Source organism: Balaenoptera ricei, chromosome 10 (assembly GCF_028023285.1).
Source record: "Balaenoptera ricei isolate mBalRic1 chromosome 10, mBalRic1.hap2, whole genome shotgun sequence".
Classification (NCBI taxonomy): domain Eukaryota; kingdom Metazoa; phylum Chordata; class Mammalia; order Artiodactyla; family Balaenopteridae; genus Balaenoptera; species Balaenoptera ricei.
In genome coordinates this window covers 89,441,730-89,700,656 of record NC_082648.1, presented here as the reverse complement: position 1 = coordinate 89,700,656, position 258,927 = coordinate 89,441,730, and the positions used below count along the sequence as shown (strand labels likewise).

Sequence of the window (258,927 nt, the reverse complement as noted above, 5' to 3'; positions counted from 1 at the left end):
GACATCTGAGGGTAGGATGGAGCTAGGCTCTTAGAGCTTCTTGGCTATGTGTTTCATCAGCTATGACAACCTCAGGACTCCAAGACTTGGGGCTTAGAACCAAGGAACAGGTGGGGCCCCAAGAGTGGAGAGGAAAATGTGCTGAGCAAATTTCCTGGGATTTCAGAGCAAGAAAGGATCCCAGGAATTGTGTTCCAATGCCCTGCCATCAAGCCTCTGGGGCGACCCCATTTTAGAGCTCACACGATGTATCTACTTCTTTTTCTCTAGGTTAACATCTAATTACTTGGCCATTTTTAAAGGAAGGGACTGGGGCAGAGACCAAAAATAGGTATGTGATTTCAATCTCCTTGTAAAGCACCCATTTTCCTCACCAAGCATCACTGCCAGCCCTCACAGTTTGAAGTTATTACATTTTTTAAATTGACCTACAATACACATAACATAAATAAAGCATTTTCAACTATACAATTCAGCGGCATTTAATCTTCAAAATGTTTTGCAGCCATCACCACTATCTAAGTCCAACCATTTTCATTATCTCAAAAGGAAACCTTGCACCCGTGAAGTGGTCACTCCCCATCTCCCACCTTTATTCCCAGCCCCTGGCAACCACTCATCTGCTTTCCATCTCTGTGGATTTGTCTATTCTGAGTATTTCATATAAATGGAGATGTTATTACAGTTTAAATTTGGGGTTATTCCATAGTATTTTTACATTATCAAAGCTTGTATATTGTTTTGTGTGCCCAAGAATTTACAGACTAAATAGGTCCAAGTGAGATTGAGAATAAAAAGTTGTACTGGGAGTCAGTAGCTATTTATAATAATAATGAGGAGAAGCTGGGAAAATTTTGCAGCCGGCAAGTGGCAAACCTGCTTCTTGGGGCCTAATCAGCACCATGATGAAAGTTCAATGCACGTGTAAAATAAATAATGTCACGTCCTTTTCTCTGAAGCATGTCCTCATTTCCTACAGGGAGCTGTGAGCATTTTCCTTGGGCAGCTAAACATTCAAGATGTGAAAGACAAAAATTAGCCTGTGTAGAGTGGATGAGCTTGCCCTGATGAATTAAAGAGAGATCAAGCTAGAATCCAAACCAAGAACAGGAAGTAATTTGCCTGAAATTTTTTTGTTTATGAATTTTTTTTACATGCTATTTTTGAAGATTTGAAACATGGTTAAATAATCTTCAATGGCTTAAGAAAACATGCAGTAACATTGACAAACAATGTTAAACTTGTAAATAACCTTTTATTTGAATTACATTTAAGATCACGTATTTTAAATTATACAACACAACCAAACCTTAGAGAAAACTGGGAATGACAGTTTAGATGCATATATATGAAGTTTTCCTTACAACAGGCTGTCATTTCTATAAGTTCAATATTTAAAAATGGGATTTTAACAGTTACGTATTTGTTTCTCTAAACAGGAAAATAAAAGGAAGCTTGATATTGAAATTCTCAAATCCACATTTCTCCTGAAAATCTCCTTTCTTCCAAAGGAAGTCCCTTCCTTCTGGATTATTTTTTCACAGACTACTTTAAATGAAACCAAACAAGCTGCATTGTCACCCCGTATGTTTGCCTTACCAATGTATTTGAAAGCCAAAGCAATACAGTCTAACATGCTAAGGAAACTTTTTTCTTTAGTTACAACATGATCATTTCCAAGCGAATTGGCAATCCATGGAGATCAGTCAAACCTTTATGCTAGAATATCAAAAATTTGGCTAACAGGGCCAGACTGTCAATATCATGTCTAAATTTAGTTGCTAATTGGCCTATCAAAGAGCCTCGTTGCCATGACTAACTAAACAATATACATGAATGGTTAAGATTAAATTGCTTGGAAAAGAGGGAAGGAACTGGAAGGTGAAAGGGGGATATTTAATCATTAGCTAAAGCGCACGAAATTTGGACTCCTGTGTTTGGACACAAAGGGATTTCCGAAGAAAATGATTTCCACGTTCAGGCCCCTTTAGTAAAGAAAATCTTTCAGGATTCAGGGAGATAATAAGGATATCATTTTCTGATTTTAAATGCTTCAACAGATGACCAAAAAGATTTATTAAATTACAGATGTTTGCTAGCTTGAAGATCTTAAAATGTGATCTTGGCTACAGAGTTTCAGGCCAGAAACTTCCTCGACTAAAGCGATTCTAAATCCCAGTCTCTTACAGACACTCAGTCCACTCACCTTGAGTTTCTCCTTCTTCCCCCACAACTGGCTGCTTCTAACCTCTCCGTGAATCAGACTTCTCCCTACCATGCTTTGTTTAATTCTGCAGAAATTCAGTTTTCTGAATGCCTTAATGATAACCCTGGTGAACACTCATATTATGTTTATGATAAAACAGGGCAGGAAATTGAAGGCTTAGAACTTTGAAGTCAGACAGACATGGGGTCAGTTCCCTGTCCTGACATTTATAACTGAATAACCTAAAACCCCCTAACAGCTTTAGACCTACCGTATGGCCATCATATAACAACGGAAAGCGCACAGACTCTTAGAGCCAGACTGCCTGGGTCCAAATCCTAATTCACCACTGACTAACGAGTTATCTAGGCACTCTCTGTCTCAGCTTCCTTATTTGTAAAAAAAGGGAAAATAATAGCAGCTACATCAGTAGGTTGCCAGGAGAATTAAATGAGCTAATATACGTAAATCACTTCAGTATCTGGCACAGGGCAAGAGCCACATAAGAGATTTCAGTATTAGTAGTCATAGTAGTAGTAGTAGTAGTAGTAGTAGTAGTAGTAGTGGTAGTAGTAGCAGTGGTAGTAGCAGTAGAAGAAGAAGAAAAATGTTATTATCACTATTGCTAGCAGTTTTGTGTGAGAATTAAGTGAGATCATAAAATATCTCACAGAGTAAGCATTCAATCAGTAGTACAATACGTATTGTGTATTTCCAGTTTCAGAAAATATAAAGGCAGTGGGTGCTTATTCTCATTCATTTAACGATAAACATTTTTAGCGAGCAGTTATGAAATGCTGCAGACTGTGGCAGGTGATGACCACACAGAGATGCAAGGATAGGAGGCCAATCCTCACAACTCTCAGGCTAAGAGGAAAGGAAATGTGTCATTGGTTGTTTTGGGTGCTATGGTACACATTTGCATGGGATTCCATGGCGCCCCAGGTGGAGGAGATCAGAGAAGGCTCTAAAGGGGGTGACACTTGAGCTGAACCTTTAAATATGAATGGTCCAGCCTGATAGAGAAGACAAGGGGTCATTCCAGGAGAGAAAGCAGCCACCTCCCACACTGCTGCCAAGGCATCTTTCTGTCCTAACACACTTGATCATATCATTCTCCTCCTTTACATCCCATCTTGGTTCCTCACTGCCAAGAAGACAAAGACTAAACTCTCTAGTTGGCATTCAAAGGCTTTGGACCATCTGACACTTCCTGCTTTGTAGCTCCATTTCCAACCACTCCTCTTCCTTAGCACTGTGTTCTGAGAACTCCAAACACCTTTGCTCACAGAGGTGCCCCTGCCTGTCATGTCTTCCTCCCTCTCCTCCATCCTCCATCTAACACTTTCATATTCAATCCTCAAGACCCATCAAAGGTTACCTTCTCAGCAAAGGTAACATCTCCTGTCTTCCCAGGAAGAAATCATTCCTCCTCCCTCTATAACGTAGGTGCATTCCTTACCACATTGTATCATTAGGTCTTGTTTATCCACCCCCCCCCCCACCAACACTAAAATACAAATTCCACAAGGTCAAGGTTCTATTCAACTTTCCATTTTCAGAGCTTAGCCAAACACATGGCAACCTCTCAATAATCTTGAGCTATTATTTCTCTGGTGGATGATGGGCAAATATTCACTAAGTCATGGAGTCAGTCAAGGAGAACTTGTTGAAGAAGGAGTCACTCAACCAGATCAGAGATCGTCCACAGCAATTTCGTGCAGGAAAATCAAGCAGCATTTCCTGACTTTCTCGCTCCTTAGTCTTTGGAGCACTTGCTTTTGAAATGTACATCCAATAAGAGAAAAGTCGTTGGAAGAACTACACCTTTGGAGTCTTCCAACTCATGAGACCCAGTCCTGGAATTAGAGTTTCTCTTGCCATCCAGTGAGCTCTCATAGGTTATTAGAGACCATGACTTAAATTCCCCTCGGCAATAAATTGGAAGTAATTCCCACCTATTGGCACAGAATGAAATTCTTATCCTCCATAGCTGGCCAGGGACATAAATGAGACCAATTCAGGCTCTGCCATTAGAAGTGGGGACTTGACCCTCAGATCCCCTCACTGAATGGTGCTGAGAAGTGCTTCACCGACATCACTGGGAATGAACTACATCTAATAGGAGAAAGCCTATGGCAGCAAAAGTAGAATAAGGGCATTTAAAATCAGCGACTTTGTTTTCTCTCTCATTTGCCTTGTTATCAGGGTTGGGCTGCTGGAGTAGTCATATTATGCAGTCATGTACATCAAAAATTGAGATGGGCATTATCCACCCCATACCACCTGTGAAAGCTCCCATATGTACTTTTTCTGCAAGCAGGTCACCCTCCTGTGCCTTAGACTCCACCCCTGTGCTACCGAAAAAGACATCTCACTTCTATCACTTTCCTCTTTCCCACAGAGATCATCAGCTTTTACCTCTTCTCTGGCTTTCAGAGTGAGACTATCTCCCCCAGTTGTAGAAATAAATTCTACTGTTCGATTCTATCCCCCTACTGTTCCTTCCAACTGTTCTCACTTCCCCAGTTTATGGCATACCTCCTGTCTTTCTAGATCTCTCTGTCTACTCATCATGAGTATTTGTTGAGTAGCTTCTAGGGCCTCTGGACTTCTTCTAAGGTGGTGAGATTAGTAAAACCTCTACTTTCCACAATACTGTTAGGTATTGCTTCTTGCCACTGAAATCATCTTAACTGATATACTTGGTGACAGTAGTGGGCTGCTCTAGTTTGTTTTTTTTTTTAATTGCAGTATAGTTCATTCACAATGTTGTTAGTTTCTAGTGTACATCAAAGTGAATCAGTTATACCTATACATGTATCCACTCTTTTTAGACTCTTTTCCCACATAGGTCATTACAGAGTATTGAGTAGAGTTCCCTGTGCTCTACAGTAGGTCCTTATTAGTTATCTATTCTATATATAGTAGTGTGTATATGTCGATCCCAATCTCCCAGTTTATCCCTCTGGGCTGCTCTAGTTTTGACCTACCCAGAACTTCTTCTCCCTTCTTCTTATCACAAGAACCAGACTTTCATTTGGGTAACTCTCCATCTCCCATTCAGTGTGGTGCTGATGAGACTGTGAGCCATGATAGCTCACCAAGGAGAAGAATTGGTTCACAGTGGGCTGTGATCCAAGCTGGGCCAGTCCAGCTCTTCCCCAGGAATCTGAATCTTGAGCAGAGTAACACTAGCATGGAAAGTAGGTGGGGCTGAGTCATCCTGATGGCAATGCCTCGAAGAGCCTGTTCGTGGAATCTCCAGATCTTCCCTGCTTACTTTTTTCCAAAGGCCTGCTGTTAACTAACATAGTTAAGGCAATTCACCAGGACCCAAATTCAAGGTATATATGATTTTGATAAAAGGAAATACTCTTAGCTTTAAAAAACATTTATTTAATTTTAACTACTTTGCCATTTTTTATACATTTATCTGTGACAAATTCCTCCTTTGATTCTCTAAAGCTATGTCATTTCCTTTGAACACATTCCATTTTTTTAAAGTTAACCTGACTTGGTTTCTAACTATAACCAAAGGAATATAACTTATATAGTGACTAATAAATACATAAATTAATGAGTACTTCTTCAGAAACCAATCTAGAAGTACAAACTAAAATATGCATCTCTTCTGTAGTTATCAGAGGTACAATATGCATTCTCATGCAGTTTGAATTCTTTTTTTTGTTTGGTTTTTTTGGGGGGCTGTGTCGGGTCTTAGTTGCAGCACACAGGATCTTCATTGCGGCACGTCGTTGCAGCATGCAGGCTCTCTAGTTGTGGCTTGAGTGCTCAGTAGTTGTGGCGCACGGGCTTAGTTGCCCAACCAGAGATCGAACCCACGTCCCCTGCATTGGAAGGTGGATTCTTAACTACTGGACCACCAGGGAAGTCCCAGTTTGAATTCTTAAAGGAGTAATTTCCAAAATGGGATAGTCCCATGGCTGATAAAATCCAAATTGGAATCTCCATGTGTTTTGATAGTGCTCAGCTTCTATTCCAATTGTTCCTGTATATGTTTGGCAAAAAAAATTTAAGCTTAAAAGATCTTTTGAGTTTTGTTTGATTTTTTTTTTTTTTCATTTTAGAAACTGTGATGTGGTTAAAATAAAGCTTGATCTTCAGGCCTTGGGAACTCATCGTGTCCAGCACTTGTCACAAGCTGGGAGATGTTCTGGTTGAAGGGGCAGGTCCTTCCCTCTAAACTAAGGAATTTAATGGACCCAATAGTCTCAGGTCCCCCCCCGCCACACACACCATTCATAATCTTTCCTAAGGGATAAAATGGACTCCAATTTACATTACTTTAATTAGTGTTCTTAGCAAGTCTGAATTTGACCAGCCAAGATTCACCCTACAGAAAAACACATTTCACTGCTAGTGGATGACAAGCTGCTCATGCAGGGAGCCCCAGAGAAGCTTCTTGGCAGGCTTTTTGACTTCTAGTTGTTTCCTAGAAGGCTATTCAAAACCTCCACCCAAGGCTTTGGATAGCATTTTTCAAAAATGAAGTCTTTATCCCTGGACAGGAAAAATTACTTTAGGCAATTCACCAGGACCCAAGTTCAAGGTAAAGATGATTTTGATAGAAGAAAAATACTTTTAGCTTTGGGGAGGGGCAGTATTTAATTTTAACTACTTTGCCACGATTCATCTATTTATCTATGACTATCAGTTGTTTATTCTGGGCTCTGCATGCAGATCTGTAAGTACCTTGTTTAGAGACCACTTCACTCTGACACTCTCTCAGTAGAAACGTTTCCTTATTCTTATGATAAATTCCACTCATTGTCTTCCAGACTTGCCACCAGTTGCCTAGGAAACTTTTCTTCCTTGGGCATATTGGAGAATGTGTTTGTCTTTTTAAAAAAATCTCTTTGGGGGCAGTTGTATATTGCATTTCTCATTCTTATCAGGCAGTGGAAAGGTAAACATAGTTTCTAATCCTGATGCAACAAAGTTTCAGCCCAACATGGAAATGATGTATCTTAAAACATGTTTCACCACATGAGCTAAGACAGTGGTTTCTAAATGCTAGTTCATGGATTAGTTTACATCAGAAATAATGGGGGAGCTTCTCTGAAAAGCACAAATCCCCAGGCCTCCCCTGATTCAATGAATCAGAATCATTTTAATGGAAAACATATTCTTTTGAAAGACTGAAGTGGAGCTACATATACTACATAAAAAAGATGTCCAGGAGACAGTGGCCTGGAAAAGCAAACTGCAGAATGGTGGTTATAGAATAGTCACATTTGTGGGAAAAAATATATATAAATATGTATCAACGTTTTTGAAAGGCAATATACAATGATATATTAACAGTGGGATTATTGTAGGAAGTACAAAGTGGAGGAGAGGGGATTTACTTTCCACTTTCTACCCTTCTGCACTTTTTGTGTTATTTTAACCAAAGGCACATACTACTTTCGTAACTGAAATTAATCAATCAACAGTGGAAAATACATTAAAAGCCTCCCAGGGCATTCTAATCATCAACCAGTTTTAGGGACCGTTGCACTAGGAAAATGAGATAAAAGTCCATTAGTATAATTTCTCAATTAAAGGAATTGCACTTTCTCTCAAGATGCAAGTTCTTCTAATTATCCCGTTAGCACCAGGTCTCAAAGCAATGTTGACACTCGCTAGCACTATGTACACAGAAAGTAATAAAGGAGAATACATGATGGGGGAATAAACAAACAACTTACATTGAAATTTGGAGGTGGAAACATTATAGCTCAAGGAGAAAAAAGCCTTAAAACTACTTTTACAGGGATGGAGACTGGGAAAGTAAATTCCTATCTGCCATCTTATACGCCCTATACATAAAATTACTTTGTCTCTCCTACTTAAATGAAAAGATCCATAAATCAAGCAAAATTTTTACTGCTTTAGTTCCCTCCTGAAAAGTTTGATTGTCAATGTCCAACATTTTGAGTGTTATTATTAAGAACTATAATCGTTTATCATTTTGATAGGTCCTAATGAAATAGGCTGAGTCAACGCCAAACAGAATATTCTTTAGTATTCCTCAGTGGTAAAATTCCATTGTCACTAGCCAAAGAACAAGGATCTTCTCTTTAGATTATAGCTTTGAGAAACTAGCTTTAACACATTTTTGCTTTCCTTTTTCCTCCTCCATGCTGGACTCTTGGCTTAACACTCTGCCATTAGCCATTTAGAGATCAAAGCAACTTTACAAGCTTGCAGAAGAAATCTCAGGACAGAAATTCCTGCAGGTAGGAATTTAGAAAGGTACAGATTCTCAACTCAGGCCCTTGTAAAATTTCATAAACAGAAGTCTCAATTAAAAGAGAGTCCAGAGGCCAGAAGGGGGAGCTCTTACACCCCACAGGCGTAGAGCCCAACAGGAAGTAGAAAGACTTTCTCTTCTTGCCTGGAAAGAGCTCAGCCAATGAGAGACTGTCACTACTCAGCCAGTGAAAAGCCACTATACTTCAAATTTTCAATTCCTCCAATAGACTCTTTGTTTACTATTGCCCTCCCAACTTCCTTTTCCCCTCTTTAAAAGAGTTCTCCTCTTCTTGCTATGTGGGGACTTGAACAGGGCTTGCCATGGTTGTGGATCTGGATTGCAATTCTTTGGTGATCCCCCTCAAAAAACATTTTTTGCTGGAGAAATAACTGGCAGTCTATTTGTTTTAGGTCAACACCCTCCATCAGAACAACAGGTGGTACCAGTTCACCATTCGGATTCCCAGTGGCCACACCTAGAACTTTGATTCAGTAAATTGTGACCTAGGCCCAGAAATCTGACTTTTAGTCAGTGCCCAAGTGATTTTGATGCTCCTCATATGGGAACCATTGGAGACAAGTTGCAGCCACAGTACCAGTTCTGTACAGCCTCCCCCAGACATGAAACAAATAAACTTATGTGTTTAAGCTACCAAATGGAGGTTTCTGTTATTTGCGGAATCCAATAAAATGTACTTCTTAGCAAGCCAATGAGGCACCCTGTTGTATAGGGAAAAGAAAAAATACATATATATTTGGTCATTCACATGACAAATGTATTTCTCATATATATTTGGTCTTCCTCTATGGTTCCTCGCTCACAGCTCCCCAAACACTTGGAGCTTCCTAAGAGTTGAAAGTGATAAAGGTGTCTTTTGTTATGTGAAAGAGTTGACTTTTGGAAAGCACCTAAGAATGGGTGCTGATTGCCATTGGAGCCAACCATGTGATTAGAGGGTTGGAACTTTCAGTCCTACCCACCAGCCTCCAGGGAGGGAAGAGGGGCTCAAGGTTGAATCAATTAGGAATGACCGATGATTTAATCAACCGTTCTTCTGTAAAGAAACCTTCATAAAACCCCAGACAACAGGGATTGGAGAGCTTCCAGGTTGGGGGTGCTGGGAGAGGAGTGTTCCTGGAGAGGGCCTGGAACCTGGATGCATACCTTATCTTATACATCTCTTCCATCTGGCTGTTCCTGAAATCTATCCTTTTATAATAAACCAGTGATCTAGTAATGAACATGTTTTTCTGAGTGCTGTGAGCCACTCTAGCAAGTTAATCAAACCAGAGGTGGGAGTCATGGGAACCTCTGATTTATAGCTAATCAGTCAGAAGTCCAGGTAACAACCTTGAAGGGGGAGGGGATTTGGGCAGTCTTGTAGGACTGAACCCTTAACCTGATCTGATGCTGTCTCCAGGTAGATAGTGTCAGAATTGAGTTGCACTGTAGGATGCCAGCTGGTGTCTGGAGAATTCCTTGGTGCTATGAGGGAAATCTCCACCCACACATTGGAAATTGAATCTCAGAACCCAATTTGCTCCCTCACCCTCATTTAAGCGTCATGCCTGCTGATCATCAGTTTCTCTAAAAAGCTTCCTTTTCTTTTTTTTTCCCACCCTTGTTTCCAAAGACTCTTCACATTTCACACTTTTAACTTTGGGATGCATCTCTCTCTATGCCAAGAAGTTTGTCCTACCTTTTTGTCATTAGTATTTTTTAAATGTGAATATGAGATGCCTACTTACAGATTGCTTTCTTATAAAACAAATTATAACATAATCCACTGTAAATTGAAAAGAGAGTTTACAGACAGCTTCAAAATTGTTAAGCTTGGGCTTCCCTGGTGGCGCAGTGGTTGAGAGTCTGCCTGCTAATGCAGGGGACACGGGTTCGAGCCCTGGTCTGGGAAGATCCCACATGCCGCGGAGCGACTGGGCCCGTGAGCCACAATTACTGAGCCTGCGCGTCTGGAGCCTGTGCTCCGCAACAAGAGAGGCCGCAATAGTGAGAGGCCCGCGCACCGCGATGAAGAGTGGCCCCCGCTTGCCACAACTAGAGAAAGCCCTCGCACAGAAACGAAGACCCAACGCAGCCAAAAATAAATAAATAAATAATTAATTAAAAAAAAAAATTGTTAAGCTTTAGCAGTCAATAATTCATCAATTTATTCATTCATTAAGCAAATGCTCATTGCATATGTATTATATGCAGAGTGATCTGCTAAGCACTGAAGGATATTCAAAGAGAATAAAATCCACCTTCTTCCCTGGAGTTAGAGGGTGAAAGATATACAAGCCTGAAACAGTTATATAATAATGCAAAGATAGAAGGTGATCAAGTGGTTAAAAAAAAAAAGAGGTTTTGCTAAAAATTTATTGTCATTTAGAAAGAATAGATTAAAGACCTAAATACAAGACCATATACTATTAAGACTCCCAGAGGAAAACATAGGCAGAACACTCTGACATAAATTGCAGCAATATTTTTTGAAATCCATCTCCTAGAGTAATGGAAATAAAAAAGAAAACAAAAATAAATGAATGAGACCTAATTAAACTTAAAAGCTTTTGCACAGCAAAGGGAACCATAAACAAAACAAAAAGACAACCTACAGACTGGGAGAAAATATTTGCAAACTATGCTACTGAAAAGGAATTCATTTCCAAAATACACAAACAGTTCATACAGCTTAATATCAAAAAACAAACAACCCAATCAAAAAATGGGCAGAAGATCTAAATAGACATTTCTCCAAAGAAGACATACAGATGGCCAACAGGTACATGAAAAGATGCTCAATGTTGCTAATTATTAGAGAAATGTAAGTCAGAACTACAATGACCTCATACCAGTCAGAATGGCCATCATTAAAAAGTCTACAAATAATAAATACTGGAGAGGGTGTAGAGAAAAGAGAAACCTCCTACACTGTTGGTAGGAATGTAAATTGGTACAACCACTATGGAGAATCGTATGGAGGTTCCTTAAAAAACTAAAAATAGAACTACCATATGATCCTGCAATCCCACTCTTGGGCATATATCCAGAGGAAACTAATTCGAAAAGATACATGCACCCCAATGTTCACTGCAGCACTATTTACAATAGCCAGGACATGGAAGCAACCTAAATGTCCATCAACAGAGGAATGGATAAAGAAGATGTGGTACATATATACAATGGAATATTACTCAGCCATAAAAAAAGAATGAAATAATGCCATTTGCAGCAACATGGATGGACCTAGATGTTATCATATTAAGTGACGTTAAGTCAGAAAGAGAAAGACAAATACCATACGATATCACTTGTGTCTAAAATATGACACAAATGAGCTTATCTACAAAACAGAAACAGACTCTCAGACATAGAGAACAGACTTGTGGTTGCCAAGGGGAAGGCGGAATGGGGGAGGGATGGATTGGGAGTTTGGGATTAACATATACACACTACTATATATAAAATAGGTAAACAACAAGGACCTACTGTATAGCACAGGGAACTTTACTCAATATCTTGTAATAACCTATAATGGAAAAGAATCTGAAAGATACATATATCTTATATATCTATATATATATCTAAATCACTTTGCTGTACACCTGAAACTAACACAACATTGTAAGTTAATTATACTTCAATTAAAAAAATCATTTTAAAAAAGGAAAGAAAAAATTAAAAAATAGAATGGAAATTACACTGGCAGGAACAATTTTCTAGGCAATTTTTTTCTAAATAAAATGTTTGCTTTAGCAAATCAAGTTTTTTAGACAAATATTTTTCAAGGGGAAATAGTCTATTTTGGAACAAGGAGGGTTATTTATAAAAAAGAGAAAGAGTCAGAAAGTATTTGCAGAAGAAAGCAAATGTTTCCATGTCCATCCCTCAGTTCCAAATGTCTCTTTATTATTTTTCTCAAGGGACCAACTAAGCCCTCAAATAAATATGAAGCTGAATTTCAAAACATTCCTGCAAGCTAGAATTCCAGAATGGTGAGGGGAATGATCTCTTATTATACCCTCTTTGTGTATGGACTGTGTACCCTCACCAGCGAGACTGTGATTGCATTGGATGCAAAGACTGGTGCTTCCTCCAAGTCCCCGCAGTGTAAGTTCAGTGCCTCCTCCAATCTGGAGCGGAAGAAAACCTTTTGAATTAAATTACTAAGAGACAATGTATGTGAAAGCACATTAAAGGCAGAGAAATTAATATAGAAATAAAGCTGTGCAGCTGTTATCAGATAAAAATGGAAATAGAACCCAAGAAAAACATTTTCACGCTTTTTATTTCACTATACACTCACGTATTCCCTTCAACGTGTCATGCAAACCACATCTAGAAGCTACAGGTTTAGAGTAATAGAAATGTGACATAATCAAGGATCCAAGAACTCTACTTTGCAAAATGTCACTTTCTTTGAGCAGTAGAAAGCATATGGCCTTTTGCTAAACAAACGTTTTTTTAAAAGGCTATATCGAATGCATCATTTATCAGCCATACTTCTCCCATCATAAAATAATTTGACTTGTCCCTGAAAAAAAAACAAATTAAAATGTCAACTTTAGAATTGAAATTGACAGCTTCACAGATTTCTTCACTTCTTCCACAAATGCCAATAATGAACACCCTTGAGTGCAGAAAAGAAAGGGTGTTGTGTAGATTTGTTGAAGATACCCCCTGGACTTCCCAGCACATTCTAATGTCAAATATTTTGTACCATGTCTCATCCATATCCCTGGACTGGTCAAACCAAACATCTTTGTAATAAACGTCTATTGTTTTTTCTACTTAGGTCTCTTGCTTTGCAAGAACTGCTCCTATCCCCACTTCAAGCAGGTGGCATTGTTGGTGGGATAGGCACATGACCCTTAAAAACACCAAAGATTATTGTGTTCTCTTGATTAATTGACCTCTATATTATTATGAAATTACCTTTAACCTTCTTTACTCCTGGTAATATAATCTTTGCTCAGAAATCTAGTTGGTAGGGTATCCATAACAATAAACTGATACGAAGTTTTGCACATCAGAGCTTATCTGACTTCACGATTTCAGGATTTTGAGGGAGAATAATGTTCAGAACAAACTCTAGATTTTTTCCTTCCATATCTTAAAACTGTGGTCAATATCCAAAGGCATTTTCATGAAAAATGGCCATGGGTATTTTCACTGGCTCTCATTTTCCCTCACTGAGAAGTGTAAGGCTTAAATTTTTCAGATGATCATAATATCTCAGGGCCTGACCATACATGGTCATTAAATATTTGGAAGGCTTTTTATCCGGATCTTGGCTACATTCCAATGGCGAATTAAATTCTGCTTCTTGAAATCTTAAAAAATCCCTTTACTTTTTTAAAAATTGTGGTAAAATATACATAAAATGTACCGTCTTAACCATTTTTAAATGTACAGTTGAGTAGTGTTGAGTATATTCCCATTGTTGTCCAATCTCCAGAACTTTTTCATCTTGCAAAACTCTATATCCATCAAACAGCAACTCTCTATTTCCCCTCTCAGCCCATGGCAACACCACTCTACTTTCTGTCTCTAGGAGTTTACCTTCCCTTTACTTTTCAAACCACATTTTAACCTCATCAATATCAAAATATTAAATTTTTTGTAAAACTTAAGACAATTTGGAAATGTACAAAAGTAGAATATTAAATTGTTCCCATTCCCAATCCCACAGCCCAGAGATAATGAATATTAGCAGTTCTGTGTAGATGTAGTTGTGCTTTTATTCTATGCATCTATTTAGGAAGGGATGGGGGGGCTTGAATTACATCCCCTCCTGAGAGATCACCTGATTACTGTGCCTCTAAATTTCATGGTCTTCCCACTGATCTTCACTCACTGTGGTTCCATTCTTATTTTGTGCTGTTCACGGATGATAATTCATGGACTCCAAGCCCCTCTCTCCCAAACGTGGGTGATTGTTATGTCTACAACCCACTCCCCTTGCAGGGACCAGGAAGTGCTTATAAATATGGAGCTTCCGTTTAGGACCTTATCAATTACTTCCCTTCTCAATACTAACTGAGAAAAAGTAGCAAGATTTACTAGAGGGGAGCATAAAAGATTTAAAATAGCTGATAATAAATAAAATGCTTTATTTAAAATAAACTGTCTACTGGGACTTCCCTGGTGGTCCAGTGGTTAAGAATCCACCTTCCAATGCAGGGGACGCAGGCTCGATCCCTGGCCAGGGAACTAAGATCCCACATGCTGTGGGGCAACTAAGCCCACGCGCCACAACTAGAGAACCCACACACCGCAGCTGCTGAGCCCACACGCTCTGGAGCCCACATGGCACAAGTAGAGAGAAGCCCGTGTGCCTCATCAAAAGATCCCACCTGCCACAACTAAGACCCAACGCAGCCAAATAAATTAATTTTTTAAAAAAATAATAAAATAAAATAAACTGTCTGCTAAATACTACTTTTCCGACCGACAAAAGGACAAGTATCCCATGTAAACTCTTCACAGGGGGTCTTACATGGAGTCACCCTGTTTCTATCTTATTCCTTGGCCACGAGTCTGCCATCATTTCTGAGATGCCTCCTTCTTCTAGCCTCCATCAAGAGACTATCTATCTCCCCACCTTTCTGGAAATCACAGCCCCTACTGGACAGGTTGTTCTCGCCCATGTTTCCTCACCCGCTCCAGCAGTACGTGCCCTGGTCTAAGCTGTTCAGTCTGAAATAACTCTCCAGGGACTCCAATAGGATGGTCCCCAGGCTTCCAGTTCCAGGTTTCCCCAACCTTGTGAGTTACAAATATGTTTCAATATTCTTCCAAACCTCCAGTTGGATCAGACACCCACATAGAAGCACATGGTAACACAACGCCTGCCCCATATCTTGCTGTTACCAACATCTGTATTCTTTCAAGACTGGTTAACATAACATTAGCTGCTGGAACAAATACTCTCAAATCTCAGTAGCATGACACATGAAGCCTACTGAGAATGTTCTTGGTTGGTAGGTTACCTTCCACATGGTCATTCAGGAGCCAGACCCTTTTCACCTGCGGCCCTGCCATCCCTCAGGCCTTCAAATTCCTCCACCGAGAATCCGCTGGAGTTCTCTACATTTAGTTAGCAGACACGGGAAAAGACACAATACATTGGCAATAAAGACAATACAAATGGCCCTTAGACATATAAAAATATGCTAAACCTAAGATGTAAAAATCACATCCACATTGGGATATACTTTTTCCTCTATCAGATTAGTAAACTATCTTACTGAGGGTTTCAGGAAAGAGGAATTTTCTACCACAAAACTGGGGAGAATGTAAATTGATAAATCTTCCTGGAGACTAATCTGGCAATATCAAAATTACATATCCACATAGCCTTTTATCCCCTCATCTTATTTCTGAATATTCTTCCTACAGATATAATCACATGTGCAAATAACATATGTATTGAATTATTCATTATAGAAATGTTGGTAATTGTAAAAAGATTGAGAACAACCTGAAAGCATATCAGAGAAATCTGGTTAAACTGATTTTCCATGTAGTAATACCCTACAGTCTTTTAAAAAGATGAAGAAGTGCTTTATGTATTGATATGAGACAATTTCCAAGTTATATTGTTAAATGTAGAAAAGCAAGATGCTAAATAGAATATATAATATGCTGTTATGCTAAGATAATGTTATATTATTTTAATATAATAATGCAATTAGAATATGCAGTTATATGAAAATAGGCTGGATAAAAACAAATGGATGGAATAAGGTCTGTATCTAAGTTGGTAGTATTAGATCAATGATATTAATGTCATTTTTCTTGGTTTTGAGCATATGCTATGCTTATGCTAGATGTTTTGGGGGGAAGCTGGGTAAAGTGTACATAGGAACCCTCTATACCATTTTTGCAGCTTCTTGTGATTCATAAACTAGTACAAAATATAAAGTTATTTTTAAGAAGAAATTGATACATGTACACATACAAATATATATTTATGTGTGAACGCATAAAACATCTGGAGGCAGGGATACACAACCAACTGAAAACATGGATTGACTCTGAGAAGGGGAATTAAGTGACTGGGGAACAGGAGAAGATATTTCTCTGTATTGCATACCTTTTTGTTCTTTATGACTTTAAAATCTTATTTAGGGACTTCCCTGGTGGCACAGTGGTTAAGAATCCGCCTGCCAATGCAGGGAACACGGGTTCTATCCCTGGTCCGGGAAGATCCCACATGCTGTGGAGCGACTAAGCCCGTGCGCCACAACTACTGAGCCCGTGTGCCAGAACTACTGAAGCCCACGCACCTAGAGCCCGGGCTCCGCAACAAGAGAAGCCACCGCAATGAGAAGCCCGCGCACCGCAATGAAGAGTAGCCCCGGCTCGCCTAGAGAAATCCTGCGCAGCACCGAAGACCCAATGCAGCCAAAAATAAATAAATAAAGTAAAATAAATTTTTTAAAAATCTTGTTTAAAAAAATACAGCTTTTCAAATAAGATTTTGAGCAGTGAAGGTACATGATGGAAATCAAGGAAGAAAAGTAAAAATATCAAAAGCGAAGAGCAGGTTTCAACCCTGGGTTTCTCAGAATGTGATCACCAGCAGTGAAAACGGTGCTTCTTCCTTTTAGAGTTCAGAAAAGAAACACCTGCCTTCTCTAGTGTTTGCTTTGCTCTTTCTTTAAAATTCATTTGCTGAAACGAGCATTTTTGTAACAACTGAGTAAAAAGAAGGAGTACCTAGAACCAGATAAATGTTAGAGAAATTTACAGTCAGTCATCAGCCAAGATCTAAAAGTAAATTTTTCTCTTTTTCAGGATACTGAGAATCATTTAATTTTTTTCTCTAGAGTTTGTTACATTAGTTCAGGGAAAGCATTGACGATTGTTCTGAAATTGTTTTCTAGCTTTTTAAGCATAGTAGATTCATATTCATATCCTTTATTATATAGATTAGTGTGTTTCAAAAGCAAGGCATCTGTAGTATTTAGAAGTAGGAGATACTTTTGAAATCGAAAGAGTAGTTTCAAGAATTATTGGGGGGGAGTATTGAAAGTATTTTTCAAATTAAAAATTATCACAGAGACTAATTTTTCCTTTTTCTGGCTGAACTTTTAAAAATCAACTTTCATTTCATTTCTTACCTACCTTTAATAGATTATTTAGAGTGAGTAACCCTGGAACAGTTCCCATGACTGAGTCTGTAAATCGACACTAATTCATTCCAACAACTGAAAGCAGCATATGTTGGTTGCTATTTTCGAAAGAAAATTAAAGAAAGCGGCTGGCGGTAGAGAGTATTTCTTAATAAATAAGTAACGACTTCTCGAGGAGCCAGAAGTGGTACAGCATAGTAGATCCGAGAGTTAATGTTTGCCTTTTTACATTTTAAAGACACATCCAATTTAAAACCCACAAGTAAATTATTGGACACTTATATGGGTTTCTTGTGAAAATAATCTTTGTTAGTTAATGACCAAGTGCCTTCACGCATCTGAAAGGAAGGGTTTCTTTGGTTTACAGAGATTCCAAAGAGCCCTGGGCAAATGCGGAGCTGAGGGACACATTCACCCCTCCCAAGCCCCAATCTCCCAACCTTTATTACTGGCACCTCCATCCACCCAGCTTATATCACTCCTGACTCTGCCCGCCGTTTACTCACAGCTAACGTTAATTTCTCCAAATCTCTAATGTCTCATTTGTAATATGAGACTCATAATATCTGCCTAATAGAATTGTAGGGTTTAAGTGAAATAATGTGTGTGAAGCACTCAATGCATAGCTAATGCTGACAAAGTAGCCTTTGATATCCAGGCACTGGTGTGCTCTCCTGCTGGACATAAACCACCTCACAGGATATTAACATCAGACAAGGCCACTCTGAGACCATGATAAAGCACAACAAATGAAGGTTGCATGCAGCCCACAGAATACCAAACATCCCCCGTCTCTGCTAAAATCAGTGACTGCTACTTCCTTACCAATTACCATACAGCTTCATCCCCCGCTCTGGTCTGCCTTGCCTAGAGAAGATTTATTGAAATGCCCAGTCGTGGTATGGTCCCTGCTTCCTGATAGCACCCAATCTAGAGTGGGCTCTTGCTTTATCAGACCCTCCCCAAGATTACCCAACCAACACCCAAATCCTGTTATGGTTTCTTTCTAATACCCCTTACTGAGATGCCCCATGGTTTCCACGGTGTGCATTGTCTCTGGCTGCCATGAGCAGTAAACCCAGGCTGTTCAACCACAGGTGCGTTCCTGATGGACTGAAGAAGCTCCTTTGGCTAAAGGATGTTGACGGTGCTCAATTAACGATAGTTATTATTTTGGGGAGTCAGTTTCTCTTCCTCTTGTGATGTTGGAACATGCTTACAAAAGGTAAACACTGTGCTTCTCATTGGTGTTAAATTGGAAAATCCAAAATAGTCTTAGCTCTATGGTTCTGAACGTCTGTGATTCTGAACTTGACACTCCCAGAGATGAATGGAGCTCATTAATTTATTCTATATTATTTCATTTACAAATATATACAGACCAAACCTTATTGGTATGCCCACATACAGCACTGTTCTTAAATTTTGCCCTTGTAAAAATCAATTTCAGAAGAATGGTCAGAGCTGTGTGTTCTACATTAAATTGATGACATTGTGGGTTAGTTTCATGGAAAAAAAAAATCTTGGTGGTATTTTTAATCTCCTCTGGGATCACTGAGTGCTAGCTAAAAAGGAATCTCAAGGTATTACAGAATACTTTTCTCTTTATCTAGAATTCCCTGCATGGCAAGTGCCAGGTTATTATTTGGCTTATAATCACTCTGTCCTTGTTAGTTCAGTATGTCCCAGATTTGAAATAATAGAAAGTTTTGGCCTTGTTTGTGTAAAGGCCTATTCTTGATTCAAGTGCAATAAAAGCCCCATAGGTCTGTAGGGGCATGTTGGTCCCTTAGAGCAGGGAGGGAGCCAGTGACCTTGGCATTATGAAGGTACACCTGAAGCGACTGTCAATAGACAGCTACTACTCCCACTTTAGTTTTCCTCTCCTCATATCCACTAGAAGATGGTTAAGGTTCCTTTTAATTCTAAAATTCTATCAGCCTAATATTATACTTTAAGATCCTTGCTCTAACTGACTGCCATTTTATTTTTCTCCATCCTGTAATATGATATAAATTCAGCAAACATTTTCTGAACACCTACTATATGCAAGGCACAATTTTAGACACTGTGGAGACTACAAAAATGAAAAAGACATGTCCTCACTCCAAAAGATCTAGAGAGTGGGTGGATGGAGGAGGATGACACAAGGATACAGACGAACAGGTTCATGCAGAGCGTGAAAAATGAGTTTGTGAACTCCTGTAGGGAGGATCCCTGTTAGAAGGAAACTGAGAGAGAGAAGTTGCCATGTAAGAGCTGTCAGCTGCTTTTCCAAATGGAAACAGCAAATCATCTTGGTGCAGAGTTTCTCAGCTTGGGAAGAAATATGTAGGTGGCTTCTCCTACCAGTGTAAATGGAAGGAAAGTTGTTACCTGTTGTCCTGAGGGAGGGTGTAACAGGACTCTGGTCTGACAAGGGCTACCCTTCAGAGGATCAAGGGTACTAAAAGCTGTTAAAGAATGAATAATTTTTTAAAGATGGTATAATCATGACTCTTATACAAACGTAAAATGAACATTTGTCAAAGATTTTAGTTAACTCATTAATTAATGAAGTAGCCATAAGATGTTGCAATCAGTTCAAAAGAGAATTCAAAGTATCCCACTTACATAGGTCAATCATGAGTGCAAAGATAAACTTAGAAATAGGTGCAAAACTGGCTTCTTTGGGTGAGGAAGGGGAAGCAATTGTCCTTATAGCAGAGAGAATTTGCCTTTATCCATGGAAAAGTATAGTTTACATTGCTATTAGCTGTCTTCAAATTACAGTTATAAAATCCCTTAAAGACAGCAGAAGGCACAGAGCTCCCATACAATCAGATAATCCAGAAAGATGTGCCAGAAAACACCTTGTTTTGCACTGAAGCCAAATAGTACTCTTTTGGTTCATCCTAATGACTGAGACAATTTTCCCTACAAAACTCTAGGACACTGGGATTGTCCTGACTGAATTCAGGACTGAGAGAGAAAGGCAACAAAGGCCCAAGGAAGAGCTCTCCAGAGGGAACAGGAGACATAGGCTCAACAGCAAGGTCTAGGGTGTTGGTCCCGGCATGTGGCAGAAGTGGTCTCTCTGCTCTGGAGACCCCTGGCATGATGGACATGCTGCAGGAACGGAGACAGAGTATGTGAGTGTGAGTGTGGGACCTGGAATGTTGGAGACCATGAAAGAAGCCTGTGCAGGTACTTGGGACAACAGAGGTGTCCTACAGCAGCGGACAAGGACCCCATGACCCAGGTGGGCCATCAGTGGTGGTACTGATAATACAGAAAATTGGATCCCAAATAGACTGATTAGATTTTCTAGTTCTTCAGCTTCATGAGGCATTTGGAAATAGTCCCCTGGAGTCTGAGTATTTCAGAGGAGGCAGAATTCTGAGAAACTGTAATGTTTAAAGAATAAGTAAAGAATTGCATTTACAAATTTCTTAGACAAGAGTTCCAGGAGAGTGACAGGTATAGGTGCCGGATTGTAAATGGTTGAGGAGTGAATGGGAGGTTAAAAAGTGATGACAATGAGTGAAGTAGTAGTCCTAGTGATAATAATAATAGTAATAATAATAATAATAATAATAATAATAATATAGCAGATGCCGTTTTCTATCTATATAAAGCAATTAGAACTGGTTATTGTTTAGTCAGTTAAAAAAAATAACTGAAGCAGGGAATCATAAAAAATAGTTCATAGATACCTTAGGCATTATCTGAATTTAAAACACATAACTGTGTATACAGTCAACAGTCAATTGATACACTATAGCCAAAATTTTTACTTGAGTAAAGGTCTGTGATTAGAGTTCTGTATCATGTTTCTTGAATAAACCACACTCGTAAACCATTTTGTGGGCAGAATCCTTCTAGAACTTTACCATTTTTCCCAATCTTTTACACTAGTTTTGCCCATCCCTAATTTTGTAGCAATTCTTTTTAGTAATTCACTTTTATCAAATCTTTCCAGAACATTCATAAAGCATTCAAAAGACATTTCACAGAAACAACTCTCTTTTTGCACTTCTATGACATTGGTTTAGTAATAAATATGTAATTATTATAACAAGCACAAGTGGGATATACAGGTTTGGTTTGGGAACAATTGCAACTCAAAAGGTGGGAACAGAAGTGTCCAGCAAGCCATAGGTGTGTCCTGGGTGTCTGTCTGTATGTTTTAAGAGAGAATGGAGAGTGAAGTGTAATCAGATGGATGAATTAGGTAGATGGCGGTTAACAGAGCTTCTGTGAAATATAACATTGGTTGTGTTCTTCCTAGGTCCAAGCATCCCAGTGTTGCTTTAGCCTTATCTCATTTAATCTCAGCAACCAATGAAGCTCAAAGAAGTTAAGTCATTTGTCCAGGGACACACCAAGTTAGTAAGTGGCAGTAACAGAATTTAAACACAGGATGTCTTACTTCAAAACTGGTGTCTTAACTCCTTCTTTACAATATTTCCTTTTGAGAATTTTGGGAGTGAACCAGAGGAGACAGGTGAGGTAGCCTCAGGGGTGTAATATATATCAGCTGCTTTGCCTCTTGGGAAGAGCACCCTAATTTTCCTCTGGGATCACACCCATTCCTTACTCTCAGGTCCACATACATCATATAGAATTTACCTCCTGGCCCTAGCTCTAGCAATGAACATGACCCAGAAATGGCCAATGAGAGTACTTCATTCCCCTAACCACAGTGATTGGCTAAGATATGGGCACATGACTCAAGTCAGGCTAATGAGGGTCAAGCTCTAGTAATATTGGAAAAGTAGAGTACTTTTCCACACCTTAACCCCCCACACCCAGGATCACTAGCTAGGGACCATGGCAGCAGTCATCACTGATGCTGGCAAAATCCTGTCTGAACACGAAGTCAACATAGGAAAGCAGAGTGGTGAAAAGAAAGAGACCAGTAAGTAATCAGTTTTTGAGCTTCTGGATCTGGCCATACCTGAACTCTGCAATTCCTAATAATTTTTTTCTTGTCTGAAAATATATTTCCTGTCTAAGTCTACAGGAAGACATGCATGTACAAAAGCACGAACATTTTAGCTGTGCAACCTCTTTTCAAATGAAATCTTATCTGGAATTCCAGGATATAAAATTGTAGCTGTTTAGGTTGAAGGTGGTACAGGGGGCCTGAGGGGCACAGACTGACCACCCCTGCTATGACAACGCTTTTATCCGACAAGTCTCTGACTTATAGTAAATGATGACGGGTCTTGACAAAGTACAGAATAGAATTTTGACAAACCTAACAATTTTTGAAAACTCTTTGTCAAATCTTGTCAAATACTACAAAGATCCATCAAAATGACAATCTGCACACTCTGCTAACATCATTACTTCTTTAAAACAGCAGAAAATTCATTAAACTAAATGAAAAAAGAAAATGTAGAAAGATATGTCTAGCATCATCTCTCTCTCTCTCTCTGTTTTAACAATTATGTGGCTTATTGGACAAAAAGTAGATATGGAACCAACAAGGTAATTTGACCAGGGCAACAATTTCAAAAAGACTATGTTAGAAAATAGAGAAGGGAGTATCTTTGGAGAGTTCAGGTCTGTATTTTAAGCACTTGCGGCTGCAACAGCACCTCTGAAAAGAAAAATGAACAGCTGTGATATGTCAGTGTAGACCATCTTAAGCAGTAAATCAACAAAATCATCATCGTCACCATCACCATCACCATCCTCATGACCACCATCACCATCATCATCATCAGTAACATCACCACCATCATCCTCACCATCATTATTGTCATCATAATCACAACCATCATCATCACCATCTTCATCATCTCTAACGTTCTGACCACCGAGCCTGTGTTGGACACTGTGTTAAGTGTGCCATGTGCAACAACTCATTTCATCTTCAGCGTGGCCCTCTGAGGTAAATACTGATATTACCCCTAAGCAATTAAGTGACTCACTCAAGGTCACATAGCAGGCAAGGGTCAGAGCTACAACCAGACCTCAAGTCAATCTGTTTCCCAAGTTCTTCAATGCAACCGGAGCTTGTGAATAAGCATTGGAATGTGAGGAGCCCAAATATCCCAGCACAGGCCCACAGCCAGTGGCTTCAGCACCCCCTGTAGTCTGGTCTCCCACCTTTTTACCCACCAAAGAAAAAGGACTGTATGTGTAAAGTTGCATAAGTCTGAGATTCATGGCACCTTATTCATGGTATTGTTTAGTTCAAAGACCTTGAGAGCAAAGATCATCTCCTTCATCTTCTCAGTAGTTCTGTGAGTTAAGGAGAGGTGGGTTTTTGAACTCATAGAAATAGACAGTAGAATAGACAGGTGGTTGCCAGGGGCTGAGAGTGGGGGAAAGGGGGAGATGTTGGTGAAACGGTCCAAAATTCCAGTTATGAGACGAATAGGTTCTGTGGATCTAACATGCAGCCTGGTGATGACAGTTAACAGAAGTGTATTATGTATCTGCAAGTTGCTAAGAGAGTAGATCTTAAATGTAATCATCACACACACACAAGAGGTAACTATGTGAGGTGATGGAGGGGTCAACTAACCTTATTATGTTAACTGTTTTACAATATATACATGCATCACATGATCATGTTGTACACCTTAAACTTACACAATGTTACCTGTCAACTATATCCCAATAAAACTGGAGGGAAAAAAAAGGAGAGGCAGATTTTTTTATTACTTACCTCTATCCTAAAGAAGAAAACACAGATACAGAATATTGTGAAACTTTCCAGGGTTATATTGATACAAGGAATCCTTACCAGTAATAGTAATCTCTGTAATAAACCACTGGATTTCATGCTAGAAGGGACTTTGGGCCTAAGCCCTGATCTTTCTAGTTCCCAACTTGTGTAGTCTGGGGTCTAAAGGGCACCTTAAGAACGTGATCATAATAGCTAATATTTTTGAGCTTTTACAATGAGCTTTACATACATTATATCATTCATATCTTTCAGCAACCCTTTGCAGTAGGTACTATTATTTCCCCCATGTTAGAAAAGAGGAAACAGGGGTTCAGAGTGGTTTAGAAGCTTGCTCAAGATGACAAACCCAGGTGGAAGCAGAGCCAGCATTTAGAATTCAATCAATCCTACTTCCAATCCATGCTTTTAACCTGGTACAAATCAGCCATGTCCAATGTACAAAAGGATAGTGTTCCAATTTGTTTGTTTAGAATTGGAACATGTTTTCTCATAGAAACAATTTCTAAAGGGTAGGGCTGCCAGAGACTTATTTATGCCTTGGTGTTGTTCAAATTCTATTTGCAGGAAAAATTGCAGGAGCAAGATGTTTCAGTGACGGTAATGAAAGTAAATATAAAAGCAAATACAATTAATAAAGAATGTTTTTTTATATCTTAAACATTTATCTAGGGAACTCAAAAATGACTAGAAAGGGTAAAGAAGGTAAGTGAAAAGTTTTGTTAGATTATGAAAATTTCTCCCAACCAATTTCAAGCACTTTAGAGTTGATTACTGCTGGCCATTTGTTATGAATTTCCTATTCCTTGGTCCTGATACACCAGCAACATTCATCATATGAGTATCAGAAAAGATGAAGGTTTTTTTTTTTCCAGTTTTGCATCCAACTAGATAGGTATTTGATATAAAAGAAAATGCATGAACTTTGGAACCAAACAGACGGGGATTAAAAATCAAAGCTCTGCCAAAGCAGAGAAGCAATTCAGAAATCTCAGCCCCGTTTTAGTAGGGCTTAGGTAAGTTTGTAAGTGGAAAGCATTGAACTTCAGATTTTCTCATCATTTCTCTGAAGAAAATAGGGTGTAAGACCTTGGGTACCATATGTAAATAATACGTAGTTTGATGTTATTGTAAATTGAATTATTTTCTTTAATTCTTTTTTGGATTATTTATCATTAGTGCAAAGAAACACAGCTGATTTTTGTGCATTGACTTTGTATCCTGCAACTTTGCTTAATTCGTTTATTAGTTCTAACAGTTTTGTGTGTGTGTGTGTAATCTTTAGTTTTCTGCATGTAATATTATGTAATCTGGAAGAGAGATAATTTTACTTCTTCCTTTCCAATTTGCCTTTTATTTTTGTTTCTTGACTGATTTCTCTGGCTAAGACTGCCAATACTACGTTAAATAATTGTAGCGAGAGCAGGTATCCTTGTCTTGTTCCTGCTCTTAGAGAAAACGTTTTCATTCTTTTACCATTGAGTATGATGTTAGCTGTGGGCTTTTCATATATGGACTTTATTATGTTGAAGTAGTTTGTTGAGTTATTGTATCATGAAAATATGTTGAATTTTTCAAGTTTTTTTTATCCTTTCAGTCTGTTTCTGTAATGTAATACATTGATTGACATTCATTTGTTGAACCACCTTGCATTGCAGGAATAAATTCCATTTGCTTATAGTATATAATCCTTTTAATGTTCTATTGAATTATGTTCGCTAGTATTTTTGAATATATTTGCATAAATATTCATATGGGATATCCATTTGTAGTTTTCTTGTAACATTTTTGTTTGGCTTTGGTATCAGGGCAATGGCCTTATTAAATGAATTTGGAAGTGTTCCCTCCTCTTCGATTTTTTGCAAGACATTGAGGAGGACTGGTATTTATTCTTCTTTCAGTGTTTGGTAGACTACACCAGTGAAGTCATTTGGCCCTAGGCTTTTCTTTTTTGTGAGGGTTTTGATTACTGGTTCAATCTCCTTATCAGTCATAGGTCTGTTCAGATTTTATATTCCTTCATGAGTTGGTCTTTGTAGTTTGTGTGTTTCTAGGAGCTTTTCTATTTCATTTCAATTATCCAACTTGTTGATGTACAGTTGTTCATAGTACTCCCTTATAATCCTTTTTATTTCTGTAAGATCAGTAGTAATGTCCACTTTTTCTTTTCTGATTTTAGTTATTTGATTCTTCTCTTTTTCTTTGTCAATCTAGCTAAAGGTTTGCCAATTTTGTTGATCTTTTCAAAGACCCAGCTCTTGGTTTTGTTGATTTTCTCTATCATTTTTCTATTCTCAATTTGGTTTCTCTCTGCACTAATATTTATTAGTTCTTTTCTTCTGATAGCTTTGGGTTTATGGGCTACTTATTCTTGATCTCTGCTAATGGACATTTTCAAGCATTATCTTAGATACAGTTTTCAGTCAATTGCTCAGGAAGTTTGGCTCTACAAAGTATCAACCATTTATTATTTACTACAAAGGAAATGGTTTCTCTTTACGTTTTCTTGAGGACACACCCTTGGCACTTTCCCTGTGGAGGGGAAGAGATCCAATTCCATTACTTTTGGTAGACGGTGTAACTTCCTGGATGGAAGTCAGGAAAAATTCCTCTCTGGGACCTGATTCCAGGTAATGTCATCAACTATAGCCTGGCACCACAGAAGTTACTGCTCAAGGCTTTCTTCTTCATTTCATTTTCAATCCCTTTCTTGCTCAGTATGCCATGAAAGTCAGTGGTTCTCAATCTCATTTGTCTTGTGTCATTTGAGAGATGACCAAGTTTTCTAATGATTTACACTTATGTTGTTAAATTTTAAAAGATTCAAGATTATCCTTCTAATAAATGCATTTTCACTTGTTTTCCAAAGTGCTTTCTTTAGTAAGAGAGAAAGGAATGGAATTGAAGCTAAACTCAAGGGACCTAAAGATTTCCTTAGAACATATGTATATGTATAACTGATTCACTTTGTTATAAAGCAGAAACTAACACACCATTGTAAAGCAATTATACTTCCATAAAGATGTTTAAAAAAAAAGATTTCCTTAGTACATGGGAGTGTCATGGGGAGGGTTGAGAACTCCTGGGAGAGCAGGCTTCAGTCTTATGAGGTAATGCTCAGCATTTGGGAAAGCTGATATGAGGTGGGGGAAGGAGGTGGTGTGGGAGAACCCTTGACGAATGACTCCACTTGAAAAAGTAATACCTGGGATAATATTCGGCAGACGCAAAATAAAAAATGCTTAAAGCAATCACATGGATTTTGGAGATGAATATAAAGTGCTAAATGAATGACTTTGTTAAATGAATGACTGAGAAATTATCCCGTTCTCCATCCCCCTTTACATTTTATGGTTGAGAGACTGAGGAACAAAAACAAAACAAAAATCTGATTTGCCCAAAGTCATACATTTAGAATGTGACAATGCTGAGCTTCAAACCAAGATCTTTTGACTTCAATAACTGGACTCTCCACTTCAGGACACATTATATTAAAGAAAACATTAAAGAAGCATTTGCATCAAACATAAATATCTTGATAGAGTATTAGAACATAATAATGATAATAGCTAACATTTCTTTGAGCACTCACTAGGCACTCATTTAATCCTCTCAGCAACCTTCAGAGGTAGGCAACTGAGACACAGAGAGGCTAAATAATCTGTCCAAAGTCACACAGCTAGAAAGTGGCAGGGCCAGTATTCAAACCCAGGATCTGCATGCTTAATAACACACAGCCCCTCAGGCTAACTGAGTCTGCCACCTCTCAACCTCTTGTGCTGGAAACCCAGGTGTGGCTCAGCTAGAGGAAGACCCTGGCCAGGAGGAAGAGTCAAAAACAAAAGTTCCCAAGGAAAGTCCAAAAGAGTGAGAGTAAAATTGTTTCTGACTTATGAGATGGCAATCGTTCTCGCAAAAATGCAAAAGCAGAAGGGAATTAAAAGTAAGTTAAAAGATAGAGAAAGAGAATTAAACCATCTAGAATACAAAACCACTGGGCAACAAGAAGTTTTATAAGTTAAAGGTGACATTTATTGTTTGGGGAACTTTTATTGCATTTCCTTGACAATTACATAGTGAAATTATTTCACAATAGGCCATTCCCGTTTATTAGCACTAAAAAAAAAATGCCTCCTTCACATAGAACAAAACAGCCTAACACCATTGCTTCTTTAATTTTACTTTGCCCTTATTTTTCCTGCTGAGAGCAGCGTATTTTGCACACGGCACCTTGTACCTTTCTCTTGGATGGACTCCGGGTTTCTCAAAGGCTCCCACCCCAACCGTAGGGAGGGTTATGTCACACTTAGCAGTGCCTCGGATAGCTGAATACTTTTTCTTTTCTTCCCTAGATTCTGATGAAATGGAGTCATTCTGTGCTCTTTTAGAAAGAAGTGTCTTCAAATTATTTTGAATCCAGTTTTGACATGTGATGGCTTCTACGTTTATAGTGATGGTTTTGTAGCATCACAATCTATGCTAATTTGTTATCCACATGCATGATGAAAGCTTTATCAAGACATTTTTCACAGTTAACTATAGGTCTTTTTTCAGCTTGTACATGTGAGCTTATGTTAGAATGTATGCATGCTGGAACAAAATAGAAAACAAATTGGAATCTGAAACGTTAAATGGGTTAACCAGAATTTTAGAAACAGAGACCTGATTGAAATAAAAAGGTGTTTATGTGGGGTTTGTTGGGACTGCAGCCCAGGACACAGATTCAAGAAGCACTTGAATTGTGTTCTGCCAGACTACAAAATGGGGGAGGCTTATAAAGGCAAAAATCGCAAGGTTACAGTTAGTTACATGAGTTATTCATCAAGAATTATAATTGGAGCTGGCAAGAAATAAGGGTGTTTGTTAAGTAAGGGTTTGTTGGGGTCCGAAATGGTTGCATCGATACAAGGGGAGACCTTGAGACCATAAGGTTGTAGCTGTCAGGTGGTGTTCTGAGTATGGCCGGTGGTGTCCTTGGGTCTGGTATAGTACAAAGAAAGTTCAGGTTTTCAGTGGGGCAGAGACGTATCTGAGACCAGATCCTCAATGGTTGCCCAATTCCATTTCTGTCTGCCCGAACTGTGATTACTCCATTATTATTTCAATTTGTCATCCCATGTATGCAGTATAGAAAACTCCATGTCCGTATTCAAAAGAGGCTTAGTAACTGAGGGAACCCGACCTTGCCAGGAATGAGACAATCTGAGTTCCTTCCACGATAAAGCCCCGTGATTTGGGAAAGCTAGCTAAATTTGTCAATCCATTTCCCCATTGGTAATTATAAACTGAGATTGATTTCATTGCCATCATTGAAGCTTTTCCCCCAGAGCTTTGATTACTCTCTCAATGAGATTATTTTCTATTATTTCAGCAGAAATTTCATATTGTGCATACATCAGCTAAGTCTGCAATTTAATACTTTTAATCTGTCCCTAAAAAGGATCTCTCCGCCCCATTCACATTATGATAAATTAGCTCTTTGTGAAAAGTATCCAATATTTCAGGGCGAAAAAATTGGACTAGGGCCATAAGTGGTCTAGCCAAGTTTCATCACTGAAAGTAAGGAATGATCGTTGTATTCCATTCTTTCCTTCTGGTTCCTTGGGGTACACAAAACAGGGAAGGGGAGGGTTCTCCTTGTCCATTCCCTTTCTCTCTAACTCTTTGCTTGAATGCACTTTCTTGAGCCAAGCATCCCTTGCCTACAGTGGCGAATGCTCCCAGCAGTTGGCTTTGGGCTTGTATCTGCTCATTTCTAAGTAGGTTCTCTTTATCTATGAAGGTCCCAAACAAAAGTTGTTTTCTATGAGGCCTCCTCAGGACATCCCTTGTGACCCTCTTCCCCAGAAGGTTTAATCATTCCTTCCTCCAAATCCAGTAACACTTTGTAACCACCACTGGTACAGCACATAAAACATTGTACTATTTTTATTTGGGGAGGAACTCTTCCCTATTTATCTCTGTATCCCCAGTGCCAAGATTTATGGCATGTATATCAGTGCCAAGCGTAATGTTGGGACTTATTATTGAATTTATTAAAAACATTACAGTGAAGTTTTAGGGACCTCACTTCATGTCCCTGATTATAATAAATATCATGAAGAGAAAGATAGGTTTTCATGGCAGAGACTGTTTTCAATCTTCATTTTCCCTTTCCTCCATTGTAATAGAACACCGATTTGTGGCTGGGCATATGGCAATGCAGAAGAAAGGTTGGGTTCCTCAGCCTCCTTTGCTGCTGGGTAAGGCCATGTGACTCAGTTCTGGCCAGTGAGATTTAAGTGGAAGTGTCATGTGACAGTTTCCAGGAATCCTCCTTAAAAGAAGGCAGGCTTGCACCATTTACTCTTTCCTCTTTGCCCCTTTTTTACTTTCTCCTGCCTGGAATTTAGATTTGATGGATGGAGCTGAGCAGCCCTCTTGGATCACGAAGTGACCTTTGGAGTCTCCGTATGGTAAAGCATCAAGATAGAGGAAAAACCTAAGTGTCTGTCTGTGGATGGATGAATGGATAAAGTAAATGTGAAATAGTTAAAGATATATTATTCACTTAAAAAAGAATGAAATCCTGCCATTTGTGACAACATGGATGAACCTTGAGGGCATTATGCTAAGTGAAATAAGCCAGACAAGGACAAATACTGTATATTCCACTCACATATGGAATCTTAAAAAAAAAAAAGTCAAACTCATAGAAACAGAGGAGAATGGTGGTTGTCAAGGGCTGGGGATGGGGTAAATGGGGAGATGTTGGTTCAAGGGTACAAACTTAGTTATAAGATGAATAGGTTCTGAGGATCTAATATACTTCACAGTGACTATAGTTAATAATAATGTACTGTATACTTGAAATATGCTAAGAAAATATATCTCGAACTTCCCTGGTGGCACAGTCGTTAAGAATCGGCCTGCCAATGCAGGGGACACGGTTTCGAGTCCTGGTCCGGGAAGATCCCACATGCCGCAGAGCAACTAAGCCCGTGCGCCACAACTACTGAGCCTGAGCTCTAGAGCCCACGAGCCACAACTACTGAAGCCCGTGCGCCTAGAGCCTGTGCTCTGCAACAAGAGAAGCCACCGCAATGAGAAGCCCTCGCGCCTCAACGAAAAGTAGCCCCCGCTCGCCGCAGCTAGAGAAAGCCCACGCGCAGCAACGAAGACCCAACACAGCCAAAAATAAATAAATAAAAGTAAAAAAGAAAAAAAAGTAAAAAAAAGAAAATATATCTCAAGTGTTCTTACCAAAAAAAAAAAAAAAAAAAGTAACTGTGTAACATGATGAATGTATTAATTAACTTGATTGTGGTACTCATTTCACAATGTATACATATATTAAATAATCAAGTTGTACAATTTAAATATATATAATGTTGTCAATTATACCGCAATAAAGCTGGGGGTGGAATTAGAGAGAACCTAGATCCCTGAGGACCCCGCAGAGTAAAGTGCTATCCCGCCCCTAGACTGCCAATTCTGGGCTTTTATGTAAAGGAGAAATTTCTATGTTGTTTAAGCCACGGTGATTTGAGGTCTTTGTTACTCACCGCTGAACCTAATCCTGATATTGTATTGCATTTTGCTGCTTCCAAGTTGGCGTGTTTTGTAATAATATCTAGAAACCTTCCCCCAGAGGTTTAGATGAATCATATCTAGAATCTCTAGACTAGAAAATTAAATTTATTATATCATCAATTATACACCCACATGCCTTTGGGGCATCAATTAGTAGCTTTTGTTATTGAGCTTACTGTATGCCAGATTCAATACTACACTTTAGATGTATAATTTTATTTAATTATTTTAAAAAGCTTATGATGTAGGGACTTCTTTATCGTCTCCCTATCAGTGAGGAAGCTGTAGATTAGAGAAGCTAAGTAAACAGCTGGCCAGTAACCAAGGCAAGGCAGTCATCCCTCTAAGCCCATGTATTCACTGGATACTTGCTGCAGCACAAAGGGCTGAGGAGAGACCATTCCTCCGCCCGCCCACCAGAGAGCTTTACTTGCAAATCCACTGAGCGCCAATGCTGCAAATACCAAGAATTCCAGGAGTGAAATTCTGCTATCAGCAGGGTGACCTGGATACATGCCCGGGAGAGATCCAGAGAAAACTGAAGAGCGAGGAATCCATCTGCTGACCTCTCTAGAGAGAGCCAGAGGCCAGAGACACTCACCTCTTCATGAGTAAATTGGTGGGGGGAGTGGGAGGTGAATGTGGGATTGAGGGGGTCTCACAGCACAGGCAGAGTTGTGGAAATGAAGTCTGAAGTCAGAATGACACAGGCACACAGAAACCATCAAATCAGCTCCATATTTAAAGATTAGAGGGTCAAACGCCTGAAACTCATATTCAACAAGAAAGGCATTCAGAAAAAAATGATTTATACCTTTTGCTACTCTGACCACAAGGGTAACACCCCAAACATACTGAAAGAGTAATGCCAACTAAAAATTGTCACTTGCCATCTACCTCTACAAGGATTAGGTCACTAGCCACTGTAATCACTGACCTTTAACATACCCTGAAAGGAGTTTGGGGTGGAGATTAGGAATGAGGCACTCTGTGCTCTGGGAAAAAAATGGCAAAACAGGCTTTCCGATAGTCAGATATTTTCAGGAGAAGATTTTATGAGCCCAATTCTTTTATCTTCGCATATCCAGGAAAACACTAAAATCATTAACAGTGACATCTATTCCTCATGACTAGCCACAGGCCTCTGCCAAAATGTGTGTCTGACTGCACGTACCCCCTGCCCCTTCACTAAAATCATCTATACTACTGACCTTGTCCCACCACCTCTTTGGAGCGGTTCCTCAGAGCTCTCTGAGATGCTGTCTCCTGGGGTAGAGTCCTCATTTTGCCCCCAAAGAACTTAACTCACACCTCTCACGTTGTGCATTTTTTTTTTCAGTTGACAGTGATTACTTTCCTTTCATCATCCAAGGCACAAATGCTCGCTCATTCAAGAAATAGGTACTGAGGCACTACGATGTGCAGTGGCTTTGCTGAGCAGGGACTGGGACACGCAGTGGAAGGGACCCTCCAGGACGGCACTATTAGGTGGGATACCCATCTGTAAACAGATCTGCACAGTGCAGGGTGCCACACACTATCATGCAGGTACGCACAGTGAGAAGCATCCCACCTTAGGGTCAGTGAAGGTCTCCAAGGTGGAGCAGGAGGGATGGCTAGGAACAAGTGACAAAGATGGGAGTGTACGCGCCTAAGGAAGGGAAGCGCAAGTGCCAAGGCTCAAGAGAACCTGTCGCCTTCCAGGAATTGTGCTTTCTTAGAAAGGCTGGAGCCCAGGTGTAAGGAAAGAGAGTAGCTCTTAAAGTGATCAGCTTTGTGAAAAGCTATAACAAATTTACATTTTTTTGGTTGACAGGCATTCGGAGTTCCTTCCCTTGCTTTTCATGGTATTTGAAACAGGTAGTGGTTTCAAACTCCCCTCTTCCAAAAACAATGCAGTGAATCACATTGTCTGCTACTAGCATCCATCCCCCTTCCTTCCTAACAGACCACATTTCCTCGTTCTTCACACACGTCCACTCCTATCCCGCATGACTCTGGAGATGCTGATTCATCACTAGGTTCAGGGGTGGATGCTGGTTAGTCTACAGAGGTTGGTGAGCTACCGATGGTCCTGCTGCCTGTTTTTGTAAATAACATTTATATGAAAACAGCCACACCCATCATTTCCTATGGCTGCTTTCGTGATACAACAACAGAGTTGAGTTACAGAGACTCTATGGCTGGCAAAATCTAAAATATTTACTGCCTGGTCCTTTTCGGAAGAAGTTTGCTGACCCCTGGTCTAAGCCAATCAGAGCATTGAATTCCCCTGGCAGATGGTATTGTTCCAGAGGTGGGCTTGTTGCTTACATTAGACCATCAGATTAAAGAGGAAAATTCATATTTCAAGCTTATAACAATGATTCCCTCACTGCTATCAGATGATGCCCTCGGCTGCTGCTAATAGCCATCTTATAACAATGAGCTGCTCTAGACACAGCAAAACCAAGAGATGGAAAGGTCTGCATCCCTGATAATGCTGTTGAGCTATTAAAATCAAGCAACCCTGAAGTCTGCCCTATCTCTGGACTTAGTGTCATGTGAGATGATACATTTCCTTATTATTTAAGCCAGTTTGAGTAAGGCTGTCTCTTCCTTGGAAGTAATAGCATCCATCATTGCTATATGAGTAATGCCATCTTGTTCAAAGACCAGACTCACAAGAAGCTATGATACCTAAAGCATTGTCACAAACCCAGAATAAAACAAAAGAGACCGTCATAAGAATCAGCACCGTCATGAACCCACACACAGTGCCTGCAGGGAGAGTCAAGAGGCGGCCACACACCCTTACCCACAGTTGACTGAAATTTTTTGAAAAGTAAAGTTCCCAACTCAATTAACTCAAGATGGTTTTCAAAGAGTAGCAGATTCGATAAAGGAAATTGGAAACTGGGGGAGTGGGGAGGTATATTACCAGAAGACATCCCTTTGACTTCAGAAAAAGTGACAGGTTACTGCCTAAGAGGAAGGAGAAACAAGAAACAGAAATAAAACAAAACCAAAAAAAGTAACTCATGCCAGTTAATATAGAAGCCAGAGCTCCCTACAAAGCAGCTTGCAATAGCCCCAGGGATGACACTAGTTATGTTAGATGTTCATAGTTCATGCTTATATAAAAAATGGTCTTGACACACCAAGAATAGAACTATTCTTGAATGTCCAATCTACTCTGTTTAATAAGGCAAAGAAGATCAAAGGCTCTTTTTTTTCCCCAAGATTTTTGACCCTCCTCAAAAAAAGTTTTCTCTTAATAACAAACTGACAATTCAATGACATGGGAAACACACCCTGTTCCTAAAATGCTAGATCAAAGGAATCTTTGCGAGAAGAGTCCCACTTCAAGACACATCTTCACTGGTTCCTGGACCAGAGGATTGGACTTTTCTAACTATCAAACGCTGAGTCAATTATAGATTTTTCCCAGAAAGTAAGGCTGAGGTATAGAATCACATTTTTGATTTGCAGGGTGGGAGTGGGAGTGCAGTATAGTGAGCAAAGCAAATGCATTGGAGTCAGGTGGACCTGAGTCCAAGTCCTAGTTCTACCTGCAAACTAGCTATGTGGGCCTCTCTTTCCAAATACGTAAGACAGGAATAATGGTACATAGCTTGCATGGTTGCTGTGAGACCTCAATTACATGTAATATATTATAAAGTACTAGCACACCATCTGACATATATTAGGCCTCCATCTATGGGAGCTATCTTTATCTATTATTGTTGCAGTAGTTGTTGTTGTTATTCTATTCCAAGTATTCCAAAATATTCTATTTGATGAGCGAAGTTGCTGTAGTGTTACCGAGTCCAAGCTCACTCTGCTTGCCCCACCACAGGCCAATGAATCGGGAGATGAGGTGCTGAGGCAAGGAGTACGACTTTATGGAAAGCCGGCAGACCGAGAAAGTGGCGGACTAGTGTCTCAAAAGAGCCATCTTATTGGGGTTTGGATGCCAGTTTCTTTTATAGAACAGAGAGGGGGAGGAGAAGAGGAAGTAAAGTAAAAAGGCCATAAGCTCTGCAAATATTCCCTGGAATGGGCGGCCTCGGGGAGGGGATGTGTTAATTTCTTCTTTCTTGTAACCATCCACAGGTGGGCGGGGTCCGGATGTTTCCCTGAACAAAGGCACTTTGGTTTAACCTTCAGGCAGAGGGGAAGGGTTCCCCGAGGCAGGCCATTATATACAGACAGTATCCTTTAAGTGAACAAAAGCAATGGGAGGCAAAGGTTAAAGTAAAAGAAACAGATCCAACATGTAGTCAGATTTGGCTCTTCCCCGTTACAATAGGGCAGTCTCAAGCTGGAGATGACCATCCCATCTGCCTCCTTTAAATCTTCAGTGACCTCCTGGAGAGCAGGGTGCGCCAAAGTGCTGTGACCGAGAGTTGAGTCCTCCATGTCGAGGTTCTCCAGTGAGGATTCTGAGTCCTCCAGTGTCAAAAATAATGATTTAACAGCAGTTTATTCAGGAACAAGAATTCCATGACATCCTGTTCATGGATTGGGAATGATTGCAAGTGGTCATTGGATCCAGCAACCCACTGCCACTTCCAAGGTGTCAGAGTTCAGCTGGGGTCATCAGTTGAATTTAAAAAGTGCAGTGAGAGGCTGAGGCAGTTGATGTGGTCAGTCTAGCCTCTAACATGCCCTGGAGGGACCCAAACTATTCAACAGTGACTAGCACTTAACAGAGATGTGTGGAAATTAATTATGACTTCTGGAGACTAGGAAGTCCAAGATCAAAGTACTGGCTAATTCCTGGTGTGAGCCCTCTTCCTGACTTGCAGAAGGCCGTCTTCTCACTGTGTCCTCACATGCTGGGGAGGGAGCGACCTCTCTCTCTTCTTCTTATAAAGCCACTAACCCCATCATTAGGATCCCATCCCCAACTTATCTAAGTCTAATGACCTCCCAAAGGCCCCATCTCCAAACACCATCACACTGGGGGTCAGGGCTTCAACATATGAATGGGGGAGGGTGCCTTACTGGGTCCCTAGTATGACCCTTATGAGACTTCATCACTTAAACAGTTCTACAATTCTCTAAGTCATAAATAGCTCCTGAAAGTGAGACTGGTCAGACTTCCTGAAATATTTGTTTTTTAGCCATGATTAAGTGTGAAATATTTCATCTCAGCTAGGAGAACATGGGGAAAATCAGCTCTGTATGAGTAAGCGTTCTTTAATACAGAGACTTCGTGACATTCCTCTCTCCTAAAGAACACTTCGAAATTACACGAGGGCAGAAGGTCACAGAGAAGTGAAGGGAGGATGGAAAATTGGCCTATGTCACCCAGAACTCAAGAATCCAAACAGTTCTGTTCTCTCGTTCCTTAGCCCGAGCTGAGCTCTGGAGCCAACTGCACTCCAGACGAGACACACACAGTTTTGATTACCAGACATGATATGTGTTACAAGGAAATAAACCTCTAATTTGTAAGAGAAACAATTAGGGGAGGGGAGGAGATTGAAAACATTGGTCTGCACTGAGTGATTTCCTTGAGCCTAAGGGGAATTACCTCTGGAGTAATTTAGTGAGAAGGCCTGAGCTGGTGCAGGGGCCAAAGAGCTGGTTTCATGTTCATTCCATGTTGATCTCTGCAGTGGTTGGAAAAAACAAAACAGAACAAAACAAAACAGCTCTGGCAAGATCAAGCATCCATCTCTTGGTACCTGAGAGCAAAGCAGAGAAAGAGAATCCCCAGCAGAAGGTGGAAGCAGAGAAAGTCTTAAAATATGTAGGACTGATTTGGTTACCTCTTGGGAGGTGCAGAGGAAGAGGGAGGAAGTGAAATCACATTTCTCGAGAGCTAACTGGAATATAAGGTCTTAGAAAGAAGGGGGCCTGCCTATCTTGTTCACCAGTGTGTTCCCAGCTTCTATCATAGGCCCTGATGTGCAATAGACACTCACTCACTATTTGTTGAAGGAGGGACAGACATGGCACAGAGTCCATTATATAGTGGCATCCAGTAACTACTTTTGAAAGAATCAATTAATTAATGAATACCTACTGCATGCCAGGCATCGTCTCATTCTTTCATTCAATTTACAAATATTTTACTGAGTGAGCTCCTATCATTTGCCAGACACTCTGCTGGACGCTGTGAATTCAAAAAAGAAAAGAGACAGTTCCTGCCCTCAAAGAGCTTACAGTCTTGTTGACGTGGACCCACAGGCAATGGCGATGCAATATATAATGACCACAGGCTATATCAGAGTGCAGGCAAAAGTAGATGAGGTCTTAATCTTCCTGGGAGAGTCAAGGCAGTCTTCACAGAGGAGGCAGCCTTTGAACTGAGACTTAAGATGCATGGAGAATCTCAGACATTTCAGGCAATGAGGTTGGTGTGAGAGAAAATTACAAGTTCATCCTTGGAGGAGAAAAAATTCTGTGGGGCAAATAAGTGGGAGAGTGAATGGAGAAAGGAAAGAAAGGAGGCTTCAGCCTGATTTATTTTAAAGGGTCTGGTATTTCATTTAAAGCAGCTTGAACTCACCCATTGGTTTAATGCTCTGCTGTCGGCTGTCTTGAAATTCTCAATAATTTTATTTTTCTTACTTTATTTTATTTTTAAAATTGAAGTACAGTTGATGTACAGTATTATGTAAGTCACAGGTGTACAATATAGTGATTCACAATTTTTAAAGGTTATACTCCATTTATAGTTATTATAAAATATTGGTTGTATTCCCTGTGTTGTACAATGTATCCTTGTAGCTTACCTTATACATAGTAGTTTTTACCTCTTAACTCGCTACCTCTATGTTGCTCCTCCTCCCTTCCCTCTCCCCATTGGTAACCACTAAGTTGTTCTCTGTATCTGTGAGTCTGTTTCTTTTTTTTGTTATATTCACTAGTTTGTTGTATTTTTTAGATTCCACATATAAGTGATATATATGGTATTTGTCTTTCTCTGTCTGACTTGTTTCACTTAGCATAATGCCGTCTAAATCTATCCATGTTGTTACAAATGGCAAAATTTCATTCTTTTTTATGGCTGAGTAGTATTCCATTGTATATGTATATGCCACATCTTCTTTACCCATTCACCTGCTGATGGAAATAATTTTATCTCTGCACTTGTGTTTTGTAAGTGAAGGCCAATAAGACAATGGAGCATACCCACAAGCAGAGGAGGTATATGCAAGGTGCACATCTGCATTACCTTGCTGCTTCATTCACATGTAGTGTTTGTGAAGCTCCATGAGCACAGAATTCCAGTGGGCCTACTACATGTGGGAGTTTAGTGACTCAAAGCTAGTACAAGGTAAGCATATTATGGAAGGCATCAGCACCCACTGAGTGTTGATAGACTATGTGCATTTTAAGAAGTGAGAGAAAACAGTTCGGCTAGTTTTGTACAATGGGCTATAAAAAACAAATTGTATCATTTCAGTGATTCCTCATATGAGTTAAACACTCATGTTTGCATTTAAAATGGGCATTGAACAATATAAAGATGAACAGTAAAGTTCACGCTAATCATTTATCATTCGAATTTTTCTTTCCTTAGGACATTAAGTGATAAATAAAAATATCATGACATGTTGAGAGACAGACGGCCAAAAAAGGGAGGAGACTTTATATTTTAGTAAATTTAATGGCACTTTTCCCTTGCTTTCTGAACATTTTGCACCAGGCTCCACAAAGTATGTAGCTGGCCTTGGTGGAGAGCCATTAAAAAAATCCTGAGCAGGGAAGAAACATGACAAGACTATTACTTTAGAAAAATAACTCTCAGCAGAGGGTGGAAGTTAATATAGAGGGAGGCACAACAAGGAGAAAGAAGATCCGTTATCATGGTCACACTGGCAAAGGATGGTACGGTCTGTGCTAGGGCAGGGCAGGGGGATGGGGAGAAAGGCGTAGAAGTGTGAGGAGTTCATGGGCAGAGTTCTAGGGCTGGATAAGTCATTCCATGGGGGAGAGGACTCCAGACTTCTGGCTTCAGCCACTGGGTGAAGTCATTCACTGAGATGTGGAAAAGAAGAAAGAGAGAGTATGGGATGGTGAGGGAGGAGGGATGGGTTGAAGGGGAAGGGTGGTCTGGGAGAGGGGGTAGACCCTTCATGCCTGGATCTATGCAGTACTTCTCCCTCTGCCTTCTTCTGGTAACTGACCCCACCTCCTCTGGCCTTGAGGGTGCAGTCCTGACCTGGGCTGAGCCCGTCATGGCATGAGGAAGCGTGTGCACATGCACACACACAGTCACAGCTAGCGGTCCAAGGAGTGGGTAGGTAGTGGTCCAAGGAGTGGGTAGGTAGTGGTCTTAAGGCAGGATCATCAGAGTCCTTAACTAGGATATTTCAAACTAAAGCTGGGAGACATCCCTTTCCTCTTTGGTGCCAGAGGTGAACGTGCAACTGCCAGCAGATATGGTCTAGAGACCCTGAGACTCAGGGCTGAGAGACGGAAGCCAACATGGAGAGGATGACCAGTCAGGAGCGAGCCCCGAGGGCTTTGAGTTCCTCCTTCTGACTGTTCCCAGCTTCACATCTGCCCTTCCTGGTTACACAATCTCAGAAATCCAACCTTCCCTCACTCCCCTCCACCCTCTCCCAGCCATTTATATTTTCCTTAAGCTCATTGGAGTTAGGTTCTGCCATTTGTGACTGAAAGAGTCCTAATTAAAACAGGACAGGTGGCCAGGCACCCATGGAAACAGGCTGTGTTGACATTATCATTCCCATATCGTAGAGAAGTGAACTGAGGCTCAGAAAGTTTGGATAACTTGCCCGAAGACTCACAGCCAGCATACTGAGATGCCAGGGCTCGGATGCAGGTCTAACTCCAAAGTCAGTGATCTTCATATGATGCCACACTTTCTTCCTAATCTGTTCATTATTCTTAGCATTCTTTTCTATAAACACGGGGCTTCAAGTTTAAGTATATTCATGCTACTGAACTTCCAGTTTTCTTGCTTAATGACCAAAGCTATGAGGACCAGACAGTGATTTCTCTGGAGCATTTCCCAGGCTCTGACTATTCCCACTTTATAATTTACTGGTAACAGAGGGCCTAGTTGCTAACTTCGCAGAAGTCTAAAGCCAGTGGCCTTATGACCAAGACTGTTTTTCCTAAACTGTCTTGTTTTATGAGTTCAAATGGAAAGTCAAGTCTTATCTCTCATCAAGGAGGTGATGATAAACTGAGCCCATGGCTTCAGAACTTGAGAACATCTCTCTGGGAGCTTTTCTCAAGCTTGCTTCTCAGTTCATTGTCACGTACTTGTCTTCTTTTTTTAAAAATTGAAGTATAGTTGATTTACAATATTATGTTAGTTTCGGGTGTACAGCAAATTGATTCAGGATACATACATACATTCAGATTCTTCTCCATTATACGTTATTACAAGATATTGAATATAGTTCCCTGTGCTATATAGTAGGTCCTTGTTTTTTATTTTATATACAGTGGTGTGTATCTGTTAATCCCAAACTTCTAATTTATCCGTCCCCTCCCCTTTCCCCTTTGGTAACCATAAGTTTGTTTCCTACGTCTGTCAGTCTGTTTCTGTTTTGTGAATAAGTTGATTTGTATCATTTTTTTTAGATTCCACATATAAGTTATATCATAATAATTGTCTTTGTCTGACTTACTTCACTTAGTATGATAATCTCTAGGTCCATCCACGTTGCTGCAAATGACATTATTTCATTCTTTTTTACAGCTGAGTAATATTCCATTATATATAATTCCAATTCCAGGCGTGGGATTACTGGATCATGTGGTAAATATTTTTAGCTTTTTGAGGAACCTCCATAGTGTTTTCCATATTGGCTGCACCAATTTACATTCCCACCAACAGTGTAGGAGGGTTCCCTTTTCTCCATACCCTCTCCAGCGTTTATTATTTGCAGACTTTTTTAAAAATAAATTTATTTTATTTATTTTATTTTTGGCTGCACTGGGTCTTCGTTGCTGCGCACGGGCTTTCTCTAGTTGCGGCCAGCGAGGGCTACTCTTCAGAAAAGAACAATCAGAAAAGAACTCCTTCATCCTCCTCCATTTCATCCACCAACCTACTGTCTCATGTATCAGCCTGAATGCACTGTCCCTGCTTCCATCGTGTGTGACTTGGATCCCACTCCTTTTTGTCTGCTCAAGGACTTTCATCCTGCAATTGTCCCTTCACCCTTCTGTATCTTCAATTTTCCTCCCTACTCTATTGGATTATCCTCATCAGTGTACAAATAATCTAAGAAATACAGTCTTCTCACCCCTCAGTTTCTCCCAGACTTTTTATGTTTTCTTTAAGCAAACTGGAGTTAGGTTTCTGTCAGTCGCAACTGAAAAAATCCTGATTAATACAGGACACATGGATAGGTACCTATGGAAACAGCCAGTGTACTTTTCCCCATTGGTCTTCAATGGGTAAAAAGAGTATAGCTCCATAGAGTTCATCCTTTCTCTCCCCAGAGGACATGGCAACTCTAAATTGTTCATTTGTGTACTTTCTTGTCACCAACCTCACAGCTGTCCAGGGGTTTCAGATATAGTTGGGTGGATGTTTGAAATCCACCCTCACAATAGTTTAATAGGGACCAATATTTTTTTATTTTTTTAATTTTTTTTTATTTATGGCTGTGTTGGGTCTTCGTTTCTGTGCGAGGGCTTTCTCTAGTTGCGGCAAGCGGGGGCCACTCTTCATCGCGGTGCGCGGGCCTCTCACTATCGCGGCCTCTCTTGTTGCGGAGCACAGGCTCCAGACGCGCAGGCTCAGTAGTTGTGGCTCACGGGCCTAGTAGCTCCGCGGCATGTGGGATCTTCCCAGACCAGGACCCGAACCCGTGTCCCCTGCATTGGCAGGCAGACTCTCAACCACTGCGCCACCAGGGAAGCCCCAGGGACCAATATTTTTAATGAAACATTTTTAAAACTTTCTAATGTTTACATGAAAATTCCTCTTACATAGTTTTGCACAGATTATCTGTTGAAGAGGAGAATATTTGGCTTCAGAATTTAAATGAGGGTCATAATAAAGACAGTAAAATGAGTGAGAGATACAGTGCTTAACATCGAGCAGTCTATATTTATTAAATGAATGAATAATTGGATGAATTAATGAATGAAATTAATTAAATTGACAGTTTGCAAATGTGTTGTATTCCCAAAATTGGTTTTGTAACTTAGTTGGTTTGAATTTGGGATGCATTATTCAACGGAAACGATTTTATAAATGGTACTTAAGTGCCAAGAAATCCCACTAAGGCTGTTTAGCCCATAATATAGCAATAAAATGTAGAAAAGTAATGGCATTGTGTCAGAATTCGGTTTAAACAATTTGGAATACTGGTGATTGAGGAAAAGTAACTTTAATTAGGAGAAGAGGTGGTGCATGAAAAATGTGGTAATTCTGAAGGGGACTTCTGAGAACTTTCAAGTGTTCTGGAGGGTACTGTCTCCTTTTTACATCTATTTTCAAATAAAAATGCATGCATTTCTCTCCCTAGGCACAGTCTTACACTATTCTTATCATCAGCATGATCATTATTGTTTGCTTGGTAGGCAATTAACAACTGTTGTGTTTCCAGTTGGATGGAAGGGTAGGAACAAAGCAAGATGGAAGGTCGAGGGAAATTTCTCTTAAGTAATTGGAAAAGAGTTGGAAGAAATGAGCATATCATAAACAGCAAACTTGTATCTGTTATTATGTGTCTCAGTATTCAGAATAGAAGGAAGGTGACACAGAGAAGCTTAGTATTTATAGAGGAAGTAAGACCCACACGTAGAAAGAAAAAGCACTACTGGGTAAGTCATGTTGGATGACAATCAAGGCGTTGCCTGTTCAGTGATCTTTGGGGCCAGGAAGGGAGCAGGAATTGCTTGAGTCTGACCTTGTGCAAGAGGATTTCAGTGAGAAAAGAGTTGGAAGAGTATATGAGGTGAAATTAACTGAATGGTACTTGATAGAAAACACAGGAAAAGGATGAAACACGGTGTGAGCATGATTCTACCCAAGAAGAAGAAGGAATATGGTGGGGAAAGGATGCTGGATGATTTCCCCATGGAGCTACACGATGGCTCAGGAAAGGTTAGTGCTGATCTAGAGCCGGACAGGGAATAATGAATGGCCTTGGAGTTTTCAAGTGATCAGGCAGCATGTGATCAGACTTTCAGAGGTGTTGGCAATTCAGATTGTGCCTTAATATACCTAGGTGTTTCTATAAAACACAGAATTTGTATTATTTTACCATATTCTGACCGTTTTTGTTTGTTGTTGGTGTATTACACAAATCTTACAGATTCCTAAAGAAGGAGATTCTGAAACCCTTGCCTTTGGTATTAAAAGATGTCAAGTACTCCCCCTTCCCTCCTTCTCTTCTTTCTTTAGCTTTCTTTCATTAACTGACTCTGACCAAATCACTTCATTCTTTGGGTCCCTGATTATTATTATTTTTAAATCTCTAAACGACAACACTGAACTAGATCATCTATCCCTTCCATTTCTAAAAACTTGATTATGAAACTTTCCAAAATGACAAAACACAGCAATCACGAGGACGAGCCCTAATAATATTGGCCAAATTAAATAGCTGTGGTTTCCCAAAAAGTTACTTCTAAATATCACAGATGTTTCAGTTACCCCCTTTTTTCCCCTAGAACTAGTTGATCTCTCTACTCTCAGAGCTGTTACGAGGGCACTGAGATTTACGTAGAAAAAGTGGTGCGGGAAGCGCGGGATTTTCACACAGCATTTCACAGATTTTCACATCAGCAAAACTGTAAGCTCCTATCTCCTTGACTCAAAAAATCTGGAGAGCCACACGTAGATAAAACCTTATCTTTCCGCTCTTGAGTTCCCCCTCCTGGGCTTTAGATGCATTGACCGGCATAAGATTCGGCCCCTTAACTGCTGAGCCTAACACCCTTCGCGTTCGCTGGGCGCCCGGCTGACCCGTGGGGTCTGCGGTTTCCCGCGAGAGGTGGGCGCGGGCGGGAAAGCGGGGCCGCCACACTTCCGGTGGCAGGGTCAGGCGCTCGCCACACTTCCTGTTGATGCGGCTCCGCTGAGGGCTGGGCCGAGAGGAGGGCCGGTGGGCGGGTGGCGGCGGTCACTCACTGGCCAGGCGTGGGCGCACGCGGGGCCGCCCTGGGCACAGAGCGTCGTCCGCCTCGTCGCCTGAGCCTCGAGCACCCTCGGCCGCCGCGTCACCTGCCCTCCGTGCTTCCGTCCGGCCCTCGGCCCCGCCGCGCGGCACCATGCCCGCCGTGGACAAGCTCCTGCTAGAGGAGGCGTTGCAGGACAGCCCCCAGGTACCTCCCGCCGCCCGGGTCCCCCTCGCCCGAGGGCTTGAGGCCGAGGAGGCCCTTCCAGCCCCGGGGTGGAGGCTGGGAGTACGCCGGGCCCCTCGGGGGCGAAGAGGGGGCGGGCCCGGCCCTATGTCTTGAGTCCGGGATGCTCCGGGAGCCGGCATCCCTCAGGCAGAGCTGGAGACGCCGGGAAAGCTCCCCGCGGCCGGAGTCTTTGTGTCCCGACCCCTTTCCAAACTCAGCTGAAACCGAGGCTGCTCGGCCTACGCTTGGGCTCCACCAAGTGCCCCGGGCAAATCATCTTTTTTTGCCTCAGCTTTGTCGTAAGATAGGAAGAATAATTGTACCTGCCTCCTAGAGTTGTTAGAATTAAATAAGGAAATGCCTGTCAAGTTGTTCGTGGGCAATGCCTGGTACAGAATAAGAAGTCAGTCTTACTTATTATCATTACTACTACTGATATGATGGGACCTGGTGGATTTAGGACCAGAGTGGGATGCAGAGAGCCTAGACCTCTTCCCCAGCGGTGCCAGACCTCCCCTTGGCCCTGTTTTCCCATTCGTGAAGAGGAAATTACAATACCTGCCCTATTTGCCGCACAGGGGAACTTCATTAGCGAGCGCACCCGAGATGAGAATCAAGTCCTTTGAGCTCTGCAGATGAAAGCTGGTGTGTAAATGTAGTAAACGAGTGCAGAATGACATTAGTTCATAAGTCAGTGCACCTTTCCCCAGGGAACCTTTGTTCTCCTTCATTAACATTTCCCCAGCTTCATATCTGCCCTAGAGGCTCTGCATCCTTGGGTTATTTAAATACCTCTCTTTATTCCCTAGTATCTCAACTCTTGAAAAATTAGAGTAAGAGTAACCTGTTTTCCTTTCACCGTTTCTCTTCCCTTTGTGCTTCCTTTCCATTTTCTTCTTAGTGAATTGTGCCTCCCCAGGATGATCCCTTGATGGACTTACCAACACCCACTCTGCATCTCTCCAGTTCAGAATTAGTAGTCAAAAGGACTGTGTGCTTAGTTGCCTTGTGCCCGTTTCTTTGTAATCTTCTTTACATAGGCAAGTAAGAAAGTGTAAGCAAGCTGTGATTTTTTTTTTTTCTTTAATTGTTATCGGCTGGTCTGATTGACTTCTCAAAGGCCTCTCTGAAGTCTCTAAGCTTCTGGCATTTTAATGGGATCAAAGCCCTGGGTAGAAGTCATTTTGTCCATCCTCACACCTGTTGCGTGGGATCTGAACATAGTATTGTGGAGTTTCTAATGAGATATCACTTTGAACAGGGATTTCCACTTGCTTTGTAGTTGGAGAAACTGAGATGCAAAGATATATTGCTTTCCTAACTGAACATGGTGACGGCTGAGCCAGGTTAGAGAAGTGGCACTAACTGATTCTCCATGTTGCCCTCACCGAGGAGTTACATTCGGAATTTTTGGCTCTCACATCAATGAATAGACACTGGTTCTGAGTTGTTTACAGGATGTGCTCAGCTGTGAGGTAGGAGACAGCGGACTGGCAAACGAGTCAGGACACTTGGGTCCTAATTGTGGCTCTAACACTAACTTATCATTTGATTTGGGCAAGTCACTCATCCCCATCCTGTGACTGGCTGGGTTTTCTCATCTGCAGAATGAGGGTCACGGAGCGGGTAATATTTAAGGGGCTTACAATTCTGTCATATCTGCATGATTTATAACTGAGCTTGTATGAGGAAGAAGAGGTTAAGAGGCATTGTCATTTCTCTTTAATGTTCCTCTTTACGTAGGGAATTTGTCATTGCTTTTGAGACGTGGGTGTCACCCTGTGAGGGTTCTTGGTGAGGTTTGAATGGAAGCAAACTACCAGGAAGGTCTTTGATAACCATCAGAGCATATTTAGCACTCTTGTATGGGGTATGTGCCTAATGCAGCTTTACTGCCAAGGAGATTCATAGACTTGTAACTGGAAGGAATCTAATCCAGCTCCTTAGTTTTATCTGTAAAGAATAAAACCAGTAGCAAACACCTGTGCCATACATGCATTTTTATGTGCCAGGCACTGTTCTCAGTGCTTTACATATGTTATCTAATCCTTTCAACAGTCTTTTGAAGTAGGTCCTCTATTAAAATTACCAAGGAGCTGAGAAGTTAAATAACTTGCTCCCAAGATTATACATTATCAAGTGGCAGAGCCGGGATTGGAACCCAGGCAGTCTGCCTATGTTGTTCAAGTTAGCCCAGCTGCCTAGCACCTGTCTTTTCTGTCATCAGTGACCTAAAATGTTTCACTAAAAGGAAGTGATCTTAAGAAACCATCTATTGTTTGTTTCCTCTTGTTTTATGTAGGGTATTTATGAGGGTTGCTCCAGTAACCTGGCTGCAAAGGATTCATTAAATGAACACAAAAGCTTTTATAGTTGAGCTCAGTGACCCAAGAAGAGCTGAATAGCAGTTGACTGACCTTATACACATCTATTCATGCCCTTTTCAGTTCACAGTGCTGCACAGTGTATTATAAGACTAGTCTTTGTGCATACGTGTTTTATTTCTGGTTACCTCTGGTGTATGAAAGACGAAACATTTTAAGGATTAAGGTACTTGTCTCCACTGCTGTTTGCGAGCCTCTGTTCCTCGCTAGGTGCTGCTAGCTGCTGGGAACATAATGACAAATAAGATAAGAGTGCCTTCCCTCCGCTAGTTCACAGTCTGTTCTGGGAGACAGATAAGGAAAGCAGCAGTTGCAGTACTGTGTGAATGCTGCTGTGATAGGAACACAAATGCTGCTTTGAGCTGCTGCAGCTCGCACCTCTCCAGGGGCTTATTCCCTTTCCTGTAAGTAGTGTGCTTTTGAGATAAAGTGTAGCACTGTTGCTTGCTGTTTTGTTACGATATTTGTTTATTTCCTTTGCAGTTGGCAGAGCTGAAGCACAGAGAATTTAAAGATTAGGTTCTGAGATTATTCAGTGGGAGGTCCAGCTGGGAAACCAGGCCTTTTTTAACTCAAGCAGGATGCCTCAAAACATTACCTGGTGGTTTTGTCTTCATTGTGGAGGGCTTTTGTCCTGCTGTACTCTTTGTTTATGATACATTTTCCTTTCAGTAGGCTTGGTTCTACTGAGACATTTCTCTCCCTCTCCCACACTGTGGGAATAAGAGTTTTAATTGTTTTTACCTTAAAAAATATATATATGTATAATATTTATACTTATATATGATAAATATTAAAACATTTAAAATATATTTAAATATATATAAAATATACACGTGTGTGTGCGTGTGTATATTTTACAATCACAGCTGTTAAAATTGTGCCATTATATAACTAGATGCTATTCTTAGGAGTGAAAAATGTCTAGGACTAGTTTATTAGATGACACGCAGTTTCTTTATTCTAAGATAGAGGGTAATGTGGAGCTAAGGCTAAGGTGTTTGGTTTCGTTTTTCTGTCCATGCATACTCTTGAGAGTGTAGGGTAGTAGAAAAAGGACGGAATTTAAATCTTGATTCTGCAGGTTACTCAACCTCTCTGAGTTTGTGTTTCAACATGTGTAAAATTAGAATAAAAATAGTTGCTTAATTCTTATGAAGAATAAATAACATATGTAAAGTATCTTCATGCCTGCATATTATAGTAACTCCATAAATGATTGCTGTTACTGTCTTTATAAGTGATATGCACCAATGTCTTTCGGAATTTTTGGGAAACTTTCGAGCAACTGGTATACCTTTGCCTGGTCCTTGGTCTTATTCCTTCTTTAGGTCTCAGAACATTCCTGTTCTTCCAAATATAAGTTTAAGCAGATGCGGAGCTGATAAATGTGGATATTAAAACAGTGTCTGAGATAGCAGGGTATCTTTTTTTTCAAGGATGATCATGGCCTAGTTAAGTTAGAAAGGGAAGACGGGAGTGTTTTTGTCAGTTCTAATGGATGTCATGGTAAACATGTTCAGAATATAAAGAAAAAAAAACTTGTGATGTAGTTTTGGCAGTTATCACAGGTGAGAGCATGACAGTAGGATGACCCAAGAGAAGTCAGCTCCAAGCAGTCTGCATCCTGCCTCCAGACAGGATGGTGGGCTGTGGGCCAAAGAGCATGCCCACTGTTGAGACCCACCTTTGCTAGGTGGTGGATGCAGCCTCTTGTGGTGGAGAAAGCATGGCCATTGGTACCAGCCAGACCTGGGTTTACATCCCAACCCTGCTGCTTCCCAGCTGTGGGAGGTTGAGCAAGTTTCTTAACCTTGATGAGCCTCAGTTTCATCATCTCTAAAATGGGATTAATGTGACTGTGGTGTCTACCTCATAAAGTTGTCGGAAGGATTAAATGAAGTAATATTTAGTGCTCAGAACAGTGTTGGACACATAGGAAGTACAGAGTAAATGGTAATTTTAGTTTTCTTTCTACTCTCTTTATGGAGGACATTTATACAAGCCTTCTCTTTTCATCCTGTGGCTCATTTTCCATTCTATATATTTTATTTCTAAGAGTATTAAAAACAATAAATAGGACTCAACTAAATGGACATCGTAGTATTTAAAAAATTAAATATCCTCAATCCAGTTGTATCACTCTTTTTCATTCTCTTAGATATAATGTTATGGCAAAGAACGGAACCAGAATCATCATAAACATTGAAGGACTCCTCCAGCATTGGCACCACGAATACCAAAAGATTCTCTCCTATTAGATGACATTTATAGATAGCTATGTAGATAATAGTGTTGCTTTAGTGTTGAAATGAAATCATACATGTGAAACCCTTAGTGTCCAACATGTTATAAGCAAAGTTCATTATCTTCTTCATAATCAGTATCGTCTGCTATCACTGTGTATTAGGCACTGGTAGGCACTTTATGTAATTCATTACCTCTAGTGTTCCCTGCAAATTAGTGTTAGAGCCTGAATTTGGACCCAGGATTGACACGGTCCCAAGGGGATCCCATATCCTTTGAGAGGCCCCAGTAGACTGTAAGCTCCTGGAGAACAGAGTTGGTCTGATCACCTTTGAATCTCAGATCCCAACACAATGTTTCATCAAATATTGGATGAAGGCGGAAGTATATACATGAATGAATGTAGAGTGATAGACCAATCACTGTAGGTTCTCAAAACGTCTTTTAACAATCTTTTTTTTTTCAAATAGTATATTTTAAAGAGATGTAATAAAGAATTCTAAACCGATGTTTTTCACCTACTCACTGACATCCATTAATGGATTATGAGATCCAGTGGGTCACATTCATGATTTTTGTTTTGTTTGTTCTGATCCTTCTGTTGATAAGAATTGGTACTGAAGAGAGTACATTGGTCTGAGAGCAGGTATTTTTAGCCTTAAAGACCTCGGGCAAAACCAGGATAAGCATGTACTACTGTGAAGTCCACCAGAGTTTGTCAACAATATCAAAGGTAGAATGATTCAAACGTCGGGGTTCCTCTTCCAGTTTATTGGGGGTGCTTTTGGGTCAGTTATTATTCTCTTACCTGAGACAGGTTAGAAAAAGAAAGAAGGAATTGAAATTCATTTGCAGGAAAATAATGAACCTTAATGGATTGTTCTTTGTAAGGTGCCTTTGGTATCATCTCATTAAAGACATTTCTATAGCTTACTCTCCATTCTATGCCTAATGGGTTATTTTCTGAAATATAGATCCCATTATCACTAATGTAGTATTTTAAATTCCCACTGTGCTGGAGACATTAACAAAAGTCCCTTGAATAGATATGGTCTCTTATGTGGTCCCTTGATACTTCTTTAGACACCATCCAATATATAAATATTTCTTTAGTGCTCAGCGTATCAGGCACTACGCATGAAAATGGTAGGAAATACCTTTCATCTAAGACATTGCTCAGCTGCTCTCGAAGCACTGAGTAGTCTTCCCAAAGGAACTGAGCTAGCATTCTTAAGTTGCTATTTGAGTTTTGTGCCCAGAGCTTCCACTGGTGGGCCCATGGTACATGAAATTTCCTGGTCATGAGTTTGAAAATTGGTTGAATAGAATATGACGAAAGACATGGAGCCTGACTGTAGTATCTTAAGTGGAAAGAATGACACACCCCTGCAAGACGTCCAAGATTGCAGAAAACTGGACAGATGGTTAACTGCTGTGATGATGAAGTGCTGGGTGACCACACCCCAGGTATACACACAGGCCAGCCATTGAGTTCAGTTTATGGGCTTGAAGGGAGAGACTGCCCTTTTTAACACTTATTTTATTGGATGGACTTTACTGGTACTTAGGTGGAGGCTAAAGTCGAGACAGGTAATAGCCCTCGAGTCTTCTTAACCCTTTAAAAATTGGCTTTCTTTCCCTGGCCCCGATACTCAAACTGTATTCAGTTTGCCCTCGCAATGTAGTCTAAAGGATTAGAAAAGGAGTTCTGAATTAAAGCTCTAGGAATCAGCTTATATTAGTATTAGCAATAAAAAAGTAAAGCCAGACAACAGACATCTTCCCGCCCCATATCTCTGTGTGCGTGTGTTTGTTTTACCTCCATTGTAACTTTTCCACTTAGAAATAAAATTGACCTCTTTTCTTGCAGACTCGCTCTTTACTGAGTGTATTTGAAGAAGATGCTGGCACTCTCACGGATTATACCAACCAGCTGCTCCAGGCGATGCAGCGCGTCTACGGAGCCCAGGTATCCTCCTGCCCCCTCACCTGGAGAGGAGCAGAGTGGGAGCTCTCTGCCCACCTTGAACTTCTCTCAGGAGGTTGAGAGATTTGAGTCAGAACACCACCATTTAAACTTTTGAAATAAAATCACAATTGTTTTTCTCTTCTGTTCACCTCAAAAAACTGAGAACAGTTTGTTTTCACAGCTTAAGAAATAGGGTAACTTTTCTGTAACTAGTAGACCCAGTAGAAAGGTACCACATAACTGCTTTTTAATTTTTAAAAAAATTCTACTCCAAAGGGAAACATTTGAGTCTCCTCTTCCTCCCTGTGAAGGAGGGGGTTCAGTATTCTGAGGCATGGCTCTTTGTCTTTCTCATAAATGGTCAGTCTTAGATGTCAGTGTAGGCGAGTAGAGATGTTTTTTCAAGGGCTTCCTCTGAAAAGACTTGAGTCACAGTTCTGGAACTGTTGGGTGGCTTCTTTGTTTTGAGGAACAAATATCTCTGCCTTGCAAAACCATGGAAAATAAATTGCTGAGTAGCAAAAGTGAAACTTTTTAAGATCAAGAAATGCCCATGTATGTTACTTTCTAAGAGAAAACTTGTGAGTTACTTAAAAATAAAATTTGTTATGTTACACATCAAAATATTATGGCAACCGATACTTTTCATTATTGATTCCTTGCCGACTTGAGCCTGTATCTGTTAATATGTTCCTTTTTCTCATTGACGATCTCTAAATAAATACCACATTCAGTGTATAATAATAGTATATCAATAATCATGTATACTCATTTATTTTACATAGCTCTTAATATTCATATATAATCATTTATTATCATGGTTTTGTTAATCATTCATTCATATCATATATGGGGAAAAAAACTCAGCTCTTGCCATTAGGGAGCTTACAACTGGGTTGGGAGACAGACAAAAATAATTACCAAAGAGTGTTAGAGGTGCTAGGAGAGAAGGGTCACCTAACCTGGAGGAATTGTGCTGGGCACCCAAAAGGAGGATGATTATGATAGTTGAGACTTATTGAATACTTCATAGGTTCCAGGTGCAGTTTCAGGGGCTTTTACATGTAATCATTTCACTTAAATTCCCTAACTCTGAGGTGGGTGTTGTTATTATATCTTCATTTTGTAGGTCAAGAGATTTAAGGATTCTGATGATGAATGACTTTCCAATTCCACCCCATTAATACATGGTAGAGCAAGTCAGCCTGAAGCCCAAGCCCAAACACTTAACTACTAAGCATAAGGGTGGTAGCCTGAGCTAGGGAAGTGGCAGTGGAATTGGGAAGAAGTGGATTGGTGACTGATTCTATGTGAAGGGGTTGGGTGGGTGAAGGATGAATCAAGAATGATGCCCACGTCTTTGACTTGAATAACAGGGTGCATAGTTGGGAGAATACAGGAGGAGGAGCAGGGTGTGTGTGTGTGTGTGTGTGTGTGTGTGTGTGTGTGTGTGTGGCAGTGGCAGAAATGGCAGGGATGCCAATCTTAATTCTTTCCTTTTTTTTTCTTGGTGTCATCATGGCTTGCAGGATCTTCGTTCCCTGACCAGGGATTGAACCTGGGCCCTCGGCAGTGAAAGCGCAGAGTGCTAACCACTGAACCACCAGGGAATTCCCCTTAATTCTTTCTTGAGAGGCTGATTTTGAGGTGTCCATGGGACATAAAAGTGGAGAAAGAGATCTTGTTGAAAGTTCAGATCCAGAGTTCAGGCTGGAGATCGATATTTGCAAACTACTGTATTATAGAAGTGTAACTTGATTAATTGGAACTAATTTTAACGACCAAAAGAATCATGTGCTCATTTGTGATTTTGCTCGTTTGTTTAGGTAAAACATTTAAAAACTGGTACATACTTTGTCGATTTTTTAAAAGCCCTATTTATTTCTATTATATGTTTTTGTATTTTTCACTAACTATTCAAAATTTAAGGGAACAGAAAATTTTTTACTGAGCTTATACCTGCTCTTTAGGAGTTTGAATATTGTTATTAAGTGATTTGTCTCATGTTTAAGAGTCCCAAGACTTAGGGACTGTGACTCCGCCACTCCCAAGAGTCTCTGTCCTGCCTTTCCATGTCTGTCAGAATCATTTCCTTGGAGATGTCCAGATGCTCTCTTATGCGTTTTTTTCTTTTGAGCCAGAAAACTGCATTTTGCCAAAACTAAGTGGGTCTTGCATTCCAAAAGGCTGTAACCAGCTTTTACTTCACATCACATGATCATCCCATGGGTTACTGGCAGAAGCCCTTCCTTCTGCCTCGGCATTTCCCGCAGCAGAAGCTAGCAAGAACGTCTGGCTAGTGCTGCCAACTCAGTGACAGATACAAGCAGTGGTCAGTGGCATTCAGATCGGCTGGGTCAGGGTCAGTTGTTTTTCAGGTTTATTTGAACATGTTTTGTTTCTTTTCAATTAAATTAAAAAGAAAACGTTCTAACTCCTCTTTGATCAGTTTGTTTATATGTATGTATGAGGGTGGGAAGAAAGAAAGAAAGAAAGAAAAGAGTTACCAATGTTTTCATTCAACTTTTTTCCCCAAAGTTATGTTTTCCTGGTTTTATTTAACATTCTTCCTTAAATATTTTACACCTAGACGTGTTAAATTACATTAATAGAGTTTTATAATTTCATTTTTAAAAACAGAGGCACTTAGTAATATGTTGTTTTTCATTATTATATTATTTAAACCAGATTTATGCTGCTGATAAATGATAAATGTTCATAAAAGATATTTAAAATCAGGCCATATGGTAAGTTCCTGGATTCTGATACAGTGAATACTATTTGGACCTTAGTTTTAGAAAGAGGAAGAGTAAAAAAAAACTAGAGGAAAGTTCTGTGAACAGTTTTGCTGATTTTGGCTAGTTTGGGGGAGATTTTAAATTTTATTTGGCTTAAGCAGTAGAATGAAGCTATAGGCTGTAAGCTGTTTTCAGCATTTTACAGCAGTCCCTGGTCACATCTGGTCTCCTGACTGTCAGATGTGCCTTTGCACCTGGGGGAATGGAGTACTCCATCATGGGTCATCTGAATGAAGGAAGCCGTACACACTTCTCATGCAGCAAGAGACGGCTTACTTAGAAAGCTCTGCTATCTTTCAAACTATTGACTAAACTTAAAACTTCTATAGTGTCTGAATAGATGCATGGGTATACGTATTCAGTAAAATCTGCTCAAATTTTGCATTTCATGCATTTGATATACTTGTTTTGATTCTGTATATCTACCGTAATTTTGTTTCTTTCCTAGAGAGGTTAAAATTTTAAAAAATCTTTTCGAAATGGATTTTTTAGGGTCTTACCATGAAATTTACTTACGTAATCTTACTTCTCCTCTCAGACATTGTATTGAGAAAACGGGAAGGTCAAATGATGTTCCTAGCAGTATTAGTGAAACCTGGCATCTCCTGGAACCTGTCTTTCTCCTCCAAAGGATGACAGGCCTCTGTAGTTGGTTCCTTCAGTCTGGATGGAATTTTTTATTTGTTTTGTTGATTTTTTTTTTTTAAGTACATTTTGGATGGAATTTTTCCAAGTGAGAACCGTGGTTCAGGCTCTCTCACTTCCTTTCAGCAAAGCAGGCTTACACAGACACAGTTTCATCTCTGCAGCTGCTCTGAGCCAGACCTTTGGGAGTGCAGAACTCCTGACCCTAAAATGTAAAAGCCCACATTGGAGTTGCGAGTAGTATCTTTTCAAACTGGGGTGAGACCGTGGGAGGGGATAGGAGTAAAATACTTTGAAGGGAAGATATGCATACATTTGGTATTATAAAGAAGAAAATATTTTTCTTTAGAAATGATAACATATATAGATATCAAGCTAAATAAGTTAATGTTCCCCTTGGGAAACAGAGTAGTGGGCATCCAGGAGTGTGAGCTTGTGATAGGGGAGAGAGAAGGATTTGGGAGGCAGACAGGATCAGAACTGTATATTTTAATAATAATAATATTATTAGGCACATAAACATACCACACACTAGACAAGACACTGCCTGTGTATAATTTCATTTAGCTTTCACAATAAAGGAGAGGTATTATTATTATTTTTTAAATTGTATTTATTTATTTTTTGGCTGTGTTGGGTCTTCGTTTCTGTGCGAGGGCTTTCTCCAGTTGCGGCAAGCGGGGGCCACTCCTCATCGCGATGCGCGGGCCTCTCACCATCGCAGCCTCTCCCGTTGCAGAGCACAGGCTCCAGATGCGCAGGCTCAGTAATTGTGGCTCACGGGCCCAGTTGCTCCGCGGCATGTGGGATCCTCCCAGACCAGGGCTCGAACCCATGTCCACTGCATTGGCAGGCAGACTCTCAACCACTGCACCACCAGGGAAGCCCGAGAGGTATTATTATATAAGAGAGGTTATGTAACTTGCCTGTGGTCACACAGCTGATGAGTGGCAGGAACAGAATTTGAACTCAGGTCTTTGACTCCAAAACCTTCACTCTCACTCTGAACCTCTGTGCTGTACTCTTTTGACATACTGGTCTCTAGAAATGGCAGCAGAGGCTAAGGAAGTGGGAGTCTTCAAAGGTTGTTCTTGTCACCATAGAACACCCACACTTATCAGCCTAACAGCTTTGTAGTGTGTTATGGGTGGGAGCCAGCTCCTTTTTGTATCCCAGAGTAACTTCCCTTGTTTAATTGGTTTTTATCCATAATGGTTTCAATCAGTGCATTTTAACAGCTCTCAAAAACAGTCAAATTGAGGTTTCTATGACAGGGACAGAGAAATATGTGTGTAGCTTAAGGCATTCAGGAGTAGAGAGTCCCTGAGTGGTTTCTGGAAGCAACTTCAAAGACCTGAGTTTTTGCACTTGATTTGCATGTGGGATCTACAGCCTTCCCTCATTCCAGCATTGAAGGCTTTCAGATTAGTATGGAAGATTATTCTGGGCCAGGCTCATTCATTAGGTTTGAGGTTAAGTGTGTGACCTTAGATGCATCAGATCTGAGTTCCAGTCTTGACTTGGCCACTTGCTGTGTGACCTTGGGCAAGTCACGTGATTGCCTGAGTTTCCTTATTGGTTAAACAGAGGCCATAATAATACCCACCTCATAGGTTGTTATTAGAACTAATACCTGTAAAGTATAAGATCAGTCCCTGGCACGAAGTGCTCGCTGTTAACATAACCACCTTCTAAGCCTTAGAATAATAATAGTTATGATAGCACTGTACCCTGGGACTGCTACTTGGGTTAAATAGAAGCTTGGTCCTCTGATCTTGACGTTCCTGAAGGAGCAGTCTGTACCTGCATTCCTCACTTCCTCACTGCATAGTTGATATTTGCTCCTCCGGCTCCTCAGTCTGGGCTCCATCCCCCACTGGCAGCACAGGCTGCTTAATGCCTGGTTCATAGCCTCTCTCCACCCTCCATCCCAGGCAGCACCCGATGCTATTAACAGTGCCCCCTCAAAACTGTCCTTCTTTGGTTCCTGTGACAGTGTCTGTCCCGAGTGTCTACCCACCATTCTTGATTGTTCTCCTTTCCTGGCGCCCTTTTGCTGCCTGCCCCTTAAGTCTTGGTGTTCTCCAAAATTCCACAGGAGTCCTTCTCTGGTTGGTCTCTACTCGTTTCCTGGGCAAAGTCACTTCTTCAGCAAAGCCTGGCCATTTCAGAATCTATTTCTAGCCCTCGTCTCTAGGTCCTTATTCCAAACGACTTTTGCCTATTGTCACTGTGGAGAGTGAGTTTTCAGCTCTTACCTGGGCTGTTGCAGCACCGTCCTGAGCAGTCTTTCTGCCGTCAGGGGCTTGTTTTCCCCTTCAGTCCATCCTGTACTCTCGAGCTACCACGTGCAGACCTCCCTTCCCTCCCTATCTTCACCTGCTTCCGTGGCTCCCTGTAACCACAAGGCAGAGGTAAAAACTCCTCATCAAGGCACGCAAAGCTCTTCACGAGCTGAGTTCCAGCCTACTCCTCTAGCTTCGTCTTCGGCTGTTCCAGAACGTGCCAGGCCCTCTGCACATCTCGAGACTTTGCTGCGCCCTTCCTGCTTCCAGGACTCCACGTGGACCCCTTGCCCTGGCAAATGGCCTTCCCGGCAAATGGCTTTTAAGACTGACCTCAGGTCCGAGGTGTCTGACACCTTTTCTTTCTTCCTTTTCTCCCTTCAGACCAAAGCGCCCTTCAGCCGTGTGCCCAGATGCCCTGCGCTCTTGTTGGTCAGAGCACTGAGGGACAGTGGGGGATTTTCTTTCCTCCCTGTGCACTGTGAGCTCTGAGAGCAGATTGTCTTTGTCTCCAATGGCCAGCACCTTCCGTGGCCCCTCTCAGTGTTTGATAAACAGGTGTTAAAGGAAAGACTGCATCCGGGCCACCTCGACCAGACCGTCGGCACACCCCCTCTGTGCGCTTTATTGTCCCTCCCAGATCTGTGTCCCCTTGTCATCGCCTTAGCTCGGCGCGCTGCCATCATGGGTCATCCAGTCTAGGGTCCGTTCGTCTTGGACTCCCCCTCCTTCCTCATTCACTCTAGCCTGTTGGTTTTTGCCTCAGCGATACCAGGCAGATCTCTGCTACTTTCTGGCTCGGGCTCAGCCTTTTTTCTCTCTCACTCGACTTCAGGTGGTCTCCTGACCCTCATGTCATCCTCTTTTTCCACCACAGCCATTCATGATTTTTCTTCTGCTCACATCTGACCTTGTCATTCTCCTGCCAAAGTTCCTCGGGGCTTCCCTGGTGCTGGCAGAATAATGTCAGAGTCCTCAGCAAGCGTCCCCACATGGCCCGCCCCAAACACAGCTCTCCAGCCTCTGTCCTTGCTATGTTTCTCACCACTCCCTCTGTGCGCCGCCCGCACCCACCCCCCTGGGGCTCCTGATCCAGTGCGACCCCCTGACCCCAGCTTTGCTGTAGCACTGTGATGAATGAGACTCTCAGCCACTTGGCTTTAGGTAACATTTCTGGCCAAATGTTTGGCCTAGATCAAAGCAGTGCCTACACTGTGACTTTGACTCTAGTGGATTTCCTCTGCCCCTGCTCCTGGCCTCTCCATTCCTGCCCAGAGGCCTTTGGGTGGTTTCAGGTGACAGTTGCAGTTAGCGAGCGCTCTGTGCCACCATAAGGTAAACATTCCTTTGCCCAGAGCTCAGTTTTCCTTCCGGGTTTGTTAACCACTGGTCTTTCTGCCTTGGCGCCAGCCTTGGGAATTTCTGATGAACATAGGATATTCTGTCGGTAAACCCTCCGTCAGGTTATCTCTTAAGGCTTCCTGTGAGGCACCCAATAGCATAGATAGTAACCAGAGAGCTTTTCCAGAGTGTCGGACTCTTACTCGCAGAACTCCATTTAGAATCTACATTTTAGGCCACCACGTTTGCTGGACTACAGCTAGAAAAGTATGGGATTTATGCTGATATCTGTAGCCCCTGTGAGGCCTGCTCACTGAGTACAGTACTACTAAATACAGTTTTGGACTTTGGATCAGAATAGTATGGTGTTAAGCACTTGGGCTTTAGATTTTGAGTCTGACAGATCTGAGGTGAATCGTTGCCTTGCCAGTTACTAGTTGTGTAATTATAGAGAGGTATTATCCTTTCTGAACCTTTTTCTCCTCATTTGTAAAATGAGGGTAAGAATATACCCTACCTCATAAGTGCCTTGTAAGAATTAAACGTAATAATATATAAAAAATGCTTAACAGCAATGTCAGGTCCCTAAAAAAGACTCAGTAAATGTTAGCAGCTATCTTTATTATTGTTACTGCTAATATTTACTCTTCACGCAAGTTCCAGTTTTGCAAGTCTTGTTGCAGAGATAATTAGGCAGGCTTACCTCACAGGGTGTGTATTAATTAGGTAAAGCATTTCATAAAACCTTTGTGTACAGTAGATTAAGTGTGAGTAAGATTAAAGTTGGTCTATTTTCATGTCACGTGTTCTGTATAGGAGAGGTTCATTTCTTTTCAGGGCAGTTGACAGGCCATTTTAGACATGTATTGTTTGTACCCAGTGGAATCATGCTGGTAGAACAGAATCTTGCTGCCTGAAATCACACACATCTGAAATACATAGCACTTTCAGAAAGTATTTCTAGGAGAGACCCGGCAGAGTCCACTGTACACAGGAATTTTGGAAGCACTTGTCCTTGTTGTGTGCTGTGCCCCTTCTTCCTCGGCCTCAGTGGAGTTGTGCACATGGCACATGAGTGCCCCCCATTGGCCTGGGCACAGTCGGATGCTAGCAGCTCCCTGGCAGGTGTGTCCACTACACGTGGGGTGCTTGCCAGTACCTTCTAAAGGAGAGAAGAATTCAGGTAGCCTGTGGCGCTTGCTTGTTATGAAAGCACGGAGGGTGGTTATCATATCTGTTGACCGGTCTCTTAAAGAATACAGATATGGGGGAGTAATATTTTAGACTTAGCTAAAATAAAGAAAAGAATGGACCAGAAGAGTAGAAACTGTTTCTTGAGTCTGAAGGATTGTAGCTTCATGGAGAGCCTCCTGAGGGAGCTGTGGCAGAGGACGGCTCTTTTGAGACAGTTACTGTCTAAAGCAGGATCAGTACTTTACAGCCCTTGGACTGGCCTCTTATTTTTGTAAATAAAGTTTTATTGTAACAAAGCCATACTCATTTGTTCATGAATTATTTATGGCTGCTCTTGTGTTGTGACAGAGACCGTATATCCCATAAGCCAAAAATAATTGCTATCTAGCCTTTTACAGGAGAATTTTGTCAACTCTAGCCTAAGGCAATGGCCTTCTCAGGTCTTTTCTCTTAGCAGGACTTGGGATCTTAGAGAGTAGTGTTTAAGAGTGTGGATTTTAGACAGACATGAATTCACATCCCAGCCCTGCTACTAACTAGCTGTGTGACCTTGGGCAGGTGGCCTAACATCTCTGTGCCTCCATTTCTTCTGTAAAATTGAGTTACTAATTAGAACATGCCTGACAGGGTTGTCAGAATTAAATGACATAATGCCTGGATTGCAGTTAGTTGGTATCTGGCATGCATTAAGTGCTGTGTAAATGTTAGCTGCTATTGTTAGGATGATTCTGTGGGTCTGCAAATCATAGTCTACGTGGGGCTGCCTGGGGAGGCAGATGCCAAGGTAACTTGAACAAATCCATCTTAAACGCACTGCTGCTAACTCAGAGAAGAGGAGATGGGGATTTTCTGATACAGCAGGGTAGCAGCTCAGTGAATGGGCTAAGACCCTTGTTCCCATGCGCCCTGATCTTCAAAACAGCACTGCTAAAGATGGTCAACTGGCTGTTTCCTGGCTGACTGCTTTATGCCTGTCCACCCTGTATTTTATTGCCCACCATTTGTGATGTTGCCTTACAGGGTTAGGAAGTATTTCTCCCCTCACACTATGATTCCAGGTATTGTTTAAAAACTTGAAATTTATATGAATCTTCTAACCTTGTTTGTTCCTTCATTCATCAAACATTTGTGGAGTGCCTGCTCTGTGCTAGGAATGGTTGCATGCTCCTGTCTAGATCCAGGACATAGCACTTCTGGATTTGTTTGTTTGCCCTCCTCTTGGCTTTGTGACTGCCAGCTCTGGTTGGTTTTCAAAGTGGTGGCACCCCAGTAGGATGCCAAAGCCAGGAATTATCATTATGTTTGCCTGACTTTATTCTGGGGGAGAAGAGAGAACGCCACGTTTCAGGGTCTACCGATGGCTGTTTCTTGGGGCAGATGAAGGAGGTCAGGGAACAGATTGACCAGTTATCTGCAAAGAAGGCCCAAAAAACATAGGATTAGGCTCTGATGGGTCTTGCAAAGGAGGCCCATGAAAAATAAAACAAGCTCCGGCAGAGTTCAGGCCTTACCCCTAAGGAACAGCAAACCCAGGGGAATTAGAAAGGAAGTGGAGGCCAAGGCTGGCCAGTGCCCTCCCCTTATCTGCTCCAGGTCAGACCCAGTAGCTCCCTCCCTCTCTTAGGAATACACCCTGAACCTAAAAAGAATCCTTAACTGAGCTTTAAAAACATAAGACACGTTTTCTAGGCTGGATGTGTTGATGATGGGAGGATAGTGGTAGACAGCTGCTGTGTAGCTGAAGATCAGAGGGATAAATACGAGAAGAAGAAAGTGGACAGTATTGGCCAGTGAAAAACAGCACAGAAAGGGCCTTCCCAGGCATTGTAGCTGTGCTTCTGTGTTACCGTCCATCATTACTGACCTAGTGCTATAAATTTGGTAGAATCTGACTGTGTCATAATGTTGCTTAAATTCCCACTGCACTTAAAGTCTGCAACTGGGCCATGGAGCCCCGCATGCCCTTGCTCTGCCTGTGTTGCCAGGCTTGTCTCATTTCCACGCCTTGCACCCCATGCTCCAGCTATGCCCTGCTTTATAGCTCTTCAGACAGGCAGGGTGCTTTTACATGCCTGCCCCTCCTTCTGGAAAGCTCGTCCCCATGGCTAGCTCCTGGTCTTTCTCCAGGGGTCTGCTTGAAACATCTCTTCCATGGTCTTCTTGAGGACCGTGCAGATCCTCCAGTCAGAGCTTCCTGCTGCACCCAGTATTTCCTTTGTGGTTCTCATCATGCTTGTAACTATTTTTTAGTGTCTGCTTCCCCAGTAAACCCCATGAGGGCAGGGACCACGTCTTTGTTGGAGGTTTGGCACATGTTAGTTGTTTACTACATTTGTTTACTGACTGAATGACCAGAAGGAGCATCAGTTTATAAATGATGGGGAGGAAAAAGCAAGCTTTAACCTTTTAATTTGTTTTGGTCTTGTTTTCCAAATAATTTCTGAACAAAATATTTTATTATTTTACAGATACATAAATATTATGTTTAAGTGATTCTCTGAGGTGGCATTTTTCAGTGACTGTGTATGCACTGGACAAATCTTACTTGCTTTTCTCTTCTCCCTACAGAATGAAATGTGCCTGGCTACTCAACAGCTTTCTAAGCAACTGCTGGCATATGAAGAACAGGTAACTTGATATATATATGGCATATAATGCTGTGCTTAGGACTCAAGCGGAGTTCTTATAAAGGAATTCTCTAGAGGCAACCTTTAGAGACCTTCCCTCCTTCCTTTCTTTTTTTCCACAGACCATTTCCATTTTTTCTTTTGTCTTGCCTTTTCCTATCCACTGATAAATTCTGATGATTGTACCAAAGTCTTTATGATGTATTCTTATTAGCCTACAGAAGTAATCAACTGCCCTGAGGGTTCATATTTTTCGAGGGACTACAAGTGAATCAACACTAAGAATTCCAGGAAATAAACTGAAAGATACCATTATATCTAAACAGAAGGGTGATGACCGACAAAGGAATAGCCTGGGAAGGGCGGTTGACTGCGTGGCTGGGGCAGAACAAGGGGAGAGCTCTAGTTCTCCGCAGTCAGACGCTCTGACATGATATGCTCTTGGGAGAAGAGAGGAAGTCAAGGTGGAGGGCAGGGTATTATGGGGCAATGCTATAGTGCTGAATTCCCTAGCATTCAGTTAACACCTGCCACTTTTCTTCTTTGGTCGTAGAATTTTGCTCTTGGCAAAGGCGATGAAGAAGTAATTTCTACACTCCACTGTTTTTCCAAAGTGGTGGATGAGGTAAGATAGCCACATGGCAGAATTTTATTTGATTCTTTTTTGAACTTTCTTTCATCTTTATTTTGGCCCACTTTTTATTTTTAGATATCTACTTAAATATCTGAGAAGGTATCTCAACCTTATCTTCCAAGGTTCATTTCATAAAAGAGGTTGTATGCTGTTCCATTTGTTTCTGGTTTGAGGGGAAAGGCTTTGGTATATATGAACAATAGACTGAAAGAAAGACTTCTAAGAATTCAGTTTCCTAAGGAGGGAGAATTAGTTTTTCAGGGCTGCTGTAATAAAATTACAAGTAGGTGGCCTAAAACAATAGAAGTTTATTCTCTCACAGTTCTGGAGGCCTGAAGTATGAAATCAAGTTGTTGGCAGTGCCACGTTCCCTCCAAAGTATCTAGGGGAGAATCCTTCTTTGCTTCTTCCAACTTCTGGTGACTCTGGGTGTTCCTTGGCTTGTGGCAGCATAACTCCAATCTCTGCCCCTGACTTCACATGGCCTTCTCTTCCCACGCCACCCCCGTGTTTTTTCTCTTCTGTCTGTGTCTTTTCTTCTTATAAGAACTCTTGTCAGTGGATTTAGGGCCCACCAGGATAACCCAGGATGGTCTTATTTTGAGATCCCTTATTGAATCTGCAAAGACCCTTTTCCCAAATATTCACATGGTGTTTGGTATAAACATATCTTTGGGGGGAGTGTGATTCAACCCACTACAGAGAGATTCTTACAACTGTTTTTGTAGCTGTATTGTATAATACATTTGGAATATTTGTGAAAAGCAGGTATTGTTATAGGAAAAAGTACATAAATCCTAATTGTACAAACCGAGCTCAGATGCTACTGGTGTGGGGCAGAACCCTCTGCCGAATTAGGTAGGTGTGAACTGTTTCATCTTCCAAGGAGTGTGTAGTGCCTACCGTAGAATATCATCATAGAGAATACGCAAAAAAGGCAGTGCACAGATGCCGTTTCACTGTGCAATCATTGATCTGAAGGTAACGCTATCTTCAGTTCATAAAATGAGAAACTAACGTTCATATAAAATTGTACCAATTGCCTGTTCATTCATTCAACAAATCAGTTCACCGAGGCATTATTCATTCAACAAACATTTACTGACCACCTGCTATTTAGCAGATGCAGTTCTAGGCACTGGGGATATAGATACAAACTGTCCACTTCCTTGTGATCTTTGTCCTCTATCCCACTGCTGTGGCTCTTTGAAGTGTGTGATAATATGGATGCATATCTATTCCAGAAGAGTAGGAGGATGAATGGAAAATGGAATTAGAGAGGAGCAGAAAGTAAATTTTTTTGAAGGTGGGGAGAAGAATTTTTCTTAATTAACAGTGAATGAATAACCCAGGGGGAGAAGCAGTAGTCTACACCCACCGAAGTTACGTGTTTTCTTGACTAGAGGGGATTTGCTCAGGAAATGTGATTAGTTGTCAAAACCCTAAACCAGGATTTCTACTTTAAGATATTTACTCAGAGCTGTATTTTCATGGGTGGGAATGATGATTCTTTTTTTTGAATTAATTTTTTATTGAAATATAGTTGATTTACAATGTTAGTTTCTGGTGTACAGCAAAGTGATTCAGATATATGTATCTTTTTTTCATATTCTTTTCTGTTATAGTTTATTACACAATATTGAATATAGTTCCCTGTGCTATACAGTAGGACCATGTTGTTTATCTACTTTATATATAATAGGCTGTATCTGCTAATCCCAGACTCCTAATTTATTCCTCCCCTCTTCCCCTTTGGAAACTGTAAGTTTGCTTTCTATGTCTGTGAGTCTGTTTCTGTTTTGTTAATAAGTTCATTTGTATCATGTTTTAGATTCCATGTGTAAGTAATATCATATGATATTTGTCTTTCTCTCTCTGACTTAACTTCACTTAATATGACAATCTCTAGGTCCATCCATGTTGCTGCAGATGGTATTATTTCATTCTTTTTTATGGCTGAGTAGTAGTCCATTGTGTGTGTGTGTGTGTGTGTGTGTGTGTGTGTGTGTGTGTGTGTATACACACCACATCTTTATCCATTCATCTGTCGATGGACACTTAGGTTGCTTCCGTGTCTTGGCCATGTAAATAGTGCTGCTGTGAACATTGGAGTGCATGTATCTTTTTGAATTAGAGTTTTCTCTGGATATATGCCCAGGATTGGGATTGCTAGATCATATGGTAACTATTTTTAAGTTTTTTAAGGAACCTCTATACTGATTTCCATAGTGGCTGCACCAATTTACGTTCCCACCAATAGTATAGGAGGGTTCCCTTTTCTCCACACCCTCTCCAGCATTTAGTATTTGTAGACTTTTTAATGATGGCCATTCTGACCGGTGTGAGGTGATACCTCATTGTAGTTCTGATTTGCATTTCTCTAACAATTAGCGATGTCGGGCATCTTTTCATTTGCCTATTAGCTAATGACAATTCCTTTAGTGGGGAGTGAATCATTCCAAAAGGATGGAAGCCTAGAATTGTGGTTTAAAGGCAGTGTCATGGCCTCCTGGAAGCTTAACACTGTGAGTTTTTAAACAAGCCTCTCGATGTCAAGACCTAAGCCAGTGAAAGCAGTTAACTCAGGTGGGACGAGTAGAGTAGCTTTTGAGGTGGTTTTCTCAAAAGGTGGGCCTACATCACGTTGAAAATTTTTCAAGAGAAGTAATTTGACTCAGAAATTGAAAAATCCAACTAAAAGTAGAGATTTGTGTTGCTTATATTTAATAGAATGCATTGGATTCAGGTGTTCGATGTCTTAGGCATACAGAGATTTTTTATCCTTGGTGATTGCACCAAAAGCAAGGTTTCTAGATTACTTCCTTTTAGTGCATCTGAGACAGGAAATCTTTGACATTATGGATTTCATTGCCCAGTATGTGTCAGGCCCTCTGCTCTGAGTGTTTCCTATTCATGTTTTGTTTTATTGTCAAGAGAGCCATGCAGGGAAGATGCTGTTAACGCCCATTTTCCATGTGACGATACTGAAGTGCCAAGAGGTGGTCTGTGCTCTTCGCACTCTCCTCGGCAAAGGTGCTGTGTTTGGAAGTGGTTATCCCTTACCTCTCAAAGCCCCAAGGCAAAAAGTTGGTGACACAGACCACTTGATCCTTAAGAAGCAGTAGTAGAGTAGCTAGGAAATTTGCTATTCTTGAAGTGCATAACCACTGGAAAAAAACCATTTAACCTCTCTGAGTTTTGTTTTTTTTCATCTGTAAATGGCAGTAGCAGGACAGACCACTTAATTAGGCTGTTATAGAGGTTAAATTAAATAATTATATCAGAGCATTTGGCGCAGAGCCAATTCATCTAATTAACTGTTAGTAAAAAAAAAAAAAACAGTACACTTCTTATTGAAGTTATTCAGGAAAAGTAGTTAACACATTCTATCCTAATGCATTTTTTGGCATGGCTGGCTTCTTGTGTTCCCCGCAGAAAAAGCTGCCATTCTTTGGCTTGATTGAAAGATAGGGAGAACATTGACTTCTTGGCCTGTCACTCCCTGGCCTGACAGATGGTTGACCTTAAGCCAGTCTTCAAGCTTGTCAGAGCAACCTCTGCAAGCACAACCCTGAAGGACCAGATCTGTTGGGGGGAGATCAGTGTGCAGAAGGGGGATTCAGACATGTGACTGCTATCACTGCTGAAAGAAAACTTTGCCAAATGTTTACTCCACAAGATGACTGCTGGGTGATTTCCCCTCATACACCCAACAGGAATCCCAGAGCATCCTCATAATATCTGGAAGTCTGGGCCTTCCACTGTGTTCATTACTGACTACCACATGTTTAAAGTTTTGGCAGATGTGTGAGCATGAAAGACAAACTCTATATCCCAGACAATGTGTTGGAAAGAGCATGGATTTTAGATCCCAGTAGCCCAGGATTAAAATCCCAGCTGTGTCACTTAGTTGCTCTCTGGATTTGGAGATTTGTTTGACCGCCTGTAAAAATGAGGATAATAAATAACAGCCGTCTAACAGAGTAGGTGGGAACTAAGTGGTATAAAGCACGTAAAGGTGGCACACAGAAAGAGCTCAAAAGGGGTAGTGCTGATGGTGATAATTTTTATTTCTCCTAGACCATTTACAAAGACAGGATTTAGTAAGGCCTTGAGGTAGAAGGGGAGAAAGAATCAAGGGCTGTTAAAATTATCTAGTGAGGAGGAGCACATTTGAATACAGCCTCCTTGTACTTAGAAAGGTCTGAAATCTGGCTGAGTTATTTCCGCGGGGAACATTCTTTCTCCAGAGCAATTCCCAGGCCCCCAGTGTCTGTAGTTGCAGGGTTAGTAGGTTCCCAGCAGGCCTGTCTTTCAGGGGTGACTTCAGCCCCCTCTGAGAGTGAGAGAGCACACAGAGGCCCGGCAAAGTGCTGCCCTGTGCTGCCGGCACATCAGAGCTTTCTCCCTCTCTAGGCGGGTGTGGCTCACATCAAGAACACAGAGCCACAGTTTGCACAGTTAACAAACAGTAACTGTCGGCTCGGGGACTCTTTTAGCAAACTTAACAGATGCCCCGGTCAGTTAGAAACTTGCATTTAGTTTTTAATACCTCTTAGCTTCTGTCATTTACTGCTTTATGAAGGGTATTTATTTGCTTAAGGAAGTCTAACTGAGCTCTTTAACCACATGGATGTGTTCAGTGTGATCCCTCAGTGAAATAAGACAGTGTCAGTAATAGTGGGTATAATTTCCTTCAGTAGATTTCTCTTTCTTTCAGCTTAATGTTCTCCATACAGAGCTGGCTAAACAGTTGGCAGACACAATGGTTCTACCTATTATACGGTTTCGAGAAAAGGATCTTACAGGTAAAGTAACTGAGTTCAGTGCCATATACTTTAAGAATATTAATTCATTTAATAGTAATTTTTACTGCAATTATTTCTTTAAGTGTGTGGATCATTGAGAAATGCCTTCTTTTTCAGCTTTTATTAAATCTTCACTATGTTCTTGGCTCACCTAAAGGAAGTCACAGGCCAATAAGAAAACAGACTTGGAAACAGACAATTGTAATATTATGTGATGAGGGCAGCAGGACAGAGATGTACAAGGAATAGAAATGGCACACAGAAAGGCGTGATTACCCTTTGAGGATGAGGTGCCAGGGAGGTCTTCCCAGAGAAGAAGAAGATCTGTGAGCTGGGTTTTGATAAATAAATGTTTACCAAGTAGACAAAGATGACGAGGCTTATATTACAGGTTAGGGGACATTTGTAAAGGCATGCTGTTCTTGGGGAGCCATGAACACTTTGGAATGTAAAGTGGAAGGCTTGGAGAGGGAAGGGCAGAGTGGGGACCATACTTTAAATGTGCTAGACTCTGGGGGTACAGCTGTGAACAAGGTATATAGGGTCCCTGTTCTGATGGAGCTCCATTTTAGTGAGTGGGAGTATCTGTGACTAGTTCAGAGAGCCTAGTTGATCTTTTGGATTAATTTTGGTTCTTCAACTCAAATAAAACTTCAGAATAATTTTATATCATTTGAAATCAAGGTAGTCAAAAACTAAATATAAAAAAGAATAAATAATCTTGAAAAAACTTAGTTGATATTACAAAAAGGAATACAGATTTTCTAGTCCTTTTGTCCTTTCTTATTTCATTGAAAATATTCATTGCATAGAGAATAAAGAATTGTATTTTCTAGAACACCAATTATAAAACATTGCAGACCAAAAAAGTCTAAACCTGAGTGCTGAAAGATCTGTTGTTCAGTATAGTACTTCCTGTTTAAAAACAGGAAGTTTAAAACTTTCTTTTTAGGCAGAAAAGATGCAGTAAATGGAAGGCCAAATCTTAAATATGAAGCTTTTTTTCCCCTCACTTTGAGATCCCCTGTGATCATGTCACCTGAAGCCTATGGGGGAAACAGTAGAACTGGCATAAACTCTACCCAAGGGCAGAGTGACAGCACTAACACTTGGTAAATAAAAAATAATAAATAATACGTCAGCTTGTATAAAGAGAAACCTTGATTGAGAAGGGTTTTTAGTGTTTTTTAGTGTTGCTCATCTGTAATCGCAGGTAAAACCCAAACTTAAATGCGGTCATGTGCTGATTATCCAGTAGTAACTGAAAGCCTCATTGACTGCATTTTTAAAAAAGATTTTCTCTAAATGAAAACATTAGAAATGTGTGGGGATATCATTTAAAAAACAAACTCCAAGTCTTTTAGAAACAAAATAATTACCCCCTAAGACTTGTATTGTCAGATTGATGTCTTTCAGGTTTGTTTATGGGAACCTAGGATTGAGAATGCCCAGCACTGTTGATGATGTGGCCTTTGTTAGTCCAAAAGGGCTCAACTTGTGGATTAGTAGTATCAGTAGTATTTGCCCAGGATGATGATTTTTTTTTAAGAAAATAAAACTGTCTAGTAGTAGTAAAAGGAGAAGCTCTCAGTATCTATGAAAAAAGTTAATCAAGGTATACTTTTCTGCTGACACCAAGACAGAAATTTGAAGTGTTTGGCTTGGGTCATACCTGAGTCAAAATCAGAACCAAATTAGAATCTGGCATCCCCTCTGCTTAGTGGTGTTTTTTTTTGTTTTGTTTTTGTTTTTTAACATCTTTATTGGAGTATAATTGCTTTACAATGGTATGTTAGTTTCTGCTTTATAACAAAGTGAATCAGCTGTACATATACATATATCCCCATATCTCCTCCCTGTTGCATCTCCCTCCCACCCTCCCTATCCCACCCCTCTAGGTGGTCACAAAGCACCAAGCTGATCTCCCTGTGTTATGCAGCTGCTTCCCACTAGCTATCTATTTTACATTTGGTAGTGTATATATGTCAGTGCTACTCTCTCACTTCATCCCAGCTTACCCTTCCCCCTCCCCGTGTCCTCAAGTCCATTCTCTATGTCTGCATCTTTATTCCTGTCCTGCTCCTAGGTTCATGAGAACCTTTTTTTTTTTTTTTTAGAGTCCATATATATGTGTTAGCATACGGTATTTGTTTTTCTCTTTCTGTCTTAACTTCACTCTGTATGACAGACTCTAGGTCCATCCACCTCACTACAAATAACTCAATTTCGTTTCTTTTTATGGCTGAGTAATATTCCATTGTATATATGTGCCACATCTTCTTTATCCATTCATCTGTCGATGGACACTTAGGTTGCTTCCATGTCCTGCCTATTGTAAATAGAGCTGCAGTGAACATGTGGTACATGACTCTTTTTGAATTATGGTTTTCTCAGGGTATATGCCCAGTAGTGGGAGTGGTGTTTTATCTTACATTTTGTTGCCTTTTTCATTTACCCACCAATATAAGTACATAATCTGAAGACAATACAAGAGTTATTCAGGAAGCTATTTAAAATTGATGAGGAAGAAACTCTAAAACTGCTCCAACAGGAAGTAGAAGATGAGAAAGAAATGAAAAATTAAAGAATAGAAAGGCAGAAAGCAGCCCCATATCAGAAAGAGTAAGAAAAATGTGAAAAATTTAAAAGCTGGAGGCAGTTTTGAGACAAATCGAAAAACAATGTAGAAGATGTGAAAATGCTTTGCTCTGTTTGACAAAGTAAAAATGGATTGTTTTAGAATCGTAGAAAGTGTCACTTCCTTTTAAATATCTCTGTGTTTTAAAATTTTTAACCTTGGACAGTCATTGCTCTCACTAACTTTTTGGTTTTTTGGTGTTAGATTTTGTTAAGCCGTCTTTGTGCATGATGGGTGTGGCACCCACATGGGGTAATATTTATTGGTGTTGGCTTGTTGCAAGTACAGTATACTAGATTGCTTCAGATTTCTTTCATTAAAACAAGCATCCCCAGGCACCAGGACCTGAGGATGCTGGCGGAGCTTCCCCCTTTCCACGCACATATCTTTATTTTCTTGGGAAAGCACAGAGCTCTGGGTTAGCGTATTTTATTTTTCTTTGCTTTAAGATGTTTCTTTTCTCTTGTTCAGAAGTAAGCACTTTAAAGGATCTTTTTGGACTCGCCAGCAGTGGTAAGCATCTTCTCTGTTCTTGGTATGTGAGTTTAGTATGTCTGTGGGAAGAGATGCTGAATGAATGTTCTTGCCTTTCAGCCCATCTGGGTGCTAAAATATCTCTTTATTTTTAGAGCATGACCTCTCAATGGCAAAATATAGCAGGCTTCCTAAAAAAAAGGAGAATGAAAAGGTATGAATACCTACCTTCCATTTTTCACTTTATTTACTTAAGCTCCTTTTATGTTTCCGTATTGTGAATTTGTGGCATTGAGGGTGTCCTGATGAATTCTTTTTTTCTCCTATACATGGATTTAAAAAAATATAAATTTATTTATTTATTTATTTATTTTTGGCTGCGTTGGGTCTTCGTCGCTGCACATGGGCTTTCTCTAGTTGCGGCGAGCAGGGGCTACTCTTGGTTGTGGTGCATGGGCTTCTCATTGTGGTGGCTTCTCTTTTTGTGGAGTATGGGCTCTAGGCGTGCAGGCTTCAGTAATTGCAGCACACAGGCTCAGCAGTTGTGGCTTGCGGTCTCTGGGGCGCAGGCTCAGTAGTTGTGGCACACGGGCTTAGTTGCTCCGCGGCATGTGGGATCTTCCCGGACCAGGGATCGAATCTGTGTCCCCTGCATTGGCAGGCAGATTCTTAACCACTGTGCCACCAGGAGAGTTCCTGGATTTTTAAAATATTTATTCCAAACCTCATAAGTAGACTTCTTCTCTGTTCTAGCTTTTTTCAAACTGGTTTATTAAATGTCAACTTGGAACCATTGTAAAATGATAATCACATAATGATTCTAACTTAAGCTTGATAGCTCATATGGTTATCTGACTCACATATACTTGGGCACTTGAACTCCTTGCCCTAGATGTTGACTCTGATTTTTTTTTTTTTTTTTTGACTCTGATTTTTTAACTCATGCTCTCTAGCTTTTTAGCTGCTATAGATAATATCGAATATTTTCAGGCATATAGCTTTTACTTCTGTTCCATGATTTCCTGGGAGTACAATCTTATGAGTGAACCAAAATATTTATGGCTTTGAATGCATGCTGCCATATTGTTTTCCTAAAGGATTGTAGCTCTTTGTAGTGCTACCAGCAGAAAATATTGTCTTCACCCCAGTGCAGCCTCACAAACGCTGAGATGCCATTAATTTGGTATTTTTAATTTGGATTTTTTAAAAACTTGAGGTGGAATCTCATCTGCTTTTTATTTGTCACAAAAATTGTCCTAATGAATAAACAAACATGTTTTGAAGTTGCATGCTCTTACAGAATTGCCCCTTGCTTTGGACAGCTTGATGTTTGTTTTCCTTTCCCCTTTTAACCAGCTGAAGACTGAAATTGTAAAGGAGGTGGCAGCTGCCCGGCGGAAACAGCACCTTTCATCCCTTCAGTATTACTGTGCTCTCAACGCGCTGCAGTACAGAAAGCGGGTGGCCATGATGGAGCCCATGCTGGGCTTTGCCCACGGACAGGTAGGGTGATCCCTGTCCCTGAGGCGTCAGACCTAAGCCCGCTGTGGAGAACAGCATGGCATTCTGCTGACGTAGCCTATAGGAGATACTGAAGCATCATCAGAGAAAGAAACACAGGTGCACAGCCTCGCTGGAAATTTCTGAGATTTCAGCACTTGGAGAGCTTCCAGAGGGGCTGGGTCATCATTAGTTGGACTTACTAGGCTATACGTGCAGGAAATGATGGCTTTGATCCCAAGACTCCTATGGGGAGGAGCTGGCATGACCCTTTGTGTCGGATTCAAATGAAAGCCAGGCCTGGTCCAGTTTTCTGAGAAGCCGCCGACTCCCAGGTTGGTGGAGCTAGGCCTACAACCCAGGACTCCGCACGATCCTTTGCTGCTCTGTGTGGTAAGGGTCACCCTCAGCTGGGCTGTTCTTTAAGGATACGTTGCTGAGGTTATTGCTGGCACCTTGGCATCTGGGGCGTGGGGAAATGTTGCCACTGCCTGATGAGGTCTCTATAGAATATTTATCTGGCTTCTTCCTCCCATTTCGTGGGCTACTGAACGTTTGTTTGCAGGGAGGCTCCAGTTTTGGGATGGGCCCTTGACCATGCGGCACTAGCCCTCACCCTCCATCCCTGCCCTGCTTCAGCCCCACTTAGGTTGGCTCCAAAACCTCACTTGGGCATGTGAGAAACACAGCTGGGAACCTTCTCTCAGTTGACAATCTAGGAACATAAAAGAATGTGAGGAAGCAAAATGTTGAGAAGAAAAAAAGCAACTTAAAAAAACCACATGTGAGCATCTATTTTTTTAAAATACATTTTAAAAATACATATATTTCAAAAGAATACAATATCAGTTTCATTCAGGGAAAAGGAGAACAAGAGAGGATCTTTAAACATCTAAGCTCAGCTGTCTGTCTTCTTCATCTGGTTATTTTATTGTTGAGTGATAGGAACACTAAGGTCAGCTTGGTGTCTTTAGAGGTAGTATTTAACTAGAGCAATAAAATCATTCTGTGTCAGCTGAGTAAAGCTGGATTAAACCAAAAACTAGCACTGTGCAGCTGGGGGCTTCAGTCCTCAGCAAATCCTTGGGAGCTCCCCCCGCTTCCTCATAATGGGCACTGTGTCCACACGTGTATACTCGCTCACGCTCTGTCACCCTTCCCTGAGGTCCTGTTGCACCTCTGCCCCTGCCGATGTCCTGGCTTTGTTGGAGAATGCCAGTACTCCTTTGTTGTCTCTGATTAATACCTCCTCTCACATCTGTCCTCCCTGATTGACATTTCTTGCCTTTGAAGCAGTAATTCCTGCTCAGTTAGAGACCCTGAGTCAGGGAGGGACCTGGACTCAGCATCTCAGAAAGATGAACTGCTCCAGGCCTGATGGATCAGTGCTTGGGGAGCTTGGTTGTTTAGAGGAGGGTCTTCACAAGTCCTAAAGGATGGGTTTGATACTGGCTGGTTTCACTCGCTTCCATGGCCAAGGACTCCACCACTTCTCCCAGCCTGGACACAGTTGGGGAGGACAAGACATTGGATGCAGTAGCACCAGTGTAGCCCCCGTGCCTAGGAAGTCAGAACAGAGCACACCGTCATTGTCGGGTGGTGGCAGCGTCATTTTTGAGGACTGAGGATGGCATGTTTCATTTTTCATATGAAAAGTATGCAGATTTCAAGACAAAAGACCAAATAAAAGTCTCACCCTGCAGACTTTTTCATCCTGATGAAAACTATAGTTCCTTCCTAAAGACCAGGTTGTTGTCTGACACCATGAATCTTTGGGATGATTCTAAAGCATTCGCTGTCCTACTGCCTCATCAGCCCTCTTTAACCAATGCCCATTGAGCATCTACTTTGTTAGTTGATGGTCATATGACCCTAGTGCTTCCTGCTGTTCACAAAGGGCCATGAACTCAGGTCTTTGGATGATGTTGCGCTGAGTGAGACTTCTCAGCACCACCCACCTTAGTGGAGGTGGTTTGACTCCATTCCTTCCTTCCGTGGCCCTCATTAAACAGGTTTCCAATTAGACCATGATTCAGTCCTCAGGCCTGCATACAAACTGAGGTTTTGTTATCTGTGTACAGGTTCATGAGAACACAAAAATGAACTTTAGTGTCGTGTTTACAGGGTAAGTACTACATAATGTGGCTGTAGAAGCCAGTGTCGTATCCCTTCCTTCCATCCGTTCATTCATCAGGTTTTTTTTAGGGATTGCATGAGCCCCTGCCTTAGGCATTTACAGAATAGTAGAGGAGCTAAGACATGGACTTAGAGTATAAAATCCAAGGATTTCAGGGAGGGGAAAGAGAGAAAAAGCCACCTTGATGTTGTGCACTTAGAAATGTAGAAAGCTTATTTAACGGACCTTGATATTCAACATTTCAGGGACCCAGAATGGCATTTACAGTGTTATCTCTGTATGGTTCAAAGATCATGGGGCCAGAACATCTCCCTGCAGGTATACCTTGCATTAGGATAATCATGATCATTGTGTTTCTGTACTGTGAAAACTAAGTACATTGGTGTACATACTTCCCCAGGGTGTCTGGGGAGCCAGGTGTAAGGAGTCAGAACTGTGCTGGTGACACCTACTAGCCTTCTAGAGGTGAGAGGTCGATCTCCATGCCCACCACCCAGGGCAAGAGCTGCTTCCGGATCAGAACGTTGGGGAGCAGGCTTCACCCTCCTCCCTCTACAGATACACCAGGGGCTTTGGGAGTCAATCTCAGCCGGTGAGGTGGGGCTCAGCAGAGAGGCAGCAAGTGCTGCCGGCGAGGAGGGGCCAGCCAGTGTCTGCTGCCCCTGTGCTGTTAGTCTCACGTGTCATGGATTCATCGATCACCTTGCTTAGACACTTTTCAGAATATCATAATTATATCTTTCAGATTAACTTTTTTAAGAAGGGAGCAGAGATGTTTTCCCAAAGTATGGACAGCTTCTTATCCTCCGTTGCAGACATGGTTCAAAGGTAATGCCGCACTCCGGTTTGCATCTCATGTATCTTTCCTCACATCCTGCAGCCTGTGTCCTCTCTCCTTGTCAGTGTCTCTCTGAGCCATTACTAGGCCATCAAAGTGCGGCACCAGCTGTTCCCACAGTTTTGTGACTGGGCGTTGAAAGCCCCGGCCACACAGCCTGCTCCCGAGGGCTGGGTCTAGTTCTGTGAGTCGTGCTTCTGCTGCCTGACCAGGCACATCTTGTTACAGGGGCAGCAGGCAGGGCTCCCAGTGGAATCTGGGAGCACAGGAGCCTCCTGGTTCAAACGGCTAAAGCATTCAGCTAAGAATTCTAGTTTTCCTATCCCTTACGTTGTATCCTGGTGAGTAGATAAATACTGCTGCTCCTGTGCCACTAGGAGGGGTCTTGCTGCCACATTGCTGTGCATCAGCAGCCAGCCAGCCCGAGTGGCCAAGGAACAACGTCTAGTGGTGGCTCTGGGCTCCGCAGTCCTTCCCCGGGAGGTGGACGCCTGGCCTCGCTGCATCAGGGTGTAAGAATTCGGAACCCAGCCTAAACCCCGACGGGTGGCATTTCAAACCACCCCACAGTGCCGGGGCTTTTCTTTTAGTCCCTACTTCACAGTGATACACTTCAGGCTTTTTTCTTGGCTCCTTCACACACGCGCGCACGCGCGCGCACACACACACACACACACACACACACACATATACATGCTTTTTTTAAAATTAAATGAAACATGATTTAAAATAAAAATCTTCGAAGGGAACAATTGAAGGTAGTCGCTTTTCTACCCTGTTCTTTGAGTTCTGGGAGCCTTGGATTAGCTCAGAGTTTTTGAGCCTCCCTGTATGGGTTGGGGAGCAGAGGGGGGACAGTTACTAAAAACTCCCCGGAGTTGTGTGCATGATGTCACATGAGGGCTTTTCTGGGGGAGACAATCCTTACCTTTCATCAGATCTTCAAAGAGGCTTCTCACAAAAGCTGAAGGACCTAAGCGGTTCTGTATACTTTTGGCTCCCTCCATCCACTTCTGTACAGCTTAACTTCTTTTTTCTCATTCCATTCTCTCAGCCTTGGCAATGACAACCCCGTTAAACTAATGAAGTTTGTTGGTGGAGCCCCCGGTCGTTCCATTCAAATATCAAAATAGCCAAAATTAACTTGGACTGACCGCTTGCCTCGGGGTTGCATTAAACAAGACACAGGTAGTATACACTGTGAACCTCTAAGAGGAGAATCTGGAACATACAAGCCCAGTCTCACTCACCTACAGCACGCTTCTGAAAGGAAATGCTGAGGAGCTCACTCTGTAACACACTAGACTCGCTAGCCCCTAGGGCTCCTCCTGATTTCAACATTGGAATTCAGTCCTACCTCCTTTACACAGTGGAGAAGTGGAACAACGCCTCTAGAGTTTGTTTTCTCGGATGGAGGGCCCATTTTGGCAGACTGTGTTTAGGACTGTCACCCAGGCTGTCACCCCTGGGTGGGGTAGCTGTTGAGGCCTCACGTTATGGGGAGAAAGGGCAGCTGCTTATTTCAAGCTAAAGCTTCCAGCTTTTCCACGCCTCAGACCATGGGCAGCCGGGCCGGCCAGCCTGCACCGTCTCAGGGCAGTTGTGTGGCTCTCATATAAGGAAAAGCATTGCTCTTGGCTTTGCTGTTGCACCTTGGTACCACCTCCTGGTCACTTTCCGGTCTCCAGTGGCCGTCCCCACCATTCCTGCCTAAACCAGGGGGTGGGGGCCATGAATGACTGCCGTTTCCTTCTTGCCTTTCGGGCTCTTTCACAGGCTGCCAGCACATGCGGCTCCTGAGGATGGGCTCATCTTCTAAAACTTGCATCAGCAGTTCTGAGCCTGGATACCACTGTGTCAACAGAGAAATTATTTAGCTGGGTTCAGGCATTGTCCAGTGGTATTCGTTACGCTCTGTTTGAAAACGACAATCATATAAACACTTTTGGTAGCACAGACCGGAGTCCCTGTGATCTCCAGCTTTCAGAGCCTCGGAGGTGGAGCGTCGTGCCCCCCTGTGTGAGGCAGGAAGCCGTGGGGAGGCTCCACCATCTGCTGTGACGAGTGACTGACCTGACACCTTGTGTCTCAAGCATCCAGGTGGAACTGGAAGCGGAAGCGGAGGAGATGCGGGCATCCCAGCAAGAATTACTTTCTCTTGAGGAAGCTGTTTACACTCCAGACTTGGATGCGGCTGCACCCCAGATCAACAGGAACCTCATCCAGAAGGCTGGTTACCTTAATCTTAGAAAGTGAGAGTTCATTGCCTGCCTCTTCCTCTAAAATCTGTGTTCCCTGGGAGTGGCTAAACACCTGTTAAGTGCCCCATCAGAGGGCGGGGGTGTGTGAGGTTGGGTTAGAGCTCCCGCCACGGCGCCCCTCCTGCCTGGGACATAGGAAGTGTCTGGGCCCAGGTCCCAAACTGCACTGAGAGATGGGGCTTGAAACAGTCGTGTGAGTAGAACCCAGTCAGTGCGTAGACTCCCAAGACACCACAGGCCGCCCCTCCCTGGTCACCGTGGCCATTTGACATAGACTGCTCTTCACTGTCACCATCCTAGACCATTGAGACCCTTCCCCAGACCCCTGACGGGTGAGAGCAGTGTGCCGGTGACGCAGCACTGAGGCCAGAGTCTGAGGGCCAGGAAGCTTCCAGAATCATCCAGGTTCATACAAACTGAACCCCATGTATAACCCTCAGGTTTCAGATGTTCACTATGAATTAAAGAGGTGCCCAGGTTTGACTGTGCCTGAGAGCAGGTGGGGTTGTTGTCAGGTGCGGTGGTGAGCTCTGACTTCGGTCAGACGTCCTGGCCCAGCTGGGCCCCGCTGTCCCGTCATTTCATCTGTAAAATAGAGCTGAAGATTGCACCTACTTCGTAAAGTTGTCACAAAGATTGAGTGAGGTAATTCCTAGCAGGTATAAGCACTCAAATGTTAGCTATTACCATTTTTGGAAATTGTAATTATTGAGGCAGGAAACCTAGTGCCCCATACATAGTCGCTACTCAGTAAATACCGAATCAAATAAATATATTTGATATGCCCCAAATGGAGGATGTGTGAAGAGGAATTGCCAGCTGTTTTCTTACCAGGTTAGAGCCTTTCAAAGGTCTGTAAAGCTCATTGAGATCACAGGCCAAAGGTCTCCTTTAGTTCTGTACAGATAGAAAACTCCACAAGGTTCTGGTTTTATTTGCCAGGAACTAGATTTTTCTCTTGTAAACAGCCCACAGAAGCAGCATAACATTCAGCTGGAGCAAAACCCAATCTGGTATAAAGTGCCCAGGATTCGGGGGTGTGCGCTGTGGCCGGGGTAACCCTGGTGACTAGCTAGACTTAGAGCAGTTCAGCTCTGTGTCTTAGAGGAATGATCTTCCAGGTTTTCAGTTCCCGATGGTGATGGACTAATTCCGTTTCCAGATCCTGGGTTTAGAAGCCAGAGACTGGCTGCAGTGGGGGTGGGCGCCCCTTGCCCCCACCCTGGAGTTGGCTGTGGACCAACTGGCCTTTCCCGTCTGAGCAGAGCCCATCAGCTCCCAGCTCGTTCAAGCTAACCTGTACCTCTCCTGCTACTCTTTGCACTTGAATTCTTTTCAGAGAAGTTTTGCTTTAATGTAAAGCAACACATTATTTCTAAAATGCTACCAATACCCATAAAGAGGCAGCAAGACTGAGGTGCCTCTCATGCTTCCTAGTACTAATGAGCTTTTCACAACACAATTCTTACAGTAAAACAGGGCTGGTCACCACCACCTGGGAGAGACTTTACTTCTTCACCCAAGGCGGGAATCTCATGTGTCAGCCCCGGGGCGCCGTGGCCGGAGGCTTGATCCAGGACCTGGACAACTGCTCGGTGATGGCGGTGGACTGTGAAGACCGACGATACTGCTTCCAGATCACCACTCCCAATGGAAGAGCGTAGGCCACACGGGTTTTATGTGGGAGGAAGCGGGTGCAGCGACCCCACTTCTGCCCAGGGCCTGCTAGGTCACTCCTGTGTGCCAGCCCTCCATGGGGGAGGCCCCGTTCTGGGTGGTGGTGACCTTTCGGGAGGGTGGTTTTATGTCCTCTTTAAGCCAGCACACAGGACCATATGGAATCCAGCCTGCCTTATCTAAGAAGTCCCAGAGAGGATCTGTGTGTGGCTGTGGAGGAGAGGCGACGTCCATGTGTCAGACGGCAATAGAAGGAGCTGTTTGTCGGCGGAGACTCAGAGAGAGAGGGGTGGGGCCGTAGCCGCTCCTCGTCTGTTCTAGACAAGCCTTTGTGTCCACATCACGGGGTCGGGGGGCTGAGGGGGAGAGTGGGTGCCTGCCCGAGGCGTCCGCTTCCCCAGCCGACACAGGAGATGTGAACAGGACGTGCCGCTGCAGCAGAGCTATTCGTCAGCACTCTGTCCCCACACCTGCCGTGCACCTCGGGCCCAGGAGAGGCCATGTTTGCAGAATGGCAGCCGTGTATCATCACAGTAGATCCATCCCAGTGGGACCCCCTCTCACTTAGAGCAGTGGTTTCAGACTGCTCCAGGGAGTTTGGAGCCCCATGAAGTGCTCCAGGCTTCACCTGCTTGGGGGAGAGGAGTGGCCCCGTTCTCAGTCAGAGCTGCTCTGCTTGCATTTGCTTTCTCTGTTGGGCTTCTGAGTTGAGATTTTATTTAAACAATAGCACGTTCATGGCGAGGGGGCAGCGCTGGTATGATGTAGACCATCTCTTCTCCCAGAACGGCAGAGCATTTTTAGACATCCTCCTCCCTCTCTGGGTGATGGTAAATGACCTGGGAATGAAGATTCTGGGTTCTAGTCACACACAGTCCCAGGCTGTTACGTAAGTCCTCTGGGCCTTGGTTCCCTCAGGTAAGAAATAGGGATGAAATCCATGTTCCCCGCGTCCTACAGATGAGATGAGGAACACGGACTGGCACGTGTGGAGTGGAGCCCCTATAAGAGTGACGCCTCCGCAGAACTAGAGCAGTATTATCTGTATCTTACTCCTGAGTGACGCCTCCGCAGAACTAGAGCAGTATTATCTGTATCTTACTCCTGAGTGACGCCTCCGCAGAACTAGAGCAGTATTATCTGTATCTTACTCCTGGCCAGCTGCATGCAGATACTCAGTCACTGAGGTCCGGGAAGCACTTACTTAGATGTACTTTATTTCAGGGGAATAATCCTCCAGGCAGAAAGCAGAAAGGAAAATGAAGAGGTAAAGGTTTTGTTTGTTTCACTTCTGTTCTAGTATAGTGGGTGACTTTGGGATTCAGCAGGTTTTTTTCATGTCATCTACAGTGGATATGTGCAATAAACAACATCTCCAGACAGATCTACCTGACAGACAACCCAGAGGTAATTCACAGCTGCCCTACATGCGTCTCAGCTCTTTTCTCAATGTGAAAGGTAAGCGTCCACCTCTTGCAACTGAGCGTGTCTTCCTCTGGATTTTTAGGCAGTCGCCATCAAGTTGAATCAGACGGCTCTCCAAGCAGTGACTCCAATTACAAGTTTTGCAAAAAAACAAGAAAGCCCTTGCCCCAGGTAACTAAAGGACAGAAAAAAACTAGCTTTTGTGGAGCCAAACTGTGTATTAGGGATTTCACCTGTACTAGGAATTTCATCCTTACAGCAGCGTGGTGTTCAGCCCTGTTCTACCGAAGCAGTAACTCTGACCAGGAAAGGGTAAATACTTTGCCCATGTTCACACCACAAATGAGGGGCCGAGTCAGAATTCAAAGCTGTCTGCTTTCAATGTCCACCTCCTTCCCCTGGACCATGCAGCTGCAGCCTGAGCACATAGGACATGCGTTGAGTATCCTGCTAGTCAGGGGTTCTCCCCACATTTCGTATCAGCATCAACAAAATTATGGAACCAAAACAAAATTTTTTTAAAATAAGGAAGAAAATCACCTTTTATGTGTCCATGTTATGGTGCAGGCCTTATCATATGTGCATTTATTTCACATATATATTTTTCATATTTTCACATTTTTCATAATTGTTCTTTTACACACTATTCCATCATTTATTATTATTGACTATTTGAATATTTAGGTTGCTTCCCCTTCCTTTGTTTGCTGTTGTCATTTATAGTGAGCATTTTCACACATACAGCTTTCCTCGTTTTGAATACTGCTTTAGGATTTATTCCAGGAATGCCATCTTAATGGGAGTTTCCATTTGATTAAATAATAGAAGGCTGTATTATCTGTTATGCTAATGAAAGCATGGCATCACAGGGCAAGTTGAAATCATGACTGTATTCGGCCTCCATCTTTAGTGGCAAGGTAGAAAGAATCCCGTTACATGTTTTACAGATATTGTCTAATGACTCCAGAAGAAAGTTGTCAGAAAGCTCAGAGTGGTTGAGTAACTTCCCAGGGTCTCAGTGCGGTGCAGCGTGGAGCCAGTGCTCGCACACCCAGCCCTGGGACGCCAGGAGGAGCGGCCCGAGAGAAAGCAGAGAATAGGCTGAGTCCGATGGTGAAAGAATTAGGTGCCCTGCTGAGGAGCCACAGGCAGGGGAACAGAACTGCAGGCTTTGACAAGAGGGGAGGCATAGTCAGAACCGGCTGGAAAGACTGCTGGGCGGCACCTTCTGGGAGATAGCGGGTGGGGCGGGAGAAGGGAGGGCAGCGAGGCCCCACGGGATGTCCCTGTGATAGTAGCTGTGAAACAGAACATGAGAACCTGAGCAAAGGGAATCAAAGTGGGGACGAGGCAACAAGTCTGAGAACACTCCAGTGCCATAATTTAAGGGTAACAGTTTACACAAAAGTAGCATGCTTACTAAGTGCAGCTTTAAGGAAAGCACTTTATAAATGGAAATGGAAATACAGATCCGGCCAGTGGGCTAACCTGTGAGCATTGTACTGGGTAAACGTGTCTGTCTGCTCTCTGTAAAGGCACACGAGTGTTAGAGGGACATAGTGGAGAACACTGCACTAGACTTGGAGTTAGGAGACGTGGTCTTAATAACAGCTCTGCTCTGAGCACAGCTGGATGTCCTTGAGTGGGTCGCCAGCACTCTGGGCCTCCGTCTCTTCAACTTTGTGATGTAAGATGAGAGAAATCAGACCACCTCCAAGGCCTCTTACCGCTCTAAAATGCTGTCTTTCTGGGGTGTAATCAGAAGGTGTAACTGGTTTTCTAAAAAAACAGTCTGCAGCTCAGATTTATTTATTCAGTAACTGATTTTTCTCCTCTGTTCTACAACAGAATAAGTAAATCACATTCTTAGAAAGGAACCCATAGAAGGGATACAGAAGAATCCCTAGAAAAAAAATGACTGTAGCCAGACAGCTGAATCAATGCAAAGATTGGAAGGGTGACAGATGTGGCTGCCAGATGATGGCCCCAGAGCAGTGGAGGGGCGGGGCAGTATCTCTCTTAGGGTCAGCTCATTAGAATAAAGAGATGTTTTGATGACAGTGGGAGAATGAAGCAGAGAAACTCTGTTCTTGGGAACAAACTGCTGTTCACTTCCAAGCAAATTTCATGTGTGGCCTTCCCTCATTCTGCAGTTACTTATATCTAATATTCATTCATTTATCCAGCTATTCAGCAAATGTTTGTTGAGTGTCCAGTATGTGTCCAGGCGCTGAGCTAGATCATGAAACTTACAGACTTGTAGGAGAAGACAGGCAAAAGGTAAACAAATACTGAGTTAAAATACAGGAAAGCACTATTAAAGATGAGGGTGCTGTCATGGAGAATAAGGAGGAGACCTGTTTAGGGCCTGTCTATAGAGATAATTAAATTGAGAAGTAAGAGATGAGAAGTAGCCTCTCTTGCAAAGAGCCAGAGGTAGTGCATTCCTGATCCCAGCTGTGGAGGCTGAATGGCAGAGAAGAGCTTGGTGTCTTTCAGGAACTGAAAGGAGATCACTAACTAGACAATGGTCGGCAAAGGGAGGTCATAGAGCAAGACGAGGTTGGGAGGGAGGGGGGCAGAGACAGATCATGAAGGAAGTCAGGGCAGGGCTTTGGGGAGCTGTGGAAGGGTTTTAGAGGTAGGGGTGTGTGAGCGAGCGAGCGAGCGAGCGAAAGATGATCCACTTCACATTTTGCAAGGTCAGCTCTGGCTGCTGTGGAGGACACACAAGGCAGAGCTGGGCAAGCAGGTATCCAGTGAGCGGTCTGTAGCAATAGTCCAGGAGAACACGGTGGTGGTGTCTTAAACGGATCATGGCAGAGGAGATGAAAAGTAGGTGGACTGGGGACTTACTTTGAAGGCAGAATCTGTAGGACGTTTGTTATGTGAGATGTGAAGTGGAAAGAAAGGAACAAACAAAGGATGACCACAGTCTGGGTTGAACACCTGGGCAGTTGGTGGTGATACCAACCATGATGACACCACCATGAAGACCTGAAGAAGAGTTGGTAGTCAGTATCAGGAGTTCGGTTTACGACATAAGTTTGAGACGCTTGTGAGACATTCCAGTGAGTTGTCAAGTAGTCAACTGATACAAGTCTGGAGGGCAAAGAAAATGTCTGGGCTGAGTCTCTGAATTGGGAGCCCATCAGCACGGAAATGGTGGTAGAAGAGGTCAGCTAGGGAGAGTGTAGAGGGAGGGAAGTGGAGCCTGGGACAGAAGTCTAAAGAACTCCAACATGTGGATTAGAGGAGAAGAAGCCTGCAAAAAACACTTAAGAAACAGCAAAAGAGTAGGAGGAAAACCTATAATGTATGGCATCAGCACAAACCAAGAAAGGAGAATTTCAAGGAGGAGAGGTCAATTATGTTAGATGCTTTGGGAGACCAAACAGGATGATGATCCCAAAGTGTCCATTCGAGTTGGTGACATGCAGATCACAGGTGATGCTTTAATTTGCATCATTTCCCTCCTCTGTTCAAAGAGTCTTCAGTGGCCGCCTACATGCAGAGTCAAGTTAGACCTCACCCGATGGTGTTAACAGCCCTCTACAGCCTGGCCCCGTCCTGTCTTCGTTGTGTGATCTCCCCTCATACCCGCTGGGGAACCAAAATCTTGGGACTCGCTTCCTTCCCTTGAAGCTTCTACTCACACCTTCCTCCAGTGCTTCACTTACTATATCATACTCCTCTCTTGAAGACTGGATCATATAGCAGATGTGATTCATTTGGGTTACTGAGGCAGTGTAACACTGTGGGAAAGCACTATACTGGCAGTGAGGAGACCTCAGTTCTTAATCTACCTAACTCACCAGATAACTGAGTGCCTTCAGGATTACTACTCAGCTTCTCTAGAGGCCTCGGTTTCCTTTTCTGTTAATAACTGAGGTTAAAACTAAGCATCTCTCCTTGCAGTGACCGTCTACCATTCTGTCTATTGTGCTTGTATCCATTTTCCATTCATTATGCTCATTTGTCAGATGATATTATAATAGTTCCATACAACCTATTTAGTTATTGACATACTTGAGAAATTTGAAATACTGATACACAAAATATCAAATGAATGGAAAGATATTGAGAGTCTTCTTATGGTTCAAACAATGTAAGAAATCAAAATACTTTTACATGATTTGCCCCTCAAAGGTTTTTACACTCTAGCTGAGGAGAAAAGATTATAAACATGAAAAGGTTAAATTACAGCATTCTGACACTGGAAGAGAAGAAACATGGAGGCACGTGATTAATTACTACATACCGTGCTCTACTTTTACGTGCCACAATCTCAAAACAGTACATGTGGGCACAGTGCTCAGGAGGCACGTAGAGATCCAAGACTGTCCTCGCGGCTTACTGAGAAGAACCACAGGACTGCAGAGGAAGGAGAGGGTCAGGCTGGCTTGAAAGGCCTAGTGGATGAGTGGCGATTTGAGCTGGTGTTTGAAGTGCAGGAGAGAGTGAGTGAGCAGCAGACCTGCGACGGAGTTGGAAAAGAGAAGCACACGTGTGTTTGGTGTAGCTCTAGTGGAGGATGCATTAAGGGAGGGGAGAGGGAGACCTTCAGGAGAAAGGACAGCCAGGTGGTTGAATGCTAGGCCAAGATGTATTATTCATTCAGCTCACGTTTTTGAGTGCCTACTATGTACCAAGTAATAAATATGATTTAGCTATAGCTCCTGCCCTCAAAAACCTGTCTCAAAGGGAGAAAGATACAAACAGGAAATTAATAGGTAATACAGTAAGTAGTCTTAATGCAGAATGCTGTGCACCAGAACAAGCTATAGGTAATGTGGAGATCTGAGGGATTTTAACCATGGACGTGAATGACATTTTACGAAGATTTATTGGTAGAGTGGGTTAAATCTTCTCCCTTATCTACTTGTAAAAGTTACATCGGCATTCAACAAGTATTCATTTGATTGTAAAAGCTTAAGGTTAAAAGGGATTTAAAAAAAATTTTTTTTTCCTATTTTGTACTCCAGCCAGAACATGAAAAGTTCAGAGGTGGAAAATGACAAGATTGTTCCCAAAGCAGCAGTCATTATACCTGAAGCTGAACAACTAATTGCACCTGGAACACCTATTCAGTTTGACATTGTACTTCCTGCTACAGAATTCCTTGACCAGAACAGAGGGAGCAGGTATGGGCTAAGAGGGGTTATCTCTGGGAGAACTGAAAATAAATTTAACGTCTCATGTCCCTACCCACCTCCAGAGACTATCACCTTCTGACTTAGAGTTCAAGTGTCATGTGTCCCTTTAGCTGAAACTGTCAGGATGTTTGACTCTGGCTATTCCCCTAGGCGTATCAACCCTTTTGGTGAAACTGAGGATGAGACATTTCCAGAAACAGAAGGTAAGTGGCTAGTTCTGTGTACTTATTCTTTCCCCGGCACAAAATGACCAGGGCCATTGAAATAAGATGTGAAGTCATGTTCTAAAGAGCTTTGACTTGAAATATGAATTGAAATTACGATCCACAGGTGTGTGTTCTCTGTGCAAACTCACTAGGACACATGCAGTTAGGACCATCCTGGGATAAACACTAAGGGAAGGCTGACAGATTTCCTGCAGCTGTCGTATCATCAGCCACATCCATACCCTTTTTGTAGCTCCTGCAGAGAAATGCTGCCAAATCTAAATCTGCTATAACATTACTGCAAAACAAAGTCCAACAGGATAAAATTTGGGTGAGTCATAGACATGCTATTACATTTTAGAAAACCAAAAACACAAATAACTCATTCTTAAATTTGAAGATGACATGAAAAAAAAAATGGTATTTAATTTGTTCAAATTCAGATTCTGATTTTTGTTGTTTGATTTACATTCTTACAAGGTACATAAGAACATACTCAGTAGAGCTGACCATAACCTGCTACTCCAAAGAGCTACACTTCCCAGCCAAGGCAATTTAGAAGTGCTGGCAAGACCTCATTTTACCACAGCCTCTCCTTGACTGAAGCCTGAGAATGTCATTAGAATGAAATGCCACTTATTTAAATTTAAAAGTAGGACTTGAGAACTGGCATTCCTTACAGCTTTAGGTAAAAAAAGAAAAAATGATGTTAATAGGCTCTGCATCAAATCTGACTCTCTGCTTATATCTAGCTGACTTCTCACACAGTCCACAGTTTTTTAACTGTCTACACAAAAAACTTTCTAACTTGTAAAAATTAGTTTCATATGGGAGTAACCATTTATAACATATCAATTATATTTTCCTAATTAAGTTTTTTTAACCCTTATTTTTTAGGGGCAAGGATACTCATAGGGAGGACAAGTGAAGAAAAAGTAGGCTTCTTAGTTTCAAATGGTGAATAAGTGAATTACTGTTCTTACAGAAAAAAAAAAAAAAGATCTTTTAAACCTTCTTCATGATCTTCCAGTTGTGGCTGCTGTTATTCAGTTTGTCAGGTTACGTGCCATTATCAAGAAGCCAGTACTGTCAGCTCACTAGCCTCAAATAAGCTAATCAATAGGTCTGCAATCTCCATTAGTTTATGGAACGTCACCACTGCCCTTCAGTAAATGATGTGCATGAATTGAATGAAACCCAACATCAGGTCTTATTTTCTTCTATAAGAGGACTTTATCAGCGGGCCAAAGTAATGAATGAATTTTCTGTTGTCTAGTGGAAAAGCTCTTATTTTCAGAGAAAAGGTAAGATGCATATACTGCCACTTACACGTAGTCAACCTAGAGTTTTCATGCTAGAAGGATGTTCATGTGGTTTCATTTTATACATGAAGAAAAAGAGGTACTTTTCTAGTCTAATGAATAGTTCCAAACAGACAAAATATGGACAATAGGAGATTCAGAGCTTTGGCAATTTGTGGCTTATATAAAAGCAGAGTATTCAGAAGTTTTGGTAGAAAGCCCTCCAGAAAGCAAGGCAAACCCAGGTCTTCAGCCTGTTCTCAGACCAGCACATGTGCCTCTGGTATGCGCATCGACAGGCAGGAAGTGAAATGATCCTGAGCAGAAAATGCTCTCTTGCAGATTCTCTTTTGCAACAGATGTTTATAGTTCGGTTTTTGGGATCAATGGCAGTTAAAACAGACACCACTACTGAAGTGATTTACGAAGCGATGAGACAAGTACTGGCTGCTCGGGCTATTCATAACATCTTCCGTATGACAGAATCCCATCTGATGGTCACCAGTCAAGCTCTGAGGTACATTCAGTTCCGTTTTCAGATTTTCTTACAGCTTCGACGGATTCCCCTTTGAAAGCACGTTTAACCATCTAGAATGTTCACAGTAGAATTGTTTGATTAGATTAAGTAAAGATGCTACTCATGTTTCTGCTCTGTTTTTTACATTTTGGTTTTATAAGATACATTGGCTAGAAGAAGTGCCCTTAAAGACAAGAGCTGGTATTTTTAGCAACTGGTATCTTTAGTGGTGAGTGAATTCTACCCTGTTGGGCGTAAAGATGCCATCACTCGAGAGTTACTCTCTGTATCTCAGAGCTTGCAAGTGGAAGGGTTTTTGTTTTTTCTCTTCCATCTCTGAGAGTACTATTTATAAAAATTAAAAACTATGACAACAGAACAGGAGCCTGCCTCAGGTAACTAGACCACCACAAGGAAAATCTGATTAATATTTGTTGGGCTGAAAATAAAGAAGCCAAGTCATGTTAACTACATGATTTGGGGTTTCAAGTAATAAGATCCGTATGAATGATGGCAAACGACAGTCAAGCTGTGGCTGCCATGGGCATTAAGACCTGTGCTGTACAATACTGTTGCTACATGTATCGCTTGAAACCTAACTCGTCTGAATTGAGAAGTGTTTTAAGTGTAAAACACATACCAAACATTTAAGATCTCATACTATCCCCCCAAAAAAAGAATGCAAAATAATTTTAAAATTAATAATACACCTAGCTGGTAATATTTCCAACCTATTAAAGTGTATTAATTTCAGCTGTTTTCACTTTTTTTGATGTGGCTGCTAGAAATTTTTAAATTACATATGAGGCTTACACTAAATTTCTGCGGGACAGCAGCACTGCTTTAGAGCCTTACTCCTGACTTTGGCATTTATTAGCTGTATGAACTTGAGCAAGTTACTTAACCTTTGTGCCTCGGTTTCTTCAGCTATAAAATGAAAACAACCATATCCACACCCCATAGTATTGTCATGAGGAATAAATGAGTTAATTCAGGTAAAACATTTACAGCTGTGATAGGCACATAGAAAGTACTCAATAAATGCTAGTTTCAAAAAAGTTAATTAGTACTTCGGCAAAAATCAGAATATAGTTTCTTCCATTTATTAAAATCAGTCCTTTTCATTTGTTATAAACCTTTTACTGAGAATGAGGTTCTTATGAATAAAACCTTATATTTATTTAAAGATTTTTCTCTAAGTATGTCCTGGACCTTTCATAGGCATTGAAAGCTTTCATAAGCTACAAAGCTTATGATAATCTTTCTTATAATCACCACCAAAAAAGATCAGAGTAAATATATGTAAAAGCAATGTGAAAAACCGTAGTACATCAAATAACACTATCCCCAAAAGTGCAAAGACAACCCACAGGATGGGAGAAAACATCTTCAAATCATTTATCTAATAAAGGTATAGTATCCAGAATATATAAAGAGCTCTCACAAATCAACACAGAAAAAACCCAGTTAAGAAAATGGATGAAACCCAGTTAAGAAATGGAAGAATGTCTACTTGAGTTGACATTCCTCCAAAGATATGTAATTGGCCAACAAGCACGTGAAAAGATGCTCAGTGTCGTGAGTCACTAGGGCAAAATGCAAACCAAATCCAGAACCACTTCACACCCACCAGGATGGCTATGGATTTTTTTTTTTTTTTTTTTTTTAATAAAGTAACAGGTGTTAGCAAGGATGTGGAGAAATTGGAACCCATTGCTGGTGGGCATATAACATTTTTCAGTCACTGTGGGAAATAATTTGGCAGTTCCTCTATAACTTAAACATAGAATTCCATTCCTGGGTAGATACCCAAAAGAACTGAAAACAAGTGTTCATATAATAGTACTATTCACAGTAGCCAAAAGGTAGAAATAATCCAAATGTCCATCAAAAGATGAATAGATAAACAAAATGTGGTATATACATACAGTGGGATATTATTCAGCCTTAAAAAGGAATGAAGTACTGGTACATATTACAACATGGATGAGCCTTTAAAACATTATGCTAATTGAAAGACAGACACAAAAAGCCACATATTGTATGATCATTTATATGAAATATCTAAAATAGGCAAATCTATAGAGACAAAGCAGATTAGTGAGAAGCTGCCAAAAGCTGAGAAGAAAGTAGAATGGGAAGTGACTGCTTTAACAGGTATGGAGTTTCCTTTTGAGGTGCTGAAGATGTTCTGGAACTAGATAGTGGTGATGGTTGTACAATGTTGTGATGTGTTAAATATCGATAATGGTAAATTTTACCATACATATCCTTGTATGGGAATTCATGTTTTGAGACAATTTAGAAGTCACACAGAAAATCAGATCTTAAGCAAATCCAGGTTACCTGATGTAGACAGCAAACTTAAAAGTTACTCACAAAATATGATATGAATGGTTTAAATCTTCATTTATAGAAAAATTTTACAAAATATTTAAAGTTATCCCAACTTGAGGGAAATTGTTGATGATGCAAATTTTAAAAATCATTAAATTCATACTCATTAATAGGAACATAAATAAAAATTTATTTATTTAGCTTTGTAGCTTAAAATTCCATACACATTTTCTCATTTTCTTAACCACCTCTTTGAAATATGGAGGTTCTTATCCCAATTTTACAAAGCAGTTGAGAGAAGTCAGGGTGACTTACACAAGATCATAAAGTAAGTAGACAGGTTAGAATTCAGTCTTAAGCCCTCTGATTATAAACACCATGCTTTAAAAAGTATAACTGCATACCTTTCAAATTGTAACCATTTGGGGGGGACAACTTTATTGAGATATAACTTACATACTGTACAATTCGCCCCTTTAGAGTGTTTTTTAGTATATTCAGATTTGTGCAACCATCACCACAAACAGTTTTAGAACATTTTCATCATCCCCCCAAAGAAAACCCATACCTGTTAGTAGTCATTCCCTTTTCCCCTGCAAGCTGCTCAGCCCCAGCCACTAATCTTGCTGTTTCTATAGATTTGCCTATTCTGGACATTTCATATAAACAGAATTATAACCATCTTTTTAACAGATTTTTTGCTTTCACTTATGAAACTTATAGCAAATCAATAATAATTTATATACACAATACCATGTGTTAGAAAGTAGAAATTTTTACCTATATATATAAAATAACATTAAATTCTCTAATGCAGTTAATTTTCTCAGAGACACTGATGATGCTTAAAATGTTGTTAAAGAATTCATGTAGAATACCTTCTTAAAGTGACTCCTCCTGCACCCAAACCGATAGGGAATAGTTTTGTTAAAATCCCTTCACTGTTGTCTCACCTCTACCCCATGTTTTAAAAAAAAATGGTTAAACTTAGAAGTATCCATTCATCCAGTACTTTAAGGGAAACAGACTGATAGTGCTGAGATGGAGGCTGTACGGAATAAGATCCATCCACATTAATTTTCTGGAGAATTTTCTAGAGAATGATAATGCAGCCTTTTTGGATAAGCACTAAAATACTGTGAAATTCTCTATTTGCTATAATCTTCCATTAAAGATACCCTGAGGTTTAACTACACAGGTTCAACAAAGGCAGAAATCATGGCACTTGCTCCCTTTGGATCGTCACATGGAGCAATCTCACCTCGCCCTCAACTAGGTCTTATATTTTCATATTTCGAGGGGTTTTGTGTGATTTTATTCTGAACTTGTACAAACTCATCTAAGGATATAATTTTATCCAACATTTGTGATACAATCAATCTCTTAAAATTTCAGGTTGATAGATCCTCAGACTCAAGTAACAAGGGCCAATGTAAGTACCCTCATGCATGCTAATTTCAGTGATTACTCCTTAATTCATCTTTGTAGCCACCTGAAACACAAAGTAGGCACTTAGTAAATTTTATTTGCCAAATTAAATGTCACTAATAGTGCACTTTTTTCATGACTTTTGTCATGGAGAATGATCTTGTCTGTTTTTTAATTCCAGTTTGTTGTGTGATATTAGGTCTATTCCTGTTTTTTTCTAGTTTGAACTCACCAGTGTCACCCAGTTTGCTGCTCATCAAGAAAACAAGAGACTGGTTGGCTTTGTGGTCCGCATGCCCGAATCCACAGGCGGAGAGTCCCTGAGCACATATGTTTTTGAAAGCAACTCAGAAGGAGAAAAGGTATTGTTATTTTCTTCATCTTAAGATTCCATAATATTTCAGCCCAAACAAAGATACTTAAAGGGTTATTTTACACAACCCCCCTGGATATTTAGTTGACTGTTCTTCAGGTCCCCATTGAGTAGTTTAGATAATAATACCTCCTAGTAAGGCCCCACTGAAAGAAAACTGGAGTATAATTTCCTTATGGAAAATATGTATCAACCAAAATAGAGTGAATGAAGAACTTTAATGGTGAAATGTAAGTGTTTAGTAGAGATATCAGGAAATGTTTAAAGCAGTTCCTCTCAAATTTATTCTTTTTTAAAAAATTAAAGGAAAACTTACAATGGAGAAAATCTGTTCTCAGAGAGCGAACCAAGGAAGCAGATGTCAGGAAAGTACATCTAAACTGTTCTTTTCTTTAGTATGAAAAACTGCATTCACTACTTAGAATTAATCAAAATGAATCAACCCTTCTTTCAGGAAGTATCTGTTTACCACTGTGTATGAACGTGCAGTGGTTAAATATGGTTAAGAGAGAAAGGAAAAAAGTATCCCGGTAAGAACTTTAAACGATTTAATACCTTCAGTTTTCACTTAACCTGGATATTTTTTGTACGCACAAACCGGCAACAGGCGACCAGGACAGGTGGACGCTAGTGTTCAGAGCCCTGTGTGCCGAGTCTCCTACAGCCAGGTCCCCTGTCCCCATGCCGACGTGAGCAGACAGTGACCTCGCTGTACTCTCATAATCACATTTCTTTCTAAAATTCTTCATCCTTTTCTGCCTTTGCCAAGCACTACTTTTCTTGTCTTTTGCAGATATGTTATGCTATTAATTTGGGAAAAGAAATCATTGAGGTTCAGAAGGTAAGGTGAATTTTAGTGCTGGTTTAACAACTCAAAGGCTATCTTTACACTTAGATTTCTCTCAAAAAGAGAAATGATGCTCACTAGGCAGGGTGGCCAAGTTTGGGATTTCCTTTTAAGCCTTCTAACTACCAGGCATTTTTGACCAGCTAGTTCCATGGTCACTGGTAACACGTAGAGTTCTTAGTATCACTGCTGCAGCTCCTACTGTTTTATCAGTTTTTTTGTTTGCTGTTGTTGTTGGCTAGATTTCCTTTCTTTCAAATTAAGCTGGTACAAACCTCAGCATCTACCATGCGCTCTAAGGCCTTTCTCCTCAGAGTGGTCCCAGGCCCAGCAACATTGAGACGTTACCTGGAAGCTTATTGGAAATGAAGACTCTCAGACCTGTCTTTCAGCAGTTTGCAATCTTTCATTTACCCAACTAATTTTTGAGATTAAATTTTGTATAAGAAAAACCCTGGAATTACAGCAGTGAACAAGGGGCTTCTGGTTCAGCACTGTCCAGTAGAACTTTCTGCAGTAATGGAAAAGATCTATTTAATATGCAGATTGAAACGTGGCTAGTGTGACTAAGGAACTGGATTTTTAATTTTTAATTAATGTAAATAGTAACGTGTATTGAATAGCTACTGGGTATCATATTTGTGCAATTCTGATCTATCAGGGAGGGGCAGACAGATCAAGGACTAAGACCAACATAATGAAAAAATAGCAAGCCCTGCAAGTTTGTATTTTATGGTGTAGATCAGAGTTGGCAAACTTTCTGTAAAGGGCCAGATAATAAACCTTTCTCAGCTTACTATCTCTGTTGCCAACTACTCAACTCTGCTGTTAACACAAAAGCTGCCATAGTATGTAAATGAATTGGCATGGCTATGTTCCAGTAAAACTTCATTTATAAAAACAGGTGGTGAGCCAAATGGCCATAGTTCGCCAACTCTTGGTATAGAGTAAAAGGAAAAGAATGAGTTTAAAGGTCAAAGTTGTGAGGGAAGTTCCTCTCTGGACTCTTTCCAGAAAGATGATTCTGAGTTGGCTATGTAAATGATATTTTGGCTGAGAGGTAGAAACTTGGCCTAGTTTCTGGAGGAAGTAATTCAATTGAGGGTTTCTTTAGAGATTCAAGGAGACCCACCTGAAGGCGCACACAGACGAGTCAGAAGGAATGAGGCTACATTACAGAACATAGTGACAGCCAAGCCAAAGGGGTTTTAAGTGCATTTTAAGCATTTTCTTTTCTCCTTCTTAAACTCCCATAACTTCAGGATCCAGAAGCATTGGCTCAATTAATGCTGTCCATACCACTAACCAATGATGGAAAATATGTACTGTTAAACGATCAACCAGATGACAATGATGGAAGTCCAAGTGAAAATAGAGGCGCAGAATCTGAAGCATAACCTTCTTGCGCCTTTGGGTGAAGAGCACCCAGGAAGGAGAGCTACCTCCTTAAGGGTTTTCAACTTCTCTGATACATACAGGCACACCACTTGGTTTCAGAATGCTGACAGCCGCTTGTGGAACGTACTATTGATGCCTTGATACTGAGACTTGGGAGGGAAACAGTAAGAAATGGTTGACAACATACCCATCTACAAATGTTATTTTAGGTGCTTTGTGGTAAGTCCTTTTCTTAGATTGCATTGTTCAGCGCTCAGAATGAAAGCTATGGAAAAAATTCATTGTTCACTTTATTTCAGTGTCATCTCTTTTCAGTTTCCAGTATCTTTTCAAAAAATGGTAAAAGCCTAGATTTATAATTTGATAAACACTAAATATTTCCTATTAATATAATCTATTTTTGTATTTTACTTAATGAGCTTTAAGTGCCTGTCATTCTGAAAATTGTATATTTATAATCAAGTTTGTCTCATAATTGGGCCGAATAGCATTAATTTGTGCAGTTAGGTGATGAGCCCTGTGCTTTGAGGCTCGAGCACTAGCAGAAATGCAGGTCTAGTTTTGGTAATTGTTCAAACATCATGCAATAAAAAGACAAGCAGATGAGTACCACAAAAGATGTTTAGTTTTACAGTGGAACCTTAATGAACCAGCATTCAGAAGTTTATGGTCCTTTAGATACTGTTTTTAGGGGCGGATCACCATGGACAGGGTGCAGCTCTACCAATTCCTGTTTCTTCTGAGCCAGACCCTCCTTAAAGAAGGGACCAGTTAACTTGAAAACTCGCTTGAAGCACAGTTGGCCATGGGGCTTGGTATAAAAGTTCCTTTTCCCCCCGACATGTCTGGTTCCAGGCATCCCAGCCCACTAGGAAACAAGTATAATTATCTTTAATTGGTACAGTATGTTTAATTGTAACAAAGTTCAACAGAAATATCACTTTCTTTGTAATAAATTAACCTAGCAATAAAAGCTAGCAAATAAAAACTATCTTTGTTTCTTCTGCTTTTTGTGGTTATTTTCTAGAACATCCCTGAAAAGAAACTAAAGTTGGTTCTGTAGCTTTAACAGTTAATTCCCAAAAGAAAACCAGGACATCATACTGAAATCACAGCAGAGGGGATGTACTATGCAACATGAGTGGAATAACGTGATCTCAATGCCAAGTTTTTAAAAGGTGCTGCTCTTAAAATGGTGGATTAATAAGGTAACTTTTGCAACTCAAAATTAGCTTAAAGGGTTTAACTGAGGAATCCACTTTTATAATGTGTGCACCGTCAGAGACACAGTGAGCTAGTCAAAACAAACAGTATGAAATTATACACCATAAAATCATCAGTTCAGTGTTAACTAATGTCTTATAAATTTCTATATCGTAATCATAGTAGATCAGTAAGTTCTGACAGGCTTCAAGAGCCACAGTCCCCTGAATTCTTGCTTAGAATTGTTCAGGATGGGAGGAGAACAACATTGTTAGAAACTGCAATCAATTTTTTTAATTAAAAAAATTTTAATAATGTGTGGCCTACGGAAAAAAGACTAAACAAACAGAGCTACCATATGATCCAGCAATCCCACTCCTGGGTATATATCTGGAAAAGATGGAAACTAATTTTAAAAGATACATGCAGGCAGCACTATTTACAATAGCCAAGACATGGAAACAACCCAGGTGCCATCAACAGACAACTGGCTTAAAAAGATGTGGTGTGCACATATATAAATACACACACACAAACACACACAATGGAATATTATTCGGCTATAAAAAAAGAATGAAATATTGGCATTTGCAGCAACATGGATGGACCCAGATAATATTATACTTAGTGAAGTCAGTCAGTCAGAGAAAGACAAATATCATATGGTATCACTTATATGTGGAATCTAAAAAATAATATAAATAAAATCTATAAACAGAAAAAGACTAAGACAAGAAAACAAACTTTACCAAAGGGGAAGACGGGGTGGGGTAGATAAATGAGGAATATGGGAATAACAAATACTAGTATATATATAACTACTGTATGTAAAATAGATAAGCAGCAAGGATTTACTGTATAGCACAGGGAACTATATTCAATATCTTGTAATAACCTATAATGGAAAATAATTTGAAAAAAATATTGATATATATAAATGAATCACTTTGCTGTACACCTGAAACTAGCACAATATTGTAAATCGACTGTATTACCCAAAAAAACCAAAACAAAACAGTGTGGCTTAACTAAGCCACAAAGCCTGCAAATCATGAAAAACCAAAAGACTGAAATCCAATGCATTAAAACTAACTTCACAAAAAAACACAGAATGAAAACACAAAATTAACTGAGCATATTCAGCAAGCACATATGACCAACAAAAATTAGTATCCAGAATATACAAAATATTCCTACAATTAGTAAGAAAAAGATAAATTGAAAAAAAAAATAGAAGTCATGAAGGCATTTCATAAAATAAAAAATAAAAAGGGCTCTTAAACAGAAATATGTTCAATCATATAAAAATCAAGGAAATGCAAATTAAAACCAGATACTGACTACAGACTGCAGAAATTAAGCTGCTGGTAGGCATGGAACAATGAGGAATAATCTCACCTACTGCTGGGATAGGAGAACAGTTTAGCATTCTCTCCAATGAACTTGCAGGTACACCTGGCCCTACCACCTAGGAGATTCATTTGTGACACTGCAGAAACTCAACACACGTACCCAGAAACATGTACAATGATGATTACAGCAGCACTATTCATAGTATCCCAAATTTGGAAATAACCCAAATCTTACCTACAGACTAAATATAACACAATATGAGGGAAATAAAGCTAAATAAACTATATAGCTATATGCATCAACACTGATGAATTTTAAAAATGACAATGAATTAAAGAAGTCAATACATTTACATTAACTTTACAAAAACATGCAAAACACCATATTTTTAAAAATATAGATGGTTGTAACCCCAAAGAAAAGCACAGTGCACTGTGGTTTCCTCTGCAGTAGAAAGGGGAGCCAAGACCTGAGGAGGAATAATGGGAGCGCCTAAGTTGGTAGCAATAAGCTCTTAACCTACCTGGTGGCCACACAAGCATTCTACTTTCATTCACTAAACAGTACATTACATATTATATACTCTTTTGTACATGCATCATATTTTTTAATAAAATTTTTAAGTTTAGAAAGAGTGGGTGACTTTCAACTTAACTGAAATGTGTGTTAATGCACATTAAGACCCTCTGAAAATAAGTGCCATGTAAATGAAAGGTGGGAGGGTGGAAAATGAGATTGTTTTTTTTGAAGATTTAAGCATGCATTTTATTTTTAGTAGATCTTTCTTTATTGGAGTATAATTGCTTCACAATACTGTTAGTTTCTGTTGCACAACAAAGCGAAAATCAGCCATATGCACACACATCCCCATATCCCCTCTTGAGCCTCCCTCCCACCCTCCCTATCCCACCCTTCTAGGTCATCACAAAGCACTGAGCTGATCTCCCTGTGCTATGCACCAGCTTCCCACTAGCCATCCATTTTACATTTGGTAGTGTATATATGTCAGTGCTACCCTCTCACTTTGTCCCAGCTTCCCCTTCCCACTCCCCATGTCAAGTCCATTCTCTTTGTCTACCTCTTTATTCCTGTCCTGCCCCTAGGTTCATCAGAACCTTTTTTTTAGATTCCATATATATGTGTTAGCATACGGTATTTTTCTCTTTCTGACTGACTTCACTCTGTATAGACTAGGTCCATCCACCTCACTACAAATAACTCAATTTCGTTTCTTTTTATGGCTGAGTAATATTCCATTGTATATATGTGCCACATCTTCTTTATCCATTCATCTGTTGGTGGACATTTAGGTTGTTTCCATGTCCTGGCTATTGTAAATAGTGCTGCATGAACACTGTGGTACATGTCTCTTTTTCAATTATGGTTTTTTCAGGGTATATGCCCAGTAGTGGGATTGCTGGGTCATATGGGTAGTTCTATTTCTAGTTTTTTTTAAGGAACCTCCATACTGTTTTCCATAGTGGCTGTATCAATTTACATTCCCACCAACAGTGCAGGAGGGTTCCCTTTTCACCACACCCTTTCCAGCATTTATTGTTTCTAGATTTATTGATAATGGCCATTCCGATGACCGGCATGAGGTAATATCCCATTGTAGTTCTGATTTGCATTTCACTAGTAATAAGTGATGTTTAGCATCTTTTCATGTGCCTCTTGGCCATCTGTGTGTCTTCCTTGGTGAAATGTCTATTTAGGTCTTCTGCCCATTTTTTAACTGGATTGTTTTTTTGATATTGAGCTCCATGAGCTGTTTGTATATTTTGGAGATTAATCCTTTGTCTATTGTTTCATTTGCAAACATTTTCTCCCATTCTGAGGCTTGTGTTTTTGTCTTGTTTATGGTTTCTTTTGCTATGCAAAAGCTTTTAAGTCCCATTTGTTTATTTTTGTTTTTATTTCCATTACTCTAGGAGGTGGGTCAAAAAAGATCTTGCTGTGGTTTATGTCAAAGAGCGTTTTTCCTATGTTTTCCTCTAAGAGTTTTATAGTGTCTGGTCTTATATTTAAGTCTTTTAATCCATTTGGAATTTATTTTTGTGTATGGTGTTAGGGAGTGTTCTAATTTCATTCTTTTACATGTAGCTGTCCAGTTTTCCCAGCACCACTTATTGAAGAGGCAGTCTTTTCTCCATTGTATGTTCTTGCCTCCTTTGTTGTAAATTAGGTGCCCATACGTGTGTGGGTTTATCTCTGGGCTTTCTATCCTGTACCATTGATCTATATTTCTGTTTTTGTGCCAGTACCATACTGTCTTGATTACTGTAGCTTTGTGGTATAGTTTGAAGTCAGAGAGCCTGATTCCTCCAACTCCGTTTTTCTTTCACAAGATTGCTTTGGCTATTTGGGGGGTCTTTTGTGTTTCCATACGAATTGGAAAATTTTTTGTTCTAATTCTGTGAACAATGCCATTGGTAGTTTGATAGGGATTGCATTGACTCTGTAGATTGCTTTGGGTAGTATAGTCATTTTCACAATATTAATTCTTCCAATCCAAGAACATGGTATATTTCTCCATCTGTTTATGTCATCTTTGATTTCTTTCATCAGCATTTCATAGTTTTCTGAGTACAAGTCTTTTGCCTCCTTAGGCAGGTTTACGCCTAGGTATTTTATTCTTTTTGTTGCAATGGTAAATGGGAGTGTTTCCTTAATTTCTCCTTCTGATTTTTCGTTGTTGGTGTATAGGAATGCCAGATTTCTGTGCATTAATTTTGTATCCTGCAACCTTACCAAATTCATTGATTAGTTCTGGTAGTTTTCTGGTGGCATCTTTAGGATTGTCTATGTATGGTATCATGTCATCTGCAAACAGTGACAGTTCTTCTTCTTTTCCAATTTGTATTCCTTTTATTTCTTTTTCTTCTCTGATTTCTGTGGCTAGGGACTTCCAAACCTATGTTGAATAAGAGTGGTGAGAGTGGACATCCTTGTCTTGTTCCTGATCTTAGAGGACATGCTTCCAGTTTTTCACCACTGAATATGACGCTTGCTGTGGGTTTGTCATATATGGCCTTTACTATGTTTAGGTTCCCTCTTTGCCCATTTTCTGGAGAGTTTTTATCAATAAATAGGTATTGAATTTTGTCAAAAGCTTTTTCTGCATCTGTTGAGATGATCATATGGTTTTTATTCCTTAATTTGTTAATATAGGTGTATCACATTGATTGATTTGCATATATTGAAGAATCCTTGCATCCCTGGGATAAATATTTCACTGGTAAATATTCACCAATTTTCATTTCCCAGCATTGCCTTTGGTTGTTTAGCCACCTGTCAGAACTACCGTTAGGGAAGAGCAGGACCTGCCTTACATTGTCAACACTTAGCTGAACCATTTAAAAAGAAATAGTTTTTATAAGACCAACTCAAATACAGACAGTTTATCTTCAAACTTTTCAACAGCTAATAATTATATGACAAGTGTATTTCTGCTTGTAAGAGCAATGATAATAATAGCTAATATTTATAGTAGTTAGTTTCCTAATAAAGTGCTTTATACAAATTAAATCCTCAAACAATCTATGAGCTATATTATTACACCATTTTATGCCTGAGGAAATGAAGCACAGAAAGGTTAAGTAACCTTGTAAGCAGCAAATCAGGATTCAAATCACAGTCTGGCTCCAAAATCTATGCTTCTAACCACTATGTGCTATGTTACTAGCACACAGAGAAAACCAATCTCCAAACGCTTCTCTCAATACATTAATCTTTGAAGATTATTCTGATATTCAGTAATTACATCAACTTAAAAGTGCATCTTTAATGCCTTATTACCTTTTGTACACATTCTGAAATGATTACTGTAATACTAATTTTATATAGGTGGTGCTTCTGGGTACAGAAGTGCTAACTTTTTTTCCCTCACGTTAATAATAATGAGGGCATTACCAAAGAACGTGTCAGTACACACAGATCTTACCTACACTACAGAATGTACAGTCCTTAAAGGTGATCCCAGAATTACGACATCAGATCTGCACTGATTGGGAGATAAATTTCATCTACTTTCCTGAGTATGTCTCCACTGATAGGAACAACCAGCGCTATCCGGTAAACTAGGTGGTAAAGAAGAACCAAACTATTACAATAGAGGGAAATATCCATATACTTGTCCAAATCGACCTTTCATACAGTATATAAGAACTTTTTGTATAAACCAAACTCTCATTTTGCTATCACCATCTCTGAGTTCACTGCATAGTCCTATGACTTCACGTAATCTCTACAGACCCACTTATTCTGGATTCCTTTTTTAAAACTGAAGTCTTTGACAACCTGTTAAATTGTTCCTAACATCTAAAAACAAAAAACTGTAGCATTAAATCTTTCTTAAGAAAAGGTATACCATCAGTCTGAAACTTCTGCACCTTAAGCTGGAAGAAGAACTAAAATTATTAAAATTGGTTAAAGTCTACCTTTTACGTTTGGCCAATCCATCATAAAAGAGTAACGTGACAATGTATGTGATGGTATTGTCTCATCTTTCCCACAACCTTACAAACTTTTCTCCTCAGAAGAGAAGGAGCAGCAATCAGACTTTTTGAGCAAGAACATTTTCTCCAGCATAGTATTTAAAAGGCTCTCCTTTATTATGATTGTTTCAGTTCAAGTCATGACTGCAAATGGCACTACAGCATTGCAAACTAATGATCCCTTCCCAGGATTAAGATTTAAAATTAAACATTCATGTGGGTTCTTTTATTTGAAAATAGCAAGCAACAGAAAGATTAAGAATATAAAAAGGAAAGAAAATAAGTCCACCTGGGATACAAAGAGGAGCCAGTACCAGTTTCATACTTGAAATTTTGCCTATGTGCAAGCAAGTATTTTTTTAAAGAGATTCCACACACTATTAGATCAAAGGGAACTCCAAAAAGATCAATATTAAGAACTACTGGTTTAAGACATTCAATTTTGAACATAAACATCCAGAGGAAGTAAATTTTTGAAATTGTATTTATTAATGTTCTATTATATCAATGCATACTGTATTCTCTTAGAACTGGGGAAGAGGAAAGCCCCACTTAACGGAGATAACAAACTTGCCATCTTTTATAAAATTTAATTAGAACTGACAATATTATGGTTAGTCCTTAATTCCTGAGAATTTGAACATTAAGTTTTCTGTGAGTTTACAACAAATGCTCACATTGATTTTTAAACTGCAGTTATGTCTGAAAAAAATGAGAATATTAACATTAATACATTAGCAAGGAAAACTGTCATCTAAATGTGTACATCAACTTAGGTGTAAAACACTCAAGCCCTGTTGCTCTGCACTTTTAACAGCATTTAAATATGCTTAATCTTTTCAGAGATTTTATTTCAAATAAGTAAACTTATTATACCTCATCCAGACTGCAGTGACATTATTTTGAACTAAAGGCAAAATAATAATCTGTCACATTTTTCTCAATTGTAGGTATCCATGGAGTCAGCATGTGAACTCTATGTAGTATTGATAAAATAACTGACATGTGTGGGGATAATGACAGAGACATCTGATTCTCTTCTATTTAGAATTTCTATCTCTATTAAAGGAGATGATTTTAGGGAAGTTAGAGAAGAAAAACAGAAAAAACAATACTGTTGCTATGAAATGGTGACCAATTTGATACAATCAAATGCAATATCATTAATATAAACATTTACAATAATGAAAATATAAATTATTAATTATGCAGCATGCTTTAGGGCCATTTCTACAGTTAGTACAAATTACAAATATTAAATGCCTTTAATCCATCCATTGTACATAACTCTGTAAGTCATGTTTACATAATAAACAAAAAACACTTCCTACCTATTCTGTTTCTTCTGAACTTTAACAGTGAAAGTGTTATCTTGAGCTGGGAAAGTTACCCTGACCGTGATCAATGAATACACACAGGGCATTGTACACCCGTTCCAAAAGCTGGAAATCAAACAACAATGTTAGAATTACTTGCAGGATTTACCCAAAGAAATGCTTAATAGGCAAGTGCAATGGAAAAATCAAGTATTTCCTAAAATGATGTTAGTATTACACATAAAGTTTTAAACTTTTTTGTCTTCACTGTAAAGGTATCATTGTATTATATTAAAAGACTATAGGCCATGATTAACCATTTAACTGATATAATCTTTACAAAAATAAAGCTAATAGCTTGCCAGGAATTAAATTTACTCAAAATCTTTACCTTTTAAATCAGTAAGTGATTTAGTTTATTAGAACTTTATTCTCACAGTGGTAATTTTTTAAAAGCCTGCACAGTGCTTAATCTGATTTCTTAGATTATACTTGGTTTAAAGAAAAAGTCTGCCCAAACCATCATCAAGACTTCAGTTCAACCTAATGTAGAAGAAACCTGAGTTTGGATGTAGAAATAAGAATTCATTCAGTTTTCTCTGCTATCATACATAATGCCTTCAGCCAAAAGTAAAGCTTCAAGCAGGACTCTATGGCTTTATCTGTATCTTCTTCCCCTTGAGTATTAAGTAAATCTTAAATTTAAAGCAGTTTTTGGAGGTTAAATGTTCTCAAAGCAATGTAAACTAGTTATAAAATATCTCACCACAGACAGCAGCAGCTCTTGTGAGCCACATGAAATTAACAATGAATCAGTTCACACTGTACAAAAAGGGTACGTAACACTTGTGCCTCACCTCTAGTATCAAAACCATCTTCATATATCCCTTTTATAAGAATATTGAAATGTATGCTTCATGAATTTCAGGCTCAATTCCTTTTGTTTAAACATTACTGGCTGTACATAGTATATGCACTGAATTTCCAATGACTGAGACAAATATGGATCAAAGACCTATACAAATACAAATTATAAACATTCATATAGATTACAAGAGGTCTGAGGTGGCAGTTTAGGAATTTAAGTTAACCCTTCTAAAACTTCATTTCAAATAACTGTTCCCAGGCACATCTAGCCAAAGTCCAGACAAAAATCTGATTTTAAAATCTCATTCTCAACCTTTGAAAAGTAGAGCCTTCGGAAGAAGAATGGACTTAACTTTAGAGCACTGCCTTAGAGAGTTGCAGCATCTAAATATTTCCCAGAGATGTGACCCAGGAAACACTCGGTTATTAGCTTATTAACATCCATTTCATATACAATTCTGATGATTTCATAGGGGCAACGCATACCATCAGTATCATTTGACAACAGGATCTGCAGACACAGTGCTGTCGGACAGGTCTCCGTTGCTTGTTTTAGTCTCTTCTGGAAGCATGAGTGAAAATAATGGACATATTTATGTTCATTTTAAAAAATGAATTAAGTAACTAAAATTAAGGACTAAAAAAAAAATTAAGGACTATATTGCTAAATTTCAAATTAAGAAAATGCTGCATCCACCAAATGTTTCTCTAACATCACAAATTATATGTAGTTTATTTACCTTAATTTTTTAGAAATCTAGGCTAAATATTGCAAATGTAATCGTTTTGACTGGTTTGTAATAGTAGTGTAGAATTGTGAGAGAGCAAAACTGCATCTGAGGTTTCACACTGCACATTCCCCCAGCTGTGCCAAGAAATTGTAGTGCTATTATTGATAGAAACATGGTTACAAGTTCATGTATAAAATTGTCCAGAATGAATAACTTTCCAATTGTATTTATAATTTATTTTTAAATGCAGTTTTTTATTATGACTGTGATAAAATGAATTTCTGCCTTTTGTGCAAAATGTCATATATATATATATTTCATTAACAGAGAAAAACTATTTAATGTTTTCAGCAACTTTGACAACATCTCTGAGCAAACTTTAGCTAAAATAGAGTCCTAAAACAGAACCACCACCCAGCATCAGGCATGTGGGTGACATACATTACCCAAAACCCTAGAGAGCTCCTTAAGAACAGCAGTCCAAAGCAAGGAGCTCCACTGAGACTGAAATGTTTGTTTTGTCTTAATGCTTTAGGCCTTAAAGTAAATGGCAATCCACCTGCAGAATATTCCTAGTTACCTAGGCTGGAGACAAGGTTCTGGCATCATGAAAGGCCTGAGCAGAACGTAAGCAATAACTCAATGTCTTCACAATTTAGATTATACTGACTCAAATTCTTCCAGATGGCTTCGCTAAATATTATTTTTAAATGAACCCAAACATAACATATATATTTTTTTATTTAATATATATTTAGTATCTTCCAGGTAACAGCCGGCAATCATTCTTCAAGAACATGATTATTATTCAGTCTAGATTCCAAAAATGCCTGCATATGCTAACAGTACTGATGGAACATTATCAACAGGGAATAGGGTAACTGATATAAGTGGTCTACCCAAATGAATCACCTCTATTCAGTGTGAAAAACATATTTATTTTAAAATTTAACTGGCAAAATAAGATTAACAAAAACATCACGTTTTATGAAGTATCTTTTATTCTTGATCTGTGAAATACAAGTAAGAAAAAGGAAAAAGAGCAAACATGAAACCTGTCATGTTGCTGTACCTAGTTTTAAGCTTCCAAAGAGGAAACCTAAGTTACATAATTTCCATAACAGAAAAAAGGAAATATCCATTCTTCAGGGGAGACAATTGTTGCTAAATTTCAAATTTGAGAGAAATGTACCACGAGGGTCCCTTAAGTATGAAATGCTGAACAATTTACACCCACAAAGAATATAATGGACAGGATCCCCTCCTTAATGACTATCAGCTATTACGGCTCTACTGCTCTCTAATTCTCCAAGGCCTGGCTGTGGAGGAGCACCGGAGGCTATTACTGTGACGCTAAAATGGCCTTGACTATTTTATGTCTCCTTCATCACCTGCCCCATACATTCAGTCAGTGTCCAGTCATCAGCAGCTCTGACTTAAGCCAACATTTAGTCTCCTCCTCTAATTTGTTCCTTCTTATCTGATACAGTTGAAGGATGAAAGAAAAAACCCTAAACTTGGTACATTTTTTTTAAATTAAGAGAAGATGAACTGAATAAAGAGTTATCTCAGAATGAAAATGCATAAACTATGTTAAATTTCTTTTCAGTTTCACAAATGATCCCCTTAGGCTTTACTTCTTTAAAAAGACATTTCTAGGTCTATATTATTTTTCAAAAAGAAAAGTCTGACTAGATAAATTGGGGTATTCGTGTCTACTATTAAAGACGGATTTATTGGTCTTTCCAAATTTAAGCCACTCACTGACCTTCTTTCTCTTTCTTTTCTTGGTTTTCTTCAGCTGCAGTCTTGTCAGCTCTGAAGAAAATTCTTGCACTGCTCAGTGAGAAACAGAGCAATTCAAATTCCTAAGTAAATTAAAAAAATTAGAAATAAAAGCTGAAAATACTTACTTTAGTAAAACATCAAAATTATATTTAATATCTCATTATTTCTAAAAAGCTCTAGTGAGTGCAAATTGCAAATACAGAAACTGAACTGTGTAATCCACCCATTTTTTAAGATATGAGTCAAATGGCTTCCAAATACCATTCATTTAAAAATATACTCTTATGACCACTATTCATCTTACTTGTTAAAATGGGAGTTTCAATATGATTTATGTTTCTTCAGTGATCAAGAAGTAATGGGTATTAAAAAGTCAAAGCAGATCTGACTGTTACTCTCTACCTGTAGATAAACATCCAGTCGCTTCTGAGTGAGATTCATGGTTTGTAGTAGTTTTTCATCCTGACTAGTTGACTGCACATTCTGTTGCTTAGCAACTGCTCTTATCTCCTTCAGGTACTTCTCTCTAACAGACTGGAACCAGTGAAGTGAGTCAAATTCCTGGTACTGATCCAAAAGCTTCAGAATATAAGCCACACCTAGAGTCACCAGCAAAACCAAAACGAAATTACAACGTGTAGACAAGTTATATTCTACTTCACCAGTAATTCCTAAAATTAAGCTAACCATTTTGAATTAACCCTCTTTCAAATTACATTTTACAGCACAAATGAATAAGTTTAGCAACATGGCTTAATTCCTCCTTAAAAACATATAAAGAACTAAAAAAAAAAAGGCCAATCAAGAAGAAATAACATGGCTATGAAAATCACCAGGAGATAATATATGGCTGTAAGGGTGGGGAAAAACTTCCACTGCTAAATAGACAACTAGGAAGCTACAGGGAAACTAAATACAAGATGCTCAAACTGTAAATAAAACCACAACAAAAACAAAGCCTAAATAATTAGGTCCAACCACTCTAAGTGATTAGCAATACCAAAGGAGCATGAACAACAGTATAAATAATGGTCAATCAGATGACCCAGCCAAAACATAAACAGTAAACACTGCTCATGAAAAACAAATCTACAAAGAGCACATAGCTCTATTCTCAAGCAAACATTTTGAAAAATCCATTGTAAGGTAAACATAAACTTCATGAGAAAACAATTCCACTAAGCTTACCCATGGCAAAGCCATCATCAGTAAAGGCAGCTCCAATTTTATTTTTTTTATTCAATTTCTCCTTGCAACTAATGGAATGCTCTACAAAGTTGAGGGTCTAAAAAGATATAACATATTAGAGAAACAATTGTGCTAAAAAATCTTCAGTTCCTAAAACAGACATTTCAAAAATTATAAACAGGATCTCTTCTAAGCTCCTGTCCTTTTGATTTGAAACATTTCCCTCATATAAATAGCCTCTTGGTGAGGTCATAATCTGTATAAGTATCTCTTAATGGCTCTTCTTTCCAAGTTCTTTAAATATGAGCACTCCCTCAATCACCACTTAACCCAAGCACAGTGCTTTTGTGTATGGTTCATTCTAAAATATTATGCACATTTAACAAATGAAGGCACTGAGATTTGAGAGGTTTTAGTAACTTGCCTAAAGTCATACTCTAAATCAAAGTTGTAGTCAGAAAAGTAGGCCTGCTTTACTTAAAAGCTCAAGTGCTCTTAAGCATGGCAGTCCTTACTTCTGCCCACCCAATTCATTCTACAATAGTATTTCTTACCATATTCTCAGTTTAAAAGGCTTAGTAGTCATTCAGATAAACAAATTCCCCCCAAAAAAGCACTTCCCTAAAAGTTTAGCTCCTCTGAAATACCTTATCTAATCACAGCATTTATTCAACAAATATTTACTGAAACTTAATAATACCAGGCATTATTAAATAATTACAATAAAAAAATGAATACCATCAAAGAGTTCACACTCTACAGAGCAGCACTCCTGGCAATGACAGAAATGCTGTGTATCTACATTGTCCGATACAGTAAGCCACTAGCCACATATGGCCACTGTGCACTTGAAATGTGTATGGTAAAACTTAGGAGCTGAACTGAATTTCTTTATAAAATTTTAACTAATTTACATTTAAGTAGCCACTAGGGGCTACAAAAGGATAGCACAGCACTGGGATAGAGAGAGACCTGTTTAAAAATAATTATGGTACAGTGTGATAAGTACTATAATAGCTTACACTGGAAACAAGATTATCAAGTTCCACTTTTTTTGCCTGTAAAACTTACTTGGCAGTTAATCACATTTTATAAAATCTTTGTCAACTGTTACTTAAATCTTCTTTAGATATCTCATTTATGTTTGTCTTCTTTCTGGAATTAGATTATAAACTCAAGGACACAAGAATAGCGTCCTATACTTCTCTTCTTTGTAGTGTTTGTAATCCCTCTTGTTTTCTCCATCACTAACTGAATTCTGACAGCAGCTCTGCAAAACTACTCTTCCTCAATCCCACAAATGGTTTGCCGTTGCTGTTTACCATGAATTCAAATTAAAGAAATATGGTGAGAACTCACCGTGAGTTAACTACACTATTATCAAAGTATAACTAAGATAGACTCGCCTCCAATCTGACACTTCATATTCATATCTGAAGATGAAAAGATAATGCCTATCAGATAACTGTGGACATTTTTGCTACATAACAATTATTATAATAGAGCATTAACAATTAACATATAAAAAACAGTAGAAAGGAAAATGCGTGAAGAAAAAAGCTGTCCATAGGCCATCAGCTACTTTCAATGGATAATAATGGTTCTAATATGTTAGAACATATGTGTTAATTCAGGCAGCAACGTGAAAAGTTATTACTCGATCAAAGTTAGATGTAATCAAAAGCTACGTGTGCTCAGTGATATTTAGACTTTAGAGCTATCCATTTACAAATTTTTTATGAAAGAGCTGTGTTATAGAAACCTTTATAGAAAAATAACTTATTGCTAATATATACCTCTCTAATCTCTCAACTCCATTTTCCCCACTGCGATTTTGGTTAACTTGAGCTATTTTTAAGATGCCAACTACAGAATTAGAGCAAAACATACCATATACTACAACGAGAAAGCACTAAAATTTTAGCTTAGATGTTCATATTTACTACCAAAAAGACAGAAGTTGTCCTCAAATAGTATGCTTTTAAGAAATACTTCATATTGTAACGGTCTATATTAATCACTTAAAATGATTATATGGTATAATTCAGCCCAAAGATTATATGGTGTGTGTGGGTGTGGGTGTGGGTGTATATATATATATATATATATATATAAAAAATAGTGTATACTCAAGTAATTTTAATCACACTAGGATTTCTCTGGCTGTTATGAACAAATAAGAATCTATCTGAACTATGAATAAGTCTCATTCTGCATAGCTAATAAGTAAAAATTCTAGGCCGCATTCACTGAGACCACATTTAGTTTTATCTACAACCAGAAAGTCAACAATATAGTCTGTTTGCATTTCCTGCTGTAAAAAAAACTGGATCTATTTATTAATACTTTTTCAAAAAAATCATTTTGTATACTAAAAATACTCACCAGAGGTGGAACAATGATATAGAAATTTCGGAGATGTATATTCTTCGGCCTTCGAAACTCTGGAGCAAAAACATCCACAAGCATTTTGAAATACTCTGTGCCTTCGGCAGAATTTCGGGTGTGATCACTGAGGACTGAATCCAAATGCCTAAAATACAAAAAAATTATTTACTTGGTTCGTTTCTCAAAAGAAGATGTGGCTTTTAAAATCCACTTCTCATTAGTTTAGATGAGAGCACTCAAAAATATGAAATATAAGACATTTCTAAGTAAACTTCCTTGGGGTTCAGAATGAACTCATTTTTTTATGGACAGAGGCTAATCAATATGATTTAATTAACTTAGTCCCTAAAACAGAATATGTAGCGTCTCTTGGAACTTTACAGAGTTTTGTATTTCTTCTTCTCACAATGAGCCCTGTAGAATTCCATTTCATTGTAAATAAATTCCTTTTCATCTTAAATCTCTTCACTAACACTTCTTCTATACCTCCTTACCTCAACTGAAACCCATCTCCTTTTGAAGAACTTAGCTTCCCACTCAACCTTCAGAAATATTAGCTGCTTTTTCTCCTACATCCCTTATGTATAGCTATTACCACTTCCAAATTATTATTCCCCCACCACTAGACAGTCTTAGAAATCTCTCCTTTGAGACTCACATGATCCAACTGTATCCAACTACCCCTTCCTGAAAGCAGGCATCTATAACGGTTTTAACCACTGCTCTACATTTATTTATCTTGGACTATGATACCTACTCCAGTTCTCCTCCATCATTCTGGAAGACTTAATGTCCATTTAGATAATCAATTCATTATCATAACCTCATAACTCCATGACTTCACCTGCCATGAACTTTCCTTCACTTGATGAGTGAACATTTTGGGCGAGAATACAAAATAGGTACTTGCCATTACATTGCATCAGGGGGCCCTATAATGTCAGCATGTCCTGTTACTGGTGATGCTAAGTTTGATCACCTGGTTAAGGTGGAATACATCAGTCTCTCCATTGCGAAGATGTTTTTTTCCCTTTGTGTTTAATAATCAATTTCTGAGATAATTTTTTCATAGTGAATGAATACTCTGTTCTCCAAAAATGTTTGAGAACCCAATGTTTTGACGATTTGTCTCATTTCAAGTATTACAGTGATGGTTGCAAAACTGTTTTTTTCCCCTAAATTTTCTCATCCCTTCTATATTTACTAGCTGGCTAGCACTGTAAAAAGGAACTTTCCCTCTGCTTCTCCAACTTTTCTTATTATCACTATACTCACGGTTTCTTTTTTAATTCAATGTATTGTAAGCAATTTCTACCATTATTCTTTTTGATATTCAAATTGTCTCCACTTTGCCCAGGGGTGCCCCTTCATGCCTGACTCAATAAGTGTTACAATTATTAATAATATAACTTAGTTTTCTAAAGACTTTCTTAACAATTCTGCATGCCTCTCTCAAGTTTTAAATTGTTTTCCAAAATCACTATTTACTCAAGTCTGTAGATCTGCACTGTCCAATAAGATAGTCATTAGCTGTTTAAATTTAAATGAAATAAAAATTTTAATTCAGTTCCCTAGTCCCATTAGCCCTATTTCCAGTATTCAACAGCTACATGTGGTTGTGACTACTGTACTGGACACTGCTGCTCTAGATTACATGAAAGGAAGGACTAGTATTCTAGAAATGTGTTGGCAAATAGAAGTATTTAAAAAGAGTACAAAGAAATAAGTGAAATTAGTTTTATTAATGAGATATTTGGCATTCTTTTTTAAACACTAAATCCTCAAAATCAGTTATGAACTTTACAATTTAGCACATTTCAATTCGGACTAGACACATGTCAGGTGTTCAACAGTCACATGTATTAGAGACCATGGTCTAGAAGATCCCTTTTAGGGAAGTTGGAAAGACATCAGAATACTGTAGTCTTGAAAACATTATATTTCATAAACTGAGACCATAACTTGCATAGTAAAAACACTGACATATAAGTTTATATATTACCCTCTAGCCTTGTCTTTAGCATTTAAATGAACATATACTTTTTAAATCTCCAAATTTAAATTATTCCAAAATTAGATTACCTAGCTGCTTTTAATGTTTCTTCTGCAAGACCTTCTTCTTTTACTAGTTCTTCAAAATTTACAATATCTTCAAGATCAGGTACAAATCTACATAAGAATTTGGGAAGGAATTTATTAAGTTAAATATGTGCAATTGATACAGATATGAAAGCAGTACTGGAAGACTCTAAATTTTTCAACTGTATCTTTGGAAAGAATTTTGCATTTCAGTTATATTATTAATATCACTTTAGTTCCATAATTGAATTTTAGATATATGAATAATCAAGTTATCCTTAAAAATCATGTAATCTATAGAACCATTCACAAACTGTACCAATAAAAGAAATTAACTATAACTTTAAGAGAAATAAAGCTTTTCAACGGTCTGCTGTAGTCTTAAAATTTGAGAAAAAATTTAACTAGTACAATTAATGATTTTCTTTCATATTTGATCTCAAAATATATCAACAAAAAAAGAAAAAAACCCTCTCTACAATATTACTTATAAAAAACACAGATTTAATGACAAAATTTCTAAATGGCATAAACAAGGCAAAAATATGTTTGCATCCATACCTAATGGCATTGCTGCTACAATGAAGGCCACCAGATCTTATCATCCGTACATAGCCCATAGCATTACCTTAAAAACCACACACAAAAAAAATCAGATGTTTATACAAATAACTCTAAGTTCTAATAATCAGGAATACAGTTATTTATAGCAATTACAAGGTTTCCACTCCTAAGTAGCAAGAGATTTTGCTGTATTTTACACTTCAGTTTTTGCTCCATAAAAATAAAACTTACATATTTGTGCACTTAAAATATAAATGTACATATATACATCTATATTAAATATTTTTTAAATAAATGTAACTTTCACTTGTAAAGTCATTAAATGCTGACGACATTTTAAAAAATCAAACTTTAAAAAAAAAAAATCAAACTTTAATATATTACTAGATCAATAATTTCTTCACTCACATTAAGTATGTGTCTGTGTCTCTCTCTCACTCTCATACACACACACAGCCGGAAGTGATATTCAGAAATCCTTATCTGATGCCTCCCAAACTAATATGTCCAACCTGGGCTACTCCTCTAGGCTTTTTTATCCAATGCCTACACCTACATGTCTAAGAGAAATTTTAATTTAGTAAGTTCAACTCAAACTCAAGATCTTCATCCCCAATTATATTTTCTACCTTAGAAACTGACAATTCTATCCTTCCAGTAGCTCAGGCCAAATGCGCTGAAGTCATCCCTGACTCCTTCCTTTCTCTCACACTTTATATCTAATCAATGGGCAAATTATGTTGGCTCTACCTTCAAAATGTAGCCAGAATCCAACCAGTTTTCACCACCTTCACAGCTATCACCCTATTCCAAACCAGCAACATCTCCTGCCTAGAAATGCACTATGCAATGGCCTCCTGATCTCTCTACTTCCACCTTTAGTGTCCCACCCCTTACAATGTTTCCTTCACATAGCGGCTGGTGGTTCTTTTAAAACTAAGTTGGAGCATTTCATTCCTTTTCTGAAAACTCTACAATAGCTTTCCATCTCAGAATAAAATCCAAATTCCTAACATGGTCATCACAGCCTTGTATGATCTTGCCCCTTGCTGCTGTTCTGATACCATGCCCTACCATTCAGGTCTTCACTAACTCCATTCCAGCCCCTGACTATTTCCCAAAAATGCCAAGCAGACTCAGGGATTTTACATTTACTGTCGCCTCTTTCTGGTATACTCTTTTCCTAGCTATGCATGCACATGGCTTATTCCTCCATGTTATTTAGGTTCCTGCCCATATGTCACCTCCTTAGAGCTTTCCCTGAATATCACTAAATAGCACTGCCCAGCCCCACTACATCTCCTTACTCAGCACCTATCATTGATAAATTACATATCTCTTTGTGTCTCATCCCACTAGAATGCAAGATCCATGATACAGCTTTTGTCTTCTTCACTGCTCTATCCCTAGAGCCAACATTTCCTACTCAAATGAAATGAAATTACTTGGGAGAAAGAAGAGACAAAAAGGTAAGAAGCTGTTAACATTTCACAACCATATATTACAGTAATATGTACTTTATATACATAATCTCATCTGATACCTTTTAAAACCCTCAAGTAGTATTACTGAATCTATTTTAAGGCTTATCTCAATATGAGAGATGATGTTAAAATGTTTCTTTATGCATCTTAGACAAATCAAGTATCTAGTGTGATTGTTTTCCTCCAAATTGTCAAACTGGTATCTGGCTGATCAAATGTGCTAGTGAGAAGCAAATAGAGAGTAGCAGTTAAAAGCAAACCTCTGAAGCCAGACTAGTTGGGTTCAAATATGGACTCTGTACTTTTTAGCTATAAAACCTAGGTCAAGTTATAAACTTTGTGTCTTAGTCTCCACATCTGTTAAATTAAGCTCTAAAGGGGCAAAGACTTTGTTTATTGTCATAGGTATCACCAGCACCTAGGAACATTGTGTTGTCCTCAATAAACCTGTGGAATGAATGAATGGAAATAACATTTACTTCATAACACTGTTGAGTTTTACATGCATTAGAACATATAAAGCACTCAGAACAGCCTTGGCACATAGTAAATAAATGCCCAATAAATGTTAATGGTTGTTAATTATTTCAGCAGGCAAAGAAGGACTTAGACAAAAGGACTTCTCACTTTGCTCCCGGCTCTGAGATTCCTTACTCCTTTTCTCAAGCGAGTGAAGAGACTCAAAAGCACATTACAATTTTTTATAGGCAGAGGTAAAGAATTTATATTTCCTAAGAAGAGAATAAAGAATAAAATGCTGGAACAAAGTAAAAAGGATAATATGCGCCAACTGCGGAATACATGCTAGTGGCAACAGAGGTGTCGTTATTTTTTGTGTATTGGGGGAAAATGTGTATTTTGATGTGTATTGGGGGAAAATGACTAGCATACTAAGCTCATGATTTAATGATAATTTCACAGTACAAAATTATACTTTTAAAAAATATAAAAACATGAAATAAATACTACTACAGGCAGTATTCACATGGGGGAAAAAACTCAGATACTGGTATATGAATTAAGTGAAGTTTTAAGCAACACTGCTCCAGAGAAACAGCTCTTAATCTGAGGCCCACGGACTCTGACTTTGAGCACCTGAACTCCAGTGTATTATATGCACAACTGTATGTGAACGTGCATACGGGCATTATTCTGGGAAAAACAAAAATCAATCCAGAGCTTTCATCAGATTCTCAAAAAGGGTTAAAAACTACTGCTCCAAAAGTTTACAATCTAATATGTCATCAAATATCACTATGAATAAAAAAGTACTTATTTGAAAATACCTTATTATTAAATTGTTTAAAATTAAAAATTTACTAAGGTAAAATTCTCTAAGTTCTTGTACCAATACAAAATAGAAAGACCTAATATTATGTAAACCAATTAATTTATAAAACTTAAGCTAGTGCTCACTGACTTTACTACCTAACTAAATGCTTATAATACCCTTCCCACTAGTAAACTTAAAGCCCCTTAGAACAAAGGCTATTTGTATTCTTAGCATCTAGAAAAATATCTGGTGTAACAGAGCCTTTATAAATGTTTGATAAATGAATGAATGAATCTCAGGAGCCACAATTTTACCAAATTATAGTCAATAAGAATTTACTAACTGCTTGGTGTCTGCAACTGTGAAGAATACAAAACACCTTTGAACTTGGAGCCAAAAAAGTCCCAGCAACGCCACTTCTCTCTCTTCTCTTTTTTCATCTTTAAAAACATGACTACATGCCTATCTCAAGGGTTACTGTGCAGATATTAATAGAGATAATATATGTGAAAAGCTCAAGCATAAAGTTTTTTTAATCTAGGATTATTTTTAAATGCAGTTCTTATTTTTAAATATAGTATTACACATTTCAGAAGCCAAGTTCTACTTGTAAGCAGAAGGGCAACTCAAGAAATTAAATATAAATATGAAATGATGTAGCACAGAAAAATTATTAGTTAATTTCACATAAACATTTCACACATTTGCATTTAGGCTTAACTTTTAAAAGTCTAAAACACTGCCTTGAACAGAGTAGGTACCCAATAAATAGTTACCAGTTGACTATTTACCATGAGTATGGCCTTTGAGATGAGTAGGTTATTATATTTTTAATTTAACTGAAGAGCTTATCCACAAAAAGTTATTTATATTATTTATAAATATTTCATTTATTTAAATTACAATCTCTCAATTATTATTATGCACCAACAGTCTAATCATACCTGAAAAACTTTTGGTAAGAAAAGGAAACTATTAGTGAAATAAAGCTGAACTCGGGCACTCACATATTAAGTTTATTCGTATGAGATACTTAATATATGAGATAGATTCTTGGGATTTGTACTTTATTTCCCAACACTTTTACAATAACTTACCAATTTGGCTGATGAGTTGCCTGAACTGATCAAGGTAGCTTTGTCCCTCTGGGGTTATTCCAAGTTTTCTGATGCCTCGATTGAATTTTTCTGCTCTTTCAAAAGGATACTAGGGAGATAATTTGAAGACTACCATTATTAACAAAGACCCCTAAAACATAAAATGCCTACCATGACAATACCACTGTCCTAATTTTGTATTTCCATTGTGCTTAAAAAAAAGTCACTGAACTCTAATGACAAAAAATTTATAGCACAAAAACTACCAACATTCAAGGTCAATATAAACTAAATAAGGAGAATAATTATTAATGCCACCAAATTTAGGTTTTCCACCACCATTATTTGTCTCCCTAGACCCAACTACTCTGTCAGATAGATAAAAGAAATCAACTCCTCCTAGAAACATTCGTTCAGAAATGTGTGACTAAGTTTCCATGGTCTGAGAAGTATCAGGGACTTATAGTTTTTCAAGTCTTAGCTAATTAAAAGATTTCGAAAATTACTCATTTTATATTAATAAAAAATGGAAACAATACTTATCCAACAACAGTTTTATTATTTATTTCTCTAAACACTAGTAACTTCTGTTCCAATAAAGATGAGAGTGAATATAATTTTGTACTGATAACTGTAATCTGTAATTTTAATAATTATTTCACCAGAAAGTAATATTTTGCTGCTCTGACACTGAAAAGAACTAACAACTAGTGTATAAAAGGGCTGGAACTAGGTGATGCTTAAGATAGTTCTGGATGTGGCAAATCAAACGTAAGATCCATCTAAGCCTGTTGGTTCTCCATCCACATGGTTATATGCCTCTGTACTGTTACCACTTGCAATTCTTCATTTCACTATGGGAAAACTTAGCCCTGAGGGTGAAGGGAAAACGACATTCTTATAAATTATAGATGGGACTGTCAGTTGGTACAGTATTTTTAGAGTACTTGGCAATATGTATCAGAATTTTAAATACTCATATTCTTTGCCCTTTTCCTCTTCAAGGAATTTGTCTTTCAAAAATATTTGAACACACAGATAAATGTGCAAAGATGTTATGTGTAGCACCGTTTGTAACACAGAAAAATCAGAAAAAACTAAATATCCACTCAGTAGGAGAAGGTTAAAGGAGTTACAGTATACATTTTTACTATCAACTCTTTAAAAGAATGAGGTAGACCTATAAGTACTGACATGTGATAAGCACACTGCAAAACAGTATGTTTAGTTTTAGTCCATTTTTGTTAAGAAAAAAAAAGCAATTATTTGTAATGCACAAATACATATTTATCACACAGACATCTGGAGGGCATCACATGACACTGTTAATAGCAACTGCCTCCAGAAAATGAAACTGGAAGGAAAGAGAAATGAGGGAGGATATTTAGTTTATGCACTCTATATTGCCTAAATGTTTCAAAATGAGTATGTTCTGCTTGTGTATTATTTTAAAACAAAGAAAGGTAACACCTGACTACATTGATCATTTAATTTTTCCTTACACTTTTGTTTACAGTGAATGCAAAGAGTAAGAAATTGCGAGGGAAAATATAGAAAATAGGAAGCCAAATCAAGGAGACATTATGTGAAAAATAATAAAGAAAAAAACACCCCAAGAGAGTAACTCATAATGAATTTAGCATAAACATTTGCCATACAGGCAAACCTTGGAGATATTGCAGGTTTGGTTCAAGGCCACCACAATGAAGCAAATATCGCAATAAAGTAACATGAATTTTCTGGTTTCCCAGTGCATATAAAAATTATGCTTACACTGCACTGCAGTCTATTAAGTGTGCAATACCATTATGTGTAAAAAAAAATGTACATGCCTTAATTTAAAAATACTTTATTACTAAAAAATGCTAACCATCATCTGAAAACACAGGTTTGCCACAAACCAATTTGTAAGAAAGGCAGTATCTGAGAAGCACAATAAAGCAAAGCACAGTAATATAAGGTAAGCTTATATACTCAACAGCTGAATCAAACTACCTTAAAAAGAATATGTAAAAATACCTTATGATCATTTTGGTCCTTGATTTCCCTGAAAAACCGAATATCTTTAATCAATCTGGATTTGATATGTTCATCATACATAAATTGGCTAAATATATAGAACTTCTTTTTCAAAAACTGGTAGGTGAAATTAACCTATAAAATTAAAATTTCAAAAATTGGAGAAAGTTATGAAAATTAATTTCAAATCAATATTACTGAATAAAATAGCCTATTTATAAAGTCTAATTCATGTTGGACCTGAAATATTTAAATAAATGAAGTTTTTTTTGCCCAAGTTTACAGAGCTTTCTAAAAGCTCCCCTTAAATATTTTTATGATACAAAAGGAAAAAAGAAATCTAAAAAATGGAAAATACTTTCATAATAAGACTAAGAGCTACAGTAAGAATCATAAACCAGATTTGACACTCTAGTTTTCAAGTCATAAACCACACTCAGAAGTTTCTATGTTCCACCATTCATAAGATTACTTATTACTAATCTACATGTCCAAAATGATACTAAAGTAAGAAACATGGTGCTCTTTGACCTTTCCTGAAGGAAGAGAGTAAACATTCAATTATTTATCCATAAATATTTTGAGCACCTCTTATGTGCAAGGCAAAGTGCCTGCTCTCATGCTAGACATGGTCATCATCAAGAAGTGTATATTCTAGCAGGACAGGCATTTTAAGACAAGTATATGTTAAATAAACTATTATATCTCACTGCAATAATTTCTAAAATGAGAAGTGTAGGTGTTCTGAGAATGGGTTAAAAGGTCCTGACCTAGACTCAGAAAACACTGAAAAAGCAGGATTGGAGCTGAGATTAAAGTCAAAATAACAAGATTAATTTTGACCTATAGATGAAAGCCTTGTACTAATTTCCATCCCCACCACCCTCAAATATTACTAATATATTTTTGCATATGTATGCGCTTTTTTTGTTTCTATTTCATTTATTTCTGCTCTGATCTTTATGATTTCTTTCCTTCTGCTAACTTTGGGTTTTGTTTGTTCTTCTTTCTCTAGTTTCTTTAGGTGTAAGGTTAGATTGTTTACTTGAGATTTTTCTTGTTTCTTTAGGTACGCTTGTATAGCTATAAACTTCCCTCTTAGAACTGCTTTTGCTGCATCCCATAGTTTTTGGGTCGTCGTGTTTTCATTGTCATTTGTCTCTAGGTATTTTTTGATTTCCTCTTTGATTTCTTCAGTGATCTCTTGGTTATTTAGTAACGTATTGTTTAGCCTCCATGTGTTTGTGTTTTTTACGTTTTTTCCCCTGTAATTCATTTCTAATCTCATAGCGTTGTGGTCAGAAAAGATGCTTGATATGATTTCAATTTTCTTAAATTTACTGAGGCTTGATTTGTGACCCAAGATGTGATCTATCCTGGAGAATGTTCCGTGCGCACTTGAGAAGAACGTGTAATCTGCTGTTTTTGGATGGAATGTCCTATAAATATCAATTAAATCTATCTGGTCTATTGTGTCATTTAAAGCTTCTGTTTCCTTATTTATTTTCTGTTTGGATGATCTGTCCATTGGTGTAAGTGAGGTGTTAAAGTCCCCCACTATTATTGTGTTACTGTCAATTTCCTCTTTTATAGCTGTTAGCAGTTGCCTTATGTATTGAGGCGCTCCTATGTTGGATGCATATATATTTATAATTGTTATATCTTCTTCTTGGATTGATCCCTTGATCATTATGTAGTATCCTTCCTTGTCTCTTGTAACATTCTTTATTTTAAAGTCTATTTTATCTGATATGAGTATAGCTACTCCAGCTTTCTTTTGATTTCCATTTGCATGGAATATCTTTTTCCATCCCCTCACTTTCAGTCTGTATGTGTCCCTAGGTCTAAAGTGCGTCTCTTGTAGACAGCATATATATGGGTCTTGTTTTTGTATCCATTCAGCAAGCCTGTGTCTTTTGGTTGGAGCATTTAATCCATTCACGTTTAAGGTAATTATCGATATGTATGTTCCTATGACCATTTTCTTAATTGTTTTGGGTTTGTTTTTGTAGGTCCTTTTCTTCTCTTGTGTTTCCCACTTAGAGAAGTTCCTTTAGCATTTGTTGTAGAGCTGGTTTGGTGGTGCTGAATTCTCTTAGCTTTTGCTTGTCTGTAAAGCTTTTGATTTCTCCATCAAATCTGAATGAGATCCTTGCTGGGTAGAGTAATCTTGGTTGTAGGTTCTTCCCTTTCATCACTTTAAGTATATCATGCCACTCCCTTCTGGCTTGTAGAGTTTCTGCTGAGAAATCAGCTGTTAACCTTATGAGTTCCCTTGTATGTTATTTGTCATTTTTCCCTTGCTGCTTTCAATAATTTTTCTTTGTCTTTAATTTTTTCCACTTTGATTACTATGTGTCTCGGCATGTTTCTCCTTGGGTTTATCCTGTATGGGACTCTCTGCGCTTCCTGGACTTGGGTGGCTATTTCCTTTCCCATATTAGGGAAGTTTTCGACTATAATCTCTTCAAATATTTTCTCTGGCCCTTTCTCTCTCTCTTCTCCTTCTGGGACCCCTATAATGCGAATGTTGTTGCGTTTAATGTTGTCCCAGAGGTCTCTTAGGCTGTCTTCATTTCTCTTCATTCTTTTTTCATTAGTCTGTTCCGCAGCAGTGAATTTCACCATTCTGTCTTCCAGGTCACTTATCCGTTCTTCTGCCTCAGTTATTCTGCTACTGATTCCTTCTAGTGTAGTTTTCATTTCAGTTATTGTATTGGTCATGTCTGTTTGTTCTTTAATTCTTCTAGGTCTTTGTTAATCATTTCTTGCATCTTCTCAATCTTTGCCTACATTCTTATTCCGAGGTCCTGGATCATCTTCACTATCATTATTCTGAATTCTTTTTCTGGAAGGTTGCCTATCTCCATGTCATTTAGTTGTTTTTCTGGGGTTTTTTCTTGTTCCTTCATCTGGTATATAGCCCTCTGCCTTTTCATCTTGTCTATCTTTCTGTAAATGTGGTTTTTGTTCCACAGGCTGCAGGATTGTAGTTTTTCTTGCTTCTGCCATCTGGCCTCTGGTGGTTGAGGCTATCTAAGGGGCTTGATGGGAGGCTCTGGTGGTGGGTAGAGCTGACTGTTGCTGTGGTGGTCAGAGCTCCGTAAAACTTTAATCCACTTGACTGTTGATGGGTGGGGCTGGGTTCCCTCCCTGTTGGTTGTTTTGCCTGAGGCAACCCAACACTGGAGCCTACCTGGGCTCTTTGGTGGGGCTAATGGCAGACTCTGGGAGGGCTCACGCCAAGGAGTACTTCCCAGAACCTCCATTGCCAGTGTCCTTGTCCCCACGGTGAAACAGAGCCAGCCCCCGCCTCTGCAGGAGACCCTCCAACACTAGCAGATAGGTCTGGTTCAGCCTCCCCCAGGGTCACTGCTCCTTCCCCCGGGACCCGATGTGCACACTATTCCGTGTGCGCCCTCCAAGAGTGGGGTCTCCGTTTCCCCCAGTCCTGTCGAAGTCCTGCAATCAATTCCCACTAGGCTTCAAAGTCTGATTCTCTATGAATTCCTCCTCCCGTTGCCGGACCCCCAGGTTGGGAAGCCTGATGTGGGGCTCAGAACCTTCACTCCAGTGGGTGGACTTCTGTGGTGTAAGTGTTCGCCAGTCTGTGAGTCACCCACCCAGCAGTTACGGGATTTGATTTTACTCTGATTGCACCCCTCCTACCGTCTCACTGTGGCTTCTCCTCTGTCCTTGGACGTGGGGTATCCTCCTTGGTGAAGTCCAGTGTCTTCCTGTCGATGATTGTCCAGCAGCCAGTTGTGATTCTGGTGCTCTCGCAAGAGGGAGTGAGAGCACGTCCTTCTACTCCGCCATCTTCGTTAATCTCCTGTACGCGCTTTGTAACAGTCTTCATCACCCAGTTATAGAAAGGCGTGCTTTCTCAGAACTTTTCTTGTGGCTTAAACACTGCTTTTTCTTGATCTCCTCAGCAGTAGTAGTCTTAGAAGTAGTCTCTTCTTTACCCTTTCCATTCTTTTTTTCCCATACACTTATTTATTTATTCATTCATTCATTCATTTATGGCTGCGTTGGGTCTTCGTTGCGGCGCGCAGGCTCTCTCTAGTTGCGGCGAGCGGGTGCTACTCTTCGTTGTGGTGTGCAGGCTTCTCATTGTGGTGGCTTCTCTTGTTGCAGAGCACGGGCTCTATGGCGCGTGGGCTTCACTAGTTGTGGCGCACGGGCTTCAGCAGTTGTGGCTCGCGGGCTTAGTTGCTCCAAGGCATGTGGGATCTTCCAGGACCAGGGCTCGAACCCGTGTCTCCTGCACTGGCAGGCAGATTCTTAAGCACTGCGCCACCAGGGAAGCCCATATCCTTTCCATTCTTAATAGTGGGTAACACTGCCAGCCTCTGATTGTATTTCTTCTATGCTCACCTCATCATCACCAGACATCAGGAATTTACATTCATTAGTGTGGTTAATTGATTAACAATGGTTTTTCCTGCTAGAGTACAATTATTATGAGAGCAGGAAATGTCTGTTTTTCTTATCCCAGTGCCCAGCACAGTGCCTGAGACACATAAAATATGAGCATAATTATATCTGTTACATGAATGAGTGTTTGACAGATGAGGTCAAAGAAGAGTTTGATCCTTAAAGGTTCAGAGTTTATTCATCCTGAAAGGCTCAGACATCTCTACATGGATGACTCCTTGTTTTAAATTTGAAACTCTGACTACCTATGTCCCCTTCCTCTATTGATAACCACTAACACAGAGCTCCAATCACATTACTTATCAGCTCAAATACTTAAATGGCTTCCCCACTACACTAAAATGGTCCCTACGTAACTTTCCATTCATGTAACTTCTCCCTATTCCCTTACTCCCAAATACACTTAATAACACTTTACTATTTAAACATTTGCGTTCTTCTTTCCTCAAGGAGAAACTGTGGCCTGAAAACCCAGTAAATTTAAAGACTTCTCTTTTTCCATTGAAGGAAACATAGCATATAAGCTCAAATGACTGTCGCAAGTGACTGAATGCCCATTTCTAAGAAGATTCAAGATATTTTTTCAGCAAATTGCTATTTTTATGGATATCAAATAACTAGTAAACGCCTTCCCAAAAAAAGAGCGTGACGGATGTTAAATAAACTATCAATGATTTGCTTTCAGAAGCAACTTACAGAGAATATCAAACAGTCCACCCAGATATATACTTATGCTGATGTCCTCAAATCTCCAACGTTATTTATAATGATGATCTTAAGATGGTAAAACATTCTAAGGTGCCTTTTTTTTTAAGGTTTTTTTTGATGTGGACCATTTTTAAAGTCTTTATTGAATTTGTTACAATACTGCTTCTGTTTTATGTTTTGGTTTTTTTGGCTGCGAGGCATGTGGCATCTTAGCTCCCCAACCAGGGATCAAACTCGCACCCCCTGCATTGGAAGGCGAAGTCTTAACCACTGGACCGCCAGGGAAGTCCCTAAAGTGCCTTTTGAATTACAAAGCTTCCATCACATCTAACACAATTTCAGTGACAGACATTTTAATTATACCAAACAGAAAAATGGAGGTTAAGGTATAATATAAACAAGCAATAATGTATATTTACCAGAATATTTGATGAAAAAAACTATATTTCAAACTACCAAATTCAACAGGGGTCTATTACCCACACAACCCCCCTCCCAGAAGGTTCTTACTGTTGTATTCATGATTCCTGTGCCATGTGTTCGAATTGAATTAGCAATATGCCGAATGTTAATAGTGTTCAAATGTTTATTATTGCTTGTTCGCTCAATAAAAATCTGTAATGAAACAAACACAATCAATAGCAAACACTGACCAGTTAACCCAAGAATTCTAGAATTTTATTTTATTAAAGATAATTGAAAAGTCATTCAAAAAGATAATACAGTCAAAGCAAAGGAATAAACAAGATAATCTCTAAACAATTATTTTTTGTCTTCTGTATTTTACTAACTTGCACTATTGAGAATCAATTCTTTGCCCCTCAGCCTTTCTACATTAAAAAAATTTTTCTTCCACGCACATTATGGTCACCTTATCTTTGACAAAGGAGGCAAGAATACACAATGGAGAAAAGATAGCCTCTTCAATAAGTGGTGCTGGGAAAACTGGACAGCTACATGTAAAAGAATGAAATTAGAACACTTCCTAACACCATACACAAAAATAAACTTAAAATGGATTAAAGACCTAAATGTAAGGCCAGACACTATAAAACTCGTAGAGGAAAACACATGCAGAACACTCTATGACATAAATCACGCAAGATCCTTTTGACCCACCTCCTAGAGTAATGGAAACAAAAACAAACAAATGGGACCTAATGAAACTTAAAAGCTTTTGCACAGCAAAGGAAACCATAAACAAGACAAAAAGACAACCCACAGAATATGAGAAAATATTTGCAAACAAAGCAATTGACAAAGGATTAATCTCCAAAATATACAAGCAGCTCATGCAGCTCAATATCAAAAGAACAAACAACCCAATCCAAAAATGGGCGGAAGACCTAAACAGACATTTCTTCAAAGAAGATATACAGATTGCCAACAAACACATGAAAGGATGCTCAACATCACTAACCATCAGAGAAATGCAAATCAAAACTACAATGAGATATCATCTCACACCGGTCAGAATGGCCATCATCAAAAAATCTACAAACAATAAATGCTGGAGAGGGTGTGGAGAAAAGGGAGGGAACCCTCCTGCACTGCTGGTGGGAATGCAAATTGATACAGCCACTATGGAGAACAGTATGGAGGTTCCTGAAAAAATTTAAAATAGAACTACCATATGACCCAGCAATCCCAGTACTGGGCATATACCCTGAGAAAACCATAATTCAAAAAGAGGCATGTACCACAATGTTCATTGCAGCACTATTTACAATAGCCAGGACATGGAAGCAACCTAAATCTCCATCGACAGATGAATACATAAAGAAGATGTGGCACATATATACAATGGAATATTACTTAGCCGTAAAAAGGAACAAAATTGAGTTACTTGTAATGAGGTGGATGGACCTAGAGTCTGTCATACAGAGTGAAGTAAGTCAGAAAGAGAAAAACAAATACCATATGCTAACGCACATATATGGAATCTAAAAAAATGGTACTGATGAACCTAGTGGCACGGCAGGAATAAAGACACAGACGTAGAGAACGGACTTGAGCACATGGGGGTGGGGGGGAAGGGGAAGCTGGGACAAGGTGAGAGAGTAGCACTGACATATATACACTACCAAATGTAAAATGGATGGCTAGCGGGAAGCTGCTGCATAGCACAGGGAGATCACCTCAATGCTTTGTGACCACCTAGAGGGGTGGGATAGCGAGGGTGGGAGGGAGGCTAAAGAAGGAGGGGATACGGGGATATATGTATACATATAGCTGATTCACTTTGTTGTACAGCAGAAACTAACACAACATTGTAAAGCAATTATGCTCCAATAAAGATATTAAAAAAAATTTTTTTTAATAAAAAATTTTTTTCTGAAACTCACTCACTTGATTGTTGAGATTATAGAGGTATCGAGACACAAATATATGAATGTTTCTCATAATTTCCAAGACATCCAGGCCCTACAAAACAATCCACAAAGAAGTTCTATTATTATTAGTTTAAAATAATCAGACATATCAATGTAGTGACTTACTGCTTATACCAAGTCTCCCAATATTTTTAAATTATTTTAAAGAACAACTATACAAAAAGTACAACCAAAGGTTAAAAAGAGCCTTCTGACATGTACAATTAGGACTATCTACTTGGGGAAATCTGACTGCTTGTTATCTTATTCCTTTTGTGTAGACAGGAACGGTTAAATTTAAAATTTTGAAGATCCATGACTCACAATCATTTCACCACCACTCTTGAGAATATTTGTCTTCCCAAAGATCTTTTCTATATTTTTTGCAAAGTAAACTAATGGCCAGATTCTAAAAATAGATTTTAGAATCTATTTTAGATTCTAAAAGATTCTAAAATAATAGCCAGATTCTGGCTATTATTCTATATATAACAGCCAGAATATGTGTATTATATATAAACAGTATATATTTATAAAATATATACTATTTTTCAGGCATTGTGCAAGGTTCTTTATATGGAATTCTCCAATATGAGGTATTATTCTTAATTCCACAGCTGAAGAAAATGAAGCTAAGGGAGTTCTGCAAGGAAGCTAGGAGGAGGCAGAACACAGGGATTTAAAAATATCTAATTCCAAATCCTTATGCTTCTTTTAATCATACTAGACCACTTTTAATATACAAGTTACCTAATAAGAATCCTTCATTCTTATTACTCTAATACCTAACGGTATCATATAAACTGTTCCACAGCTTTTCTAATTGGGGCTCAAAGTAATATCACAATACCCCTTTGATTAAGTTTTTATTATAGATTTTCTCATGTTTTAATCTAAAAATTTATTTACTCATTTTTTTTCTCCCACATGAGCTGAGAGTGTTTTTATTTATTTCTGTATCCCTAAATGTAGTTCAGTGCCTAGCATGTTTTCAGTAAATATTAAATTTATAAATAAATGAATGAAAGGATATACAAACTGATCCTGCAATTGGTCCCTATATGTGCAGTAAGATGAATGAAAAATTATGATCCTCAACTTTTGGAACTGAATTAAGGTTTTTTGGTAAATATTATCTGGATTATCTTAGAAAGAATTACATGCAAATTAACTGAAAACAAACCTCTGCACTCGTGAGATACTGCCATACTGTAAATTAGCTTATTGAATTAGTAAAGCTAAATACTTGTTTGCACTCATTTTAAGACAAATACAATTACATAAATTTAACCAATTTTCTAAGATATTAAAGCTTATATATTGTATCTAGGTTTAAAATCCTTAACTGTCACCTTGATTAAACTTTTTAAAATACAGCAGAAGTTGCCTCACTATCCCAACATGTTTCTGAAAAGCTGTATATAAATCTATGTATATTTCAAATTTTCAACAAAAGGAAAAGTATAAACATTTGGAAGGCTGTGGTAAATTCTTTCATAAAGCAAATTAGCACCATCTAATTTTTTATTCTTCTCAAGTATGAGGTTTTTTCTTGGAATATAAACACATACTAAATAAAGTAAAAAGAAAAAATTTTTCTTAGAGAAATACTGTTATCATGCCACAATCATACTATACTAAGAACAGTTTATACTATACCTGTTCCAAAGTCTGACTAGGAAGATGTGCCTCGGTCATAACCAATCCATAACGCTGAGTAGCTAAATTTCTCATTTCACTGTAAGTGGCCCAGTCATGAAGAGCTACTGTTGTTAGATTGTAGAAAGTCTTGTCTAGGTAGTGAGTTACATAAGCTTCAAAAAAAAAAAAACGATCAAAACTTTTCTGATTCATGAACAGTAGGAAAGGCAGAGAAATGAAACTAAAAAGGAAACAACTTGTCTTTGAACATTAAATTTCTTCCTTTAAAATAAGGTGCTGGGGGCTTCCCTGGTGGCGCAGTGGTTAAGAATCTGCCTGCCAATGCAGGGGACACGGGTTCAAGCCCAGGTCTGGGAAGATCCCACATGCCGCAGAGCAACTAGGCCCATGAGCCACAACTACTGAGCCTGTGCGTCTGGAGCTTGTGCTCCGCAACAAGAGAGGCCGTGATAGTAAGCGGCCCATGCACCGCGATGAAGAGTGGCCCCCGCTTGCCACAACTGGAGAAAGCCCTCGCATTGAAACGAAGACCCAACACAGCCAAAAATAAATAAATAAATAAATAAATAATAAAAATAAAGGAATTCCTTTAAAAATAAATAAATAAGGTGCTAGGAAAATAAAAATGAAGAAACAAAAAGAAATTCAAGAATAAATGCACTAAAACAAAGAAAGATTTTCTCAAGGTTTCGTTTTTGTTATTTTCTCTTTAACAGGGCAAACAAATATAGAATATGACCCTAAGAAGGAAACCAGAACACTCACCTCGAATGTCAATGAAACGATTGAAAAACCGAATTGGATTCAGAGAGAAAAAAAGGGCCAGGTCTTTCATGCCAACTTTGAAAGGGTTTCTGTCATCCAGCTTTAAATGAGTATGCACAGAAAGTCGCAGGTCCTTCTCTATTTCTTTGCACAACTTGTCCAGCAAATGCTATTCACAAAAGAATTGCTATCTTAATTTTTCAAAATAATATTCTAATTGTATTACTCTTCTAGGTGTCTATGTTCTCACTGTTAGAGCTTTAGTATCTGTGCAATGATGAAAAAATTTGTCAAACTGGTTTAAGACTCTAAATACTCTATGGTAAAATATTATTTTATTGGGAGAGTGAAATTATTTTGCTGTCTATTGAAAATCAATGGTTTTTTTTGACCAGGGAGCAGTTAGATGAGTTCTAATGAATTCATTACTATTTTAAGTATAACACCCTTGAAAAAAAAATCAAAAGCTAACATCTGATGGCTTCATTACAAGGAACATGAATACACAATATTAAGCATAAAATTTATAGAAACCAGCAACAAAGGAGGAAAGGTTCTGAGAATATGCAAGAGAGGAAATTTTTTAAAAGCTTCCTTTTAATAATCATTAAAAAAAAATCACAAAACTCATTGAGCTAAAGGCAATGAAATTAATCATTTTTTTCTGGTGTACCACAGGGTTCTAAGTACTGGCCAGACATGTATTTTATTTTCTAAATACAAGTATTTAATATGAGAAACTACATTTAGAAATTTCACAATTTTATCAAACCTATATAAGGTTTATATTGTGAAGTTTACTCATTTTTAATTCCTCCCTCCATATAAAAATACTGCTAGTTGGAAATTTAATTTTAAAGATATCAGTGTTTATAATACACACTTCATTAAAACAGAGGCGGATGTACTATACTGCATTCAAATTATCTGTTACACAAGTAATAGGCTTTATACTTTTAAATATAAAATATTTCAGTCATTAGCTTTCCAAATGAAATTCAATAAAACATTAATAGTTAAGTTACCTTAACTATATGACCATTAGCTGCAGACAGTAGTCAAACCAATTTTTGCATTTGCATTCTTCTAATAAACAGAACTTTAAATTCAAATATACTACTTACTAAAGTAAAAAAAAGTTTTCCAAATACCTAATCTGGATTTCTGTATTAAAAATTAGGAATTAAAGACCAATTTAGCACAATAGTGATAGTTCCTTTGTGATTTACAATAACAATCTTAAATTTGTGAAAGCCTGCTTCAATCCAAAAAGTTTTTCTAAACATTGCATTCTAGACACGTTTTAAGCTTTTCAATCTCAAAATGTTACCTCATTTAAAATTTCCATGATTTCCTTGTCATAGCAATCCAGAAGTACTTCATAGGACTCTAAATGCCTTGCATGCATCATAGCAGGTACACAGTCACGTAAAGCACTGAACATGTACTAAGACGAAAAGTAGAATGTACATGAATTTAGAAAAATTACATCTCTAAATTATATTACAAAGGTTAATTATCTACCTTAAAAGACAAAACCTCAATCTGAAGGCTGTTTTTTTTACATATGACTATATTACTTTCCTAAGTAAGAGTCGAATTTTATTCTCTAAAGCATATACTTTAAGTATACAAAAAATTCACATTAACTTATCCTTTTCCTACCTTGATCATTCAAATACACTCATTTCCATAAAGAAATGGAAAGATCTGAACAACATATAACTTACTGACAAATAAGTCATATTATTTTGACACAAACTAAAACCCAGTGCAATGAGAATGATTAGAATATGAGGGGAAGAGTGAAATATATATTAATTCATTAGTAGCAATATAAAATTTATCTACAGACTATATAAATTGTACTGAATATGCATAGCACTGTTAAAAAACGGCATCAGCAGTTTTAAAACACTTTATTAAATGATCTATTTTAAAATTAATTAAAGTGGTTTACACAGTAACTAAAAAAATGATGGGTTTATTCTTTACATTATTCTTTACTTACATGTAATCTGGCTGCATCAACAGCATTTTCATATACATCATCTAAATAAATTGGGAAGACAGCTCGATGCCAGTATAAAAAACAACAGTCACATTGTGTTTGGACTCTACAATGTAAAGTAATAATTAGTGGTACCAAAATTCAAGTAACCCCCAAAAATAATAAAAGGAATGACATTATATATCATAAGGGTAAAAGCTCTGTCTTACTCATTTTTTTGTATTCCTTACATCATTTAACCCAAAATTAGTATAGAAAAGCCACAAAATAAGTATTTTTCAAATTGAACAACATTAACAAAACACTCCAATACCCGACACTGTCAGAATTCTGCAAATACACTTCAGTTTTAAAGCATACTTAAGAAACAATATAGGATGGGATAGGGAGGGTGGCAGGGAGGCTAAAGAGGGAGGGGATATGGGGATATATGTATACTTACAGCTGTTTCACTTTGTTGTGCAGCAGAAACTAACACAACATTGTAAAGCAATTATAATCCAATATAGGTATTAAAAAATATATACAGATAACTTTTAGAGTTTAAAATAAATTTATTTTCAATATTATTTGATATGACTAGACTTACAAGACCTGCATCACATGCACCTGTCTCAAAGCTGAAACGGAGACCTTTCAAAAAACTGTGACCAAAACAATGACAACAACAACAAAAACCAGTCGCACTCAACCTGTCTATAATCTTTGCTAAGTGACTATTTCACACATTATCGGGCAACAAAGTGATCATTAAATATCTTACAGTAAAGAAGGCTCAGTATTTCTACCAAGGGTGGAAAGTTAAATGCCACTAACTACAAAAATCTGAGCTTCTTAGAACAACAAAAACATCATGTTACAAATATGAGCATTAAATACAAATTGTGCTGAAACCTTAATTCGGCTGGGAATCAAAATTCAGAAGACCCACTTTCCCATTAAGAAACTTACTGCTTACTTAATAAAAAGAAAACAATAAAGCCACAGGAGCTATATAAATAAGCCTTCCAAAACCTAATTCATCTTAGTGACTGGCTAACCAACAATGTAATTCAAATTCATGCCCCAAATAAAATTACAGAAGACTATGTGATATGGCTCTAAGTCTCACAAATAGATGAAGTCTTGTTATAAAGCAGCAATTTTAAGTCCATCAGAGATACGCATCACAACAATCACAATATGTTCCAGGGTCTGCCAGATGCTCTAAGGGCTGTATCACATTTCTCATGTGAGTTCTTCCAAAAGCTACAGCCTTACTGTAGAAGCAAAGTTAAAGAAATATGATCGCTTGTCACAGTCTACTTTTAGTCATGCTAAAGAAGTTATGAACAGGAACTAATGGTCTACCTAAGTTATATTCCTTGTCTTGCTATCCTTTAAAAAAAAAAAAAAAAAGCCCTGATGTTTCCATTACCCCTATCTTTTGAGTATCATTACATATACCTACTTACCTTTCTCTAAGTTCACTGATAAGATCCAGCTTTTTCATGACTACTTGAAGCGGAAAGAGTTCTTCATCTTTAAATGTTTTCTATCAGGGAGGGGAAAAAGGCAGAGAAGTTGCACTTGAAGGACAGGTTTCTTAGGTCAGTAGTAAGGGAAGTGTGAAACCTCAGATCTCGTTTTTATTCCATAAGAAATAGCAATACATTTACCATTTGTGTGCCAACACTTAGTGCCAAAGAAACAATAAGTCGTCGTTGCTTTGTGCTTGGTCCATTTAGAGTGTTTTCAGCCAAAACTAGAGCAGAAAGCACATCAAGACGCTGTTCACTATATTTTTTGTCAGAAATTACTCTTTTCTTAAAGATAAAAGAAAACAGGAAATATCAGCTTTAAATCTGAGGCAATAACAAAAGACGCAGAAGAAAAATTTCTCAGTTATCTTTTCCATGGTTCAACTTAAGAGCACTCAGACAAATACTTTCCCCGTTAAGCTTCTTGTGATAATGTTAGATGCTTTACTGCCATAACATTATCACTGAGCACTGTCAGGGACAGCAAATTACTAGGCATACTTCAAAATTACCGTATTAATGTAGTAAGAAAATCATTTCTTAAAAGAAGATGCATCATATTTTTAAAATGCATAATATGTCATTTTTTAATAGAACTGTGTTAATGCTGCAAGTTCAGAGTAAAGATAACCCTGATCACTCTAAGTAAAATCATAAAATACCATGGAGATTATAACCAAGAATACTGTGTTTGAAGAAACGGAGTACACAGGTTTAACTAGAAAACACAAATAAAACAACAGGAAGGGCACACTAGAAAGATAATATAATTATGCTAAATACATACTAACTTTCATACCTTGGCCACAGAAATAGAATTAAGAGCCTGATGCTGAAGATGCTGTGTTATATGTGAGACCGAATCAGCCACAACCAGGCTTCTCCTGTAGAACATATGTTCTATTGCCTAAAAAGAATCAGAAGTGATTTTATGAAAATCAACTTAAAACGTTTAGGCAAAATTACAGCATATCTTTATGACCTTGAGCTAGGTAAGACCTTTGTAAATGAGAGGCAAAAAGCACTACCATAAAGGATAAGACTGGTAAATTCAACTATATTAAATTAATGATTTCTATTTATCAAAAGTCACTATAAGGAAAATTAAAAGACAAGCCAACGTATGAGAAAATATCTGCCACACACAAGGGATTAGTACACAGAATATGTAAAGACACCAAACAAATTAAACACTTTTTTTTAAAAAAGGCAAAAATTTCAATAGATAACTGAACAAAAGACATGAACATATTTTTCACAAAAGAAACACAGTTAAAAGTATTAGACAAGATACCATCATTAACAATCAGGGAAATGAATGTTAAGTATAAAATCATTTATAAACACCAATGTGCACGTGCACACACACACAAACACACACAAAAGGCTGATGATACCAATGTTGGCCAGTTAGGGAACAATGGGAAGTCTAATATATTGTGGGAGGTGTGTAAACTGATAGAACTACTTTGGAAAACAATCTGGCATCACCTTGAAAAGCTGATTATGTACATATCACAGAACCCAGCAATCCACTCACAGGTATACAATACTTCAGAAAAACTTCTGCACAATTACACCAAGAGACATATACAAAAATGGCAACATTATTTATAATAGCAAAAACTGGAAAAAAAACCCAAAAGTCCATCCCCAGGAAAGCTACACAATAATGAAAATTAATGAACTACAGCTACTCATCCCAACATGGTTAAGTTCAAATAAAAAATTTTGAGTAAAATGAACCAAGCCAAAGAATACATGAAGAATACATTAATACAAATTTCAAAAACATAACTAAACAATGAATGGTTGATAAATTCATTCATATGTGGCAAACTAAAAAGAAACAAGGGAATGATAAAATTCAGGGCTGTGCTTCCTCTGAGGAGGTAGCATAGGATGCGATCAGGGAGGGACAACACAGGGGCTTTGAAAATATTGGTAACATTCTATTTCCTAAGTGGGATGATAGGTTTTTAAGTGTTTATTATTTTTAAAATTATGCTTATATATTAGATATAAGATACATATGCATCTATATATACACTTCTGTATTTGTATTTCATAAAAAATAACTGGTAATACCTTAAAGAAAAAAATGCTAAAAATCTAAAGACACAATCTCCAAACTATCTTTATTTCCTAACAAATCTAAAGCCACTATTAGCAGAAATTTACTAGCAAATCTTTATTTCAGTTTTTACAAAAGGTTAAAAGTGGGCTCTCCTGCCTGTAAGGAGTTTCTTTTTTTTATTTATACAGAGTATGCTAAGAAGCATTTTACCACATTTTCAAAAGTATTCAAATCCCAAAATTATAACACTTTCTCTAAATTACAAAATAAATAGCCTCCTGCTGACTAGCCTCATATACATTTGAATACTGTAAAATAATATTAACGTCTCATGTATTTTTTTTTTTTTTTTTTTAAATCTGAAAGCTGCGTTCTATAGCTACTTTATTTATTTATTTATTTTTGGCTGTGTTGGATCTTCGGTTCGTGCGAGGGCTTTCTCCAGTTGCGGCAAGCGGGGGCCACTCTTCATCGCGGTGCGGGGACCGCTCTTCATCGCGGTGCGCGGGCCTTTCACTATCGCGGCCCCTCCCGTTGCGGGGCACAGGCTCCAGACGCGCAGGCTCAGTAGTTGTGGCTCACGGGCCCAGCCACTCCGTGGCATGTGGGATCTTCCCAGACCAGGGCTCGAACCCGTGTCCCCTGCATTAGCAGGCAGATTCTCAACCACTGCGCCACCAGGGAAGCCCCGTCTCATGTATTTTTAAAACTCATGCAACATGCTTAAAACTTCCGTGAGTAAAACTTTACCAATACTTAGGCTAACCTTTTCATTTTCCTTCTTTTCTCTTTCACTACATGTTCACTTTTAATAAAGTTTATTAGCCATTCATAGAAAATTACTCAGAAATTTCTTTCAGTGGCTAGTTCCGTTATCCAGCTGAGAGATAAGTACACTTTTCCATAATTTTTTTATTCTCATAATCAAGAAGTCAAATCTTAACCAAAAAAAAAAATCCTGCTTTAAGCTCGCATCATCTCTCAATTATAATGGCAAGGTAAAATAATCTAAAACCTACCTTGAGAAGTTCAACAAGCCTGCATAATGCCTTAACTGATGTTTTGGTCATTGGCTTTTGCATGGACATGTAGAGATTCATTGTGGTTTTAATAATGGTACTAATACTATATGCATATAAAAAGCCCTATAAAAAATAATATAAAACATTGATTATAATCACAAGAAAAGGTTTCATTTCTTCAAGATTTCATTCTCTATGTAATAATAATTCTTCTTCAACTTGCCAATAACTAGTGTTTTTAAAGTTCATTTTAAAGTCAGCTCTTAAGATTTTGAAATATTCTTTCTTACACAATGTTACATATATGGTGGTTAAGTTTCAAAGCAGCCCTTAAAAGTTATGTAACCTATCACTTACCAGAAGTTTAGTACGGTTGACATTACAGCATATAACCACAGTTAAAGAATCTTTCCATTAAAACAAACCTTTCAGAGGAACGATTTGGATGTCAGGAAGATATCTATTCATCCTTATCTTACCTGTCAGGCAAGAGGATAAAGACTCCTATCTGCTGCAGTTTAAGACAAGAGCTGAGGACTCTAAGGAAGTAGGAATTGAAAAATGAGAAGGAGAAAGAGAGCTGCTCTCTGGCCAGTACAGATATCCAACAGTATTTCTCAGTTCCAAGCGAATCCCCGTTTCTTTTTCACCCAGGCCAATCCCTACTACCCATCTGCTACCATGTCCCCTGCTTATGCTGGTGCTATTCAGACTTTCTCTCCTTCCAGCCCAATAAGAACAGATTCTCTCCTATCCTTCTATTTATGAAGGAAGCCACAGGTCTTTTAAGGTTTAAAAAAAAAATTTAGTGCTAGTAAACCCAGGGAAACAATATAGAACACAAAACAGGAAAAAGGGTATTACCTCTCAAATATATTTTCATTTAGATCCAAAAAGGACACAGAGGAACATAATGATGGAGATTCTTTAGGTTTATAAAGAGGGACCAAAAAAGATACTTGTACAGTTTAGAGATGAACTACGTTATTGTGAATATATCCAATGAGCCAGGGCAGAAGCTATATGCCAGTGATCCTCAACCTTTTTCTCCTGCTCTACCATCAGTAACAATGGCTCACTAAAGGAGTGATACTCAACAGGGGGAGAGGGGATTTTTGTGAACCAATAATAGCTCTGTGGTGAAGAGATGGGATAAAATTAAGAGAACTAAGAAATGAGAGAGAAGGTAGCATCCTAAGCGGTGACAATAAGACCAAAGCTTGGGGCATACATGCAGGAAAGAGCCACAAGTCTTACCTTGTCAGCTACAGGACTATTACACCAGACTCTGCCCTAGTGCAGCACTGGGAAAAGTTAAAAAGCAGAGACAAGGAACAGCAAAAGTATAACTCTAAGGCAGGTAAAAAAAAAAAAAGGGAGTTTCTTTTTTGTGGGGGAAAGGGGGCAGAGAACTCATGGACCAATAGCACACCATTCCTTGACGGTCATTAATTTGTGAAGGACATACAAGAAAGATGTATTTTAAACGTCTAAATGGGGAGGGGGGAGGTCTGGGGTCTGTTTCTGTTAACTGCAGAATAATTTGGACCAACCTTTCCACAGAAAACAACTAGGAAATCTGGGCAAAACATTTTTAAAATCTCTTGAAAAGCATCAAAGAGCTATCAAGAAAATAAGAAAATACAAGGCCAAGACCTGGGAGAAGACAGAAACCCAGAGACATGAGCCTGGCATTTGTGGCTGCTTTCCCACAGAGGCATCTGCCCATTCCCAAAGAGGGTAGTAAAGACAGAAGCCAAACGTATCTTTCAACAACCCCCACAAGGGAAGGAGGGTAAAAAATACGAGTTCACGGCCCATCAAGGAGGGGAGGGGGTCCTGGCAAATCACCTAGGCTCTGAGTTGGGTTCTTAAAAACTACCCCCTAGAAAGTAAGCGTGAACTAGAAAAGACAGCCATCACAGAATTTAGGTCCCACTTTAAGTCATCTCAATCCATGACTGGGCTGAGGTGATCTGGGTGCTACTTGTCCTAGACTAGCTGTGTATCAGAAGCAAAAATTAAATCCTCTCTGGAGGAAGAAAAACAATACCCAGATCCTCAATTATATCTACAGTTTTTCCATATACAACATGCGTTATTAAAAATAACAAGGCATACAAAGAGATAAGACATATCCAAAAACAAACAACGACAACAAAAAATAGCTAATAGAAAGATCTAGATAATGAAATTATTAGACACGGGCTTCAAAATAGTTATGTTGAATATGCTGAAGAAATAAAACACAAAATTATTTCATAAAAGAACTAGAAACTATAAAAAAGAAACAAACTGAAAAGTAAAATAATTAAAATTAAGAACTCAGAAAAAAATAAAAGAAGTCAGCAGATGGGTTTAATAGCAGGTTAGATGTAACTGAAAAAATAATTAGAACAAAGAGAATAGAACCGAAATAGTACTTAAAGAGTTAATGACTGAGAATTTTCCAGAAATTCCAGAAGCTCTACAAATCCCAAGCAGCACAAACACAAAGAAAACCACACATAGGTTCATCAAAGTAATATATCGCTAAAAACCAAAAAGTAAATCTTATAAGCAATTAAACAAAGACACATATTGAAAAAGCAACAAAACTGACAGCTGACTTCTCAACAAAAACAAAATTAAAAAAATTCAATGAAATACTAACAGGTATTCTGCAAGGAGAAAGATGAGGAGATGCAACAAGGATAAAAAACAACAGACTGGGTAAATATATGGGTAAATCTAAATGAATACTATTAAAAACAACAGCAACAATGCCTTGTAAAATTTAAAATATATACAGAATCAAAATACACAGCAGCAGCACAGGTGAGAGAGGGATAAATAGAATTAAAGTGGCTTAAGATTCTTTTACTGTCTGGAAAGTGGTGAAACTACTAATTTATATTGGAGTTGAATGTTCAGTAATGCATCTTAGTTATCTCTACAGTAACCACTAAAAAAACAGTAAAATACTGAATTAACAAACCAATAGAAGGAAGAATGAAATAATAAAAATAATTCAAAAGAAAGCAAGAAAGGAAAAGAATAGGGACACAGAACAAGTGAGACAAATAGAAAGCAACTAATCAGGTGCTAATTTTAAATCTAAATATCAGTATTGACATATACAGAAAATGGTTTTATAGGGGAGAAATACAGGCTGCTTATAGGAGACACACATTAAATAAAGAAGTCAAACAGGGTGCAAGTAAAAGGATGACAACAGATGGACCACGTAGACCTTAATTAAAAGAAAACTGGTACAGCTATGTTACTATCACAAACAAAAGACCTATGACAAAAAGCATTACTAGAGATTAAAAGGGACATGTCACAATGATAAAAGGTTTGACTCACCAGTAAACTATAACAATTCTAAATGTTATGCACTTACTTTGTCTCAAAATATATAAAACAAAAGCTAACAAAGCTACGAAGGATAAATAGAAAAATCCACAATAACAGTGGGAGATTCTAACCCAGCTGTCTCAGTAACTGATAGAATATTCAGACAAAATCACTAACAAACAAAATCACTAATGACCCTACTTGATATATATAGAACACCACAACCAACAAAAGGCAAATTACATTCTTTTTACGTATACATGAAATGTTTGCCAAAGCTGTCCACAGGCTGGGCCACAATGCAAATCTCAACAAACTTCAAAATATTGGAAGTATTTTAGTATTGCTAGAAATCAATAATAAAAAGATAACTAGGAAACCCTCATGCATTTAGAAATTAAGAATTTTATTTCAAAATAACCAAGAGAGCAAAGTAGAAATCACAATAATTTTTTTTTAATATTCTGAACTAAAGAATAATAAAAATACAACACATCAAAACTTATGCGATACAGCAAAAAAGTCATGCCTTGGAGGGAGTGTAGAGAGTTAAATGCATATATTAGAAAATCTAAATTAATTAAGTCAAACAGATCCAAACATACATAACCAAATCAATTTTCAGTTTTAAAAACAAAAACACATCCTATCCTTTACAATTTATTCAAAGTGTACCTTCTGTACATTGGATTAACAAAGAAATGACCCCCCCCCCAAATATTCTAAGTAAGAAGATGCAACTACCTGTATAAAAACATTACATCTATTGGTGAGGTCTTCAGCAAATTTATCCATTCTCTGCTCTTTAGATAAAATAGATTCCATTTTCATCATCCATGAGCTCACAAAGACGTAGTAAGACTGTACATCTCTAACAAAGGAAAATATTGAGGTTATTCAGCACAGGAAAGAAAATTTACTTCCATTTCTTCATACTGGATGGAGTATTTCTCTGCAGCAGCCACTTCATCTTTCTTGTTTTCAATATATACATATATCATATATACAAATATAATTTACTTAAGCAGCAAATATTCACTGAATGCCTATACATGCCAGGCACTGTTTCTCAGTACTAAAAACACAAAAGGGCAGTAAACACAATAAAAAATCTCTGCCCCCGCGAAGCTTACATTCTAGAAAGGAGACTTGTATAATAAAGAAATCAGAAACGGAAACCTGTAAGATGTCAGATATGTGCTATGGAAAAAATACAGCAGGGAAAAGAGCCACTGGGGTGGTAAGTACAACTTTAAATACAGTGATCAAAGTAGGCTTATTGTAAAGCTGATTTTGAGCCAAGATTTGAAGAAGTTGAATAAGTAATCCATGCAAATATATAGATGAGAATTTTAGGAAAGTAAATAACAAATGCAATCATCCCAAAACAGCAGTTTTTCTGGCATGTTCAAGTAGTAACAAAGAAGTCAGTATGACAGGAGCACAGAGGGCAGAGATGAGAACAGAAAAGATCAGAGAGGTACAGGGGTCAGGGGGTTGGAGGAATAGGAAAAATGGAGAGTGGAAAGAGGATTTGTGTAATGCCTGGTAGGGCAGTAAGGACTTCAGTGGAAAGCCTCTAGAGGATTTGAGTAGAGTGACCTACTCTAACTCTGAAGAGGATCAATATCACTTTGACTGGTATGTTGAAAATAAACTATAAAGGGGACAATGGTAAAAGCAGGAAAACCACTTAGGAAGCTCCTGTGATAATGCAGGAAAAAGGGGATGACAGCTTGAACCAGAGATGAATGGAAGTTGTCAGAATCTGAATATAAAAGCTAACCTTTACTGAATGCTTACTATATATGCCCAGCCACTGTTATAAGCACTTTACACAAATTAACTCATTAAACCCTCACATTAACCTTATGAGGTTAAGTATTACGATCTCCATTTTACAGAAGAGGAAACTGACACACAGAGAAGTAATGTGCCCAACATCATACAACTAGTACACAGCCGAGCCAGGACTTCAGCCCAAATCTAGGAAGCTTTCCCATCGTGGAAAAACTAAATAATATAATTCTACTATGCAGGCTGCTTACTAACACTAAATCACTGTATCAATGCATCTCAAATTAGTCAAGATGAGAACTTTTAGCCCACAAGCTATTTAAGCTATACTTCTTTATTTTAAAAACAATTAAGTTTAATTTTAATTAATTCAATCAAATCTGAGAAAAATTATTTCTTCTGAGCCAAGATTCCATTAGACAAAAGACACCAATAGCTGCACTTCTGGCTTTGCCTCAAATGGCACTAAAATGTATTATCTGACTTGTGGATGATTTGATTTAGAAGTCTGAAACACAGAGTAAGAGCAGAGTCCTAGGGCAATGCCTCCACTTTAAGAAGAGGCTGTGATCCGGACTCAAGCAGGGATACAATGCACAGAAGGGAACAGTAAAGTCACGAGCAGGGACAGAAGGAAGAGGCCTACAACAGCAATCAAGTTGATGGCAATAACATTAAGACATATCATAATCATAACATAACGTTACTGATTAAGTCAGTAACATTAAGAAGGCGGCTAGGGGCTTCCCTGGTGGCGCAGTGGTTGAGAATCTGCCTGCCAATGCAGGAGACACGGGTTCGAGCCCTGGTCTGGGAAGATCCCACATGCCGCGGAGCAACTAGGCCCGTGAGCCACAACTACTGAGCCTGCGCGTCTGGAGCCTGTGCTCCGCAACAAGAGAGGCTGCGATAGTGAGGGGCCCGCGCACCGCAATGAAGAGTGGCCCTCACTTGCCGGACCTGGAGAAAGCCCTCGCACAGAAACGAAGACCCAACACAGCCATAAATAAATAAATAAATAAAGGAGTTCCTTTAAAAAAAAAAAAAAACCTGTTTAAAAGAAGGAGGCTAATACACAGTCAAGGGCAGTCAAGAATCACTCAGTTTTAGATCACACTACATGGGATAAAGCAGAGGTTTGTCTGTCACTCCACCCATCATTCCTACATCCAGACACCAGATAATCTTTATCTCCTGTAAATATATAAAAATGAAACTGCTTCAAGTTTTAAAAAGCCAAGTTAATTGACAAAGTGAGTCCAAAAAGGGTCCTGTCAGATTGTCAGCTTCATTTCAAAGTACAAACAGGAGAAACACTAGGGAGAAAGAACAAATCTCCTGTCCTAATATAAAGCACTCAACAGTGTCAACACTTGTACGTCAACTGAGAGTTTGAAAGAAAGGTTCATACCTCTACCCTCCAAGGGCAGTATCCCCAGCATCAAAATGGTTGTGAACAAAAAGCAAAATGCAACAACCTACAAACCTTGGACCCTAGTCAAAGAGGTGGCTGGGGCACTTGGCCACGTGGGGTCTAATGTATGGTGCAGAGGCAGGAAAACTGTCCCCCACTGCTTCCTCCTCCTCCACAATGAACTCTGGAGCCTGACTGGGACAGCCCTTAGTCACTTCCTCAACTTTTTCTAAAATGTCAGACAAAGCTCATGCTGATCACACCATCTCCTCTCTCCTGGGTTTCACTTTAGTGTTGTGAATTTTAGGTTTCTTTGGCAGTTATGAGGAGAATGAAAAAGACATTGCCCCCTTCAGCTCAAAGGAGCTCTACAGTGACTGCAGAGAGGTATGTTTTTGAAATTAAAGAATTTAGAAATATTGAAATGTTATCACACGGGGGAGGGGGGGGGGTCTTTGAAAGTCAACTTATTCAATCTTTTACATAATAAGACTCAGTTCCTCCAGCACCTTGGACTGATGGTCATCTGTATTCTGCCTACGTAGCTCTAGTGAAAGGGTACATTACCTCTCAGGGCAGCCTACACAACTCTGCCACAAAGGCTCTAGAGTAGGACGGGCGTGGGTTTGCATGCCTTCTCTGATACGTTCCCAGCTGTGTGACCTGGCAAAGTTCATTTCTCTAAGCCTCATTTTCCTTATCTGAAAATGGGATAAAAATATAGAGAAACACTACAGAGTAGTGTTAAGAGCTTGTGCTCTAGAGTTGGACTTCCCAGCTCTGCCACGTATTAGCTGTTTCAATTTGGGTAAGTTCAATCTCTCTGTGTCTCAATTTTCTCACCTATAAAATGGACGTGACAACAGTACCTACCCTCATAGGATTTTCTGATGATTAAAAAAGATGATACACATGAAGTTCCTGGAATAGTTTTTGGCTTATAGAAAGCACAGGGTAAATATTAGTTGTGACTTTGTTATTTCCCATATGAGAAGACTGTTACAGGGTTTACAAAAGACAATGTGTTTAAAGCCTTTAGCATAATGCCTACTACATAGTTATAAGCTTAATAATGTTGGCAATTATTACTAGTATCTGTCACCTTCATCTTTTGGTTCTAATTCAACTTCCTGGAGCCACAGAGACCAAATCTGTTCCCTCTTCAACCTGAATGCCCTTCAAATATTTAAAGAAATCTAATATATCATTCCTCAGATTTCTCTTTTAAAGGCCAAACTATATAGAGACTTTTCAATGAGTCTTCAAAGGTCATGGTTCTCAGATCTAACAACCTGATCAGGTTCATCTGGAGATGCGACAGTTTGTGGCCCTCTTAAAATGTGGCACCACCAAACACTCATTATAATCTGACCAGTAAGAATTTAATGGAACTACCAATTCCCCTAGCCTAGATATTGTAACTACTAGTTTCCATAACTTGGGTATAGTTATTAATGTAATCTAAGTATGAACTGACAGTTTTAGCAACTGCATCATACTGTTAAAGAATATTAAGTCTCTGGTAACTAAAACATACACATCTTTTTTTAAATTACTGCTACGAAGCCTGGTCCTGTCTCTCCATCCTACTGAGTTCACCTCTTTAATCTAAATCCAATCTTATGTCTTTATCCCTCCTCAACTCTGTTTCAGAATGTACTGGAGAGCCCTGAAATCTCTGCCATGAGTAGTCCTGCCTGAACTGACTTGTCACTCTCCACTGACTTTAATTATAGGACTTGGGAGTACTAAGAGATGCTTTAGGGGATCTCGTATATTCCAGATATACTCCTCTTTGCCCCACTGTACAGGAGTGACCCAATTTCCCCTCAATAGTCAAGATTAACAGAAAGTAGGTAAATATCCCTATTACCCTTTAACCACGTTACAGTTAAAAACTGTCCAGTCGGGACTTCCCTGGTGGCGCAGTGGTTAAGAATCCGCCTGCCAATGCAGGGGTCACAGGTTCAGTCCCTAGTCCGGGAAGATCCCACATGCTACGGAGCAACTAAGCCCATGCACCACAGCTACTGAGCCTGTGCTCTAGAGCCTGTGAGCTACAACTACTGAGCCTGAATGCCACAACTACTGAAGCCCACGCTCCTAGAGCCCTCGCTCCACAACAAGAGAAGCCACCACAATGAGAAGCCCGCACACTGCAATGAAGAGTAGCCCCTGCTCGCCGCAACTAGAGAAAGCCCGCACACAGCAACAAAGACCTGACACAGCCAAAAATAAATAAATAAATAAATTTATTAAAAAAAAAAAAAAAAAAAAACTGTCCAGTACAGGGTCACTGGCAGAGTCCTGTGTCGCTTCACTTAAAATCTTCATCCCAGTCAACGTGAAATTTTAGCAGTATACTCAAGTGACAATGTACAGTAAATTTAATTGTTAAGGCTATGTGATGAGAACATGGGGGCTCATTATATTATTTTCTCTATTTTGTGTATATTTGAAATTTTACATAGTAAGATAAGCTAAAAGATGTAAGTATCAGAAGAAACTAAGAGTTAAAAGTGTTCTTTTAGGAAGCAGGACGAAGGCACAGGGGGGAATGGGGCAGAGGACAATCATTTTTTTCCTTTGAACCTTTAGTACTTTTTAACTTCTTAAATATGTGCATACATTACTTTCATAAAAAAAAAAGAAAAATAAGGAGTGCATTAAATTAAAGTCAACTCCTGCAAAAATCAACATTGAGTCATGTACACACAATGTTCAAAATGTCATCAACTGGCATCTACTGCAGAGACTTCACTTTACACACAAAAATATTTAATGCACCTGACAAAAAGTATATGAATGTATGCACACATATCTGTATTTCCATAAAGTATAACTTGCCTACATCTTAAATTGAGTTTAAGCCTAAAACATTTAAAACAAAAAAACACTCCTAGAAAATAAATCTCCTAGAGATTGCCCAACGTTTTCTCTGGTAATCAGTAACTATGTCTGATCTTGTAATTCAAATGCTTCCTGCATATTTACAATCAGTGTAAGATCTGAAAATATAAACTATCTAAATAGTTACATTATGGGTACTTATAAAACCTACTTGGTAAGTGACTGAGCTTTCTGCTGTAGGAAAGTATCTCTGTATATTTTAATGGCTTGAAGACTTTTTCTATCCAGAAGTTTGGCAGCTGCTGGTATTTTCTGGATCAAAAAATTGTCAGGAAACCAAATAATATTAGCAGTCAGAGTGATGGCTGGTACCTGAAATAGGAAATGAAAGAGGAGGGAAATCATTAAATGCAGGTTAAACAACAAACTGTTTAATAATCCCACAACATGCAATGGAAGACAACCTATTTCAAGAAAAATAATGATAAAAAGATACTCATTAATATGAGACAAGTTATGTTAATGTGGCACAGAGTAAAGGCATTCCTATACCTGTTGTGGAGCATGACACTAATTTTATTCTGCCTAAATATTAAACAACACACACACATACACTTACACAGATTTTCAGATGAATAAGAATATGCAAAAATTAAACAGAAACTTGAGTCTTCATGACCTTTACTTTCACTCTATTTTAGTGAAAAAATACAAAATAAATATTCAAGATGGCTGGGTTCTCATGGTCACATATCACTTGATTCTATACACCATCTAAATTTTCAATTTTGAAAACAGGTGCCACATCATGGAAACAGCAAAGACAAAGAAAAAAATTGTTTTAAATTTTTTCCTACTTCAATAATGAGAATGGGTGGCAAGAAGAGAAAGCGAAGGAAAAGAAAGAGAAAAAAGTAGTAATAGCAAGTTAATGTATAGGAAAAAATGTGGAAAAGCATCCACTAATATGTATTTCTACAATGTGGAATTATGGGGTATTTTCATTTACTATGTTACTTATTTCTGGAATGCTTAGATTTTTTTAAATGAATATTATGATATTATTTTTGTAATGATTATTACAAAATATTACAAAAATTATTATTTTTGTAAGCAGGAATAAAATACATTTTAAAATACCCAATTTTATCCAAAATCTTTTCCATCTATTCAAATTGAAAAAAATAGAAGTTGCAAGTTCTTACCTTCTTACAAATGTCCAATAAAGACTTATAAAACTTTTTATCAACAGTTCGAAAAATCTGAAAGTGCAATACAAACAGTCCACAAATTCCTACATACTTGTCTCTCTGGTCAATTTCAGAAGGTTCTCCTTATAAAACAATAACATGAGAGAAAAACAGAATATACTTAAAATTCTGCTGTAAAGGAAATGAAAACTTTTGAATGAAAACCAAAAAATGCATGTTACATTACCAAGTTTGGCTTCTACATTTGCAAAAATTGAGCGAATACTATGTGCAAATTCTTCAGCAAAAGTGCTATTTTTTGACACAGATACTCCTCCATTGAGAGAATCAAACTGCTGTTCTATACAGGCCTAGACAGGAAACATTTAGAGAAATTTACACTCTCATAAGCTATTATGACTTCATATGCTATTAAACAGATTTAAATATAGAGTGATAAACTCCTACATTCATCATTTTGATTTTACTAACACTGAGGCTCAGGTTTTTACCTTAACCTAATATCTAAATCCTTCTAAATGGGAAATGTATACATACGTACTTATACATTTGAGTACCCCTTATGTGAAAGTAATAAAACTGAACCAAAATCTATAATTCTACATGAAGAGATACAAACAAGTGATGCTTGGTGATGTATAGAAGGTGTATCTGATGAAGCATGGGAAAGCATGCTTTATTATTTTAATTTGCACTTTTAAGAGGAGACTTTATTTTTTCTGTTTACAATTACTTTCCTAACACTTTATTACACTTTATTACATTATGTGTAGAAATGGCTCCTGGAAAAACAATCAACAAAAAAATTCTCCTGAAATTAACAGATTAACAGTTAAATTGGTGTAAACAAGAGTTGTGATCATTCTGTAAAAATTGTGATCATCTAAAATATAAATTAAAGGTAACCTTGAAGCAGATTTTAAATGGAACATACAGTTGACCCTTGAACAAGTGGGGGTTAATCCCCGTATAATTTAGAGCTGGCCCTCTGCATCCACGGTTCCTCCACACACTTGCATTCAGCCAATCGTGGACTGTGTAATACTGTAGCGTTTACTATTGAAAAATATACATATATAAGTGGACCTGTGCAGTTCAAACCCATATTGTTCAAGGGTACTGTAATGCAATTTCTGGTGGATACTACCCAAAGCTGTGCCATCCAACAGAACTTTCTGTGATGATGAAAATGTTTTATATCTGTGCTGTCAGATATGATTGTTAGCCACAGCTGGGTTTTCCCCCAGCTTTACTGAGATATCACTGGCATATAACATATATAAGTTTAAGGTGCACAGTGTGATAATGAGATTACATGTGGCTATTAAGAATTTGCCATGTTGCTAGTGTAGCAGAGGAAATGAATTTTTTTTTAATTAATTTACATTTAAACAGCCACATGTGGTTAGAAGCTACCTGGATTGTGCAGATGCAAATTATATTCCCTGAGTAGGAAATTAAAACAGACTTATAAAAGGCTCTCTTACTAACCTAAATCTAGAGGTTAACAACAAACAAAATGCTTGACACAACTACTCAGATACTAACCCTTGAATAGTTTTATCCTTTTACATAATTTAAAAAACCCTTATCACAAATACAACCAGTATACTATTAATTTCATTTGCTACTAGATACTGATATAACTATATTTTAGTACATTAACCATGTTTTAAGCCTAAGCACTTTTAAAGAAAAATATAGTCACAACAATATGCTATAAAAGTGACCCACTACAATTCTGAGATGGGTCTACTAATATAAGCCCATTTATTATAGCCTGATACAGCGCTCATACCTGAAATATCATTCCATCAAGTAACTGCCCTTCTAGCTTCAGCAAGAACTTTTCAAATGGCTTTAGTTTTTCTTCCTGAATTCCAAATTTTGAAGGGTTGTGATGGACAGATTTCAGTAACCTTGTAGAAAAGTAGGAGAAACACCTTTGATTTGCCTAATAAATTCTTTTATTAAAAATATTCCCAGAAATCAAAGTTTTATATTTGTATCACTTGTTTGGCTCTACACATTTGAAAATTTGAACAAAAACAATCCTAACGTATTTAATTTTCTAATCATACCTTTTTATATCATCTTAAATTCAGATCTGGTGCTCTCTAGATAACAGCCATTTAGTGAATGCTTATAAATTGAATAAAACAAAATGCCTTGACTTTAAAAAGTTCTGGAGTATAAAACAAAATAAAACCAAGCTGAGAATAAACAACTATCATTCGTATAGAACAAGGAAAAAATGAATCTGAGTCCTAAGGTAGTCAAATTAACAACTACACTTTAAGAATTAGGATGCTTTATACAAGTATATCATACTCGCAAAAACCCTACCTGAAATTAAAAGAATGGTTACTGTCTTCAAAGAAAATCTGACATGAGATCCTTCTAAATACAGATTTCAGGTCTCCTAACGGATCTGTACTATTTACATTTATTTATTTTTTACTAATACATTACCTATACAAAGTAAGAGAGTATTTTAAACATTGGAATTGGCTCACCTTTTGTACATAGTCCAGTGGTCTTTCAATGTGATATGATTATCAATAATTTCATCCAGGGTAAGCAGAACTGCTAACAGCTCTCCCAAGTGCTCATACATAGTCTGTCAAAAAACCTTAAATGATTATCATTTAATCACTAGTCAGAAGTTAAGCTTCATGTGGATTTTTTAAGTTAAACACACTTGGGCTAATTACTAAATTAAAGCAGTGGGTAAATTAAACTACAGATGAAACTGTTAATCCTCAGATGGAACCATCAGCCTTACACTGGGAAACCCTTCACCCAATATTTCATCCTTAATCGTGATACTGTAGATTCTCTGAAGAGACCACTTGGAGAGTCTGCATTGGGCCAATACTAGGAAGAGTTACACTGATAGTGGGTCAGTAATGCCTCATCAACTTCACAGATGAAAGAGAACAAATGCAAAAAAAAAAAAAAAGAGCTCCTTTAAGAGCCTTGCAATAATTGTTGTACTCCCCAATCATACAAACTCCAAAGTAAAATATACTAAAAATTACAGTTTTACAGGTCAAGTTAAATTACTTTTACCTGAAAATGAACTCCAGTTGTCTCTATAATTTTGGGTGCAATCCTGTAATAAAATAACACCCAAGTTAAAAAAAAAAAAAAATCTTTTTTGTCACAGTTCATGTTTAAGGAAAACACATAAAGCAGAAGCTCTTGGAATTTTAATATGTATTTATTTTTATTTAGGCTTTAGTCACTAAAATTTAAACGACCCAAAGAATTATTATCATATTCCACTTTCCCAAGCAGATAACTTGTACATACAGAGTCTGGGCTCTCCTTGCCTACACCCAACTCCTCAGTGGGTAGGTATATGTCAATATGCAGCCCATGAATAACCTTAGCCATTCAAGCCTAAAGGATCTAACTTGGGATGGCGCTAAAGAAATAACAAAACTGGTTATTTATTTCTTTCTAAACTATGAGAATTTCTCAATTTTCAGCTAGAATCTTTGTTATCCCACCTGAACTGGCATTTGGGAACTAGACCTCTGTTCAGTTGCATTTATTGCTAGCATTCTCATTCCTACTGAAAAAACAATGCATACAAATGGGATTATACCAGAGTCAAAAGCCCCAGGATAATTCAATTTTACTTCCTAGAGAGTCAATCTACTCAACAGTAAATAAATTAATACTTGTATATCAAAGCATATATAAATATCCCACAAGATAGAATATTTAAAAAATTAAGCACAAAATTCAGACAAATTTCATCTTTCAAGGGCAGCAGTGTGGTAGTGGGGAGTCTCTTTGAATTCCACACCAAGTACAGCAGGGGTTGGGGAGAGCTGTGCTCTCATTCCCTTCTGCCATGAGGAGAACTTCAGTGAGAGCACAGAACATAAAATAAATAACTGACTGACTGGAAAAACATGCGAATGAGAAACAGTTAACACAGTCTTTCACTTTATAAAGAGAGTTGAGATGCAGCATGGTATAGTAAGAACAACTATGAATGGACTGGTGACCAAAAGAGCAGTACCTAACTTGCTATGGAATCTTGGCAAATAATTCCTTTGGGCTTCAGTTATCTCTCTTCTCATAATTGAGAATCCCTAGTCATATACCTAAACAAAGTTTTGTAACATTATAATTAAGCAGTAAATGGGAAAAATTTTAAGTATACAGTTTTAATCAAATGCAAGATATTACTTTGTGGTGGTTAAAAATACTAAGGGCTCTATGAAAATTTGGTCTTTTTCTTGATTTAGGGCAGTGGTCCCCAAACTTGGAAGAGCATTAGAATTACTCACAAAAATTTTTCAATGTAGATTACCTAGCCCCACTCCCCAAGATTCCGCAGCTTAAGAAAAGTGTCACATGATTCTAATCCAAGGACCCTTCAATGTAAAGGAAAGAGGAAATATGTAGAGAGAACTTGGTACATATACTAATTCTATATTAGCCTTTTTCTATACAATCAGATTTCTTTAAGATTATTCTGTCAACATTCTCGTTCAGACAGATAATGGGCTCATTCACCATGGCAGAAACTGTCTTACTAACCTATGGATTACACACATCAAGTAGTGTTTAAAACATCATGAGTGTTCAAAGAACGCTGAATAAATGAATGAAGGAATGAGTGAGTGAGTGAACAAACGAAAAACTTTCAGATATTTAGCTAGTTTAAGAAAAACATTTCCTGCATGTCTATTAAAAATGTAAAAACATTTCTAAAATCCATTACTTGTTACTGATATAGAGGGCAGCCAACTGATGGACTACATTCATCACCACTTCATAGCACCTCGTAACAAAACAAGACAGTTCCTGAAATGACAAGTTGAGTATATGTTACAAGTTGAGTAAATGTCACTATTTCTGACTGAATTTTATGGTAACAATGCTAAACAAAAACAAAACAGTTTTCTACTAAAACTCTCCAGTTAACCTGCAGCAAGACAACTTCAAGCATCCTTCAAGCAATCAGTTCTTAATTCACCTCCCAACGTTATTTCTACCTCTTTGCCCCTACAGCATTTCACGCATCCTTCTATTTTAAGTCTTGTTTTCATTACTCATATAATTCCTAACTGACAGAGACTGTCTTATTCCTTCTTTGAATGGCCACTGCCCAGTATGGTGGCTAACCCTCAACTGCTTCCTCAATAAATGTCTGCCTATTAAATGAATAAATGAGTGAACATCTGAATGAATGAAGAAGCTCAGAAGCTGCCAGTTTAGAAAGTATGACAATGAGGGGAAGAGGTCTTCAGAAGTCACTCTGAAATAACTTCAAATGTTTATTACCTTGAACCTTATCTATAAACAGGCTTGGCACACATCAAGTGAAATATTAATTATCCCAGAAATATGTTTGTCATTAAATAGTTAACTCACATCTATCCTAAAATATTTAGAACCTAATTAAACCTATGGCTGCTCTAAACTGTAAGCTCTATGAGGGCAGAAATTTCTGTTGGTTTTGTGCACTGCTGTATCCCAAGCACCAAGAACAGTTTCTAACATATGCTAAGCTCATGAAACATTTGTTGAATGTTTAAAAATGGAATCAAATGCAGCTGTTAGATCCACAATTTAAATTTTTTGAAAGTGAAAATAATACATTTCAATTTTATTTAAACAGCTCTAGTTTTACATTTCGTATTAAACTTCTAAAAGTCTAATAAAAGCAGGGAAAGAACAGAAAATGCAGGACAAATAGAAAGCACAAAACAAAAAGGCAGAAATAAGTCCAGATACATAATACACTATTTATATAAGACAAATAGAAATAAAATTAACCAATTAAAACACAGAAATTTTCAGATTATATAAAAAAGCAAAATCCAGAGCGATGCAGTTTTAAAGAAACACAACTAAAACATAATGACACTGAAAGGCTGAAAGAATAAAAAGAATTTAAAAAAAGAAAATGCTAACTAAAACAGAGCTGGGGCAATGATATCAATATCAAACAGATTTTATTAGCATTACTATAGCTAATGACCATATATGTAATTATATGTTACATACATAATTATTATCTCAGCTTAAGAAGGTCACCACACAATAAAAGATTCCATTTACTGGGAATTATGAACAATTACAAACTTGTATGCACCGAATAAAACATCCTCAAAATAAGAAATGCAAAATTTGACAAAACTAGAGAAACTGACACATTCACTTCAACCTTGTAAAGTAACATTTCTTAGACTCCTGCCCAGCAGGCTTCCTGTTAGGTTCTGCCAACAGGTGGCATTAAAAGCAGACTAGGAGGCAGGAAATGGACATCCTTCCTACTTCTTGCTGTTTTTATCAACATAATCCAGGCAGGAGCAGTTCACCCCAGCAATGGCAGCTTGCCCCAGGCTCCTGCTGCTTCCAGCACTACAAAACCAATCTTCAGTTTTAAACTCTACCAGCAGCAGCCAGGCAGCACTGCTTCCTCAGAGGTATGCTACTAATTCCCTAGGGCTCCTCCTCGTATACCTCCCAGACTCTGGCAACCCGAACCTTTTCCCTTTTATACCCTAGATGTAGAGGTGATATCTGCTTCCTCTGGCTTCCCTCACTGTTTTTTCTTTCAGCCCTCCAATTCTTATGGAACCAATTCTCTATATTAAATCTCCTCTTTTTTTTTTCTTTCTTTCTTTCTTTAATTGAAATATAGTTGATTTATAATACTGTGTTAGTTTCAGGTGTACAGCAAAGTGATTCAATTATATATATATTTTTCAGATTCTCTTCCATTATAGGTTATTACAAAAGACTGAGTATAGTTCCCTGTGCTATACAGTAAATCCTTGTTGTTTACCTATTTTATGTATAGTATTGTGTATCTGTTAATCCCACACTCCTAATTTATCTCTCCCCACTGCCTTTCCCCTTTGGTAACCATAAGTTTGTTTTCTCTGTTTGTGAGTTTGTTTCAGTTTTGTAACCAAATTCATTTGTATTATTTTTTAGGTTCCACATATAAGTGATATCACATAATATTTGTCTCTCTCTGTCTGACTCACTTCACTTAGTATGATAATCTCTAGGTCCAGCTCTGTTGCTGCAAATGGCATTACTTCACTCTTTTCTATGGATGAGTAATATTCCATTTTTGTATATATGTACCACATCTTCTTTATCCATTCATCTGTTGATGGACACTTAGGTTGCTTTCATATCTTGGCAATTATAAATAATGCTGTATCATTGGGGTGCATGTATCTTTCTGAATTAGAGTTTTTGTCTTTCAGAATATATGCCCAGGAGTGGCACTGCTAGATCGTATGATAGCTCTATTAAATCTCCCCTTTTGAAATACCTCATGTGATTTGTTTTCTGGACTGAACCCTGACTGACACATACCATCATAGAGGATAATTTCAACAAAATGCTCTCAGTTAGGTAAGAAGACCAAAAAGAGTAGTAAAGATATAAAAGATTTGAATATAGTAGCATGCTTGATTCAATGAAATATATCAAATCTTATATCCAACAATCAGAAGGTAAGTGGGATTATGGGTACTGTTTCCTTATCTCCAATTCTTGCTTTTGTCATATTATATAAGCATTGCTTTTATAACAGAGAAACAGAAGTTATTTCATTCTTTTGATAAACCAGAAAACCTAGAATAACTAAAACTTTGCAGTGATGAAAAGCATATCTAAACTGAAACATCTGGTTAGAAGCATCATGTGCTGCTGCTTTTAAACCTCATCACTGCTCACATAACAGCTTAATGATCTCCATTAACAACTTTTTCTAACATAAAGTATCTTTTCCTACCAGGTACAAAATTTAAATTATTTTAAAAGGCATGGTGATAAACTGTCCATAAATGAAATTATACAAAGAAACTTATTTTGATAGCTTATCTCACTAAAAATGCTATGAAAATCTTCCAGGAATTACAATCTCCTTAACTATCAATTTAATCCATCGCCAACTAAGTATCTTACCCTCACAGTACATATTCTTAGCATTTGAAGGTTTCATAACTCTTTTCTGATTATGTGTGATTTACTCAAACTTTTCAAAGAAAAGGCTCAATAAAAAGTAAAAACCATTTACCTGTAAGAATGAAATAAATCTCCCCATTTGAATTTGGCAATCACCTTCCACCATGCTGGAATCTGTAGCTTTAAAAGGCAACATGAAGAATATTTCAATTTTTTATTTTAATCAACACCAAAAGAAAAAATGTGATTTTTATTCATTAGGACATCTTCTAATCTGCATAGTATTGAAAACAGAATTTTTACACAAAAGAGAAAAATGAAACAATCATTAATCACACAATTAAAAGTAACCATCTGTTTCACAACTTAATGAATTCAAGGAGAATCATCTAGCTACAGTGCTTTGTAATTTATAAAAATATCAAAATAAACTTCATACAGAATTTGCTGCTGCTTCATCACTGAGGTTTTTTTACCTGTTTACCAAACAAAAAAATAAACCAACAAAAAATCTGAATGTTTATTTCCTCACACTAATACTTCACATGATCATGACAGTCCTAGAATTGCCAGTTAACTTTTTGTTCATTTCAATCGCAAAAAAAGCATCACAACATTACAATGTGAAATTTTAAAACTTACCTCCTTCTCCATAAAACAAGAGACCATTATAAAATTTAGTTTCAGCCTGTTTAAAAAAAATTAAAATAATTTTATAAGGTTGCTATTTTGTTTTTAAATTCCTAGGCTCTCTTAGTTATCCCTATTTAATAGTAAGCCGATGACTACATCACACACATAAATTCACTTAAATTCAAAAACTGCTTGCAATATAGGTAAATGCAATTTATCTTTAGAGTACCAAAGATATTACTGATACTCAACCTTATTTCTTGATTTCTTTAGCCTTTTCTTTGTCTTATCTGACCACTCTGTAATTTCCCACATCCTCCCACTAGTTCAGGAGAGAAAAAGCAACCACATAATATCAAAAAGGTAGAGAAAAAAAGATGAAGTTTACCATCTTCCACCAGAGTTTTAATGGCTCATGGGTGAGGAAACACAGAACATATTAAAAATTCAAAGCTTTTAAAAAAAATCAGTTATATCCAGAAAGCCATTATATACAACAAGCAACACAGAAGGAATGCAGACCCAGTCTCAAACCATTATTACCAGTAAAATGTTAGGTGAGTGACACTCCTTTAGCTTCGATTTCCTCATCTATTCCTCACGTACCTCCTAGGTGGTTATTAGCATTAACGGGGTTAGCATGGTGTTTGGTACACAGTAAACACCCAGTGAATGGTACTCATTATTCCTACTATTATAAAGATACAGTTCATTCAACATTCACTAAATATTTATGCACACTGTACACATATACGCACATATTTGCTTTTAAATCATGTTTTTAATGTCTTAAGAGTACAAATAATTACCTCATATTTTAATTTCTTGATTTCACAACAAAGTGCAGCATAAACAGTGATGACTTTGTTTAAGACCTAGTTTCATGAGTAAAAACACAAAAGGAAAAAAGTAAATTATAGCAGATAACTAAAGCATTTTAAAAACAGATTTTTAGGTTTAGGAATCTGTACCTTGTTTTCAGTCTTTATGAGTTCCAAAAGGGAAGACTGTTCATAAGGCAAAAGCTATAGAAACAAAAGAAAATAAAATTTTTTAATTTGAAAAAAATCATGAAAATTCTAAATACACAAACTGAGACTATCTCTCTTCTATGGAAACTTGCGTTCGACCCTGTACTCAGCACTAGCACTACGCCAGATGGGCAGTGACTGCTAATGGCTATGGGATTTCTTTTTGGGCTGGTGAAAATGTTCTAAAATTGACTCTGGTGATGGTGGCAAAATTCTATGAATAGAGTAAAAACCAAAGAATTGTACGATATATGAATTACATCTCAGGAAAGCTATTATTAAAGTAAGACTACATGTGACTTAGGACAGTGTCTAGCACATAATAAGTACTCAATAAATGTTAGCTATTAAGCGCCAACAGTTTCAAAGATAAAACAAAACAGAACTACCTCAAAATGGAACAGAGCAGGAGTGACTTATTTTATATCTTAAAAAAATCACTCCCATATTAAGATCCCCTAAATAGCATAAGGGAGCTTTTGGGAAATCATGGAAATATTCAGTATCTTGATTGGGATATGAGATACATGGGAATAGGTGTTTGGTTAAATTCACTGAACAGTATTTTAAATCTATGCATCTCACTGTATGTAAAATAACCTCAATTAAAAAAACAAGTAAAGCTTGAATATGCTATTCCAATCCTCTTCATTTTCTTGATAATGAAAAACAAGTTAGCTCAAAGAGTTCGTGTCATTCTTTGACACTAAAGACTTTGAGTTTGTGTCATTCTTTAAAAAGGAAAACAAAAACACATGCATGGCTTAGAGAAAAGGAAATTAACCATTTTTCTCCAAGTTTATTTTAGTTCTTTTAGATTCCAAACAATAAAAATACATATCCCAATTTTGAAAACTGTTTTCAAGATACAGTATGTCCTGAAAAAGTATACATAAATTAAAAAATAAAACAAAATCAAACCTTTAATGCTATAGGATCAAGATTGAAATCCCAAACATCTCCAATTGAATCATCCAGTGCGTCCTCAATTCTTCTCAATTGAGAGGTATACTCCTCAAGAAATTTCCCATAATTCTTAAGCTGGACTTCAGCATGAATTTCTAAATTTAAATTTTAAAAGTTTGTAAGAAGTATAAGTAATGAATTACAAGACATTTACTTCAAATAATATCAAAAGTCACAGCAAAGTAGATACTAAGCATTGTTAATGTATCACTTCAGAATGTCTGGACTTCTTGAAAATAAAGTTTTAAAGTTAAACAATAATTGAACTTTCAATCTTTTCCAAATAGATACGATAATTGTAAAAACAGTAGATGTTACCAATTAGAGATATCATCTTAAAACTGCAACTTTAAAATACTATGAAAAAGTTACTCCATAATCTAAAAAATGTGAATAATGCCTTAGACAACTCAATGTCCTGATTCTATGTTTTAGTCATAAACAACTTTTTTGTGCCAAAAAAAAAAAAAAAAAAAGACCTGATTTAGGCGCAAAAATCTGTGTTGTCATAGAAGCAAAATTTTAAAATGTAATGCTTAATTACACAGTAAACTACGTCTAAAAATACACCTAAATATTGTTTTTTAAATGGTTTTAGACCTGCTTCATCATATTATTCCTGTAATGCCTCAAATTTACCAAGATATTTTGTTTTAATTATTTAACTATCATAATAGAATTGGAAAAGCCACTAAAGGACAGTGAGTACAGAATACTGTGCTGATATTTACAGAATTTACACATTAATAGATGACTCTAGGAACTCACTGGAATAATCTGGACAATAAAAGTTTGCCTACTCAGCAAAGTTAATGACAGTAAATATTCCACCTTATTAAACATAAGAATTCATTACTCATTCCAAAGGCAGCAAATTCAACTCCAACTCAGTTTCTTTTATTGATGTGAATTACTTTATTCAATCGCTGTCTTCTAAAAAAAAGTAAAAATTTTCTCTCCTCAAATTAGCAATGCCAAGCAACTCTAAGATAAGGTATGTTCTAACTCATTAAGGATAAAGACCTAGCTTCACATTCTCCCCTATTTTGCAACTAATGCTCCAAATCAGGTGGATCAATTAGTTCATTAAGGTTCCCATCTCATTATAGTATTAATCTAGGCAATTCTGGGAAACAATTAGTCTAGATATGATTCATATACCAAAAATTAATGAAAACCAGGCACAGAGAAGAGAGGTCCTCTCTTCCCTACAGCTTAAATTTTAAAAACTGCATTAAGATTCTCGAAATCCCAAGTACATGTCTAATTTTCAGTTACATGGGAAATGACCAAAGCTGCGTTTAAACAGCAAATGAGTTCTTAAAGGCAATGCTAGAAAACCATGCCAATGAATTATTCATTTAGTCTGTTTGGAAATTCATAAAGTAGCAGGCAAGAGAAAACCTGTAATAACATTAACGTTCCTTGCTGATAAATTTTTAAATTGGTAAAAGTAAAAATAAAAAGATTTGAAATAAGAACTCCATAATGATTCAAAGGTAAAAAATGCAAAAACCTATTTACATGCTTATCTCTTCCAACAGACTTAATTCCTTATTTTATCTTTGTATCCCTAATAATACCTACCACAGTTCCTGGCATGTGGAAAAAGTCTTTTGAGTGAACCAGATCATTCTGATTCAACCTTTTTTCAAACCCAAAACATATTTTCATTCCAATATTTTGCAGATACTAAAGTAGGGGACCTCTGTCCATAAAACTTCATACATAACAAGGTGCAGTTCACTTTAACAGTAAATACAGTTATCTTCTCCGTAAACAAGTTGAAAGATTCAATACCACCAGGATCATTTTTTCATGCTGCATAGGAGCTTATAACTTATGGAATGTTTTATGAAAAACTGCTAACCATCCTGAACTAAGCTCATGCTTCTTTGAGAGGCTAATAAAACCTAATTACATCTAATGTGCCTGTCTTTTATAAAATTATGCAAAATTTACACGTAATTTTTAAAAATAAATTTATTTATTTTATTTATTTATTATTTTTGACTGCGTTGGGTCTTTGTTGCTGCGCGCAGGCTTTCTCTAGTGGCAGCAAGCGGGGGGGCTACTCTTAGTTGTGGTGTGTGGGCTTCTCACTGCAGTGGCTTCTCTTGCTACGGAGCACGGGCCCTAGGCGCGCGGGCTTCAATAGTTGTGGCGCGCAGGCTTCAGTAGTTGTGGCTCGCGGGCTCTAGAGCGCAGGCTCAGTAGTTGTGGCGCACGGGCTTAGTTGCTCCGCGGCATGTGGGATCTTCCCGGACCAGGGATGGAACCCGTGTCCCCTGCATTGGCAGGCAGATTCTTAACCACTGCACAACCAGGGAAGCCCTACGCCTAATTTTTAAAAATTACATTCACCTTTTGAGAAAACTACATTAAAAAAACAAACTCACAAGCAGTATGTTCCAATCTCTCTTATATCACCTATGCAGATTCATATCACCAAAGATAAGAAACAGATCACCAATTTGCATTCATCTTCGGTAAACTTTCACTGAAATAGTTTGGCCTCTAAATTTTGCTGCGTGGAACTGAATTTGCTAGGTTAAAATGAGACAATCCAATTTTACTAAGTAAAATCGGAAGCAGATTTGCTGTAATTTCTGAAACCTTTTTAGGTGCGCTGGAAACTACAGGACATCACTTTTGAAAAATACCACTTAAAGTAAATAAAAGGCATGGGAGGACATAAACTGACATTCACGTGTTTATTTTTTTACCGCGAAATGAGTTCTTTTTCGCTATCTTCTAGCGAAGATAAGCATATGAATACGAAGGTAAAAACACTCAAACTTCCAAAAGTTGGTTTGGGAGGAAAACGAAGAAAGACAGGAAACCGAAACAGGAACCCGGACCTCAGCCTCACCTACAACTGCACGCTCTGAGGATCTGGCGAAAACCCCGGGCGGCCAGAGACAAGACAGCCTCCGCTCCCCGGGCTGCGGGCCTCCCCGGGCGTGCCCCGCCCGAGCCCCCGGCTGCACGAAGTGGACGCCGCGCCCCCCGGGCCACAGCTGGCTCCCCAGGACAGTCACCGCCCCGAAGGCCGAGCCCTGGCCGGGCCTGACCCAGCGTCGCCGGGGAATCCCAACGCGGAAAGTTAGGTTCGCGAGCGCGTCCCTCTCACACCCCGAGGCGCAGAAAATGTCCCGAAGTGGACCGCTGCGCGCCGACAGCGACGCAGAGCCCTCCCGCAGGAGCGCTGCCGGGGCTGAGGCGGGCCGGGGAGCGTCCACCCGCAACCCTTGCCTGCCGCTCCCTTACTCTGTGAGCCGTCGTCAACGCGGTCGAACTCCCAGTCCGGGGACAGAGTCTCCACCGCCATCACGCCGGCGCCTCCCACAGTCACAGCCCGGACCAGCCTTGGCGACGACGCGGCCTCACCCGAGCGGCTGTAACCGCACGTGACTTCCGGCTTCAGTCCCGCCCCCGCTCGCGAGGGCCGGCCGGGCTCGTTGCCCCTGCGGGTCGCGGGGGCCGCTGGGAAAGCGAGTCCTCCGTGGTGGCTCGAGGAGGTTGCCGCGGCGATGGCGGTGGTCCTCGCGGTGTCCTCCCGTTCTTATTTGGGCCTCGCCACCGTTCAGTGCACTTTTCACGCCACATCGATATCTTCAATTTCGCTCTGCTGTCTCCGGGCCATTTTTAATACTAGGAGAAGTGCTCCCTCAGTCTAGCCTAAAAAGGGCAAAATTGATGGGGTCGGGGCAGACGCTGTCCTCTAGGACGTCGCCGTGCAGGCGCTTCTTCCCAGAAGCCCGTTTATCCCACGTCTTCCCGGTCGCCACCGTCCGAGCTCTTGTTCTACACGCCCTATGCAGATTGTTCTTGAGAAAAAAAGCCGTGTGCAAGAGGAATAGTTACTTTACGAACACCTTAAGCGAGGAATTTTACTTCTCTGCTAACTTGCGCTCACCGGCTCTCGACCCACCTCTTCTTAAAAAGGCAGGGGGAAAGAAGAAGCGCTGTTTAAGTGGGTTCTAAAAGGCGCCTACCTGCTAACGGGCTTTTCGGTGAACAAGGATCTGTGTTACCCAGTAAGGCTACATGTCTACAGGTATTTACACAACAGTGTTCATTGCTGCATGGTTTTTAATAGATACTAGTAAGAATCCAGGTAAACTTCCATCAATAGGGAGTAATTACATAAAGTTTAATATGTCCATACTACGAAATACTAGATAACTGTTAAAAGAAATGAAGTAGATTTATAGAGACATGAGAAACTGACAGGAGGTAGTTGCAGAAAAATGTGTACTTGTGGTTACACTTGTATTTTTATATAAACGTGTACTGGCATATGTGCATGTAGATGCATAGAAAGAGAACTCGGATCACACCAAACAGGACAGTTGTCAACTGGAAAAGAGTATGTGTTGGTGATTAGAAAGTGAATTTTCAAGTTTTATTGTGTCTACTTACATATTTTTAAATCTTTAACAGTGAGAACTTATGAAGGTCTTCTGTAGTCTTAAAAAGGACCAAAAATAACTAACTTAATCAAAGCTAGTAAATGGCCTCTTGAAGAGCATTCCCTGAGGCCCGCGAATCTGCAGTAGGTCAAATATTTGAGTGTCCACTAGGTACCAGGTACCATGCTAGATGCAGATATTATTATGAAAAAACAGACAAGAAAGGTGGATCCCACCCCTATGGTGCTTGCAGTCTTAGTGGGCATTTTAGAAAGGAAAAAAAGAAAGGAAATTTGAAAATAACAGGTAGCATCAGTGCCTCCTGGTTGGCAGACATTTTTCCTTTTACTTATGTGTGATCATGAGTTTGACTTTGCTGTATTCCTCACATTTGTGTTAATCACTGTAATTAATCTCCCAATAGCTCATTATGATACATTGAAATTACAGGTCAGAGCAATTTGAATCTGCATATCCACTAATTATTAAATCAGTGCAAGAGGCAGTGTCATGTAATAATCAAAAACACAGCTTCTACAGTCAAATTGTGTAGGTCCAAATCATAGCTCTGCCACTTAGTAGCCATGGGGTTTTAGGCCAAGTAATTTAACCTCTGCTTCAATTTCCTCATTTGTAAAGTGGGAATAATAATAGTAAACTCCTCATAGGTTTGTTATGAGGACTAATTTAGTTCATACATGTAAGAGGCATAGAGCAATGCCAACCACATACTATAGAAATGTTTGCTGTTCTGACTCATCATATCCTTAATTTTAAAAGAAATCTCAGGGATTGCCTGTATTTTTTTTTAACTTTTTATTTTATATTGGAGTATAGTTGATTAACAATGTTGTGATAGTTGCACGTATACAGCAAAGTGACTCAGTTACACATATACAGGTATCTGTTCTTTTTCAAATTCTTTTCCCATCTAGGCCATTACATATTATTGAGCAGAGTCCCTTGTACTGTACAGTAGGTCCTCAGTTGGTTATCCATTTTAAATATAGCAATGTGGACATGGCAGGGATTGCCTGTCTTGAGCTTACATATCTTTAAATCAAATTCCACGCCTAGAATTTACAATTTTATTAGAGAATTACAAGTTAGATACTAAATCTAAAGCACATTCAGCAACTTCCCTGGTGGTCCAGTGGGTAAGACTCTGCGGGGGCCCCGGGTTCAATCCCTGTTTGGGGAACTAGATCCCACATGCATGCCTCAACTAAGAATTCGCGTGCTGCAACTAAAGATCCCACATGCCGCAACGGAGAACCCCGTGTGCTGCAGCTAAGACCCAGCGCAGCCTAAATAAATAAATAATAAAAATAAATATTAAAAATGGTCCACATCTTAAATAAATAAATAAAGCACATTCGCTATAAACTGAAATGTGCTATCTGAAAGTTATCTATTACAACAGATGTAATTCTGTATTTCCCAGGCCTAGGCTATCAAAGGCAAATAATCATTTTGAAAAATTAAATATCCTTCTTTCTACTTTTTTTCATTCTTAACAGTACTTTCTGAAAGGCAAGCTTGGAACTAGAAGGGGAAGTATTGTGCTATTTTGAGAGCTTCAAAGAACTTTAGAACAGTTGCTTTCAGAACGTGCCTGCCTTCTGGCACCTAGCAATCCTTGCCTTTAACCCTTATACCCACAACTTAAGTACCAGTTTATTCTGTACCAAAACATAGTGAGTGTGTGTGTGTGTGTGTGTGTGTGTGTGTGTGTGTGTATAAAACAGTGCTAAGGTCATGGTGAACTTGTTTCTTAATATACATTTAAAGTATGTTTCCTACAATAGAAAATCTATGGTAATAATTCACTAAAGGCATTTCTCTTAGTAATTTGTCAGAGTCCTGTGTGTATCTGTCAAAAAGATACCTAATATGGTAATTCATATATTTCTTTACAAAATAATCTCTCACCTGGACAGGAGTTTGAGTCTTCCTAAACCTATCATGACAGATCTTTTCTTTGCATTGTCCACACTACTGAGTGAAGTTTCTCAAAACCTATCTGATCAGGGAATGCCCCACTTTAAGTCCATCAGTGAATTCCATTGTCCTTGGCATGGAGTTTACACTTCATAGGATGGAATACAAGGCTTTTTCCAATCTGCAACAGAGACCATATGGCCTGCAAAGCCTAGAATGTTTACTGTCTAGTCCTTTACAGAAAAGATTTGCCAACCCCTGGTCTAGAATCATACAGTTATACAAAGTTTGTTGTGAAAAACAGCAAAGTCTCACCCACCCCCTCCCCCATTTTCCTGTCCCCAAAGGCAACCACTTCTATCTCTTTTAGTTGATTATTTTAATACTTACTTCCATTTCTCTAAATAGCATAATGACAATATTCTTTAATTTTCAACTTTGGGAATTATATATTGTCTTCCCACTATGGGAGATGAGGATGTAACTATCTTTATCCCCTCACCCCACCATCCATATCTCTGCCATCCCACCCTTTTTCCAATATAGTTATATAATAATTTTGGTAGGTCAATATTCAGTGTTATGACCCTATTAACACAACTCATAGTTGAGCCATGTAGTAGACTATGATATTTTTTCCATGCAAAGCTTTTTGTTTTTCCTGGCATAATTATTTTGGTTTTTTTTTTAATGTTGTTTGCTTAGTTTCGTTTTTACCAATTCAACCTGAAAGTCTTCCCCAATTGTCTAAATTTCCTCTCAGGATGTTCAGATGCCTGTGGTGCTCCATTAATTTCATCATCCTACAGACGTCTCCTAGAGCTTTCTAGCTCACTACCATCTGGGCATTTTTATTAAGTTCAATATTCATTAAATTTTTTTCTTTGACACAGTAATTATTTTTATTGTGCTTTTGAATGTGTTTTTAAATTTCCAAATGCATGGGGATTTTTGATTTATCATTCAAAATTGATATCTAACTCAATTTCATATGGTCAGAGATGATGGTCTGTGTGATATCGATTCTTTCAAATATTATGAGACTTCCTTTCTATCCTAATTTGTAGCCTAATAAGTGGTGAAATGAGAAAATGGATGTGAGCCTGAAAAAAAAGAGGTGTTCTTTAAGTATTGAATGCAGAGTACTATGTTCATCAAATCAAACTTCTTAGTTAGAGATACAATGAAGTTTTGTTTCAGCCTCCTGATTATTCCAAAAATCTGCCATTCAGCTGGGTTTTTTTTGTATTCCTATACTCATGGATGACCAATGATTATGGGATCATGTAGGTTACCATCATACCTGATTCTGTGAATCCCAGATTGCACTGAGCACTTCAGCCCTGTGCCTCCATATTATTTACTTTGAAATTGTATGTTTGTATAATTGTATCCCCTGTTAGGCTATGTACTAGTTTCCTATTATGGCTGTAACAAATGGCCACAAACTCAGTGGCTTAAAACAGCACAGATTTATTATCTTACAGTTGGGTAGATCAGAAGTCCGACATGAATCTCACCGTGCTAAAATCAAGGTCTTGGCCGGGCTGGTCCCTCCTGGAGACACTGAGGGGAAAATCCACTTTCCTGCCTTTTTTGGCTTCCATGCATTATTCCAGTCTCTAGCTTCTGCCATCACATCTACTAGTGACACTGATTCTCCTGACTTCCTCTTATAAGGACCCTTGCAATTACACTGGGCCCATCCAGACAATCCACGATAATCTCCCTTTCTCAAGAACCTTAACTTAATCACATCCACAGAGTCCCTTTAAACAGGTAAGGTAACATAATCATAGGTTATCATAAACATAGGTTTGGAAATTAGGACATAGACATATTTGGGAGTCTATTATTCACGTCTGTACATATAGTACATCTTTTCTGATAATTCCAATATCTGGATTTATCTGTATGTCTCTACTCTGTTGTTTGGTATGTGTGTGGGGTTTCCCCCCCCCCTCTTGGTTTTCCACCATTTGGTCTTGTTTCCTGATAAGCCTGATAAATTTTTTAGTGTATCCTGGTCTTTAAGTATGAAAAATTACAGAGATAAGTTGAGGATCTAAATGGTGTTATCTTCCTCCAGAAAGGATTACTATCTCTTCTGGAAGATTATTAGAGTAGGGGCAGACTACTTTAACCCAGTCTAGGACTGTTCTGATTCCAAGCTGGGTTTTTGTCTTTGTGAGGGCTGGTCTATTTCTGTATCATCTTAATCCTAGGATGTAGCTCTGCAGGGGTGCTGGGCAAGTCCTGCCAAACCTCTGCTCAGCTTTTCAGCCTCACAGCTGCTGCTTTCTGGTACTTACAAATCAGCAAATGCCTTGAGGTTCACCTCTCTGGACCTTCTCTCCTGAATCTCGATTTCTCAAATCCTCACCTACCTAGGTCTCCAATGCCTTCAAAAAGATTTTTAGCGACAAAAGCAAAAATGGACAGATGAGACTACACCAAACTTAAAAGCCTCTGCACATTAAAGGAAACAATCAACAGAGTTAAAAGGCAACTTATGGAATGGGAGAAAATAATTGCAAATCATCTATCTGATAAGGGGTTAATATACAGTATATACAAAGAGCTGCTACAATTCTACCATTAAAAAAAAAAAAAAGTAACCGGATTAAAAAATAGGCAAAAGACCTGAATAAGCACTTCACAAAAAAGGTACACAAATGACCAACAAGCATGTGAGAAGATGCTCAACATCACTAATCATTAGAGAAGTGTAAATCAAAACCACAATTAGGTATCACCTTACATTTATTAGGATGGCAACTATAAAAAAATTTAAACACACAGAAAATAACAAGTGTTGATGAGAATGTGGAGATATTGGAAACCTTATAAACTGCTGGAGGGAATGTAAGATGGTGCGGCCACTATGGAAAACATTATGGAGGTTCCTTTAAATAACTAATCCATATAATCCATTTCTGGGTATATATGAAAAAGAATTGAAAGTAAGATTTTGAAGAGATATTTGCACACCCATGTTCAGCGCACATTATTCACAATAGCCAAGAGATGAAGCTGCCCAAATGTCTATCTACAGATAAATGGATAAAGAAAATGTGGTACACACATACAATGGAATACTATTCAGCTTTTTAAAAAGGGACTTCCCTGGTGGCGCAGTTGTTAAGAATCTACCTGCCAATGCAGGGGATACGGGTTCAGTCCCTGGTCCGGGAAGATCCCACATGCCACGGAGCAACTAAGCCCGTGCGCCACAACTACTGAGCCTGTGCTCTAGAGCCCACAAGCCACAACTACTGAGCCTGCACACCACAACTACTGAAGCCTGCACACCTAGAGCCCATGCTCTGCAACAAGAGAAGCCACCGCAATGAGAAGCCCGCGCACCGCAACGAACAGTAGCCCCCGCTCTCCTCAACTAGAGAAAGCCCGCGCGCAGCAACAAAGACCCAACACAGTCCTAAATAAATAAATAAATAAAAATAAAAAGAGGGAAATTTTGCCACATGCTACAACAGTGGATGAGCCTTGAGGACATGCTGAGTGAAATAAACCAATAACAGAAGGACAAATACTATATGATTCTACATATATGAGTTATCTAGAGTAGTCAAAATCATGGAAAAGGAAGTAGAATGGTGGTTGCCAGGGGCTGAGGGAAGGAGAAAATGGGGAGTTGTGCTATGGAGTATAGAGTTTCAGCTTTGCAAGATGAAAAAATTCTAGAGATCTGTTACACAGCAATGCGAATATAGTTAACACTGCTAAACTGTACACTTAAGAACGTAAATTTTATGTTATGTGCTTTTTACCACAATTAAAAATTCTCCCCCCAGAAAGATTTTAAAATATATTTTACCAGCTCTTCTAGTTGTTCTCAGCAAGAGGGTTGTTCTGATATAAGCTAGGCAGTCATAGCCAGAAGCCATGAAGGCTTTTCTATTTTTGTTTTTAATAAAGTTGCTTACTTCCTTGTTTCCATTCTTTTCCCCCCTAGCTAATTCTGGACTTAGTAGTCAGAGCTTGATTTTTAAAATATAATCAGAGTATTCTACTCCTTTGTTTAAAAAACTATCAGTGGCTTCCAATTGTGCCTGCAATAAAATACAGCATCTATAGGAAAAACCTGTCTACCTCGCTAACATCCTCTTCAGGCTCTTTCTTTTTCACTCATTATGATCCAGCCACATTGGTCTTTTAGTTTCTCCAACAAACTGAGCTCTTTTTCATATGAAGGCCTGTACACATACTGTGCCCTCTTTTTGCCTGGAAAGTTCTACCCCCCACTGGCTATCTTCCAGTTATCTTTGATATCTCAGATTAAATATCACTTCCTTAGTGAGGACATCCCTGACTACACAAGCCCAAAAAGGTACTTCTATTATATGAAATTCACTATATACTTCTTTCCTTTGTAGCTCTCGTCAAAATTTTGGATCGTTTATTTGGGGGTTACTTGCTTAATCATTGCTTATCTCTCCCACTAGATTATAAACTCTATAAACATCCATGTCTCTTTGATACAGTTCAATGCCAAGTATAGTGCTTGGTATACTATATATATTTATATATATTTGTTGAAAGAATAAACCAATAATTATTTTTTCAATTGCTCTATAATATTCATTTTACAGGAAAATTATTTCCTCTTAGTCAGGGGGTGGCACTGTTGGTTAAAGAATGCGTAAGTGGAAAAAAAAAATCACTTAATAAAGTGGCTGGGCTTCCCTGGTGGCGCAGTGGTTGAGAATCTGCCTGCCAATGCAGGGGACACGGGTTCGAGCCCTGGTCTGGGAAGATCCCACATGCCGCGGAGCAAATGGGCCCGTGAGCCACAACTACTGAGCCTGCGCGTCTGGAGCCTGTGCTCCGCAACAAGAGGCCGCGACGGTGAGAGGCCCGTGCACCGCGATGAAGAGTGGCCCCCGCTTGCTGCAACTGGAGAAAGCCCTCGCACAGAAACGAAGACCCAACACACCCAAAAATAAATAAATAATTTAAAAAAAAAAAAAGTGGCTTTTTAAATTAGTAACCTCTTCCGCCAGTATTTAATCAGGACCTTCTCTGTTTGATACACCATAGTGACTAAAATCTTCCAAAGAACCCAGTTGTCTGATAAGATATATTATTAAGATAATTTTAGTTAGGGATTGGCAAAGTACAGTCAGCAGATCCACTATCTGCTTTTGTAAATAAAGTTTTTTTTGGAACACAATCATGCCCATTTATTTGCATTTTTGTCTATGGCTGCTTCACAGTACAATGGCAGGGTTGAGTGGTTGCAACAGTGACCATAAGGCCCACAAGCCTAAAATATCTATCTGGCCCTTTAAGAAAAAGTTTGCCAACCCTTGTTTTAACTCCAAAAGAGCAAACTGAACAATATACATATACACACATACATATATATGTTTTTCTACATAAGGTTTAGTTCACAAAGTGGGTTGAAATAACCTCATTAAAAAAAATAACTACCTTAGAAAAATCTTATAATCAACATACTAAAGTAATCCACAAAGATACTTCTATGTCCTTCTCAAGAGGCACTGGTGGCAGCCTAAAGCAGTCACGTGAACCCACGTGCAGCTAATAACAAAGAAAAGTAGACGAAATATAATAAAGATAACTTTTTAAAGATCTGAAAGACAATGAATTTAGGCAGAAACCACAGAATTTACTCAGCAACTGGTGATAATTATGAATCTGTGGCTTTTTACCTGACAGTGTCCCTCATCCCTTCAAATACAGGAGTGAAACACTGCAGTCTTTTTTTTTATATGTATATATGTTTATTTATTTATTTTTGGCTGCGCTGGGTCTTCGTTGCTGCGTGTGGGCTTTCTCTAGTTGCGGTGAGCAGGGGCTACTCTTCCTTTTCGTGCGTGGGCTTCTCATTGCGGTGGCTTCTCTTATTATGGAGCATTGGCTATAGGCGTGCAGGCTTCAGTAGTTGTGGCTCACGGGCTCAGTAGTTGTGGCTCGCGGGCTCTAGAGCGCAGGCTCAGCAGTTGTGGTGCATGGGCTTAGCTGCTCCACGGCATGTGGAATCTTCCCGGACCAGGGATTGAACCCGTGTCCCCTGCATTGGCAGGAGGATTCTTAACCACTATGCCACCAGGGAAGTCCCAACACTGAAGTCTTATTGGCTCAAGGTGGTAGCAAACTTAAGTTCAGGGTTGTTAGAAGAGAACCTGCAAACTTGGGAGGGAGTCCTGAAACAAAGGACCCACAGAAGGGAAAAGATCCAAAATACGAGTAACAACTCTGCCAAAATCCCTGGCTGCATTCAACTACATGCCCAGGGCCTGCTGAAATATTGCAATAGCAGTCAGGAGTCCTTGGAAAACAATAGCACTGGGTGAGAGGTGTGTTTGCTGCCCTCTGACAACATATATTCCCCAACAGATGTGCACCTAAGGCAGCAAAAGCTGAAGCCCTGTGGGTTTAAGATAGCAGAGAACAGAGACAGGGCTAGCAGAGAGAGTAGCTTGACATTTAGAAGGGAAAACTGATCATTAGGGGAGCAGCAAAGAGGGTGAACCCAGTAATCTGAGCAAAAACATTGGCCAAATCTTTGTTTAAATGGAGAACTAAGCAGAAACATAAGCTACTACACTCTACAGGGTTTGAGTCCAGGCAAATTTACTTCTTTCTAAATTAAAGCCACAATAATTTTCTTAAGAATGTAACAGAATCCAGAATGTCAGTGAATTTACTTTTTTTCTTTACAACAAGTGGTAAGTTTTAACTGACTAAAATCTGACAGAATTAGAAAGAAGAAATAGATAAAATAATTATAGTTGGAAATTTTAACATGTCTCTCTCAGTATTTGATATAACAAGTAGACAGAATATAGAACTGAACAATACTCTCAACCAGCTTGTCTTAATTGATATTTATAAAACATTTCACCCCAAAACAGCAAAAGAGACATTTTTTTCAAGTATACAAGGAATACCCAGCAAGACAGGCCACATGCTAGGCCATAAAACAAGTCTCAGTACATTAAAATGGATTGAAATGTTACAGTTATATTCTCTGACAACAATGGAAAATTTCTAAATATTAGCATGAATCTCAAGGGCATTATGCTGAATGAAGAAAACCAGTCTAATAACTTACATACTACATGAGTCCATTTATTTGACATTCTTGAAAAGATAAAACAACAGGGATAGAGAACATGTCAGTGGTTATCAGGGTTCAGGGGTGGTTGGTAGACATGACTACAAAGGGGTAGGGCAAGAATTGGGGAGTGGGGTGTTAGGGAAATGGAACTATTCTGTATCCTGATTGTGGTGTTCCTTATACAAAATCTATACATATGCCAAAACTTACAGAACTGTATACCAAAAATGAAGTCAATTTTACTGTATGTTAATTTTAAAACATAGTGGGGGGACTGGCCTTCTTGTGCATCTGGTTCTAGGATTCAAATGATGTCAGGTCTTGACTTTTCACTGTTTCTCTTCCATCTCTTGCAGTTTTTGCTACATTCTTTAGGTTGCATATGCTAGCCCTTGGCAACTTCAGGCTCATATCAACACAATGTCACATCTAGCAAAGGAGAGATAAAGAGCATGCTTAACTGATAGCTCAAAGAGAAGTCCCAGAATTAAGTCTTGTAGGCCTTGATTAGCCTTACTAGGATACTTTGCACATTTTTGAACCAATCGTTGTAATTAAGAGGGTGAGAGGGATGCCCTGATTGGCTTAGTGTAGATCCTGTGCTCCACCCCTGGCTCCAAGGGGGTTTATGGGGAGAGGTAACTTCATAGAAACCACATGGCCTAAGACAGGAGGAGAAACAGATCCTCAGACGAAAACCAGAGTACTGTTATCCCAAGATGTGGGCTTAGACGGTGGGAGGCAAAAGCATTACATGGTCATTACATTAAACAGCCATTTGGTCATTTGCAGTCAAGCAGATCACACTGTCACTATTTGCCAGGTACTAGAGCAAATAATTATTTGATTATTACAGTAGGATGATTTTTTTTTCTAAAAAGATCACCATTTCAAAATTCCTTTTAGAACAATTTCATTATTTAGATGCTTCTTATGTTTAGGCTCCAGGATGAAAGAGCTTCTAAGATTTTAATAATTTATTACAGGTTCCCAAAGGAATTGTGCAATGAACTGTTTTCTCTAATCAAAATGAAGATTATCAAAAGAGAGAAAAAACTGGAGGGGAAATTTGAAAGGTGATCAGTTTGAAGGGTGATGATTTAAACAAGAAATTCTCTTGGCAGGAATATGGTTTGGAGAACCTCAGGAGTGTGAGGGAAAGATTTCTCTATCGAGGGAAAGATTTCTCTATCACCAAAGTTTGAGATTGTTAGGTGTATCCCTCATGATTTTTCTGTAGTCAGCTAGATATCTCCACAGGAACTTCCCACAGTCATCTTATCCAATTCAATTCGTCTACAAGTGAACTCATGAGCTTCCACTCCAAAACCTGCTTCTCATCCTGTGTGCAATCCATGTCTTAGTAAATGGTTTCATTTCCCACAGAAGCCCACTGTGGAGATGCTCTTCTATTTCTCATTCTCCCTCCATCCGTCAGTCACAGGGTTCAGTTGACTTTAACAATGTCTTTCAAATTGATCCCTTTTGTCCTTCCCACTGTAATCGGGATGACTTGTTTGGCCTATTACAGTTTCTCCTAAACGGCCCCCCGTGTCACTTACCACCTTCCATACTGTTAAGAAAAGCATTTTCCTAAAATGCAATGGAATTTCCTCCCTGCATTGCTTAACTATGCTTCAGTGAGGAAAAAGACCCAGATGTTGAGTAGTTATCCTTGAACTGTGGGATTGATGATTTGATGTTTTTGTTCTTATACATTTTGGCATTTTACAATATTTAGTAATGAGCGGAAGAAAAAGATGCAGTGCTTTCCGCCACCTACTTAGCATGGTATACAGGCCCTATGAGACCCCACACCACCTCTCCCCCTGACTCCAGTGAATACTCTTTGTAGACCAGTGGCTTACAAAATGAGATTAACAAAGTCTCTTCCTGGAAGTGCCTTGGAGGTCACAGCAGGGGATTAAGGGCTCTCCTTCACTCAGAGGATCTCCTTGCCCCTGCCTTGTATTTCTTAATGTATTGGGCTTTTTCATGATATTTCCTTTAAAAAATGTATTTTGCTTCTAATTAAAGGTTTAAAAGTGGTTATCCCAGTTACCATCAAGAAAGCATTTTCTGATCTTACCGTGCTCTTTCTCTCCTTCATAACTTTTACTTGCTGTTTCTTGTACCTCTGATGCTGTTTCCACCTTTATCTTTTGGTAAACTCTTCCCCTTCAAAACTTACCTTTTAGAGTGAGGGTGTCAGAGTGGGCAGGGTGGTAAATCTTTTGTGAAATCCTCCCTTATGATGTGAAACTGAGCTAGTCACTCCTTTCTCTGTTCCTCAGCCTCTATCCAGTCACTAGATTCATTTATTTCTGTGTTCCGTAAACATGCATTCCATGTGTCAAGAACTATGCTGAGTACTGGGGTGCAAGGTTGATCAGCACACTGGCTAGCCCTGAGTTAGGTCCTCCTGCTTTGTGTTTCCATAAAACTCTGTTTCATCTTTTATAGCACTGATCACACTTCGCTTATTTGCCATTCCCTGCTGGACCATAAGCAGCACGAGGGAAGCGAATCCTCTGTCTCGTCATCTCTCCACGCCCACCATCTACCACAGAGCCTAGAACATGGTAGGTGCTCAAAAATGATTTATTGAACACTTGTCCTTAAATTCGACACAAATTGGTGGGGGCAGACATGATGGAACAATATATTATTTATTTATTGCACAGAGATTACTGGTGGGAATATGAAAGCGGTGGTGGTCATTTCTACCCTAGCAGTTCTCATATGATACAGTTTATTTCTTTGGGCCATTTTACTTGCTGTCCCTGAAGGCTTTTGATTGAATGCAGGAAAATAAACAATTACAGAGGTTCTAGATGATCTTATCTTTCTACAGAAAAAATTGACCTTATTTTTTGGCAGGCAACTAAGTAGGGCAGATCAGTTCATTACAGTGAGGACTGAGCTCATGTGAGGCTGGGCTGCAGTCTTACAGCAGTTGCTCTACCTCTAGATTGCACCCGGTGGATGCCTTCCAAGAGTATCAATTGAGAGGGATGAGATGTTTCCTGGATTACCTCCTTCTGGCAGATGTTCAGCTCCAACTTCTGGCTACTGGAAACTCTGCTTTGCTTTTTAGCCATTTTCTACTTGTTTCTATAGCTTCTAATCCATGTAGCTTAAGAATCAGCACATACCTCAAACTGAAATCAAGTGTCAGGGGACTCCCCTGGTGGCACAGTGGTTAAGAATCCACCTGCCAATGCAGGGGACACGGGTTCGATCCCTGGTTCGAGAAGATCCCATATGCCGCAGAGCAACTAAGCCCGTGCACCACAACTACTGAGCCTGCGCTCTAGAGCCTGCAAACCACAACTACTGCACCCACACGCCACAACTACTGAAGCCCATGTGCCCTAGAGCCTGCGCACTGCAACTACTGATCCTGTATGCTCTAGGGCCTGCGTGCCACAACTACTGAGCCTGCGTGCCACAACTGCTGAGTCCACACACCACAACTACTGAAGCCCACGCACTCTAGGGCCCGCATGCCACAACTACTGAGCCTGCGTGCTGCAACTACTGAAGCGCATGCACCTAGAGCCCATGCTATGCAAGAAGAGAAGCCACCGCAATGAGAAGTCCATGCACCACAACGAAGAGTAGCCTCCGCTCGCTGCAACTAGAGAAAGCCTGCACTCAGCAATGAAGACCCAACGCAGCCAAAAAAAAAATAAGCAGAAATCAAGTGAGTGTCAGGAGCTAAGTTCACCTCTGTATCTCCCTTATTGCCAAGACCTTGGCTCAAGTCCTGGCTGCTCAAACTCCATTTGTTCTCTGTACCGCCATGAGATTGCTGAAATCTGCTGGTTGCTCTGCCTTTTGGCCTCTACTCCATTTCTTCCTGTTGTAGATTCCTCGGCCAGCGCTCTCAAGTATTTGTTTTATCATGAAATTATTTTCACTCAAACAATAATCAAACATTAATAATAATACAGGTTCAAGAGTGTAATTAAATTAAAATGAGAATTTATAAAGAAAATACCATTCTAAAAATGAATAACATAGAGTATTCAGCAGAACAAATTCAAAATAAATAAATACACACAGCTATGTTTCCAAATAGCAAAAATGGCTGCACATCAGTTTGAGTCAAAAAAGCAACCAAACAAAAGAAGAGTATGAAAACTCCTAGAATTTTATTCTAAAATCCTGAAGTTGACTATGAAAGTAAAATTTTTCTATGTTTAAAAATGTTTATAAATTAGGGCTTCCCTGGTGGTGCAGTGGTTAAGAATCCGCCTGCCAATGCAGGGGACACAGGTTTGATCCCTGGTCCAGGAAGATCCCACATGCCGCGGAGCAACTAAGCCCGTGCACCACAACTACTGAGCCTGCACTCTAGAGCCCGTGTGCCACAACTGCTGAAGCCCACGCGCCTAGAGCCTGTGTCCTGCAACAAGAGAAGCCATGACAATGAGAAACCCGCGCACCGCAACGAAGAGTAGCCCCGGCTCGCTGCAACTAGAGAAAGCCCGCACACAGCAACGAAGACCCAACTCAGCCAAAAATAGAAACAAATAAATAAATTTATATTTAAAAAAAGTTTATAAATTATATGACTTGCAGTTTCATAAAATTCTGAATGAATGTTCTATCTAGGACAAAACAGATCCCTGAGCAACATATCATATTTGAACAAGGCCTCTGAATGTCACAGATATCAGTCACAAAGGTAAACACTTATCCATGGCAGACTGAGTAAAGATTTCAGTGTGATATTCTAGAAGCTCAAGACTATAAATCACTTCTACTACACATAGCTCTACACACAGAGTTTTTTGTGGGAATTCTTGGGTTTCCACTTCATACATCATCTATCACCTAATGTGTGAAATCAATTCAGACATTTGCAAAAAGTTGTACAAGTTACTGTATTTACAAAAATGGCACAAAAGTGAATTCAACAGTCTATGCATGTACATACTTCGTTCACATCTTCAACAAAAACAAAAAGATATTCTAACACTACAGAAGTGAAAAACACTACGTACCATGGGCTCTCTTACGTAAGCATTAGTGTCACACAAGGTTACACCAGAATAGGCAAATATTGCCCAGAAAAAATTCTATTTTTAAAAATGAAACAAGTTTAAGGCAAATCAAGTTCAACTACAGGGACACAAGTCTTTAATATCTGCCTGAAATATGCAATGTCTTCTAATTTGTGGTCTTAAACTTCTGTTTTACAAAATCCAAAAAGAAAAAGACAGAGGAAAGTAACAATAGAGATTATATGAAATAAGAAAAATATTAAAAGTTTAAAATTAAATGAGGAAACCCAAAACATTAAAATCATAAAATTTGCTTATTACTTGTTAGAACTAGTTCTACACTAGAAAATATGAAATATATACAGTTGTTTTCAGAAAATTACTTTATACTGCTCTGATGTATCTTTTTCATTGGTGCATTGTTTAATCCAAAAATTATACACATTCAAATTTTAAGATTATACCCCTTCAAGAAACAACACATCTCACTGCTACCTACAAAGCTGTCCCAATGACATAGTGTATGAAAGGAAACAAATAGCTGAGAAGTAATATATTAAGAAGAAATAATAAAAATGAGAAGATTCCCAATTCAGTTCTTTTACTCAGCCAGACAGTTCACTAGCCACAGCAATGGTCTCTGTTTGGAAGGTCCCGTCGAGTAGGAGACATGGTCCCTAGACACCTATGTCTCACCTGAGGCTGCAGTAGAAGTTGCTTGATCTTCAGCGGGGAGGGGCAAGATAGAGGCAGGGGATTAAGAGGTACAAACTACTGTGTACAAAATAAACTACAAGCATATATTGTATGACACAGGGAATGTAGCCAGTATTTTATAATAACTATAAATGGAGTGTAACCTTTAAAAATTGTGAATCACTTTGTTGTACACCTGAAACATATAATATTGTATATCAACTATACCTTGATAATAATAATAATAATAATAAAAGAAATTGCTTGATCTTCATTTTTGCTTTATCCATGTTGTAATTCTCAGAATTTTTTAAAAGGCTTTTTTGCAACTATTTCCTCAAGAGCTCTGCCCCCGGACTTTCATCTCAGATGAGGATAGCTCGCTTTCAACTTTGCTTCTTCATTTTTCTCTAGACTAGGCACTTTTTCTCTCATTTCCTTCATCTCAGCAAAGATGTCTGGGGAATGTCTGCAGATACAGGACTCCCTCATACACCTGACACTGGGAAAAGCAAAGAACATGCCATCTCTTCCAGTGACTTCCCCTATCATTATTTAGAAGTGTATTTCATAATTTCCAAAGAAGTGGCGATTACAGAAATTATCTTCTTGTTATTGATTTCTAGCTCCATTCCACTACAGCCAGAGTCAAACTCTATGATTTACATTCTTTATAGGCTAGCATATGGTGAATTTTTGAAAATGCTTTGTATGTATTAAAAAAGAATGTGAGGCATCTCTCTCGAGTGGTGAATCCTCTGGTTATTGCTGCCATTCTGGCCTTGGCGGTGCTGATTTCGAGACCCTCCAGAGCAGAGTTCTGGCGGGGGGATGTGTCGGAGTCCCTGGCTTGGCGCCCCGTGCTCTCAGGCCTCTGCGGGCCGCAGAGGGGCTCGATGGTTGGGAATGGGGCTGGCAGGGGTACAGGCAGGCTGTGGTCGGTGCCGACTCTGGAGGTCCAGTGTCTCGTGGTGACTAAAAAATGGTTTGCTATTCACTTGACCCAGAAAACCCCACAAACTCATGCAAGTCAAGAGATTCAAATCTTCATGTTCACTTTCAGAACACCTGTGAAACTGCCCAGGCCAGTAAGGGTATGCATATCTGAAAAGCCACCAGTATCTGAAGGATGTCACTTTAAAGAAGCAATGTGTGCCATTCCGTCGTTACAATGGTGGAGTTGGTAGGTGTGCCCAGGCCAAACAGTGGAGCTGGACTCAGGTCGGTGGCCCAAAAAAAGTGCTGAATTTTTACTGCACATGCTCAAAAATGCAGAGAGTGATGCTGAACTTAAGGGCTTAGAGGTAGATTCTCTGGTCATTGAGCACATTCAGGTGAACAAAGCCCCCAAGATGCGGCACAGGACTTAACAGAGCTCATGGTTGGATCAACCCATGCATGAGCTCTCCCTGCCACATTGAGATGATCCTTACCGAAAAAGAAGAGATTGTTCCTAAACCAGAAGAGGAGGTTGCACAGAAGAAAAAGATATCCCAGAAGAAACAAAAAGTTATGGCCCGAGAATAAATGCCGCAAAAAATAAATGCAAATAAAAGTTAAATAAATAAATAAATAAATAAAAAGAATGTGTATTTGGTAGTTGGGTGCTTCTAAATGTTTTAATTAGGCCAAATGCATTAATCATCTCATTTAAATATTCTGTATCATTGCTAATATTTTGCCTGCTTCTATCAGTTATTAAGAGAAGTATGTTAAAAATCTTCAAGTATGAAGTAAGTCAGAAAGAGAAAGACAAATACCATATGATACCACTTATATGTGGAATCCAAAATATGACACAAATGAACTTTTATGAAACAGAAACAGACTCACAGACATAGAGAACAGACTTGTGGTTGCCATGGGGCTGGGGGGAGGTGGGAGAGGGATGGAGTGGGAGTTTGGGGTTAGCAGATCCAAACTATTACATAGAGAATGGATAAACAACAAGGTCCTACTGTATAGCACAGGAAACTATATTCAATATTCTGTGATACGATTGCAATAGCAATTTCAGCTGGGTGCTTACCTTTGATATGCAAACTAACCAATCCAGAGCAATAGCTCCTCTATCTGGGCCCCACACCTCAGGAGGCACTATTCTTCTGCCTTAATCATCCCAGGGCCAGGCATCAGGCAGCTAGAGACCACCCCTATAGTTTAGAGGCTGCTAACAGTATCCCAACTAGGCAGTTATAAGCTGTTTACCCTGCCCTGCCTTGCCTTTCCTGTGGGAACCCCAGTAAAGGCTCTGACCTAGACTTTTCTCCCTCACTGCTATCTTCTGCCTCCTGACCACCCTGCTGCTTTCCCATGTGGCCCTGTGTGGGGTGCCCTGCCTCCTGTTTCTAGGACCTGCGAGTATAATGAACTTTGTTCTCCTGAGCCTCTCCTGTGGCCACACCTGACTGACCCTCACATAAGTGTACACAAGACAAATGTTTACTTCTTTCTTTGTATTTGTCAATTGTCAGAAGAATAAGTTAGTCCTTTAGCAAGCAACTATCATTACACATTCATGAATGTTTAAATATTCATATATTTGATATCTCAATAAATCTGTCTTTTTTTTAATCGAAAAAAAAAAAAAAAAATTCTGTGATAAACCATAATGGAAAAGAAAATTTTAAAAAGAATATATATATATAAAACTGAATCACTTTGCTATACAGCAGAAATTAACATAACATTGTAAATCAACTATAGTTCAATAAAAAATTATTACAATGTTTAAAAAATCTTCAAGTATGGTTACAGGTTTGTCTATTTTTCCTTGAAGTTCTGTAATTTTTGCTTTATAAAATTTGAGGCTGTGTTATTAAGTGTATACAAACTTAGAATTTTTATCTTCCTGTCAGATTAACATTTTCTTTTGGCTAGTGTTTGAGTGTTTTTTTAAAAAATTGGAATCTTTATATTTTATGAGTGCTTTCGGAATCTTTATATTTTATGAGTCTCTCTCATCAGAGTTTTATTTTTTAACCAACCTGATGATCTTTGTCTTTTCGTTAAAACATTTAGTCCATTTTCATTTACCGTAATTACTGGCTTAAATCTAACATCTTACTAATTTCCTTCTATTTTTCACGCCTCTTCCATGTTCCTTTTTCTCTCCTTTCTTGCCTTCCTTTGGATTGATTTTTTTATCATTTTATTGTCTTAATAATTTTACATTCTATTAACTTGGTAGTTATACATTGTATTACTATCCTTTTAGTGGTTGTACTAGAGATTAGAATATGCATCCTTAACTTATTAAGTCTAACATAAATTAGTACTTTTATTATTCCCAAGACAATGCTGCAAGCTTAGAACCTTTAACTTAACCTTTTCTCCCTGAAAATCATATGCTATTGTTGTCATGTATTTTAATTATACATATTTTTGAACTCCACAGAACATTATTAGAATCATTTTAGACAATATTAAAATTTGTCCTTGTATTTACCCTCTCTAAAGCTCTTCATTCCTTCATTTCTGAGCTTCCATCTAGGGTTATTATATTTCTGCCTAAAGAATATTCCATTCCTCCCAGCCCTCCCAACTTATCCAACACTTTTTAAAAATATTTATTTATTTATTTGGCTGCGCCGGTATCTTTGTTGCAGCGTGCGGGATCTTTACTTGTGGCACATGAACTCTTAGTTGCAGCATGTGGGATCTAGTTCCCTGACCAGGGATTGAACTTGGGTCCCCTGCATTGGGAGCGCTGAGCCTTAGCCACTGGGCCACCAGGGAAGTCCCTATCCGACAATTTTTTATTGTTGTTTGTATATTTTCATGTAAATATATATATATATATATATATCTTGTGGATATATATATATCTACAAGATTTTATTATTATTATTGTTTATATGGTCAATGTTTACTTAAATTCACTCACATATTTGCCTTTTTTGTTGGTCTTTATTCCTTCCTGCATTTCCGGGCTTCCAAGTAGGTAATTTTCCTCCTGCTTGAAGGATACTTTAATATTCCCTTTATTGTATGTCTGCTGATGACAAAGTCTCTCAAGTTTTTGTTTCTGAAGTTTACTTTATTTCATCTCCATTTTGCTGGCAAGAGAAGTCTAGGTTGGCAGGCAAATTTTTGTTTGTCAAACTCTCTAGTTGTATCTGGCCTAACCTCGAGTTATCAAGAGGACTACATTTTTGGTTCTTAAAGAAGAAAATCTTAGACATCATGCATATTTTCTTATATTTGGGCAAACATAAGCTCATTTTTTTAAGTTGGGAGTTGGAGTATATAACTATGGAATCTTCACTCAGGAAAAACCACACTCCTTGCCCACCCTCCCTGGTTTAGAACAAATAAAATGAATATCAATATTTGGAAGTTTAAGAGAAGCAAGAAGTCACAAAAATGCAGTCAGAGAAATGGGGTGAATTGTCAAGAGGCAGTTCCTAAAGCAAAACCCTGGATGTTTGCTGCAATTCTCCAGGCTTTAAGAATGGTTCTTTTTCTAGAATGAATATATATATATATATATATATATATATATATATGTAACTGAGTATAACTGAGTCACTTTGCTGCACAGAAGAAATTAACACAACATTGTAAATCAACTATACTTCAATTTAAAAAAAATTTTTAAAGAGTGGTTCTTTTTCTTTCCTTCTTACCCTCTCAACAAGTGTTTTCTAAGCTCTGCTTAGTGCTAAATACTGTAAATCTTGATGAATAAGGCATGGAGTCAGCCTGCAAAGAGCTTCCAGTAGAGAAGATGACTGCTACATAAATAGTAGTAACAGACTGAGGCTTCATAAGAGCTGCAGAGACAAAAATCCTTCCCAGTTCAGAGGAGTGAAAGATTACTTTGAGGAAGTAAGGAGCTTAGGGAGGAAAGAATCAGGAAAAATACCTGTAGGAGGCAGCATTTGAGCTATGCCTTTAAGAAGAGAAGGAATTTGGTCATGCCTAGATGGTGACAAGTGACAGGTGGCAAGCTTTCCTGGGAAACGTTGTCCAGGAAGGAATAGGCAAGTACTATGGTCACACTGAATTACATGTGCAAAAGAGAAGCGAGAAATAAGAGTAAGTGCCAAACTACAGACGGCCTTGAATGCCAGGCTAAGGAGTTCTGTTTGAGACAAGTGCTCAGCTAAAGCATGTCTTGAGCGTTTCTTCAGAGAGGTGAGGGAAAAGGCTGTCGGGTGTCTATCATCTATCTACCCATCTATTTGTCTATCATCTATCGGGACCAACTCTGTGCCAAGCCCTTTGCCAGGTGCTTTATACACAATCTCTCATTAAATCTTCTTATCAGACTATGAGATAGGAATCAGGATCCTTACGTCGCGAAGGTGCCCTCACTCGTTTATCTTTCGTGGCTCCACGCACTTGCCTGCTGTCTTCTCAGGACTATGTTAAGGACATGACCTGGGGTGTCAGACTGACCTTTAAGGCAGATCCTTATGTACGTCAGAGGGTGTGAGTAACTGGGAGAAGATCCCACAGCTAGTGAGACCGCACCGAGGCAGCCGCCAGAAGCTGTCGCTCGGGCTGGGCACGAGCGCGGCTCCGGGAGACTGGAGCACGCCCCGCCCAGTCGCTCGCGATTGGCCGCGGGAGCCCTGACAGATGAGGGGGCGGGGCCGCGAGCTGGGTTCCTGGACTCGCCCGGGACTCCGAGGCTGCAGGCCGCGCCTAGGCTGAGCCGCCCCCGCCTGCCTCCCGTTTGCCTCCCGCGCCGCCCGCACGAGCGCTCCTTTCCAGCATGTTGTGGCAGGGCAACCGGGCGCTCCGGCGCTTCTCCACCGGCCAGGTGAGTCCGGCCCCGGCGAGCTTCCCGGCTCTCACCCGGGGGCTGCTTTCCAGATCCGGAGAGGGCGGGCCGGGCGGCGGGGCTGAGGGACGGCAGCTGTGTTTACTTTGCTAAAGGCCAGGACGACGTTTTTAAAACCGGGAGAGTGAAGAGAAGGGTCCGGGGAGGGTCCTGAATGGGGCTTGTCGAGCGAGCCATTGTCTTCTACCGGGACGGGGCTGAGGATGTCTGGCTGGGATTGACAGGGTGGAAACAGTCACTCGGCAAGAGGGACAGAGTCGGTTCCCTTTCCGTTTTCATTTCAATTGTGAGATCTCTGCCTGGTTACGAGATGGAGCCGAGGTACAGGACCGAGACCACCTCCTGGAGGAGAATGGTATCAAGTCAACCGGGTCCTCCTCCGCGGCCTGAGAGGTGTGAGCGCTCCCGACTGGCATGTAGGGCCCGTTCAGAGACTGGCACTCGGAGCCGTTGACCGCAAGCTCATTATTCCTGAGCTGCAGGCGGCAAGATTTCTAGGATCACCAGGCGCTGCAGAAGCAGCCACCCTGGAACATTAGTAAACTATGGTGCAAAAACCTAGCCCTGGCCCAGCCCCGCGCCTTGGAATTGCATCAGCCTCTCCAGAAATGGAATGAAGGAGGACACGTTGCATGGGGCGCTGCCTTCAGCACTTCAGGGACCTGGGGAGAGATGCCTCCCTGCATCTAGACAGACTCCAAGCTGTTTAGGGAAGAAAAAGTCCACCCCATGTACATCATCTCTTTTATAGGAAGTGCATGTTTGCTGTGTTATAAAAGAATTTGCTTTTTGATTCCTCTTCTCTGCCAAAGTCATATGCGCATGTGTACATATCCAGATGTAAAAAACTTGGAGCAGAGAGAAGTCTTGAGTAGCATCAAGAACTGGCCCAAAGTTGCATAAATGGAAAAGGTTTTGTCCCCCAGACAGCCACAAGTAATGAGAATTCACTTTATCCCATGCAGTCAGTTCTAGTTATTTTGGGAGTATTCACCTTTTTTTAAATAAGCAAAAAGAAACTTGCTCTGGCAGATATTTTGCTTGCTGTCCTATGCAGAGCTCTCGACTCCTCCTTAGCTTTCTCCTGCCATGTGGCACACGGGAATCTGGGTTGGATGGCACAGAGAACAAGGGGCTTGTGCATGACTGTTTTATTGGCCTCCTCTGTCAACACCTTTCATTTAATTGTCTTTTTTTGGAGAGCAGAAGGGGTTCCTGAAGGATGAAAAAATGCCAATAGTGGGGTTACATAAGATTTCAGTAATAAAAGATGAACATCCCAGGTGGCAAATGGCATAAACAAAAACACCCTTGTGGGGAAGCACCAGGTATGGTCAGGGGTCAGGGGCCTGAGTCTATCTCTAGGAATACATTTGGGAGAGCAGTGCCATATGGCTGGGAAGAAGGCAGGTTCTTCAATGGTCAAAGGAAGACATGGAATAATAAGTGAAGAATTTGGGATATTTTACTCCATAGAAAATGGAGATTCATCCTTTGGACCGTGTTCTATAAGAATTGTTCAAAATCAGACATGGCTGGTGGGAGCGTAAAATGGTACAGCTGCTTTGGAAAACTGACTTTTTTTTAATAAAATTAAACATAAACCCTTCAGATGACCCAGCAGTTGCCCTCATAGGTATTTACCCAAGAGAAATGAAAACTTATGTTCACACAAATACCTATTTATGGATGTTTACAAAGGGATTATTCATAGTCACCAATTTAAATGTCTTTCAGCTGGTGGCAGGATAAGCAAACTGTGGTATATCCATCCATATAGTGGAATCTTAACCCAGAAAAAAAAAAAAAAAAGGAATGGACTACTGATATATACAACAACATGGATGAAACTCAAATATGTATGCTAAGTGTAAGAAGGCAGACTCAAAGGGCTGCATATGTGTATGAGTCCATTTGTCTGACACTTTGGAAAGAGTAAACCTATAGTGATGGAAAAAAAGGCCAGTGGTTATCAGGGGCTGGAGATAGGGGGAGGAATTGACAGCAAAGGGACGGGAGGGAATTTGGGAGGATGATGGAACTGTTCTTTATCTTGATTGTAACAGTGGTTACATGACTGTGTGTTTGTCCAAACTCAAAGAATTTTACATTGAAAATGGTGTGTTCATTGTATGTAAATTGTACCTTCGTATGAAAAAAATTTTTTTAAATCACACAGCGCTTTTGAGTTTGGTATTAAAGCAGAATGAAGGAGGAATGAAAAAAAAATCTCTCAGAACTTAACAAAATCCAAGGAGGAAATAAGTTCATAACACTTCCTGATATAATTAATTTTTCCATTCTCTGTCTTAAAGAAATGAACTTAGAAATATTTAATGATCTCAGCTTAATGATATGACTGGATCTCATTAACTAGTGCAACTATATATAGCAATAAGACCCTTTGTCAATTAGTTATCATTGTTCACTTCCAGTATCTTGCCTGGCTCACTGCTTCTTAATTTCTCCCGATGGTGGGAGCTATTTAGCCCTCATATTTATTTGGCACTCTGTTACTTAGCTGTTATTTCCTCTGCCAGTGTCTGGGACAAGCCTGGCTGATGCTCTGGATTCATAGCCTGGTTCCAGGACTTAGGGTTACTTTATGATCCAATTCAAGAGGCTGGACCTTTCCCTGCTTCTTGAAACCAAGTACTGGCTTTATACCCTAGTTCTAGCAACCAGGTCCTTAACTTGTTTCCTTATTGCCTGACCCTCTGCTTTGGCATCTAATTTGATTTAGGACCTTCAGATTCAACTTCAAACCATATTAAATTGTGTATTATGTACTGAGCACTTCATCTAAATCCTGAAGAAAGAATAATAATAATAATAGGTATCATGGATATAGGACTTTGTATGCACCAGGCACTGTTATAAATGCTTTACATATACTCATTTAGTCTTCATAACATCTCAGTGAAGTGGGTACTATTATAATGCCTGTTCTACGAATCGGGAAACTGAGACCCAGATAAATTACATAATTTTTTAGAGTCTCACAGCCAAAAAGGATAAAACAATAAACAAGAGGTAAATAGTCCCTGCTTTCAAGGAGTCCATAGGTTAGTGGGACAGATGATTAAACTTGCCTTTAGGTAAAGGATAATAACGGAAGGGAAATACAAGTGGACAATAAAATATGAAAAGGCACTCAACCAAACTAGGGCAGGCACTACTCTTGTGCCTTTAGCTTAGGGATCCCAAACAACCCCCCCCCCCCCGCCCCGAGGCCAAACAGGTAAGACAAATGTAGCATTTGGGCTGGAAGGAGTGAAAGACCACATTCAGAGTTAAAGGGGGCCGCCCCTGCTCAGCTCCAGCCGACCGTTCCCACATGGGAATGTCGACCATGGTTGACAAACCTCCTGATTTTTAAAGAGAAGTCAGAAATTCAGCCTGCTAATGTGAAACCTCCCAAAAATCTTATCACAGTTCTTCTGCAGATGCTCTGTGGGCCAAATAAAATCCTCTTTGCCAGGCCACTGATTGCAGCCCCACCATGCACTGTGCCCAGAGCTTGGCAAATGCTCAAAACATGCTTGGTGAACAGATCTTGCGCACCATCAGGCACGATTTGGGGAACCATGTGCCGAATGGTCCATTAAGAGTTAGGCATCTCAGTGTCTCAGAAAAATTTATTTTGTTTTATTCTTTTGTGGGAAGGTCCTTTCTCCTTTCCAGTTCTCATTGGGAAAACTGCCAGTTCTCACAACTGCTAATGTGGACAGCTTTGACCTTATTTTACATCCTGCTCAGTTGGTTCTATTAAGGTAGCATCTGCTTCACAAAAGGGCTTCGGATCAGCACAGACTCCTAGCCCTGTGCCTTTAAGTTTTCCAGAGAAGACTGTGTGTATTTTTCTTTAAATCGTTGGAGCATAATCAGAGTCCATATTAACTTGCTTCCCGAAGAATTTCACCAGGATGTGGATAGCCTGGGAATGCAATATTTGATAGTTTAAGAAACAAAAGCTCTGTTCCCTGCAAAAGGCTCTTCTAATGCAGAAGGTTATCTCTAGAGAACCCCAAGATAACAGCACTTATCACCCGGATTTAGAAATGCTGTGGGTCATTTTATGCCCCCTTCTTCTTTCTCACCAATATAACAAGGCACTGAGAGTGCCTTAAAGTATGTTCTCTGGTCATCAGCCTAACCCTTTAATGAATGGTGCTGTTTCCCATGTCAGGACCACCATGATATTCCCTTAGGAAGTCTGATGGAACTATTTCCCATAATTGACCTGTCAAACTATCGCCAAATTTTCCTTTTAAAAAAGAAGGGTGCGGGGGGGAACCATCAACATAGGAAAGCCATAGAAGCACATCTGCTGAAGTGAAATAGATCTGAGTTTGAATCCTTCCTCTGCCCCTTATTAGCCCTGTCCGTGGACAGGTTACTTAACTTCCCCGAGCCCTATGTTTTCTCATTTGTAAAATGGATCACGGTAAGGCTTAAAGACATGATAAGGATTTGATACATTCTTTTTAATCGGTGAAAAAGGCTCAATACAGTGCCTGCCTCATAGTACGCTCCAAGTAGGAAAGATCCATTTTCATCATTTTTATTTACCTGGGTATTACTTGTGGTATAATAATGATACTAGTTGACATTTATTGAGCCTTTGTTATTGCCACGCACTGCACTAATACATTACATGCTTTATCCCACTAAATCCTCCTAACAACCTTATGAGATAGGTACTATTATTTTTCAGATTTTAACTGATGAGGCTGAGCTCAAGATCGAACAGCTGGTGTTATAGAAAAACAATGGCACTGGGGTAATAACTAGATTAGAATCTCAGAGCTGCTGCTGAGTAGTGATTTAACTCCAGACTGTGTCTTTTTTTTTTTTATTTTTTTTTAATACCATGCATTGTCTTTCTTTCTTTCTTTTTATTCACTTATTTTATTTTATTTTTGGCTGTGTTGGGTCCTCGCAGGGGTCACTCCTTGCCACGGCACGCAGGCCCCTCACTGCGGAGGCCCCTCCCGCTGCAGAGCATGGGCTCCAGGCGCGCAGGCTTCAGCAGTTGTGGCGCGTGGGCTCAGTAGTTGTGGTGCACGGGCTTAGTTGCTCCGCGGCATGTGGGATCCTCCCGGACCAGGGATGGAACCCGTGTGCCCTGCACTGGCAGGCGGATTCTTAACCACTGCACCTCCAGGGAAGACCCAGGCTGTATCTTAACCTCTCTTTGTTTTAATTTCTTCTGTAAAGCCATCTGTAAAATGGCTTATTAATGTCTGTCTCTTGGGAGTCATTGGGCAATCAAAATGAGGTAACATATATTAAATACCTGACACATACCAGGGTCTCATTAAAATGTTTGCTATTACTTCCACCATTTTTTCCTGACCCTAACTCCCCAGGGCAAAATCTTTTTTGTAGGGGGTGGACACACACTCTGTACAGCAGAGATTCGCAGACTTTAGTGTGCCTGTCAATCAATGGAGAGCTTGTTCAAATGCAGCTTCCTGGGCTAATAAGGTGCAGAGGCAGGATCCAAACTTCCTCATATGCTTTTGAGTTAGTGCCAGCTTCCTGAGGGTCTGACTCAGTAGATCAGGGATGGGGCCCAGGAAACCACATTTTAACATTTCCTCCCAGCTGATTCTGCCAACACGGGCAGTCAGTCCTCAGATCATACTTGGAGAAATAAGACTAAGGTGAAATATCCCAGTCCAGCTTTTTGGAATTATACTAACTGATTATAAATACTTAAAATCTTAAACTCTGAAATTTTTCTCACTGCTAGAAACTCACCTTTAAGGTTTCAGTTTTACCACTAAGCTCAGAAAGTGTTTCAGTGAGTGTAGAATTTCCAGAGATACTGACATGGTTTCTTTAAACACTGTCTTTCTGGGGCAGTGTTGACTCTAGAATTGAACTCCCAATAACCAGATGACAGCTGAGAGCACATTACAATTGAGTCACCTCATCCTCTTGGCTCTTGTATGTTTTAAGACTAATAATTTTAGAAGTCTTAAAATATTTGGTGTTGGTAATGGTACGAGGTAAAGCCAAATTTTGTAAGATAGCCAACACGTCAGTTCTATTTCAAGCAACAGCATTAATTATAGGATTTGAAGATAGAATACTTACAGAACATTTTGATATTTTTGATGAGAGGAAATGAAATAGTCATGCATTATCTGCAGGCAAATTGTGCTGTTCTTACAGAGTTAATCTGTTTGTTTGCAAGAATCTATTAGACGTTGAAGCTCTAGGCTCTTTTGGGATAGAAACTTTGGCTGGCCATGGAAAAGAATTTTTATACCAAAACCTTAATTGTTTAATTATCAGCTCACAGGGAAGATGTGAACCCATACGCTTTTTTTTTTTTTTTTTTTGGCTGCGTTGGGTCTTCGTTGCTGCACGCAGGCTTTTTCTAGTTGCGGCGAGCGGGGGCTACTCTTCGTTGTGGTGCGCGGGCTTCTCATTGCGGTGGCTTCTCTTGTTGTGGAGCACAGGCTCTAGACACGTGGGCTTTGGTAGTTGTGGCTCGTGGGCTCTAGAGCGCAGGCTCAGTAGTTGTGGCGCATGGGCTTTGTTGCTCTGGGGCATGTGGGATCTTCCCAGACCAGGGCTTGAACCCATGTCCCCTGCATTGGCAGGCGGATTCTTAACCACTGTGCCACCAGGGGTGGTCCCTGAACCTGTACGCTTTTAAGTTCATGCCTAAAAAGGGATGCCATCTATGCCCTTAAGAAAGTGGGAAATAAGGGAAAATTGTTTCCTCATAGTCAGATTTTAACAGTGAGGCTTTACTAATTTAGAATGACTTTCTGGAATATTAATGAATCCCATTGAGATTGAAGGAAAAATATTTTAAATCCAAATCCTGTGGAGATGTATTCTAACGTGGAGGAATGAAAGATGGAAAGAACTCTGGGGAACTGGGGTTTGTTCTTTGCCAAGACGGGAAGCTCATAGGAGGTCGTGACCCTCTGATTACCTCCACATGCACAAGCCTGCATCTAGCCTGCTTCACCTGGTGGCTCTTCATCACCGTCTTAACAATCATCATGTCAACATGTTACCTTAAGCTTTGTGAAAAGGTTTCATCTTGGGAGAATTTACAGAAGGCATAATTGCTTAAAGACAGTCCTTAAAAACTTTAACTCCTTTAGTGCCACTCTTATCTATGTGGCGTTTATATTTATTGACAATCACTGCATTTTTGTGCATCAGTGTTAATGTTCTAAAAAAGGAGATGGAAGAGATGGGCAGTAGTGGCTCATTTTATTTTTAAGTACATTTGCGGGTTTTGGAGTCAGATGGCCCTGGATTCAAATCCTACCCCTCCCTTGTTTTGCTAGTATGACCTTGGAGATATACTTGATATTTCTAAGTCTTGGTTTCTTCATTCATAAAATGGTACAAAATGGGGGATAAGAAAACAGGATAGTTGTGAGGATTAAAATAAATGAAATTATGTGCAGGCCTCAATTCCTTATCTGAAATCTACGGGGCCAAATGTAGGGTTCAGAATTATTCACATTTGAGAAGGTCAATATGGTACGTAGGACCTTACACACAATTTACAGTAGGGTCTGGGATAGTATCTGTAATGAAGCACATTGACTTTTCTGCAGCAAAATACAATATACTATAAGTAAAGACTATAAGTGACATTATCAGTTCAGGTCAAGTTTGAAGCCAAATGACTGCATTAACTTATAAGAAACCTACAAGGACTATAAAGAACATTTCATTAGTTCAGTCCACGTCTTGAGACCAAATGAGTTTATGCCACTTACCAAGGATTTTAGAATTCTGGACCGTGTGAAAAAACACAGAATTGTCTAGTATATAGGAAAGCCTTTAAAACATTATTAAAGCTTTTATTTAAACAGTGCTTTGTGTCAGACACTGCATTAAGCCTAATGCATATTGTCATCTACCTTGATCAGAATTGTGTGAGTTGGTGTTATTCCAATTTTACAGATGAGGGGAAAAAAAGGCAAATGGAAGTTAGTTACTTGCTAAAGGTCACACAACTAATAAGGGGTGGGTGACACTAGGTTTGACCCTAGATAGTCTAGGATCTGCTTTTGACCCCTATGTTATACTAGATGTTAGCTCTTGGCCTCTTTTGGAGGTGGGCATAAAAAATTGCAGGGCATAAAAGCATTGTCATATTGAAATAGATCTTGCTCAGAATTACACCCCTTTTAACTATGAAACTTATGCTTATTTGTTAACATCTGGCCTCATTTCATCAAGGAGTTGAAATGCCTTGTAAAAATATATGCAATCCCAATGATTATAATGAATAATCAAGGGAGTTAGAGCAAAGGGAAAATGAGGAATACTTAGATGTGAAATTATTTTCACTACTATCTATATAGCATGTAGTCTGAGTTCAGTGTATGTCAATAACTATTTTACTGTGTAGATCTTTGAGCCTTTTGTAATGCTCAAGTCATCTTGTATGATTGAAAAAAGAGTGTTTATTATCCATATGTCTTCTATCCATACTAATACCTGTCACTGTTGAATTGTTTCACAGGTTTATTTCAAAAACAAGCTGAAGGTGGCACTTATTGGTCAGAGCCTCTTTGGACAAGAAGTCTACAGCCACCTCTGCAAAGAGGGCCACCGAGTTGTGGGAGTGTTCACAGTTCCAGATAAGGATGGAAAAGCTGACCCACTGGGTGAGTATATCTTGGAACAACTGGATCAAGGACTGCACTGGCCTCCACTCTGCCTGTTGAAAGCCTTCTCAGGCCAAGTCTATTTGTGTGGTGGATACAGACTCAGAAACTCTCCCTTCTCTGTGGGCCTCAAGACAAAGATGCAGGCCCCTATTGTACTAAGAGTTTCTCCACTTACCTCCATGGTAATCACCAGGTCCCTCAGAGGAATTTCCAAGCATGTGTTTTTCCTGAATTACACTTGTGACTTTCCAAAGGTGCTATGGGACATCTAGAATAATGTCTGTTGCAGAGGTGCCAATAGGAATGCAGGGAAGGCCACACCCAACAATAGCAATTGATGTGGGGTCATAAAGAATACATTTATCTCAGAACAAATTATAGCTATGACTGCTTGGTTATTAAGGTAGGTAAAGAAAATAGCCATCCTCAGAGCAAACCTACAGCGTGATTCTGATTTTCACGCTATAGTTATGTTGAAAAAGAGTGCAAGAAACAGTCTACAGGTAGGGAATAAGAACTAGCATCTAGAAATCGTGACTTATGACTTGAATCTTTATAAATCACTGGTATGATGCAATATATTGGTTGGGAAACAATATCTGTGATATACCTAAAATTTTACTTTTCTTTCTTGGAGGAATCAGCTCTGGGGTTCATTCTAGTTCTTGTTACTGGGGTGATTGGATGAAGGCAGTCAAAAGGTACAAACTTCCCATTATAAGATAAATAAGGACTAGGGATGTAGTGTACAGCATGATAAATATAATTCACACCGCTGTATATTATATATGAAAGTTGTTAAGAAAGTAAATTCCTAGAGTTCTCAACACAGGGGAAAATTTGTTTCTTTTTCTTTAATTTTGTATCTATGTGAGAGGATGGATGCTCACTAAACTTATTGTGATAATCATTTCATGATGTCTGTAAGTCACATCATTATGCTGTACACCTTAAACTTACACAGTGTTGTATATCAATTATATCTCAGTAAAACTGGAAGAAAAAAAAAAGAGTCAAGCTAAAAAAGAGTTGGGCCAAGAACACATATGCACATGGATTTAACCACTTGATTTAGAAGTTATTCGTGTTTCAGAAAAAGATTAGCTCTACCTGGGAAATTCTGAGGGAATCTGCCTCATGAATTCATACCTGGCCCCAAGGGCAGAAGGGGACAGATTCCCATCACTGGGACTACCTGTCTCATCATTAACTACCTGTCTCATCATTATCTATTCCCACCAGCTTTGTGTGGGGGATGTTTGGAAAGACTTATATTTGGGGTATCAGATTGGCTGTTGAATCAGGAGGACCTCAAATAATATTAGCTTAAATAAGACAGAAGTCCCTTTCTCAAGTTTGGATTGACCATCACAGCTGTTGTGGCAGCCAGGTATTTATCACAATGAAGGCTGCTTCTGTTTGTTGTCTTGACATTATCAACACTGGGCTTCCATCTTATGGTCCAAGGTAGTGGCTTCAGCCCCCACTATCAACTCTGCATTCCAGCAAGCAGAAAGGGCAAGATGGGAAGCAGAGGGCAAGCCTTTATTAAGGGCATAATCCAGAAGTTTTACATATTACTCCCACTTGTATCCTGTTGGCTAGAACTTAGTCATAGGCCAAATCTATTTGCAGAACAGGCTGAGAAATACAGATTTTATTTGGGGTGGCCATGTGTTCAGCTAAAGTGTTCAGCTAAAGTAGAGGAATCCTTGGTAAGGGAGGAAAGGGGGCAACTAAGAGTCTCTACCATGTACATGAACTTCAGAAGAATTGCAAGCATGTGACTCTTACACCTCCTTTCAGAGTGTTTCCTGGGAAATGAACTTTTCCCTGGTACCTGGTCCCAGCATATGGTTAACAGTGTATGTTCTAGAATCATGAAACTAGTTCTGACTCTGCCACTTGATAGCTGTGTGACCCTGGACAAGTCACTTAAACTCATTAAGCTTAGTTCAGTGATACCCATCTCACATGGATTAAATGAGATAATGTATGTAAAGTGCTCAGCACGGCACCTGATTCATAAAAAGGATCAATAATGACAGCGGCGATTTTTGTTGTCGGTATAGTCAACTAGAGCAACAAAAAATAGTCCTGGGGCAGCCAAAAATCAATATGGGGGAGCAACACCTGAATGGCTCAAGCTTGTCTCGGTGGAGTGGATCTTTCAAATGAAGACTTCTAAGTCTCTTCCACCCCATTTTTCTTTCCCAGTCTAACCTTTCACAATTTTCTCTCAATTTCACCACACTTTTTTCACCACCATTTACCCATTTTCCTATCATCTGACATTTTGTTTTGTTCACAGCTTTTTGAACAATTTTAGGAACATTTACATGTTGTAAACATTATTATACTGGTCTCTCAGATTCTCCCAAATGGATTGACTAAAGCGTCACCTTGAAGGTCAAGGCGATTTTAGGACTTGTTAGGCTTTGGCCTTTAGGCTTCGTGGGCGCATCATCCCCTCCAGAGTCTATGGATGTTGATGATTAGATGGGGAGAAAGGAAAGGAAGCCAGAGCATGCAGGTAAAATGCCTTAGTTAAGACTTCTGGATATTGCCGAGAATGTAGTTTCTTTGTGTTATTGATGGAGAATAAATATATATATACTTAATATATGTAAGGTATATAGTTAGTAAAAGTGCTCTTTTATTATGGAAAAAACGGGCTTGTGCTGTCTGTACTTTGGAGGGCCATTCCATTTCACACACAGGTAGGAGGGAGTCATTCCTTTCAGAAGGGACAACATTTCCTAAGCAAAGAGCCTGGGATCTGCTTCCATAGGGCAAACCCTTACGGGGAGCATGGATTCTCCACTCTTGGCCTCTCTCCTCCACTAACTTATCTTATGGGCGAATTTAGGAGGAGGAACTAGACAGACGCAGCTCAACTCAGCTACTTTTGAAACCACACTCTTCCTCAGATGGGACTCGAACCCAGCGACACCTCGGACTAGGACTTGAACCACAATCCCTGACCTAGGAGGGGACTTGAACCCACTGTCTTTTCATTGAAACCGCTTACCTGGTGTCAGGACTTACTGAAGCTCGGGTTCTTTTGTCTCAGCACAGAAAGAGTTCAAGGTGAGGCAAAGTGGCAGGCAAAGACTGAGTTTATTAGCATAGGAGGCTTGAGAGATACAAGCAGGCCGGCAAGGGAGCACGGCCCCAAGAACAAAGAGGGCTACTTTTTTTTTTTAATGTTTATGTATTTATTTGGCAGCACTGCTTGAGGCGCAGGGGATCTTCGTTGCCGAGTACGGGACCTTCTTTGCGGTATGCGGGATCTTTAGTTGTGGCACACATGCGGGATCTATAGTTCCCTGACCAGGGATCGAACCCGGGCCGCCTGCATTGGGAGCACGAGTCTTAATCACTGGACCACCAGGGAAGTCCCCAGAGGGCTACATTTTTATAGTCAAAGAAAAAATGGGAGGGGAGAAGACCACCTTCTTCCTCATTTTGTGTAGATGTCAAGGCTTACATCGTTAGTTCCTCCTTTGACCCTACATGGTCTAACCGGGACTGTCATGGCTCTATTTAAATCATATGCATATTAGCAAAAGGGTGGTAACATATACTAAAATATGGTAATTTGTCTCAGGTTTCGGTATAATGTCCCCTTCCACCTAGTTTCTTTCCCCTTTCATCTGTATACCTGTCTTAGCTACGTGCAAGAATGCAGTTTTTCTCAGGGTCTGTTATCTTATAGACCTCCCAAAGCCGAATGTAGGCTTATACCTGTTTTTCTGTGGTATTGGCCTAAGTAAGTCTGTTTAGTTTCAAAATGTTCTGATTGTTGCTTAGCTGCCCGATGGTCTGGGCATTTTCTGGTTGGTGTCTAGCTTATGGTGATCTCCTGAAGTCTCTCTCTATCTATCTTCCCCTAGTGGGATTTCTAGCTGTGTAACTATCTTATTCTATCCCCATCACTTTCTCCATTTATCTTTTGGGATCTGCCTGTTTGGCGGGGAGAGTGTTCCAGTCTACAGTTTGCCCTGTGATAAAAGGGACTCCCCCCCAGGAAACAGGTGTGGGAAGGGAATCAAGGTTTTCCATCTGTACCAGAGGCTACGTCTAATTGGGGTGGTGATGTTTTGGCACTTGACTCCAAATCTTAAGAAACAAACAAGCAAATGTCCTTTAAATGGCTGTATCAGTAATAAAGGTACAATTTTGATCTATAAAAGAAGCAGCTTCAGTTAAAATCTCAAAACATTGTCTAGCCACAAACTTCTGAGTTGAAACATATTATGCCTTAAATATATAGATAAAAATCACATTATAAAAGTGGATGCATCTTGATAAAATTGTATCATGTCAAATCCTGGTCAGAATCTAAATTGTTCTTTATCATGTTTTATTTGTAAATGTTTCATGAAATTACAATGTGTGGATCCATAGTAATACAAAATTATGACTAAAACTTTTTTGATGAAAATAATCTTCTCTTTCATGCTCAGCTTTGGCTGCAGAGAAAAATGGGACCCCTGTGTTCAAGTTCCCTAGATGGAGAGTCAAGGGCAAGACCATAAAGGAAGTGGCGGAGGCCTACAGATCCGTGGGTGCTGAGCTAAACGTGCTTCCCTTCTGCACACAGTTCATCCCCATGGATGTAATTGACAGCCCTAAACATGGTTCCATCATTTATCACCCGTCTGTCCTTCCCAGACACAGAGGAGCCTCTGCTATCAACTGGTGAGATTTTTTTAAATAACCAAGATGGGCCCATTCCCATTGCTTGTAATCGTTCTGTGTTTTACCTAGGTGATCAAGGAACTAGGTATGCTTGAACAATTGTGAGGTCCCGATTGATTGCTACTGTTGCACAAACTCCCCTGAGATCTAGAGGTACTGCATAAGCCAGAACAGCGTTTCCCAAGAATAATCTATGGAGTACTGGCTCTACCAGATGTAACTAGGTATTGAGCAGGCGAAGGTCCTGTGGTCAGACAAGTTTGGTTTATGCTGGATTTCTTTATCTCAGGACTTAGAGATTTTAATATGTGCTTTAATGTGGGCATCATAATCTCCAAGAGGGGATCTGAGTACAAAGTGTTCCCACACTTATTTGGCCGTAGAACTTTTTTTTGCATAGAATATCTCAAGTACATTTCAGGAAATGCTGAATTATCTGAAATTATCTTTCTCATGGTGTGACTTGCCCCATTCTTCTTTAAGCCTCTTGAGGGGAAAAAGGACTCTGGTCTAACATTTTTACTGCCGTATGTCCCAGTATCAAGAACACTGCCTGGTATACTGTAGGTGCCCAGTCCTATAGGTATACTATACTGTGGGTCAAGGTGGGCCTTTCCCACCTTCTCTACCTTTTCTCCTTTACCTGCATATCTGTCTCTTACCTGCACAGCTGTCTCTTAGTGTCAAGTTATCAGATAGGCAGAAAATCTATACTTAGTTTAAAGGTGGTAAAAAAGCATTTCATTGTATTTTAAGACCAATTACATGAATTGATTTCTTTTTTGCTCTTGTAAATTGTACTATAGTAGATATCTTTGTCCTTAAACATGTATTTTTCTCTCAATTCACATTGCTTGCACATGCAGAATCATTGGGTCAAAATACATGAATATTTTCAAGGCTCTTAGATAACACAATGCCAATTAATTCCTCAATATTTCTGAAAAGAGTGGTTGATTGACTGGTTGGTTGATTGATTTAGGTCTTGCTTGATTAGTAGCTCAGAGAGGTAAAAATGATTAGCTGGAGAGCATGGCTGACCTACCAGTTCATACTCTGTCTATATCAGCCTGCTCTCTGATATTCTTTTATGTTTTATTTCCATATATCTGGTTTACTGTATGTATTATAAGGTCTGTAGGGCCAGCTTTTCCTCTTAGGCTAGATTTATAGAATACAAAATACAAATAGTTGAATTAATCAACCATCTTTTACTACAATTTATAGCTAATCTAGAACTAATTCTAGCTCTAAGTGATGCTTGTACCTGAATTACACAACCTAAATTAATAATCAGTTCTCCTTTTCACATTGCACTGATCATCTTCTGTTTTATCTTCCATTATCTTATTCTGCCTAATACAGGGTCAGGTACGATGTAGGAACTGGACATGGGTGGGCAAAATTACTTGATGCTGCAGTAGAAAGCCGACACCTGGGAATCAGTGAGGGGTAGTACTGATGGTCTCTAATGCCTTTTTGAGTAGACTATAAAGTCATTAGCATGTGTTAACAAGAAAGACTACAGAGATGAGGATGTATAAAGTAGCAGTACCATTAAGTTCTGCTTTTTATGAGTGTTTACATCTCCCAGCTCTGCTGTAATTTTCACAGTAGTTTCATTCACTGTCTATTTTCCATTGTAAACACCTTGTACTTTAATGTCACTAATTTATCACCTGATGATACAGTTAACCAACATTTTAAGTTGAAACTCTTCTTTTCTCAGGACTCTAATCATGGGAGATAAGAAAGCTGGGTTTTCTGTTTTCTGGGCTGATGATGGTTTAGACACAGGACCCATCCTTCTCCAGAGGTCGTGTGATGTCGAACCCAATGATACAGTGGATGCACTTTATAATCGATTTCTTTTTCCTGAAGGAATCAAGGCCATGGTCAGTATATTTATGCTATCAAGGAGAATTTAGTAAAGCTTTAAAGTTTTTCTTTTATTCAGAATTTGCTCCTGTGAATTTGTACTAAAAATAAAAAACCCCAAAATAAAATTAGATTTTATATTTGCCAGTAGCATGGTATTTTGAGGGTGGAAATCTGCACTTTAGAATTTCTTAGTCTATGAATCTGACTTGTTCTTCTGAGAACAGTGATCAAGTGGATAAAGTCGTAATCAAACTCCTTCATTCATTTTACCAAATATTTGAATCTCCAACCCTGTTTATAATGACTAATTGTAAAGAAGCAGCAGAATCTTAAGAAATTTTGATATGTAATTTGGGCTTTCTTCAAAAACATTTAAAATCAGTCTATGTAAAAGGGTGAAATTTAACACTGTTTTATTTGTTCAGATATGCTCTGAATTAAAGGCTCGAAACATGTGCACCACAAAGAAAAAATATATTAACCTGTAAAAACACTGAAAGATAATTTCAGTGTCATTTAATGTCTTCTGTAGTTTGATATGGTGGAAGTACAACACAGAGATGGACAGTAAGATGATATAAAGAAGCAGCCATTGATTTAGGAGAGAGGAGAGCAGTGCTTTGTATCGTTTAACGATTAAAAGAGTAGTTCTCGTGCTACCACTTATTTGTTGTATAATAGGCAGGTCACTTAGCCTCTTTAGCCTTGGTTTCCTCATCTATAAAATGTGGATAATACTGCCTGACTTATAGGGTTGTTGTGAAAATTAAATGACGTTTGTGTAAAGCATCTGGCACACAGGAGGTGCTCAAAATGACCATTATAATCAAAATAGTATTTTGTGTGTTCAGTAGCATTCGAGCAAGCCTGTATCCTGTACCTGGTGATATTATAGCCAGAAATAGGTGGAATGAATGAGCTGTAAACTTGGCCCTGTTCCCAGGTGGCTCCCACCACATGCTCTTGTGGAGGTTGGAGTACTTAGCTGTGAGTACTTAGAGAGAAAACTGAGAACCTGAGCTCACATAGGTCTCCCAGTGAAGGAGAGAGGCTCTCAACTCAAGGTAAACATAAATGTGGCATGGAAGGGGATGTAGGACACATCCCAAAGGCAATCAAACTCAAGGACAGTTTTAATTGTTGTTTTTATTCCAGGTGTCCTAAGCTAGAAAGCCAGTTGAATTCCTTAAATATGACTTTCTAGAATCATCATGATGAGCAGAAACAACCCACAATGACTTATTTTACAATTATATTCCTGAAATTTCCATTGAAACACCAAGGGGAGATTGAAATTTGCTTAAATAAAGGGGTCATTTTAAAAAGTACAGGCTGGATATTGGCAGTAGATAGACCTGGATGCAGATCCTCCTTCTACCACCTACGAGCTATCTCTGTGATCTTGAGCTAGTTGCTTTTTCTCGAGCTAGTTGCTTGAGGCTTTTTGCAGGCCTCAGTTTCCTCATCTGTAAAACAGGACTAATAATACCCACGTTGTAGGGCTGGTATGATGTTGCAAGGGATATTTTACATAAAGTAGCCACCACACTGCCTGGCATAATTATGGATCCAAAGAAATGGTAGTTATTTTATCAAAGTCCGACTCTCTGGACAGATTTATATGTAGTAATTCTGTTAAACAGAAACTTCAGTTAAACAGGCCATGCCATTGTTGACCACTGGGCTCTAACACAGGTAAAATTTTTGGCTTTAGGTGGAAGCTGTCCAGCTCATAGCCGATGGAAAAGCTCCTCGTATTCCCCAGTCAGAAGAAGCTGCAACATATGAAGGTATCCAGAAAAAGGAAAATGCTGAGGTATTTATATCAACTCAGTAACACATCTCAGAGTTAGTTCATTGTCGTCCACCTTTAAGCAGTTCTCAGTGTACCATTTCCTCACCAAAAGGTAGATCTCCAAGAGAGGCTGCTACCCCATCCCTACTCATGTCCGCCACTGATGGAGAGAAATGTTTCTATTGCCTTTGAGACTTGCAGCATTAGAAGTTCCACCTGTGCTTTGTGCATTTCTAGATCTCTTGGGATCAGTCTGCTGAAGCTTTACATAACTGGATCCGAGGTCATGATAAAGTCCCTGGAGCTTGGACAGAGATAAACGGACAGGTATGTTCTAGGAACCTTTTTTTTTTTTTTTTTTTTTGCATATAATCTTTGTAAGAGGTATTACACATAAGTCTAGGCTTCCTCTGGTTCTTCCTTTGGTTGTGAGGAGAGTCTGTGTTATAGGTACACGTGACCAGCTAAAAGAGTTCTAGGTACACGTGACCACCTCCCTCTTTACTCCCCATGTACTGAGCATTTGGTGTGAAGCAGGCACTAGGCACAGCCTCTGCTCTCAGGAAGACTGCAGTTTTCTGGAGAAAGCAGAGAAGTGAATAAGCACGCACAATGAAGTAAGACAAATGATGTAACTGAGGCCCAGACTCAGGTGTCTTAGGAAAGGCTTTCTAGAAAAGCTGACTGTTTTGCTTGCACCTAGAGAAGAGGTCAGCAGGTAGAGAATGAGTCAAAGAGTTACAGACCCAGAGGTAGGAGAGCATATTACCTGGACAGGGACTCGCCGTAGAGTTCAGTGAAGCTGTAGCTCCAGGCGTGAGGATCAGGTGTGAGAGGCACTGGGAGAGATGCAGCAGGGGCCGGGGGCAGGGGCAGGAAAGGCCTTCTAATCCCGTTGGGATCTCCACTCAACTCAGCTTCTCAGGTTTCACCTCTTGTAGGAAGTCTCCTGACCTCACACGCCCAGCCTGGCGGGATTGGGCGTCCCTTCTCTCTGTTCCCGTAACGCCCTGCCTAGCTCTGACACAGCGTATTATATACTATAAGCGTCTCTTTATGTATCTATCCCTCTTACCCCTGTATACTGTGAACTCCTCAGGGGCAAGAGCGTCATGTTATTGTCTTGATACTCTCAGCACTTACACAGGGTTCTTAGTGCATATTAGGTGTCAATAAAAATACGTGGGATCAACGAAGGACCAAGGGAAGAGGTTTAGTGCAGTGCTTCAAGTGTGGGATTGGAGGGCATTATGGTAAGTGAAATAAGTCAGGGAGAAAGACAAATACTGTATGATATCACTTATATGTGGAATCTAAAAAGTACAACAAACTAGTGAATGTAATATAAAAGAAGCAGACTCACAGATACAGAGAACAAACTAGTGGCTAACAGCGGGGAGAGGGAAAGGGCGGGGGGGCAAGATAGGAGTAGGGGATTAAGAGGTACAAACTATTATTTATAAATTAAGCTACAAGGATATATTGTACAACGCAGGGAATATAGCCAATATTTTATAAGTATAAATGGAATATAACCTTTAAAAATTTTGAGTCACTATATTGTACACCTGTAACTTTATATTATACATCAACTATACTTCAATAAAAAAATAAACAATGCTACCATGGACATCCTTGCACATGTACCCTTGATCACATGGTTAGTACTGGGTGTATATCTTAGACTAGAGTGACATCATCATAGCATATGAATATATTTTACCACAACTGATAATACCCAGTTTTTCAAAGCAGATATACTCACAAAAAAAAGTGTGGGATCTGAAGCCAGAATGTTTCCATTAAAATTCTGGCTTTGCAACTATTTGCTGTGTAACCTTTGGCAGGTTATTTAACCATTGGGTGCCTTGGTTTCCTCATTGTAGAATGAGACTAATAATAGTGCCTCCTTTGTAGGTTTGGGGTTGTTGTGAAGATGAAATGAGTTAATACACATTAATTCATCAAAGTACTTAGTCCCTGGCATAGAATAAGTATTCAATAAATATTAAATATTATAGTGCTCGATAAATGATAGCTAATGGCCATAGAATTATATTCATAATTATAATAACAAATCAATTAGTATCCAGTTCTCTTAGTTACAGTCTGGATCCAGTCCTGTTTCCATGAACCGACCCACAAAGCACCTGTACCTCCCATCGTACATCGCACTGCAATGTAATAGTTTGTTTACTACTCTGCATCTGCCCTCCCTGACAGCCCACCAACACCTCCACTTCCCCCACAAACCCTACCTTCAGGCTGCAAAGTCTGCGAGAGCTTTTATCTCATTCACCTTTGTGTCAATGTGCATAAATGATAAATGTATACTCGTGTCACCTGGATGTGCGGCATTTTTTTAAACTCTTCAATCACACATTCACAGACCATCTCTTGCTTTGTGTCGTTTCCATAGATGCTTGATATCATTGGGGGTGGGGGGGGTCCCTAATTTTGTCATAAATGAGAATTGCAACTTCAGCTTTTTTGCCAGGAGTGCTGCTCGCATACACCCTTATAACCAGCCTTCGCTTCCCCCTTTCACAACCTGGGTCTGATCTCTTTATTAGGTGGTCACTTTCTACGGCTCATCATTACTGAATAGCTCCATCCCTCCTGGAGAACCACTGGAAATTAAAGGTGCCAAGAAGCCTGGTCTTGTTACCAAAAGCGGCCTTGTTCTTTTTGGTAACGATGGAAAAGCAGTGAGTGTTCAACATGGTTACCTCTAAAATAAATTTTTTTGGTTTCCTTGGATAACCCAAGCTATTGAGGGACTAGCTTTCACAGGGTAGTCTGGCTTTGCAGTGGGCTGTGGGAGCTCAGGGTGTCTGTGGTCCATCTCTCTCCGCGGATGAGCTGGCTCCAGGTCCCTTGATGAGAAGAAGGCTCGTCAGGACGGGCCCCGAGGACCCGCACAGCCTGGTGCGTGATACAGTAGAAAGAACTTGGAGCTTAGTCAGGAAACAGGTCGTGAATCCCTGCTCTGCCACTTACCGGTCTTGGGCAGGACGCCTCTCCCCTTGGAGGCTCAGTTTCTGCATCTGTAAAACAGAGGGAGTGACCTTGTCTGTCTGCCTTCCCGCTGGCAGAGTCTGGGAGGCTCAGATGCTGTGGCCCTCTTCAGACTCTCCTCCCCTGCCTCACCAGGCTGACGCCCACCCACTCTGCCTGTGCTTGGGAGCGTGGCCTCTGGGCCTCTCTGGGCTCTTGGGCAGCTGCCCAGTGAAGAAAGCCAAAGGGAATCTGCAGCTCACAGACACTTTCTGATGGCTTACAGGATAGATCAGTTAGTAAGATTGCAGGCTTCAGAGCCCATCTAGTCCTGGGTTGTAACCCCAGCTCTGTTACTCGCTGTGTGGCGCTGGGCAAAGTACTTAATCTCATTGAGCCTCCATTTCCTCATCAGTAAAATGGGGATAATAAGGACACCTGCCTCCATCAGGATTTATGAGATTGAATAAGATACTTCAGCATATACGTACTTAGCACAGTGCATGCTGCAGAGTAAGTGTTCAGAAGATGGCAGTAGTAGTAGTAGTAGTAGTAGTAGTAGTAGTAGTACTAGTAGCAATGGTAGTTACACTAGGCTTTAGACCCAATACCTATATCCGAATGTCAATTTTGGGGGGGCTTATCATCCATTTTGAGATATATCTACCCTAGACTTAACTTCCTCCTTTCTGCTGCCATGGCTGAAATACCATTTCAGTCCTTTTACACATAACGGTGAGTGCTTTCAATCCATAATTTTGTATTTGTCAAATAAGCTGCTTCTTATACCCATATAAGACTCCTCCCACCAGTCTCACTTTCGAACTGTCCTAATCCTCAATTCTTCTGCTTGTTTTGTTGTTATTTTATAGCTGATGGTGAGAAATCTGCAGTTTGAAGATGGAAAAATGATTCCTGCGTCTCAGTACTTTTCAGCGGGTGAGACATCAGTGGTGGAACTTACAGCCGAAGAGGTGAAGGTGGCGGAGACCATCAAGGTGAACACGTGAAGTTCTTAATGTTACTCTTATCTTGGAAAACGAAGCCATTTTTGTTAACTGGTACCATCAATCCTCAAAGTAGTTGGGATGGAACTTTTATTTCCTCATTTTCGTATGAGCTGCAAAAGGAAATCAGTGCCAAAATTTATACGCACATTTATTTGTCACTCACATAAATAATCCAAGGCAGTTCTAGGTTGGCCTGGGGGTTAGGGGTGAAGCTGGAACATGAGGGTTAGGGGTGGAGTCAAGCAGGAACCCAGGCTGAGCTATCTTCAAGGTCCTGCTGGGGGTCATCTCCATCCCAGACAGCCAAGAAGAGCACAAGTACACAGAGAATTGTGTGAAGGAGGTTTTTCATGGGACAAGACAGGGAGTACAGGTCACTTATATTCATACTCACCGGCTAGAAGTCAATCACACGGCCGCCTCTAACTTGAAGAGATGCTGAGAATTGTAATCAATCCATGAAAAGAAGTAGGTTTGGTGAGAAGCCGACTAGTCTCTGCCACAGTGTCCTACATGGCAGCTCCCTCATGAAAGTTTCCCTTGTGTAGGTCATCTGGGCTGGAATTTTAAGCAACGTCCCTGTTATTGAAGATTCAACAGACTTCTTTAAATCTGGAGCAAGCTCAATGGATGTTGTCAGGTAAAACCACCACCTTACTGGCTCATACCCCTCCACCAGGGATTTTGACTTTGACTTTGAAAATCAAATCGAAATCCTTTGTACTGGTTGTTATCACTCTATTGTACCCATCTACTGTGTTCCTCTTTTCTTCATCTTTTTTGGTTTGTTCGTTTCCATGGTCAAATACATGTATTTGTTCCCTTCTCTTTGTTGCTAACCAGGAGTTATTTTCATATTTACTATACACCTAGAAAACAACCCTTCTAATTATTTGTTTCATTTAAAAATCTGTCTTCATATTTCTTAGTTGATTCTCCTCCAGTTAGAATTGGGAAGTTCTGAGTGAGAATGTTAAAAGGGATTTCCCTATATAGTCTCACCTAAAAGGATACCTAACATTGATTATGCTTACCCCGAATCTTTTTCTCCTATCTCCCTAAGTTACCCAGTATGATATATCTAGAATGAGGATTGTCAGACTTCTTGCAAGAGTAAGGGTAAGCACTCTACAGTCAGAATTTCTCTACGGAGGTTTCAAACAAGTAGAAAGGGCTAGAGGACTAGAAAGCCACCCTCTGTGGCATGAAGAGCAGACCAGGATCCTAACAGTGGCGAGTCTTGCAGAGGTGCTTTTCCTTTGAGGGCCACACTATGGCCATTTACTAAATAAACAAGGTGAACTCCTCTTGACAATCCTTCATGTCGGCAAAGCAAGTGTTCTTGATGAACATTCTGTCTATTTATTTATTTATTCATTCATGCATTTGACAAAATTTATTGAACATTTATGACATCAGGAACAGTTTTTTGCACTGGGGATACAGTCATGAACAAGACAAAGTCCCTTCATTCTTTTGGATCTTTTTTATCTTTTTTATTCCAATCATCAAAAACAATCCTCTCAAGAGCAAATATCATTATCAGAAGTTAAAAGTTTTGGTTCCTCAAGTTACAGATTTCTCAGCTATGGTTCATGAGTTCCCAGAAGCTTCTCATTTGCTCAACTAAAGATTTCAACATTGTACTTTTAACACTAGTTTTTTGCTAACAGGATACTCCTGCAGGAGTTACCCATTTCCTGTTTGAGTGTCTGACTTACCATAATCATCTGATATTATTATCTTGGACTACCAAGGTACCTCATCTCTTTTCGGGAATAAATGGCTGAGCAACCGCTGTGGTGAGCTTTCTAGTACACCTCTGTCTGGTACACCTTTGCTACTCAAGAAATGTCAAATTAGAGCTATGATTTGAAAAATTAACAGTGAAAAATCAAAGGGTTGAAAAGGACTTTACAAATTATATTAACCTTCCCGATGGTTCTATTTAGTACCTATCTTAGCCATGTAATACAAACAAATGTTTGTTTTATTGTTTCACAGGATCTAGAGAAAATATTCTACGGTATGACTTTGGTTTCTTATAATCGTCACAGTTCAGAAATTTTCCTTATTTCTTATTCCTTGAGTATTTTGAAAGGAAAGAAATTGATTTTATGTGCCCTTTGTCATCTTGCTTGCAAGTAATTAAAATGTCTTTGCCTTGATTTCTTGTATTTCTAGTCATGTATAAAAATAATTGCCGGGACTTCCCTGGCAGTCCATTGGTTAAGACTCCGCACTTCCAATGCAGGGGGTGCAGGTTCGATCCCTGGTCGGGGAACTAAGATGCCACATGCCATGCGATACAGCCAAAAATAAATAAAATTTTTAAAAAATAAATAAAAAGTTTAAAAATTGCCACTGTCCTTCAAGACAGCTTAAAAATTTTTTTCTCCCAATCTTATCAATTTCTCTGATTATTATCATAGAAGATCTCATGGGATATAAATAGGCATGTGACATACGTCCTACTTCAAAGCATGTTAAAAGTAATCACAGTCCCTCTAAACTCTTTTAAAAATGTAGTGGGAAGCAGCCGCATAACACAGGGAGATCAGCTGGGTGCTTTGTGATCACCTAGAGGGGTGGGATAGGGAGCGTGGGAGGGAGGGAGATGCAAGAGGGAAGAGATATAGAAACATATGTATATGTATAACTGATTCACTTTGTTATAAAGCAGAAACTAACACACCATAGTAAAGCAATTATACTCCAATAAAGATGTTAAAAAAAAAAATGTAAGTAACAAGAGCTGGTTCTTCCTTTCAGGCTGGTTGAAGAGATAAGACAGAAATGTGGAGGACTTCAGTTACAGAATGAGGATGTTTATATGGCCACCAAGTTTGAAGACTTCATCCAAAAAGTCGTGAGGAAACTGAGAGGAGAAGATCAAGAAGTGGAGCTAGTGGTGGATTATGTAAGCCTGTCCATGGTGTTGAAAACCTAAATCGTTAAGACCTTCGTACTATAAAAGAATGCTGTACCTTTCCTCCATTTGTTTTTACATTTATAACCTTTTTAAAATGACAGTTTTATTGAGATTATAATTCAGATACCATACATTTCACCCTTTTAAAATGTATAATTCATTGGGTTTTAGTATATTCACCCCATCACCACTGTCTGGTTATGGAACATTTTTATTACCTCCTAAAAAGAAACCCTGTATCCCTTGGCAGTCATTCTCTGCTCTCCTCTCTAATTTACTTTCTGTTTCTATGGATTTGCCTATTCTAGACGTTTCATACAAATGGAATTATGCAATAAGTGGCCTTTTGCAGCTGGCTTCTTTCACTTAGCATAATGTGTTCAAGGTTCATCCATATTGTAGAGTAGATTATCACTTCATTCCTTTTTCCTAGCCAAATAATAGTCCATTGTGTGGATAAACTACATTTTGTTTATCCTTTCCTCAGTTGGTGTACATTTGGACTGTTTCTACTTTTGGGCTATTATAAATAATGCTGTTATGAAAATTCATGTATAAGTTTTTGTGCGAACATATGTTCTCAGTTCTCTTGGGTAAATATCTAGAAGTGGAATTGATGAGTCATACAGTAACTCTATGTTTAACTTTTTGAGGAACTGACCATCTGCTTTCCAAAGTGACTACGCCATTTTACGATGCCAGTAGCAATGTAGGAAGCTTCTAATTTCTTCATGTCTTCACCAACATATGCTATTGTCTGTCTTTTCTCTTTCAGCTGTTCTAGCAGGTGTGAAGTGATATCTTGTTGTGGTTTTGATTTACATTTCCCTAATGACTAATGATAAACATCTTTTCATGTGCTTATTGGCCACTTGCATGTCTTCTTTGGAGAAATACCTATTCAAATATTTCACCTGTGTTTTTTTTTTTCTGTCATTTTTGTTGTTTCTTTTGTTTTGTTTTGGTTTGGTTTTTTTGGCCTCACCAAGCAGCTTGTAAGATCTTAGTTCCCCAACCAGGGATGGAACCCAGGCCCCTGGCAGTGAGGACACCCAGTCCTAACCACTGGACCACCAGGGAATTCCCTCAAATCCTTTGCTTCTTTTTTAACTGGGATATTTGTCTTTTTAATTTTTGAGTTGTAAGAGGCCTTAGTATATTTTGGATACTAGACCCTAATCAGATTTATTATTTGTAAATATTTTGTCCCATTCTGTGGGTTTTCTTTTCACTTTTTTGATAGTGTCCTTTAACACACAAAAGTTTTAAAATTTGATTAAGTCTAATTAATCTGTTTGTTCTTTTGCCACTTGGGCTTCTATATGTCTTGTTTTATGCCTTTTTTGCTCCTCTACTCCTTTACTGCTCTCTTTTTTGTTAAATGGATATTGTCTAGTATGCCAGTTTAATCTCTTTTGCTATATATTTTTATTTTCTTAATGGTTGCCTTGAGGATTCCAAGAGACGTTTTTCTTAAAACATTCTAGCTCAGATTAATACCAACTTAATATCAATAGTGTAGAAAAAATTTGCTACAGTATAGCTCTGCTCCCTACCCCCTTATTTGTGCTATTACTGTCATACAAATACATCTTTATACATTATAAACCCACCAACAAAGTTTTATAATTATTGCTTTATGCAGTTGCCTTTCAAATCAGATAGAAGAAGAAAAAGGTTTAAAAGCAAAAATAACATTTATACTGACTTATATTTACCTTTGTCAGTGTTCTTTATTTCTTCATGTAGATTTAAATTACTGTCTAGTGTCCTTCCATTTCTGCCGGAAGGACACCTTTTAGTACTTTTTGAAAGGCAGTGTGCTAGCAATGTTCATGTGCAAGCAATGTTCATGTGCTAGCAATGTGCTATTTTCATTCATTTGGGAATGACTTAATTTCTCCTTTGTTCTTGGAGGGTATTTTTGCTGTATGTGGAACTTTCGGTTGACAGTCTCTTTCTTTCAGCACTATGAATATATCATCCTATTGCTTTCTGGCCTCCGTGGTTTCTGAGGATAAGTCATCTGTTAATTTTATTGAGGATCCCTTTTATGTGAGGAGTTGCTCCTCCCTTGCTGCTTTCAAGATTCCCTCTTTGTCTTTGGCTCTTGACCATTTTTGTATGATGTGTTTAAGATGGATCTCTGAGATTTTTCTACTTGGAGTTTATTGAGCTTCTCGGATGTGCAGATTAATGTTTTTCATCAAATTTGGGACATTTTCAGCCATTAATTCTTCAAATATTCTTTCTGCCCCTCTCCCCTTCTCTGCTCATTCCTGGGACTCTCATTATGCATGTGTTGGTACATTTGATGGTGTTCTGCAGGCTTCTAAGGCTCTATTCATTTTTTAAAAATATTTAGTTATTTATTTTTAAAATTTATTTTGGCTGTGCCGGGTCTTCACTGCGGCACGCGGGATCTTTAGTTGTGACATGCAGACTCTTAGTTGTGGCATGGGAACTCTTAGTTGCAGCATGCATGTGGGATCTAGTTCCCCAACCAGGGATTGAACCCAGGCCCCCTGCATTGGGAGCACAGCATCTTACTCACTGGACCACCAGGGAAGTCCCTCTATTCATTTTTTGAATTCTTTTTCCTTCCTATTTTCAGGCCGGATATCTCTATTGACCCATTTTCTGGTTTGCTAATTCTTTCTTCTGCCTGCTTGAATCTACTGTTGAACCTCTCCAGTGACTTTTAAAATTTCAGTTATTGCACATTGCTTTTTTATGGCTGAGTAGTATTCCGTGCTGCTATGAACATTGGGGTGCATGTATCTTTTCAGATTTAGAGTTTTGTCTGGATATATGCCTAGGAGTGGGATTGCTGGATCATATGGCAACTCTATTTTTAGTTTTTTAAGGAACCTCCATACCGTTTTCCATAGTGGCTGCACCAATTTAATTCCCACCAACAGTGTAGGAGGGTTCCCTTTTCTCCACATCCTCTCCAGCATTTGTTATTTGTAGACTGTTTAATGATGGCCATTCTGACCCATGTGAGGTGGTACCTGATTGTAGTTTTGATTTGTGTTTCTCTAATGCTTACTGATGATGAGCAGCAAGCTACCCTCTTGCTATTTTTTGTTTCTTTTCCAGGCATCATCAATTTCTCTATGTAAAATAATTTCTGAAATCATTCAATTTCCTTTTTAATGCCTTCACTGATGTGGGATTTTATGCCAATAATGCTCTTTCACATATATAATTTTAATTATGTCTCTTAATAACTGTATGAAGCAGGTATATTATCCCCATTTTATTGTTGAAAAAACTGAGATTTATAGAGGTTAATGGACTAATCTAAATTCACTTGCCAGCTAATAGTAGAGAGTACAATTTAAGCAACACATATGTAAGAGAGGGAAAGTGAAAATGGGGAAGAACACTGGAAAGAAAACTTAAAATGCACCAGTGTAAAAGGAAACCTATTGACAGGCAATTTCAAAACTTTGAATGACAGCAGTTGGTGCACTCCACAGATGTTGCCACTAGATGGTGGTGTTTCCATTATCTTGAGGTCTTCTGAGTCATATTTCATCTCTATGAGATGAGTCATATTTCATCTCTCTTTATAAAGCTCCCCCTAGAGTCCTTCGGTCATTACAGAAGCTGACCTCCTGTCTCAATGGCCAATCTAAGCATCATGAGGCCTAAATATTACATATGCTTGTCTCTTCTGGACAGTAAGCAGTAGAATCCCATTGACTTAACGTCTCCCTCTGCATTAGTGATAAGCTTCTTTATTGCTATTTGGTATCAAATGCATATGCACAGAAATCCATTGAATCTATTAATATAATTCTCTCTCTTAGGTTTCAAAGGAGGTCAATGAAATGACAGTAAAAATGCCATATCAGTGTTTCATAAATGGACAGTTCACAGATGCCGATGATGGAAAGACTTATGACACCATCAACCCAACAGATGGATCTGTGAGTAATTTCTTAGCGTGCGTAGTGACCACTGATCATGGATTTTTTTCACTTATACACTGTTATAAAACAGTCTTAAAAAGTTACTTATTCTATTACTCTGCCTCTGAGCACTTAATATAAATGTACTTCATGCATTTCTTTCAACTATTCAGTTCTGGTACTGGCTGCTGTTAACTACAGTAACCAACTTTAAAGAATGAATATTTATGATGACTTTGGTTGGATCACTATACCTATACACATCAGAAGCACAATTCCACATAAAGCTATATGTGTGAAAAAAAAATCTCAGACCTTGCAAGCTCATGGTGAGAAATTCAGCTTCCCCAAGGCAAGAGAAGAAATACAGTTTCCTAAATGTGTCTTCTCATAGTGTAGTGCGAAGTACTAAATTTTAGGCTCATAATTTTCATGTTAAAATTGTTTCTTTTTCTTTACTATATTACTGGAAGTATTGATTTTCCATCATAAAAATTCTTTGAATTTTATAGTATAATAATTAATCCCAAGAAACATAGTTGCATATCTCCATATATAAATAACCTAGAACCTATTTTTTCCTACCTTGAAATAGACGATATGCAAAGTATCCTATGCCTCTTTGGTGGATGTTGATAAAGCAGTAGCAGCAGCCAAAGATGCTTTTGAAAATGGTGAATGGGGAAGAATGAATGCACGAGAAAGAGGAATATTGATGTACAGGTATGATTTTTAAGAACACAGCCTGTGGCCTTTGGATACTGACTAACATTGCCAAGATTTTAAAAATTTCTTCAAAACATTCTAGCATGCACCTGTTATATAGCATGTCTTTTGTTCCTTGCATCCTATAAAATCCCATATATACGAGTTCCTGATTTTTGTACTGTTGCTTGTTTCAGTCAGTGTGCCTGTACCAGAAGAAGTTTAGTAAAGGACTTTGTATTTGTAAAGATGTGAGCAAGGTCAAGGGAATCCGTCAAAGGATAGTGAAGCACCCAGGCAGGGGTAGAACAGGGGGAAGGTGCTCCTACTCCAAGGCCTGAAGGGACAGAGGAAGGAGCTGTTACTAGAATCAGGTAAGATCTATAGCTGTAGGAAAAGACCACACTACAGCGGGTTTTGGTAGAAGGACACAGCATCTGCTGATCTACAGCCCATCACTGAGGCAACCAGAGGATTCAAATCCCAGACCATTTTATCCTCCAGTTTGCCAGTCTCCTGGGGGTGCCTCCCACTGGCCCCTCATTAGCCATGCCCAGTGAGAGAGCATGGGAGCCTGTGATGTAGTCTATAAAGGTCATCCTCCAGGGGTCACAGAGCAGGGTGGAGACTGCACATGGAGAACATTCAGCACCCTGTTGTTTCCAAAGGGAAATTTTAAATCTACTTCATGTGTAGGGAGTAGGAGCAAGGAGTAAAAACACTAAGGCCTGGAAAGGGTATTATAAATCGGTAGCTGAGTATGCCAAGAGTAATTAAAGTCGATCATAAATTCAGTTTTCTACTTACTAAAAGCCAAATAGCTGACTTTGTCCAAAGATTTCTTGGAGCAGGATCTGAAAGAAACATTAGGGAGGAGGATTTCAAGCCTGACTTTGGAATGGTCCAAAAGGAACATCTCAGAACCACTAAAGGAAGGAAGGAAAACAAATGGAGGAGGTGAACACAAAAGATGAACTTTGACTATTTCATGGTCATTAGACAGTCCTGTACTTATCTTCCCAAAGAAACTAGACACCAAACAGAAACCTGTTGCAGTGTTTATAATTCATTCCATGTTTTTCTGTCTTTGTCCTTTTCAGCTAGTGTTGGAAATATTTCTGTACCAACCAGAAATCCTCAAGTGTTCCTGGGTTCTCTAGGAGTGTGGTTTGTCCCCTAACATCTCCCAGTATATTCATGAACTATCCACATTCCCACTGTTTTCTATCATTGATCTCCTTGGATTACTGTGGCTCAATCACTATTTTACTTCTTATACATCTATGATGCAAATGATACAGACTTCCAACACCCTCTGCTTCTTCATTATAACTCTTAAAACAAATTAGTAATGAAATTTTTTGTTGAATGTCTGTCTTCCCTACTAGACCATGTTCTCCATGAGGACAGAGACCTGGTTCATTTGTGTTCACCTCTGAGTTCTCAGCCCTTAGGATGATGCATTAAACGCAGTAGAGACTCAGTATCTGTTGAATGAATTTCTTTATCCATACAGACTAGCAGACCTACTGGAAGAGAACCAGGAAGAGCTGGCAACCATCGAAGCCCTCGATTCAGGGGCTGTCTACACCTTGGCTCTGAAGACTCACATTGGAATGTCTGTGCAAACATTCAGATATTTCGCTGGCTGGTGTGACAAAATTCAAGTAAGTGCAAACGTTGTTTGTCTCCATGTAGATCATTCCAAGAGGAAAAGGGACGAATGTTTATTAGTTTGTAAAGACACTTTGTCAGAGCCACCCCTTATGTAGGTTTTCTCATCTTATCCTTATAACAATCATCTGAGGTAGGTGGATATCTATTAACTCTTATTACAGGTGAGGAAATTGAGGCTTGAGGACAATGAGTGACTTACCTATGGTCACATAGTAAGTAAACCATAGAGCTAGGACTTGAACTCAAGATTTTCTGAACCTAAAATCTAATGATGTTCTTTGTACTTTACTATAATGTCTCTTGAGAGCATCTAATAGTCTTGTTAGCATATAGAGAGAAGCCTGGTATCATGGAGGAATTGAAAACTCAAATACCTACAGAGGTCAGAGAGCTAACATAGATGGGCTATGCAGACTGGTTATAAGAAAAAGATTTTAAAGACATGAGTTCGATAAAAATTTCCATTTCCTTTTTTCTACAAGAAAATAAATATTACGTGTGTGATGATAAATGGCAACTATACGTGGCTTTGGTATTGGGATACAGAAGGGAGATAGGGCTTGCAGCAAACAGCAGAATGCATGCCACTCATAGACTCATGGTAACCATTGAAGCACCAGCCATCACAGCCACATTCCCAGCAGCAAGGAGGAAGTGGGGAAGAGGGAGAAAGGTAAAGGACTTTAAAAAGCATTCCCATCCTCCTACACCTTGTGCTTACATCTCCCGTTGACTGTCTCTGCTAAGGAGACTGTGAAACGTAATATTTTATCTGGGCACATTGCTGCCAACACCATTAATATAGAATCAGAGAGAACTGGTTCCAAGCCTCAGCTTTGACACTTACCAGCTATTGTTGTTAAAGTTATTTACCTCTCTTTGCCTTACTTTCCTCGTCTGAAAAATGGTCACAATAATCCATACCTTGCAAGTTATGTTATGAGGATTAGAAACAAGTGTTTATATACTACAGGATTAAAGTCTGCACCATAGTAGGTCTTGCACATAAATGTCGTTTTAATTATTGTTCAGCCACAAAATCATACATATATAAGTATTTAATAAGAGCAGTTCAAGTCCATCCTTAATCCTCAATTATGAAATCCAAATTGCTGTGAAACCTGAAAATTGATTTGTTTGATTGGTTCAAACTCATTTGGCGCCAAAACCTGACCTGAACCAAGATGAGTCTATAATCTTTATTCATATTGCTTAGAGTGAATATTCATATATTTCACTGAATAAATATTCATATGCTTGATTATGGGGGACTGCCCCAGACCTTATTGGAGGTTATAGATATAATAACATTGTATAAGGTATATACATTATATTATGTTTCTAAAGTCAAAAAATTCTGAATCCCAAAACACACCTGGCCCCAAGGGTTTCAGATAAGAGATTGTACACTTACTTGTATTAGTAACAGCAATAATATTTTATGTGGCAAAACAGATGTATAGCTTCAGTTAAAGACTACTGTCATGAATCAGCTGGGATCAAATTTGGCTGCCTATAATAGAAAACCCAACTAAGAAGTTTGTTTTTATCTCACTTACAGGAGTCCAAAGGCAGGCAATCAAGTCCAGTGTGTGAGATAAAGATTCCTGCTCTTTCTTTGCCAGGGCATCCTTATACCATATGATCTCTACCCTCATGGCTGCTTCTTGGTCTCATGATAACCACTGCAGTGCCAGCCTTTTTAGCAACATTCTGAGCAGGAAGAAGGAAAAAGTGAGAGTGAGGGGAATAGTAAAAGAGCACTTGTCCAAGCTGAGTGAGCCTACTTTAAGGAGTGTTCCCCTTTCAGTGCTTTGTGCTTACGTCTTCCATTGGCCATCCCTATCTGCTATGGAAACTGGGGAACGTAGTAGTTTATCTGGGCACGTTGCCATTCCCATCATTAATATAGGGTTTCTGTTACTAAGAACAGAGGGGAGAATGGATATTGCTCAGGCAGTTAACATTCTCTGCCATGCCAAGAAATTGGGAATGGAGGCGATTAAATTAGAATTATGTTTTTTTTCTCCTGTGTCTCAGTTCTTTTGAGAAAGACATAGCAGTTCCTTTTTAGGTGTAGGTGTATTTCTCATAAATTGAACACTGCTTTTTTAATATCAGCTAAGGAAAAGCAAGAGAGGCAGACAGAAAATGGATTCGTTAAGTTTACCCACTGAAATTAGTAAAATAGTATCAACCTTTTTCATTCTTTAGGGTTCTACAATTCCCATCAACCAGGCCCGTCCAAATCGCAATCTGACCTTCACCAGGAAGGAGCCACTTGGGTAAGACAAGGAGAGCGCTTCTGAGTGACTTGTGTTAGTTCGAGAGGACTGAGGATGTCTTTCTTCCCCGGCAGTGTCTGTGCCATCATCATCCCCTGGAACTACCCGCTGATGATGCTGGCGTGGAAGAGCGCCGCGTGCTTGGCAGCAGGCAACACCTTAGTGCTCAAGCCGGCGCAGGTAAGACCGCGGGGCCAGGTGCAGCATCTCCTCCTCTCGTTTACTTAAAACCAGAGACATACATTTACAAATATTATGTCTTTAAACAAAAATGGGATCATATATCACAACATCATTTCATATATCATGAGCATCTTTTCATATTAGTAAATATCCATTTTTAATAGCTACCCAGTGTATCCTATGGGGATTCCAAAATTTAGAACTTCTGTGACAGTGGAAGCAGGCATAGTGTATGTCAGTGAAATCCATTAAACTTCTGCAAACCAATTCAATTCTTGCAAAATGCCACATGCCCAGTAGTAAGGGAGTTATTTAGAATAGCTACGACATATCAAAAGAAAAAGTTTTTTGCAGGCATTCAAATTTTCATTATCAAAAATATTGTAAAGTTATGCAAGATGAGGGACAAGCATGCAAAAGAATGTATATAATTGTGGCAGCTGTGTGGAAATATATACATGTGGAAAATGAGGAAATAATTAAAAAAATAATTCAGATGATAGAGTTCTCAAAAACATCTTTTTAATGCTACAGTAGCTTTTCAAGAAAAAAAATATGGTAGCCAACTTAACACCTGGCTGAGCATTTACTCTGGACAGTGCACAGTGGTAGACATTCTGAGGTACCCAAGTTGTGGAGAAAACTTGGTCTCTATTCAAGAAGAGTTTACAGTTTGTTACTTATTAACTATTCTTTTAGGACTTAAAAAAAATACAATTTCGTTTGTCATAACTACATAGTCATGTGACCACAGCCATCTTGTTTTCCTCATTAAAAACAATTTCAGTAAAAAAAACAGGTATACATTCAAAAATTTTTTAATTCAAAAGATACCAAGAGGTAGGTAGTGAAAAGTCTCCCTCTTATTCCCCCAGCCCACCAATTTACCTCCCAGAGGCCACCAGTGTTATTGTTATTTATTAGTTTCTTAGGTATTCTAGAAATACTCTCTGTGTATACAAACATATTTTTAAAATTAAATAAATAAATAATTTAAAAAAAATATTTTTTAACCAATTAAAAAACACACAGGAGGAGAAGGGGAAATGGGAAATTGCTAATCAACAGGCATAAAGTTTCAATTATGCAAGATGAGTAAGTTCTAGAAATCTGCTACACATCATTTTGCCTGTAGTTAACTATACTGTATTGTACACTTAACAATTTAAGAGGGTAGATGTCATGTTAAGTGTTCTAACCATAATACAGTACAAAATTAAAATAAAATAAAATAGTAGCATTCTATACATACTACCAAAGGGGGAAAAAATAACTTTTAAAAAAAAATATTTATTGAGCACTTAGTATGTGCCACATGCTGTGTTAAGCATTGTTTTTTAATTTTTAAAAATTTTAAATATGTATTTATTTATTTATTTATGCCATGCCGGGTCTTAGTTGTGGCATGCGGGATCTTCTAGTTGCGGCATGCGGACTCAGTTGCGGCATGCACGCAGGATCTAGTTCCCCAAACACAGATCGAACCCAGCCCCCTGCACTGGGAGCTCGGAGTCTTACCCACTGGACCACCAGGGAAGTCCCCAAAACTTCTTTTTTTAAAATAGTTTCCAGTGTGTAGATAAACAATATTTTATTTAACCAATACCTAATTAATAGATATTGAGATTTTCCCATCTTTTTGCTGTTATAAACTATGTTGCAGTTAATAACCTTTTAAATATGGCATCATGCACATGTGCAATTATCTTTATAGGGTGGTATGTTCCTAATAGCAGAATCGCTTAGTTAAAAGATACATGTGTTTGTGTGATAGCTACTGGCTCATCCTTCCATGGGAATGGAATAGTTCACCAGCATCCTGTATGAGTGCTGTTTCTCCCAAGCAGCAACACTCATTAAACAGCAAGAAGCTAGTAAAGTGAAGAGAGAAGGCAGATAACCTAGCCCAGTGGTGCTCAATCCTGGCTGCACATTAGAATCATCTGGAGTTCTCTTTTTAAAATACTGATATCTGGGCCCCAACTGGCAGAGATTCTAATTTAATTGGTCTGGGTCAGAGGCCAGGCATCGGTATTACTTAAAATCTTCACATTAGTTTCTAAGGTACAGTCAGGGTTGAGAACCGCTATATGGCATCCAAAGAGAGTGCTAAGCATTGGAAAACCCTAGTGATTACATAGAATGTTCAGAATTTACAAACATGTATTGAGTGCCCACTGTTTGCCAGGCATATTATCAGTGACAAAGACATAAAATTTCTGTTCCTGTGGAAATTACAGTCTAACTCTATCTGCAGTTTAAAACTGATAGTTTAATGATTGATGATAATTTTAATCCTGAGAATGAAAGACCCAAAGTTGCCATTGTTATGTGGGAGATATATTTTTATTATGATATGAAACTGTTGATAGTATTAAGGCCCTGTGCAAATGGCAGGAGGGCTGAATCAGTTGGCTTTCCCCCCTTTACCAGGTAAGAAGTACAGATTCCCATGGTCTGAACTGGTCCAGGTCTGTCAGGCTCTAACACCTTTTTTAATCTAATATTTAATAATGACCTACTCGTGCCCAGAACACTGCTAAATGCTTTCCCATATATCATTTAAACCTATAATCCTGCCATAATATAAACCTATATTCCAGTTGTTTAGCCGAATGGAAGAAAATCAATAAAATGAAAAGGGATGAGATAAAGATGAAACAATTTGTTTTGTTTTATTTATTAATGGCATAAAATCTTTTTATTCTTACTTTAAAAAAATTATCACTAATTTAGGATAGTTTTTTAAAAAGTCTTTCTAATCATGATGACTTCATACTAAGGCATAATAATATACACTTTGGTCTAGGATTGTCTTTAACTATAGTAGATATAAATCCACTATTGGAAATATCTTCTTGACAATTTCAAATATTTGGGCATTTGAAATTTCTTGTCAAGTCTAACTAGATTGCCATTTTTTTTAAACCTCACAATGTTATTGTCATGGACCTGTTACTAGAAGGAGGAAAAATGTTAACCCTGCTTTTTTCTTGTTGTTTACTTGTATTTGCTCTATTAGTATTATTTATTATGCAGTTTCTATGTAGATTCTTTTTAAGTCACTTGATCATTTTATGAAGTTTGCATTAGTTAAAACAACAACATAGTCTATGAACCCATGCAACCTGGCCTGTAAACGTCAACACACGGCAATATTCTGAAAGCACATGAGCAAGTGGGGAAACCACTGTTTTTCCCTTGGCCTTGTGAGCTCCTATTCTTTCCTAGGATACCACACGTACCTCTGTGACCAGTGACCATCTGACCTTCATTCAGACAGAGTGAGAGTACCATTATCCAGCCACATAATAAATGTTAGTTATGTTTGATTTATTTCATATCTTTCTCCGTTGAAATATACAAATAGAAGCTCTACTATTTTCTATTCACAGCTCAGTTTTCACCCATTCCATTTTTTGAGACCAAGCTAACCGAGTCCTAATTTAAGACTTGATCAGCATTGCTTTTTAAGAGTGTAAAAATATGACTTTCATTTTGCTTCCGAGATATGCATTGCTGTAATAGATCTTTAAAATGAGATCCATAACTATACCAATTTTTTTGTAAAAAGAAAGGGAAAGTAAGTATGTTTTCATTTGAGCAAAAAGAAACATACGAGGGATAAACCGGAGACTAATGAGGTTGATTAACTACAAGACTTGGGGAGGATGCGGTGGAAAGGATTCGGGGTGGGAGGTGGTTGGCCAGGAGAACAACACTTCTCTGAATGTGCTTTTGTATAGTCCTCACTTTTGGAAGCATGTTTCCCATACTCAACAAGACAGCAAATGAACAAATAAAGAAAAGAAACATAATCAACATAGATGAGGCCGAAATCGAATACAAAAAAAATCAGTCAAGCCAAATTTCAAATGAATAACATCACCACACCGAAGGGAGTGAGGAAGCACTCACCCAAGTAACTTGTGAATGACATTTGGACTCTATGTCCTCAGACTAGAGGCAAAAATACTGAAAATAAGTATTGAAGTTAGTAGGCTTCTTTTTCACAGGGACATGGTTTAATTCTCAAATTACTTTCTGTACATTTTAGGATTAAGCAAACAAGTAAATATATTGTGGATATTGGGAGCTATGTTTTTCACTGTTGAAGAGAGTTACAAATATGAACAGAAAGAAGGATAGAATGAGCCCTCAACCCACTGTTGAGAGGTTTTTATGGAAATTTCATTTCATAGGTACGATTGATTAAATCATTGGCTGTCGGTGATTGAACTCAAACTTCGGCCCCTCTCCCCTGGTTTGGGGCTGAAAGTTCCAACTCTCTAATCATGGCCTGACCTTTCTGGCCACAAAAACCCATCCTGAAGCTACCTAAGGGGCTTCCAGCTACCAGCCATCTCATTAGTATATGGAAGGCATTTTTCATTTGAGATTCCAAGGTTTTAGGAACTCTGTGCCAGGACCCAGAGACAAAGACCAAATATATATTTCCCATTATATCACAGTTTTAAAATACTATTCTGCACTAAAAGAAACCTGGGCCTCTTGAAAAAATGGTTGGAACAGGGAAAATACAAGGTGTGCCTGGAACATCTTGTTGGGCCAAAAAGCAAGGAAATGCTCAAAGAATGATCGGGACATGTCAGAAAGACACAGGATCCACACAGGATCCATCAGCCAAAGCTGGAACAATTTGAACCTCAAAAAAAGTAACAGTAGTAAAAGATTATAACCATTTGAATAAAGTAAGAATCCATGAGTTCACACTGATGTTAATTGATTAGATAGAAAGGAAAGCTCTTATAGTGGAAAGCCAACTAATTAATATATGTAGAAGGAATGATGGAATTAGAAAATCACCACTTAGCAACCATCATAATAATGATTGATTCAGGCAGGAATCATCAATGGATACTAAAACTAGTGGAAATTTGAGGAGTAACTGAATATTTAAATAGTCTCAAAGTAGCTCCCTAAAAAATATTTATTAACTACAAAGTGTAAACTCTCAAAGTAGCTACCTTTCTTTTTACAGTAATTTACAGTGATAAAACCTGGCAGATCACCTTTACCAAAGGATCAAAGTTAACATTTCCAACATTGGGACTATTCAACAGCATGTTCCTCTTGATATAATGCACTGAGGAGAATTCAGCATCACTCCTGTGGTGTTCTTGCCAAAAGTGCATAACCTGAATCTAATCATGTGGAAACAGCAAATCCAGACAAAAGGACATTGTACAAAATAACTGGTCTGTTTTTATCGAAAACGTCAGTATAATGAAATATAAAAGAAAACTCAGAATCTCTTTCAGAGGAAGGGAAACTATAGACGTGGTAACTAAATGCAATGCATGATCTTGGATTTTCTTTTTCTATCAAAGCACATGATTGGGACCATTGGTGAAAACTGAAAAAGGAGTGTAAATTAGGTATTCTAGCAGTTGTTAATTTCCTGATTTTGGTAATTGTATTGTGGTTATGTAAAAGAATCCTTTGTTTTTAAGAAATGTACACAAAAGTACTTAGAGGTAAAGGGACACACCAAATTTTACTTCTTAAACAGTTCAAAAACATTGGGAGAGAGAAAGAGGATAAAGCAAACGTAGTAAAATGTTAACATTTGAGCAATCTGGGTGATGGATACATAGGAATTGTTTGTACTATTTTTTGCAACTTTGCTGTAAGTCAGAAATTACGTCACAATAAAAGAAAAAATAAAATGAACTCTGGTATGGCCATAGACGGAAAGCTGGGTACTGATCTAAAGAACAGGACAGAATCTGAAGCAGGTAATTGCTGTCTGCTTCTGCTCAGGTCACGCCCTTGACTGCTTTGAAGTTTGCAGAGCTCTCTGTTAAAGCAGGCTTTCCAAAGGGGGTAATCAACATCATTCCAGGCTCAGGTAAGCCAACAAGGACCCACTTTGCTGTAACTAATGAATGGTACAAGGGTAGCTGAGTTTTCCCACTGGTGTTTTGTCCTGACTTATAACTATATTAAAACTAAATACAGTTTACCAAACAGTTAAGTATAAACATACTTACCATGTGCTAAAATCTGAAAGTGGAAATACAGTGGCAGATGAGTAGGGTGGGAGGGGTGGAAATTGTACAGCATTGTGAAACCACCCTATGGTGGCCCATTTCAATTTTTAAAAATCGCTTTGGAAGATTAAAAAATCAAGGCATACCCATCTTTGGGGTACTGACAATTGCATGGAGGATATTATTCAGATTTTTGTCACTTTGTTATTAGTATAGAAAATGTAAAACTAAGATTTAAATGAGAGCTTAGAAATCTACTTCAATGAAGTCAAAGCCACCTTTACCATAAGAACTCGATAATGTTTTAATTTGTGTTTTATTCCATAATTCCACAGGTAGCATAGCAGGACAGCGCCTTTCTGAACATCCTGATATCCGCAAACTTGGTTTCACTGGTTCCACTCTGATTGGCAAACAGATCATGAAGAGGTATTGGTTTTAGTGTGTTGATTTGCTAAAAATCCTGTTAAACCAGGTCTTTGGCTTTGCTTTTGCTTTTTTAAATAAGGTGCTTTTGGAGGGAGAAAAATAACATCGAATTTAGAAGAGAAATCTTACCACAGCAGGGTATTGAAATGTTTGAATACAATAAAATACTTTCCAAAGTGTAAAGCCCAAAGTCCCCAAAACCAGAGCTGTACTGAAAGTTCTGATAGCTTTAACGATCATTAAGCACAAAACATTTTCGGTACTAAAGCTGTAGCCCAAATTGGTTTTGAAGCATAAGTAAGAAACTGAAAAGACATATAAAAGACAAATCAAATCTGGATTATTTATAAAATTAATTCCTAAAAAGCAGTAACATTAGTTCAAAAAAATGCAAACCATCTAAATGTCCAAAATAAGGCAGTGGTTAAAGTTTGTTAACATAATGGAATACTGTGCAGTCACGTAGAATTTTTAATAACATTGGAGTGTTAAATGGTAAATGGAAAGAAAAATAAGGTATAAAATTGTATGTATTGGGTAATCCTAACTATGTTAAATAAGACAAAGGCTGTGCTTGGATACAGACCAGAAATAAGTATATCAAAATGGTAAAAAAAAAAAAAAAAAAAAATCGTTGCCATTGAGCCATGGAGTGGAATTCTGTGATTTTTTTCCTTCTTTCTGAATTTTTAAGAGTATTTTTAAAACACTTTAAATAACAATACTTTTGCAAACAGGGAGAAATAAACAGTATACTTCTAAAAATTGATTATTTTTCCCCCGATGTGCCAGTAATCTGGTTAAAGGTTAAATTCTTAGCCAGGCCTTTATGTAACCAAAATTCTTACACCTAAAGAATCTGAATTTACCTATGATAATCTCTAATCATTTGACCACAGAATTTAAAAAGAAACCAGTTTTTATTACAGAAGATTTCTAATATTCACAAAGCTCACAGAATAGTGTAATGAACTCCTGTGTGCTCATCACCCAGCTTCAACTGTTATCACTATTCTACCATTCATGTTTTGTCTTTGAATAAGTTTCTTAATATTTCTGAGGCTCAGTTATATTTCCCATGCTAAGTAGTAATTTATGGGTGAAGAAACAGAGAGAGAAACTGATAGACTAAATGCTCATATTCCCTTTATTTTTCTCTAGCTGTGCTGTGAGCAACTTGAAGAAAGTTTCCCTTGAACTTGGTGGCAAATCCCCCCTTATAATATTCAGTGACTGTGAACTTGACAAGGCCGTACGAATGGTAAGAGTAGGTCAAGTCCACCTAACTAGGTACCCACTTCTGAAACACATTCTACCTCCTTCTCATCAGGAACCTTAGAATGACGCTTGGTTGGGGTTTTTTTTTTTTGGTTTTTTTTTACTTAATTACTTAATTGATTTTATTTTTGGCTGCCTTGAGTCTTCGTTGCTGCACACGGGCTTTCTCTAGTTGCGGTGAGCGCTACTTTCGTTGCGGTGCGCGGGCTTCTCATTGTGGTGGCTTCTCTTGTCGTGGAGCACAGGCTCTAGGCGCATGGACTTCAGTAGTTGTGGTGTGTGGGCTCAGTAGTTGTGGTTCACAGGCTCTAGAGCACAGGCTCAGTAGTTGTGGTGCACGGGCCTAGTTGCTCCATGGCATGTGGGATCTTCCCGGACCAGGGCTCGAACCCATGTCTCCAGCATTGGCAGGCAGATTCTTAACCACTGCGCCACCAGGGAAGCCCAACGCTTGGGTCTATCTAATCATAAACAGAAACCATTCTCTTTATGTTTAGATTTGGGACTGCTCAGGGCACTTAATTTAAAAAAATAATGTCATTATAATTAAACGTGTTTTTGAAACTTGGAGGCCAGGTTTTTAAAACTGATGTAGAGATTTATAAGCATTCATGATTTATTTAAACTGATGTAGAGATTTTTAAAAGCAAAATTTGGTATAGAAATAGAAATATTACATTTAAATGTATAGAATAATCTAAATTTTCTTGTAACACAAAATCTGTTTTTATCACTATGTCCTTCATGTTATGTACATTTTTTTTAAAGTACTCATGGACCAAAAGGGGGAAAGTAGAAGCAAAATTCCTAAAAATATCAAAACCAAGAATCTCCAAGCAACACTAACTTGGCCAAGGGCTTGTGTTTTTCTCTGACTTCTCTGTGTTGTCTGCTGTCTTCCAATAACATCTAATTCTCAGTGTGTGCAATTTTATGACAATCTTGACTTCCCAAGCAATAACAGTATTTTCTCTTTTGCTGCCGAAGGGCATGGGAGCAGTATTTTTCAACAAAGGAGAGAACTGTATTGCAGCTGGTCGGTTGTTTGTGGAAGAATCCATCCATGATGAATTTGTGACAAGAGTGGTAAGCGTCTTCAAATTTGCTCTGTGATTTGTATAGAAATTGCCTTTACTTTATTTATTTATTTTTTTAAATTAATTAATTAATTTATTTATTCTTGGCTGTGTTGGGTCTTCGTTTTCTGTGCGAGGGCTTTCTCTAGTTGTGGCAAGCAGGGGCCACTCTTCATTGCGGTGCGCGGGCCTCTCACTATCGCGGCCTCTCTTGTTGCGGAGCACAGGCTCCAGACGCACAGGCTCAGTAGTTGTGGCTCACGGGCCCAGTTGCTCCGCGGCATGTGGGATCTTCCCAGACCAGGGCTCGAACCCGTGTCCCCTGCATTAGCAGGCAGATTCTCAACCACTGCGCCACCAGGGAAGCCCAGAAATTGCCTTTACTTTAAAAGTACTTCTGGGATTATTAATGAACTTAGATGTGATGATAGTGCTATGGTTATATTTTTTAAAAAGAACACAATCCTTACCTTTTAGAAGTACTTTTTGACATATTTACAGATTAGATTATGATATCTGGACTTTGCTTCAAAATAATCCAAAAGGGAAGGAAGTAAGTGGGGGAATAAATTGGTCATGAGTTGGCAGTTGTGGAAGCTGACTGATGGGTATGTGGAGTTTCATTATATTGTTTACCTACTTTTATATGTTTATAATTTTTCTCTTTAAAAAAATTTTACTTATTTATTTATTTTTGGCTGCGTTGGGTCTTCATTGCTGCGCGTGGGCTTTCTGTAGTTGCAGTGAGCGGGGGCTACTCTTTTTTGCGGTGCGTGGGCTTCTCACTGCGGTGGCTTCTCTTGTTGCAGAGCACAGGCTCTAGAGCGAAGGCTCAGTAGTTGTGGTGCACGGGCTCAGTTGCTCTGCAGCACGTGGGATCTTCCTGGACCAGGGCTCGAACCCGTGTCCCCTGCATTGGCAGGCGGATTGTTAACCACTGAGCCACCAGGGAAGTCCCTGTAATTTTTCATAGTAAAAAGTGATAGGTCTATATTAGAAAACCTGATAAAGTATACTTAAGAGCTATTACTACCTATACCTTGCTCTTCATTTATAGTATATTAGATCCTTGATATTTGTAGAAGATATACTCCTAGATTATTATAAATCCCTAAATTGGCTATGAGAGATATACCACTAGATTCTTACAAATCCTGAATTTACAGTTAAATGATAGCATATAATTTCCTCCACTAAGATAGATAGATAGATATATATACACATACATACATACCCCCTGTAGTTGGGCATGATTCCATAAATATGAGACTAAACGTCATTCATAGAACTATCAAGATGAATTCTGTGGCTAAAATGAACTCTAAACATACTACACAGGGACTTCCACGGTGGCGCAGTGGTTAAGAATCTGCCTACCAATGCAGGGGACACGGGTTCGAGCCCTTGTCCAGGAAGATCCCACATGCTGGGGAACAGCTAAGCCTGTGCACCACAACTACTGAGCCTGCGCTCTAGAGCCTGTGAGCCACAACTACTGAGCCCATGTGCCGCAACTACTGAAGCCCGCGTGCCTAGAGCCCGTGCTCCGCAACAAGAGAAGCCACCGCAATGAGAAGCCCGCGTACCACAACAAAGAGTAGCACCCACTGGCCGCAACTAGAGAAAGCCCGTGCACAGCAACGAAGACACAGCTCAGCCAAAAATAAAATTAATTAATTAAAAAAACATACTACACTATATCATTATTATGGTAATAGTAATCACGAATTTGTTTCTATTTAAAAAACCAGCACCCAGCCTTTTTTCCTTCAGAGCCAATTCCCCCATCCCACCCCCCAAGAAGCAAAGGCATCTTTCCTCATGAGAGTGGAAAACAAGGAAGTCACATGGAGAGGCAGATGGAGGGCAGTGGCTGCCTCATGAACATCCCCATAATTCAGTTTTGTGCCTTAGTAAAATGCAAGGTACAGCACTACACGTCATGGGCTTTCACAACAACTTGTTGAAATTTAAAATGCTGAGACCAGAAGTGTCAAGGATTTGCTGTATCAGTCCATCAACAAACATGTTTTGCACACATATGAACAGTATTCATTTCTTCATTCAGCAGGTATTTCTTGAGCACTTACTGAGGGATTACTGCCAGACCTAAATTCAAATTCATGGCCCTGTGGGGTCACGGTAACTCCCATTCTTTCTCCTTATTAGAATTGGACTTAACATCAGGAAATGCAGAAATAGATTAAGATAACCAAGGAGCACATGTCAGTGATGAACATTCTTCGATAAAGATGGTTTTTCATTGGAACATTCTAGTATATCCTCTGGTGTGGCTGTACCGTGAGAATTTCACAAGGGCAGTCTGCCACATTTGGGGAAAGGAAAAAGACAACAATGTGGCCATTTTAGAAATTATTTTGCCATGAAGAGTGTAAGTATGCTGTATTAACAAAAGTTCCAGAACATCAGGTTTGCTATTTTAATGAATTAACATTCGGGATAATTTTAAAACACAGTGGTTACAAGCTTGGGCTTTCAAGTCAAGAAAACTCTACAGTATTTAGTGGCTGTGTGCCCTTGGGCAAGTGGCTTAGCCTTTCTGATCCTCGGTTTCCTCATATAAGATGGAAATAATAAGTATCTACCTCCAGTGCTACTGAAGACTAAATGAGGACACATCTTTGAACAGCTTAGTACAATACCCATCACACAGTAGAAACTCGGTCAAGGGTATCCATTCTTATTATTAACAGTCAGTTGTGTTTTGTGAACTGGGTGACATACAGGTGGAAGAAATTAAAAAGATGAAAATTGGTGATCCACTTGACAGATCTACTGATCACGGGCCCCAAAATCATAAGGCCCATCTGGAAAAGCTCCTGCAGTACTGTGAAGCCGGAGTGAAAGAGGGGGCCACCTTGGTGTATGGAGGAAGACGAGTCCAAAGGCCAGGTAAGAGCACCTCCATAGGAGGTATGCTGGGGGCCTGGCTTCTTAAGTTGGAATAAACAGTAACAGTTTTCGTTGCAGCACCATCTTGCCTCGAAAGTAGTGTCATTTACGTTATGATAAGAAGAATTACTTTCTAGATCCTGCTTGGCCACTTATAAGCTGTGACACCTTCAACAACAGTTTTTCTGAGCCTCAGTTGTAAAACGTGATGAAATGTGCATATCCTGCTTTACGAGGCTGTTAAAATCAAATAAAATGGATGTGACAGGCCCTTAGCTGCCTAAGTAAACAAGTGTAATGGATATGGTGTTATTCAGGCACTGGTGATTTTCATTCCTGTCAATGTAAGATTTAATCTCAGCCAGCTTAGCCTGGGAAGGATTCATTCCTGTTGTCTAACATAGTACTTGTTACAGAAGTATGTGAATAGCTCAATGTCATGATACCCAAAAGGAGAGAAAAACAAACAAACAACAACTGGAAAACCTCATGTTTTACTGTTGTAGGTAGATTGAGCCCCAGCAGGACAACTGGTTATGATGTGCCCCCTATGGGATCCAGTGTGTAACACAGCATCGCCTATGAAGTATTCTTGCCAAAAATGTTTAACCATGAATCTAATCATGCCTTTAGGTCATACTTTCCATTTACAAGAAATACAGGGGATAGAGGAACAAATTAAATATCATCCCAAGGAAGCAATGACAAATTTGAAATGCATAAAATATTCTGCAGGACAACTGAACCAGTCTAACAAGTCAATGGCATGAAAAATAAGGGGAAGGGTAAAGGGGAGAAATATTCTAGAGTTAAGGACCCTTAATCTATCTAACAACCAAATGCAGTGTGAAACTTAATTGAATTCTGAATCAAACAAGTCAACTATAAAAAGATATTTTCCAGAAATCAGAAATTGAATACAAGTATCGAATCATTATGGTGTACACCTGAAACTAATGTTATATGTCGTTGCATCTCAAAAAATTGGAACTTAAAAAAAGGAATTGAAATATAAACTATGAATAAGGAGTTGGCGTTAATTTTGTTAGGTGTGATAATGTATTGTGGTGTGTAATAAAATGTCCTTGTTTTTTACAGATTTGTACGGAAATACTTGGAGTATAAATTGTAATCTCTGGAATTTGCTTTAAACTATTTCAGCAAGAAAAAAAAGAATCAAATATGGCAAAATAAGCATAAAGATTTATTTTACTATTCATTATACTATTTTCTCTACTTTTACATATGTTTGAAAGTTTTGTAATAAGGACATTAAAAATATAATAACCTAGGAATGCTAACACCAAATAGGAAAATGAAAGTCTTCTTCGTTTTACTGACCCATAAGGGAAGAAAAAAATTTATAATGTAATTAAACGAGAGAACTACTAATTGAAAATTATAATTGATGTTATTTTCTTCTGTTTTTCAAATAGGCTTTTTTATGGAACCTACTGTCTTCACAGATGTGGAAGACCACATGTATCTTGCCAAAGAGGAATCCTTCGGGCCTATTATGGTTATTTCTAAATTCCAAAATGGGTATGTTCCTCAGGCATAATTTGACCAGATTGTCTAGATACTTTTCTTTTTTCTGTCATTGTGCTATGTACAGAGCATAAAATCAATGAACATATAATTTTTTACCATAAGAATAATTGTCTTAATTAAATAATTAGAAGAGAATGCTAACCAATGTAGATTGTAATATATTTTTGCTCCTTAGCTTAAATTAATGGCTGACATTATGGGATGTTCGCTAAGTTTTAGTTTTTGTACAGTCAGCATTTTAAATGTCTCTGGAATAAGGTCAGTAACTGAGAATAACAGAACTGGTTTTCGCATTTACATTTCTAGGGAAGGCAGCATCTATGAAATCTGATTTTCCCAAAGAAAGAATGTTTTCTCCATAGGGGATCATGCACCCAAAAGCCTAATACTCAACTCTTTGTAGAAATGTCCACAATCACCATATAATCAACTGTGAATGACATACTGGTTTGTTATGGTGCCTGAAACTTTGATGTGCTAAGTGTTTAGCATATCAAAGAGGGCCGTATGGTAACTGAGCTCATATCAGAATATTTAATACAATAGACTCTCATGGTATACTGCACACAATTCTTCAGAATTCTGGCTTTAGTTTTCCTTTAACCAATGAGAAAACAGAATACAGAGTTCAGAAGGACTTTTTGGTCTTGGACAGACATACTGTGAGAGACCTTTGGGGACACTAAGCTGTAGTGAGTAACCTTTTGACATACTGATCCAAGGATGCCCTGTTACCCTCTTTTCCTTATTATAAGTTCCCCCAGGGCTTCCCTGGTGGCGCAGTGGTTGAGAATCTGCCTGCCAATGCAGGGGACACGGGTTCGAGCCCTGGTCTGGGAAGATCCCACATGCCGCGGAGCAACTGGGCCCGTGAGCCACAACTACTGAGCCTGTGCGTCTGGAGCCTGTGCTCCGCAACAAGAGAGGCCGCGATGGTGAGAGGCCCGCGCACCGCGATGAAGAGTGGCCCCTGCTTGCCACAACTAGAGAAAGCCCTCGCACAGAAACAAAGACCCAACACAGTCAAAAATAAATAAATTAATAAATAAATAAATTTATTAAAAAAAAAAAAAAGTTCCCCCATAGGATGGTCCTTGTGTTAAATATGCAGGTATTAGAAGCCAGTTTTAGGGGATGTAAGCCTAGGTAAGTCACAGTTCCTGTCTTCAAGGAGGTCACCATCTAATAGGGGAGACAGACAAGGAGACGGGCAATTAACCCCAGAGGGCCTAGGTGGGAGGTGCAGTAGGTAGAGTCTGCACTGACCACCTCTGTGGGCTTGGGCCACTTAATTCCTCTATTAAGTTTCTCTATTTGTGCAGTTTATCTATTTGTGAAGTTGGGTTATTAATAGTATCTACCTTTTTGGGTCATTCTAAGTGTTAAATAAGTCCAGTGTTTGCTGTTGGTGACACTGCAGTCATTACGCTCGTTATTATTCTAAAAGTGGGCAAGGTGTGCTGTGAAGCCGTGTCGTCTCAGTAGTCCTCAATGGGCAATGGCATACAGCCATCTTTCCGCCTTAGTCCAGGCTATAAGTATTCGCAGTGCAATCAGGTGCAATGCATCAAGTGTGAGAGTTTTAGCAGAGCCTCAGTCCTCTCCAAGTTAGATTCCACGTTTCTTTTTTTTTTTTGCAATTTTTTTAAAATTTTTTATTTATTTATTTTATTTTTGGCTGTGTTTGGTCTTCGTTTCTGTGAGAGGACTTTCTCTAGTTGTGGCAAGTGGTGGCCACTCTTCATCGCGGTGCGCGGGCCTCTCACTATCATGGCCTCTCTTGTTGCGGAGCACAGGGTCCAGACGCGCAGGCTCAGTAGTTGTGGCTCACGGGCCTAGTTGCTGCGCGGCATGTGGGATCTTCCCAGACCAGGGCTCGAACCCGTGTCCCCTGCATTAGCAGGCAGATTCTCAACCACTGCGCCACCAGGGAAGCCCCAGATTCCACATTTCTCATGAGAGTTGAAGATTGTGTATAGTCAAGATTACCTTTGAAAATCCCTTGGGAAGACACCACATTGAAGCCTATGCCGTCTCTCAAAGAATTCAGCACAACTAATTTTTGCTCCAGTTTTGGAACAGAAATCGTGTTTCTTTGCCGGAGCCCCAGATGAAATCTTGGCTTACATTTGCTGGCCGTGTTGTAGAAAATTCATGCATTTTTTTTAACACTGGTATGACACTCATAAAGATGAGATACTCACACTATGGCAGGCATGTTGGAACTGGACCCAACTGAGAGAAGAGCAGGTTCACATCTGCACTTACTTGGTGTGTACACATACTGAGTCAAAAGGCAGGGAAGTCACCAGACCCATTTCAGGGATGATTTTACTACCCTTTTATTGGATTGGCATATTAATTGCGTTCACTCTCACTTGATGGTGCAACACCCTAGTATACAGAAAAGTAAGATGTTACCCCTGCCCTCAGGGAGCTTCCAGTCTAGTTGGAGGGTGAACACCAAATACACAAAAAGGTAAACCAAAATACTGAATTGGAGGAATATGTGCTACCCTATTATAGCTAACTTTCATTGAGCATTTCCTGTGTTCCAGACACTATTAGCTCATTTAATCCTCATGACAAGACAGGTGCTATTATTATTATTTCCCTTTTTTCACAAGAATACACAAAAGCAGGGGAGATGGAATGATTCACCCAAGGTCACGCAGGCAGTCTGGCTGTGGAGCCTTCTTGCCGGGCCCCTACACTACACTGCCTGAACAGTGGCACTGGGGGGATCTGGGAAGGCTTCAGGGTGAGGCATCGAGTGAATGCGCCTTGAAGTGTGCATGTAAAATCTGGATAGATGGGGGGACATTGCGGGTGCTCTGAGAATACGTCTGTAAATGGAGCTCAAGGGAGAGGAAAACAAATGGGGTAGTCATGAAGGAGAAGCAATGAAGAAGGCTGAAAAGATGACTTCAGATTTTAAAAGGTGTTTTCAGGATATATGTGAAAAACACAATACTAGAGTTGTAATATTTCATTGGGAGTTTCTTTTGGTGTAAGCCTGGAATATTTCATTTATAAAAATGTAAGCACGTTGGCAGTAATGTTTTCCTGTTTCTAGCACGGAGGGGAAAAACATTAGAACAGAAAATGGAAGTGTTTTGCTTTTGCATTTAATGAGGTTTTATGTCTTCCTAAAAACATCTTGCAGGGACATCGATGGAGTGTTGCAGCGAGCAAATAATACAGAGTACGGCTTGGCCTCGGGGGTTTTTACGAGAGACATAAACAAAGCTATGTATGTGAGTGAAAAGCTCGAGGCAGGAACTGTTTTTATTAACACCTACAACAAGACGGATGTGGCAGCCCCTTTTGGTGGAGTTAAGCAGTCTGGCTTTGGAAAAGACTTAGGTATGAATATGCCTTACCTTTCTACTGCACATCACAGAATAGTCCGCTTCATGCTTCATGCAACACTCTTGTATTGCTTTAAAGGGCACTTCCTACATGGCAGTTGGATCTGGGCTTTCAAGGGTACTGATTTTTTTCAAAGTTAAACATTTTTATTGAACATAACGTAAATATAGAAAAGTACTCAAATTGTGTGGAAAAGTGTTTCCTTTTAAAAAAGAAGATTCATGTTGAAAAGAAAGCCCTGACAATATCTTTTAGGTAAAATATGTTAGGTTTTTTTTTTTTTTTTTAACCTGACATTCAGCATGAACTTGGTTTAGATGTCATGGGACCAAGTGGAACCAAGAAAGGAAAATGGGTAGAAGGCAATAACCAGCTAGCCGCAAGAATAAATCCTGTCTCTGAGCCACCTGGCAGTCTTTCAGAGACAACACTGAAACTGGCAGAGTTTTCTGGGCATCTGGGAGCTCAGATTGAGAGTCTGCAGAGAGCCCAAAATGTAATTCACCGTGGGCAGTAACACTATCGCGTTTCCAGTCATAGCTTGCTTTGAACACTAAATATGTAGCAGGCCCTATTCTGATATTTTACCTATAATAGCACGAGCAGTCCTCACAATAGCCATGGGAGTGTAGGTGCTATTATTTTCTTTATTTTACAGACGAGAAAAATGGGGCTCAGAGATTTTGGGTAACTTGCCCAATGTCAGCCAGCCAGCCATTGGCAAAGAGAATGCAAACCCAGACAGTCGGCTATGCAGCCCATGTTCTCACGCCCCATAGTCAGTCTGGCAGGTTGTTTCAAAAATTGAAATGCTTGTGATTTACTGCAATTACAGTCTGCTAACATAAATTGGGTTAATTTGGGGTATTTTTACATTTTCTCTTTCCTGAAGACTTTTGGCAGTGTATTTGCAACAATAAAAGTGGCTCTTGTTTTAAATTCCATTGAGTTGAAGGTAAAGTCTTTTTTTTCAGGTCTTCAATCTGGCTTTCATCCCTGGATCCAAAACACATGGGGAGATTTTCTTAGGGAAATTATTTTTATAAAGTGAGGCAACAGTGTTCCACTTGTCTTTTGATAGAGAATGATCGACACACTTCATGTCTGTTTTATTATAAAACAGTAGACTGTCTAACAGTTTCTTCCTCTCCTAATTTGAAATTCCCTCAGCCCAATGGTTCCCAGGTGCACATTGGATTAGAACCATCTGGGAGCTTTAAAAAAAAATGCAAAGATGCTGATTTAATTGGTCTGGGGTATGACCTGGGATCAGGAATTTTAAAAGCTCCCTAAGGTGATTCTAATTTAACATTAAGATGCCTGGGTTTAGCTCAACTTCCAGAATCATATACTCATTAGTTTCACCTGTGGTACCCATGCCCTTTAACTGTTGTAGAAATCGATGATTGTGGTAGCTCAAAATGGGAACAGAATAGAAACAGAAAGGCAGACCTATTTATTTTTTCCTGGATATGCCCCTGTGTCTCTAACATACTATGTAAGTCAGGAAAACTGCCTTTCCCTTATCTTTAAAATAAGATGAGACCAAATGATCTCAAACTTTCTTTGCTCTATTCTGCTTCGTTCAATGTAATCAGAAGGACAGTATCCTGATCGCTGCTGTTCAGCCTAAATGGGCAGGGAATAGACATGGAGATTTGTCATCAAGCTGGGAAATAAAGGAGAAGGGTTTGGGGTAGAAAGTGATACGCCAACACTCTGGTCCTTAGAAGGCCTGGTAGCTGGTCTAAACCCTTTTGCTCCTCAAAGTGTGCACCACAAGCCTCAGCATCATCGGGGAATGGTTAGAAACATATAATCTTGGGGCCTCTGCCGGACTTAATCCAGTCAGAATCTAGTGTGTCACAAGATCTGCAGGTGATTCACATGAAATTTAAAGTTTGAGAAGCACTGCCTCGGCCCCATTGTATTTGCCTAGTGACTGATATGCCTGCACCTGTGTCCAGGATCTGGCGACATCACATCTGCCTGTGAACACGGTCCATCAGCTGCTTTTCTCTTCCCTAGGTGAGGAAGCTCTAAACGAATACCTCAAAACCAAGACCGTGACGCTGGAATATTAGCGCAGTACCGTCATCAGGAGCCCCTCGCAGACAGCACCTCCTCAGCCCTCCGCACTGAAGAAGCCGGGCTGTGCTGAGGAAGGAGGTGTCAGTCACCCGCTGAGAAAAACCACAAGGACAATCAAGAGGGTCGGGCCACGTGTCTAAGCATTTACACATGTTCCTGAGTATTTTCTAATACCCCTTTTATACCTTAAAATGATGTGTAGTTGTTGGGTTTTGACTATGTCATATACCACACATATTTCTAAAATATCAAGCTGCTTTTTTTGTTCCCCACCAAGACTAACCCACCCAGTCATGGTTGTTCATCTTGCAGACGTCAATATCACGCAGTTATAATACAGAAAGTGCATTGTTAGGAACCCTTGTATAATATGTACAGGTTTTAACCTCTGAACCAGGCATATGGGGTTGTTAAAAAGATTTTCTGTAATTTTGCTCTCAAGGAACAGTATATCCTCTAAGGAATGTGAAGGAAGTTCTTTTTTTTTTTTTTTTTTTTCCTTTTGGAAATAAGATACATCTTTGTGCCTTTGATGTTCTATTTTTCAACCCACTGTGATGAGTGACCAACCCAGAAACAGTGCTTGAGTACCTACCAAGTACGAGGTACTATATTATGTCCTGAGGAGTATACAAAATTTAATGACATGATCTTTGGCCCCAAATAGTTTAAATTCTAGTCAACAGCTTTTAAAGTGGATTTTACAGTATGATGTACTATAAAGTAAATAGCTTTTGGAGGCTGATCTTGGTTCATATCATGCCATCTTACTATCTATGTGACTTTGGGAAACTTATGCAACTTCTCAGAGCCTCAGTCTCCTTATATGTAAAATGGGGACAGTAATGCCTCCCTCGGAAGCCTTATAATGAGAATTCAATGCAATAATCTTAGTGCAGCACCTTGCACTGGGCTTTGTTTGTGGTAAATACTCAAATACTCAACAAAAGTTAAGTGCTTTCCCCACCACTATTTAAAAAATATAGTGAGATATATTAGTTCAATGAATTATTTTCCCTACAACCCTTTCCAGTAGTCATCAGTTCCTATGCTGCTTTTCTCCTCCACTGTCTGACCCAGTACCTGATACAGCAGCACTGGAAAATACCATGTAGTGAAAAATGACAATGGTACAAGGAAAAGGGTGCTTTTCTTTCTACATCTCATTCGTCCTTCTAGGACATTTGGTTTTCCACTTTTCTACTAATTGGTTCTGCCACTCACTAGCTGGGTGATCTTGGGCAAATTAGTTACCTAATTATCTCAAAGCCCAGATTTGGAATCTATAACACAGGGATAAAGTCCCTATCCCATTAGGTGTTGTAAGGATCCGGTGGGATAATATACATAACGCACTCAACAAGGTGTTTGGACCATTCTCTGTGCTCAAGAAAGAGGAATTATTACAACCCATGCAGTACTCACGTAATTGCCCATTGTCAGACAAAAGTAGGTGGGTAGATTCTAACCATCCATGTATGACTAGAAGAAGGTGAGATCCTGAATTGAAGAGTCTTTGGCAGCTGGTCAGAACAATTAATTTCCATGAATCCTCCTTTTAAAGTAAAATTTCAGTAAACATCTCTATCTCTTTGGCTTTGAAGAAGCCCTTAGGGATTACTTGTTACTCCGAAAACTCAGCAGCTTAACGTTAGAAGAATGTAGGGAATCAGTGATCAATAAACAACAATAACAAAAATCAGGGGCAGAAAACATTCAATAGGAAGAATATCAGGTATGATCCTGGATGATCAACAGAGCAAATTTTGCCTGTAAGCGTTTTTTATTGTACCACAGCTCATTCAGAGCTCGGCACAGGTGAAATTCTAAATGTGGACCCAGCTGGGTTCAAACTGACAGTTCATATTTGAATAAAATGACAATGTTCTTAATAGAAAGGAACCACTTTTTAAATGCAGTGTTTTAACTGATTTCATGTGATTTAAAATATCACTTTACCAAATATTTTAATGATAGATGAAATGGCAAACAAAAACCTGGCCATTTCTTCTAGAATGACTTTTACCCTCTAATATTACGCTCAGTAGCAGTGCTTTTAATAGTTTTTGGGCCATAAACCTCTTTGAGAATCTGATAAAAGCTATAGATCTCCTCTGTCCCAAATTCACACGTACACACCTAGTTCTGCAAATATCTTCAAGAGATTCACAGACCTCCTAAAACCCATGTTTGACCTCCAGATTAAGAACTCCCTTTTCCCATAGCGAGTTCTAAAGTTCTCAGCGGCTTGAGTTTTTATATCCAACTGCTGACCAGAATCAAAGGCTCCATGGAATTTATAAAATTACCAGTGAATTTGAATTGGAACGTTACGATCCACAGCCTACTAGGAGATTTAATTAACACACTGAGTAATTAATTTATCACCATTTCTTCAGATCACTGATTATTTTGCAAATCTAAAGGACAAACCTGTGATCTGTCCCCCGAACCGGGGAGTTGGGGAGGTGTAGACACTTTTAAAAGTTCTGTTTTCCTTCGAAGTCCACTTCCCGGTGCCTTTGCTAAAGCAGCCCCCCAGCACCCACCCATCCCCGTAGCCTTTTGCTCAAATACACCCTCCCTGGCCTCTCCTACTCCCCAACTTGGTTGTAAGTGTCTCTCCTCTATCCTCTCACTTGTCTGGAACATAGTACTTACCACTTGGTGCTGGAATTACTGGTCTTCCTAATTAGATATGAGCACCCCACCCCCACCCCCAGGATTGGCATGTCAATAACAACAGCTATCATTTATTGAGGGGCTGCTGTGCGCTAGTCACTATGCTAAGCCAACTTAATCTTCACAACATCTGAAAAGATGAATAAATCAAGGTGCTCTTTTTCCTGGCTCCACCACTACCAAGAGGTTATTGCCAGTCTCTTGACTGGCCTTCCCGATTCCTCCCTGTGTGGCTCTCTTCAAAGCCTGAGTCAGATGGTGTCACTCCTGTGCTCAAAACCTTCTAATGGCCCCCATTTCACTTAGAATAAAGTCCAGTGTACTTACTGTGCCTGCAAAGTCCTATCAATTCTGTTCCCGGCTACCTCTAACTTCATCTCCTATCAACTACCCTCTCATTCTCTTTAGCCACCCCGGCTGCCTTGATGTTCCTCCAACTGATCAAGCACACTCCTACCTCAGGGCCTTTGCACTCACTGCTCCTTCTTCTCAGTGGTGTGCTGGTAGATATCTAACAAGTGGCTCTCGGAGAGGAAAAGAAAACTCTGATTTGCAGCATTTGCTGATTTCTGTGTACAGATGCTCTCACCAAGGCTGATTTCAAGCTACCAACTTGACTTCACTGAACGCAGAGTTGGGATGAGATGCGTGTAATTAGAACAAGGGTGGGCCAGCGCCAGCACACCACTGCCTCTTCCTGAAACTCTTTCCCCACACACCACCCCCGGCTGGTGGCTGCCTTACTTCCTCCAAGTCTCTGCTCAAACATCATCTTCGTAGAGATCCATTTGCTGACCACTCTTCCTAAAATAGCACATAGATCCCCACATTCACACCTCATCTGTCCTCATTCTTTAGTCTCCTTCTCCTGCATTATTTTTGTAGCACTTACCACCACCCGGCATAGTTACTATCATCGATTTCTTCCCATTAGAATGTAAGCTTCGTGAACAGGTGCTTCTTTTGTTCAAGGACGTATCTCCAGTGTCTAACACATAGGAGGAGCTCAATAAATATTTGCTTTCAAATGAAAGAGGTTAAGAAACCTGCCCAGATCACACAGCTATTCAGTGGCAGAACAGGCACTCAAACAATGAAGCTGGTAGTCTTAACCAAGCTAAGATGCTGTTACTGCCAATGCCTGAATCAGGCCCTCGGTAATGAATAGTAGGCAAATGTTAAATATTTGTCAAAGTATAAAGCTAAGCAGAGTGAGCATTAACTGCAAGAGCTTTTGTGGAAATGACTAGAGACAGGGCAAGGAACTAAACTGGTTCCCCCATACCTCCCTTCTAAGAAAATAGAAGGTAGCTATCAAGGGAAACCTGGGCTATAAGTAGATTATCAGACATGAGACATGATGGATAGGGTGGATTATTATTATTATACCTATTATGCAAATAACACCCAAGCGGATTTTTTAAATGATTAATACCTAATTTTGTAAAAATAATAAAATGGGAAGGTTAAGATTCAACCATAAACTCTCCACAAATAACCACAGATGACATTTGAGATGTTCCAGATTTTTTCTATGAATACATTTTTTAGAACTAGTATAATACTGTACATAACTTTACCTGCTTTTTTCAATTAACAATATGTAAGCATCTATGTCAATAAACATACCTCTGCATATGTTCAGTAGCTTTGATTCAACTTGTTCTCTATTGTTGGACATTTATATTTGCTTTCTGCTATTTTAAATGTCACAGTCAATCTTAGAAATTTGTGAACAAAACTGTTACTTGCTTAATTAGAATAAATTCCTAGAGGTGGAATCTGATTAAAAGGATATAGCAATCTGTAATCTTACCAACAGTTTCTCCAAATTTTTGCCACCACTGTGCATTGTTCATTTTTTAAAAATTTAATTAATTTATTAATTTATTTTTCGCTGCGTTGGATCTTCGTTGCTGCGCGCGGGCTTTCTCTAGTTGCGGTGAGCGGGGGCTACTCTTTGTTGTGGTGCGCGGGCTTCTCATTGCAGTGGCTTCTCTCTTGTTGCGGAGCACCGGCTCTAGGTACGCGGGCTTCAGTAGTTGTGGCACGCAGGCTTCAGTGGTTGTGGCTCGCGGGCTCTAGAGCGCAGGCTCAGTAGTTGTGGCGCACGGGCTTCGTTGCTCCGCGACATGTGGGATCTTCCCGGACCAGGGCTCGAACCTGTGTCCCCTGCATTGGCAGGCAGATTGTTAACCACCGCGCCACCAGGGAAGCCCTGTGCATTATTCTTACAGCATCATAATACCTCACACTTACCAAGCACTGTTCTAAGCACATGATGAGTATTAACTCATTAATTTCGTACTAAAACCTCGTAAGGGAGATACTCTTATCCCCATTTTACAAATGGTAAGCGGCTGGGCAGGGATCGATCCAGCTTCGGAGCCCATGCTTGTGGCATAGTGACTGGTAGGCCCACAATGGCAGGATGTGGCTGACTGAACTTAAAAGTTGGCTCCACCAGTTACCTATTGTAAGGCTTTAAAAAAATTTGCTTAGTGTCTCCCTGCCATTTTTTTTTTTCTTAAATCTGTGAAGTAGGTACAAGAGAACATCTCATAAAATGGTGGTCTTTTTTTAACAAAAAGGAAATTTATTGTGTCACAAAACAAGAAATCCAGTGACAGTTTGGTCTACAGAGTTATTTGATGCAGTAATTCAGTGATGTTCCTTGCTTCTCTTTGCTATCCTTGACATACCGACTGTACCCTCAAGAGCTGGCTCCGTTTATGGCCACTAGGCCAGAGTTCCAGGAATCACATCCAGTCACAAGATATCCATGTTCCAAAAGAAAGCAGCCATCTTTTCATGTACCTCTTTTTTAGGAATGAGAAATCCTCTTCTTTCCAAAAGTCTGCTAACAAGACTCGGCTTGTGCCTCTTTGGGAAAGTTGTCACATGCCCATCCCCAAGCCAATCACTGGCAAGGATCTTCCATGAACATATGGTGGGGAATCAACCACAAAGATTCCACCATTAAACTTTTGGGAAAAGTCTACCAATCAAAAGATAGTAAACCTGTCTTTCTTTCCTCAGGATTGTGAACCACTGATGTTTAAGATGTATTACTTTATTGGCATCAAGAGGAAAAAAAAGTTTCAGGAACATTTATCGTACATTCCGAGTGAAAGGCACCATGCCAAGCACTGAGGGAAATACAAATGAAAGACTCAACCTCTTTACCTGTCTTTCCTACCATAGTAGTGGACTCAGGCACAGGAATACAAGCTACTTTGCAAGGCAGTTTTTTTATAAGTACCATATTTGATGCACAATTAAAGTATTAGGAGAATAGATAGAGGAGATACATTAAGAATATTTTTGCTTCAAAGACCATTACACCTTATTTTCTGATTTATGACTGTCAAAGAGCCATAGAAAGATAATACACAAGGTTGAAGAGAACATTTCATCAGCCTTAGCAGGAACAGAACCGTTCTCCAAATGGCGGCCATCACCTCACACCAAAGCATCAGGCAGAGAACCCACAGGGTCAGACCAACCAAAGCATGACGGTGATTTAGTTTCCAAGAGACTGTAGAGCACACTGCTTACAAACAAAACAGCTTTTTAATTAAAGTATAACATACATAAAGTGCACCGATGTTAAATATGTAACTCGAGAAATTTTTGTGTGTGAGTGGCAGTAACTCTTAAACATATAAAACATTTAGAATAGTGGCTGACACACAAAAAGGGCTCAGTTAAGTACTAGCTGTTGTTTCATCTGCCACTTTGAGAGGTAAAAAATACAACATTGGTTTCATTTGCATTTCTTTGAGAAATGGGACCGAACATTTTTTTCCTGTGAATTACCTGTTCAAGTCCTAAGGCCTTTTCACTATTGAGATATTAGTCTTTTTTTTTTTTTTACTAATTTGTAAGAGCCCATTATATACTAATAACACTCTTGCCTTACATTGAAATTATTTTTCCCAATTTGTCCCTTGACTTTTAAACTTCTTTTTCACCCACTAGTTTTAAATATTTATGAATTTTATGCTCTTATCTTTTTTTTGTAATTCTACATTTTTTTTTCAATTTTATTTATTTTTTTTGGCTGCATTGGGTCTTCATTGCTGTGCATGGGCTTTCTCTAGTTGCAGCGAGCGGGGGCTACTCTTCGTCGCGGTGCGCAGGCTTCTCATTGCAGTGGCTTCTCTTGTTGTGGAGCATGGACTCTAGGCATGCAGGTTTTAGTAATTGCAGCACATGGGCCCTAGTGTGCACAGACTTCAGGAGTTGTGGCGCGTGGGCTCAGTAGTTGTGGCTCACAGGCTTAGTTGCTCCACAACATGTGGGATCTTCCTGGACCAGGGATTGAACCTGTGTCCCCTGCATTGGCAGACGGATTCTTAACCACTGTGCCACCAGGGAAGTCCCTACATTTTTTGGTTTGAGGGCCTGCACCATTTTACATTCCCACCAGCAATTCACAAGGATTCCGATTTCTCCACAACCTAGTCAACAGTTGCTATTTTCTGTGTTTTATTTTTATAATAGCCGTCCCCATGGATGTGGTAGTATCTCATTGTGGGTTTTATTTGCATTTCTCTAATGTTAATGATATAAAAGCACATCTTTTCATGTGCTTATTGGACATTTGTATTTCTTCTCTGGAGAAATGTCTATTCAAGTCCTTTGCCCATTTCTAAACTGGGTTGTTTGGGGTTTTCGATGAGTTGTGGGAGTTCTTTATATATTCTGGATGTTAACCCCTTATCAGAGATATGATTTACATGATATAAACATTCTTAAATGATACACTAATTTTAAAAGGGCTATGGGGGTGGGGGGGTGGGATGAACTGGGAGATTGGGATTGACATATATACACTAATATGTATAAAATGGATAACTAATAAGAACCTGCCGTACAAAAAACAAATAAAATAAAATTCAACAACAACCAAAAAAGGGCTATAGGGGACTTACTTCCCTGGCGCTCCAGTGGTTAAGACTCTGCGCTCCCAATGCAGGGGGCCCGGGTTCGATCCCTGGTTGGGGAACTAAGATCCCGCATGCCGCACAGTATGGCCATGTTCCAGACAAAGTCACCAGCCTTGTGGAAATTCCATTCTAGTTCATATTTCAGAGCCCCCAGAACTCCAGGCTTTAGTTCAGTGGTATCATTCACTGTGAGGATGAAAACAGGATGATCTGAAGAGGAAGAAACTGAGTTCCATTCACACAGTCTAGTTCAGATGGCAGCCGAATGAATACTCAGTAATGGAAGACTTTAGGGAAACAGTTTCAAAAGCCAAATTGCAGAGGGGTGAAAAGTTAGGAGTTTAAGCAGACGGTATAGACTACTCTAAAGCAGCTTTGGGACAAATGATGGAAACAGATGGGATGGTTGGGGTGTGACAGAATGAGAGGTCTTGGTAGGTCAAGTGAAGTAATATGTCGTCATGAGAGTGTGGTGGAAGTATTCCTGGGATCCAGTGGGTAAAGCGAAGTCAAGAGGACCTAAGACCTAGACCAGTGATTCTCAAACTTGACTCTATGCTCTTTTCCTTTGTAATTTCAAGCTTTGATGTTCTGCTTTAAAAAAAAAAAAAAAAACTTTTGCTTAACTATGTCATTAAATATTCACCTATATTTTAGTATGAAACTTGTAATTTTATTTCTTTATATTTAAACCTTTAAGACATACATAATTTATCTTAGTATCCAACTTTGTTTGAAAACAGCCATCCCTGACGCTGTATATTAAATAATTCAACCATTTTACACTTACTTAAAACGACATCCCTATTACGTATTAAATTTTTGTTTTTCCTTTTCCTCCTATGTCATAAGAATGTCCAGAGGAACTGAATTTAGTTGACTTCTTTAACTGTATAGAATACCTAGTTGTATTATATGAGAAGGCCATGGCAGGAGAGAAATATAATTCTACACACTAGTATGTATTTCTAGACTGACTAGTCTCTTTCACTGACCATCAGACTATTTCTACCTGGCTTTGTATTTCCGGTGAAGTTACACTTTCATATCCGCATGGATACCATGGCTTAAAATGCCCTGTACATCCTCAATATACCTGTTAATTCATTTATCTACATCATTCGGTGCTTACTGTGTACCATGCACCAAGCTAAGGAGTGAACCAGATGAATGCAACTCTTCCCACAATGCGGCATAAATATTATCTGGTAGAAGACAATCCTTAAGTATTCACACCACTAATTCATCACAGCTGTGTTTGGTGCTACAAAGTACAGCATAATACCCTTTGCAGCTGAGACGTCTCGTTTCCAGATCTGTTCACTTCTGCATACCTTGAGTGCACAGCCAATTTCCAATTCCCAATGAAAAATACCAGAAGGAACTTGGAGAATTACCTTCAGAGTATTTACAAGATGTCGCAGGCTAATGAGAGGAGTAGGAAAAAATAGTTAAAACAAAATCCTAAAATATTAGGCAACAAAGTCCCATCAGCTCAATGCACTTGGAGACAGTCCTTTAAATTCTCAGGTCTATATCCTGAGCAAAGCCAGTCCCATGGCAGATGAGATCCCAAACAAGTTAAATAAGATCAAGAATGTGGCAGAAAGGCAACTCCAATGCAGGATCATTTTGCCTTTTGAAAGGGAAAACCTGTTACTACCTTTTTTATGTACTGTGCCCTATTTTCCTGGGGTGTCCCTATTCTCTACAATTAATAGGTTTCAAAACTGTGGGCAACTGGAAGGAATAATTTTAAGAGCTGAAACAAACAGACAAATTGCTTTATGAGAAAAAGAAAAAACAAAACCAAAAAAACCCACAAATTTTTCCAACCAGTAAATTCTACATGCATTGAGAGGCTACAGAGTCACTGACAGTGATTAAACCACAGAGCACCAGTTTTCCAGCTCAAACTGGAAAGGGTTTTTTTTTTTTAATTAAAGTAGATATGTCTGAGGGCATCTAAATGTAAGTAATTCTTTTCTTTGTAAAAAATTTCTCCCTCGGGGTGGGATAGGGAGGGTGGAAGGGAGACGCAAGAGGGAGGGGATATGGGTATGTATGTACACATATAGCTGATTCACTTTGTTATAGAGCAGAAACTAATACAACATTGTGAAGCAACTATACTCCAATAAAGATGTTAAAAAAAAAAAAATTTCTCCCTCACTGAACCCATTTTGATGGTAACAAATAAATTTGACTTTATAATAACCTAAAAAAAACCCCAACCTAGGTTGTTTTATCCAAGAGGCCAATTTAAAACAAAAACAAACGGGTAACTTGTATTTTTACTTTAAAACAAGTTTGAGATTTCTGAAGTCTGTGCTGATGAAAGAGGATGCCAACGAATTCACTCATCACCATACATAAAGTTAAGCTTTCTAAACTAAATCTCTTTAGCATGAGACCAAAAACAGTCTGCTCTTAGAAGATCCCCAAATGTTCTCTCTTCCAACTCTTTAAAAGCCAGCTTCTGTTTCTCCAAGAAGCAAAATACATTCAATATTGCAAAAAAGCACCATAGGTATCTGAAATGCAAAATAACCAGCAAGTCACGTTCTTTTTCACAGAATTAGCAGGCATCTATCACCTGTTTCTCAGATTGTTTATTTCCCTGTTTCTTTTTTTTCACTGGCAGGACGGTCCAGAACCTCTATTTTGCCCTTTCCATCTTCTGAATGAGGAAGCTTAATGGTATCGATGGTGACTTCACCTTCAGAAGAGGTGCTATCATCTTCATCCTCAGATTCTGAACTGTCCTCTGAACTGTCTTGTGAATTCTCTTCTGAACCGTCCTCTTCTTTTGAATCAGACTGATTCATCTCAAACAAGGCCACATCCTGCAAAACACCACCATGTGGGAAATTTATTTCAGGGCAGCTCCCTAAAAGGTTACAATAACAACTTTGGGAAGGGACCAAAGTTTAGCCCAAGCAGCATGCAGGACAGAAAATGTTCTTGTTTTTGGCTGTGCCACGTGCCTTGCAAGATCTTAGTTCCCCGACCAAGTCTCAAACCCAGGCCCTCAGCACTGAAAGCATGGAGCCCCAACCCCTGGACCGCCAGGGAATTCCCCCGGACAAGAAAAGTTCTTAATACAATATGGCACTATTATTCCTTCAGTTGCCAGAGTCCGCCATAATGATTTATATTTACTACAAGTCTAAAAAGCCCCCCACAACCGATTCTATATATCCTGGTTATATTCAACACAATTCACTCAACAAATATTAACAAGTATCAACATGAACCAGGTGCCACACTAGTGGCTCAACAACGACAAAATCCTGGCCTTTGTGGAACTTGTGTTTTTGAGGAGTTGGCAAATCACGGCCTGCAGGGCAGACCCAGCCCACTGCCTGTTTCCGTGCAGCTCTGAGCTAAGAACGGTTTTTACACTTTTCAGTGGTAGAAGAAACTAATCCAAAGAGTAATATTTCATGAAACGTGAAAATTATATGAAATTCAAATGTCGGTGTCCGTAAATAAAGCTTATAAAACTTGCCTATTCATTACATATCATCTGCAGCTGCTTCCACACCGAAATGGCAGAAATGAGGAGTCACGACGGACACAGGAGGGCCCCCAAAGCCTAATGTATTTACTATCTGGCCCCCTACAGAAAATGTTTGCTGACTTCTGTTCTAGTTGGTAAAGAGAGACAATAAACAATTACACCGAAAGCATAGTGTAGGGCAGTGAAAAGTACAAAAAATAAAAGCTAATAATAGAGCCACCGAGAAGGCCTCTCAAGGTGACAGGTGATGAGAGATGGAAGGAGTCAAGACGCAGGAATCTGGGGAGGGGCATTCTGCAAGGAGGGAAAAGGCCCGGAGCAAGGAGATGGAGACTGCAGTGTAGTCACTGAGGGTCCCTGGTGGGAGACAAGGTCAACAGAGAGCTGGAGGCAGGACCACACACGCCCACGAAGGACCCTGAATTAATTAGAAACGTGATGGGAAGCCCCCTGGTTCCCAAACTGTGGGCCACACGCACTGGGTGAAGAACAGACTCTGGGAAGAAAGGGTGGAAGCAGGAAGACTGGCTGGGAAATTAGCGGGATGATCCAGAGGGGAGACCGTAATCACCTAGAGCACGGGTGCTGGATGTCGTGTGGAAATGGCTGGATTTGGGATGTGTTCTGGAGGTACAGCTGCCAGATCTGCTGATGAATCAGATATGATTCTTAACAGTGGTGTCAGCGCTGTCCAGACACGAGTGTTACACAGGGAATTCCAGTGTAGAAACAAGAGAGCCTAAACTGAGAGACAGTTTTCACACGTGGCTTATGTGATCAGTTATTCTGTTATACACATCATTTACTTTCGCATTCTCAATGAATCAGACTATGATTACCTCTTTTGGGCCTTAGATGGGAAAATAAGAAAAAAATCCAGTTAGAACACTTAGTAAATAAATGCTTCAACATAACAAATGTACTATTTAACTTGAAAAAGCCTTCCTATGATGCTGAATTACTAAATTCCTAAACTTCACCCAGGGAAGCTTACTGACCTATGAGATCCTTAATCATCAAATGACCGAGTATCTATGCAGTACTGGAAACATGAGCTGACTTTGCAAGAAGGAAAAAAACAGGCAGAATTAAAATTAAAAAGTTCTCTTTTTCAGGTGACGAGGCATACTGGTAATTTTACATTATGAAATGAAAACAAAGCATAGTTACCATTTGTATAACTTTTCCGAGAGTCTCGTCAATATTTTCAATATTGAAATGACCAGGTGGTGCAGCTGCCATTTCTTTCCTTAGCTTTTCGTTTGCCTGAGCCATCTGTGGGAGAAAGCTCTGTACTTGGTCCAATACTAAGGAGAAAAAATATAGTTTATCAATATTTATGTTAGTATTTGGCCAAACTTCAAATTTTTAAATCCAGAATTTCCTGTAAAAACACTTCTAAATTTGACAGGAATAATAACAATAGTTATAATAAAATCTTTCAAATTCCTTCCATTTTACAAACTCCCATCCTCTCCTGAATTCTTAAAACGGTAGGACTACACAATTCAGCAATTATTTCTCAATGTTTTGTGTTTCTCATATATGCCCAGGACTGGAAATTCCTAGAAGGCTGGCATTCAACAAACAGTAACTGAATAAGTAGGCAGTAGGACTTAATAGTTAAATGCACGAGGCTCTGAGGCTTTGGGGTCAGACCGACGATGTTAATAATAGAACCCCAGTACCACCTCTTACTATCTGAGTTACCTTGGGCATGTTAATGGAGCAATGGCCGTTTTTACCTGCCCAACATCTGTTCCCCTTTCTTCTGATAATGTAACGATGACTTTCCTTTTAAACTCTGTCACTCTTAGTCACTCCTGTCCCTACCCCATTCATGCTGACGTGTTCCACAACCTTGGCCACTATGATTTGGTTTAACGACACTGTGATCTGTCAGGCCAATCAGAGATCACCCTGGGACTCTGGTTGGAACTGTTGAGAGAAATATCCCTTCTTTCCGAGTAAATGACTAAGTGAGCTGCTGAATGTAAGCCTGGAGCTGCTGATAAACTGGCCCACCTGCCACCCGTCGGGGAAGAGCTTGTTCTAGATGAAGTCAACACCTAGGAAAGCACAACTGAGAGATACAGAGCAGAAGATCCCGGATGATGCCAAGCACCTGGATGCAGATGTACCTGAAATCACTGGGGTATTTTTCCCCAACAAAATGAGCCAACATCGTTTGGCTGAAGGCAATGTGAACTGGGTTTCAGTCATGTACAACCACAGAAGTCTAACTAACACGTTTAATTTAACCAATCAAAAGCTCAGTTTACTCACCTGTAAAACAGGGACGATAACTGACAGGCACTATGGTAAGCACGGGGTGGGGGGGCAATAAACAAGGGATTTCTAATTTCTTTAGCTCTCAGAAGAGGCCCGGCACATAACTATGCACATCATGGGCTCTCAGAACTCCTTAAGTCACTGCTACAACCACAGAACAGCTGACGGAAATGTCCAGAGTATGGAAGAAGAGAAGAAAGTCGAGGTGAAGGTCAAGAAATGGCCTTTAATTGTGAAACAGGACGGCTGGAAGGATTCCAGATGGCATACCCAACTTGGAAAAGAGTTTGGCAATTTTTTCTTTATTAAAGAATACTTTTCATAGGACCCAGAAATTCCACTCGGAGATATGTATCCCCCCAAAATAAAAACCTACGTCCACACAAAAGCCTGGATTTGAATGCGGACCCACCATGCAGTCATTTTAGCCGTTGTAGGTTTAGTGCATACTATAGGTAAGTTCCCCTCTCGGAATACTCATGATTTCTTAGTTTACAGACATGATAACTTCATGCATCATTTACATTGTTTTTACTACTTTTTTTTAAAAAGATAAATTTATTTATTTATTTTTGGCTGTGATACTACTTCTTGTTTTTATTCTTTTTTTTTAAACATTCAGAGTGAAATACACAGAACCTGAGTATTACATGAATGCTACCTGAACAAAGTCTGAGTGGTCTGTGAGTGTGCAGTACAGCAATATGACAGAGTAATTAATGAAGAGAACTGGCCCTGTTATGTTATGAGTAACATTTACTATTTAAGTAATTATGTCCAATTTAATGGGATCTGGTAGTGTTTTCCCACACATGAATATTGAATTCGGGACTCAGTAACCTCTAGAAAAATTTCCCATGGAGATTAACAATAATTGGTTTTGATTTCCAAAAATCCATCCCACAAGGATTTTTTCTGGGCAAGGTTACCCTCTTAAAGCAGGGGAATAATGTATTATCCCTGTGCACTGAATTCACAATGTAATTCCCAAGTAAGACTTGCTCGGCTTCACTCTCTGTGGTTTGATATCTGACAACAAAGGCAGATACTGTCCCATCAAATAAGCGCTTAATTAGGCAGAATTTCACATCAGAGAGGGTTCTTGAGAGAGAGAGGAAGAGAGAGAGAGGGAAGAGTACTTACAGGGACTCCTCTCTATCCGAACTGTTTGAAGAGTGGAATTCTTTCTGGAATTAGGCTTGGAGTTGATGAGCAACCTGTCCCATATACCTGCAAACACACACACTTCATTTACTATAGCGTAAAGAAATAGGAGCCCATCAGCAAACTTTCCAAGACCACCCTCAAGCCCTCAGGTTTTGACCGTTTGTTCCTCACTTCCCAACACATTTTTTAAAAAAAGCAGCACTCCAAGTTCCATTACAACATTTTAGTTCTGCACACAGATCTCCCCTTTCTTAAATCTGTCTCCTACATCTCTGAGTCACCAATGCCAAGTAATAAATGCACACTGAACTGCACCTTTCTGGGTCAGAAACCCATCAGTGACAAATGTGGGTCGGCAATGACACAACACAAGAAGCAGTACAAAGTACCATAAGGGTTAAGTGAAGCCAGAAATGGTTTACCAGCTGCATTATATTGGACAAATTACCTAAGCTTTTTTTTTTTTTAATATTTATTTATTTATTTTTGGCTGTGTTGGGTTTTCGTTTCTGTGCGAGGGCTTTCTCTAGTTGCGGCAAGCGGGGGCCACTCTTCATCGCGATGCGCGGGCCTCTCACTATCTCATCCTCTCTTGTTGCGGAGCACAGGCTCCAGACGCGCAGGCTCAGTAGTTGTGGCTCACGGGTCTAGTTGCTCCGCGGCATGTGGGATCTTCCCAGACCAGGGCTCAAACCCCCGTCCCCTGCATTGGCAGGTAGATTCTCAACCACTGCGCCACCAGGGAAGCCCCACCTAAGCTTTTTGAGCATTAATCTCTTCATTTATAAAACATGCCTGCCAGGTTAGTTCCCCCTCAGTAAAGATGTCCAACCTAGACAAAACAGCTCTTTAAACCTCCCCACTCCCAACTCCATCTATTCAGCCTTACATTCACAACTCCTCAAATCAACCCAACTCTCCAGCCCATCAGAGCTCAGAGAACAGGACTCGTCTTTCAAAACCCAAGGCTTTGCACACCGTGTTTCCAACACCTGGAAAATCTCTTCACTCTGGTGTAAAAATCCCGTTCACCCTCAGAGCAGCAGCTCAACATTCCTTGCTTACTACCTTAGACCCAGCAACTGGATTAGTGCAAAGAGCACGGGCTCTGGAGCCACGCTGATTGGATTCAAATCTCAGTTTTGCCACTTCCCAGCCACACGATCTCCAGCAAGTTACTCATCTGTACGATACACCAGGTCTCAGTTTCCTCATCTATAAATGGCGATAACAGAGCCTCTACACAGAGTGGTTGTGAGGATTAAATTAGTGAATTAATTCCTGGGGCAAAGCAGGCACTAAGAAAGCTTCGGCTATTATTATTATAACTTCTTTGGATGTTCTGGATTCTCATAGAATCTTTTCTTCAAAATAATATTTAAGGAGAATATGCCCAAGACCTTAGGTGTATTATTCTTCTCCATAAAAAAAAAAAGAAAAGAAAAACAAATTCTATAGATACTACTACTTCCATTTTCCCAATGTAAAAACTGAGGCGTTGGGAATGTAAACAACTCTCCTAAAGTTCCATAGCGAATAACTCATGGGGCTGGGATTCGAATCCTTGCTTTTTAATTCTCTATTATGGTGTCTGAAATCCCGTGCGGATTTCCCGAACCCGTCTTCCTCTAGAGAGAGGCACTAAGGGTGGCTCTGGGGGCATCTGCGGAGGAAGGGTGGTTAATATTCATCCGCTCCCCTTACCAGTCAACTGCTGGGACCCAGAGCCGACCCTAAGGCCGCCCCCTTAGGGGAGGTGTCTTGCTGTGGCGCGCGGCAGTGGGCGCTCACCGCGGTGCGGAATACAGGAACCACGCCCAGGCCCGAGGCCGGGTGCGCGCCCCCCGCCGCCCGGTCCCACCCCGAGTCCTGCGGCCACACCCGGGGGTCCCTCGGTGGGGCCGGGCCTGGGCAGGGAGCCGCCGACCGGCCCCCGGCTGCTCCGGCAGCGCGACCCCTGCCGCACGTGCGCGCCCCACGCCGCCGCCGCCCGCTCGTCACCTCCGCGGCCGCCGCTGCCCGCCGTCAGCAGTTCCCTGGACACCGAGACCCCGGAGCCGTCCCGGGAAAACGACGAACAGCTCGCGTCGGACTGGGATTCGCCGTGGGCCTCCATGCTGCACGCCAGTCTTCAGAGCAGCCGCTCCAGGCCCGGATGCAGGAAAAAGGCTGGGGAAGGGGGCGGGGCCAGGGCTACGATTAGAGGAAAGTCGGAGGGGCGGGGCGGGGGCGGAGCGAGGGTGGCCTGCGGCGAGGGCGGCCCCTAGCGGAGTGAGGAGGCCATTCTTATCGTGGGAAAAGGAAGGCGGAGGGTCTGGAGACCCTGTGACTAGATGAAAGAGCTGGCAAGGCTGACTTTTTAGCAAAACCTGAAGAGCGCACGGTAGGGCTGCCCTCCTTTTCATTTTTTGTTTTTTAAACTGTGGTTAAAAAAAACCACATAACACAGAATGTACCATCTTAACTGTTTTTACGGGTACAGTTCAGAAGTGTTAACTCTACGTTGTTATGTAACAGATCTGTAGAATTTTTCGCAAAACTGAAACTCTATAACCACTGAGCAACCTCCCCATTTCTCCCTGACAGCCACCATTTTAACTTCTGTTTCTATGAGTTTAACTACTTCAGATACTTCATATAAGTGGAATCATACAATATTTGTCTTTTCACAACTGGCAGATTTCACTTAGTATAATGTTCTCAAAGTTTATCCATGCTGTGGCAAGTAATAGGATTCCCTTCTTTTTAAAGGCTGAATAATACTCCATTCCATGCATATACCACATTTCCTTTACCCATTCGTCCCTTGATAGCTGGGTTGCTCCCTCCCGGATATTGTGAATAATGCTGCAATGAACATAGGTATGCAAATATATCTTTGAGATACTGCTTTCAATTCTTTTGGATTTATACCCAGAAGTGTGATTACTGACTGTATGGTAATTCTATTTTTAACTTTTTAAGAACCTTTGTACTAGTTTCCATAGTGACTGCACTATCTTTTTCCCACCAGTAGGGCATAAGCATTCCAATTTCTCCACATACTCACCAATGCTTATTTTCTTTTTCTTTCTTTCTTTCTTTCTTTTTTTTTTTAACAGTGGCCATCCTAGTCAGTGCGAGGTGATAACTCATTGTAGTTTTGATTTGCATTTCTCTAATTGTGAGTGATGTTGAGCTTCTTATCATGTGTTCACTGATCATTTGTATATCTACTTGGGAGAAATGTATATTCACATCCATTGCCCATTTTAACTCAGATTGTATGAGTTATTTACATATTCTTATCAGATATATGATAATGTTTTGGAGACATAGACCATTACGAACATACAAGGACTCAGGAAATATTATTCCCATACCCTTTTTAAAAAATTTACTAGAGAATATGATTCAGAAAATAATTGGAGAAATTCAACTTAAGTTTTGATGGTGAGCATTTTACAGTAGAATTGGGGAGAAACAGTGAGAATAAGGTTGAAAGAATAGTATTTCATTTATATAGGTTTTGATAATATGGATATAACACAAATATGAAAAATGGGGAGAAAGCAGAGACTATATATGAAGAGAAAATCTGGCTTTTTAAAAACTGGGACTAAAAGGGTAATACTTTTTTTTTTCTTTATTTTCTTTTTTTTTTTTTTTTTAAACTTTGGGTTTATTTATTTATTTATGGCTGTGTTGGGTCTTCGTTTCTGTGCGAGGGCTTTCTCCAGTTGCGACAAGTGGGGGCCACTCTTCATCGCGGTGCGTGGGCCTCTCATTATCGCGGCCTCTCTTGTTGCGGAGCACAGGCTGCAGACGCGCAGGCTCAGTAATTGTGGCTCACAGGCCTAGTTGCTCTGCAGCATGGGGGATCTTCCCAGACCAGGGCTCGAACCCGTGTCCCCTGCATTGGCAGGCAGATTCTCAACCACTGTGCCACCAGGGAAGCCCTAAAAGGGTAATACTTTAAGTTAGATGCTGGGGGTAAAGGAGAGTAGAGAAAGAGGAGATGACTTGCAAATTACAATATTGTTCATAGTGGGAAGACAATATAAAAAAGGGGGGGGTACTGAATGGTATTGAGTAAAGGTATTAGAACAAAATTAAAATATTCCTAAATACCCAAATTAATGAGATAGAAAGAGAGAAAGAAATAAAACAGACTTCATAGGAAAGACTTTATATGATTATGACAAAACTGAAGCAAAGTATATCAGTGGTATCAATACATGCAATAGGGCTTAACTGACCTATAAAAAGAAAAGGATTTTCAGATTGGATAAAAAGTCAGTATTCAACTCTATGCTGGATAGAAGAGACTTACTTAAAATATAAGATTAAAATGGGAAAAATAAAAGGATGGTGTTTTTAAAAATTTAAGTGTACCTGGTATATCTATAACCATTCTAAATAAAACCTAAATTTAAAAAAGGGTGGGGGGGATCAGATCAAAGCCACAATGAGATATCACCTCACACCTGATAGAATGGCTATTACGAAAAAGACAAGAAACAGCAAGTGTTGGCGAGGATGTGGAAAAAAGGGAACACTTGAACACTGTTTATGGAAATATAAATCGGTGCAGCCACTGTGGAAAACAGTATGGAGGTTCCTTAAAAAATTAAAAATAGAACTATCATATAATCCACCAAGTTCACTTCTGGGTGTTCATCTGAAGGAAATGAAATCACTATCTCAAAAACATATCAGCACCTCCATATTTTGCAGCATTATTTATAATAGCCAAGACATGGAAACAACCTAAGTGTCTATCAACAGGTGAATGGATAAAGAAAATGTGATACTTATATAAATTCAGCAATATAAAGAAGGAAATCTTCCCATTTGTTACAACGTGCATGGACCTCAAGGTCATTATGCTAAGCAAAATAAGTCAGAGAGAGAAAGACAAATACTGTGTGTTCTCACTTATATGTAGAATCTAAAAAAAAAAAAACAATAGAACACATAAGTACAGATTGGTGGTTGCCAGAGGATAGGAGTGGCAGTGGGTGAAATGGGTGAACTTCTAGTAAGATAAATAATTCCTGGAGATGTAATGTACAGCATGGTGACTATAATTAACTATACTGTCTTGTATATTTGAAAGTTGCTAAGAGAACAGATCTTAAAAGTTCTCATCACAAGAAGAAAAATTTTAAGTGTGTAAGGTGATGGATGTTAACTTATTCTGGTAATCAGTTTGCATACACATACATATATCAGATCATTATGTTCTACCTAAAACTAATACAATGTTATATACCAATTATATCTCAATTTAAAAAAAAAAGTAAACAGGGTCATGACTTTATTATTAGACAAGCAAGAATTCAGCCTTGTTCTCCCTAAAAGGAAATAAAAAGACACTTTATAATGCTAAATACTGCAATTTGCAAAGAGGAAACTGTCATTAATATCCATGTGCCCAATAAAACAGCAATGAATATTATAAAGCAAACTGAAAAGGAATGCAAAGATAAATAAGCAGAAACTCTAATAATTGGAAATTTTAACACCCTTTCAGAACAGAATAGACCTAACTGGACAAAAAATTTGTATGGATACAGAAGACCTAAACAAAATTATAAACAAAGTAGATCTAATAAATGTAAACACTGAATCCTGATAATAGAGATTAAACTTTCTTCTAAGTCACATGGAAAATTCACCAAACTGACATATTATAGTCCACAAAGAAAATTTCAATACATTACAAAAATGTAAATGATATAAGGGGCCTTCTGTGATCACAATTCTATATAACTGGCAAATAATGACATTAAAAAAACCTCTTCCACCTAAAACTGTAAAAACACACTGCTAATCAATCCTTGCATCAAGAGGAAATAGTGAAATGAAACTGTGCCCCCCCAAAAGCTAAGTATTGAAAAAGTCAAGAAAATGACAAACCACTAGCTAACCTAAACCAAAATAGTGAGTGGAGGAAGGTTTGAAGGTATAAATATATTAAATAAAAGGTAATGGGACAATAACCATAAAATCAGAGGAAATATATAAAAACTTATAAACACTACTTTGCACAACTCTATGCAAATAAAACTGAAAACCTGTATGAAACCATTTGAAATGGTTAATGTTCCATAAATATATAATTTACAAAATTTCCCCAGAATCAATAGCAAGTCTAAAGAGAGCAACGTCTATAGACGTTACAGAGAAGGTTGTCAGAGCTCCCACATAAAAACACCATGCCCAGTTGGTTTTACAAAGGGATTTCTATCAAACTTTTAAAGATCAGATAAATCTAATGCTACTTAAACTATTTCAGAGTATGGGAAATAAAAGTAAATTTCCCAAGTTCTAAGAAATGAATATAGCATTGATACCCAAACTTCACAATGATTGTACAAAAAAGAAAATTAGGGACTTCCCTGGTGGCGCAGTGGTTAAGAATCCACCTGCCAATGCAGGCGACACGGGTTCGAACCCTGGTCCGGAAAGATCCCACATGCCGTGGAGCAACTAAACCCATGTGCCACACCTACTGAGCCTGCGCTCTAGAGCCCGCGAGCCACAACTACTGAGCCCACGTGCTACAACTACTGAAGCCCGCGCAGCGAGAGCCTGTGCTCCGCAACAAGAGAAGCCACCGCAATGAAAAGCCCACGCGCCGCGACGAAGAGCAGCCCCCGCTCACCGCAACTAGAGGAAGCCCGTGCACAGCAACGAAGACCCAATGCAGCCAGAAATAAATAAATAAAATAAACAAATTAAAAAAAAAGAAAAGAAAATTATACACCTGGCTTAATTGGGTTTCCCTAGAAAGCCAATCTAGAGGCGAGGTTCAAGTGCAAGTAGCTTGGGAGCCAGAGGGAGAAAGAGAAACGAGGAAGGAAGAGAACCAATAATGTGTTACTATCAAGCAAATTGTGGCTAAGGGCAACTGGAACTTAATCCTGCTGGGGAATTCCCAGAGTTATCCTGGGTGAGCCTAGGTATTTATCCACCAGCTCATGTTAGTCATTGGTTGAGGGCTGCTCCAAGGGGGTGCAAATTTCCCAGCATTTCTGGCCTGCTCCTTGCTCTCTAGTTAAGTGGGCTCCACTGGCCAGAGAAAATCTTCAGGCAAAGAGTTGTAAATGCTGGCCATTGAAAACTGGGCAGATGTGTACACAAATAGTAAGTGCCAATGTGGTATGGGTGAGGTACTGACAGCCTTTACTCAAGACCAGTCTTAATTATGAATACTGATGCAACAAATTAAATATTAGCAAACAGAATCCAAGAGCACATTAAAAAATAGATGCCATACAAGAGATGCTGATTCCAGGAGAAATTAGTATATTTATTAATATAGTAGTATAGTCATTATTACAATACATCAGTTTAACAGAATTAAGAAGAAAAATCACATAATCATCTCTATAGATGTTAAAAAGATATTTGACAAAATTCAACATTCAGTAAGATGAAAATTGATACCCATTATGCATGATAAAATGTGTATACCTCTGCCCCAAAATCAGCATTTAACTTAATGGGGAAATACAGGGCTTTCTTGCTAAAGTCTCTAGACGAAATACAAGGATGTTCAGAGTCTTCACTATTACCTAAACACCGAATTGGCAATGTTAGCCAAAACAGTTACATAAGAGGAAAGAGTGAGAAACAAGTATTCAAAAGCATGAAGTAAGACTATTTCTAGATGCAGATGTTATGACGGTATACCTGGGGGTTGAAGTGGGGGAAGCATCAGAAAAACTGCTACTAACAAGAGAATTTGGTAAAGTAGCAAGAAATAAAATAAACACACAAAAATGCCACCCAGTCTGAAAATATAGTGGAAGGGAAAACCCATTTATAAGAGGTATAAGATGAAGTAAAATACCTCGTCATAAGCTTAACAAGAAATCTGCAAAAAAATGTATGAAGAAAACCATAAAACATTCTGGAAATATAAAAAACAGATTTCAGTAAATGGCACAATATAACATAGATAATCCATGGTCTTGGATAGAAAGACTCCACGTCAAAAACATGTCAATCTCCTAAAGTACACTATGAAATTTTCCCAATCCTAATATAAATACCAAAAGGTATTTTTTTCTGTTTGAGAGATTATGAAGTTCATACAAAAAGACGAACAAACAGTAGCAGCAGGGAGACTCTGAAAAGGAAAAGCTCTAGTGGGAAGGGGGAGCTACCCCTGGTAGATATTAAAAACATAAAGTCTGCATAATAATTAAAAACAGTATTGGTATACAAACAAAAGAGGGGACAAAAAAAGAAAACTCAGAAGAGATCCCAGAGCACTGGGAAATTTGGTGTAGATAACGGGAGCATCTCAGATCAGTAAGGAGAAGATGGCTTTTTAATAAGTGGCATTGGAACAAAAGAACAGCCATTTGGGAAAAAAAGGGAAATTTGCATCCATTCCACACACTATGCATCCAAATAAATTCAAAATGTATTAGAGATTCAAATTTTAAAAATGGAACCTTAAAAGTACTGAGAGAGAGAGAGAGGGAGGGAGGGAGGGAAAAAACATTTTCTTTATAACTGGAATCGATGGGGAAATTTTTCTTAACTATCATTCAAATTATAGAAGCAGTAAGAGAAAAGATCCATGATTTGACTATATAAATATTCAAAAATAAATTTTATATAACAAAAATCAGCATAAGCAATGTAAAAAGGCAAATGACAAACTTGAAAACAAGATTTCCAACTTATCTCACTGGAAAGTCTCAATACTCATAACATTAAAAGCTTCTAAAAACTGAGAAGAAAAAGACCAATAACTCCACGGAAAAATGGGTTGGAGAAATGAACCAACAATTCACAGAAATAGAAATACAAATAATGCTCAAACATATTAAAAAAAAAGATGCTCAAAGTCATATTAAACAAACAAACACACAAAAGAAAATGACACTGGAGAACCATTTCTCATCTATCAGAAAGGCAAGAATAAAAAATTACAACATACCTACTGGCAAAGTTGTGGGGATCCAGACATTGTCATACACTAATGTTGGGAAAGCAAAATGGTAGAGTTGCTATGGGAAGGAATAGGCATTATCTAGTAAAATTACACATATGCATTTACCTTTATACCCAGAAATTCCTATCAATACTCTGGGAGAAAATTCAAGATAACATACACACTGTGGCACTATTTGCAATAGTAAAAATTAAAATAACCCAGATGTCTATCATTGGGGATCTAGTTGAATAAACACAAAATGGAATACTATGCAATGTAAAATATGAGAAAAATATGTATATCCTGCTATGGAGTGATTTTCTGGGTATATTGATAAGTGAATAAAGCAGATTCCAAGAGTGTTTATAATATGCAGCCTTTTGTGTAATAAAATGAGGAAAATACCTATATATGTTTATATACATGCACACACACATACATATGCACATATACTTATGTCTTCAAAAAAGAAGCAATGGAGGATAAGCCAAAAAAGAATGAAATAGTTACCTAGAGGGGAAAGGAAGAAACAGGGAAGGTATTAGACTTCTCCGAATGCACTGTTTTATAGTTTTGTCTTTGGAATCATGTAAATACTTTATACTTTAAAAAAAATTAAATACAAAAGGAAAGAAAATCCCCACCCAAAACTGAAAACAGACTGAAATAACTGAATTTAACTATATATCAAGTTTGTGGCCTAACAACACAGAAACGTATTATTTTAGGCGACTTTAAACCTCAATATTTGGACGGTACATCCTTAGTAAGATGTATCTTAAGGACAATGACGATAGCCACACACCCTCAGAGAAATCTTAAATTGTATTCAATCATCTTAATTTTTCGTACTACTATTGGTATGGTTATTTTGAAACTGCTATGTAAATATTTTAGATAGAGCAAATAAGTAATTATATTAGCACCATTTGCAGCTTAGATTTTTTGTTCAAGAGAAAAGAAACAAAAGCAAAACCCTCCTGTAATCTTAAATTTGAATTGACAGTATCTGTATAAATTCATGGTTTCCTTTTCTCTTTCTGAAAAACAACTTATTCCCTAGCTTGGTCCACTGGAAGTTCTAGAAACAATAACAGCCCACCATACAAGTATCCCTGAGCCCAGATGGTGCCTGTTAAATACCTTTCCCCACTAAAAGGAATAGAGCTTCTTAGACAAATGGCTGATTTCAAGTCTGGGTCAGGAAATATAAACCTGGGACACCTGTGGAGCCAGAAAACAAGGAAGCTCTCAAAGACTATTGGGGTCATGTCAAAAGGAATCTGGAACTAACTCCAGAAATTCCCACTAGCCCAAGATGACAAAATCTGGATCTGCCAACCATTCTGACATCACTAAAAGTGTGACCAACCAGTTTGTGCCCTGCTATCTTAATGCATTAGGAAGTGCACAGTACCACCTAATATGTTTTGTAAAATAATGACAACTTTTCTAAATCAAGTGCCTAGTTCTAACTACCATTTTATAGGAAATATGAGGAATAAAGGGATAAGTGAAATTACTCAAGGAAGCAATCAGCCTAATCTAGAATATGGGAAATTCTACAGGTTAAATTTCTGTTTTATTCAAAGGGAAAATCATACAAAAAGAAGATGAACTGTTTTAAATTTTAAGATACTTAAAAGGCATATAAATATAAGAAACTTGTCGGTTGACCTGCATATAGGTTATAGTTATTATCATGGGCAAGCTCTAATCATGAGAGAAGGGAAGCAGCCCCTGATTGCTGATTGGGTGTTACCATAAAACTTTTCCAAGATATTGGAATTAAGATTGCTATCCAAAAGTTAAAATGTAAAACTAAACAACTTGGGTTGTGGGCCTGCCATTGAATTAGCTCAGACAATTAGGATGACCCTAATTGGTTTAGGCAAATCAGGGCCTACCCCTCCAGCTGGGGGTAGGCGGGTCAATATCACCCAGAAGGCAGAGCTGCTGTTATACCGAGAGGGTGCAAATGAAATTAGGGAGGCATCCACATGTTTACTGCAGCCAATAATATTTGGGATTTATTATTTTGAGAGTTTTTTCCTAAGAGGTAAATTTTACTCATTTTTTATCTTCAGCTGACTAACCAAACTGATTATTTATGTTGGTAACTTTTCAAGTTGCTATTACCTGGCTCTCAGGCCCATAGGAACAATTATCTGCTTAATTTAATTACCCAGTTTTGCAAATCAAAACTATTTTGTCTCTAGAGACATGGATATTTTAATGCTGAAAATTATGGTGTAACTACATTGCAAATAATTTATTTTGGTTAGCCTCATAGTTCATCCATTTAATGCTACGGATAAAATCAAACATTTGTATCAAAGAAATGCTTTATTTTCTAGCAACATAAAATGTTCACACAGGAGGAGGGAGTAGGGAGGCATGGGGAACAGGATTTTATTTCTAGTTTGGAAGAGTAGCCACCTTAAATAAACTGGCTTAAACCTTGATTCTCTGCCTCACCTGCTGGAATTTAGAAAAAAATATTTTAAGGGTTGAATTTTGTATACAGTGCAAGGTGTCTTTTCTTTGTCAAAGTTCCATCCATAGTATGGAACAAATGAGATCTGTGTTAAATTCTGCTAAATATTAATGAACCAGAAGTAACACCCATGAGTTAAATCCTGAGAGAGGACTGGAAGGAAACACTTTTTTTTAAAACATTGGTAAATTGTGTACAGTTTGTACTGTTCCCTTTTTCTCATCCT

General features: G+C 39.1%; 4 protein-coding genes across 15 annotated transcripts; 2 read left to right on the top strand and 2 right to left on the bottom strand.

Moving 5' to 3' along the window:
- Positions 1–44,870: 44,870 nt before the first annotated feature.
- Positions 44,871–114,864, top strand: APPL2 (adaptor protein, phosphotyrosine interacting with PH domain and leucine zipper 2). Of its 5 annotated transcripts, none has more exons than XR_009505444.1 (24): positions 44,871–45,125; positions 51,648–51,746; positions 62,578–62,637; positions 63,190–63,261; positions 67,991–68,078; positions 71,188–71,229; positions 71,346–71,404; positions 72,547–72,693; positions 75,573–75,655; positions 77,759–77,917; positions 79,398–79,586; positions 80,828–80,870; positions 80,954–81,010; positions 81,111–81,199; positions 86,014–86,172; positions 86,335–86,387; positions 88,034–88,208; positions 91,941–91,977; positions 92,195–92,335; positions 93,140–93,187; positions 94,456–94,810; positions 95,619–95,799; positions 113,924–114,033; positions 114,643–114,864. XR_009505444.1 is itself a non-coding variant. In XM_059936811.1 (21 exons), the coding sequence occupies exons 1-21, from the start codon at positions 45,072–45,074 to the stop codon at positions 94,696–94,698; spliced, it is 1,881 nt and encodes a 626-aa protein (XP_059792794.1). In that variant the 5' UTR covers positions 44,871–45,071; the 3' UTR covers positions 94,699–95,595. The 5 variants fall into 5 exon arrangements, 2 of the variants coding, with proteins under 2 accessions (XP_059792794.1, XP_059792792.1); XR_009505443.1 differs by having other exon boundaries at positions 114,640–114,864; XR_009505445.1 differs by lacking the exon at positions 95,619–95,799 and having other exon boundaries at positions 114,640–114,864.
- WASHC4 (WASH complex subunit 4) lies at positions 74,065–159,605 on the bottom strand. 6 transcript variants are annotated; one of them, XR_009505441.1, is made up of 35 exons: positions 159,482–159,605; positions 156,167–156,306; positions 155,186–155,239; positions 155,024–155,089; positions 154,224–154,269; positions 153,694–153,761; positions 150,370–150,452; positions 148,698–148,740; positions 148,142–148,245; positions 147,424–147,544; positions 145,852–145,975; positions 145,620–145,747; positions 144,626–144,786; positions 139,098–139,224; positions 135,012–135,137; positions 132,715–132,822; positions 132,054–132,200; positions 131,850–131,929; positions 130,396–130,501; positions 129,715–129,831; positions 128,385–128,553; positions 127,617–127,771; positions 125,935–126,009; positions 124,096–124,200; positions 118,438–118,572; positions 116,419–116,527; positions 112,562–112,628; positions 112,004–112,090; positions 109,919–110,066; positions 107,534–107,630; positions 106,748–106,944; positions 106,326–106,425; positions 104,313–104,388; positions 102,975–103,974; positions 74,065–74,250 (listed from the first exon to the last, which is right to left on the bottom strand). XR_009505441.1 is itself a non-coding variant. In XM_059936808.1 (34 exons), exons 1-33 carry the CDS (start codon positions 159,540–159,542, stop codon positions 104,321–104,323), a joined length of 3,522 nt encoding a protein of 1,173 aa, XP_059792791.1. In that variant the 5' UTR covers positions 159,543–159,605; the 3' UTR covers positions 86,819–88,279; positions 104,313–104,320. The 6 variants fall into 6 exon arrangements, 3 of the variants coding, with proteins under 3 accessions (XP_059792791.1, XP_059792789.1, XP_059792790.1); XR_009505440.1 differs by lacking the exon at positions 74,065–74,250 and adding an exon at positions 86,819–88,279; XR_009505442.1 differs by lacking the exon at positions 74,065–74,250 and having other exon boundaries at positions 102,114–103,085; positions 103,817–103,974.
- A 127-nt stretch (positions 159,606–159,732) lies between these two features.
- ALDH1L2 (aldehyde dehydrogenase 1 family member L2) lies at positions 159,733–236,979 on the top strand. Of its 3 annotated transcripts, XM_059936804.1 has the most exons (24): positions 159,733–160,271; positions 172,139–172,257; positions 189,690–189,834; positions 194,307–194,541; positions 196,271–196,436; positions 198,137–198,238; positions 198,455–198,544; positions 200,791–200,925; positions 202,087–202,212; positions 202,773–202,864; positions 204,997–205,144; positions 208,975–209,094; positions 209,672–209,799; positions 211,298–211,448; positions 213,673–213,743; positions 213,818–213,923; positions 219,711–219,798; positions 220,276–220,369; positions 221,531–221,630; positions 222,635–222,733; positions 225,471–225,636; positions 227,073–227,178; positions 230,354–230,553; positions 232,588–236,979. In XM_059936804.1, exons 2-24 carry the CDS (start codon positions 172,255–172,257, stop codon positions 232,641–232,643), a joined length of 2,727 nt encoding a protein of 908 aa, XP_059792787.1. In that variant the 5' UTR covers positions 159,733–160,271; positions 172,139–172,254; the 3' UTR covers positions 232,644–236,979. The 3 variants fall into 3 exon arrangements, with proteins under 3 accessions (XP_059792787.1, XP_059792786.1, XP_059792788.1); XM_059936803.1 differs by lacking the exons at positions 159,733–160,271; positions 172,139–172,257 and adding an exon at positions 181,011–181,153; XM_059936805.1 differs by lacking the exons at positions 159,733–160,271; positions 172,139–172,257; positions 225,471–225,636; ... (1 more) ...; positions 230,354–230,553; positions 232,588–236,979 and adding exons at positions 181,011–181,153; positions 224,893–224,950.
- A 1,405-nt stretch (positions 236,980–238,384) lies between these two features.
- Positions 238,385–249,420, bottom strand: NOPCHAP1 (NOP protein chaperone 1). The gene is made up of 4 exons (XM_059936801.1): positions 249,268–249,420; positions 247,243–247,329; positions 244,978–245,114; positions 238,385–243,130 (listed from the first exon to the last, which is right to left on the bottom strand). The coding sequence occupies exons 1-4, from the start codon at positions 249,380–249,382 to the stop codon at positions 242,897–242,899; spliced, it is 573 nt and encodes a 190-aa protein (XP_059792784.1). The 5' UTR covers positions 249,383–249,420; the 3' UTR covers positions 238,385–242,896.
- Between the last annotated feature and the right edge of the window lie 9,507 nt (positions 249,421–258,927).

Coding starts and splice junctions, on each gene's coding strand:
- APPL2 (XM_059936809.1), top strand. CDS start 45,072: ATGCCCGCCGTGGACAAGCTCCTGCTAGAGGAGGCGTTGCAGGACAGC. Junction 81,011..81,110: donor ACCTGACAGACAACCCAGAG/GTAATTCACAGC, acceptor CTGGATTTTTAG/GCAGTCGCCATCAAGTTGAA. Junction 91,978..92,194: donor CTCAAGTAACAAGGGCCAAT/GTAAGTACCCTC, acceptor GTTTTTTTCTAG/TTTGAACTCACCAGTGTCAC.
- WASHC4 (XM_059936808.1), bottom strand. CDS start 159,542: ATGGCGGTGGAGACTCTGTCCCCGGACTGGGAGTTCGACCGCGTTGAC. Junction 156,307..159,481: donor CGTTGACGACGGCTCACAGA/GTAAGGGAGCGG, acceptor ATTTAAATTTAG/AAATTCATGCTGAAGTCCAG. Junction 144,787..145,619: donor TATTGGACATTTGTAAGAAG/GTAAGAACTTGC, acceptor TTCCTATTTCAG/GTACCAGCCATCACTCTGAC.
- ALDH1L2 (XM_059936803.1), top strand. CDS start 181,106: ATGTTGTGGCAGGGCAACCGGGCGCTCCGGCGCTTCTCCACCGGCCAG. Junction 196,437..198,136: donor CTGAAGGAATCAAGGCCATG/GTCAGTATATTT, acceptor TTTTGGCTTTAG/GTGGAAGCTGTCCAGCTCAT. Junction 225,637..227,072: donor AAGACGAGTCCAAAGGCCAG/GTAAGAGCACCT, acceptor TTTTTCAAATAG/GCTTTTTTATGGAACCTACT.
- NOPCHAP1 (XM_059936801.1), bottom strand. CDS start 249,382: ATGGAGGCCCACGGCGAATCCCAGTCCGACGCGAGCTGTTCGTCGTTT. Junction 247,330..249,267: donor GGGCAGCGGCGGCCGCGGAG/GTGACGAGCGGG, acceptor GTGTGTTTGCAG/GTATATGGGACAGGTTGCTC. Junction 243,131..244,977: donor TCGGAAAAGTTATACAAATG/GTAACTATGCTT, acceptor GGTGTTTTGCAG/GATGTGGCCTTGTTTGAGAT.